Consider the following 275543-nt stretch of genomic DNA (forward strand, 5'->3'; position numbering starts at 1 on the left):
GTCTTTTTTCAGCCAGACTAACTATGTAACTATATAACTATCATTATTACATGGATGCTGCCTGCTGGCTCTAAAAAGCAACACCAGGGTGACGCCTGCCGATGCAGGCATCATCCCAGTATACCGGCTGAAATTCCAGGTACATCACTGGGAATGAAGTGATCTGATGAATGATTTTTCAGAATGTCCGTATGAATGAAATCCTACTGGTATATGGTCAGCTCTAGCTGTGTCCAATTACTGTGCGGTAGCATGAAATACATCAGAATGCTGCAGTTGGCTATTCAATAAGAGATTCAAGTTTCTGGCATCCCGCTGAGCGCTATTCCTTTAATATGTTAATGTGGTCATGGAATGGTAGTCAATGAAGCTGAAAAATACACATTTGTGGTCCCAGTGAAATGCAGTTTTTGTGTCATAATCAACGTTGCTTTATTTACTGATTACTGTGTCTTCTCCCAGGAGAGATGCCAATGAAGAAAGGAGAGATGATGAAGATGGAGGGGATGTTGAAGTGGAAAAACGATTTTTAGCAGGGTTGGTTAAAGCGGCCGCTGGTCTTGTGCCCACAATCATGTGTAAAATACAGAAAACATGTTGAAACGTGAATTGTAAATCATCTGATGTGGAATATCATTGAGCTAATTGCACAACAGATGTCTTATAAATAATAAAGATGGAGCATACACTGAGTTTTTTTCTTTTTTTAAATCATTTTTATATCATGAACCCACATTAGTTGGGGGGAAATCATGTCCTTAGCGCACTTATCAGCTCTCAGTTGGATTCAGCAGCCCCACTGATCCGGAGAGAACCTCCACTTTATCCAATCAAGATAAAAGCATACAGAATGGATCAGCCGGCACTTACTCTTTATACTTTTACTTTCTCTTTAATAACATTTATAGAATATTTTCCATCCAGCAAACCGCCATCAGCAATGCTCACTGGAATTCATGGCAGCAATACTAAAATTGTTATTCCCGTATAAGATTAGCTGTATAGGAGGAAACTCCCTCTATTTTAAAATTACCATCGTTCTCTGTCCATGAAACACAGCAGCACACTACGTATAAAGCTTTCACTGTACAAATATGGCCAAATGCTGCCATTCTGACATGTCTGCAAAGTGAGTTGAGTTACCCCTCCCCCCCCTTCCCCCCGGTCACACTGATCCCGACTTTGAAATCATGCAACTTCACTATAAGTCGCATAAATTCAGAGTTGAGGTGTCATTGCGATTTGAGGTGTGATTTGCAAGATATCTGACACAGATGTATATGCAAATCACACCAAAAGTAGTGCATGCACTACTTTAGAAATTGCTGCGGCTCCAACCAAGTTGGAACCACAACTATATGACTGCTCTGATTGCGGACAATAGGGTGCAACTTGGCAAGTCTCATGGCATGCAAATCGCATGCCAAGTCGCACCCAGTGTGACTGGGGACTTATTCCTATGTTGTCAGGTGCTGTTAGACTGCCCACCACTAGATGGCTCTGTTCCCAATATAGCATGGTAAGGGGAAAGTTATAACAGGGTGTTAGCTCCTCTTTTAGTAAAGTCTTTTCTCTGGTGATGTCATGGGTGAGTGCCCATTTAAATGTCAGCGTACTATTTTTCCACACCTGTTTGGTAGACCCATTAAAGCCGATCTACAGATTGCACATCTGAATGTTGCACCTTTGGAGCTGACCAAGAACCAATCTAGTGTCCTCTTTTATGCCACGATAGCCACAAAATGTTGAATGTTGCACCTTTGGAGCTGACCAAGAACCAATCTAGTCTCCTCTTTTATTCCACGATAGCCACAAAATGTTGAATGTTGCACCTTTGGAGCTGACCAAGAACCAATCTTTGGTGTACTTTGTTCCTAAAAAGTCCACTCAATATTCTTTTCTCCATTATCAATTAATAGGGACATGGCACCTCCTACCACCTGATGATCGTCCCATTTTTCTTTTCTCAAGAACCAATCTTGTCTGCTCTTTTGTGCCACGATAGTCACAAAATGTTGAATATTGCACCTTTGGAGCTGACCAGGATCCAATCTTGTTACCTCTTTTATGCCACGGTAGTCACAAAACAGACAATTGCTAGGCCTTGGAAGACACCAACCTTTTATACTCCTATTACTAAAGCTATGGTCACTTAGTCTATGGTACATGCACCATGGACCCTGAAAGTGTTGATTATTTTATACCTTGTGTTTCACTGGGTTTCAACCATTGTGGCTGCCATTGTTCTTTAGTTCCTTCTTGGACTCTAAATGCTGATCCCTTGTTGAGGGACCCACATCTGGCTTTACTTTCTTCTTGTGCATTGTTCTTGACAACTATTCTGTTGCAATGGCATATTCATCCCCCAATAAATATTTTTGAACCTTGAATGTCAGTGTAGGAGGGGCCCGAGGTAGACAGGGCATGGTCATGAGATACTCCAGTACTGCTGAAGATGTAGTCCCTGCAGAGCTGAACTAAAGTGTCAGGGCTGGATTTACATCTCAGGAGCCTATAGGCAGAGAACTCAGAAGAGCCCCCTCCCCCAAACAAAAAAAAGACAGTAAGAACTACTTTTTTTCTTCGTAAAACATTTGTATATGTGTGAAGGAGAAAGCTGTGGACTTTGATGTAAAGGGGAACTGTGATGTAAGGAGGTCTCTGGTCACCAGAGCCTTCCTTACATGAGTCTCCAGAGATCCTCTCACCATAGATTCCAACATTTGAACTTCAGAATGAGGGACAGTTGAGGGTGGAAGTGTCCTGCAGCATGCCTAATGCACAATGACACAATGGGTGTGGCCAAATACTTAACAGTGGGAGGGGCTTAAGAGGAGTGGTTAAACAAAACCAGGGCTTGCTTGTACCTATAAAATATGCTTTGATTGCTGTGCCACAAGCAAGAGTCTCACGGACACAACCCCAGCACAATCATTTCAAACAATAAATAAAAAGCTTCCATTACAAATGGATTTTCTCAAAATGTGGAATGTTACATAAAGTGGGGAAGGATTCAATAGTGCATTGTGTACAGAGTGCGGGGTCAAGGAATGTGTTATGTACAGAGTGCAGGGTTCAGAAATCTGTTATGTACAGAGTGCAGGGTCCAGGAAGGTGTTATGTATAGAGTGCAGGGTCCAGGAATGTGTTATGTACAGAGTGCAGGGTTCAGGAATGTGTTATGTACAGTGTGCAGGGTTCAGGAATGTGTTATGTACAGAGTGTAGGGTTCAGGAATGTGTTATGTACAGAGTGTAGGGTTCAGGAATGTGTTATGTATAGAGTGCAGGGTTCAGGAATGTGTTATGTACAGAGTGCAGGGTTCAGGAATGTGTTATGTACAGAGTGCAGGGTTCAGGAATGTGTTATGTACAGAGTGCAGGGTTCAGGAATGTGTTATGTATAGAGTGCAGGGTCCAGGAATGTGTTATGTATAGAATGCAGGGTCCAGGAATGTGTTATGTACAGAGTGCAGGGTTCAGGAATGTGTTATGTACAGAGTGCAGGGTTCAGGAAGGTGTTATGTATAGAGTGCAGGGTTCAGGAATGTGTTATGTACAGAGTGCAGGGTCCAGGAATGTGTTATGTACAGAGTGCAGGGTCCAGATATGTGTTATGTACAGAGTGCAGGGTTCAGGAATGTGTTATGTACAGAGTGCAGGGTCCAGGAATGTGTTATGTACAGAGTGCAGGGTTCAGGAATGTGTTATGTATAGAGTGCAGGGTTCAGGAATGTGTTATGTACAGAGTGCAGGGTTCAGGAATGTGTTATGTACAGAGTGCAGGGTTCAGGAATGTGTTATGTACAGAGTGCAGGGTCCAGGAATGTGTTATGTATAGAGTGCAGGGTTCAGGAATGTGTTAGGGGAAAAACAAAGTTTTTCCCCTAGTACAGGTGAAACAGGGGCATTGTCATGAGAAAGATGAGAGACATCAGACCGAACAATGCAGAAGAGCTGAAGGCCGCTATTGAAGCATCCTGGTCTTCCATAACACCTCAGCAGTGCCACAGACTGATAGCTTCCATGCCACGCCGCATTGAGGCAGTAATTGCTGCAAAAGGGGCCCAAACCAAGTACTGAGTACATGCATGCTTATACTTTTCAGAGGTCTTGTTCTATGTACAATCCTTGTTTTATTGATTGCATGTAATATACTAATTTTCTGAGATTGTGGATTTGGGGTTTTCATGAGCTGTAAGCCATAATCATCACAATTATGATAAATCACAGCTTGAACTATCTTGCTTTGCATGTAATGAGTCTATCTCATATATTAGTTTCACCTTTTAAGTTGCATTACTGAAATAAATGAACTTTTGCACGATATTCTAATTTTTAGAGTTTCACATGTTTGTAGTGGGACTTTTAACCAGGGCCAAATCCAGACTGTCTGATGCAGGGGTGCAGTAAAATCTCAGGGGGGCAGAGAATGTGAGGTCAGTAGGGCAATGTACAGGGGGCCAGCAGGGCAGAGGATAGGGTGAGCAGTTTATAGGGCAGTCTACAGAGGTCATTAGTTTGTAGGACAGTGTGCAGGGGGTTATCAGAGCAGAGGACAGTGTGCAGGGGGTTATCAGAGCAGAGGACAGTGTGCAGGGGGTTATCAGAGCAGAGGACAGTGTGCAGGGGGTTATCAGAGCAGAGGACAGTGTGCAGGGGGTTATCAGAGCAGAGGACAGTGTGCAGGGGGTTATCAGAGCAGAGGACAGTGTGCAGGGGGCTATCAGAGCAGAGGACAGTGTGCAGGGGGTCAGCAGAACAGAGGACAGTGTGCAGGGGGTTATCAGAGCAGAGGACAGTGTGCAGGGGGCTATCAGAGCAGAGGACAGTGTGCAAGGGGTCAGCAGAACAGAGGACAGTGTGCAGGGGGTCAGCAGAACAGAGGACAAGGGTCAGCAGGGTGGAGAAAATGTGTTGTCAGGTCAGCAGTGCAGAGGACAGGAATCAGCAGGGTATAAGACATTGATCAGCAGAGAAGGGGACAGAGTATCAGCTGGCAGAGCACTCAGCAGGTCTCCCCCTCCCTTTGCTACACTGCATACAGTCTGGGTAATCAGCTCTCCTGCAGCCCACACAGCACATAGCCGAGATCAGATTCCTTTACAGACACAGCATCCATCTGCACAGTGTTTAGCTGACTACAGATCGAGGCTGTGTCTGTAAGGAAATCCGATCTCAGCTGTGTGATGTGAGGAGAGGGGATATACTGAATGCCCTCAATTCATGTCTCAGCATAAATCTCTCCTCCTCAAAAAACAAAAAAACAAACAGTACTGATCAGCACACTCACCCCCTAAGCATTAATTCCCTCTGCAAGCCAACAGCACAATGTAATAAATCCTCCTCCTCCTAGTCCAACCCCCCCCCCCCCATCACAGAAACCTATGGCACTCAATCCAACCTCCCAGCTCAAATCTCTAATTCCCCAGCACAAATCTCCCCTACCCAATAGAATCCCCCCCCCCCAGCACACATCTTCTTTTCCTCAAATTTCTTATTCTCGCATCCCATCTTATTACTTTTCCCAGCACAAATCCTCCCTCCCCACCCAGACTCCCCAAATTCCCCTTCTTAGCCCAAATCCCCCACCCCCTCTTAGCAAAAACTCCCATCCCCAATCCCCCCTCTTAATACATATTCTCCCAATCCCCCCTTCATGCGCATATCACCCCCAAACCCCCTCATAGCACATATCCCCCCAATACCCCTCCTAACACATATCCCCCCAATCCCCTCTCCTAGCACATTTCACCGTCTTAACACATACCCCCCCAATCTGCCCTCCTAGCATATATTCACCCAATCCTCCCCAGCACATATTCCCCAATCCCCTCTCCTAGCACATACCCCCTATTTTCACCTCCTTGCACACATCCTTCCCCTCCCCTCCCCCTAATCCAACTCCTAACACATACTCCCCAATCTCCCCTCATAGCACATACTGCTCAATCCCCCCTTCAAGCTTATATCCCCCCAATCCCCCTCCTAGCACATATTCCCCCAATCCTCCCTCCTTGCACATATACCCCCAATCCCCCCTCCTTGCACATATCCCCCTCCATGCACATATCCCCCCTAATCCCTCCTCCTTGCACATATTCCCCCAATCCTTCCTAATTGCACATATCCACACTAATCCCTCCTCCTTGTACAAATCTCCTCCCCCCAATCACCCTCCTTGTACATATCCTCTAGAGATGAGCGAATCGAACCAGGCGAAGTGGAATTCGATACGAATTTCAGGAAAAATTCGATTCGCGTCGAATCCGAATATTAGCCTACTTCGGGTGCGCGAATCGGATTTTTCCCGATCAGCCGGCAAAAGTGTCCCTGCAGAAAGCTCCGCTATTTCTGACAGTTCTCTGACAGTTCCTTCACATGTACAGCGGTTGAAACATTGTATCTATTTGTTTCCATTTAGGATACAGATGTTTTTATTCGGAAACAGATACAATGTTTCAACCGCTGTACATGTGAAGGAGCTGTCAGAGAACTGTCAGAAATAGAGGAGCTCTGCAGATACACTTTTTGCCGGTTTGGAATTCTTATTTTCATCCTACTTCTTCTTCTTCTTCTTCTTCTTCATCCTCATCCTCATCCTCAGAAGAAGAAGAAGAGGATGAGGATGAGGATGAAGAAGAAGTAGGATGAAAATAAGAATAATTCCAAGCCGGCAAAAAGTGTATCTGCAGAGTTCCTCTAAGTGTATCTGCAGAATAGAGGAGCTCTGCAGATACACTTTTTGCCGGCTTGGAATTATTCTTATTTTCATCCTACTTCTTCTTCTTCTTCCTCTTCATCCTCATCCTCTTCTTCTTCTTCTGAGGATGAGGAAGAAGAAGAAGAAGAAGAAGTAGGATGAAAATAAGAAGAATTCCAAGCCGGCAAAAAGTGTATCTGCAGAGCTCCTCTAAGTGTATCTGCAGAATAGAGGAGCTCTGCAGATACACTTTTTGCCGGCTTGGAATTATTCTTATTTTCATCCTACTTCTTCTTCTTCTTCCTCTTCATCCTCATCCACTTCTTCTTCTTCTGAGGATGAAGAAGAAGAAGAAGTAGGATGAAAATAAGAAGAATTCCAAGCCGGCAAAAAGTGTATCTGCAGAGCTCCTCTATTCTGCAGATACACTTAGAGGAGCTCTGCAGATACACTTTTTGCCGGCTTGGAATTATTCTTATTTTCATCCTACTTCTTCTTCTTCTTCTTCTTCATCCTCATCCTCAGAAGAAGAAGAAGAGGATGAGGATGAAGAGGAAGAAGAAGTAGGATGAAAATAAGAATAATTCCAAGCCGGCAAAAAGTGTATCTGCAGAGCTCCTCTATTCTGCAGATACACTTAGAGGAGCTCTGCAGATACACTTTTTGCCGGCTTGGAATTATTCTTATTTTCATCCTACTTCTTCTTCTTCTTCTTCTTCATCCTCATCCTCAGAAGAAGAAGAAGAAGAAGAAGTAGGATGAAAATAAGAATAATTCCAAGCCGGCAAAAAGTGTATCTGCAGAGCTCCTCTAAGTGTATCTGCAGAATAGAGGAGCTCTGCAGATACACTTTTTGCCGGCTTGGAATTCTTCTTATTTTCATCCTACTTCTTCTTCTTCTTCTTCTTCCTCTTCATCCTCATTCTCATCCTCTTCTTCTTCTGAGGATGAGGATGAAGAAGAAGAAGAAGAAGTAGGATGAAAATAAGAATAATTCCAAGCCGGCAAAAAGTGTATCTGCAGAGCTCCTCTATTCTGCAGATACACTTAGAGGAGCTCTGCAGATACACTTTTTGCCGGCTTGGAATTATTCTTATTTTCATCCTACTTCTTCTTCTTCTTATTCTTCTTCATCTTCATCCTCAGAAGAAGAAGAAGAGGATGAGGATGAGGATGAAGAGGAAGAAGAAGAAGTAGGATGAAAATAAGAATAATTCCAAGCCGGCAAAAAGTGTATCTGCAGAGCTCCTCTATTCTGCAGATACACTTAGAGGAGCTCTGCAGATACACTTTTTGCCGGCTTGGAATTCTTCTTATTTTCATCCTACTTCTTCTTCTTGTTCTTCTTCTTCCTCTTCATCCTCATCCTCATCCTCTTCTTCTTCTTCTGAGGATGAGGATGAAGAAGAAGAAGAAGTAGGATGAAAATAAGAAGAATTCCAAGCCGGCAAAAAGTGTATCTGCAGAGCTCCTCTATTCTGCAGATACACTTAGAGGAGCTCTGCAGATACACTTTTTGCCGGCTTGGAATTATTCTTATTTTCATCCTACTTCTTCTTCTTCTTCTTCTTCATCCTCATCCTCATCCTCAGAAGAAGAAGAAGAGGATGAGGATGAGGATGAAGAAGAAGAAGAAGTAGGATGAAAATAAGAAGAATTCCAAGCCGGCAAAAAGTGTATCTGCAGAGCTCCGCTAAGTGTATCTGCAGAGCTCCGCTATTTCTGACAGTTCTGTGACATTCACTCCATACAGCGGTTGAAACATTGTATCTATTTGTTTCCATAAATGGAAACAAATAGATACAATGTTTCAACCGCTGTATGGAGGGAATGTCACAGAACTGTCAGAAATAGCGGAGCTCTGCAGATACACTTAGCGGAGCTCTGCAGATAGATACAGCGGTTGAAACATAGGCTATGTTTCAACCGCTGTATGGAGTGAATGTCAGAGAACTGTCAGAAATAGCCTATTTCTGACAGTTCTCTGACATTCACTCCATACAGCGGTTGAAACATAGCCTATGTTTCAACCGCTGTATCTATCTGCAGAGCTCCGCTAAGTGTATCTGCAGATACACTTAGCGGAGCTCTGCAGATACACTTTTTGCCGGCTTGGAATTCTTCTTATTTTCATCCTACTTCTTCTTCTTCTTCTTCTTCTTCATCCTCATCCTCATCCTCAGAAGAAGAAGAAGAGGATGAGGATGAAGAAGAAGAAGAAGAAGAAGTAGGATGAAAATAAGAATTCCAAGCTGGCAAAAAGTGTATCTGCAGAGCTCCGCTAAGTGTATCTGCAGAGCTCCGCTAAGAAATAGCGGAGCTCTGCAGATACACTTTTTGCCGGCTTGGAATTCTCCTTCTTCTCATCCTTCTTCTTCTTCTCATCCTTCTTCTTCTTCTCATCCTTCTTCTTCTTCTCATCCTTCTCCTTCTTCTCATCCTTCTTCTTCTTCTCCTCATCCTTCTTCTTCTTCTCATCCTTCTCCTTCTTCTCATCCTTCTTCTTCTTCTCATCCTTCTCCTTCTTCTCATCCTTCTTCTTCTCATCCTTCTCCTTCTTCTCATCCTTCTTCTCATCCTTCTCCTTCTCTCATCCTTCTTCTCATCCTTCTTCTCATCCTTCTCCTTCTTCTCATCCTTCTCCTTCTCCTTCTTCTCATCCTTCTCCTTCTCCTTCTTCTCATCCTTCTCCTTCTTCTCATCCTTCTCCTTCTCCTTCTTCTCATCCTTCTCCTTCTCCTTCTTCTCATCCTTCTCCTTCTCCTTCTTCTCATCCTTCTCCTTCTCCTTCTTCTCATCCTTCTCCATCTTCTCATCCTTCTCCTTCTCCTTCTTCTCATCCTTCTCCTTCTCCTTCTTCTCATCCTTCTCCTTCTTCTCATCCTTCTTCTCATCCTTCTCCTTCTCATCCTTCTTCTCATCCTTCTCCTTCTTCTCATCCTTCTCCTTCTTCTCATCCTTCTTCTCATCCTTCTCCTTCTTCTCATCCTTCTTCTCATCCTTCTCCTTCTTCTCATCCTTCTCCTTCTTCTCATCCTTCTCCTTCTCCTTCTTCTCATCCTTCTCCTTCTTCTCATCCTTCTCCTTCTCCTTCTTCTCATCCTTCTCCTTCTCCTTCTTCTCATCCTTCTCCTTCTCCATCTTCTCATTCTTCTCCTTCTCCTTCTTCTCATCCTTCTCCTTCTCCTTCTCCTTCTTCTCATCCTTCTCCTTCTTCTCATCCTTCTCCTTCTCCTTCTTCTCATCCTTCTCCTTCTCCTTCTCCTTCTTCTCATCCTTCTCCTTCTCCTTCTTCTCATCCTTCTCCTTCTCCTTCCTCATCTCCAAGGGCATTTAAATTAAAGGTACAGTGTTCTGCACTAATTTAAAGGCTCTCTGAAGCCTAGAAACCCTTTTTATAAGTTAACTTCGTAGCGAATAAATTCGCATCGAATCGAATTTCTTCCTGAAATTCGGCGAATCAGCCGAATCGAATTTTTGAATAATTCGCTCATCTCTAATATCCTCCTTAATTCCTCCTTCTTGCATATATCCCTCCTCCTTGCACATATGCCCACCTCCAATCCCTCCTCCGTACACATATTCCCCCAATCCGCCCTCCTTGCACATATCACATTTAATCCCCCCCTCCTAGCATATATTATCCCAATCCCCCCCTCAGCACATATTCCCCAATCCTTTCTAATAACACATACCCCCTCTTTTCACCTCCTAACACATATTCTTCCCCCCCCCCCAATTTCCCCCAATGCATATCCCCCAATCCCCCCTCATAGCACACATTCCCCCCAGTCACTCGTCCTTTGACATATCCTCCCCAATCCTTCCTCCTAGCGCATATCCCCCCCAACACCCCTCAATGCACATATTCCCCTCCAATCACTCCTCCTATTGCATATGCCCCCAACACCCCTCCTAGCACATATTAGGGATACCATCCACTTACTGCAATATCTGGATGGTATCCAACTATCTAAGCAGTACTTGTAGCAATCCATGTTGAGGCGTTGTACAGTTCTATCTCCCATGACAAAGGTTTACTGATCATTAAACATATACTTTCTCAGTCATGTAGACAAAATTACAATCTCAATTAATTCATTGTTTTGGTGTTGGAAAACAATTTGACCCACAATATTTTCAATTTTGAGGGTTTCCACTTCCTCCAGGTACAGGGCATAGCGATGGGAACATGTTGTGCCCCATCCTACATCAATCTGTACCTCTTTGACCAATGAGGAATTGGGGTCACTGACAAGCCACATTACGATGTGGTATAGTTTCATAGATGATATCTTTCTCATATGGGAAGGACCCCTTGATCTACTCTTTCGATGTGTCCAGGCTAGAAGATCCCACTTTGAAGAAATATATTGGCAACTACCCAGAAATAGTGTTCAGGAAATCTACATCTTTACGTGATAAACTAGGTAAGAGTCGTTACATGCCCTGTCCATCACATTTAAAAACCTGTCTTACAGGAATGCTTAAATGTAACCAATGTCATTTATGACCCTGGATTAATTCAGACAAACTATTGACCCTACCCAATGGAGAGACTTTCCTCCCAAAATTCTGTGCAGACTGTAACATAGACGGTGTGGTATATCTGATGACCTGTAAATGCCGGGCTTTTAATGCTGGTAAGACTCTTAGGACGTTACGACTCTGACTTTGGGCCTTCTGGACTCTGAGTGCTTGTGGTAATTACACTTGGCCTTGGAATTTTTTCTTATACATTATGAAGACTGAGGAGTCTGGGGTTTGTGCTTGTGCAATTCTAAATACATATACTCCCCCTTCTGATGGGGCTATTATATACTACAAGAAGTCCTCCTGATATCTGCCTAGCTTGGGCATTAAGCATTACAAGTCATTTGTCTTATGTATTTCTCCTGGGAGACTCCTGACATGGACTTGGATGTGCGGAATCTTTGCGACTCCCCTTTGTGGAAATTCTAGTTTGGGATGCTGGTTGGTGATGTTGGTGGACATAAAAAGAAGTTTTTAATTTATTGGTGATTTGGAAAGACCAAGAACAATTGGATGGTATGTAACACATGTACTGTACTGTATGAGAATGTAGTTCTCTCACTCCTATAATTGCGGACGTGGATTCTTATTGTTCTCTAATGTACCCATAGAGCTCTTTTCAGACATCCTTCTCCTCTTCTCTCCATCAGTTGACAAAGGAGGATTCATTTCCACATCAAGCTTGCATCGCCTGTTCAGCCACTTTATATATGGTGTTTTTAGCCCGATGTGTTCTTTTGTGACGATCCAATGTTTTTTAACCATTTGTAATAAAAATGATGACATATTTTTACTTTGGTGTGTTGCCTTAAAAGTCCCACTACATACTAGGGGAAAAACTTTGTTGGCATGCGGTACATAACACATTTCTGAACCCTGCACTCTGTACATAACACATTTCTGAACCCTGCACTCTGTACATAACACATTCCTGAACCCTGCACTCTGTACATAACACATTCCTGAACCCTGCACTCTATACATAACACATTCCTGAACCCTGCACTCTGTACATAACACAATCCTGAAACCTGCACTCTGTACATAACACAATCCTGAACTCTGCACTCTGTACATAACACATTTCTGAACCCTGCACTCTGTACATAACACATTTCTGAACCCTGCACTCTGTACATAACACATTCCTGAACCCTGCACTCTGTACATAACACATTCCTGGACCCTGCACTCTGTACATAACACATTCGATGAACCCTGCACTCTGTATATAAAACATTCCTGAACCCTGCACTCTATACATAACATATTCCTGGACCCTGCACTCTGTACATAACACATTCCCGAACCATGCACTCAATACATAACACATTCAATGAACCATGCATTCTGTACACAACACATTCCTGAACCCTGCACTCTGTACATAACACATTCCTGAACCCTGCACTCTGTACATAACACATTCCTGAACCCTACACTCTGTACATAAAACATTCCTGAACCCTGCACTCTGTACATAACACATTCCTGGACCCTGCACTTTGTACATAACACATTCCTGGACCCTGCACTCTGTACATAACACATTCCTGAACCATGCACTCTGTACATAACACATTCCTTGACCCTGCACTCAGTACATAACACATTTTTGAACCCTGCACTCTGTACATTACACATTCCTGGACCCTGCACACTGTACATAACACAATCCTGGACCTTACACTCTGTACATAAAACATTCTTGAACCCTACACTCTGTACATAACACATTCCTGAACCATGCACTCTGCACATAACACATTCGATGAACCATGCATTCTGTACACAACACATTCCTGAACCCTGCACTCTGTACATAACACATTCGATGAACCCTGCACTCTGTATATAAAACATTCCTGAACCCTGCACTCTGTACATAACACATTCCTGAACCCTACACTCTGTACATAAAACATTCCTGAACCCTGCACTCTGTACATAACACATTCCTGAACCCTGCACTTTGTACATAACACATTCCTGAACCCTACACTCTGTACATAACACATTCCTGAACCATGCACTCTGTACATAACACATTCCTGGACCCTGCACTCTGTACATAACACATTTCTGAACCCTGCACTCTGTACATTACACATTCCTGGACCCTGCACTCTGTACATAACACATTCCTGAACCCTGCACTCTGTACATAACACAATCCTGGACCTTACACTCTGTACATAAAACATTCTTGAACCCTACACTCTGTACATAACACATTCCTGAACCATGCACTCTGCACATAACACATTCGATGAACCATGCATTCTGTACACAACACATTCCTGAACCCTGCACTCTGTACATAACACATTCCTGAACCCTACACTCTGTACATAACACATTCGATGAACCCTGCACTCTGTATATAAAACATTCCTGAACCCTGCACTCTGTACATAACACATTCCTGAACCCTACACTCTGTACATAAAACATTCCTGAACCCTGCACTCTGTACATAACACATTCCTGAACCCTGCACTTTGTACATAACACATTCCTGAACCCTACACTCTGTACATAACACATTCCTGAACCATGCACTCTGTACATAACACATTCCTGGACCCTGCACTCTGTACATAACACATTTCTGAACCCTGCACTCTGTACATTACACATTCCTGGACCCTGCACTCTGTACATAACACATTCCTGAACCCTGCACTCTGTACATAACACATTCCTGGACCCTACACTCTGTACATAACACATTCGATGAACCATGCTTTCTGTACACAACACATTCCTGAACCATGCACTCTGTACATAACATATTCCTGGACCATAAACTCTGTACATTACACATTCCTGGACCCTGCACTCTGTACATAACACATTCCTGAACCCTGCACTCTGTACATAAAACATTCCTGAACCCTGCACTCTATACATAACACATTCCTGGACCCTACACTCTGTACATAACACATTCGATGAACCATGCTTTCTGTACACAACACATTCCTGAACCATGCACTCTGTACATAACATATTCCTGGACCATAAACTCTGTACATTACACATTCCTGGACCCTGCACTCTGTACATAACACATTCCTGAACCCTGCACTCTGTACATAAAACATTCCTGAACCCTGCACTCTATACATAACACATTCCTGGACCCTACACTCTGTACATAACACATTCGATGAACCATGCTTTCTGTACACAACACATTCCTGAACCATGCACTCTGTACATAACATATTCCTGGACCATAAACTCTGTACATTACACATTCCTGGACCTGCACGCTGTACATTACACATTCCCGAACCCTGCACTCTGTACATACAGTTGCAAGAAAAAGTATGTGAACCCCTTGGGATTACGTGGAGTTTTGCATGAATTGGGCATAAAATGTGCTCTGAACGTCATCTAAGTCACAACAATAGAAGAACACAGTCTGCTGAACATAATACTACACAAACATTAGATGTTGCCATGGTTTAATTGCACATAACATGTAAACATTCACAGTGCAGGGAGGAAAAAGTATGTGAACCTTTGGACTTAATAACTGGTTGACCCTCCTTTGGCAGCAATAACCTCAACCAAACGTTTTGCTGTAGTTGCAGATCAGACCTGCACAATGATCTGGAGTAAATTTGGACCACTCCTCTTCACAAAACTGTTTCAGTGTAGCAATATTCTTGGGATGTCTGGTGTGAATCGCTCTCTTAAGGTCATGCCACAGCATTTCAATCGGGTTGAGGTCAGGACTCTGACTGGGCCACTCCAGAAGGCGTATTCTGTGCTGTTGCAGCCATTGTTTTGTTGAATTACTTGTATGCTTTGGGTCATTGTCCTGTTGCATCACCCATTCTCTGCGGAGCTTCAGTTGGCAGACAGATGGTCGTACGTTTTCCTGCAAAATGTCTTGATAAACTCTGGAATTCATTTTCCCATCAATGACAACAATCCGTCCAGGCCCTGAGGCAGCAAAGCAGCCCCAAACCATGATGCTCCCTCCGCCATGTTTTACAGTGGGGATGAGGTTTTGATGTTGGTGTGCTGTGCCTTTTTTTCTCCACACATAGTGTTGTGTGTTCTTCCCAAACAACTCAATCTTGGTTTCATCTGTCCACAGTATATTTTGCCAGTAGTGCCGTGGAACATCCAGGTGCTCTTTTGCAAACTTCAAATGTGCTGCAATATTCTTTTTGGACAGCAATGGCTTCCTCCGTGGTGTCCTCCCATGTACTCCATTCTTGTTTAATGTTTTCCTTATTGTAGATGTGTCAACAATAATGTTAGCATGTGCCAGAGATTTCTGTAGGTCTTTAGCTGACACTCTGGGATTCTTCTTTACCTCATGCAGCATTCTGCGCTGTGCTCTTGCAGTCATTTTTACAGGATGACCACGCCTAGGGAGAGTAGCAACAATGCTAAACTTTCTCCATTTGTAGACAGTCTGTCTTACCGTGGACACATGAACATCAAGGCTTTGGAGATACTTTTGTAACCCTTTCCAGCTTCATGCAAGTCAACAATTCTTGATCGTAGGTCTTCTGAGAGCTCTTTTCTGCGAGGCATGGTTCATATCAGACAGTGCTTCTTGAAACCAGTAAACCCAAAACAGGTGTGTGTTTTCTAAGGGCAGGACAGCTGTCAGCAACACATCTAATATCATCACACTGATTGGAGTCAAGGTTGGCTCACTCCTGGCTCCAATTCGCTCTGGGAGAAGTCATTAAGCTAGGGCCTCACATACTTTTTCCTCCCTGCACTGTGAATGTTTACATGTTATGTGCAATTAAACCATGGCAACATCTAATGTTTGTATAGTATTATGTTCAGCAGACTGTGTTCTTCTATTGTTGTGACTTAGATGACGTTCAGAGCACATTTTATGCCCAATTCATGCAAAACTCCACATAATCCCAAGGGGTTCACATACTTTTTCTTGCAACTGTAACACATACCTGCACCTTGCACTCTGTACATAACACATTCGATGAACCATGCATTCTGTACATAACACATTCCTGAACCCTACACTCTGTACATAACACATTCCTGAACCCTGCACTCTGTATATAAAACATTCCTGAACCCTGCACTCTATACATAACACATTCCTGGACCCTGCATTCTGTACATTACACATTCCTGAACCCTGCACTCTGTATATAACACATTCCCGAACCATGCACTTGTGATGGATTTGGTAAAATGCCTATTTCGTTTCCTATTGAATATATATATAAATACACTATTTCTATAAGTTTTATAAATATTTACTTTTATACTTTAATACATATGTTGTGTGAATATTTTCTGCCTGCTGGGCTTTGTGGTACTATAAGAAATCCTTGCTTAAGAAATGTCTGCTCACACACTCAGACCCCCTCCCACCGTGTGATTTGGGAAACAAAGGAATGTTTTTCTTCTCTATGAGATAAGACTGAAGAAGATCACACCTATACCATGACGGAGATTGTTTTCATGTGGAAATGACCAATCAAAGACTAATATAATGCTTATGCTGTTGTCACATGACTCTCGCATCATTCTGCATATATAAGTTCACTTTCTCATTATAATAAACTAGAAGTATTCATAGACTGAACTTGTGTGTCAGCGTGAGTCCCTTCCAATGTGCGCACATTTCAAAGCTAGCGTCATAAATTTTGGACAGGAACAGATAAGCAGTGGACGGTTTAAGTCCAAGACTAAAACAGCTGATGCCGAAACCCGGGACTCCTAGTAATGAACCTGCAGCCAGCCACCATGAAAAGGCGTTCGGTGTCAGTTAAACTGGACAGGCCGGAGATTGATCACCTCTCGGAGCATGGTAAGATATATTTTGCTATCTTACCATTGCTTATCCTGTCTTTGTTGTTGATTCATACCTGTGCCTAGTACGGCTGCTAAAGGTCACTAAAGGCAGGTAACCTTGCTTGCCCGGAGTTTATTTAAATATACCTGCATGTGCTTATCTGTTACCTTGGTCTCTGTTGTGTGTTTTTATGTATCAGTCTTGAGGTGGAAGAGGAGTGGACCTACTGAGGGTTTTGACACATAATTTCTCTGGTTGTGTGGTAACCTTGTGTGTTGACCACAAGAGAGGAGGTGTCGGGTACGCGTCACTGTAGTGTGACAGCGGGTTGCCGTAACTGTTTGTGTGGGTTACGAAGATTTACTCAGTGATCTGTACTCATAGCCCACCAAGATAGACTGCTATGTCATGTCCTAAATGTGTGTCTGTGAGCTAATGTTTGCCGTTCATAACAGAAGGTTGGGGTTTGTTAAGGGTTAAGGAAAGTCTGGACAGCAGCCTGTGAAGTGTCTTAGATTGTTGTTAGGAAGGACCAGAGACAGGAGGAGATGGGTCAGAAGCTGATAAGACCCCTAGAAAGGAATGTTAGCATGTGACCTGGTTGCAGAGAGAGAAGAGGAAAAGTATGTGGAATTAAAGATAAGGAGGTATGGCGAAAAAAAAAAAAAAAGAAGAAAGATGTCTTAGTTGACAAAGAATTTTGCTGAAGACAGCAAGAAGCTTGGTATAATGTAGCCAAAGTTATCCACAAAGAGTAGTGGACAGAACAGGTATTGCTACAGGGAAAAAAAAAAAAAAACTGTTTATGTGTACCATTAATGTGTTAAATATTGAAAAGGATTACTGGCATGTCATATTGTGAAGGAAGTGAAGCAGTTAAAAAGTTATCTAAAGTAGCGAAAGTTTGTAAGCTGAAGGTCAGGACTGGTATAAATCATTGTAGGAACAGAGAGGAATTTTATGTGATAAAGGTTTGCTGAACGTGACAGAAGTTTGGTACAGAACTGGAAAAGCGTTGCATAAAGAAGGATGGTTGGAAGAAGTTCAATAAAATGGCGATTGTATAATGTATCATAAAAGTGAAATTGGAAGTGTGCTAAACCCACCGCTCTATGTTGGAATGTGGGGTGGAGGAGGGGAGGGACAGCCCTGCCCTTTGTCTAACACCTACTTTATGCCCACCACCCCAGCCCTGCCCAGTGCACTTCCTGATGGCAGCCATCTTGCTGCTCCTGCTTTGTCCCTTCCTGCCCAGCCCAGTACACTTCCTGATGGCAGCCATCTTGCTGCTCCTGCTTTGTCCCTTCCTGCCCAGCCCAGTACACTTCCTGATGGCAGCCATCTTGCTGCACCTGCTTTGTTCCTTCCTGCCCAGCCCAGTACACTTCCTGGAGGCGGCCATATTGGTACACCAAATTAGACAAATGGAAGGCCAACGCCTTGAGTGAGCCGCCTCTACCCAGTGTGTCCGATCTTGCAAGTCAATGGTACATTCTACGTGACACTGGATGTGCTGAGCAGAATCCCAAGTTGTCTATGGTCCACAGGACCCGAAGATATTGGACGTTTAAAAGGTACCCCCAATTATGGTGGAACTGAAGCCTGGAGCTCCCCTACCCAGGAAACCACAGTACCCACTGAAACCAGCGCAATCCAAGGCCATTTCGAAGCAGGTCAAGTCCCTTGTGGCAAATGGTGCACTCATACCTTGTACCTCTCCATGTAATACACTTTTGTTCCCGATAAGAAAAGAAGACACCCAAAGGAGAACCAGAGAAGTATGATGATACAGGACCTCCGAGCAGTGAATGAAGCCACTGTCTTAGAGACACCTATCGTTCCAAATCCCCACACTTTACTCACAGGGGTACCTCCAACAACAAAGTATTTCACCGTGGTGGACCTGGCAAATGCATTCTCCAGCCTTCCCTTGTATCCTCCCTGCAGCTACTTCTTCGCTTTTATCCATGAGGGGCAGCAATACACCTGGGCAGTTATGCCACAAGGGGGCGAAAAATGTCCTGAGCCAGTTTGCCAAAGCCATGACCACCATACTGGGCACGTGGCAAAAGGAACATTCGGCAGTGGTCCTTCTTCAATATGTGGATGACTTTTCCTCTGTGCTGATGACATGCCCACGGCTGAAGAAGCCTCAGAGAGTTTACTATGTTACTTGGCACACCAAGGCTGTAAGGCCTCTAAATCAAAGTTGCAATGGTGCTCTACAACAGTCGTGTTTTTGGGCCACTGCCTCTCATATGGAACAAGGCATCTTACGGAGGAAAGAGTTAAGGCCATCCAGAACTTGCCACTCCCTTTAGGCCAGAAGCCACTCCATGCCTTTCTTGGCCTCATATCCTACTGTAGGTCATGGATTCCTGATGTTTCTTGGTTTATGCAACCACTCTACGATGCTCTCAAGTCTGAGCCCTTCCATCTGTCCGAAGAGGCCGACTCCAACTTTTTTGGCTCTAAAACGCTTATTTTCTTCAGCCCCAGCCCTGGTTCTACCAGAGTACGAGAAACCTTTCAAACTGTTCATGTCTGAACACCAAGGCCATGGCACAGGAGTATTGGCCCAGTCCCACGGAGACTGCCTACGATCCGTCGGCTACTACTCATGCCGTTTAGACCCAGTGGCTAGAGGAGCACCGTCGTGTCTGCGTGCAGTTTTCGCTGCTCCAGCTCTGCTGGATAAGACCTCTGATATCGTACTGGGACATGAACTTGTTCTTCTGGCGCCGCATGACATTGCTGCCATTTTAAACCAAGTCCAACCTAAACATTTGTCCACAGCGAGGCATCTTAGACTACAGTGTTCCCTCCAATTTCCTGATAACGTAACTCTCCTACGTTGCCAAACCCTGAATCTGGCCACTGTCCTCCCAATTGCTGAGGGGGGTAATGAAGGTAATGCAAAAAGTGAAGAGGATGATGGAGCCACTGAGCCTCATAATTGTCTTGAAGTGATGAAAATGGAAATCTTCCATCTCCCCCACAGTGAGTGAAACACCTCTGCAGGATCCAGACTTCACTTTCTTTGTTGATGGTTCCAGATATGCAGATGAAGGAGGCAAATATTATACAGGATTTGCGGTCACTACTGCAGACACAGTCCTACAGGCAAGAGCCCTATCGCCTGCAATATCTGCACAGGGAGCTGAACTTCAAGCACTTATAACAGCATGCCAGGTGGTGGAAGGAAAAAAGGCCAATATCTACACAGACTCCAGATATGCCTTTGGGGTGGCCCATGACTTTGGACCCATATGGAAGGCAAGAGGATTTATGACTGCGGCAGGTACATCCATAAGACATGGAGCAGCCATTGGACGACTGCTGGAAGCACTCCTTCTACCCATTCAAGTGGCTATTCTGAAGGTAAAAGTTCATGGGAAATTAAACTCCTCAGAAGCCAAAGGCAATAATCTGGCAGATTTGGCGGCAAAACGAGCGGCCATGGGACCACCAGAAATGGAAGGAGAGGTGACCGGAGAGTGGGAACCAATATTCACCTTACAGACCTTGCCTGTGGACAGAAACTACTTCAAGGAACTCCAAGAAGCAGCAAGTCCAGAAGAAAAAGAAAGCTGGAGACGGAGAGGAGCTATTTTCAAAGACAGTCTGTTTGAGTGCAACAAGAGGCTTTGTTTACCCAAGAATATGTTTCCAGCTGTAGTCCAGTGGGCACACGGAGCAGCCCATCTGTCAAAGAGCCTCATGAACTCTCTCATCAACAAGTACTATGTAGCACCTGGAATCACCACATTGACGAACAATTTTTGCAGAACATGTGCCATCTGTGCAAAATGCAATCCGGGACGCACAGAGAAGACACCACAGAACACTTGGCCAAACCCCTATACCCTTTTCAAAGGATACAAATTGACTATATCCAGATGCCAAAGTGTGGGCGGTTGAGTACACCCTAGTGGTGTTGGACATATTTTCCAGTTGACCAGAGGACTTTGCTGTAACTAACATGACTGCTAAAACAACTGCAAAGAAACTCCTCACTGAGGTTGTATGCAGATATGGGCTTCCAGAGGTGATAGAGAGTGACCAGGGCCCCGCCTTCACAGCTTCAGTAACCAAAGAAATATGGGCGGCATTAGGAGTCACTCTGGCGTTCCATACCCCCTATCACCCCCAAAGTAGTGGGAAAATAGAAAGAATGCTAAAAATAGCCCAGGAGACTGGCATGAGTTGGCCAGACAGTCTGCCTATTGCCCTATTTAGTGTCAGATACACACCAAGAGAGAACACTCCCTATCCCCTTATGAGATTTTGTTTAGCTCAGCCCCCAGATTTGGTTGCTATTTTCCACAACAGTTGCAATTACAATCTGATGTGTTAACTGATTATGTGACTGTATTATCACGTGAATTAACCCGCATGTCCAAGTGTTTTCTCCATTCCAGATTCTGAGTCAGATACAGGAACTCACAGCCTATTACCTGGAGATTGGGTATTAGTAAAGATATTTATGAGGAAACATTCCCTTGAGCCAAGATATAATGGTCCCTTCCAAGTTCTGCTGACCACAGCCCCTTCTGACAAGGTGGCCGGGAAGAACACTTGGATACACGCCTCCCACTACAAGAAAGTCCCAACCCCTGAGGGAAAGGCGTCATCTACACCATGACAACTATGTTGTATATCCTTTTTCTAATGAGTCTGACAGAGGCTCAACAGGTGGATATCACCGAAATAGGTGACACCACTATATTTTGGTACAACTCATCCAACACTCATATAGCTATTTTCACCTTTGATTTCTGTAGCATAGATCCCATGTGGTGCTATGACCATAATCTATATGATCTTGACACAACGAGCATGTTCCAATAGTAGTGACCAGGTATACATATATGTCATGGATGATGACTGGGAACCAAAAGATTAGAACCAGATTGGAAGGGATTTGGACTGGTGAGTATGCTCTTACAAAGACCATTATGCCTCTCCACATCCTAGCAGAAAATACCCCTGACCCAATGCCTGGCCGTAGGAGGAAACGAAAAGCTCCTTCTGGTAGTTTTGACCCACATGTGTATAGATACCATTGGAGTCCCAAGGGGGGTGCCTAATAAATTTAAAGCCAGAGACCAAGTAAAGCAGGTTTTGAATCCCTGATTCCCATGATATCTGTTAATAAAAATGTAGATTAGATAAATTACATATACTACAAACAACAGAGGTTTGTGAATTACACCAGGAATGCCCTTCAAGGAATCGTTGACCTGCTAGCCCCTACATCCTACATGACATTCCAGAATAGAATGGCTCTGGACATGAACAGATAAGCAGTGGACGGTTTAAGTCCAAGACTAAAACACACTCTGCACATAACACATTCGATGAACCATGCTTTCTGTGCACAACACATTCCTGAACCCTGCACTCTGTACATAACACATTCCTGAACCCTGCACTCTGTACATAACACATTCCTGAACCCTGCACTCTGTACATAACACATTCCTGAACCCTACACTCTGTATATAAAACATTCCTGGACCCTGCATGCTGTACATAACACATTCCTGGACCCTGCACTCTGTACATAACACATTCACGAACCATGCACTCTGCACATAACACATTCGATGAACCCTGCACTCTGTACATAACACATTCCTGAACCCTGCATTCTATACACAACATATTCCTGAACCCTGCACTCTGTACATAACACATTCCTGAATTCTACACTCTGTACATAACACATCCCTGAACCCGGCACTCTGTATATAAAACATTCCTGAACCCTGCACTCTGTACATAACACATTCCTGGACCCTGCACTCTGTACATAACACAATCCTGGACCTTGCACTCTGCACATAACACATTCGATGAACCATGCATTCTATACACAACATATTCCTGAACCCTGCACTCTGTACATAACACATTCCTGAATTCTACACTCTGTACATAACACATCCCTGAACCCGGCACTCTGTATATAAAACATTCCTGAACCCTGCACTCTGTACATAACACATTCCTGGACCCTGCACTCTGTACATAACACAATCCTGGACCTTGCACTCTGTACATAAAACATTTCTGAACCCTGCACTCTGTACATAACACATTCCTGGACCCTGCACTCTGTACATAACACATTCCTGGACCCTGCACTCTGTACATAACACATTCCTGAACCATGCACTCTGAACATGACACATTCGATGAACCATGCATTCTATACACAACATATTCCTGAACCCTGCACTCTGTACATAACACATTCCTGAATTCTACACTCTGTACATAACACATCCCTGAACCCGGCACTCTGTATATAAAACATTCCTGAACCCTGCACTCTGTACATAACATATTCCTGAACCTGCACTCTGCACATAACACATTCGATGAACCATGCATTCTGTACACAACACTTTCCTGAACCATGCACTCTGTACATAACACATTCCTGAACCCTGCACTCTGTATATAAAACATTCCTGAACCCTGCACTCTATACATAACATATTCCTGGACCCTGCACTCTGTACATAACACATTCCTGAATCCTACACTCTGTACATAACACATTCCTGAACCCTGCACTCTGTACATAACACATTCCTGAACCCTGCACTCTGTACATAACACATTCCTGAACCCTGCACTCTGTACATAACACATTCCTGAACCCTACACTCTGTACATAACACAATCCTGGACCTTGGGGTTGTGTATGTGAGTCTCTTGCTTGTGGCACAGCAATCAAAGCATATTTTTTAGGTACAAGAAAGCCTGGGTTTTGTTTATCCTCTCCCCTTAAGTCCCTCCCACTGTCCAGCATTTGGCCACACCTATTTTTTCACAGTGCATTAGGCACACTACAGGACACTTCCATTCTCAGGTGTCCCTCCTTCTGAAGTTCACAAGTTGGGAGCTATGATGAGAGGATCTCTGGGGACTCTTATGTAAGGAAGGCTCTGGTGACCAGAGACCTCCTTACATCATAGTTCCCCTTTACATCAAAGTCCGCAGCATTCTCCTTCACACATATACAAATATTTTATGAAGAAAAAAAGTATATCTTTCTTTTTTTTATTGGGGGGGGGCTCATCTGAATTCTCTGCCTATAGGCTCCTGAGATGTAAATCCGGCCCTGACACTTTAGTTCAGCTCTATATGCTTGATATGAGACTAGCATGCAAAAAAAACCAGATGATAATTCGTCCAATATTCTCATCGTGTGTACGGGGCTTAAGTGTTTAGTCAGTTTGACCTAAAATAAAATGACCATATATCCCTGGTTTCTGGGGACCGATCCCACTTTCAGGTTGTTGTCTCTGGATAAAATGTGTCTCCAATTCTTTCTCCGGAAGTGGCTGTGCTCAGGTCGGCAGTCATACTTCTGTCAGTACGGACAGAGTCAGCCTCAACAGACATCACTCAAGACAAATGTTCCAGTGTCCCCAACCCCAGACCAGCCCAGCATGAGAAGGGATAAAGGATTACTAATGCAGGATTACTACAGCTGCACTGCCTTCCATCCCACTGCTTCAACCAATGGGGACAGGCATGACTGAACCTCCAGTACCCCATCTATTCTCCTACCATTAACCCTACCATTCTCCTATTCTCCTACCATTAACCCACCATATTTGAATCCACTCCAGGGAGTTATTTTTTATTTATTTATTTTAGGTACTTATATAGCGCCGTCAATTTACGCAGCGCTTTACATATATATATATATATTGTACAGTCACATCAGTCCCTAACCCTCAAGGGGTGTACAATCTAAGGTCCCTAACTCACATTCATACATACACATACTATGGACAATTTAGACAGGATCCAATTAACCTACCTGCATGTCTTTGGAGTGTGGGAGGAAGCCGGAGTACCCGGAGGAAACCCATGCAGGCACAGAGAGAACATGCAAACTCCAGGCAGGTGGTGTCATGGCTGGGATTCGAACCAACGACCCTAGTACTGCCAGGCGGACATGCTAACCATACTTGGCCCAGTCCCCAGAAACCAGGGATGTCTGGAAGTGAACCCACTTTTGTATCTTTTACCTCCAGGTAAGCTTACAATAAAGCTTACCTGTAGGTAAAATGAATATCTCCTAAACATGCACCGCTTAGGAGATAGTCGCTCTTTTTGTCCACTGGCACATGGGCTCTGAAGGAGTTTCAGAGCACTGTGCCATGTCCAAAGGGATAAAGGATTATTAATGCAGGATTACTACAGCTGCACTGCATTCCATCCCACTGCTTCAACCAATGAGGACTGGCTTGACTGAACCTCCAATACACCATCTGTTAACCCACGGCTTGAAAAAGCCGCTCGGCCGCTCGCCAAATGCGAGGAGAAATTCCTCTGTGGCGAGCAGCTGCGAACGATGAGCACAGATGAAGCATGGAGCGACTGCACCTGTGCTCCAAGCCTCATTGTGAAGCCGAGTTCCGGTTTACAACTTCTGGTTTTCGGCTTCTGCGGCACCGCCGCCGAGGGGACAGATGCAGGAGAGGTCCGCTCTCCACCGCCGCAGGGGACTCGGGGGGACAGTAAGTACAGTATACAACATGTCCTATCACTATAATGGAGTACAGGGGAGCTGGGATATACATTACTATGATTACTGTATACATGTCATATCATTATAATGGAGTACAGGGGAGCTGGGATATACATTACTGTATACATGTCACATGACTATAATGGAGTACAGGGGAGCTGGGATATACATTACTGTATACATGTCATATCACTATAATGGAGTAAAGGGGAGCTGGGATATACATTACTATTAGAGATGAGCGAATCGAACCAGGCGAAGTGGAATTCGTTTCGTATTTCAGGAAAAATTCGATTCGCGTCGAATCCGAATATTAGCATAATTCAGGTGCGCGAATCGTATTTTTCCCGATCAGCCGGCAAAAGTGTCCCTGCAGAGAGCTCCGCTATTTCTGACAGTTCTGTGACAGTTCCTTCACATGTACAGCGGTTGAAACATTGTATCTATTTGTTTCCATTTAGGATACAGATGTTTTTATTCTGAAACAGATACAATGTTTCAACCGCTGTAAATGTGAAGGAACTGTCAGAGAACTGTCAGAAATAGCGGAGCTCTCTGCAGATACACTTTTTGCTGTACTGGAATACTTCTTTTCATTCTTCTTTTCATTCTTCTCATTCTTCTTTTCATTCTTCTTCTCATTCTTCTTTTCATTCTTCTTCTTCTTTTCATTCTTCTTTTCATTCTTCTCATTCTTCTTTTCTTCTTCATGAAAAGAAGAATGAGAAGAAGAATGAAAAGAAGAATGAGAAGAATGAAAAGAAGAATGAAAAGAAGAAGAAGAATGAAAAGAAGAATGAGAAGAAGAATGAAAAGAAGAATGAGAAGAAGAATGAGAAGAATGAAAAGAAGAATGAGAAGAATGAAAAGAAGAATGAAAAGAAGAAGAAGAAGAAGAATGAAAAGAAGAAGAAGAATGAAAAGAAGAATGAAAAGAAGAAGAAGAATCTTTTCATTCTTCTCATTCTTCTTTTCATTCTTCTTTTCATTCATTCATTCTTCTTCTTCTTCTTTTCATTCTTCTTCTTCTTTTCATTCTTCTTTTCATTCTTCTTCTTCTTCTTTTCATTCTTCTTCTTCTTTTCATTCTTCTTTTCATTTTTCTTCTTCTTCTTTTCATTCTTCTCATTCTTCTTTTCATTCTTCTTCTTCTTCTTTTCATTCTTCTTCTTCTTTTCATTCTTCTTTTCATTCTTCTTCTTCTTCTTTTCATTCTTCTTCTTCTTTTCATTCTTCTTCTTCTTCTTTTCATTCTTCTTTTCATTCTTCTCATTCTTCTTTTCATTCTTCTCATTCTTCTTTTCATTCTTCTTTTCATTCTTCTTCTCATTCTTCTTTTCATTGTTCTTCTTTTCATTCTTCTTTTCATTCTTCTCATTCTTCTTTTCTTCTTCATGAAAAGAAGAATGAGAAGAAGAATGAAAAGAAGAATGAAAAGAAGAAGAAGAATGAAAAGAAGAATGAGAAGAAGAATGCAAAGAAGAATGAAAAGAAGAATGAGAAGAAGGAAAAGAAGAATGAAAAGAAGAATGAGAAGAAGAATGAAAAGAAGAATGAGAAGAAGAAAGAGAAGAATGAAAAGAAGAATGAGAAGAATGAAAAGATGAATGAGAAGAATGAAAAGAAGAATGAAAAGAAGAAGAAGAATGAAAAGAAGAAGAAGAATGAAAAGAAGAATGAAAGGAAGAAGAAGAAGAATCTTTTCATTCTTTTCATTCTTCTTTTCATTCTTCTTCTTCTTCTTTTCATTCTTCTTCTTCTTTTCATTCTTCTTTTCATTCTTCTTCTTCTTCTTTTCATTCTTCTTTTCATTCTTCTTCTTCTTCTTTTCATTCTTCTTCTTCTTCTTTTCATTCTTCTTTTCATTCTTCTTCTTCTTTTCATTCTTCTTCTTCATCTTTTCATTCTTCTTTTCATTCTACTCATTCTTCTTTTCATTCTTCTCATTCTTCTTTTCATTCTTCTTCTCATTCTTCTTTTCATTCTTCTTCTTCTTCTTCTTTTCATTCTTCTTTTCATTCTTCTCATTCTTCTTTTCTTCTTCAAGAAAAGAAGAATGAGAAGAATAATGAAAAGAAGAATGAAAAGAAGAATGAGAAGAATGAAAAGAAAAATGAAAAGAAGAAGAAGAATGAAAAGAAGAATGAGAAGAAGAATGAAAAGAAGAATGAAAAGAAGAATGAGAAGAAGAATGAGAAGAATGAAAAGAAGAATGAGAAGAATGAAAAGAAGAATGAAAAGAAGAAGAAGAAGAATGAAAAGAAGAAGAATGAAAAGAAGAATGAAAAGAAGAATGAGAAGAAGAATGAAAAGAAGAATGAAAAGAAGAATGAGAAGAATGAAAAGAAGAATGAAAAGAAGAAGAAGAATGAAAAGAAGAATGAGAAGAAGAATGAAAAGAAGAATGAGAAGAAGAATGAGAAGAATGAAAAGAAGAATGAAAAGAAGAAGAAGAAGAAGAATGAAAAGAAGAAGAAGAATGAAAAGAAGAATGAAAAGAAGAAGAAGAAGAAGAATCTTTTCATTCTTCTCATTCTTCTTTTCATACCTCTTCTTCTTCTTTTCATTCTTCTTCTTCTTTTCATTCTTCTTCTTCTTCTTTTCATTCTTCTTCTTCTTCTGAGGATGAGGATGAAAAAGAAGAAGAAGAAGAAGTAGGATGAAAATAAGAAGAATTCCAAGCCGGCAAAAAGTGTATCTGCAGAGCTCCGCTATTTCTGACAGTTCTCTGACATTCACTCCATACAGCGGTTGAAACATTGTATCTATTTGTTTCCATAAATGGAAACAAATAGATACAATGTTTCAACCGCTGTATGGAGTGAATGTCAGAGAACTGTCAGAAATAGGCTATTTCTGACAGTTCTCTGACATTCACTTCATACAGCGGTTGAAACATTGTATCTATTTGTTTCCATAAATGGAAACAAATAGATACAATGTTTCAACCGCTGTATGGAGTGAATGTCAGAGAACTGTCAGAAATAGCGGAGCTCCGCTATTTCTGACAGTTCTCTGCAGATACACTTAGCGGAGCTCTGCAGATACACTTTTTCCAGGCTTGGAATTCTTCTTATTTTCATCCTACTTCTTCTTCTTCATCCTCATCCTCATCCTCAGAAGAAGAAGAAGAAGAAGTAGGATGAAAATAAGAAGAATTCCAAGCCGGCAAAAAGTGTATCTGCAGAGCTCCGCTAAGTGTATCTGCAGAGCTCCGCTATTTCTGACAGTTCTCTGACATTCACTCCATACAGCGGTTGAAACATTGTATCTATTTGTTTCCATTTATGGAAACAAATAGATACAATGTTTCAACCGCTGTATGGAGTGAATGTCAGAGAACTGTCAGAAATAGCCTATTTCTGACAGTTCTCTGACATTCACTTCATACAGCGGTTGAAACATTGTATCTATTTGTTTCCATTTATGGAAACAAATAGATACAATGTTTCAACCGCTGTATGGAGTGAAAGTCAGAGAACTGTCAGAAATAGCGGAGCTCTGCAGATACACTTAGCGGAGCTCTGCAGATACACTTTTTGCCGGTTTGGAATTCTTCTTATTTTCATCCTTCTTCTTCTTCATCCTCATCCTCATCCTCAGAAGAAGAAGAAGAAGAAGTAGGATGAAAATAAGAAGAATTCCAAGCCGGCAAAAAGTGTATCTGCAGAGCTCCGCTAAGTGTATCTGCAGAGCTCCGCTATTTCTGACAGTTCTCTGACATTCACTCCATACAGCGGTTGAAACATTGTATCTATTTGTTTCCATTTATGGAAACAAATAGATACAATGTTTCAACCGCTGTATGGAGTGAATGTCAGAGAACTGTCAGAAATAGCGGAGCTCTGCAGATACACTTAGCGGAGCTCTGCAGATACAATTTTTGCCGGTTTGGAATTCTTCTTATTTTCATCCTACTTCTTCTTCTTCTTCTTCTTCATCCTCATCATCATCCTCAGAAGAAGAAGAAGAAGAAGTAGGATGAAAATAAGAAGAATTCCAAGCCGGCAAAAAGTGTATCTGCAGAGCTCCGCTAAGTGTATCTGCAGAGCTCCGCTATATCTGACAGTTCTCTGACATTCACTCCATACAGCGGTTGAAACATTGTATCTATTTGTTTCCATTTATGGAAACAAATAGATACAATGTTTCAACCGCTGTATGGAGTGAATGTCAGAGAACTGTCAGAAATAGCGGAGCTCTGCAGATACACTTAGCGGAGCTCTGCAGATACACTTTTTGCCGGTTTGGAATTCTTCTTATTTTCATCCTACTTCTTCTTCTTCTTCTTCTTCTTCATCCTCATCCTCATCCTCAGAAGAAGAAGAAGTAGGATGAAAATAAGAAGAATTCCAAGCCGGCAAAAAGTGTATCTGCAGAGCTCCGCTAAGTGTATCTGCAGAGCTCCGCTATTTCTGACAGTTCTCTGACATTCACTCCCGCTGTATGGAGTGAATGTCAGAGAACTGTCAGAAATAGGCTATTTCTGACAGTTCTCTGACATTCACTCCATACAGCGGTTGAAACATTGTATCTATTTGTTTCCATAAATGGAAACAAATAGATACAATGTTTCAACCGCTGTATGGAGTGAATGTCAGAGAACTGTCAGAAATAGGCTATTTCTGACAGTTCTCTGACATTCACTCCATACAGCGGTTTAAACATTGTATCTATTTGTTTCCATAAATGGAAACAAATAGATACAATGTTTCAACCGCTGTATGGAGTGAATGTCAGAGAACTGTCAGAAATAGCCTATTTCTGACAGTTCTCTGACATTCACTCCATACAGCGGATGACACAATGTTTCAACCGCTGTATGGAGTGAATGTCAGAGAACTGTCAGAAATAGCCTATTTCTGACAGTTCTCTGACATTCACTCCATACAGCGGTTGAAACATTGTATCTATTTGTTTCCATTTATGGAAACAAATAGATACAATGTTTCAACCGCTGTATGGAGTGAATGTCAGAGAACTGTCAGAAATAGCCTATTTCTGACAGTTCTCTGACATTCACTCCATACAGCGGTTGAAACATTGTATCTATTTGTTTCCATTTATGGAAACAAATAGATACAATGTTTCAACCGCTGTATGGAGTGAATGTCAGAGAACTGTCAGAAATAGCGGAGCTCTGCAGATACACTTAGCGGAGCTCTGCAGATACACTTTTTGCCGGTTTGGAATTCTTCTTATTTTCTTCCTACTTCTTCTTCTTCTTCTTCATCCTCATCCTCATCCTCAGAAGAAGAAGAAGAAGAAGTAGGATGAAAATAAGAAGAATTCCAAGCCGGCAAAAAGTGTATCTGCAGAGCTCCGCTAAGTGTATCTGCAGAGCTCCGCTATTTCTGACAGTTCTCTGACATTCACTCCATACAGCGGTTGAAACATTGTATCTATTTGTTTCCATTTATGGAAACAAATAGATACAATGTTTCAACCGCTGTATGGAGTGAAAGTCAGAGAACTGTCAGAAATAGCGGAGCTCTGCAGATACACTTAGCGGAGCTCTGCAGATACACTTTTTGCCGGCTTGGAATTCTTTTTATTTTCATCCTACTTCTTCTTCTTCTTCTTCTTCATCCTCATCCTCAGAAGAAGAAGAAGAGGATGAGGATGAAGAAGAAGAAGAAGAAGAAGAAGTATGATGAAAATAAGAAGAATTCCAAGCCGGCAAAAAGTTTATCTGCAGAGCTCCTCTATTTCTGACAGTTCTATGTCAGAGAACTGTCAGAAATAGAGGAGCTCTGCAGATACACTTTTTGCCGGCTTGGAATTCTTCTTATTTTCATCCTACTTCTTCTTCTTCAACCTCATCCTCTTCTTCTTCTTCTGAGGATGAGGATGAGGATGAAGAAGAAGAAGAAGAAGTAGGATGAAAATAAGAAGAATTCCAAACCGGCAAAAAGTGTATCTGCAGAGCTCCGCTAAGTGTATCTGCAGAGCTCCTCTATTTCTGACAGTTCTCTGACATTCACATTTACAGCGGTTGAAACATTGTATCTATTTGTTTCCATAAATGGAAACAAATAGATACAATGTTTCAACCGCTGAGCTCTGCAGATACACTTAGCGGAGCTCTGCAGATACACTTTTTGCCGGCTTGGAATTCTTCTTATTTTCATCCTACTTCTTCTTCTTCTTCTTCTTCATCCTCATCCTCTTCTTCTTCTTCTGAGGATGAGGATGAAGAAGAAGAAGAAGTAGGATGAAAATAAGAAGAATTCCAAGCCGGCAAAAAGTGTATCTGCAGAGCTCCGCTAAGTGTATCTGCAGAGCTCCGCTAAGTGTATCTGCAGAGCTCCGCTAAGAAATAGCGGAGCTCTGCAGATACACTTTTTGCCGGCTTGGAATTCTCCTTCTTCTCATCCTTCTTCTTCTTCTCATCCTTCTTCTTCTTCTCATCCTTCTCCTTCTTCTCATCCTTCTTCTTCTCATCCTTCTTCTTCTTCTCATCCTTCTCCTTCTTCTCATCCTTCTTCTTCTTCTCATCCTTCTTCTTCTTCTCATCCTTCTTCTTCTTCTCATCCTTTTCCTTCTTCTCATCCTTCTTCTTCTTCTCATCCTTCTTCTTCTCATCCTTCTCCTTCTTCTCATCCTTCTTCTCATCCTTCTCCTTCTTCTCATCCTTCTTCTCATCCTTCTCCTTCTTCTCATCCTTCTCCTTCTCCTTCTTCTCATCCTTCTCCTTCTCCTTCTTCTCATCCTTCTCCTTCTTCTCATCCTTCTCCTTCTCCTTCTCCTTCTTCTCATCCTTCTCCTTCTTCTCATCCTTCTCCTTCTTCTCATCCTTCTCCTTCTTCTCATCCTTCTCCTTCTCCTTCTTCTCATCCTTCTCCTTCTCCTTCTCCTTCCTCATCTCCAAGGGCATTTGAATTAAAGGTACAGTGTTCTGCACTAATTTAAAGGCTCTCTGAAGCCTAGAAACCCTTTTTATAAGTTGAATTCGTAGCGAATAAATTCGCATCGAATCGAATTTCTTCCTCAAATTCGGCGAATCAGCCGAATCGAATTTTTGAATAATTCGCTCATCTCTAATTACTATGATTACTGTATGCATGTTATATCACTATAATAGAGTACAGGGGAGCTGGGATATACATTACTGTATACATGTCACATCACTATAATGGAGTACAGGGGAGCTGGGATATACACACTGTATACATCTCACATCACTATAATGGAGTACAGGGGAGCTGGAATATACATACTGTGTAAATGTCACATCACTATAATGGAGTACAGGGGATCTGGGATATACATTACTGTATACATGTCACATCACTATAATGGAGTACAGGGGAGCTGGGATATACATACTGTATACATGTCACATCACTATAATGGAGTACAGGGGAGCTGGGATATACATTACTATGATTACTGTATGCATGTCATATCACTATAATAGAGTACAGGGGAGCTGGGATATACATTACTGTATACATGTCACATCACTATAATGGAGTACAGGGGAGCTGGGATATACATACTGTATACATCTCACATCACTATAATGGAGTACAGGGGAGCTGGGATATACATACTGTGTAAATGTCACATCACTATAATGGAGTACAGGGGAGCTGGGATATACATTACTGTATACATGTCATATCACTATAATGGAGTACAGGGGAGCTGGGATATACATACTGTATACATGTCACATCACTATAATGGAGTACAGGGGAGCTGGGATATACATACTGTGTACATGTCACATCACTATAATGGAGTACAGGGGAGCTGGGATATACATACTGTGTACATGTCACATCACTATAATGGAGTACAGGGGAGCTGGGATATACATACTGTATACATGTCACATCACTATAATGGAGTACAGGGGAGCTGGGATATACATACTGTGTACATGTCACATCATTATAATGGAGTACAGGGGAGCTGGGATATACATACTGTGTACATGTCACATCACTATAATGGAGTACAGGGGAGCTGGGATATACATACTGTGTACATGTCACATCACTATAATGGAGTACAGGGGAGCTGGGATATACATTACTGTATACATGTCACATCACTATAATGGAGTACAGGGGAGCTGGGATATACATACTGTATACATGTCACATCACTATAATGGAGTACAGGGGAGCTGGGATATACATACTGTATACAACATGTCACATCACTATAATGGTGTACAGGGGAGCTGGGATATACATTACTGTATACATGTCACATCACTATAATGGAGTACAGGGGAGCTGGGATATACATTACTGTATACATGTCACATCACTATAATGGAGTACAGGGGAGCTTGGATATACACACTGTATACAAGTCACATCACTATAATGGAGTACAGGGGACCTGGGATATACATTACTGTATACATGTCACATCACTATAATGGAGTACAGGGGAGCTGGGATATACATACTGTATACATGTCACATCACTATAATGGAGTACAGGGGAGCTGGGAAATACATATTGTATACATGTCACGTCACTATAATGGAGTACAGGGGAGCTGGGATATACATACTATGTACATGTCACATCACTATAATGGAGTACAGGGGAGCTGGGATATACATACTGTATACATGTCACATCACTATAATGGAGTACAGGGGAGCTTGGATATACATACTGTATACAAGTCACATCACTATAATGGAGTACAGGGGTCCTGGGATATACATACTGTATACATGTCACATCACTATAATGGAGTACAGGGGAGCTGGGATATACATACTGTATACAACATGTCACATCACTATAATGGTGTACAGGGGAGCTGGGATATACATTACTGTATACATGTCACATCACTATAATGGAGTACAGGGGAGCTGGGATATACATTACTGTATACATGTCACATCACTATAATGGAGTACAGGGGAGCTGGGATATACATTACTGTATACATGTCACATCACTATAATGGAGTACAGGGGAGGTGCGATATACATTACTGTATACATGTCACATCACTGTAATGGAGTACAGGGGAGCTGGGATATACATTGCTGTATACATGTCATATCACTATAATGGAGTACAGGGGAGCTGGGATATACATTACTGTATACATGTCATATCACTATAATGGAGTACATGGGAGCTGGGATATACATTACTGTATACATGTCATATCACTATAATGGAGTACAGGGGAGGGGGGATATACATTACTGTATACATGTCATATCACTATAATGGAGTACATGGGAGCTGGGATATACATACTGTATACATGTCACATCACAATAATGGAGTACAGGGGAGCTGGAATATACATTACTGTATACATGTCACATCACTATAATGGAGTACAGGGGAGCTGGGATATACATACTGTGTACATGTCACATCACTATAATGGAGTACAGGGGAGCTGGGATATACATTACTGTGTACATGTCACATCACTATAATGGAGTACAGGGGAGCTGGGATATACATTACTGTATACATGTCACATCACTATAATGGAGTACAGGGGAGCTGGGATATACATACTGTGTACATGTCACATCACTATAATGGAGTACAGGGGAGCTGGGATATACATACTGTGTACAGTTTTATATTTCGGACTATTTATTCTAAAGAAAAATTTAATTTCATAAGCTTTAAGGGGGTGTGGTTGGGGCGGGCCGGGGGTGGGTTTGGGGGGCGCGGACCATGGCAAGGTTGGGTGGGGCAAATGGTGGCGAATAAGTTTTGTGACCAGCTAGAAGGAGCTTCAGAGCACTGTGCCGTGTCCAGAGACTCCCGTGTGCGGGAGTGACATCAGTGAGGCTCGGCCACTCAGGCGTCCAGAACTCACGAACCCGGAAGGAAGACTGGCTGAAGATGGAAGCCATTGCAGTGTGGACCCTGCACTGCTGGAGGGGTTCGTTTTAAGGTAAGTCCTGCATACTGTGCTAGTATGCGATGCATCCTAGCACATTATGACATTACCTTCCAGGGGATTTTTTTTTTCAAGTTGCGGTCTACTACCGCTTTAAGCCCCGTACACACGATGAGAATATTGGACGAATAATCATCCATTTTTTTTTTGAATGCTTGTCTCACTTTGAAAGTAAAGAGGTTACTATAGTTACGAAAATTCTCGTATGACAGAAAGAAAATTCGTAAGTGATGTAATGTATTTGTATTGTATTTTCGGACGAAAACTGTACTGATTAAAATTAAAATTGTACGATCTGGTTCTCTAAAGTTCCTCCACAGCTCGTAGTGGGGTCCCGTAATAAGTCCCCATTAGCAGTCTGATCAGTGGTCCTTTCTCTAACTTATTTACTTGTATAAAAATAAAAAATGTGTTTTGTCAGGAATTTTGTACTTAATTAGTAAATGTAACAAAATAAAAAACCTAATAAATATAAAGTTTTAGCAGAAACAAAATAACTTTGCTTAAGTCAGATTTGTGTGTGCAGATTTGTGGAAATGTGTGTCCAGATGTTAGAGAACAATTCTGGTACAGAGCAGATACTACATGTTGCACATGGTGTCATTCAAATCTTTGTTACCAGCTGACCAGTAGAAGAGGGGGATGGGATATTGCCCTTCAGTACATAGTAAAACCTAACACACTTTCAATGAATGGCAATATCAATCATTTGACCCAAATATTATTACATATTCTATCACAGTTATACATATATTTAAACCTTATTAGGAAATAGTACAGTAGAAAGCTATTTCTATTCCATATAATGATCAACCATTTCCACATAATTTCAATAGAAACATAGAAAAGTGACGGCAGAAAAAGACCGAGTGGTCCATCTAGTCTGCCTGTTTTGTGTGTTTTTTTTGGGCGGGGGAGGTTGTTAATTTTTTTGTCAATAGTCTCCTTCTTTATAAACCTGGAACAAATTAAAATCATAGAGACCATTATCTGGGGACTCTTCCCATCCATACAAGAAAAACCATAATGAAACTCTTAGTCCAGTTAGTAAAGCAGATTCATATACAATACAATTATTTTCCATCTAACATCCTTTAGCACTACTTGAGTGAGGCCCAGAGTGGGTAGACCAGGTGAGGCAAAACGTATTTCTGTTTAAGATAGAAAGCCCTGGAGATGGAGACTAGAACTTTGGTTCTTGTGACCCAGCTCTTATTGACACTTAGGAACCCGCTGTGCTCTTCCTTTTGGGATTGAGGAACAAGATAGATCAAGACCCCCAATTATTTATTTTATCCATGGGTAGCCAGATCCAGTAAGGTCCAGAAAGCATCAAGTAAATCCATGTCATTAAAAAATACACTCAACCTGCCCATAATGGGTGCCAGGTGTATGCGATTCTTTATGATGATTTTGAACAAACATTGTACTTTTTATTGTAATGGAACAACCATTTTATGTGCACCTAACAATAGGGGGCCTAGTAATATTTTTGAGTCATATTTTCAATTTTGTCTTCTTTTTCTTTCTATGAATCCAAATTATCCAGAGAGCTCAAAGATGTTCACCTTGAAGAAATCCCTGTTACTCCTTTTCTTTCTTGGCACCATCATAATAGGTTCTATAGTCTAAGTGTGCATCGAGATACAAAACTCTCCACTACTTGTTCTCTCCATCCTAAACAATTACCTGTCCAACATATGCAATATGTCTACCACGCTGTGCATTACAATCCCTTATGCCTTTAATAACAAATCTTGCAATTGTGCCACCTCGTTTTTCCCCCCCCTGTGAGAAGTGCACACTCACCACCATCCAGTGACCTCTATATTACTAAAGGTCAAGAAGCACTGCAGGATATTGAGTATCCTCCAAACCAGTAATGCCACTCCGCTATAGCTCTTCCCCAATCTCCATTGTTCTTGATGCATCCATCCAGAAACACAAAACCATCAAACCAAAAGGAAAGAACTACAGTATAGTGTAGTATCTTATTTATAAAAACGATGAAGAAGGTAATGACCCTGGTAGTCGTCACTTCCAGTTCCGGCTTTCATTGGGTATCTGGGCAGCCGGTGGATGCACCAGCTGGTAGCTCAGCTCTCCCGGTGGGATGAGAGAGCCCAAGCAAGGGGCAGAAGGCAGCAGAAGGGGAGGTCATTCCCTTCCACTGCATGTAGCAGTTAGCCACAGTGATCATTATCATGTATGATATAGGTAAAGTTGATCCAGGGAATGTCCGATTGCCTCTTAGGAGATCATAAAGGAAATTGGATCATGCTTTGCTGGGTTTTTTTGCCTTCCTCTGTATCAATTGTGGGTATAGGATTATAACCTATTTTTTTTTTTTGGTTGAACTGGATGGACTTTTGTCTTTCTTCAGCCAGATTAACTATTTAACTGTATAACTATCATTATTACATGGATGCCGCCTGCTGGCTCTAGAAAACAACACCGGGATGACGCCTGCCGATGCAGTCATCATCCTGATATACCGGCTCAAATTCCTGGTACATCACAGGGAATGAAGTGCTCTGATGAATGATATTTCAGAATGTCCATATGAATGAAATCCTATTGGTGTATGGTCAGCTCTAGCTGTGTCCAATTACTGATTAGAAATTTCTGTGCCGTAGCATGAAACACATCAGAATGCTCCAGTTGACTATTCAATAAGAGATTCAAGTTTCTGGCATCTCACTGTGCACTATCCCTTTAATACGTTAATGTGGTCATGAAATGGTAGTCACTGAGGCTGAAAAATTATTATTATATTATATCAAATGCTGCCATTCTGACTTGTCTGCAAAGTGAGTTACCCCTCCCCCCCCTCTCCTGGGTCACACTGATCCCGACTTTGAAATCATGCAACTTCACTATAAGTCGCATAAATTCAAAGTCGAGATGTCATTGCGATTTTAGCTGTGATTTGCAAGATATCTGACATAGATGTCTATGCAAATCGCACTAAAAGTAGTGCATGTACTACTTTAGAAATTGGTGCTGCTCCAACTAAGTTGGAACCGCAACTACATGACTGCTCTGATTGCGGACAATAGGGTGCAACTTAGCAAGTGGCATGGCATGCAAATCACATGCCAAGTCACACCCAGTGTGACTGGGAACTTATTCATATGTTGTCAGGTGCTGTTAGACTGCCCACCACTAGATGGCTCTGTTCCCAATATAGTATGGTAAGGGGAAAGTTATAACAGGGTGTTAGCTTCCCTTTTAGAAAATACTTTTCTCTGTGATGTCATCTTTATCACACCTGTTTGATAGACACATTAAAGCCGATCCACAGATTGTACATCTGAATGTTGCACCTTTGGAGCAGACCAAGAACCAATTTTTTGGTGTACTTTGTGTCTAAAAAGTCCACTCAATATTCTTTTCTCCATTATCAATTAATAGGGACGTGGCACTATGGTATAAGTTGGGTTATGACCTCCTACCACCTGGTGGTCGTCCCATTTTTCTTTTCTCAAGAACCAATCTTGTCTGCTTTTTTGTGCCACGATAGCCACAAAATGTTGAATTTTTTTTATAGAGTGATTCTTAAAAGTATGTTAATCACTAAATCGCGCCAATTGATGCTTTTAAATATTCAATATTATATCAAATCAACTGCCACTTTAAATAATATGTAAAACTTATTCCAAAAAATACCACTCCTAATATTGGTGACAATTAGCGGCGCATTATATATATATCACATTAAGACCTTTTGATGGTCTCTATGTGCAAACTCATTTACACAAATATTAAGTGACAAATTAAATGTGACATAAAAATATATGTGACAAAAAATAAACAATTTATATATGATATAATAGTGCCCACAAAACATCGTAAAATATAAGTACAGTGTAATTAATAATAAATTCCAAAAAAAGTCCAAAAAAACTTCCACAATGTGAATCCTCTGTGACTCCCAGTGCAGAAACAGGGGCATCATCCAAGTGACCCCGCCCCATGTGACATCATTGATGTCACATGGGGTGGGGTCACATGTATGATGTCCCTGGGTGGCCCCATCCCTTACATATTTAAGAAATCTCAACCAAGCTCACAGAAGAAGGCTGATATCACATACCTGGTGATGGAGGCCAATGGAGAAAGGGCTTCCCTTGCAGCTAAGTTCCGAACCCCCTTGAGAGTGGGACAGTGGGAGTCAGGCCCAAAGTTGCACAGGTCACCTGTAGGAGTGCTGGTTGGTGGTCCACTCAGAAGTACAGCTGGTGCACGGAGATAGGTCTGCAGACAGGAGGCGCCTGTGCGTGGTACGCAAGCCCTTCCGGGATTTGGATGTTTACTGGGTAGTCGGTTCAAGCCAAGGTCAGGTACCAGGTGGGAATCAGAGCGGACGTAGTCAGATGGGGAAGCCGAGGTCATTCACAGAGGAGCGAGAGAGAGAGAGAGTATCCGTAAGCCAAGTCGAGGTCAGATCAGGGGTAAATCAGAGTAAACAGGTCCAGGAGCAAGCCGAGTCGGTAACAAGAAATCACAAGTCAGAATCACAGGAAACAGGAACCAGGAACAGGGCACGGGGAGCTAGAGATCATCCAGCAACAGAGGAAGTGATGAGCCTCCTTATAAAGGCCATCTGTCACCAGACTGAGGCTGATGTGTCCTTGTGCTGCCATGTAGAGTTTTGGCAGAAAATGCCAGATCTTCCAGAACTCCTGTCATGGATAGGACCTTGACAGTGCCCCCCCCTAAAGGGCAGCCTCCGGGTGCCCACCTGGGCCATCTTTTCAGGATACTTGGAATGAAGTTCTCGGAGAAGCCTGGGGGCATGTATATTCTCTTTTTGTTCCCAGGAACTTTCTTCAGGTGGGTACCCCTTCCATCTGACCAGGTACTGAATTTGTCTTCCCTGCCTTCTGCAGTCCAGAATTGCTTCAATCTCGTATTCCATCTCTTCTCCAACTGTTATTGGTGGAGGAGGTGGTTCTACTCTCCCTGGAAAAGGATCAGGAACAGCTGGCTTGAGTAGGGAGACGTGGAAAACTGGGTGGATCTTGTATGATTCAGGAAGGAACAGCTCAAACGCCACTGGATTTATTACCCTCTTGATCCAGAAAGGGCCAATGTACCTTGGACCCAACTTATGTGATGGGTACGGGAGTTTTAGATTGGCAGTTGATAGCCAAACTTTATCTCCAATCTTCAGAGGAGGGTTTCCTCTCCATTTCCTGTCGTAGTGTTTCTTATAATCAGCCTGGGATTTCAGTATAGACTCTCGGAGGACTTTATAGTTGTTCTGTAGCATGGAGAGTCTGTCCTGTACTGCGGGTACGAAGCTGCAGGAATGGTGTCAGGAATGGAAGAAGGGTGGAATCCATAACTGGCCCAAAATGGTGACTGGTTTGTGGCAGAATGGACTGAGTTGCTGTAGGCAAATTCTGCCAATGGGAGTACAGATGCCCAATCATCCTGCGAAAAGGCAGAGAAGCACCGTAAATATTGCTCCAAAGTCTGGTTCCTTCGCTCCGTTTGCCCTTTACTCTGGGGATGGTAGGCGATCGATAAGCAGAGTTCCACTTTTAGGGCTTTGCAGAGGGCTCTCCAGAACCTGGACGTAAACTGCTCCCCTCGGTCTGAGATGATGCTACTGGGCAGACCATGTAACCTGACAATCTCTTCGATGAAGGTTAGTGCAGTCTCTGGTGCGGATGGCGTACCCACCATTGGTAAAAAGTGGGCCATCTTGGATAGCCGATCCACTACTACCAGAATGATAGTAAACCTCTCCGAGGGCGGCAAAGTCCATTGCGACCATCTCCCAGGGATATATCAGGAATGGGCAGGGGCCTCAGCAACCCCCAGGCCTTGGCTTTGTCTCCCTTGTTCCGCAGACACACTGTGCACGACTTCACATAATCTCTAGAGTCATGATTCAGGTTGGGCCGCCAGAAGGATCGCTGGATTAGTTCCATTGTCTTACGGGCTCCAAAGTGTCCAGCCAGTTGATGGTCATGAAAAGCCCTTAATTGGAGAAATATAAAGCCCATCTAGCCTGTCAAGGTCATAAGCGCTTGGCGGACATTAGATACTCCAGATTTTTATGATTTGCTTAAATCATAATGGGGTGGCTGGCTCCTTCCAAGAGATACCTCCATTCTTCGAAGGCTATTTTAATCGCTAACAGTTCCCTGTTTCCCACATCGTAGTTCCTCTCGGCTTGGCTCAGTTTTCCAGAAAAAAAGGCTATTGGGTGAAGCAGATCCTTTGGGTCCTGGTGCTGGGAGAGTACGGCTCCTGTAGCAACTTCAGATGCGTCTATCTCCAGGATGAAGGGGAGTGTTGGATCTGGATGCTATAATACAGGAGTGGAGGTAAATTGATCCTTTAAGTGCTCGAATGCTTTTTGAGCTTCCTGGTTCCAGCAAAATCGTGTATGCTGGCGGGTGAGTTGAGTCATAGGGGCAATGATTGTGGAAAATCCCTTAATAAATTTCCAGTAAAAGTTGGCAAAACCCACGAATCTTTGGACCCAGTTTCCTGTCTGAAGGTGCAGGCCAATCCAGGATAGCAGATACTTTTCGAGGGTCCATGGAGATCCCCTCGGTGGAAATTATGAGCCCCAGGAACAGAATGGACTGCTTCTCAAACTCACACTTCTCCACCTTGGCTTACAAGCCATGCATCCGTAGAGTGTTTAGCACTTTCCTAACGTGATCACGATGGAGTTCCAGTGAGGTAGAGAAAATTAGGATATAGTCCAGGTTGACGATCACAACAAGGTCAAGGTACTCTCTAAAGATGTAGTTCACAAAATGTTGGAACGTAGCAGGGGCATTACATAGCCCAAACGGTATTACTAAATGTTCAAAATGTCTGAAGCGTGTTCTGAAGGCGGTCTTCCACTCATCGCCCTCTCTTATATGGACTAAATTGTAGGCCCCCCGTAAGTCCAATTTAGTGAAGACTCGTGCTGTTCGAAATCTCCGAAATATCTCGGGTACCAGAGGAAGAGGATACCGGTTTTTGATGGTAATTTTATTAAGTTCCCTGTAGTCAATGCACGGTCTAAGAGACTGATCTATTTTTCTACAAAGAAAATACCAGCCCCTGCAGGAGAGGAAAAGGGGTGGATGAATCCTTTAGCGAGATTCTCGTCTAGATAGTGCTGGAGGTCTTCCAGTTAAAGCTCGGATAATGGGAAAATTTGCCCAAATGGTATTTCTGCTCCTGGGAGTAACTCAGTTGGGCAATCGTAAGACCGATGAGAAGGCAATGTGTCGGCCTTCTTTTTATCGGACACATCGAGGAAGTCATTGTAGGTAGAGGGAACGAGTTGACTGGCCTCTGGTGAAGGTTGGACTGAGAGGCATACAAAAGAATTGGTGGGTGTAGGGGCACCACAGTGTTGTAGACAATATTCTGAAGAAAAGATGACTTCCTTCCTGGGCCAATCGATCTGTGGATTGTGGGCTTGCAACCAGGGTATTCCTAGGATGGCTGGAAACATGGGGGATCTGATCACGTCAAAACGAATAAACTCCTGATGGCCAGAGTCGGTGGTTGGAAGAATAGGAGTGGTTTCCTGGGTAACAGGTCCGGAACTCTGAGTAGTGCCATTTACAAGTAAGACATCAAGTCTCTCTTTCTTAGGCAGAAGAGGGATGTGTAAGTCCTTGGCCAATTGGATGTCTAAGAAACAGCTACAAGCTCCCGAGTCAACGACTGCCCGCAACTTGACATCCCTTCCAGCCACCTGCAAAGACATGGGGAGAATGACATGGGTGGTTAACGTCCCGGATAGCTGGAGGTACGAAGGATTAGGCTGGCTGGACTTACCTGGGCGCACTGGGCAGTTACGCAGGAAGTGGCCCCACAGTAGAGACAGAGGTTGCTTTGCTGTCTGCGTAGCCTTTCTTCTGGAGTTAGGGCAGGTCAGAGAAGGCCAATTTGCATAGGTTCGACCTCTGAATTGTTGAGGGGTTGCAGAGAAAGGGCAGGATTCGTTGGCCCTGGAACTTTTGGCAGAAATGCGAGCAGGATAAGGTTCTCCAAGGAGGAGGGAGCTTCCACCCTCGCTAACTTGTCCTTGAGGGACTCAGACAGGCCTAGGCGGAACTGGTACTTCAATGCTGCATCGTTCCAACCGGTGTCTGCAGACCATTTACGGAACTCCACTATGTAGTCCTCCACAGGCCGCCGACCTTGTAGTAGAGCATGTAGGGCGGACTCAGCAGTGGAGGTCTTCTGGGGATCGTCGTAGAGGGCAGCCATGGCTTCAAAGAATTCACTCACTGATTTGAGTGCTGGGCTCTTTTGTTCCAGAAGACTATGTGCCCAAGACTGAGGTTCTTCAGACAAGGGGGAGATGACGAACCCGAATTGACCACTTCCAGAGAAAAGGTCCTGCGTTGCAGAGCAAAATATAATTCACAGGCATTCTTAAAAGCTCTGAACTTACGTCGATCCCCGAGAAAACGTTGGAGTAGGAACTCTGGGTTCTGGAGGTGGTAACACAATAGCAGGAGTGGTGGCAGGAAACTAACTGGCAGGTGCGGCTACTGGGTTGGAACTGGCGGAGGGAAACTGGTCCGTGGAAGTAGAGAGGGAGTAAAGAAGCCCTTCTAGCTGGAGGTATCCTTGCTGTAAATCCTTCACTGCTTGGGTAAGTGCCGTCATCTGTTGGCACAAGGCCTTTAGTGCGGAAGCGCCTCTCTCGGCCTCGGACATACTGGCTGGATGATATTATCACGTACCTGGTGATGGAGGTCAATGGAGAGAGGGCTTCCCTTGCGGCTAATTAACGGACTCCCCTGAGAGTGGGACAGCGGGAGTCAGGCCCAAAGTTGTACAGGTCGCCTGTAGGAGTGCTGGTTGGTGGTTCACTCTGAAGTACAGCTGGTGCACTGAGATAGGTCTGCACACAGGAGGCGCCTGTGTGTGGTATGCAAGCCCTTCCGGGATTTGGATGTGTGCTGGGTAGTCAGTTCAAGCCAAGGTCAGGTACCAGCTGGGAATCAGAGCGGACGTAGTCAGATGGAGAAGCCGAGGTCATTCATAGAGGAGCGAGAGAGAGTATCCGTAAGTCAAGCCGAGGTCAGATCAGGGGTAAATCAGAGTAGACAGGTCCAGGAGCAAGCCGAGTCGGTAACAGGAAATCACAGGTCAGAATCAGGAACAAGGCATGGGGAGCTACAGATCATCCAGCAACCAGAGGAAGTGATGAGCCTCCTTATAAAGGCCGTCTGGCACCAGACTGAGGCTGATGTGTCCATCTGCGGCCATGTAGAGTATTGGCAGAAATGCCAGAATCATCGTCGGGAGCGGAACCTTTTTTTTTCTTTTTTCGGGTCGCCGACGGCGGGCTTCGTGACTGACGTTGGATCTACTTCTGGGGACATTCTTTGAGATATTTCTTTTATTAAAGGACTTGTCAAAGACCGTGTCCTGTGTTTTTTTACACTACTCTTTTTGTTTTTTTGTGAATTAGTAGCGATACCATGTACCCCATACTCATTCACGTGGGGGGGCCGGGATCTGGGGGCCCCCTTGTTAAAGGAGGCTTCCAGATTCTGATAAGCCCCCCGCCCGCAGACCCCCACAACCACCGTACAAGGTTGTGGGGAAGAGGCCCTTGTCCCCATCAACATGGGGACAAGGTGCTTTGGGGGGATCCCCCCCGCCTCAAAGCCCCCACCCATGTTGAGGGCATGTGGCCTGGTATAGTTCAGGAGAGGGGTGGTGCTCACTCGTCCCCCACCCTTTCCTGACCTGCCAACGCTCTAATAGCAGTCACATATCTGTGTCAGATGTCTTGCAAATCGCAGGGAAATCGGCCTCTTCACTGTACATCGCACAATTTCTAAATCGGTTTTGATGTGACCGGGGTGTAAGGCCTTTTAATGTTTGATTTCTTGAGTGTTTTTCCTATTTATGGGAAATCCCGCATACTAGCAAAAGTGACCTAACATTTTCAGTATTGCATGCGAGATGTGGTCATGTGACTGCCTTAACTCATGCGATAATCTGGAGTGAATTGTGCCCATAGTGCCAATAAATATTGCCATGGGGTTCCCTTTCACATCCCTGTTCAATGTTCTGTTGTATGCTGCACAGGTACACTTCACTGTGGCTTTCTTTCTGATTCTGATTTGTGGGGCCTGTATACCAAGGGTTAACGCAGGTGGGAAGAGGATTCATCAGGTGCAAACACTTTCTCTGACCAAATGAATGACAGTGGTGGGTGTTGCCTACCTTATATAAAGAGTTGCAGTAGTGGGTGATTTGTCTTGTATAGGCCAGGTTATTTTCAGCAAATCCTTGCCTTTGGTGGTTAAGAAGGAAGAGAGATTGTGGTGAATTGCCCCAGGCCACACTCACGCTGTGTTTTGATGTGGGCTGTAAATGTTTTGCATTTTTTTCCTTCTAAGGTGTGTTTGTGTGTTATTGTACAATGATTGTGTGTTTATTATCTTTGCATTGTAATCCTAACATCTCAATTGCTCTGCTCTTCCAAATCTGCACTTGGCTATAGTTTGCTTGCTTATATAGACTGAAATGCAGTTTTCGGACAAACCTGATGAGAAATGTATGTGTGGGGGATTTGGGGAGGTGGGAGATGTTTTATTTTGGCACATATGTATTTTTATATTGATATTTTGATCTGCAGCTTGTTTTGTGGATAGGTAAGCCTACTACGTGATTCATATTAACCGTTTGTTTCCTGCTGTAACCTGTGAAAGCACAGTTCATTAGAAGTATCATCTTTTAGATTGTAAACTCTTATGAGCAGGACCGTTCTATTTTATTCACATCAATCCTGCTTTTTTTTCCCACCAAGAAATTGACTACCTACTTGTTGCTGCTTTCCAAATAAATGTGGAATATGTATTTGATCAATAAACGTTTGGACTATGTATATTTTTTGTTATTTCATGTTCAAGTTCAATATACTGAATAAAACAAAATACTCTGTGAGTGCTTGGTAGTAATAGCAGCTAAAAGCACGAAAAGGCAAACAGAATAAAACCTCATAAAATACTGTAAAAGAAAGTGCAGCGCTAAAGATAAAACAAATAAATGAATGATTTCAATCCATAGGATAAGCTGAATGAATAATCCCAGTGAAGCCAATGTATAAAATGGTGACAGTCTGTGATAAGTGATGGATACAGGAGATATTGGTGACTGTACGTTCCAGGTGGCGAGGTGATAGAATAGTTAAAATACGCACTCACCAGATGCGTATCTATATGTATGCATATAATCAATAACCAGAGGTCCCCCTCATGGGATGGGATGGATGAGTTGCACCGTTTATAACGGACTCTCCCCCTCTTGGTATTGGTCTGGTTAGTGGACGTCACTCCTGGGATAGCCCCGAATACCACCGTGGAAACCTCTCAGATACATAGCTTAGCTGAATCGTACTGGACCTGATGTATTCCTCTTGTCCTACATTGTTTGAATGTCTGTGGAAGCACTGACTAGGCTAGATACTGAGGACCAGAAAAGAACTGTCAAAAGTCCTGCATAACAAGAGATTTTAGAATTTTCCACATATTATTGTTAACATTTTCAAGCTTTGTGAATTGTTCTTTTGTGGAATTCCAGACCACATCTGGACATGGCGAGATCGCTGTTCTTGACCGAGGAGCTGATCCTCGTTTTCAGGGGAAACATTACTAATAATTGTATTTTCAGTTGAAAACATGTCCGATTCCTAGATACATTGAGGTACATAGCTGAGGTTCAAGGTATTCCAAAGAAGAAGTTATTGTTCTTCCTAACTATACAGGTGGCACAGACACAAGCATACACCCAGGACCATTGTTAGATATCACGGGGCCCCGTACAGCATACCTGACAGCTCCCCACCGCCAGAGAAAATATCCAAATTATATTTACGGTAAAAATACACTAAAAACATTATGAATGGACATAATCCCAACCATATTCCTGTGAAATCTAATTGATAAAACTGTACTGAGTTCATAAATAAAGCTGTGTGTGTAATTGAGGTCTTGGGGCTCATTCACATGGATGCTGTGGCCTAATCACAGAGTAAATCAGTGGTTTGTTTTTGTGGCTGTCGCACTATGTTACACTATGGAAATGCTGCAGGTCCTAATTTGACAAGCATATGGGTGCAGTTGTACAGCCCTGAACACAGACAGTGAGCATTCAGGGCCACTTCCCTACGCCTTCACACCTGTCAGATTAAAACCTGTGTTCATACAGCTGATTCCCCATAGTGTAACAGGTAGCTCCAGCCACATGATGAACCCCCTCATTCATGCTGTACAGGCCAGAGTGAATGGGGCATTTTTTACTCCTCAGCTCATTAATTTCAATTGGCTGCCTAACGTGTGGGAACATGCAAAAATACTGCAGGCATATTATCATAAAAGTGTGTTGCACCTAACCGCACAGTAGTGTGGTGTCATGCATTTTGGTGGCTGTGAATGCGTCAGTGTTTACTAGATGTGTGGAGGTGCAATTAAGTTTTCATCATGGTACTCGCGCACATCTTTAGAGGGCATTGCATTTCTTTGCTGTGCAAGAAAATGCGTGCTCTTGCATGCGTTTCTGCACCACAAAATGGTGCGAACGAGTCCTAAGGACCAGTTCACACTATAGAAACACAGTCTAGATGTGTTTCAGATGCATTTTTGCATGCACTTTTTTGATGCATGTTTAGCGTGTTCCAGTGCATTTTGGATGCGTTTTTGATGTGTTCCAGTGCATTTTGAATGCATTTTTGATGTGTTCCAGTGCATTTTTTTATGCATTCCAGTTAATTTGTTCCCCTCTTTTTCTTCAATTCAATTGGGGACATGTGCATTTTAGTGCGTTCCAGGGCATTTTACCGCATCCAAGTACAGTTCAATGCATAAAAAATGCAGCCAGTTCGACTTTTTTGGCAGCACCTGCAACGCACTGAAACTGCAAGCGCTGATGTGAACTATGACATTGACAACTATATAACCTTCTTTCTGTGCGTTTTGGATGCAAAAAAGCAACTGAAACACATGTAGTGTGAACTGGCCCTAAAGGTTATTATAGGTCAGGGATTGGGACTGACCAGGAATTGTGAATTCAATCAGACTAGTGGTAAGATACAATCAGGAATCATAATAATGTGAGATCTGGGATGGAGGTGATAGGAAATGAGACACATTAACTTGATCAGTAAAAAAAATAGTTAAATAAAAAGAGTGGGGCGGTGATAAAACGATTTGCAGATGGAATAGGTGATGACGGGGGTGGGGTGGGGGAGGGGGTCAAGTTGTATAAGGAGAGAGGCTTAAGGGCTCGTTCACACTTGACTTTATTTCTAACTCTTGCCAAATGCCCCTATAGTGTTTGACAGGCGTTTGGGAAGCGTTTTTAACGCTCCTCAAATGCTCCCCAAACACCCTATGTGCGGTTTTGAGGCATTTGATAGGCATTTGCCAAGCTTTAAAACTGCACCACAAATGCATGTAATGAAGTTAAATGGTATTAACACTCCACAACCGCGTCGCAACCTGCTAGGCGTTTGAGGAGCGGCACCAAAGACTTGAATGGGAGGCTGCAACTCCTCCTGACTCGACATGAGGAGCCAGTTTTGCTGCGACGCAACGCTAATGCTTCAGTGTGAACAGCACTGTGTGCTGACATGTGCAGAATTTTTCCCAAACACCTGTCTGATGCTTGCTGACAAAGCTAGTGTGAACGTAGCCAAAGAGAAGAGAAAAAAGTTGCAATTAAATATAAACAGAAGGAAAACTGAAAGTTTCAAACTTGTCAGAAGAACAGGACGCAGGTAAGATTCACTCCAATTGATTGATCAATATTCCTGGCACTGACAGAAGCCTGGAAATTGATCTCCATATTTTGGGCATTTACACATGTCAAGGAGCTTACAATCTAAGGCCAGAAACTCAGACATATACTAGGCCCAATTAACCTAACAGCATGTCTTTGGAATGTTGGTAGAAACACACCCGTGCAGAGAAAGCATGCAAACTGGCATACAGCCAGGCGCAGCCATCACTGGGATTAGAACCCATGACCCAAGTGCTGTAAGTTCTGAGTTCTAACCACTAAGCCACTGTAGGAGACAGAGTTTGTGCTGGAATGTAGAATAGTTACATGATTAAAGAGAAAGTAGATATATAATTATATTGGGAAATTAGAACTAGACATTCAAATTATTTGAGATAAAAGTGTGAAAATGTTTGACATTTGAAAGTAGAATGTATGACATTCATTAGGAAATGCATTAGTTGGCCGATCATTTTTGGAGAAACACCAAAAAAAAAATTATAATATAGGTGTGCTTTTTATTTTAAATTATAAGTATTCTCATATGCAAACAGAAAAACTCCAATGGGAAAAAGCCAGCGGTTGTGCGCCACCTAGCGAACATATCCGGTATTGCATCTAGAAATGTGCCTGAGATGATTTCGGATTTACTAATGGGAAAGAGTCTACAAAGTAGACTCTTTTCAATGAGCTTGCTAGATGCCTGTCTGATGACTGACAGGTCAAGACTGATTGAATTGAGTCTGCCTGAATGTTCAGCGTCTGTTGGTAGACTCAATTCTTAGTAAATCAGGGCCTTGGAGTCATTGGTTAGTGCCAACATAGAGGTTATGTCTATTTCTGATCATGCTCCTGTCACAATGAGACTACGGGTAGGAGGGGATCAGGATAAAATAACCATGTGGAGATTAAATGAAATTATACAGGATCCTGAATTAGAAGAAAAGTTAAGGCAGGAACTTAAGCAATTCTTCAAGCTCAATGAGACCGAGGAGGTGTCGGTGGCCACAATCTGGGAAGCACATAAAGCATATATCAGAAGAATACTGATTTCGATGGGAGCAGAAAAAAAAAAAAGAACGAGGGAAAAAAATAGACGGTGATGGAGGAGCTCTACAGGTTAGAACAGTCACACAAAAAGAAGACAGGTACAGACAAATATCAGAAGATAAGTATAACAAAAGAAGAATTAAAAGATCTTTTGGAACAGGAGTCGAGAAGGATATTTAACAGGGTCTCAAAAGAAAGATATCAGTGGGGGAATAGACCTGGGAAATATTTGAGGAAACTAAAGGTAAAGAAATCCAAAAATTTTATAGAAAGAATTAAAGATGCCAAAGGAGAAACGGTGTACACCAGCACTGATATCACTAATAGGTTCCAAAAATATTATAGCCGGCTGTACGATGTGAGCCCCAGAAAACAAAAAGAAACAGAGGAGAAAAAGAAGAAAAATAGACAGAAATATGCAAATAAAGTGGAGTTGCCAAGAACAGCAGAATAAAAATTATAGACCCTAGAGAGACCTATTAGCCTGGAGGAAATTGCCTTGGCCCTAAAAAATACACCTGCAGGAAAGAGCCCTGGCCTGGACGGATATACTGTGAGCTATTATAAAAAAATTTGAGATCTCCTAGTCCCTAAAATGTGTGGTTATATGAATGCAATAGGAGAAGGGCTGGAAATGAGGGATGAGTCATTGCAGGCACATATAACAATTATACCTAAAGAAGGGAAAGATAGCTTACAGCTACAGAAGTTGAACTCCTACAAGCGAGCCCTATACAATATACATACAATGGTCTGAGACAATTGCTCCTCCTACAAACAGTAAAGAGAGAGAAACTGCCGACATTATTCCTGTCAATTGATGTCGAAAAGGCTTTTGACAGGGTTAACTGGGGTTCCATGATTGATACGCTAGAGGTCTTAGGAATAGGGTCCAAAATGTTAAAGTGGATAAAAGGGCTTTATAGCGCTCCGACAGCAGCGGTTAAAGCGGAGTTCCACTCTCTTTGTAAAAAAATAAAAGTCAGCAGCTACAAAAACTGTAGCTGCTGACTTTTAAAAAACAGCCACTTACCTGTCCCTTCGTCCCACGGTGTGTCCCCCCACAGCCCATTTCACCAGCCATCCTGTATTCTAGTAGGCATCTTCAGTGCGGGCACCCGCCTGTGATAGCTTACAGATTCACAGCCGGGTACCCACTGCGCATGCGTGAGTAGCGCTGCGCTTCATGAATGGTCCTGTAGTCTTCTGGGACCTGTCACGTGTCCCAAAAGACTACAGGGAGGAAGGGAGGGAGGACACCTTCTGTTTCCGATCGCATAGGTGATCGGACCGGAATGGGAGCGGGTACCTGTCAAATTCGGGTACCCGCTCCCCCCCGCCCCCCAAAGGTGCCAATCCTTAACAGGGAGTGGGGGAGCAGTCCTTAAAGCGGAACTTCCCCTTTTGGGTGGAGCTCCGCTTTAAGGTTAACGGATCCCTCTCTCAGTTCTTTAAAGTGTATTATGGAACCAGACAGGGATGCCCACTTTCTCCTTCATTATTTGTTTTATCCGTGGAACCTGTCCTGGCGAGGGTAAGAAAGTGTGTAGACATAGCAGGAATAAACATAGGGGAAATGGAGCATAAGGTGGCAGCATACGTAGATGACATGTTGTGCTATATTGTAAATCCTAGAATAACGTTGCCTAATTTAATGAGACTATTAAAACAGTATGGCGGGCTATCAAATCTGAAAATAAACTCTGCAAAGTCAGAAATATTCAACATCATTATACCAAAAGTTGAGAAGCTGAGTCTACAAAAAGACTTTCCATTTACTTGGAGGGAAAAAGAAATAGGCTACTTGGGAATAGAAATAACTCCTTCAATAAAAGGCCTGTACCAGGCAAATGATATCCCTTTAGTAAACAAAATAAAAGAGGAGCTGGGGAGATTTTCAAAAGGTGGCGCTTCCTGGATAGGTTGTATAAATCTGGTAAAGATGGTGATAGTACCAAAAATCCTGTATAAGTTTCACATGCTCCCAGTACATCTACCAGGATCTTTCTTTGGGATAATAAAGAAGATACTAAAGCTTATCTGGACAAACAAGAAACCGAGAATTAGGTACAAGGTATTGTGTAGGGCAAAAGGGAATGGGGGTTTGGGTATGCCAAATGTTAAGAAATATTATCAAGCGGTGATATTATCACAAATAATAGACTGGATATATAATTCAGAAGGGAAAGGTTGGGTAAATATGGAAGGGATCCTGAGTAGAGATGAGCGAAGAAATGAAAAATTCGATTCGACTGATTCGGCGAATTCGTGGACAATATTCGATTCGAGTCGAATAAATTCGCTGTGAATTTAACTTAAAAAAGGGTGTTTCTAGGCTTCAGAGAGACTTAATATTAGTGCAGAACACTGTACCTTTAATTTAAATGCCCTTGGAGTCTGCTGGGGAAGAGAAATAATACTGTCTGTCAGTATGACATGCAGATGAGTGCCGTCGATCTTAGAATCACTGCACACTTCACTCCTTTGGCCAGTCACGGGGCCAAAACCAGCGTTTGGAGCCACAGTGTGGCGGTGGAGGCAGCAGCAATGGGAGGCCATACAGCAACCTATGACAAAATGGAAACCAGCAGGAGCGTGAGGAGACCTGAAAGTGGCACATGGCAGAGTGGGAGCAATGGGAGGCGGTACAGGGACCCAGGTCACACTATGGGCCCAGCAGCAGCGTGACCAGGCGGTACGGGGGCCCATGGCCGATATGGGGCTTGGTGGCACCTATGGAAGGCCTGTAATCTGCCAGCAACCTATGACAAAATGGACAACCGCAGGAGTGTGAGGAGATTTCAAAGTGGCACATGGCAGAGTGGAAGCAATGGGAGGCCGTACAGGGACCCAGGTCACACTGTGGGACCAGCATCAGCGTGAACAGGCGGTACGGGGGCCCATGGCCGATTTGACCTCATTCATCCCATAGTCCTGCCGACTCACGAATAGCGTGGCCTCCTCAAAGGGCCTGAGCAAGCGCAGGTGTCACACATGAGCTGCCAATGGCTGACATCTAAGTTACACAGGGAGTACCTTTATCCGCTTTTAACATCAGGAAATCTGTGATGGCCTTTAGCTGTTCGTAAAGGCGGTCTAACATATGTAGGGTTGAATTCCACCTTGTTGCAACGTCACAGCATGAGGAGTCGGTACGGGGGCCCATGGCAGATTACATGTCTGGCAGCAGCTATGTGAGGCCCGTAATCTGCCTGCACCCTATGTCAAAAAATTTAACACACCAGCAGTGTGAAGAGACCTGAAAGTGGCACATGGCAGCAGAGTGTGGCGATGGAGACAGCAGCAATGGGAGGCCGTACAGGGACCCATGAGAGACTCTAGACTTGGCAGCAGCATGAGGAGGCGGTATATAGGGGCCCATGGCAGATTAGGGGCCTGGCAGCAGCTATGTGAGGCCCGTAATCTGCCTGCACCCTATGTCAAAAAATTTAACACACCAGCAGTGTGAAGAGACCTGAAAGTGGCACATGGCAGCAGAGTGTGGCGATGGAGACAGCAGCAATGGGAGGCCGTACAGGGACCCATGAGAGACTCTGGACTTGGCAGCAGCATGAGGAGGCGGTATATAGGGGCCCATGGCAGATTAGGGGCCTGGCAGCAGCTATGTGAGGCCCGTAATCTGCCTGCACCCTATGTCAAAAAATTTAACACACCAGCAGTGTGAAGAGACCTGAAAGTGGCACATGGCAGCAGAGTGTGGCGATGGAGACAGCAGCAATGGGAGGCCGTACAGGGACCCATGAGAGACTCTAGACTTGGCAGCAGCATGAGGAGGCGGTATATAGGGGCCCATGGCAGATTAGGGGCCTGGCAGCAGCTATGTGAGGCCCGTAATCTGCCTGCACCCTATGTCAAAAAATTAAACACACCAGCAGTGTGAAGAGACCTGAAAGTGGCACATGGCAGCAGAGTGTGGCGATGGAGACAGCAGCAATGGGAGGCCGTACAGGGACCCATGACAGACTCTGGACTTGGCAGCAGCATGAGGAGGCGGTATATAGGGGCCCATGGCAGATTAGGGGCCTGGCAGCAGCTATGTGAGGCCCGTAATCTGCCTGCACCCTATGTCAAAAAATTTAACACACCAGCAGTGTGAAGAGACCTGAAAGTGGCACATGGCAGCAGAGTGTGGCGATGGAGACAGCAGCAATGGGAGGCCGTACAGGGACCCATGAGAGACTCTGGACTTGGCAGCAGCATGAGGAGGCGGTATATAGGGGCCCATGGCAGATTAGGGGCCTGGCAGCAGCTATGTGAGGCCCGTAATCTGCCTGCACCCTATGTCAAAAAATTTAACACACCAGCAGTGTGAAGAGACCTGAAAGTGGCACATGGCAGCAGAGTGTGGCGATGGAGACAGCAGCAATGGGAGGCCGTACAGGGACCCATGAGAGACTCTAGACTTGGCAGCAGCATGAGGAGGCGGTATATAGGGGCCCATGGCAGATTAGGGGCCTGGCAGCAGCTATGTGAGGCCCGTAATCTGCCTGCACCCTATGTCAAAAAATTAAACACACCAGCAGTGTGAAGAGACCTGAAAGTGGCACATGGCAGCAGAGTGTGGCGATGGAGACAGCAGCAATGGGAGGCCGTACAGGGACCCATGACAGACTCTAGACTTGGCAGCAGCATGAGGAGGCGGTATATAGGGGCCCATGGCAGATTAGGGGCCTGGCAGCAGCTATGTGAGGCCCGTAATCTGCCTGCACCCTATGTCAAAAAATTTAACACACCAGCAGTGTGAAGAGACCTGAAAGTGGCACATGGCAGCAGAGTGTGGCGATGGAGACAGCAGCAATGGGAGGCCGTACAGGGACCCATGAGAGACTCTAGACTTGGCAGCAGCATGAGGAGGCGGTATATAGGGGCCCATGGCAGATTAGGGGCCTGGCAGCAGCTATGTGAGGCCCGTAATCTGCCTGCACCCTATGTCAAAAAATTAAACACACCAGCAGTGTGAAGAGACCTGAAAGTGGCACATGGCAGCAGAGTGTGGCGATGGAGACAGCAGCAATGGGAGGCCGTACAGGGACCCATGACAGACTCTGGACTTGGCAGCAGCATGAGGAGGCGGTATATAGGGGCCCATGGCAGATTAGGGGCCTGGCAGCAGCTATGTGAGGCCCGTAATCTGCCTGCACCCTATGTCAAAAAATTTAACACACCAGCAGTGTGAAGAGACCTGAAAGTGGCACATGGCAGCAGAGTGTGGCGATGGAGACAGCAGCAATGGGAGGCCGTACAGGGACCCATGAGAGACTCTGGACTTGGCAGCAGCATGAGGAGGCGGTATATAGGGGCCCATGGCAGATTAGGGGCCTGGCAGCAGCTATGTGAGGCCCGTAATCTGCCTGCACCCTATGTCAAAAAATTAAACACACCAGCAGTGTGAAGAGACCTGAAAGTGGCACATGGCAGCAGAGTGTGGCGATGGAGACAGCAGCAATGGGAGGCCGTACAGGGACCCATGACAGACTCTAGACTTGGCAGCAGCATGAGGAGGCGGTATATAGGGGCCCATGGCAGATTAGGGGCCTGGCAGCAGCTATGTGAGGCCCGTAATCTGCCTGCACCCTATGTCAAAAAATTTAACACACCAGCAGTGTGAAGAGACCTGAAAGTGGCACATGGCAGCAGAGTGTGGCGATGGAGACAGCAGCAATGGGAGGCCGTACAGGGACCCATGACAGACTCTAGACTTGGCAGCAGCATGAGGAGGCGGTATATAGGGGCCCATGGCAGATTAGGGGCCTGGCAGCAGCTATGTGAGGCCCGTAATCTGCCTGCACCCTATGTCAAAAAATTAAACACACCAGCAGTGTGAAGAGACCTGAAAGTGGCACATGGCAGCAGAGTGTGGCGATGGAGACAGCAGCAATGGGAGGCCGTACAGGGACCCATGACAGACTCTGGACTTGGCAGCAGCATGAGGAGGCGGTATATAGGGGCCCATGGCAGATTAGGGGCCTGGCAGCAGCTATGTGAGGCCCGTAATCTGCCTGCACCCTATGTCAAAAAATTTAACACACCAGCAGTGTGAAGAGACCTGAAAGTGGCACATGGCAGCAGAGTGTGGCGATGGAGACAGCAGCAATGGGAGGCCGTACAGGGACCCATGAGAGACTCTGGACTTGGCAGCAGCATGAGGAGGCGGTATATAGGGGCCCATGGCAGATTAGGGGCCTGGCAGCAGCTATGTGAGGCCCGTAATCTGCCTGCACCCTATGTCAAAAAATTTAACACACCAGCAGTGTGAAGAGACCTGAAAGTGGCACATGGCAGCAGAGTGTGGCGATGGAGACAGCAGCAATGGGAGGCCGTACAGGGACCCATGACAGACTCTAGACTTGGCAGCAGCATGAGGAGGCGGTATATAGGGGCCCATGGCAGATTAGGGGCCTGGCAGCAGCTATGTGAGGCCCGTAATCTGCCTGCACCCTATGTCAAAAAATTAAACACACCAGCAGTGTGAAGAGACCTGAAAGTGGCACATGGCAGCAGAGTGTGGCGATGGAGACAGCAGCAATGGGAGGCCGTACAGGGACCCATGACAGACTCTAGACTTGGCAGCAGCATGAGGAGGCGGTATATAGGGGCCCATGGCAGATTAGGGGCCTGGCAGCAGCTATGTGAGGCCCGTAATCTGCCTGCACCCTATGTCAAAAAATTTAACACACCAGCAGTGTGAAGAGACCTGAAAGTGGCACATGGCAGCAGAGTGTGGCGATGGAGACAGCAGCAATGGGAGGCCGTACAGGGACCCATGAGAGACTCTAGACTTGGCAGCAGCATGAGGAGGCGGTATATAGGGGCCCATGGCAGATTAGGGGCCTGGCAGCAGCTATGTGAGGCCCGTAATCTGCCTGCACCCTATGTCAAAAAATTAAACACACCAGCAGTGTGAAGAGACCTGAAAGTGGCACATGGCAGCAGAGTGTGGCGATGGAGACAGCAGCAATGGGAGGCCGTACAGGGACCCATGACAGACTCTGGACTTGGCAGCAGCATGAGGAGGCGGTATATAGGGGCCCATGGCAGATTAGGGGCCTGGCAGCAGCTATGTGAGGCCCGTAATCTGCCTGCACCCTATGTCAAAAAATTTAACACACCAGCAGTGTGAAGAGACCTGAAAGTGGCACATGGCAGCAGAGTGTGGCGATGGAGACAGCAGCAATGGGAGGCCGTACAGGGACCCATGAGAGACTCTGGACTTGGCAGCAGCATGAGGAGGCGGTATATAGGGGCCCATGGCAGATTAGGGGCCTGGCAGCAGCTATGTGAGGCCCGTAATCTGCCTGCACCCTATGTCAAAAAATTTAACACACCAGCAGTGTGAAGAGACCTGAAAGTAGCACATGGCAGCAGAGTGTGGCGATGGAGACAGCAGCAATGGGAGGCCGTACAGGGACCCATGAGAGACTCTAGACTTGGCAGCAGCATGAGGAGGCGGTATATAGGGGCCCATGGCAGATTAGGGGCCTGGCAGCAGCTATGTGAGGCCCGTAATCTGCCTGCACCCTATGTCAAAAAATTAAACACACCAGCAGTGTGAAGAGACCTGAAAGTGGCACATGGCAGCAGAGTGTGGCGATGGAGACAGCAGCAATGGGAGGCCGTACAGGGACCCATGACAGACTCTAGACTTGGCAGCAGCATGAGGAGGCGGTATATAGGGGCCCATGGCAGATTAGGGGCCTGGCAGCAGCTATGTGAGGCCCGTAATCTGCCTGCACCCTATGTCAAAAAATTTAACACACCAGCAGTGTGAAGAGACCTGAAAGTGGCACATGGCAGCAGAGTGTGGCGATGGAGACAGCAGCAATGGGAGGCCGTACAGGGACCCATGAGAGACTCTAGACTTGGCAGCAGCATGAGGAGGCGGTATATAGGGGCCCATGGCAGATTAGGGGCCTGGCAGCAGCTATGTGAGGCCCGTAATCTGCCTGCACCCTATGTCAAAAAATTAAACACACCAGCAGTGTGAAGAGACCTGAAAGTGGCACATGGCAGCAGAGTGTGGCGATGGAGACAGCAGCAATGGGAGGCCGTACAGGGACCCATGACAGACTCTGGACTTGGCAGCAGCATGAGGAGGCGGTATATAGGGGCCCATGGCAGATTAGGGGCCTGGCAGCAGCTATGTGAGGCCCGTAATCTGCCTGCACCCTATGTCAAAAAATTTAACACACCAGCAGTGTGAAGAGACCTGAAAGTGGCACATGGCAGCAGAGTGTGGCGATGGAGACAGCAGCAATGGGAGGCCGTACAGGGACCCATGAGAGACTCTGGACTTGGCAGCAGCATGAGGAGGCGGTATATAGGGGCCCATGGCAGATTAGGGGCCTGGCAGCAGCTATGTGAGGCCCGTAATCTGCCTGCACCCTATGTCAAAAAATTTAACACACCAGCAGTGTGAAGAGACCTGAAAGTGGCACATGGCAGCAGAGTGTGGCGATGGAGACAGCAGCAATGGGAGGCCGTACAGGGACCCATGAGAGACTCTAGACTTGGCAGCAGCATGAGGAGGCGGTATATAGGGGCCCATGGCAGATTAGGGGCCTGGCAGCAGCTATGTGAGGCCCGTAATCTGCCTGCACCCTATGTCAAAAAATTAAACACACCAGCAGTGTGAAGAGACCTGAAAGTGGCACATGGCAGCAGAGTGTGGCGATGGAGACAGCAGCAATGGGAGGCCGTACAGGGACCCATGACAGACTCTAGACTTGGCAGCAGCATGAGGAGGCGGTATATAGGGGCCCATGGCAGATTAGGGGCCTGGCAGCAGCTATGTGAGGCCCGTAATCTGCCTGCACCCTATGTCAAAAAATTTAACACACCAGCAGTGTGAAGAGACCTGAAAGTGGCACATGGCAGCAGAGTGTGGCGATGGAGACAGCAGCAATGGGAGGCCGTACAGGGACCCATGAGAGACTCTAGACTTGGCAGCAGCATGAGGAGGCGGTATATAGGGGCCCATGGCAGATTAGGGGCCTGGCAGCAGCTATGTGAGGCCCGTAATCTGCCTGCACCCTATGTCAAAAAATTAAACACACCAGCAGTGTGAAGAGACCTGAAAGTGGCACATGGCAGCAGAGTGTGGCGATGGAGACAGCAGCAATGGGAGGCCGTACAGGGACCCATGACAGACTCTGGACTTGGCAGCAGCATGAGGAGGCGGTATATAGGGGCCCATGGCAGATTAGGGGCCTGGCAGCAGCTATGTGAGGCCCGTAATCTGCCTGCACCCTATGTCAAAAAATTTAACACACCAGCAGTGTGAAGAGACCTGAAAGTGGCACATGGCAGCAGAGTGTGGCGATGGAGACAGCAGCAATGGGAGGCCGTACAGGGACCCATGAGAGACTCTGGACTTGGCAGCAGCATGAGGAGGCGGTATATAGGGGCCCATGGCAGATTAGGGGCCTGGCAGCAGCTATGTGAGGCCCGTAATCTGCCTGCACCCTATGTCAAAAAATTAAACACACCAGCAGTGTGAAGAGACCTGAAAGTGGCACATGGCAGCAGAGTGTGGCGATGGAGACAGCAGCAATGGGAGGCCGTACAGGGACCCATGACAGACTCTAGACTTGGCAGCAGCATGAGGAGGCGGTATATAGGGGCCCATGGCAGATTAGGGGCCTGGCAGCAGCTATGTGAGGCCCGTAATCTGCCTGCACCCTATGTCAAAAAATTTAACACACCAGCAGTGTGAAGAGACCTGAAAGTGGCACATGGCAGCAGAGTGTGGCGATGGAGACAGCAGCAATGGGAGGCCGTACAGGGACCCATGACAGACTCTAGACTTGGCAGCAGCATGAGGAGGCGGTATATAGGGGCCCATGGCAGATTAGGGGCCTGGCAGCAGCTATGTGAGGCCCGTAATCTGCCTGCACCCTATGTCAAAAAATTAAACACACCAGCAGTGTGAAGAGACCTGAAAGTGGCACATGGCAGCAGAGTGTGGCGATGGAGACAGCAGCAATGGGAGGCCGTACAGGGACCCATGACAGACTCTGGACTTGGCAGCAGCATGAGGAGGCGGTATATAGGGGCCCATGGCAGATTAGGGGCCTGGCAGCAGCTATGTGAGGCCCGTAATCTGCCTGCACCCTATGTCAAAAAATTTAACACACCAGCAGTGTGAAGAGACCTGAAAGTGGCACATGGCAGCAGAGTGTGGCGATGGAGACAGCAGCAATGGGAGGCCGTACAGGGACCCATGAGAGACTCTGGACTTGGCAGCAGCATGAGGAGGCGGTATATAGGGGCCCATGGCAGATTAGGGGCCTGGCAGCAGCTATGTGAGGCCCGTAATCTGCCTGCACCCTATGTCAAAAAATTTAACACACCAGCAGTGTGAAGAGACCTGAAAGTGGCACATGGCAGCAGAGTGTGGCGATGGAGACAGCAGCAATGGGAGGCCGTACAGGGACCCATGACAGACTCTAGACTTGGCAGCAGCATGAGGAGGCGGTATATAGGGGCCCATGGCAGATTAGGGGCCTGGCAGCAGCTATGTGAGGCCCGTAATCTGCCTGCACCCTATGTCAAAAAATTAAACACACCAGCAGTGTGAAGAGACCTGAAAGTGGCACATGGCAGCAGAGTGTGGCGATGGAGACAGCAGCAATGGGAGGCCGTACAGGGACCCATGACAGACTCTGGACTTGGCAGCAGCATGAGGAGGCGGTATATAGGGGCCCATGGCAGATTAGGGGCCTGGCAGCAGCTATGTGAGGCCCGTAATCTGCCTGCACCCTATGTCAAAAAATTTAACACACCAGCAGTGTGAAGAGACCTGAAAGTGGCACATGGCAGCAGAGTGTGGCGATGGAGACAGCAGCAATGGGAGGCCGTACAGGGACCCATGAGAGACTCTGGACTTGGCAGCAGCATGAGGAGGCGGTATATAGGGGCCCATGGCAGATTAGGGGCCTGGCAGCAGCTATGTGAGGCCCGTAATCTGCCTGCACCCTATGTCAAAAAATTTAACACACCAGCAGTGTGAAGAGACCTGAAAGTGGCACATGGCAGCAGAGTGTGGCGATGGAGACAGCAGCAATGGGAGGCCGTACAGGGACCCATGAGAGACTCTAGACTTGGCAGCAGCATGAGGAGGCGGTATATAGGGGCCCATGGCAGATTAGGGGCCTGGCAGCAGCTATGTGAGGCCCGTAATCTGCCTGCACCCTATGTCAAAAAATTTAACACACCAGCAGTGTGAAGAGACCTGAAAGTGGCACATGGCAGCAGAGTGTGGCGATGGAGACAGCAGCAATGGGAGGCCGTACAGGGACCCATGAGAGACTCTGGACTTGGCAGCAGCATGAGGAGGCGGTATATAGGGGCCCATGGCAGATTAGGGGCCTGGCAGCAGCTATGTGAGGCCCGTAATCTGCCTGCACCCTATGTCAAAAAATTTAACACACCAGCAGTGTGAAGAGACCTGAAAGTGGCACATGGCAGCAGAGTGTGGCGATGGAGACAGCAGCAATGGGAGGCCGTACAGGGACCCATGAGAGACTCTAGACTTGGCAGCAGCATGAGGAGGCGGTATATAGGGGCCCATGGCAGATTAGGGGCCTGGCAGCAGCTATGTGAGGCCCGTAATCTGCCTGCACCCTATGTCAAAAAATTAAACACACCAGCAGTGTGAAGAGACCTGAAAGTGGCACATGGCAGCAGAGTGTGGCGATGGAGACAGCAGCAATGGGAGGCCGTACAGGGACCCATGACAGACTCTGGACTTGGCAGCAGCATGAGGAGGCGGTATATAGGGGCCCATGGCAGATTAGGGGCCTGGCAGCAGCTATGTGAGGCCCGTAATCTGCCTGCACCCTATGTCAAAAAATTAAACACACCAGCAGTGTGAAGAGACCTGAAAGTGGCACATGGCAGCAGAGTGTGGCGATGGAGACAGCAGCAATGGGAGGCCGTACAGGGACCCATGACAGACTCTGGACTTGGCAGCAGCATGAGGAGGCGGTATATAGGGGCCCATGGCAGATTAGGGGCCTGGCAGCAGCTATGTGAGGCCCGTAATCTGCCTGCACCCTATGTCAAAAAATTAAACACACCAGCAGTGTGAAGAGACCTGAAAGTGGCACATGGCAGCAGAGTGTGGCGATGGAGACAGCAGCAATGGGAGGCCGTACAGGGACCCATGACAGACTCTGGACTTGGCAGCAGCATGAGGAGGCGGTATATAGGGGCCCATGGCAGATTAGGGGCCTGGCAGCAGCTATGTGAGGCCCGTAATCTGCCTGCACCCTATGTCAAAAAATTTAACACACCAGCAGTGTGAAGAGACCTGAAAGTGGCACATGGCAGCAGAGTGTGGCGATGGAGACAGCAGCAATGGGAGGCCGTACAGGGACCCATGACAGACTCTGGACTTGGCAGCAGCATGAGGAGGCGGTATATAGGGGCCCATGGCAGATTAGGGGCCTGGCAGCAGCTATGTGAGGCCCGTAATCTGCCTGCACCCTATGTCAAAAAATTTAACACACCAGCAGTGTGAAGAGACCTGAAAGTGGCACATGGCAGCAGAGTGTGGCGATGGAGACAGCAGCAATGGGAGGCCGTACAGGGACCCATGAGAGACTCTGGACTTGGCAGCAGCATGAGGAGGCGGTATATAGGGGCCCATGGCAGATTAGGGGCCTGGCAGCAGCTATGTGAGGCCCGTAATCTGCCTGCACCCTATGTCAAAAAATTTAACACACCAGCAGTGTGAAGAGACCTGAAAGTGGCACATGGCAGCAGAGTGTGGCGATGGAGACAGCAGCAATGGGAGGCCGTACAGGGACCCATGAGAGACTCTAGACTTGGCAGCAGCATGAGGAGGCGGTATATAGGGGCCCATGGCAGATTAGGGGCCTGGCAGCAGCTATGTGAGGCCCGTAATCTGCCTGCACCCTATGTCAAAAAATTAAACACACCAGCAGTGTGAAGAGACCTGAAAGTGGCACATGGCAGCAGAGTGTGGCGATGGAGACAGCAGCAATGGGAGGCCGTACAGGGACCCATGAGAGACTCTGGACCTAGCAGCAGCATGAGGAGGCGGTATATAGGGGCCTATGGCAGATTAGGGGCCTGGCAGGAGCTATAGGAGGCCCGTAATCTGCCAGCACCCTATGTCAAAAAATTAAACACACCAGCAGTGTGAGGAGACCTGAAAGTGGCACATGTTTGAGGCATGATTCATGGCGGATTTAGTCAGTTGTGTCAGGAACTGGTGGTTTGAAATCCAGACTAATCCACGCCTGATTCATTTTCACAAACGTGAGTCTCTCCACACTTTGGGTGGACAGTCGTGTCCTCCGCGGAGTTACAATACCTCCTGCCGCACTAAACACGCGCTCCGATGCCACGCTACTGGCCGGGCATGACAGCCTTTCAAGGGCAAATTCAGCTAGTTGGGGCCAAAGGTCAAGTTTCGTTGCCCAGTAGTCAAGGGGATTGTCTACCTCGGTTGGCAGGGTGCTGTCCAAGTAGGCCCAAGCCTGTTGTTTGAGCTCCTGCTCCAGGTCCACCTGATGCTGCTGCTGCTGCTGCGGCTGGTTAGTAGTTTCCTCACTGCGCTGGTGAAGAAAGCTACTCATCATCGACTGCAGACTGAGGCAGCCGCTGCTGGTGGAGCTGCCACTGCTCCTACCACCCCACCCCTCCCCTGCTGCCATGCCAGCGGAACGCGAGCGCACAGGGCCCACAGTGTCTGAGGATGGACGTTGGCGCACAAAGGCAGAGACCAACTGACTACATAGGTGGTTTTTATAGTACGTAATTTTGGCCTCCCTCTCAGCAGGTGTGAAAAAGGCCACCATTTTGGACCGGTAGCGAGGGTCCAACAAGGTGGACAGCCAAAAGTCATCCCTCTGTCTGATGGTTATTATTCGGCTGTCGCTACGCAAGCAACCGAGCATGCTATGGGCCATTTGTGCCAAGGAATGCGAGGGACTCCCTGCCTCCATCTCCACAGCATACTGCCACGGTGCGTCTGGGTCCTCTGTCTCCTCCTCCTCCTCCTCTACCAGATGCTCCTGCTCCTCCACTCCTGTCCGCTGAGTGGAAAAACCACCCATTTCACTCAATAATTCCTGAGCACAAATGTCCTCCTCTACCTCCTCCTCTTCTTCCTGTCCTGCCCCCACAGGGGTCATGTGGCGTTGAGATCTGTGCGCCACGTCTACCGCACCCTGACCAGCCATTGTTAACAGCATTTGTTCCAGGACGTGCAACAGAGGAATGACGTCGTTCATCCCATAGTCCTGCCGACTCACGAATAGCGTGGCCTCCTCAAAGGGCCTGAGCAAGCGGCAGGTGTCACGCATGAGCTGCCAATGGCTGACATCTAAGTTACACAGGGGAGTACCTTTATCCGCTTGTAACATCAGGAAATCGGTGATGGCCTTTCGCTGCTCGTAAAGGCGGTCTAACATGTGTAGGGTTGAATTCCACCTTGTTGCAACGTCGCAGATCAGGCGATGCTGTGGAATTCCGTTCTGCCGCTGCAGCTCAATGAGGGTGTTCTTTGCGGTGTAGGAATGGCTGAAATGCATGCACAGTTTACGTGACATTTTAAGGATGTCTTGCAGTGGGATGGTGGATTTTAGGAACCGCTTGACAACCAGATTGAACACGTGAGCCATGCATGGCGCATGGCACAACCTTCCTTGACGCAGAGCAGACACCATGTTCTTTCCGTTGTCAGTCAACATGGTTCCGATTTTTAGTTTGCGCGGAGACAGCCATCTGTCGATTTCTCTGTTCATTACACTCAGCAGTTCCTCCCCTGTGTGACTACGTTCGCCAAGGCATACCAGGTGCAGCACAGCGTGACACCGTTGCGCCCTGCACATGTGATATGCCGGTCGGGTAATGGGACTTGGCACGGGGGTGGCGGCTGAGGACACGGCGGAAAAAGAGGTGGTAGAGGCGGACATGCTTGCTGGACCAAGGACGTGCAAACGTGGAGGCAAAAGCGTCGTGACCTGTCCAAGTTGCTGGTGCGGCTGTGCCGGCACCACGTTCACCCAGTGGGCCGTAAATGACATGTACTGTCCCTGACCGTAGTTACAGCTCCACACGTCGGCGCTGCCGTGCACTTTGGCAGAGACCGACATGCTCAAAGACTGGCCCACCATCTCTTCTACATGTGAATGCAGGGCTGGCACTGCCTTTTGGGCAAAGAAATGACGGCTTGGCACTCTCCACCGCGGCGCGGCACAAGCCATCATTTCTCGGAAAGGTGCTGAGTCCACCAGTTGGAAAGGGAGGGACTGCAGCACCAGCAACTTGGACAGGAGGACGTTCAGCTTTTGCACCGTCGGGTGCGTGCTCGCAAACTGTTGTCTCTTGGATACGGATTCCAAGAAAGACTGTTGACGGAATCCGAGAAGAGGAGTAGCAGGAGAAGGAGCATCTGAACGAGCGGAAGATGCCAATGAGCGACAACTCCCCTCAGCAGAGGTGTTGGAGCCTTGACTGGCTGATAGAGGGCGATTGACGACGTCGGGTGACGGAGCAAGTAACGGAGCGGGTGATGGAGCGGGGGCTGGGGCAGGCAGAACCGCCGTATGTTTATCACGGTTTTCCCAGGCCACCGAATGGTGACGCTGCATATGCTGACGCAACGCTGTAGTCCCAACATGGGCCCCCTGGCCACGCTTGCATTTCTGGCCACATAGTCGACATACGGCTACGTTTACTTCCTCGGGCGGCTTGAGGAAAAATTGCCACACCACCGAGTAGGAAACTTTGCCCCCGCTACTCTTCACTGGCTGACTGCTACTTCCTCCGTGCGCAACGGCACCACTACTGGCCGTGGTGGTAGGCTGCAGTGGAGCTGGTGCTCTACTCCGTGGACGTTTGGCTCCACTGACACTGATGCGACCCTGCTGCTGTCTCCTGGGCAACCCACCGACTGTTTTGCTCGCTGCCAAGCTGCCACCCTCTTCTCCTGATGATGCGGAAGAAATTGCCTGATGACGACGAGGCTGCCAAGTGCGATCAACCTCCTCATCATCAAGTAGGGTCTCCGCCTCACTACTAGCCCCCTCGGCTGCGTCTGGGTCAGGAGACAGACCTGTCTCTAGACCGGCTACCGAGCCACTCTCCTCGCCAGTACTTGTTCGCTTGGCTGCTGAAAAGGCCGATGTCTCCCCCCGTTCCTGACCGCCCTCTGTTAGCTCTTCCTCACTGTACAGTGGGGCTGAGCCCACAGCATGCGATACTTCGCTTGGTGAGGGAACAGCAAAGGACAGGGGCAGGTAGAGGACACGTGATTTCAGTGGGCTTGGTCCCGGGCCATGCCAACTAACGGTTGTGTCTGACGTACCCACCGACCGTTGGCTGTAGGTGTCAGAGGTGACCTGGGAAGAGGAAGACGACCGAGCCAACCAATCAATGACGGCAGGGTTGTCGGTGGAGACACGACCGCTGGATGACACCGGGAGCACTGGCCTCTGGCTGCGAATACTGCTGCCTCGACCCCTTCCTCTGCTGCCACGTCTGCTCGCTCCTAAAACATTGCCTCCTCTGCCACTCCTCTGCATGTTGTCTGACATACTATTTAATTCAACGATTAGGTGTCCCTGAGTAACAATTCTCTGGCACTCAGTAACAATTCTGTCTGTCCCTGAGTATGAATTCTGTGGCCCTGAGTAACAATTATGTGTCTGTGCGAGTAACAATTCTGTGTCTGTGCGAGTAACAATTCTGTGTCTGTGCAAGTAACAATTTTGTGTCTGTGCGAGTAACAATTCTCTGGCACTCAGTAACAATTCTGTCTGTCCCTGAGTAACAATTCTCTGGCACTCAGTAACAATTCTGTCTGTCCCTGAGTATGAATTCTGTGGCCCTGAGTAACAATTCTGTGTCTGTGCGAGTAACAATTCTGTGTCTGTGCAAGTAACAATTTTGTGTCTGTGCGAGTAACAATTCTCTGGCACTCAGTAACAATTCTGTCTGTCCCTGAGTAACAATTCTCTGGCACTCAGTAACAATTCTGTCTGTCCCTGAGTAACAATTCTCTGGCACTCAGTAACAATTCTGTCTATCCCTGAGTATGAATTCTGTGGCCCTGAGTAACAATTCTGTGTCTGTGCGAGTAACAATTCTGTGTCTGTGCAAGTAACAATTTTGTGTCTGTGCGAGTAACAATTCTCTGGCACTCAGTAACAATTCTGTCTGTCCCTGAGTAACAATTCTCTGGCACTCAGTAACAATTCTGTCTGTCCCTGAGTAACAATTCTCTGGCACTCAGTAACAATTCTGTCTGTCCCTGAGTATGAATTCTGTGGCCCTGAGTAACAATTCTGTGTCTGTGCGAGTAACAATTCTGTGTCTGTGCAAGTAACAATTTTGTGTCTGTGCGAGTAACAATTCTCTGGCACTCAGTAACAATTCTGTCTGTCCCTGAGTAACAATTCTCTGGCACTCAGTAACAATTCTGTCTGTCCCTGAGTAACAATTCTCTGGCACTCAGTAACAATTCTGTCTATCCCTGAGTATGAATTCTGTGGCCCTGAGTAACAATTCTGTGTCTGTGCGAGTAACAATTCTGTGTCTGTGCAAGTAACAATTTTGTGTCTGTGCGAGTAACAATTCTCTGGCACTCAGTAACAATTCTGTCTGTCCCTGAGTAACAATTCTCTGGCACTCAGTAACAATTCTGTCTGTCCCTGAGTAACAATTCTCTGGCACTCAGTAACAATTCTGTCTATCCCTGAGTATGAATTCTGTGGCCCTGAGTAACAATTCTGTGTCTGTGCGAGTAACAATTCTGTGTCTGTGCAAGTAACAATTTTGTGTCTGTGCGAGTAACAATTTTCTGGCACTCAGTAACAATTCTGTCTGTCCCTGAGTAACAATTCTCTGGCACTCAGTAACAATTCTGTCTGTCCCTGAGTAACAATTCTCTGGCACTCAGTAACAATTCTGTCTGTCCCTGAGTATGAATTCTGTGGCCCTGAGTAACAATTCTGTGTCTGTGCGAGTAACAATTCTGTGTCTGTGCAAGTAACAATTTTGTGTCTGTGCGAGTAACAATTCTCTGGCACTCAGTAACAATTCTGTCTGTCCCTGAGTAACAATTCTCTGGCACTCAGTAACAATTCTGTCTGTCCCTGAGTAACAATTCTCTGGCACTCAGTAACAATTCTGTCTATCCCTGAGTATGAATTCTGTGGCCCTGAGTAACAATTCTGTGTCTGTGCGAGTAACAATTCTGTGTCTGTGCAAGTAACAATTTTGTGTCTGTGCGAGTAACAATTCTCTGGCACTCAGTAACAATTCTGTCTGTCCCTGAGTAACAATTCTCTGGCACTCAGTAACAATTCTGTCTGTCCCTGAGTAACAATTCTCTGGCACTCAGTAACAATTCTGTCTGTCCCTGAGTAACAATTCTCTGGCACTCAGTAACAATTCTGTCTGTCCCTGAGTAACAATTCTCTGGCACTCAGTAACAATTCTGTCTATCCCTGAGTATGAATTCTGTGGCCCTGAGTAACAATTCTGTGTCTGTGCGAGTAACAATTCTGTGTCTGTGCAAGTAACAATTTTGTGTCTGTGCGAGTAACAATTCTCTGGCACTCAGTAACAATTCTGTCTGTCCCTGAGTAACAATTCTCTGGCACTCAGTAACAATTCTGTCTGTCCCTGAGTAACAATTCTCTGGCACTCAGTAACAATTCTGTCTGTCCCTGAGTATGAATTCTGTGGCCCTGAGTAACAATTCTGTGTCTGTGCGAGTAACAATTCTGTGTCTGTGCAAGTAACAATTTTGTGTCTGTGCGAGTAACAATTCTCTGGCACTCAGTAACAATTCTGTCTGTCCCTGAGTAACAATTCTCTGGCACTCAGTAACAATTCTGTCTGTCCCTGAGTAACAATTCTCTGGCACTCAGTAACAATTCTGTCTGTCCCTGAGTATGAATTCTGTGGCCCTGAGTAACAATTCTGTGTCTGTGCGAGTAACAATTCTGTGTCTGTGCAAGTAACAATTTTGTGTCTGTGCGAGTAACAATTCTCTGGCACTCAGTAACAATTCTGTCTGTCCCTGAGTAACAATTCTCTGGCACTCAGTAACAATTCTGTCTGTCCCTGAGTAACAATTCTCTGGCACTCAGTAACAATTCTGTCTGTCCCTGAGTAACAATTCTCTGGCACTCAGTAACAATTCTGTCTGTCCCTGAGTAACAATTCTCTGGCACTCAGTAACAATTCTGTCTATCCCTGAGTATGAATTCTGTGGCCCTGAGTAACAATTCTGTGTCTGTGCGAGTAACAATTCTGTGTCTGTGCAAGTAACAATTTTGTGTCTGTGCGAGTAACAATTCTCTGGCACTCAGTAACAATTCTGTCTGTCCCTGAGTAACAATTCTCTGGCACTCAGTAACAATTCTGTCTGTCCCTGAGTAACAATTCTCTGGCACTCAGTAACAATTCTGTCTGTCCCTGAGTATGAATTCTGTGGCCCTGAGTAACAATTCTGTGTCTGTGCGAGTAACAATTCTGTGTCTGTGCAAGTAACAATTTTGTGTCTGTGCGAGTAACAATTCTCTGGCACTCAGTAACAATTCTGTCTGTCCCTGAGTAACAATTCTCTGGCACTCAGTAACAATTCTGTCTGTCCCTGAGTAACAATTCTCTGGCACTCAGTAACAATTCTGTCTGTCCCTGAGTATGAATTCTGTGGCCCTGAGTAACAATTCTGTGTCTGTGCGAGTAACAATTCTGTGTCTGTGCAAGTAACAATTTTGTGTCTGTGCGAGTAACAATTCTCTGGCACTCAGTAACAATTCTGTCTGTCCCTGAGTAACAATTCTCTGGCACTCAGTAACAATTCTGTCTGTCCCTGAGTAACAATTCTCTGGCACTCAGTAACAATTCTGTCTGTCCCTGAGTATGAATTCTGTGGCCCTGAGTAACAATTCTGTGTCTGTGCGAGTAACAATTCTGTGTCTGTGCAAGTAACAATTTTGTGTCTGTGCGAGTAACAATTCTCTGGCACTCAGTAACAATTCTGTCTGTCCCTGAGTAACAATTCTCTGGCACTCAGTAACAATTCTGTCTGTCCCTGAGTAACAATTCTCTGGCACTCAGTAACAATTCTGTCTGTCCCTGAGTAACAATTCTCTGGCACTCAGTAACAATTCTGTCTGTCCCTGAGTAACAATTCTCTGGCACTCAGTAACAATTCTGTCTGTCCCTGAGTAACAATTCTCTGGCACTCAGTAACAATTCTGTCTGTCCCTGAGTAACAATTCTCTGGCACTCAGTAACAATTCTGTCTGTCCCTGAGTAACAATTCTCTGGCACTCAGTAACAATTCTGTCTGTCCCTGAGTAACAATTCTCTGGCACTCAGTAACAATTCTGTCTGTCCCTGAGTAACAATTCTGTCTGTCCCTGAGAATGAATTCTGTGGCCCTGAGTAAGAATTCTCTGGCACTCAGTAACAATTCTGTCTGTCCCTGAGTAACAATTCTCTGGCACTCAGTAACAATTCTGTCTGTCCCTGAGTAAAAATTCTGTGGCCCTAATAACGTTTCTGTGGCCCTAAGTAACAATTCTCTGGCACTGAGTAACAATTCTGTCTGTCCCTGAGTATGAATTCTGTGGCCCTAACTAGCGTTTCTTTGTCCCTAAATAACGATTCTGTGGCCCTCATTAACAAGTCTGTGTCCCTGAGTAATGGTTCTCTGTCCCTAAGTAACTTCTCTCTGTCCCCAATTCTCGTTTCTGTGGCCCTAACTCTGTCCCTGTCCCTAGTACAGAGCGGTCTGCCTCTGTTCAATGACTGCAGGCAAATGAAGATTTCCAAAATGGCCGCTATATATACCTCGACCATTACACAGTGCTGGCTGGCTGGCTGCTGATTGGCTGATGCGATCACATGTCGTTGAGGAATGCATTATGGGGCAGCGCGCCTTGTCTGCGCGCCTTCCCCGACATCCCCGCTCCGTCGCCGCACATGTCAGCCGCCATTTTCGGAAAAATTTCGATTCGCGCGTCCGAATTAGGCTGTTTTTCGGATTCGGCACGAATCGAAATTTTTCCGATATTCGACTCGAATTCCACTTCGGATGCTTCGATTCGCTCATCTCTAATCCTGAGTAAGGCACAGTTAGGGAAGATGGTTTGGTTACCACATAAATTCCGCACATTAGATGTGAATATTAGTCCACTGACAAAGAAAGTTTTCAGTGTGTGGGATAGAATGCATCAGCAAAAGGGATGGAAATATAATTCAGTTTTGATTCCCTTAGCGGGAACAGAGTATTTCCCCCCAAGGGAAGGATAATATTTCTGGGAAATGGATTAAAGATCAGAATGCAAGTTTGAAAGATATACTGAGTAAAGGGAAATTGCACACTTTTTCTGATTTAAAGAAAAAAAAAGATTTATTTTTCACATTGACGAGTGGCAGTATGGCCAATTAGGTCATTTTGTTTCAACGCTCCCACGACCACTGAAGATGTCGGAGGATCTGTACCTATTTAAAAAACTGTTGAATGTAACTATAGTCCCTAAACAAGGCACCTCCAGGATTTACAAGATTCTTATGGATATGGAGGGTACTGATCCTCCTGAGTTTCTGGAAAAATGGGAATAGGAGATTGGAACAAAAGTGAATGAGCAACAAAAGAATAACATTTTCAAATGAGGTGATGAATATGAGCACAGTTGAAATTAATTACAAATGTTTGGCTAGATGATATATTACACCAAGTAAGGCACGTAAACAACAAGTAGATATTTCACCATTATGTTGGAGAAGATGTGGGGAAAAGGGAACAATGGTACACATATAGTGGGATTGCCCGAAAATACAGGATTACTGGAAAGGAATATTACAATAAATTCAGGAAATATGTTGGATTACAGTACAGAGAGACCCGTGGACATGTTTATTTTATAAATTTGATCCTTTAGTAAAACCACATAAGAACAAGATGCTATATCATTTAATTAGTGTGTCTAAGAGCTTGATTCCCAAATTTTGGCTTGCCCCAGACCCACCAAGAATAAATGACTGAGTTAACAGAGTGGAAAATATCTACAGGATGGAGGAGGAGAAAATCGAAAAAGTTTGGAAAATGTGGAGTAGCTGGTTAATTTTCAAAACATCTAAAAGATATCTGGAACTGGTGGGAATATAGGTGGAAAAGTATCAGAGGGAGTTTTAATGGAATACCCAACAGAGAGAAGGAGATGGGAGGAAAGGGATACAGATATAGATAGATAATCACGAGAAAGAATAGAAGCTAGGATTTTGGTATGGACTGGGAAATTGGAGGGGAGGAGGGTGAAAGGAAGGGTGGGGTAGGGGATAAGATGAACCAAATGGAATTTATGCATTGGTGAAGTTCTTTTTATTGTTGTGTTTGTTAGATGCTCTTTTTGTATTTGAAAAAATTAATAAAAGATATAATAAAAAAAAAGTTTACCCTGTGTATGCCTAACTTTTTAATTTTTTGGACGAAAGTTTCATTTTCAGAGATTTGGATGTACAGTTGTGTTTAAAATAAAAGCAGTCAGACATCACTAACCTGATCAATCACTGTTTTTGGTAGAAATGATATTTCTACATGGCAAATAATTTACTAGCAGGTGTAGTAGAGTAATAGAAATCCAACAGACCCAACAGTCATGACATGCATGCTGCTGATTCTGTGTAATTGAATTACTAATTGAAAGGGGCATGTTCAAAATAATAGCAGTGTGGAGTTCTATTAGTGAGGTCATTCATTCTTTGAAAAAAAGGTGGCAATTATTGCCCTTATTTAAGGAAGGAAGGCAGCAAATGTTGTACATGCTGGTTACAGTGCATTTTTCTCTGAAGTTCTGAGGGAAATGGGTAGTTCCAGACATTGTTCAGAAGAAAAGCGTACTGTGAGATGAGGAAACAGCTCTTATTGTTTGAACACTGTTTGTGTAGAAGTAAATTGATGTTTTGACTGACATTCTGCGGTTTGGCCACAAGATGTCACTGTTTTTCTAACACAGGCTCAGACTGCATAGATGTTTGTGTATTCCTTAAGAGGTGGGGTTTTCACACAGAGTTGAGAGTGAACAGGAAGAGGAGACTGCAGCCATGTTTTGGATGATGCTGAATAAAGGGGCCGTGTGAGCTGAGAATCCGATGACATCCAGGTGTGAATGCGTCCCTCACTAACCAGAGATTGCTGCCAGGAAGCTGATGAGATTGCTGCCAGGAAGCTGATGAGATTGCTGCCAGGAATGCTGATGAGATTGCTGCCAGGAAGGCTGATGAGAGCAGAGGAACTAAGCAACATTTGTTCTGTTCAGAGTCACCAGAGGATGAAAAGCAGACTCGGGTCGGTAAGATCGTGCACGCACCTCATTTCAGTGTTGGCGCCTTGAGACTGTGTCCAGGCCTATAGTTAGTTAGTTAGGGTCTCTGTTTGTGTCAGGCCACAAATGTTGTTACTGATTATTGGAAGGACTATACAACTTAAAGTGACATTTCACATTGGAGAGCTGATAAAATCCTACAAACTCAAGCCAGACTGGCGTTTTGCTCAGAAGGAATACTCAGGCACGTGCTACAGGACCAGTTATGGGAGGGGGAATACTGTAGATTTGTGTAAGAGTGTAAGCTGTTGTGCTGCACCTCAGGCTATCCCATACCGTACACTCATACACTGATTCCTGCTCTTTTAGGGTAATAACAGGTAAGGTGTGGCAGCTTATTTGTGCCTGCCAGTAGGTAAATTACTTCACTTTCTACCTTCATCCATCAGAAGGCGCCATACTGTGCAGCACAAGGGTCTCAGCCTTTGGGCTGGGTGTACTCCACGCATGCCGATCCATTCGATCCGGCGGACACTGAGACCTGGATGGTGGCGGCCACGCATGCGCATTTGCGATTGCGGCCGCTCGCCTGGCACCAATGGCAGGGCAGGGCGCACTATTTAAACCTGCCCTGCACTTACACTCATTGCCATATGGTCTTTGCTCCTGTGTTCCTGTATTCCTGCTATTGAGATTCGTTGCTGACTTTGCCTGAACCTGACCTCCGCTGACTTCTTCTGCTCTGACCCCCTGGCTAGTTTGACCTCTCTTCTGGATATCCCCATACCTGATCTGAACTTCTGTTACCGACCCCAGCGAGTGACCTGACTATTCTTCTGCCTGCCGCCTTGTACTATGCTGATCCCACTGTTACTGACTCGGCCCATTTGACCACGCTTACTACTCTGCCATCCATCCATCCCACTCGGATCCAGCCTTCCACCTCTTCACGTCGGGCTCTCTACCTGCATATACCTCTGGCGGATCCCTCTACCATGGGCAGGTGTACTCAGGGGACGTGAGCTGGTCCCTGTCTGCTCCAAGCCCATCCCCACCATCAGGGGCCCTGGTGAACAAGCAGACTGTGGCTTAGACTCCGCGCCCTTGAGAATCCTGTCCTGTGGACTGCTAGAGGCCCCGCTAGGTGGTTACTAACAGAACCATACGGCCATGACGGAGCCTGGAAGAGGACCATCCCCACTGGAAGACATATGTCAGCATTTGGCGACACTAACACAAGCCGTCAAATCGCTGCAGGAGGGTTACACACACTTCGAAGGCCGTATTCTGACATTGGCCACACCAGCGGCTCCACCTCAGTGCTCATGTTCTTCCGCTGCAGCCGGAGAACCCTCAGAACCTCCCGGCCGGGCAGTAGTCACGTTGCCTCCACCGGAACCTCGTGTACCGTTGCCGGAATGCTTCAACGGGGATCGAACAAAATTCAGGGCCTTCCGGAACGCCTGCCAGCTGTACTTTAGTCTGAAGCCCTGGACGTTTTCTTTTGAAGCAGTGAATGTGAGTTTCATCGTTTCCTTACTCCTGGATGAGCCCCAGGGCTGGGCCCACCGGCTGAGGGAGACCCACGATCCCCACCTAGAGACCGTGACCGACATTTTCAACGCGTCCTATATGACGATCCACAGCGGGCAGCATCCGCAGAATCGGCCCTGTATTCTCTCCGGCAGGGCCGCCGGGCAGTGGAGGAATATGCATCTGAGTTCAGATGCTGGATGGGGGACACCCGGTGGAATGATGCTGCATTACGCCACCAGTTTCGCAAGGGCCTGTCTGAATCATTTAAGGACGAGTTAGCCAGGGTGGGCCTGCCTGACTCTCTGGAAGATCTCATCACCCTGGCCATACAGATTGACCGCAGACTGCGGGAAGGCAGGTTAGAGAGGTCAAGCCCAGGACAAGGACCCACATGGGTACTACCCCGCACTCCAGTCCAAATCCTGTCAGGAGGAGGCCTGAACTTGGGTCCTGGGGGAACGCCAGAACCTATGGAACTCGGGTTGGCACGACCATCACTATCAGTGGAGGAACGCCAGAGATGACGGGCGAATAACCTATGTCTATACTGCGGGGGAGCAGGTCATGTGGTGAGTTCTTGCCCAGCGAAATTGGGTAGGTGCGCTTCTTTTTTTTCTACTGTTTCCTCTAAACATAGTAATCATGCCAATTACTTAGCCATACCCATGTCTTTTCAGCTCCCAGGAAGAACTGTGTCAGCAACAGCAATTATTGACTCCGGGGCTTGTAGTTGCTTTATTGATCTAGATTTTGCCACCCAACAGAGGATTCCTCTCCAGACCAGGGAACATGGGCTTAATATCTTTTTGGCAGATGGGTCACGTATTAAGTCAGGGCTGGTGGACCGGGAGACCCCACCTATCTGTACTACAGTGGGTAATCATCAAGGAGTTCCTTCGTTTGGATGCTATCGCATCCCCTCTGTTTCCAGTTATCCTGGGACTCCCTTGGTTGCGGGCACATAATCCCCAAATTGATTGGAAGACGGGGTCTGTCCAGTTCCTGTCATCTTATTGCCAGGAACATTGTCACGCCCCAACCTCTGTGGCTCCCCAGTCACTCTTATGTATCAATGGGGATGCCAAGCTTATCCAAATCATCCCCCCGGCCTACTACGACTACTTAAACATTTTTAGTAAGTGGGGTGCTGACATTCTCCCTCCACATCGGACCTATGACTGTCCCATCGACCTCCTACCCGGATCCAAGATCCCGTTCGGATGGATTTTCCCCCTATCTGAGCGAGAGTTGGGGGTACTCAAGGAGTACATTAACGAGAACCTCGATAAGGGGTTTATCCGCCCCTCCACGTCACCGGCCGGGGCGGGAATCTTCTTTGTTGAAAAAAAAAGATAAGTCCCTCAGACCCTGTATCGACTACCGTGACTTGAACAAGATTACGATTAAGAATCGTTACCCCCTTCCCTTGGTCCCGGAACTGTTCCAAAGGTTAAAGACGGCAGCCATATTTACCAAATTGGATTTGAGGGGCGCATATAACCTGGTTCGCATAAGGGAGGGGGACGAGTGGAAGACTGCATTTCGCACAAAATTTGGGCACTTTGAATATCTTGTCATGCCCTTCGGACTGTGCAATGCCCCAGCCACATTTCAGCATTTTATTAATGACATATTCCGAGATTATCTTGACATTTTTGTGGTTGTTTACTTGGATGACATCTTGATCTTTTCCACTTCTCTAGAAGACCATAGGGGTCATGTCAGAAATGTGTTGGAACGTTTACACCAACACGGGCTGTATGCGAAAGCTGACAAATGCAGCTTCGAGCAGCACAGCATTGCATTTTTGGGGCTGATCATCTCCACCACGGGGGTTGCGATGGATCCCCAAAAGGTCTCAGCAATCTTAGAATGGCCGGTACCCACAGACAAGAAGGGCGTACAACGCTTCATAGGATTTGCCAACTTTTACCGAAAGTTCATCAAGAACTTTTCAGGCCTCGTGTCTCCCATTACTCAGCTCACCAAACAGGGAACCCGTTTTCGGTGGACGCCCGAGGCTCAAGCAGCATTTGAGACCTTGAAGAAGCTGTTTACTACTACCCCTATCCTTAGCCATCCTGACTCCTCCCTGCCTTACATTTTGGAAGTGGACGCTTCGGAGAACGCAGTTGGGGCCATCCTGTCTCAGCGAAAAGGTACCAAGGAAATTATGCACCTGGTGGCATTTTTCTCTAGGAAGTTGACACCTGCGGAGAGAAATTATGATATTGGCGACCGGGAGCTTCTGGCTATCAAAACAGCACTGGAAGAGTGGAGGTATCTACTGGAAGGGGCCATACATCCAATCTTGATTTTCACTGACCACAAGAATCTGGAATACTTGAGGACAGTCAAATGTCTGAGACCACGCCAAGCAAGATGGGCACTCTTCTTTGCCAGATTCACGTTCCACATCACGTACAGACCCGGGTCCAAGAATACAAAGCCAGACGCTCTCTCACGCATGTTTGAGAACCCAGAAGAAGTTCCTAGACCAGACACCATCCTGTCCACGGGAAATTTCCTCACCCTCCAGACGGAGCTACGCTCCAGGCTTCAAACCGCATCCATAGGAATACCAAGCCCACCTGGGGTATCTCTACAGAATAAGGAGGGTCTCCTTTGGAAAGAAGGGCAAACCATGGTGCCTGAGGAGGTCCGAACCTTAGTGCTGGTGCACTGCCGTAATCATCCTAGCAGGACATTTTGGAAATGCAAAGACTCTAGAGTTACTCCAGCGGACGTTCTGGTGGCCAAACATGGCGAAAGACTGTGAACTATATGTGAAAACCTGCGCCACGTGTCAGAGAAACAAGCCCACCAGAAGTAAGACCTGGGGTCTACTACGACCATTGCCCATACCGGATCGGCCATGGCAGATGATCTCGATGGATTTCATAGTGGAGCTTCCACTGTCTCATGATCACTCTGTGATTTTTGTAATTGTGGATCGGTTGTCAAAGATGGCCCATTTCCTGCCACTAAAGAATGCGCCCTCAGCTATGGAAACAGCACAGATTTTCGTGAAGGAAGTAGTGAAACTCCATGGAGTCCCAGAAGCATTGTCTCGGACTGAGGGGTCCAATTTACCTCAAAGGTCTGGAGAGCATTATGCAAGGTTCTGGGAATCAAGCTGTCCCTTTCATCGGCCTACCACCCTCCGATGAATGGGCAGACAGAAAAGACAAACCAGACGCTGGAACAGTACTTGAGATGTTACACGTCTTTTCTCCAAGACGACTGGCTGGCACTCTTGCCATTGGCGGAGTTCGTGTATAATAACGTGAAGCATTCTGCTACGGGGCAATCCCCATTCTTCGCAAATTACGGCTTTCACCCCACATTTTTACCTGACCTGATTCCGGAAAGCCCGGTCCCGGCTACACAGAATATGCTGGATTTTTTCTCCGCCAATAACAAGGTACTTCAAGAAGCCATGTCAAAGGCCCAGGAGGACAGTAAGAGGGCCTTCCACAGGAAAAGAAGAGGTGAGCTAAGCTTGCAACCAGGAGACCAGGTCTGGCTAGCTACAACCAATTTGAGGATGTCTTGCCCCTCGAAAAAGCTGGGACTGAAATTTATGGGCCCATTCCGGGTGAAACGGAAGATCAATGAGGTGGCATATGAGCTGGCACTCCCAGGAACCTTCAAGATTCACCCAGTGTTTCATGTATCACTACTGAAGCCAGCAACGCCAGATCCCTTCCCGGACCGAAGGTCCAGGCCTCTGGAGCCTATAACCATCAACGAACAAGAAGAGATCAAGGTTGAGGCAATCATTGATTGCAGAAAAAGAGGCGGTCAGACACAGGTCCTGATCAAGTGGAAGGGCTATGGCCCTGAAGAGAATTCGTGGGAACCGGCCCAAAATGTTCACGCCCCTAGACTGGTCCGGGAGTTCTATCGTAGCCACCCATGGAGGAGAGATCGGTTGGGCATCCGGAGGATGCCTGTGGGGGGGGGGGGGGGGGCAATGTCAGGGATCGCAGCACCGATCCATTTGATCGGGCGGACACTGAGACCTGGACGGCGGTGGCTGTGCATGCACACTCGCGATCACGGCTGCACGCCTGGCACCAATGGCAGGGCGCACTATTTAAACCTGCCCTGCACTGACACTCATTGCCGTATAATCTTTGCTCCTGTGTTCCTGTATTCCTGCTATTGAGATTCGTTGCTGACTTTGCCTGAACCTGACCTCCGCTGACTTCTCCTGCTCTGACCCCCTGGCTAGTTTGACCTCTCTTCTGGATATCCCCATACCTGATCTGAACTTCTGTTACCGACCCCAGCGAGTGACCTGACTATTCTTCTGCCTGCCACCTTGTACTACGCTGATCCCACTGTTACTGACCCGGCCCGTTTGACCACGCTTACTTCTCTGCCATCCATCCATCCCGCTCGGATCCAGCCTTCCGCCTCTTCACGTCGGGCTCTCTACCTGCATATACCTCTGGCGGATCCCTCTACCACGGGCGGGTGTACCCAGGGGCTGCGACCTGGTCCCTGTCTGCTCCAAGCCCATCCCCACCATCAGGGGCCCTGGTAAACAAGCAGACTGGGATTTAGACTCCGCGCCCTGGGGAATCCTGTCCTGTGGACTGCTAGAGGCCCCACTAGGTGGTTACTAACACAAGCTATCTGTAAGAAGCCCCGCAAAGTCCCACTGTTGAAAAAAAGACGTGCTGAAGAGGCTACAATTTGCCAAAGAGCACATTGACTGATGAAAGTAAGATTGTTCTTTTTGGGTCTAGTGGCCGGAGACAGTTTGTCAGACGACCCCCAAACACTGAATTCAATCCACAGTACACTGTGAAGACAGTGAAGCATGGTTGCGCAAGCATCATGATATGGGGATGTTTCTCATACTACGGTGTTGGACCTATTTATTGCATACCTGGGATCATGGATCAGTTTGAATACATCAGAATACGTGAAGAGGTCATGCTGCCTTATGCTGAAGAGGAAATGCCCTTGAAATGGATGTTCCAACAAGACAACGACCTCAAACACACCAGTAAACGTGCAACATCTTGGTTCCAGACCAACAAGATTGACATTATGGAGTGGCCAGCCCAATCCCCGGATCTTAATCCAATAGAAAACTTGTGGGGTGACATCAAAAATGCAGTTTCTGAGGCAAAACCAAGAAATAGAGAAGAAATGTGGAATGTAGTCCAATCATCCTGGGCTAGAATACCTGTTCACAGGTGCCAGAAGTTGGTTGACTCCATGCAACACAGATGTACAGCAGTTCTCAGAAACAGTGCTTATACAACTAAATATTCATTAAGTGATTCAAAGGAAAGCAAAATCTTCAAACATTTTTCAGTTTATATAGTGAATGTTTGAGTTTGTGAAGAATACAAACACTGCTATTTTTTTGAACAGTTTAATATTCACTTTTCTTCAATTTTTTTAGTGGAACAACACAAATTTGATATATTTTTCTTCATGTTTCGATTTGGAATAGAATGTGTCGTGTTCCCAATGCATTTGTGTGTATGGAAATAAAAGCTATTAGAAGGATTTTGAGCTTTATTCACTTATTCACTTTATTCACAAGTCATCAAAAAAAAAATTTGTAACGAAGTTACCAAATGCATTAATTTCATTGGCTTAATTTGGATGACGTCATATGATGTGACAGTAGTTTGGGCCCCTGGAGAATTACATTTTCAAATTAGTTTGATAATTTTGATTTGGGTAATGAATGAACCAGAATTTTGTTCCATTTGCTAATTTGGATGCACATGACACCAGTAGATATTGTCCATTCAGCTCATGCTATTTATCTTGGTGTGTTGGACTAGCATCCAAAAATATCAAATCCTTCCAACTTGAATCTGTCCAATTCGATAATACATTGAATAGTGATGGTCCGAACACCCCCCTGTTTGGTTCGAACATCCGAACTTACAGAATGTTCGACCGCGAACTTCGAACACGAACTGGAAAACATACTGAGCGGTATCTTACCTCATCTGAGTATGTGGTAAGATATCGCTCAGTTACTAAAATACCATATGCATTATATTATGAAGTCATGCGGTATGTTAGTAGTGAAACATTCATTCATGTTTCAGCTGCCAGTAGGGTTCCCTGCTGCCATCTGAATGTAAAAAGAATTTTCAGCATTTTTGATTAATTAAAAAAAAAACCTTAAACGGCATGTGGTTCCCCCCTCCCATCCATATCAAGCCATCCAGGTCTGGTATGGATTTTGAGGGGAACCCCCACTCCAAAATTAAAAAAAAATGGCATGGTGGTTCCCACGAAAATCCATACCAGACCCTTATCCGAGCATGCAGCTCGGCAGGTCAGGAAAGGGGGGGTACGAGTGAGCGCACCCCCCTTAACCATACCAGGCCACGTGCCCTCAACATGGGGGGGTGCTTTGGGGTGGGGGACTCCCCCCAAACTTTTTCCACATGTTGGTGCTGACAAGGGCCTCTTCCCCACAACTGTGCCCTGTGGTTGTGGGTGTCCGTGGGCAAAGGGGTTATCGGAATCTGGAAGCCTCCTTTAACAAGAGGGCCCCCAGATCCCAGCCTTACATATGAATAAGAATGCGGTACATGGTACTGTGACAATCGCAGCATCAGACCCCAGCCCTTCCCACCAAACTCGTGTCCGAAGGACTAGCCAATCTAAAACCACGCTGTCACGTGCGTAACAATGCCACGCCCAGCTGCACCCTGCACAAAGATTTTCCAGCTAATGGACCACAATCTGTGTACCTGCAGCCTGGGGGCGATTGTTACTGGGTCAGGTAAATTATGCAATTAACCCTTCACACTGCCACCACCTCCTTTTTGTACAGAGAAAGAGGAAACTCAGCAATATCAGCAATAACACTACGATGTTTGAATAATCATTTGTATACACAATGTCACTGCAGACAGATGTCTGCAGATGTTTAAAAAACACAGTAGAGTTCTTGAGAGACATGAATTCTTAGTTTGCATTAAAGAGCTTTAGAAAAAGTTCAACACTTTCAGAAAGTAAGATTTATTACTAAAAGGTCAAAAGGGTGCAATAAAAATATTTACAGAAAAAGATGTAGCCAATATATATATATAAATATACAGAGAACAATAACACCACAAAGAGATAACAGAAAGAAGTTTAGAGAGATAGAGTACTTGCCAAAAGTCCTGGGTTAAGCAGATCAAGTTTCCTGAGCCAAAAGGGTGCTTTATCTCCCAAAGTTAGTTCCGATGTTAAAAGGGAGTATTCTTAAACTTCAACACGACCTACTCAACTTACCCGTCTGCTCCAAGCATAACAGCTTTTTCTAGGAACTCAGCAGGGTGTCTCCTTGAAGCAGAGAACCAATCGCCTATTTTGGGGAGGGTGTTGCAGGCGGAGACCTAAGCTAGAACCGAAATCCCTCGCAGTTTATATCATGATCAGTAACTTACCCTCGGTGCATATAGCAGCCTAGCCACTAGTAGATTAATATGCAGAATGATCTGCTGAACGTCTAGATATTAAATATGACATACCTGCTTGGGATGGTTAAGGAGATATCATTTTCTGCTCTCCTGTAGATTCCAACTAGGGGGGGGTAAGGTATCAGATGACTTGTATTAAAGTGACCAATCTGAATATAGGCCTGGCTGCCTTGTAAGTCTTCCATATCTCCAGATATAAAATGATATGGAAAAGGGGATTTTTAAATGTGAGTCTGTTTTACAGCTAGCTGGAATGTCTTTGAAGCTCAGTGAAGGACTGGTTTATGGTATTACGATATCTCAGATTGAGAAGCTAACAGACACCTGGGCACCAGCTAGGTTGGGATTTATAACCATGGAGCTCTCCCACTGTGCCTGTGATCTCTGGCATCATACAGACCACATTCCTGAGGGAGGGGGGAAATTGGAGGGAAGCTGATTTGGGAGTAGAAATGATACAAGATGGAAGATGACCACGTCCATCTCTGTATGCACAATTGCTACAGGTACCGCTACCCATTCACAAAAAAAAAGTGTAGTGTAAAAAAAGCCAGGAGACAGTCTTTGACAAGTCCTATATTAAAAATAAAAATAAATGTAAAATAATGTCCCCAAAGTAGAGCCAACATCAATCACAATGCCCGCCGCCGCTGCTACCCAAAAAAGGAAAAAAAAAAAAGCACCCCGCTCATGACGCCTGCTCCCACTATCTGACAGCTGCGCCTCGGATGACAGTTCTTGTATACTTATATATCATCGTGATGTCAAAAGGGGGATGGGGTTCACCCTGCCCCTTTGTGATGTCATAATGCGCTGTGATTGGTCAAAGCATTGCAGCTGACCTGTAGTCAGGTACATTGCTTTGACCAATCACAATGCACTGTCAGGGCGCAGTGCATTGTTGGGCGTGGTGGGCGAACAGTCCTAAGAAAGCCCGTATTGTTTGTGTGTTTGCCAAACACACAAACGGTCCATGTTTGAGTTGAACTTAGGTTCGATTAGAACATGAAGCCCATCCATAATATTGAATATATTGAAATCTTCCGGAAAAACTGCAAAATGTTTTTCTAACTTACCTGGACCAACAAATGTACGAAACAAATTCTGAAAACGAAGCGGGTCAATGTAACGAATGACAAAACAAAAATCTTCAATGAATGGATGCACCCGAAATTAAACCAAATGGAAATTTCTGGCACATGTCTAGTGAATGTATAATGTGCATGCATAATATAGTGTGAGATGGTTTAGGTGCACACTGTCTTTGCAGGTCTCTTTTTTCTTTCAAGCAATGCAGCAAAAAGCTGCAAACAAAAGACAGCTACAAGCAGAGATGGTCAGTGAATACTAGGACAAGCCAACCCCAAAAAATTAAAAACCCAAAATGCCGCCCTCCCCCTAAATGCACAAGTACATTTTTAAAAGTCTTCTCAAACATGGGAGACAATATTTTGACCATCACAGCAGTCACTCTCTGACAGTGCCAACTGCCACAAGGTCACTTCAATGCACTTCTAGCAGTCCTTTTCACTGGACATGCCTAGCAAGGTGCAATTTATGACCAGGTTCTGAATCCAGTTGCTGTGCATAGTCTCAAACCCAAGGATTGATTCCTGATAGTACTTGCACACCATGAATGCATATGAAGAGTGCTAAAATAGTGGATGCACATTTGTGGAACTTGAACGAGGATAAATGTTTGATATTTCTACCCTCAGAGGTTCCCCGGTGAAAGAACCTTGTTTTGTAGGCTAAGGGCAGCTCATTATTTTGACTGCCATTTACTTTACTCATGGATGACATTGTAAGTAGTTTACATAAACACCTTTGGTAAATGGCCCTCATTGTTTAACCTCTTAGATAAATGGCTGGTTTGTTGTCATGTTCTTTCATGTCCATGTGGCTCAGAGAAACATACTGGTTGTCCTTTTAATAAGGACTCCCTGTTGGGACAGGTCAAAGGGTAGAGACCACACAAAAGGTTTTCCAGGCTTGTAGGGTATCAATGAACCCATGAGTGATTTATTCCCTCACAAAGCTACAGTCTGATCCATACTTCTCCATTTGTCTCCTGATACCTTCAAATGATTCAGCAGTTTGAGTGTGTGAAATAGTGGAGGCTCTTCTGGAGATGGAATCCTAGTGAGCACTCAACTCACGTAGCTATCCCTGGTGTGTAGGTGCCTTCAAGGTGTACTGGTTTAGATGAGTGGAAAAAAAGCAGTTATAGAAAGATGGCTTTATTCTGTATCATTAGCAATAAATCTCAAGGGTCCAAATCACAACCACAATTTTCATAGTTAGGCTCTGGTATGTCTCCTCTTGGCCAGTAAAGCCATTACACTTTGGGCCCAGTATAATGGTGCAGAAAGCCAGAAGAAGTAGGCCAGAGCCATAGAGACTGTGGTCCTTATTGGAATGCTAGATGTTGCTATTAAGGAATCCTAAATAGTAGCAGATATAAGACTGACGTGGGACGATCTAAAAGGTGGAGTAGTAGGTCATGTTATTAGTAGTTTTGATGATAGAAAATGCACCATGAGATCATTGAGTAAGCTGAACCTTCCTAAAGAAAATACTAGTAGCTTGGCTTGTTTCAGGTTCTCCTTCCAAAATACTGAAATCAGAGGCAGCCAGTCCACCAGCATTTTTAGAAGGAGGTCAGCAAAATGTCATATTTCTCAGCACAAGTTTTTTCTAAAGTTATGCCGGTGATATTTATGTTTCTCCCCCATTATTTGTATCTGAAGTCATGCCTTTCATAAGACTGCATTTGATTTCAGTCTGATACAGTATAAGCTGCTTTTACTCTATTTGTCCAAACATTTGCTCAAAGCCGTGCGTGTTGACATGTAATATATATTTATTAACCTGAACACACAAGAAATGAGACCAGATGACAATTCTGATGGGAAAAGTCTTTTACTTGAATTAATAAGTTGTTGGTTTGTTTCTATTGATTGTTTTTTTCTTTACTTTCTACTGTTTTTCTGTTTTTACTGGTTTCTACTGTTTTTTTCCTCTCCCGACTTCGTTTTTTTTCTACTGGTCTTTGTTTTAAGCTGGTTGTCTTTTCTAAGGAGGCTGTGGGTTCTGGATTGTGGGAGAGGAGCTAAAAACTAGTTTTGAAAATATAAGGGCTTGACCAAAAGTACAGATACAGAAAATATTGAAGGGAAAAAGTATTTTACTCAAATTACCAAGCTGCATAGTTAGTGAGGTTGAAAAAGACAGATCTAGTTCAACCAATAATGTTGTTGGTTTGTTCTTACGGGGCGTCTTTTACAAGGAGGATGGGAGTGCTGGACTGGAGAACAGGAACTAAAAGCTGGTTTTGACCAAAGGTACAGAACTACCGTAAACGGTCTTTACATATCAGCCTTGACCTTTGAACAGAAACACAACACTGCATGTGAGGCCACCATGTTTCCAAGGCTGACCATACAAATTGTTTGCACAATGTCCTTAGATCTACAAACTACGTAGGTAAAGGATCTTCCAGGATGGATGTGGTTTGAGCTGGTTGCTGAGGCAAGCCACCAGGGTGGGACTAAAGACTGCAAGGCCTCTCAGCACTATTTTGAAGGAACCTTCCCGTGAAAGCTCAGTGGCATCTGGTAGTTATCATAGCGGGGCAGAAGTACAGGGAAGTAACTTTTATCCTTCATTTTAAAGCTCCCCATTCTGTCCTCAGTAGCTCACCAGTCTTTTTTGCATCAAATAATATTTTAAAGCCATATAAAATTCAGGGGCCTTGGTGTAAACTCCAATCTGTAATGTTGACACAACAGGCAAGTGCTGAAAGACATGATCTAGTAGCTGCCTTTTTTTTTCAGGACACTGGTATGGCATATGGTGGTGATTGGCATGGTGGTATGGGGTATTGCGGTGATCAGGAAGCTGGTATGTTGTATGGTGGTGATCAGGATGTTGGTATGGGGTATGTCAGTGGTCAGGGCGCTGGTTTGATGTTTGGTGGTGATCAGGAGGTTGGTATGGTGCATGGTGGTGATGAAGATTCTGGTAGGGGGTATGTCAGTGATCAGGACGCTGGTATGGGGTATGGTAGTGATCAGCAGGTTGGTATGGTGTATAGCGGTGTTCAGGATTCTGATATGGGGTATGTCAGTGATCAGGAGGTTGGTATGGTGGTGATCAGGGCACTGGTACGGCATATGGCAGTGATCAAGATATTATTATTTGGTATGGTGATGATCAGGGTGCTGGTATGGGGTATAGTAGTTACAGGTGAAACTCGAAAAATTAGAATATTGTGCAAAAGTTCATTTATTTCAGTAATGCAACTTAAAAGGTGAAACTAATATATGAGATAGACTCATTACATTCAAAGCAAGATAGTTCAAGCCGTTATTTGTCATAACTGTGATGATTATGGCTTACAGCTCATGAAAACCCCAAATCCACAATCTCAGAAAATTAGAATATTACATGCAATCAATAAAGCAAGGACCTCTGAAAAAGTATAAGCATGCATAGGTACTCAGTACTTGGTTTGGGCCCCTTTTGCAGCAATTACTGCCTCAATGCGGCGTGGCATGGAAGCTTTCAGCCTGTGGCACTGCTGAGGTGTTATGAAAGACCAGGATGCTTCAATAACGGCCTTCAGCTCTTCTGCATTGTTCGGTCTCATGTCTCTCATCTTTCTCTTGGCAATGCCCCATAGATTCTCTATGGGGTTCAGGTCAGGCGAGTTTGCTGGCCAATCAAGCACAGTAATCAGTAATCCCACGGTCATTGAACCAGGTTTTGGTGCTTTTGGCAGTGTGGGCAGGTGCCAAGTCCTGCTGGAAAATGAAGTCAGCATCCCTATAAAGCTCGTCTGTGGAAGGAAGCATGAAGTACTCCAAAATCTCCTGGAAGATGGCTGCATTGACCCTGGACTTAATGAAGCAGAGTGGACCAGCACCAGCAGATGACATGGCTCCCCAAATCAACACAGACTGCGGAAACTTCACACTGGACTTCAAGCATCTTGCAGTGTGTGCCTCTCCATTCTTCCTCCATATTCTGGGTCCTTGGTTTCCAAATGAGATGCAAAAGTTGCTCTCATCAGAAAAGAGGACTTTGGACCAGGACTGTTTTTCTTTAGCCCAGGTAAGACACTTCTGATGTTGTTTGTTGTTCAGGAGCGGCTTGACAAGAGGAATACGACATTTGAAGCCCATGTCCAGGATCCGTCTGTGTGTGGTGGCTCTTGATGCACTGACTCCAGCCTCAGTCCACTCCTTGTAAAAGTCCCCAACACTTTTGAATGGCCTTTTCCTGACAATCCTCTCCAGGCTGCGGTCATCCCTGCTGCTTGTGCACTTTTTTCTTCCACACTTTTCCCTTCCACATAACTTTCTATTAATGTGCTTTGATACAGCACTTTGGGAACATTCAACTTCTTTTGCAATTACCTTTTGAGGCTTTCCCTCCTTATGGAGGATGTCAATTATGGTTTTCTGCACAACTGTCAGGTCAGCAGTCTTTCCCATGATTGTAATTCCTACTGAACCAGACTGAGAGACCATTTAAAGGCTCAGGAACCCTTTGCAGGTATTATGGCTTAATTATCTGATTAGAGTGGGACACTTTGAGCCTAGAATATTGCACCTTTTCACAATATTCTCATTTTCTGAGATTGTGGATTTGGGGTTTTCATGAGCTGTAAGCTATCTCACATATTAGTTTCACCTTTTAAGTTGCATTTCTGAAATAAATGAACTTTTGCACGATATTCTAATTTTTTGAGTTTCACCGTTATCACGATGTTGGTATGGGGTATGGTGGTAATCAGGAGGTTGGTATGGCAGTGATCAAGAGGTTACTATAGTGTATGACGTTGGTCAGAAGGTTGGTATGGTGGTGATCAGAAGGTTGGTACAGCAGTGATCAGGATGCTGGTATGGTTTATGATGGTGATCAGGAGGTTGGTATGCCGGTGATCAGGATGCTGGTATGGGGTATGGTGGTGATCAGGAGGTTGGTATGGCGGTGATCAGAAGGTTGGCCCAGAGGTAAAAGCTGGGGTATAAGAGACTAGGATGTTATACGGGAATGGCAGTCAGATGGGAAGCAAGAACAAAGTCAGCACCCTGGAATCCCAATGGACCTATTACCTATGTATAGCCTTGTTGGCCATGAAGCAATAAATGCAGCAACAGGTGTGATAAGTCTCCAAGAGTAGAGTATCAATGGGTGGGAATAGCTTGTTAATGGTTCTGAGCTGAAGAGGCTTAACAGATGGGTATAAGTGAAATACGACCCTCTCACCGGATTGCTATATTGACAAGGCTCTGGTAGCAATGGATGCACTGTATGGTGGGGAATGCATCACTGATGTTGCTGCAGCCAGTTCAGCCTCCTGGTTCTATTATCCAGTGGATCCAGCATAGCATCCCACTATCTGGGCTCAGCACACCATAGCTTTCTCTTTCCAGTCTTCTCAGGTTGGTGAACTTCTCTAACTACACAGGCTCTCTTCTGGGCTGTTACTTATATATGACCACTCCTGCTCCCAGGTGACTATGGGCTTTGTAGTTGGGCTCAGGGATGGTTACAGTTGACATTCTCCTCTAAGACTACATCTCCCAGTGTCAGGAATGGACTTGCCAATAGTGGTGGGACTCACCTGCCTTGTGGGCTGCAGTACCAGGGCTGGCTAGCGGGTGCTCTCAACAACCAGAGGTTCACTTCGGCAATTAGCCATCACCTGGGGCTGATTGCAGGTGTATTTAAGGGATGGCCAGACCTGCAGTCTGTGCCTTGGTGTGTGTTTTTCCATGGGCTCCTCTATCGTGTAACCTGCGTTCCTGTTTCTGCCTCTGCCTGACTTGTTGCTGACCCTGCCTGATCCTGACCTCTGCTAACTTCTCCTGTTTTGATCCCTGGCTTGTGACCCTGACCATTCTCTCCGCCTGCTCCTCCTGTACCTACCTGCCTGATACTTATCGACCCGGCCTGCCTGATTACGTTGTGCTCTATATGTGTATGTACCTGTGTATCTGTATCAGTTTAGGTTTGGGTTTGTTTCACCTTGTTGTATGTATTTGTGTTAGCTTGGGGTTTGGTGCACTGCGTTTATGTTTGTATTGTTAGTCTTTAATAAATTGTCTTATTTATACCATACCTGAAGCTTGCGTTTCCCTGTGTCAGTCCACACACTTCTGGTCACACCCGCATCCCTGACATTACACCAAGGCCACAACCTGACCAGAAGTGGCTGCACAGGGAGGCCATCTTGGCTTATTGTTGTTGGGAAAGATGGATCTTGATGAGGTGGTGTATTTATCTCTGCTAGTGTTTGATGACAAAGACTATGCTTATCAGACTCTTAAGGAGTATACCCGGGATCAACTGCTAGAGTGTGTATAAGGATCGCTCATTGTCTAGTTGATCAGGGCACAGAGTCTTCTGAGGTGCAGCCATTGATCCAAGTTTGTGCTGAGTTGGCTCGGTCCTGTACCCCTGAAAGCAGGGATGACTTTTTTCCCCCATTTAGTGTGGATCAAGTGGAATCACTGGTATGGTTGTTGGAGGATGATCCAGATTGTTTCCATGAGCACTATGCAGCATGTCCATCACATGTGCTTATGGATTGCATAAACGCAGTGCAGTCTTTGATCAGACAGGCTAGGTGTAAGCTGAATTTTGTTAAACCAGTACTGCAGACATGGACAGATTTGTTACACCCAGCCTCAGTTGGCTTGCAACATCATTCCTCTGCTCAAGGCACTCTTCCTGCATCCCCGACAGCACCCCCAGTGATGGCCCAGTATACTCTGCTAACTACCACATACCAGTCCCCTGCTCCCACTCGCTGCACCTATCCTTTCTTCAACCCTGTAAAGAGGTCCTCTGTAGCAACTGCTCCCTCCTCTGTTCCATCCTCCAGCTCTTCTCTGTCTCCAGCTGCTCCATCCGTTTACAAACCTGCGCTTACTTACAGTACTCCAGTAACTAAAACCAGGAAAAGGCGAAAGTTCTTTCCAACCAATACCATCCTGCCAGTATCCAAACCGGTCAGCCTCTCATCTGAGAACCTGCCTTCCGTGGTGCAGCCTGGTGCCTCTGCGCCCACAATTCAGCCTGATGTCTTTACCCAGCCTGATGCCTCTACCCAGCATGATGTCTCTATTCAGTCTGATGTCTCCATTCAGCCTGATGTCTCCATTCAGCCTGATGTCTCCATTCAGCCTGATGCCTCCATTCAGCCTGATGTCTCTACCCAGCATGATGTTTCTACCCAGCCTGATGAACTGATCCAGCCTGATGATCCTATTATGCCAGATGACTCGATGCCCGCTGTTCCACCAGATGACTCGGTGCCCGCTGTCTTGCCAGTTGACTCAGAGCCCGCAGTCTTGCCAGATGACTCGGTGCCCGCTGTCTTGCCAGACGACTCGATGCCCGCTGTTCCGCCAGTTGACTCGGTGCCCGCAGTCTTGCCAGACGACTCGATGCCCGCAGTCTTGCCAGACGACTCGGTGCCTGCAGTCTTGCCAGACGACTCGATGCCCGCTGTTCCGCCAGTTGACTCAGTGCCCGCAGTCTTGCCAGACGACTCGGTGCCCGCAGTCTTGCCAGACGACTCGATGCCCACTGTTCCGCCAGTTGACTCTGTGCCCGCAGTCTTGCCAGACGACTCGGTGCCCGCTGCCGGGCCGGTTTACTCAGAGCCCGCTGTTTTGCCTGGTGACTCGGGGCCCGCAGTCTTGCCAGATGACTCGGAGCCCGTGGTCTTGCCAGATGACTCGGAGCCCGCGGTCTTGCGAGACGATCCAATGCCTGATGACCCAGTGCCCACTGTGATGCCTGGTGACCCGATGCCCGCTGTCATGCCTGGTGACCCGATGCCCGCTGTTGAGCCAGATGACCTGGTGCCCGCGGTCGAGCAAGACGATCCAATGTCTGATGACCCGGTGCCCTCTGTTGTACTTGGTGACCCGATGCCCGCTGTTGAGCCAGGTGGCCCGGTGCCCACCGCCCTGCCTGGGGGCCCGGTGCCCGCTGCTCCGCTTGGTGACCCAGTGCCCGCCGCCCTGCCTGGGGGCCTGGTGCCTGCTGCTCCGCCTGGTGGCCCGGTGCCTGCTGCTCCGCCTGGTGGCCCAGTGCCTGCTGCCCTGCCTTGTGGCCCGGTGCCCGCCGCTCTGCCTAGGGGCCCGGTGCCCGTTGCTCCACCTGGGGGCCCGGTGCCTGCCGCCCTGCCTGGTTGCCCGGTGCCCACCACTCCGCCTGGGGGCCCGGTGCGTGCTGCTCCGCCTGGTGGCCCGGTGCCTGCCGCCCTGCCTGGGGGCCCGGTGCCTGCTGCTCCGCCTTGTGGCCCGGCGCCTGCTGCTCCGCCTGGTGGCCCAGTGCCTGCTGCTCCGCCTGGTGGCCCGGTGCCCGCTGCTCCGCCTGGTGATCCAGCGTCCAGCCTGATGTGCCTCCGTCCGGTGCCCAGCCCGACGTGCCTTCGTCCGGTGCCCAGCCCGACGTGCCTCTGTCCGGTGCCCAGCCCGACGTGCCTCCGTCCGGTGCCCAGCTCGAAGTGCCTCCGTCCGGTGCCCAGCTCGAAGTGCCTCCGTCCGGTGCCCAGCTCGAAGTGCCTCCGTCCGGTGCCCAGCTCGAAGTGCCTCCATCCGTTGTCCAGCTCAAAGTGCCTCCGTCCGGTGCCCAGCCCGATGTGCCAGTCTTTGATATCCCGCCAGTCACCAGACCCGGGCGGTGGAACATTTTGCCCAGCTAGGACTGTTTGGAGCGTCCTGAGGCCGCTCCTTGAGGGGGGGTACTGTCAGGAATGGACTTGCCAATAGTGGTGGGACTCACCTGCCTTGTGGGCTGCAGTACCAGGGCTGGCCAGCGGGTGCTCTCAACAACCAGAGGTTCACTTCGGCAATTAGCCATCACCTGGGGCTGATTGCAGGTGTATTTAACCATTAGCCGCCCGGCCAATGGCCGCTTCAGATGTGTCTCTCCATTCCGGGTGCACGCCATTTGGCGTGCTCCCGCACATGCGCCGTTTGCGCGAATGCAGAGCGACGCAGCAGTGCGATCTGTCACCGGCCGTGCACCTCGGACACGGCCGATGACAGATCCGAGTACCGCCTCCCGTTGCTGGTACCATGTGACCTGCTGTGACCAATCACAGCAGGTCACATGACAGTTGTATACATGGATGGCTTCATTCATGATGCCATCCATTGTATACTAGTGCCTAGCTGTGAATGGTCACAGCTAATCACATGCACATGTCATGTGATTAGCTGTGACCAAATCACAGCTAAGCACAAAAAAAAAAAAAAAAAAAAAAAAAAAGCTGAATGAATCGATTTCATTCAGGTAAATGCTTGCTTATAGCAAAGTAATTCTTTGCTATAAGCAAATTGTGTAAAAAAAAAAAAAAAAAAAAAAAAAAATACTGATCACTTCCCCAAAGTAGTACAATGTTACTATGGTAACATTGTACTACTTTGGTCATAGTAAAATATGAAAAAAAAATCTTAAAAAAAATAAAAAAAATGTAATAAAAAATTAAATCTAATAAAAAAAAAAAAAAAAAAATATATATATTTTTTTCATACTGTCACCAGTCAGTGTCCCTGTTCACCTCCATGCCAGTTGTATGATGACGCTTTACTGCACTGGTGACAGTATGTAAAAAAATAAAATAGTGAAAATAATTTTTTTAATTTTTTCATTTTCCGAAAAAATTATGACAAAAAAATACAACTTCAAAAAACTCGCTATGCCTCTTATGAAGTACGTCGGACTGTCTACTCTGCAAAAAGGGGTCATTTGGGGATATCTGTACTATTCTGACATTCTTGGACCTCAAGAAATTAGATTGGCCGTCAGTACTTCAGGATTGATCAATTTTCAGATCTATACCATAGTTTGTGAACTCTATAACTTTCCTACAAACTAAAAAATACTTCCTAATTTGGGTTATTTTCACCAAAGACATGTAGCAGAATACATCTCGGCCTAAATTTATGAAGAACAATTATTTATTTGTAAACTTTTATAACAGAAACAAAGAAAAATGTGTTTTTTTTTCAAAATTTTTTGTCTTTTTTTGTTAATTTAGCAAAAAATAAAAACCCCAGCGGTGATTAAATACCACCAAAAGAAAGCTCTAGTTGTGTGAAGAAAATGATAAAATTTTAGTTTGGGTACAGTGTTGTATGACCGCGCAATTGTCATTCAAAGTGTGAGAGCGCTGAAACCTGAAAAATGGCCTGGGCAGGAAAGTGTAAAATTGCACGGTATTGAAACGGTTAAGGGATGGCCAGACCTGCAGTCTGTGCCTTGGTGTGTGTTTTTCTATGGGCCCCTGTATCGTGTAACCTGTGTTCCTGTTTCTGCCTCTGCCTGACTTGTTGCCGACCCTGCCTGATCCTGACCTCTGCTGACTTCTCCTTTTTTGATCCCTGGCTTGTGACCCTGACCATTCTCTCCGCCTGCTCCTCCTGTACCTACCTGCCCGATAGTTATCGACCCGGCCTGCCTGATTACGTTGTGCTCTATATGTGTATGTACCTGTGTATCTGTATCAGTTTAGGTTTTGGTTTGTTTCACCTTGTTGTATGTATTTGTGTTAGCTTGGGGTTTGGTGCACTGCGTTTATGTTTGTATTGTTAGTCTTTAATAAATTGTCTTATTTATACCATATCTGAAGCTTGAGTTTCCCTGTGTCAGTACACACATCTCTGGTCACACCTGCATCCTTGACACCCAGACTGCTCCTGTGTAAAGCCATTCATCTAGGGGATGAAGACATTTATGTAATCAGTAACATTGCCCAGTGTTACAACTAGACACAGGTTCTATTGAATTATTCTGCTTTAGGCCACTCCCACCATTCGGCACAATCTCGCCTTAAAACGGCCATAAATGAATTAGGCCAGTTCAGCAGGGACCACGCAAACTTCGATCCATGTATGGGCAGGCTGGTTGTATACAAGACCATATATTGATTGACTTATGTACAACCAGCCTCTTGGAAAATAATCTCTTGACCAGCCATAGCCAGGAGTGCCGAGCAGTGCATTCTTACAGCACAGAAGTCTTTCTGCTTTCAGAATACAGTCGTTCAGTGGCAGGGATTCCTCAATCCACATTGAGTGTGTGGATGGGGAAATTGAGTCATTTTCTTTCATTCAGCCCTCTGGATAAATGAAAAACATAACTCATGTATGGTCAGCCTTACCCACCATTATTCTTTCAAGATCAATCTTATAACATAAGAAAAGGGTACTAATAAAACTGCATAAATTGTCTAAAAAAATTCAAGCAAGTGGCTGGCTGAAGCAGAGTTCGGCTGGGAGGTTGTTGATGGAAGTACAGCTGTCAGACTTCAGCCTGGAACATAAGCAGCAGTGGCTACCGGGTGTAGCAAAAATGAAAGTGTAATCCTCCTGCACTCAACAAATAAGCTGATATATATACACAAGCAGCTATCACCTTTTCCTATACCAAAGGTGCAGAGTATTAATAAATAATGGTGGTGAAGCGCTAATATATAAATGCAATAAACAATATATGCAAAGTGCTGGATGCGTGATAGTTCAAGTTATAGGGTGAAAAAAAATGGTCCCAAACTTGGACCTATACAAAGTGCAAATACACACATGTGCAAAAAACGTCCATGCAAGAATTGTAAATATATGTGCTTCAGTTGTCACTCCAAAAACTTCCTGTGCTTGTGCGACACTCAGGTGGATCAATATCCATAAATGGCCAGATTGCCCCCTCACCTCCTTACCACGACCCCTCAGGGCCACAACGCTTTATACAGCAACACACTCCACACTATGAGGCATTACATGAACCTGGTTCCAATGGCTCCTCAGTATTAATTTTCCCTTCTGATGGCGGTCACCGCAGCACAACTCATAGGTATACACCATTATACCAAGGCCATATAGGAGTAAACAGAAGAGACCTCCATAGTGAGAGTAGCAAGATGGTGCCGACCGGAAGTGCGTCACCGCGCTCTATGTGTTACGTCACGATTTTACCACGTGACTTCCTCAGGATAGCGCCACTGGTGATCAGTTCTTCTATTTATAGAGCGGCTGGATGTCAATCACCCACACTGGATGAACTAATCACCAATGGCGCTATCCTGAGGAAGTCACGTGGTAAAATCGTGAGTAACGCGTAGAGCGCGGTGACGCACTTCCAGTCGGCACCATCTTACGGTGCCATAAAGTATACTTTTCTAGAAAGTGAAAGTTTCAGAGGCAGGCTCAACAGTGGGCAAAGGACCATCATGATGGACAGTGGGCACAGGACCATCAGGATGGGCAGCAGGAACTGGACAATTAGTCTGGACTGCAGGCACTGGACCATCAGGTCCTGCAGAAAGCACTGACCATTTGACTGGGCAGCAGGCTTGGAACCATCAGGCTTGGCAGCAAGCACATAACCATCAGGATGAACAGCAAGCATGGAACCATCAGAATAGACAGCAGGCCTGGAATCATCAGACTGGGCAGCAGGCATGGAACTGCCAGGGGCAGGCTGTTCAGTGATCAGAGGATCAGCAAAGCCAGGCAGAGGTGCGATGGAATCAAACTAGACAGCAAGCAGAGGGTCAGTGGCATCAGACTGGATAACAGAAGGCATATAAATGGAGACAAACTTTGTAGCAGGTCGAAGATTAGTAGAGTCAGGCTCGGAGTGTGGAACATGGGCTTGATGCATAGTGGCTCTGAGAAATGGTCGAGAACCCTATTTAACTGAATGGGTCACTCTGTCCCAAGGATTGATAGAACTTCTTAGAAAAGCATGGGCAGAGCTACCTAATTATGCTAGAATAAGGCTAGGGTACTGAGAGTTCTGAATATGAAAGGACAGAAGTCAGAGCTGAGGCTGAGCCAAGAGTAGACTGACTCATATTTGTTGCAGTGACAGGCAGGACTAGAGCAGATGGCATGGATTTGGCAAGTACAGTTGATGTTGGCTGGACTGGAGCAAGAGCCATGTAGACAGGCTGGACCAGAAAAACTGATGTGGAGGCAGACTGGACTGGATCAGCAGGCGTGGAGGCAGACTGAACTGGATCAGCTGGCAGCTGGGCCAGAGCAGTAACCATTGAGGCAGATTAGACTGGATCAGAAAACATGGAGGTGGACTGTGCCGGATCACCAGGCATGGAGGTGGACTGGGCTGGATCAGCAGTCATGGAGTTAGGAACTGACTAAATAATGGTTGAAGCAGCAGTGGATAGTGGCAGAATTGTATGGGTAGGAAAAAACATATTTTTGGGTTTGGACACTGGAATCCTGAGTCCTAGTGATTGCAGGCCTTGATTCTATTATGCAGCTGATGGAAGAGTAGTAACAGTACTGAGAAGTGATGAGAAAGAGGTAGCAAGTGCAGAGGTAGATGTCTTAGGGGTTTCCAAGGGAAAAGGATTGATAGAGGAAGCCTTCATTGGATTAAATGCAGGAAAAGTACATCTAGTAGGAGCAGGATACTGATACGCAGTTGGAAGTATAGAGTAGTCAATAGCAGTATTTAACAATGTAACAAAGGAAGTGTTTCGTGGTGTGTAGAGGAAGGACTGAATTGGTGTGAATTAGTTAAAGCCGACAATAGAATCTCTGACCAGGATAGGAGTAGAGGCTGAACAAAGTTTTTAGTTTATATTTTCATTGTTGTACTCAAAGACGTAAGCTGTGTCATCTTCCAGCAACCATACCAAAGACTCAGCCTGAAGCATATTAACCACTTGAAGACCGAGCATTTTCTGGCACGTTTTCTTTACAATTTTAAATCAGTATTTTTCGCTAAACATTATGTATTTTTTAGAAAAGGTCCTAGAGAATTAAAAGCCGATCATTGCAATTCTTTTTGTCACATGGTATTTGTGCAACGGTTTTTCAAACTCAATTTTTGGGAAAAAAATATACTTTAGTTAATGTACAAATACATGTCACACTTTAAAATTGCACTCACTTGTGGAATGGCAGCAAACTACGGTACTTCCAGTGTCAGTATTCATACCCCTTGACATTTTCCACATTTTGTCATGTACAAACAAAAACATAAATGTATTTTATTGGGATTGGATGTGATGGACCAACACAGAATGGCCCATAATTGTGAAGTGGAAGGAAAATGAGAAATGGTTTTCAACATTTGTATTCAGCCCCCCCAGAGTCAATACTTTGTAGGACCCCCTTTTGCTGCAATTCCAGCTGCAAGTCTTTTTGGGGACGTCTCTGCACATCTAGAGAGGGACATTTCTGCCCATTCTTCTTTGCAGAATCGATCAAACTCTGTCGAATTGGATGGAGAGCGTCTGTGAAAAGCAGTTTTCAGGTCTGGCCACAGATTCTCCATTGGATTTCGGTCTGGACTGTGACCGGCCCATTGGAACACATGAATATGCTTTGATCTAAACCATTCCATTGTAGCTCTGGCTGGTTGTTTCAGGTCGTTGTCCTGCAGGAAGGGGAACCTCCGCCCGGTCTCAAGTCTTTTGCAGACTCTAACAGGTTTTCTTCTAAGATTGCCATGTATTTGGTTGCATCCATATTTTTGGCTGATATCTTCAGCTTTAACCCCAGTAAACCACTTGCTAACCGCAATATATATACAGTATATATGTATTGTGGTCAGTAAGGAGTGACTCTTAACACCCGTGAGATTTAGCAGACAAAGCAAATTCAGAACAAACCTGGATTAAAGACTGCACTTTGCTAAAGGGGCAACTGCCCTGATCAACTAAAGTGTGTGCTACCTGAATGCGCTCCAGCAACCTTTGGCAAGGAACATCCTGTAATAATCTCTATCCTCTGTTGCCAACAACACATAGTATACCAACGATCATCACCTCTGGATGCATCTTGCATGCAAAGATAGAAGGATCTGAGATCAGATACTTCCAAGTGCAGCTGATCTGATCTTTAGTGGCCTTAGTGTTCTGTAAGGGATACCAAATGTAGGTTTCCATCAGGGATGACCAGATAAGTGGGCTACACTTCAAGGAATCAGGAACCGGACCAAATATGATCAATAAAGTTTATTAATATAAATAACTCCTTTGACTCTGGAGTGGATTCAAATATGGTGGGTTAATAGTAGGAGAATAGATGGAGTACTGGAGGTTCAGTCATTTCCACATCAAGCTTGGATCGCCTATTCAGCCGCCTTATATATGGTGTTTTTAGCCCGATGTGTTCTTTTGTGACGATCCAATGTTTTTTAACCATTTGTAATAAAAATGATGACATATTTTTACTTTGGTGTGTTGCCTTAAAAGTCCCACTACATACTAGGGGAAAAACTTTGTTGGCATGCTGTACATAACACATTCCTGAACCCTGCACTCTGTACATAACATATTCCTGGACCCTGCACTCTGTACATAACACATTCCTGGACCCTGCACGCTGTACATTACACATTCCTGGACCCTGCATGCTGTACATTACACATTCCTGGACCCTGCACGCTGTACATAACACATTCCTGAACCCTTCACTCTGTATATAACACATTCCTGAACCTTGCACTCTATACATAACACATTCCTGAACCCTGCACTCTGTATATAAAACATTCCTGAACCCTGCACTCTATACATAACATATTCCTGGACCCTGCGCTCTATACATAACATATCCCTGGACCCTGCACTCTGTATATAAAACATTCCTGAACCCTGCACTCTGTACATAACACATTCCTGAACCCTACACTCTGTACATAACACATTCCTGAACCCTGCATTCTGTATATAAAACATTCCTGAACCCTGCACTCTATACATAACATATTCATGGACCCTGGACCCTGCACTCTATACATAACACATTCCTGAACCCTGCACTCTATACATAACACATTCCTGGACCCTGCACTCTATACATTACACATTCCTGGACCCTGCACTCTGTACATAACACATTCCTGGACCCTGCATTCTATACATAACACATTCCTGAACCCTACACTCTGTATCCAATGCACTCTTGTATCTTTCCCCACTTTATGTAACGCTCCACAATTTGTGAAAAATCATTTGTAATGGAAGTTTATTTATTTAATGTTTTAAATGATTGTGCCGGGGTTGTGTCCGTGAGACTCTCTTGTGGCACAGCAATGAAAGCACATTTTATAGGTACAAGAAAGCCTGGGTTTTGTTTATCCTCTCCCCTTAAGCCCCTCCCACTGTCAAGCATTTGGCCACACCCATTTTGTCACAGTGCATTAGGCACACTACAGGACACTTCCATTCTCAGGTGTCCCTCCTTCTGAAGTTCACAAGTTGGGAGCTATGATGAGAGGATCTCTGGGGACTCTTATGTAAGGAAGGCTCTGGTGACCAGAGACCTCCTTACATCACAGTTCCCCTTTACATCAAAGTCCGCAGCATTCTCCTTCACACATATACAAATATTTTATGAAGAAAAAAAGTATATCTTTCTTTTTTTATTGGGGGGGGGGGGCTCATGTGAATTCTCTGCCTATAGGCTCCTGAGATGTAAATCCGGCCCTGACACTTTAGTTCAGCTCTATATGCTCGATATGAGACTAGCATGCAAAAAAAACCAGATGATAATTTGTCCAATATTCTCATCGTGTGTACGGGGCTTAAGTGTTTAGTCAGTTTGACCTAAAATAAAATGACCATTTATCCCTGGTTTCTGGGGACCGATCCCACTTTCAGGTTGTTGTCTCTGGATAAAATGTGTCTCCAATTCTTTCTCCGGAAGTGGCTGTGCTCAGGTCGGCAGTCATACTTCTGTCAGTACGGACAGAGTCAGCCTCAACAGACATCACTCAAGACAAATGTTCCAGTGTCCCCAACCCCAGACCAGCCCAGCATGAGAAGGGATAAAGGATTACTAATGCAGGATTACTACAGCTGCACTGCCTTCCATCCCACTGCTTCAACCAATGGGGACAGGCATGACTGAACCTCCAGTACCCCATCTATTCTCCTACCATTAACCCACCATATTTGAATCCACTCCAGAGTCAAGGGAGTTATTTATTTATTTTAGGTACTTATATAGCGCCGTCAAGTTACGCAGCGTTTACACACACACATATATATATATATATATATATATATATATATATATATATGTAGCAGGAGATATTAATCCTGTCTCATGGCTGTGATCTGCTGACTGGCCTCTCCTGTGTAACCTGACACTTGCCCTGACACAGACAAAGCAGTGAGGGATTTCAGCCCCCCCCTTTCTCCTCTCAGACTGTAAGAGAGAGAGAGCCAATTATGAGAGCCATTAAAGGAGCCAATGACAAGGACTCTTTCAAGCAGAAAGTGCAGCTGCAAAGCATTGTGGACGATGGAGTTTTGAACAGAAACTGCCTTATAGGCTAATATGGAGATAGAATTAAAAAAGAACCACGAAAGCCATCATGCTTAGGGAGAGCAGAGTGAAGGGGCCATCTTGGGTTTCTCCTGAGGGAGAGGTAGATTGCATGTGGCAGGAGAGAGATTGGACCTGGCAAAGAAGTGCTGATGGGCAGTGCACTGGATGCTTGGTGATCTGGATCAGACAAAGGAACATCCAAACTGAGAGAAGTGGTCTACAGTACAGTGCCTACACTGACAGTGTGAAGTGCTCATCGTGAGGTGACCAGAGGAACCTGTCATTTCCAGGACGATCGTTTGGGCCTTTGTCACAGGATCTGGTGAGAGAGATTTCTCCCACTGTCAGATGACAGGAACATTGCACACATACAGAGACATCATACCTTGCTCATATTCACCAGGCACTGGGTTGTGTAGATGGCCCTGCTGAACAGACACCGTGTTCACTTTGCTATACAAATACTGCTACAGGATTACAATTACACTTTAAGTGTTTAAGGAGTTTAAGTGCACCAACGAAAGTGGCTAGCTGAAGATCCCAACATTCATCCAGTTACAAAGAGACTAAAGTTACTGGTGCCATACGAGCACGCGCATGCGTAGTCAGGCCTCTATATTGCATGGTGTGTGAGGGAATAGCTTTACCTTGAAAGTAGCTATTAAGCATCAGTTGGGTACAGTGTTTTCCTATTGGGGTCATGGTGTCGGGGTTTAGAAGGGAGAAGTCTGACACAACAGAGAGTCATTCTTCTGCTCTCCTCCTGCTTGGACATCATGGGGCCAAATTTATGAAGAGGAGTTAAATCCACTTTGAGGTTGCCATTTAAGTGTTTGCCTCTGCTCTTGGGGTTATTCATGGTTGGAATCCCCTGAAAGCAGCCCGAGTGTAAAAGTGAGTTATATTGCTTTCCATCACAGTATTTGCTGTTCTCTTGATTCTCCTAACATATACTGGTTGTTAATGTTTATTACTTCCCATAGAGGTCTACAGTAAAGCTGATCTCTGTGTTTTATTATAAAGTGTGTGCTTTTCATTGGTCCTTGCACTTACACTATTGCCAGGTGTGCCAGTGTGGGCTGAGACAGTTCTTGTGGTTGAGAGGCAGAGTGGCGGAGTGAACAAACTTAAGCAGCCCCTTCGGGGGTATCGCTACATGTGGGGGCTCGTCCGGGATTACTTGCTCCTCAATCACCCAACAACCACTCAAGCAGTGTCCTATACCAACTCCTAAGATGGACGTCGCAGCTGCGACCAAGTGGTGCAGCAGGGAAAATGCTTGCCCAGAACGGAGTGTAGTGGTCAAGTTCCCCAGAGAAATGGGGACCGAAGAACAGATTACCAAGATAGTGAATGCACTACCCACACAGGGAAAGAAAACGTGGGTGATAGATGTGATACCCGCCTCAGACACTACCCTGGCATATGCCCTGCTAGAGTGGAAGAAGGGGATCCCTGACAGTTTCCAAGGAGCCAATATCCAAATAGAGGATGGGACAAGGCTCCAGTTACTTCAGTTGAACACCCCCGGGCCTAGTTGTGCAAAACCTGAGAGGGAAGAACCCCTGTCCCAGACACCTCTAGCCACCATAGGCCCGGAATTCCTCACTGCATTGGGGGACTTCATGTTAAAATGCCGCAAAGACCCCTCTCCATACACAGGGATGTATCGGGAGCTCCGATTCTTCTCGGGTAGGCAACCAATACCTACTGGGGAGGATGGCTTTGAAGAGTGGCTAGACCAAGCCATGCAAGCACTAAGTGAATGGGACATTCCTGAGGCCCACAAGAAACAGAGGATTACGGAGAGCCTAAGGGGCCCTGCATTGGAGGCCATTCGCAACCTAAAACTTAGCAAACAGGATTGCACTGCTCAGGGCTATCTAGATATTTTACAAGATGTATTTGGGCGCACTGAAAAGGCTTCAGACCTCATCTATCAGCTAGAGCATACCTACCAAAATGAAGGGGAGAAACTCTCCAGTTACATGGGACGTCTAGACAAGATAATACACCAAATTCTGCTAAAAAGGGGAATAGGCCCTGAAAGAGTAGATGAGGTTCGGGCGCAACAAGTCCTACGGGGAGCCAGGCCCCTAGACCCTATTGCCATTCTATTACGAACTCGGCGAGATGGTGGCCTCCTGAACTATCCAGACTTGATCCGGACTGTGAGAGAGGAGGAAGCCATGTTGGATGACAAAGAGAGACAGTCAGACTCTGTTGTAGGGGTCCGGGTAGTCAATGTGGGAGGTGACACCCCTGAAGTTGAACTCCTTAAGACTCAGGTGTCCCAATTAATGGAGATGGTGACCTTACTAATGGCGGGACCGTCGGGTTTAGCAAGAGAGACGAGAGCAGTTTCTGAAAACCTGTCAGGAGTTGCCCCAACGCAAGCAACTAGTCCCACCATTCAAATGACCTGCTTTAATTGTGGAGGGACTGGACATGTCAGGAGAGTCTGTCCGAGCCCCAGGAAGCCTGAAGCTAAGCGCCAAAAACCGGCGGAAAACTTCAGAGGGCCCTGGTGAGGGAGCAACCCAGGGACCCCACCACCACAGCTAGCTCCACTCAACCAAGTAAAAGGGGGGCGAGGAGAAAATCTGGTCCTATCCAGAAGGACCCCACCATCCCTTACAAACAGCCTAGGGAAGATGCCACTTCACCTCAGGGAGTCAGTGCACACCTCAAACCTGGGAGTCAACCACGGCTTAGGCCGAGCCAAAACTCCCCCAGGAGGAGAGTAAGGATAAGAACTGCAGAACAGAAGAAGACGACTACCTGTTCACCACTCCCTGAGAATTTAGTGGGACCCTCCCCTGTCGTCCCGATTCAGGTAGAAGGGATTTATACCAGGGCTCTTCTGGACACCGGAGCCCAAGTAACCCTTCTGTATCGAGATTTCTATGACAAGCATCTGAAGCATTTGCCCTTGCAGAAGCTGGAAGATCTGGAAATATGGGGCATAGGAACCCAGAAGTTTCCCTATGATGGTTACCTATCGGTCAGACTAACTTTTGATCCTTCCATGACAGGGAAGGCTGAGACTTTCGAAGCCTTAGCCATCATCTGTCCCCGGCCGCCTGGGGCCAATAGGAGTCCCCTAATCATAGGGACCAACACCAATCTTGTCAGAAGGCTGTTGGCGCCATTGGTCGAAGAGCCCAATGATCAACCCACTTCTGTACATCCCATGCTGAGGCAAGCATATCAGCGCCTGGTACAAGAAAGGAGAACCCCAGCGGAAAGAATAGGGAAGATATGGCGCCTGGATCAACATGAGAAGTTGCTACAACCCAGAGAGGTGGCGTGTTTACAGGCATCAGTCAAATTGACCTGGAAGCAGCCAGGCCCCTTCATTGTCCTTGAGGCTGGTGGCTGTGAAAAGAACACAGGAGTGGAGATCCTCCCGGAGGTAGTGTCAACAAAAGCGCTACGGAGGAGCCACGGAAAGGTTTCGGTCAGTGTTCATAACCCAACTGCTGCCCCAGTGAAAATCCCAGCTCGGGTGCTGTTAGGACATGTGGATCCTGCCACTCCAATCTTGCCCACTGAGCTAGGGGACGGAAGAGAGAAAGAAATCCTTGTCGATGTGTTTTACCCAAGGAACACCCCCCTTTTCCCGGAATGGAGAGAGAGAGCGAAGAATCAACTCCTAGGGTGGCGGGCTGCATTCTCCAGAAGTGAGTTCGATGTGGGGTGTGCAGAGAGTGCCCATCATCGGATCCGGCTTCGAGAAGACGCTCCATTCAGGGAAAGGGTTCGACGAGTTCCATTGGGAGATTTGGAAGACCTGCGTGAGCAATTGGCAGAGTTGAAGAGGACAGGCATCATCAGAGAGTCCCGAAGCCCATACGCCTCTCCGATAGTGGTGGTCCGGAAGAAGAACGGATCTTTAAGATTGTGCATCGACTACCGGACGCTAAACCGAAGAACTGTTCCTGATCAGTATACCACCCCCAGGATAGAGGATGCTTTGCAAAGCCTATCAGGGGCAAAGTGGTTCAGTGTGCTGGACCTGAAGAATGGGTATTACCAGATCCCCATGCACCCAGAAGACCGAGAAAAGACCGCGTTCATAACCCCAATAGGGTTCTTTGAATTTGACCGGATGCCTCAAGGTTTGTGCAACTCTCCAGCCACCTTTCAAAGGCTGATGGAGAAGACGGTGGGTGACATGAATTTAATTGAAGTACTGGTATACTTGGACGACATCATTGTGTTCGGGAAGACCCTAGAGGAACATGAGGAGAGATTGGAGAAGGTACTCAAGAGACTTCATGATGAGGGACTGAAGTTGTCTTTGGAGAAGTGCCAGTTTTACCAACCCTCGGTCAATTACCTGGGTCATATCGTATCTGCCGATGGAGTGGCCACTGACCCCAAGAAGCTGGAAGCTGTTACTTCGTGGCCGAGGCCCACAAATGTCACAGAGCTCAGATCTTTCCTGGGGTTTTGCTCCTATTATCGCAGATTCGTCCAGGGCTTCGCTCGGATAGCCCGTCCACTCAATGAACTGCTCAGAAACAAAGAAGACAATGATGATGCAGATCTTTCTAGACCTGCGAAGCCAGCAGTGGGACCCAGGAGGCCTAGGAAATCTATTCAAGGACAATGGACAACCCAGTGTGAAGAGGCCTTTGAACGGCTGAAAAAGAGTCTAACCACCGCCCCAATCCTGGCCTATGCAGACCCAGCCAAGCCGTACGAATTGCATGTGGATGCAAGTAGAGATGGGTTAGGGGGAGTGCTCTATCAAGAACAGAATGGATGCTTGTGACCTGTCGCCTATGTGAGCCGGGGTTTGGCGTCTGCTGAGAGGAACTACCCCACCCACAAGCTTGAATTCTTGGCCTTGAAGTGGGCAGTAGTGGACAAACTTCGAGATTACCTATATGGAGCAGAATTCGTGATAAAAACGGATAATAACTGTGGGATTTCCCTTCCTGCCTATATGAAACCTCATATTTTTCTTCAGAGCGCTCTGGAGTGTATCTTGAAAGCTTAGGAGGTGACCTATATTCTGACCCTGACTCACTATCAGATACTTCGCTGTGATGCGGGTATGTCCGCTCATCAGCCTCTGGCTTGACTGGGTTGGTCCGTCTTTGGACCCCAGAATTTATTTGGGCCGTCAACCTTATAATCTGCTCCTCCAGAGTTTTCTGCTCAGATTTTATCAAGGTAAGTTCTGACTGGTCATGCTTATCCCCTGGGTGAACTTTAATTTTAACAGGAGATAACCTCTCTGATCTGAAGTACTTCACCTCATCTTTTAAGTCCTGATACTTCTCTTGAAGTTGTTTTAATTCCTGAAAGTTTCTTTCATACAGGTCCTGAGCACTTCGAAAGTCTCCGACCAATCTATCATAATGTTTCTCGGATTCGTCTAAACGAATACCGGCATGACCAAGCTTCCCTTTCAAAGACTCAATGTCCTGATTTTTGCTTTCTAACAAGAGGCGGGCCTCTGACAACTCTTCCCTTAGAGTCATGGTCCGCTGGGCAGCTCCAGCGGTCATGAACCATAACATGGGCCAAGCTTCTAGGAGAAGTCTGTCACGGCTTCTATCACTTTCTGCTCCAGCAAATGCTATTAAAAACCCAACAACCTGGCCCTTTTGGTTGAACAGGTCCTCAAAGGTGCTCATGGCCTGCTTTTTCTCTTCATCCACAAATTCATTATTGCTATCCCCCAGACCTAATCTCTTGCGGAGATAATCTATTATTTCACATTCAACATACTTCTGCCAAGCACCGGCAGCTTTCCGGGCTGGCTTCATAGCTTCCTGCTCAATGCCTTGAGCCGCCATATTTTCCTCGTTATGCTTGGAAGAGGTGGATCCGTGATTACTGGATGCCATTTTGATATAAAATATATGTTTGACAAAGTGTACAAATATACAATCACCAGTGCGTTTTGTGTTATGGTACGATTTCTATGGATCTCAGCAGTGCCTCCAAATTTATCCTGTGGTGGTTTATGTAAGGATATATATTATTTATAAAGGGCGTGTCCCTTTCCCTTAGATGAAATATTACAGTGCCTCCAGCCGTTAAAATACGGCAGATATTTAGTAAACCAATAATTTGGACACCTTGATAATTTGATCACCACTTATTATTATACCTTGAATTCTTTTAGCCAATATGATTTCGTACCATACACACAAAATTTGCCTTATAATAGATAAATATAAAAATTTATTTATGTACAAAAATTATATATATATTAACACAAAACGCAAAAGACTGGTGATAAATGAATATTGGTACACACAATCAAAAACATATCCTACCAATGTAAGACACAATAATAAGGTCTCTAACTAATTACATCAATATCACAATTTTTAAATGATATGATTATTTATTAAATTTATTAATAATTAATAATTTCGAATATCTCAAAGGTTATATTCTCACAAGCCGTGGCCATAGGATTGCAAGAAGCAAGCCCTTGATATATGATACTCTGGTTATTAATATTCAATAAATTATGAAATATGAAAAAAATTATAATATGGCAATAAACAATTTTTTAACAGTAAAACAGGATCTCTCTACATGTATCTAACTACCCAATATTGTTGTGATACACTAAAGTAATTGTATGATTCCACACAACAGAGAAAATAGGTAATACAAAATCAAATAAACATCTCACCACACCCGGAATTCAGACTAGGCAACTCTCCCGTGGATTTAGCTGGCAGTGGAACGCCTTTAGACTGATATTATAGGGCAAGTGATAGGTATTCAGTAGGGGAGAATGTAGGAAATTATAAGGTTAGAGGTTTAGAAATTTAGTTAAAGTTTTAGGAGGTTTGAAAGTATGAAAGAGTAGTTGTTCAGCAGAGATCTTCTTCAGATGTCAGGGTCTTCTTGTGATGAGGTCTCTTCTTGAGCTTTTTCTTGATGAGCTTTTTCTTGTTAAAGGTACAAAGGCTTTTATATCCACTAATCCATTGTTCTAAGATACCTTCCCACCAGGCTTCCTGATTGGCTAGTTGAGAAATGTGTGTACATAAGCTATTTCTCACCTGCCCGCCAGGTGGCGGTCATGTATCATAGAACAATTTGAGTATTTGAGATGACTCATACCTTGGGTGGAATCTTAAGGTAATTTCAGGAATCAAATATACGTCTTTTTCCAGATATAAGTGATCATACCTATGATATTCTAAATAGGGACCATGGAATATAGGTGTATATTCAGTTATTCCTTCTTGAAATACCATCCTGTTTGTTTCCTGATAAGACATGTAACTAATGCTAGTTTATAATACATCTTACTTCCCATCATCTCAATACTCAAGTTAGTGATATATAGTTCCCATTTCTGAATATTTAGTGGTGTGTAAAATCCATAACATCTCATTTATAATATGTTTTTGTAATATATTTTTGTAATTATATACAGTCAACTTTTAGACTTTATATACAGTCAACTTTTAGACTTAAATGTCCTAAATTTCACCCCTTTGTTTTAGAATCAACATTTTCTCTGTGTAGAAAAAAAAACTTTCTGTTTGCCTGGCCCTTGTGTTGGACTCATGGTAAACAACTGTTAATGCTTTCACCCTTGGTGAACAATAGTATATTTCAGAGGTCTGTTGGTTCATCACACTCTGCACGTTTTGGTTAAGCTTTCAACCAGTGAGTTCCCGTCTCATTATTGTTAAAATGTTTGAAAGTCGAAGTCCTATCTGGCTATTTGTTTGACTTTCTGTATCTGCATTCTTCTCAACCTCAATATACAAATAGTCCTTGTTGACAGTTCAAACAGTCTTATTGTCTTGGAAAAGTCTTGCTTCCCCCATTCTCCATTTCTTAGCTAGAATCCTTGAGGGTTCAACCAAGACAAAATTAACTCTTAGCATCCGGCTATACTGAGCTGTTTGCCATATAATATTATGTCTTGATAAAGTCATATTTTTGAGACATAATTCAAAAGGTCCACAACAAATCCCCCTTTTTTTGGGGGTACAGGCACGTGTAGAAGGGTGTCTGTATCGAAAAACATGAGTGGGACTTTTGGTTAGAGTGGTCGTTCGTCTTCTCCGGTGAAGTGAATGAAATACAAAAAAAAAAATATATAATTTTTTTTTTTTTTTTATAATAAAATAGCAGCGGTGATGCTGGTTGGTCCTCAACTTGACTCGGCGTCTTTAGATGGACACTTCCGATGACGATCCTGGTCTTGTGATGAGGCCGGCCTGGCCTGGCACATCCACCTTGGGGTCCATGGGTCCTCCGCACGACAGGTCTCGTAGACGGTCTCCTAGGCGGGTCTTTTCCTCTGGACTGGCCCTTGGTGGCCTGGGACATCAGGTTATCGTCTCCGGATCGATCTCTGGCATCTGGTCTTTCCCACAGGACATTATAGCTTCCTTCTAGGGTCCGGTCATTGACACCTCCGATCGCCGGTCTGGTCATAGTCTGGGCCTTCCTTTCTAAATTATTAAAATGAACAGTTTAAGTATTGGATATACATAAAATTATATTACTGGATCCTGTAAGGCAAAAGATGGATGATATGTTCAAAGGAAATTTAAGAATGATCTCAATATCTCCAGATAGGAACTGGTGGGTTAGTCTTCCAACAACTGCAATTGAGACTTTGGATGGCAAGCACGTAATTGATTGATGTGCACCCATCTATCACTGATTTCACCATACCGGGTAACCTGCAATTTATATGCGACCGGAGAGATTTTATCAATGATAGAGAACGGACCTTTCCAAGATGGAAGGAATTTCCGTTCCTTGATCTGGTCTCTTGCAAAGTTGTATAGATAGACTTTGTCACCAATCTCATATTCCTTCTTGGAGGTTTTGAGATCATAGTATGTCTTAGCACTAGTTGCAGCTCTTTCCAAATTTTGCTGGGCAAAGGCAAAAGCATATTGCAGATGTTTACGTAAATCCTCTATGTACTGGTGTGTGGTGGTAGCATTGATCAAATTTTGATCTGTAGTGCGATACAATAAGTGCTGGGGCAGTACCATCCGTCTACCTGTCATCAGTTCAAAAGATGACATTTTTGTAACTGTATTCGGAGTAGCCCTCAACGCCATCAGGACCAGCGGGAGTTTGACATCCCAATCTTTGCCTGTTTCCTTAACAAATTTCTTAAGGACATTAACGATGGTCTGATTATATCGTTCTACACCACCACTAGAGGCTGGCCGATAGGCGATATGCAATTTCCTTTTAACCCCCAAAATTTTCCACAATTTGGCCATCACTTCGCTAGTGAAGTGCGATCCTCTATCAGACTCTATCCTCTGTGGGAGACCAAAACGAGAAAATACATGATTATTAGCAATGCAGCACATGTCTCGGAGCTATTATTTGGTGCTGGTATACATTCGACATACTTGGTGAATAAACATGTAACTGTTAACATATACCGATTTCCTCGTGAAGATTTTGTTACGGGCCCAATAAAATCCATCTGAAGGTCTGACCAAGGCATACATATCCCCCTCTTCTGGAGAGGTGCTCTGTGAGTTGGCTTGGTAGGTTGAAATTGGGGACATATTAGGCAACCTTGGCAGTACTCCTTCACATCACGTAACATATGAGGCCAGTAGGCATAATCCCGCAGGATCTCATACGTGATCTTCTCTCCACGATGACCGGAAGTGGGAGCATCATGGGCATGCTGTAGCATCAAACCTCTAAATTTAAGTGGGACGACCCATTGTTGTACGCCACCCTTTGAGGTTCGTATCAACAATCCCTGGTATAAAGAGAATTGGGATTTGGATTTCATTAAGATACGTAAATCCTCCTTCCCACTACATACTTCCTTATTTATGGGATTTTGGTTGGGATCTTCTATATGACTATAAAACAAGCCAATTATTGGGTCTTCTTTTTGGGCAGTAATTAAATCCTCACTAGGAGAATCGTGACTCCACTGTAATGCATTCGGATCACCAGCTGTTCTGGCCTGTTGCCTGGTGACAGCTTCAACCTGTACGGTACCTAAAAATTGGTCAATGTCTAACAGTTCACCGGTGATTGCCCCTTCCTTGGCTAGAGAATCGGCCAGATCGTTCCCTTCTTTCTCGGCACCTAGAACCTTGGAGTGGCCCTTGGTCTTCTTGAAGTGCAGGGTGATATCATTGGACCTTACCAGTTCATCGATGTGACAAAAGAGCTTACCATGTTTCACGGGTTTGTGATTACTCTTGTTCATGTTGTTTCGCTTCCACCTAGGGAAATACTCCACAAAACTATTCCTGACATAATTGGAATCGGTTATGATGGCACACTCTTTAATGTTGAACTCTATAGCCATCTCAACTGCTCTAAGAATTGCAGTAAGTTCAGCAACCTGACTGCTTTTTGGTCCAAGTTTGTATCCCACAGAAATTGGGGTGACACCTTGGGTCCAAACGATTCCAATACCTGCCACTAGTTGGAGCTGTTCCCCATCCTTGTGATGAAAAGCACAACCATCCACATATACACACGGCAGCTGTTTACAGTATTCTTCATCATAAACTTTGTAGGGAGAGAACAGTTGTTCTTCCAGAAAGTCAGTGTCCGGGCCCTCCATAGCAGGCGTAGTTGCGGAACAATCATGGAGCTCGGCTAGGCCCTGGGCTACTGGACTTTCCTTGTTCTGTTTGTACCGAATTTTAAGAGGCCACCCTTGCAAAGACAAAGTCCAAGCAGTGATGCGGCTATTAGACACATTTCCTCCCTTGATACGTTCACTCTTTAAATACTGTAAAGGCTGGTGTGCCGTTTCAACAATGATTCTCTCTCCCTGAATGTAACTGCGGAAATTCTGTAATGCCCACACGGTGGACAATAGAGCTTTTTCACAGTCACTGAACTTTATTTTAACCGGGGACAAAGTTTTACTGGCATAGGCAATCACCTTACTGACATCATCACGTTTCTGGTAAAGAACAGAACTCATACTTACCTGCGTAAACCCTGTCTCTAGATAGAAATTTTTACCCCCTTCGGGATATCCGAGACACGGGGCTTGTGTGAGACGTTCCTTTAATTCCTTCATGGCGTCCTCCTGTTTCTTACCCCACGACCATCCGACATCCTTCTTCAGTAGGTGAAGCAACGGCTTGCTTATCTCGGCGTAATTATCAATAAACTTACGCGAGTAGTTTACCATACCTAGGAATGATCTCAATTCTTTAAGGTTAGTAGGGACTTTACAGTTCAGAACCGCCTCAACTTTCTTCTTTTGTGGGTTCAAACCTTCAGCAGTAACTTCATGGCCTAGGAAGTTTACCTTCGTGCGACACCACTGGGCTTTTTGTAAGGATAGTTTAACTCCTGCTGCTTTTAATTGGCCCAGGACATGCCGAAGTTCTGTAATGTGTTTGGCCATATCAGTACTTTTGATCAGGATATCGTCCACATATGCCAACGTCCCCCTTTCGAAGGCGTCTGGCATGGCCTTGTGCATGAACACAGCAAATTCATGTCCGGAATTTATGAATCCGAAAGGCATTCTCACCCAACAATATTGTCGATTCCCAAAACTGAAGGCCAGTTTGTATTGGTCTTCCTCACTCACCTTAATGGTCCAATACCCTTGTGCACAATCCAATGCTGTAAAAACTTGGGATCCTTGGAGCTGGGCTAGACACTGGTCTATGTATGGGACAGGCCATCCTGACATGTACACACGTTTGTTCAGCTGACGGAGGTCAGCGCACAAACGCCATTGTCCATTGGGTTTTAAAATACCCATGATCGGGTGGTTGTAGGAGCTGTGGATGGGCCGAATTATACCCCTTTCATGTAACTTCCTGATAATCTCAGCTAGAGATTCATAGGAAGCTAATGGTAACCTATACTGTCTTACAAATACTGGTGGGGCATCTGGATCTGTTTGGATCCTAGCGATGTGTAGGTCAGTAGTCCCACAATCGTAAGAATCCTTGGCAAAGATCTCTTGGAATTCAAGGAGAAGCTCTCGGAGCAATTGTCGGTCGAGATCACTGGCACACGCGTCGGCGAGGGCCACCATCTCTTCCACTAACTCCTTGAATCCAGGAAAGCTTTCCGGCTGACCTATCTCATATGCCTCTTCAAGTTTTGTGGTGAGGTCATTGGGTATGTGATGTGTGTGTGTGTTCTCCTGCCATCCAGGTTCTTTGGGGTACTCTTGTTCTTTGATTGGGTGATCAAAGACAATTGATGTCTCTTCGATTCGACAGGTGCCATCTTTAGAATCGAATGGATAAATGGACTCTATGGTGAAAATACCCTCTGGTAATGAATGGAATGTTTGTTCAATTAATTGTTCCTCCGACAAATATTCATCGGGGATGAGTCCAATCACCTGGTTAGTGACCCCAAAGGTATAATATTCAGTCTCTACCGCTAGACCAATAAGGGTCTCTTTGGGTAAGACGATGTCCTGATTGGACAGATTATGTACGTAAATGTACATCGGGGATTGATGTGTGTTGACTAGGGGCGTGTGTGTAATGTTCAGTCCCTCCCCCTGCATTTTATGGGAGAGGCATACTAATGCATCTGACCCCTTCAGTCTATGTCCCTTTTTAACTTGGATGGGGAGTATGAAATTATTTATGCCCTTAGGAATTGTAATCTTTTGGGCTACCTGGACTTCAACAGCATAAGGCATCTGTTGCTGGGATTTTAAAGCTAAGTCCAGATTTTGGTATTTTTCGGGGTCCCCCTTTAGTCGACTCCATAAACAGTCATTAATTAGGTCGACTTGCATTGCAAAGCGATGTAATACATCGTTGCCAAAATAAATTTTAGTTTGGGGATTATCCAAGACTAGGAACACATGGGTGGCTGTTTTGTTTCCTACAGTGACGTTTAAGAGACACCTAGCCATTGAATTGTGATCATCAGAGTCATCAAGGGAGTCTGAAATCCAATGACGCTGAGGTGTGGAGAAACGGATCATTTCCATTTCGGTCAGGTGTTTCATCAGCCCATGGCTTACAAAGCTGTGTTCCTGTCTCAAATCTAGTTTGGCATTTTTTGACCTATTAAGACCATTTATCCGGATGGGGATAAACAAGTCGCTGTTAACCCTTTCAATACCTGTCAAGAATTGGGTATGATCTCCCCCTTTTCTTGGTTTATCCTCCTGATGAAAAGATATCGTAAGGATGTCATCTTGGAGGGAAATATCTTTTATTTTATCTTGGGGAATTCTAAAAATGTGTTCCTCATCTCTTCTGATAGGGTTATGGTCATCAGGTTTGATAACCGTTACATCAGGAAGTTGGCTGTTCCTGAAATGGATTTCTAATGATCCAGGCCTTTCTTCCACCAGGTGGCAGTGTTGTCGGGAATGGGGAGTTTTAAGTTTCCCATATTTAATTGGGGTATTTACCTGTGACCACAGTACTTGGTTCACACAGTCAACTATCGTGTTCAGCCTTTTTAGGAAGTCCATCCCAATTATCATGTGGTGCTGGGATATGCTAGCAATGATGATGGGGTGTCTCAGTTCCTTATTACCCAGTTTCAGTTTAAGCCAGGCGGTACCCATGACTTGTAAAGGGTCTCCACTTACACCAATCAATGAGCTGTCAAAGCTTTTAAGTCTCGGCTTGGTGGGCATGACATTCGCCACTTTATCAAAATGTTCCTGTGACATGATGGTTGCTTGGGATCCAGTGTCTATTAAACCGACAATCGAAAGATCACTGGCATCCTGCACCTGTACTGTGGCATAATATCTCCCATCAGATTCAGTCAGCTCACACATGAAATTAGTGTGGTTGAAGATCTGTGGGCCCTTCAATAACATATGACTAGCTCTTATCTCACCGCATGTGGTGGACACATCACCCTTATCCTCCCTGGTGGGATTCTTGGACTGTCTCAAGACAGAAGCACAACTAGAAGTTGGTGCTCCGTCTGGCTTGTCAATCCCGACGACTTCCGATGCCGCGACTATATTAGGGGCAATAGATGGACACTGAAAAACAGGAGAATCATTAATACCCAACAACTGGTCCCCCTTTGCCTGAGAACTAGATTCTCTATTAGTAGGCGTGTCAGGGACGGTACACACATCTCCTGTCATTCGACTCAGTGTTCTCCCCTGTTGGTTTAAGGCTTGGTTGCCTGTTAATTCTGTGACCCTTGGTTGGTCACAGGAGCTGCTCCTAAAAAAGGATTGGATGGAAATTGAGTGACAAGCCTGTCCATTTGTTCAGCCATTTTGCTGACCTGTGCCTCTATTTGTCCAATACGCTCAGAGGAGTCATTCTGTTGATTCTCCTTTTTCCTATACTTGCGCTTGTATTTTGGACGAGACTGGTAATGAGACTCAGAGTCAGAACTACTGCTCTGGTCCCGACGCCATTGTTCTCTCTGAGGTTTTAGGGTCTCCCTGTTATTAAAGGGAGCCTGGGGTACTGTATCCCCCCTTTGAGCCTGAGGGTGTTCTTGGCGTGGAGGAAATCTTTGGAAGTCGGAGTTTTTATTAAAATTGGGATTCTTATTGTAATTATGGTTCCTGTTGAAATTGGGGTTCCCATAAAAATTCCCATGTTGGTTTTGGCGAGGATAATAGAACCTCCGAGGATACCATTGACTCCTTTGGTTCTCATCACTATACTGGCCCTTACCATACTTTTTATTCTTCTCACTTCCACTACCGTAGTTTCCTGGCTTTTGTCTATCCTTTCTCACCCACTGGTTTTGGGGTGCAAAGTTATGGACCTCCTTCACTTGCTGGGTTTGAGGTACAAATCTAGGGGAACCATTGGTTTTACCCCCACGGACTACTTCCGCATATGATTTCTTCTCTGCCTGCAAATTTGGATTTGGAGGGGAAACGGTAGTGGCTGCTACTATCTTGGGGCTATTTTTAGGTTCTCTTTTTATCCCGCCCTCACTGGACTGTTGGATCGAGAATAAATAGTCACTCTCTCTCACCAACCAATCAAGAGAGCATCCCTTTCTGTAATCCTTTGCAAGTCCCAATTTTATGTAAGCAGGTAATGCTTCATAGAATAGTGTCTTGAATTCTGGCTGGTTAGGATTGGGATCCTTTTCAGCCAGGAAATAGGCATTTCTGAGGACAGCCAGAAATTCTGCAGGGCTTTGGTGAGGACCACACTTTAAATTGTAGGCCGCAGCCTTGGCAGAGGTTACAGTTTTATAAGGCCCAAATTCCATGTGGCACTTATGTTTAACCTCTCTCCAGGACTGATTGGAATAGGCCCTCAAGGTCTCAAAGAATTGCCGGTATTTCTCTCCAAACACCCATGGCAGCAATTCTATTTTGGTGTGGTCATCTCTAATGCCCAGAATCTCTAACGTCTGTTCATATGTTTTCATGTGTTCGGTGATCTCAAGGGACCCTTTCTTAGAAAACATAGGAACAGTGTCCTTCAGGAACTTAATGACCTTTGGGGTGTCATATCTCCTGAATGACCCCTGGGATTTCCCTTCCTGCCTATATGAAACCTCATATTTTTCTTCAGAGCGCTCTGGAGTGTATCTTGAAAGCTTAGGAGGTGACCTATATTCTGACCCTGACTCACTATCAGATACTTCGCTGTGATGCGGGTATGTCCGCTCATCAGCCTCTGGCTTGACTGGGTTGGTCCGTCTTTGGACCCCAGAATTTATTTGGGCCGTCAACCTTATAATCTGCTCCTCCAGAGTTTTCTGCTCAGATTTTATCAAGGTAAGTTCTGACTGGTCATGCTTATCCCCTGGGTGAACTTTAATTTTAACAGGAGATAACCTCTCTGATCTGAAGTACTTCACCTCATCTTTTAAGTCCTGATACTTCTCTTGAAGTTGTTTTAATTCCTGAAAGTTTCTTTCATACAGGTCCTGAGCACTTCGAAAGTCTCCGACCAATCTATCATAATGTTTCTCGGATTCGTCTAAACGAATACCGGCATGACCAAGCTTCCCTTTCAAAGACTCAATGTCCTGATTTTTGCTTTCTAACAAGAGGCGGGCCTCTGACAACTCTTCCCTTAGAGTCATGGTCCGCTGGGCAGCTCCAGCGGTCATGAACCATAACATGGGCCAAGCTTCTAGGAGAAGTCTGTCACGGCTTCTATCACTTTCTGCTCCAGCAAATGCTATTAAAAACCCAACAACCTGGCCCTTTTGGTTGAACAGGTCCTCAAAGGTGCTCATGGCCTGCTTTTTCTCTTCATCCACAAATTCATTATTGCTATCCCCCAGACCTAATCTCTTGCGGAGATAATCTATTACTTCACATTCAACATACTTCTGCCAAGCACCGGCAGCTTTCCGGGCTGGCTTCATAGCTTCCTGCTCAATGCCTTGAGCCGCCATATTTTCCTCGTTATGCTTGGAAGAGGTGGATCCGTGATTACTGGATGCCATTTTGATATAAAATATATGTTTGACAAAGTGTACAAATATACAATCACCAGTGCGTTTTGTGTTATGGTACGATTTCTATGGATCTCAGCAGTGCCTCCAAATTTATCCTGTGGTGGTTTATGTAAGGATATATATTATTTATAAAGGGCGTGTCCCTTTCCCTTAGATGAAATATTACAGTGCCTCCAGCCGTTAAAATACGGCAGATATTTAGTAAACCAATAATTTGGACACCTTGATAATTTGATCACCACTTATTATTATACCTTGAATTCTTTTAGCCAATATGATTTCGTACCATACACACAAAATTTGCCTTATAATAGATAAATATAAAAATTTATTTATGTACAAAAATTATATATATATTAACACAAAACGCAAAAGACTGGTGATAAATGAATATTGGTACACACAATCAAAAACATATCCTACCAATGTAAGACACAATAATAAGGTCTCTAACTAATTACATCAATATCACAATTTTTAAATGATATGATTATTTATTAAATTTATTAATAATTAATAATTTCGAATATCTCAAAGGTTATATTCTCACAAGCCGTGGCCATAGGATTGCAAGAAGCAAGCCCTTGATATATGATACTCTGGTTATTAATATTCAATAAATTATGAAATATGAAAAAAATTATAATATGGCAATAAACAATTTTTTAACAGTAAAACAGGATCTCTCTACATGTATCTAACTACCCAATATTGTTGTGATACACTAAAGTAATTGTATGATTCCACACAACAGAGAAAATAGGTAATACAAAATCAAATAAACATCTCACCACACCCGGAATTCAGACTAGGCAACTCTCCCGTGGATTTAGCTGGCAGTGGAACGCCTTTAGACTGATATTATAGGGCAAGTGATAGGTATTCAGTAGGGGAGAATGTAGGAAATTATAAGGTTAGAGGTTTAGAAATTTAGTTAAAGTTTTAGGAGGTTTGAAAGTATGAAAGAGTAGTTGTTCAGCAGAGATCTTCTTCAGATGTCAGGGTCTTCTTGTGATGAGGTCTCTTCTTGAGCTTTTTCTTGATGAGCTTTTTCTTGTTAAAGGTACAAAGGCTTTTATATCCACTAATCCATTGTTCTAAGATACCTTCCCACCAGGCTTCCTGATTGGCTAGTTGAGAAATGTGTGTACATAAGCTATTTCTCACCTGCCCGCCAGGTGGCGGTCATGTATCATAGAACAATTTGAGTATTTGAGATGACTCATACCTTGGGTGGAATCTTAAGGTAATTTCAGGAATCAAATATACGTCTTTTTCCAGATATAAGTGATCATACCTATGATATTCTAAATAGGGACCATGGAATATAGGTGTATATTCAGTTATTCCTTCTTGAAATACCATCCTGTTTGTTTCCTGATAAGACATGTAACTAATGCTAGTTTATAATACATCTTACTTCCCATCATCTCAATACTCAAGTTAGTGATATATAGTTCCCATTTCTGAATATTTAGTGGTGTGTAAAATCCATAACATCTCATTTATAATATGTTTTTGTAATATATTTTGTAATTATATACAGTCAACTTTTAGACTTTATATACAGTCAACTTTTAGACTTAAATGTCCTAAATTTCACCCCTTTGTTTTAGAATCAACATTTTCTCTGTGTAGAAAAAAAAACTTTCTGTTTGCCTGGCCCTTGTGTTGGACTCATGGTAAACAACTGTTAATGCTTTCACCCTTGGTGAACAATAGTATATTTCAGAGGTCTGTTGGTTCATCACACTCTGCACGTTTTGGTTAAGCTTTCAACCAGTGAGTTCCCGTCTCATTATTGTTAAAATGTTTGAAAGTCGAAGTCCTATCTGGCTATTTGTTTGACTTTCTGTATCTGCATTCTTCTCAACCTCAATATACAAATAGTCCTTGTTGACAGTTCAAACAGTCTTATTGTCTTGGAAAAGTCTTGCTTCCCCCATTCTCCATTTCTTAGCTAGAATCCTTGAGGGTTCAACCAAGACAAAATTAACTCTTAGCATCCGGCTATACTGAGCTGTTTGCCATATAATATTATGTCTTGATAAAGTCATATTTTTGAGACATAATTCAAAAGGTCCACAACATAACCCCCTCACATACATTCTCACTACAGCTAAGCTGGATGCTACTGGCCACAGGTGGTTAGCTGCCTTATCGGAGTTCACTTTCAGCCTCAGTTATCGGCCAGGGATTGGGAATAGGGATGCAGATGCCTTATCCCGAAGACCTCACTGTTCCAAGGATTCCCCAGAAGAGTGGACTCAGGTGCCCTCTGAAGGGGTACGAGCCTTATGCCAAGGAGTGGAACACTGAACAAGAGGTGGGTCCAGGGCAGAAGACATTGGGATTTCGGCATCTGGCGTTCCCAGGTGTTATTGCAATGTCACCCAGGTTGGGGGTGAAGGCCTGCCCAAGCTTTCCAGGAAGGATCTGCGAAGAGATCAGTTGCAAGACCCCCTCTACGGCCTAGTATTGAAGGCTTTAGAAAGCAAAAGCCCTGATTTGCTTCTTACATCGTCAAGGGAGGCCCGGCGGCTACATCATGAGTGGGATCGGCTACAGTTACGCCACGGAGTGGTCTACCGAAGGGGCCCCTCTGATGATCTTGAAGAGAAATGGCAGCTATTTTTGCCCGTAAAACACAGAGAAACGGTGCTGACTGCTCTCCATGATGACCATGGCCATCTGGGACCAGAAAGAACCTTTTGTTTGGTAAGAGACCGCTTCTACTGGCCCTGCATGCGGACAGAAGTTGAAAGTTACTGTCACTCCTGCATCCGATGTATTCAGAGGAAGACTCTGCCTCAACGAGCTGCCCCAATGGGCCACCTTCAAAGTCAGGGACCCATGGAGTTGGTGTGCATTGACTTCCTGTGCCTGGAGTCGGATCAGAGTGGACAGGGAAATATCCTGGTAGTGACTGACCATTTTACCAGGTATGCCCAGGCTTTTCCTGCTAGAGATCAGTTAGCATCAACTGTGGCAAAGATTTTAGTAGAAAGGTTCTTTGTGCATTACAGACTACCACAACGTATCCACTCAGACCAAGGGAGAGATTTCGAGAGCAATCTCATCAAGAGACTCTTGAGTCTACTAGGCATCCAAAAGTCGAGGACTACTCCATACCATCCTCAGGGAGATCCTCAGCCAGAGAGATTCAATCGTACCCTCCAGAATATGCTCGGGACTTTGACTTCAGTGCAAAAGCAACACTGGAGTAAGCATGTAGCAGCCATCGTACATGCCTACAATAGCACTGCCAACGACGCTACAGGATACTCTCCTTACCGGCTGATGTTCGGCCGGGAAGCCCGACTGCCAGTAGACTTGGCTTTTGGAACCTCTGTAGACCATACCTCTGCAGCTTCCCATAGAGGATATGTGGACCGCCTAAGGAAAAGCCTGAAGATTGCTTATGAGAAGGCTCAAGCCACCTCAGACGCCAGGGGACAGAGAAACAAAGAGAACTTTGATCTCAGAGTGCGAGTACAGGACTTACAATCTGGAGACAGAGTCTTACTGAGAAATCTGGGCATCCCTGGAAAACACAAGTTGGCGGATAGGTGGCGATCAGAGCCCTATGTCATCTGCAAACAATTGCCTGGATTGCCAGTTTACCAGATTCGACCGGAAAAGGGTGTTGGCCCACTCAAAACCTGGCACCGCAACCACCTTTTGCCTTTGTCAGATGCAGTCCGTCTACCATCACAATCTGATCCACAGTCTACCCCCTCAACTTCTCAGAGGACTAGACCTGTGACCAGGTCTCAACCCACACCACCTCCTGCAGATGAAGAGGACAGTGAGAGTGAGGAGGTAGGGACAGATTTGCTGTGGCCATCTGACATTTCCGAACCCACCATTCCTTCTTTCACTGGAGTGACTGACGTAGTTCCTCTTAGGCCAGAGGCTCCTGAATTTGTGCCTCAGGCCTCACCTGCAGAAGACTTGCAAGAGCCTGAGCCTTCTCCACCCGAGTTAGAACCTGAAGACTGGTGGTCCATTGTTGATGAGGGAGAAGACGTGGAGGAAGCTGAACTGGGAGAGACAGAGAGCGTCGAGCAAGAAGCGAGGGTTGATGAGTCAGTAGTGTCAGAACCAACATCGGGAGCAACGCCAGAACCATTGCTAGAGCCCAGGGAACAGAGAGAGCGTAGAGTTATTCAACCCCCAAAAAGACTGACATATGATGTGTTGGGTGAAAACTCTGAAGAAGTAGTACATGCTTCTCAAAGGACTCTCGTGACGCCTGGTTCTCCTATAGCAGTTTCGGTAGAGAACAGCCCCAACTCACCCCCTGGCACATCTGGTTGGGCCATTCCCATTAGTGTGGCTTGTAGGCGGGACAACCTTCCATCCTATGTTAACTGGTGGGAGGTTCCTCTGCCAAGATTTTATGAGAATGTAAATTGTTTGGTTTCCTGTGTGTACTAATTTGTTTTCTCCGCGTTGTGGCAGTACGGTATCCTGCCACGGTGGAAATCATGATGGACACCCAGGATTCTCAACTATACAGGTTGAGGGGCTCCAGGCAGATCTCATAATGCAGAGGAAACTGGTTTATCAGTTTCCTCTTTGGTTGGTAAAGCCTGTTTTGGGACCTGTAGCCTGGAGATTTCTTAGAGATTTGGGAGGGATGAAATCTCCAATCCTGGGCCCATATTTTGGGAGCAGCCAGCGTGCTGATTGCACAGGTGTGTGCAGGCCTTTTAGGGGAGGCCAGGCCATGATTCTGGGCTCCACCCCGGCAGTTAGGAGGACTCCACCCAGGCAGACGGGAGGTCTCTGCCGTGGAGTCAGGTGGGCTACACCTAGGAGAGGTGGAAGCCGGACTAGCTGTGTGCTAGTGCCATACTTTGGGAAGAGTCTGCAGGAGGCAGACTTAAAACTGCGTACAAGCCAGGAGGCTGAATACTGTTCATTTGAATTCGTGTGATGGTGGATACCCCTGCGTGGGAAACCTTTATGTTATTGAACTGACATTTAAATAAAAGTGGGCAAACAGGCCCTTAAAAAATAAGCGAGTTGCCGTGTGCTTTGAAGAAGCTCTACCACTTGAAGCGAGGTCCCACATATGGTGGAGGATGCGGGCATAATTGGAGATCCCTGCAAAAGTAAGTTCATCAGTTATATGAACTGTGTTTCTGTGCAATGGACAGCACAATTTGGTGTGTGTGCAGGTGAGGAGAACCTGCCTTAAAGAGGCAGTACTTCATTTCTTTGTTGCTGGACTGTGCAAAAGTGTTGTGAAGTGACTGAAGATGGGACGGTCAAAGCAAAGAAAAGAAGAAAGATTTGCTGCAATGAGAGACCGAGCCCTGTGGCTGGAGGGGTTATCACCAGAACAAGCCCCATACATGGCTGAACAAAGGTTGCCACAGTGGGAAGTGCATGCTGTTGCCCCTAGCAACACTGCTGAAAGGAGACCAGCTATTGTGCAGAGTTCTAAGCTGGAAAAAGACTGCAATGTGGGGAGCCTGGACAAGACACGCTGGCAAGAGCGATGCTTGCGGTGCAGGGAGTGGGGGCACACTGTCTCTAAATGCCCTTTGTCTCAGCCTCCATTGCAAAGTTGCATATCAAAGCAAAGGACTGCATCTGGGTTAGGCAAGCCGGCTCTGAGTGCAAGGAAGGAGAGACAGCCTGACCACAAGTTGGAGAAGAATGTGGTTGCCCATAGCAACACATGTGATTTCAGGCCTGCGGACCCTGTGAGAGGAGTGTCGTCTGCAGAGGATTGTGGCAACGCAGAAATGAGAGTTCAGCGCATCTGGAGGAACCCACAAAGTTCAGCTGGGAGAATGCCATCTCCCATAGCAACAGGAGAAAGCCTGCCAACCAGGAGAAGGGGCTACAAGGGAGATGTGGTTCCGTGTCCCAAGAAGGTTATCTGTGGAACCATACCCTGCCTGGAATGTGGTCAGTTTGGGCATGGTATCTTTACCTGCCCCAGATTATGGAATACCACTGATGAGGGTGCTACTGAGCAAAAGTCTTCATCTGCAAGCCCAGATTCATTTTTAAAAGTGTTGGCAGCTACCCCTAGCAACAGGGATATGGTGTTACCTGCAGGGGGTGTAAGTTGGTCCGGAATGGATGCAGTGTTGCCCTGTGACCACATGGGGAAGTCAGTCTGTGGAGAAACCACAGAGGAGAGACTACGTACTCAAGTGAAGGCTATGACATCTGCTGCAGGAAATGGTAAGACTGTTTCAGGTTGTGGGACTGAGTCCAAGGAAGTGAGAGTGTGTCCTTCAGGGAGTTCCACAATACAGATGGACATGGACTGGCTGCTGTGTGCTACCCTGAGTAATGGGGAGGCACAGGGAACAGCCCAACGATTAGCAGGACTAAATATGGAAAAGGACATGGGGACTCTGCATGTGCCTGCTATAATCCAGCAGATGGCTGGTGAAGTTAGACTAGGGGTGACCAAAACTGTCATGGCACCGTGTTCCCTAGTGCCAGGTGCTGCAGAGATGCCCAGGGAAACCTTCCAGGAGCCCGCAGTGACGGAGCAGAGGATTTCCCAGGTCAGCTATGGAGCTGCTAAAACTGAATATAGTGTCCTTTTAAAGAGAGAGTGTGCTGTGAGGCATGGCTCACAGGCTGCTCAGCTGGGTAATAGCCAGGGATTACCTGCAAAAGCCACAGTCATGTCTATATGCAATGAGAATGCTGATGGTCATGCCGACAAAAGTGTTACTGTTGGTAAATGTAAGGTTATGGTTGGTGATGGGCTAGCACAGCTCACTAAGGATAACAGTGTTGATGTGAATATGATTGAAGATATGTTGTTGCCCTTGGCAACAGTATCCAAGGCTGCAGAGGTGTCCATGGAAACTTCCTGGGAGCTCTGTGTGTTGGAGCCAGAGGTTGCCTGGGACAACTATGTTGCTGCTCTGGACAAGACAGTACTTGAACCAAATGATGATTTAAATGCTAAAACTGAAATCTTGGAAAATGCTCATGGTGATAATGGGTTAATGGAGTCTGTCAATGCTGACAATACAATGTATGGAAATGTTCCTGAGGTGAATGAAGCGCCATCAGAGCACGGTGGTGAGGGTGTGGTATTGCAACCTGTTGAGGTTAAAAATTTAGTGCCACAGTTTTGTTTGCACAAAAGTGATATATGTGATGTGTCTGCTGAGCCACTCTGTCCTGTGTCTCCTCCTGCAGATGGAGTACTGCGTAGTACCTCTGATTGGAGCGCAAAGAAAGTAGACTGGAACAGATGGGCTGAAAACCTGTTGGCTTTGTTGAAAGGGACCTCTGCTTCCAACAGTGGAGTGGACATGACTTCTGCTGTGCTAAATGGAGGGGCTGCAGAGCAGCTTATAGACAAGGGCACACTAGCTGTTGCTGCAGATCTCCCTCTCAATAGGGACGGGCCAAGTGAGATTGAGCACATAGCAGAGATCGTGCCCACAAACCACAAAGGATCCAATGGTGTGGTAATGACTAGTGTGATACCAAATGAGCTGGTGTTGGTGGAAGTGTCAGATGGCACAAGTCAAGTGATTGGGGTCAGTAAACCAAATGTAGAATTATGTTATGACGGTCAGGTGTCAGGACAGTTGCTGGAAGAGGTTCATGTGCCAGTGGAGCTGGTGGATAGCGACGTTGCCATGGGAGACAACCACTCCACGCTGTGCACTTGGTCTCTAGACACTGCCCTGCCAAACATTGAAATGAGTTCTGACAAAGATGTGGATGTTTATGACCATGAGGAAAAATGCAAGGCCCTTGTAAATGATTATGATGATGAGGAAAAGTGTGATGCACTGGTAAATGGTAAATATGATGATTTGGAAAAGTGCGAGGCACTGGTAAATGTCGATCAGTTCGTTTCTGTGGGTGACCATACGCCCAATGATGGATCGGATGGTCAAGTGGACATGTGTGCTGATAACCCTGAAACATGTGATGTGGTGGGTAATGATGTGGTAGACACAGCTGAGCTAAAGGCGGCAGTAGAATTAGGCCCCCTACAGGTTCAGGAGGGTAGTCTGGGAAGAGAAACTTTAAATGGCATATCTGCCCTGAAGGAAAACTTTAAGGAAGTGGATTATTTAAAGAGGTCCTCTGACATAAAAACATCTGAAGAGCAAGGCAATTGGGCTGTCCTTCAGAAGGAGAGTAGGACATTGTCGTCTGAGAATGTCAGTGACAAAAGGAAGCATGCAGTGTACGGGGGGAAACAAGCAGAGTTAAGTTTAGTCAGTAAGAGGATGCATGTACATAGAATGCAGAGAGAGACTAAGGGAACCCCAATAAAAAAGCCCACACTTTTTGTGCTTAAAAGCGTGACCCCTTCAAAGGTGGAGGGAAACCGGCGGTTAAGAGTGCAGCATAGCTTTAATGTTGTCTGACACCTAAAACTCAGGCGTCACCCTCATCCTCAGAAAGGTACCAAGTTTTGGAAGTTCCTTAATGGGAAGGTGACTTGGGTGGCCCCAAGGAAAATAGAAAGGCAACGCTTTTGGAAGCGTACCCGTAAAAAGGCACAGTGTCTTTATAGAGCCCAAGTCCATGTAGTAGGAGAACACAGGGAAAGTCGCCTCATAAGACAGGAAGGAAAGTTTCCCTTTGAAAGCAATGTCAGTCAGGAATGGGCTCATATGGGTGAAGGCTGGCACAGAGGTGCCAAATTAAATAGTTTGGGCTTGTGTGTTCTGCCCCCTACGGGATCAAAACAAAGGGGGGGGATATGTGGCAGTACGGTATCCTGCCACGGTGGAAATCATGATGGACACCCAGGATTCTCAACTATACAGGTTGAGGGGCTCCAGGCAGATCTCATAATGCAGAGGAAACTGGTTTATCAGTTTCCTCTTTGGTTGGTAAAGCCTGTTTTGGGACCTGTAGCCTGGAGATTTCTTAGAGATTTGGGAGGGATGAAATCTCCAATCCTGGGCCCATATTTTGGGAGCAGCCAGCGTGCTGATTGCACAGGTGTGTGCAGGCCTTTTAGGGGAGGCCAGGCCATGATTCTGGGCTCCACCCCGGCAGTTAGGAGGACTCCACCCAGGCAGACGGGAGGTCTCTGCCGTGGAGTCAGGTGGGCTACACCTAGGAGAGGTGGAAGCCGGACTAGCTGTGTGCTAGTGCCATACTTTGGGAAGAGTCTGCAGGAGGCAGACTTAAAACTGCGTACAAGCCAGGAGGCTGAATACTGTTCATTTGAATTCGTGTGATGGTGGATACCCCTGCGTGGGAAACCTTTATGTTATTGAACTGACATTTAAATAAAAGTGGGCAAACAGGCCCTTAAAAAATAAGCGAGTTGCCGTGTGCTTTGAAGAAGCTCTACCACTTGAAGCGAGGTCCCACAGCGTGTATATATCAAGCATGTACCAGGTCAAGGATTGTTACTGCCTTTGGAGGACCAAAGGTTCTTTGGTGGGGGGAGTGTGTAGCAGGAGATATTAATCCTGTCTCATGGCTGTGATCTGCTGACTGGCCTCTCCTGTGTAACCTGACACTTGCCCTGACACAGACAAAGCAGTGAGGGATTTCAGCCCCCCCCTTTCTCCTCTCAGACTGTAAGAGAGAGAGAGCCAATTATGAGAGCCATTAAAGGAGCCAATGACAAGGACTCTTTCAAGCAGGAAGTGCAGCTGCAAAGCATTTTGGACGATGGAGTTTTGAACAGAAACGGCCTTATAGGCTAATATGGAGATAGAATTAAAAAAGAACCACGAAAGCCATCATGCTTAGGGAGAGCAGAGTGAAGGGGCCATCTTGGGTTTCTCCTGAGGGAGAGGTAGATTGCATGTGGCAGGAGAGAGATTGGACCTGGCAAAGAAGTGCTGATGGGCAGTGCACTGGATGCTTGGTGATCTGGATCAGACAAAGGAACATCCAAACTGAGAGAAGTGGTCTACAGTACAGTGCCTACACTGACAGTGTGAAGTGCTCATCGTGAGGTGACCAGAGGAACCTGTCATTTCCAGGACGATCGTTTGGGCCTTTGTCACAGGATCTGGTGAGAGGGATTTCTCCCACTGTCAGATGACAGGAACATTGCACACATACAGAGACATCATACCTTGCTCATATTCACCAGGCACTGGGTTGTGTAGATGGCCCTGCTGAACAGACACCGTGTTCACTTTGCTATACAAATACTGCCACAGGATTACAATTACACTTTAAGTGTTTAAGGAGTTTAAGTGCACCAACGAAAGTGGCTAGCTGAAGATCCCAACATTCATCCAGTTACAAAGAGACTAAAGTTACTGGTGCCATACGAGCACGCGCATGCGTAGTCAGGCCTCTATATTGCATGGTGTGTGAGGGAATAGCTTTACCTTGAAAGTAGCTATTAAGCATCAGTTGGGTACAGTGTTTTCCTATTGGGGTCATGGTGTCGGGGTTTAGAAGGGAGAAGTCTGACACAACAGAGAGTCATTCTTCTGCTCTCCTCCTGCTTGGACATCATGGGAACAAATTTATGAAGAGGAGTTAAATCCACTTTGAGGTTGCCATTTAAGTGTTTGCCTCTGCTCTTGGGGTTATTCATGGTTGGAATCCCCTGAAAGCAGCCCGAGTGTAAAAGTGAGTTATATTGCTTTCCATCACAGTATTTGCTGTTCTCTTGATTCTCCTAACATATACTGGTTGTTAATGTTTATTACTTCCCATAGAGGTCTACAGTAAAGCTGATCTCTGTGTTTTATTATAAAGTGTGTGCTTTTCATTGGTCCTTGCACTTACACTATTGCCAGGTGTGCCAGTGTGGGCTGAGACAGTTCTTGTGGTTGAGAGGCAGAGTGGCGGAGTGAACAAACTTAAGCAGCCCCTTCGGGGGTATCGCTACATATATATATATATATATATATATATATATATATATTGTACATTCACATCAGTCCCTGACCCTCAAGGGGTGTACAATCTAAGGTCCCTAACTCACATTCATACATACACATACTATGGACAATTTAGACAGGATCCAATTAACCTACCTGCATGTCTTTGTAGTGTGGGAGGAAACCGGAGTACCCGGAGGAAACCCACGCAGGCACAGGGAGAATATGCAAACTCCAGGCAGGTGGTGTCGTGGCTGGGATTCGAACCAATGACCCTAGTACTGCCAGGCGGACATGCTAACCATACTTGGCCCGGTCCCCAGAAACCAGGGATGTCTGGAAGTGAACCCACTTTTGTATCTTTTACCTCCAGGTAAGCTTACAATAAAGCTTACCTGTAGGTAAAATGATATCTCCTAAACATTCACCGCTTAGGAGATAGTCGCTCTTTTTGTCCACTGGCACATGTGCTCTGAAGGAGTTTCAGAGCACTGTGCCGTGTCCAAAGGGATAAAGGATTATTAATGCAGGATTACTACAGCTGCACTGCTTTCCATCCCACTGCTTCAACCAATGGGGACTGGCTTGACTGAACCTCCAGTACCCCATCTATTAACCCAGGGCTTGAAAAAGCCGCTCGGCCGCTCGCCAAATGCGAGGAGAAATTCCTCTGTGGCAAGTGGCTGCAAACAGTGAGCACAGATGAAGCATGGAGCGACTGCACCTGTGCTCCAAGCCTCATTGTGAAGCCGAGTTCCAGTTTACAACTTCCGTTTTTCGGCTTCTGCGGCACCGCCGCCGAGTGGACAGGTGCAGGAGAGGTCCGCTCTCCTCTGCTGAGAGGAGACACCATTGCTGCGGGGGACTCGGGGGGACAGTAAGTACTGTATACAACATGTCCTATCACTATAATGGAGTACAGGGGAGCTGGGATATACAGTTGTGACCAAAATTATTCAACCCCCACTGAAATTGAGTGTTTTGGCCAGTTTGACATTGCTTTTGATCATTCAGTCATCTTGCTTACATTTACATTAAAGAGGCACTTGTAGGTCAGACAAATATAACATAACAGTTATAATGAAATAACCACAAATGTCTTTTCTGTGCTCACAGCATTATCAGTTTTATTCAACCCCCAAGTGACATTCAATCTTAGTACTTAGTACAGCATCCTTTTACAGTTATAACAGCTTTTAAACGTGAAGCATAGCTTGACACAAGTGTCTTGCAGCGATCTACGGGTATCTTCGCCCATTCTTCATGGGCAAAGGCCTCCAGTTCAGTCACATTCTTAGGCTTGCGCACTGCAACTGCTTTCTTTAAGTCCCACCAGAGGTTCTCAATCGGATTTAAGTCTGGTGACTGCGATGGCCACTCCAAAATGTTCCAGCCTTTCCTCTGCAACCATGCTCTAGTGGACTTGGAGGTATGCTTGGGATCATTGTCCTGTTGAAAGGTCCAACGTCTCCCAAGCCTCAGGTGTGTGACGGACTGCATCACGTTTCCATCCAATATCTCCTGGTACTGAAGAGAATTCATGGTACCTTGCACACGCTGAAGCTTCCCTGTACCTGCAGAAGCAAAACAGCCCCAAAGCATGATTGACCCTCCACCATGCTTCACAGTAGGCAAGGTGTTCTTTTCATCAAAGGCCTTGTTCTTCCTCCTCCAAACATAGCGTTGATCCATGGGCCCAAACAGTTCTAATTTTGTTTCATCAGTCCACAGAACACTATCCCACAACTTTTGTGGTTTGTCCACATGGCTTTTGGCATACTCTTCTTATTCTTTGGAGACAGCAAGGGGGTACGCCTGGGAGTTCTGGCACGGAGGCCTTCATTACGCAGTGTGCGTCTTATTGTCTGGGCTGAAACTTCTGTACCCACATCTGACAAATCTTTTCTCAGTTCCTCAGCAGTCACACGGGGACTTCTCTCCACTCTACGCTTCAGGTAGCGCACAGCAGTCGAAGTCAGCATCTTCTTTCTGCCACGACCAGGTAGCGTTTCAACAGTGCCCTTTGCCTTGAATTTGCGAATGATGCTTCCTAAGGTGTCTCTTGGTATGTTTAACATCTTTGCAATCTTCTTATAGCCATTGCCCTTCCTGTGAAGAGAAATCACCTCTTCTCTTGTCTTCCTGGACCATTCTCTTGCCTTCACCATGTTTGTAACCACACCAGTAAATGTCTAGAAGGAGCTGAGTATCACAGTCATTTTAAAGCTGCCTAATTGGTGCTTATTATGCTTGATTGCTGCTCGGTGACATCCACAGGTGTTTTCAATACCTGATGGAAAGCACCTGTATGAACCTCTGTTCTTCAGAGTGGTAGTCTTTAAGGGGTTGAATAATTGTGGCAATGAAGAAACCACATAAGAACCATTTACTACTGTATTACATAAACAATTGATGTCATTTTAGTTGCATTTGGGTAGTTACAACGTCCTTGTAGGATTTGATTCTGAATACAATTCCAAATGTACACTATAGTCCCTAAACCCCTTTACAGCATTGGGGGTTGAATAATTTTGGTCACAACTGTACATTACTATGATTACTGTATACATGTCATATCACTATAATGGAGTACAGGGGAGCTGGGATATACATTACTGTGTACATGTCACATCACTCTAATGGAGTACAGGGGAGCTGGGATATACATTACTGTGTACATGTCATATCACTATAATGGAGTACAGGGGAGCTGGGATATACATTACTGTGTACATGTCACATCACTATAATGGAGTACAGGGGATCTGGGATATACATGACTATGATTACTGTATACATGTCACATCACTATAATGGAGTACAGGGGAGCTGGGATATACATTACTATGATTACTGTATACATGTCACATCACTATAATGTAGTACAGAGGAGCTGTACCAATAAAAACTCTGTAAAAGTATAGATAAATAAGTGGGGTGTAGCGCTCAAAACAAATAAAAACAATATGTCCACATATTTAAACGCATGTGAATGCGTAAACGGATATAGAGTCTGTATCAAGAAGAAATATAGCAGATGAACTTGTGACTCCAACCAAAAGTGAAAAATGCGCACTCACCGGAAGCGCATAGATAATGCGCATATATATATATAAATTTCCAGAGTAGATTGGCCAAACCGGTGAACTTTATCCTATGGTGCAGTCATCAAGCCCTTGGAGAACGGTGTTGAATCCCTTGACCAGGAGTTCCTTCTTTAGGCTAAATGAGGTAATCAGCCTGTATACAGGGCTCCTGTTCCTCCAGATATGTTGGATACTGACAGGTACCTGTGGGCTTAATAGCTCCAAATAGGAGCCATAAAAAAGGTGCCCATAGTGTAGTATGTTAATGAACTTTTATTTGCAGTACCACATATCACAGACAGGGTATAGTGATATACAATAAAAAAGCACTATACCTTCATTTAAAATAGCCGCCCGGGCTTCAATCCAGCACCAGGTGGCAGAAGTGTGCTGTACTGTCTAGTTCAGGGGTGGGCAAACTTTTTGACTTGAGGGCCGCAATGGGTTCATATATTGGACCCGGGGGCCGGACCAAGAGTAGATGAATGATGTGTATGTGTCATCCATAGTAAGTATAGTAATATTGCCCCATAGTAAGCATAGTAATTAATCCCCCATATAGTAATTCATCCCCCATAGTAATTAATCACCCATATAGTAATTCATCCCCCATAGTAATTCGCCCCCCATATAGTAATTCATCCCCCATAGTAATTAATTCCCCATAGTAATTCATCCCCCATATAGTAATTCATCCCCCATATAGTAATTCATCCCCCATAGTAATTCATCCCCCATATAGTAATTCATCCCCCATATAGTAATTAATTCCCCATATTAATTCATCCCCCATATAGTATTTCATCCCCCACAGTACTATTCCCCTCCAAGTAGTAAGCCAAGTCCCCCCTGTGTCAATTAACTTACCTTTGCTCCGCGCGTTCCTCTCGCCGTGTTCCCGCGCCGTTCCGATCTTCAGGGCAGACTGTGAGAGGAGCCTAGCTCCCCTCCCCTCACGTTCGTCACGCTGCCCCGCCTACACACATCCTGACAGCCACATCCGCGGGCCGGATTAAAAGGTCCGCCGGGCCGTAGTTTGCCCATTGCTGGTCTAGTTCCTCCTGAGGCCTTTTGTGCAAATAGCACTTCATCAGAGGGAGAACCAAGTTGGATTGAAGCCCGGGCGGCTATTTTAAATGAAGGTATAGTGCTTTTTTATTGAGATATTCGCTCTTTTTGTCCACTGGCACATGCGCTCTGAAAGAATTTCAGAGCACTGTGCCGTGTCCAGAGACTCCCGTGTGCGGGAGTGACATCAATGCGGCTCGGCCAGTCAGGCGTCCAGAACCAGGAAGGAAGACTGGGTGAAGATGGAAGCCTCTGCAGTGGGTACGCCGCACTGCTAGAGGGGTTCGTTTTAAGGTAAGTCCTGCATATGCATCCTAGCACATTATGACATTACCTTCCAGGGGATTTTTTTTTTCAAGTTGCAGTCTTCTACTGCTTTAAGCCCCGTACACACGATGAGAATATTGGACGATTGATCATCCATTTTTTTTTTTTGAATGCTAGTCTCACTTTGAAAGTAAAGAGGTTACTATAGTTACGAAAATTCTCATATGACAGAAAGAAAATTTGTAAGTGATGTAATGTATTAACTGTACTGATTAAAATTAAAATTGTACGATCTGGTCTCGTGCAAGAAAAATATTCGTGCTTGTCCCTTCAAATATTTTCTGATGAAAGCTGTGTACTAATAATCAGATTATCATACGATCCCTTTAAAACTGGTATTTTTCATATGATTTGCTGATCGTGAGTACCAGGCTTTAAAAAAGATCACATAACTATGCAAAATGACTCCATGCTACTGTATAGGAAAAAAACAAACTGGAATTCCACTTAAATTGATTTATTTATTTTTTAAACTCTACGTAGCAGATCAGGAGATATCTAAACTCCTGACTGGGTGCTGATATTTATCCTACACTGGAGGCTAGAAGATAAATATTTGAATGAATACATATGGTATCAGTTATATGTACCTAAGAAAGATGTGACTATTAAATCAAACTTTAATTAAAACTTCTATTAACTCTACTTGTTTGTCTTCTAATATATAAGCCGACCCCGTTCTTCATTGGGTAGACCTTCACTGAAGTCTTCCAGCTGTCTACATTCTCAGTACCAACTGAACCCCCCGGTAAGTACTGTCTATGCTGGAATATCATTATCCTATTATTATTCCTAGTACTGTATAATTGTTGATAAGGAAAGAAACCTTCGTATTCAGATTTCAGGTAAAGTTGAATTGCCTCCTCTGTTTTATTTTGACTTGAAATGATGGTAAGGTTCCTCATATCATTTTCCCCACAATGACTTATTTTGCACAATGAATGTTTTAGGTAAATCCTCTGCCCAAGTTTCTTCAAACTTTAACTACATTTGAAATGTAAAGGAGGAATCCATTGTTGCACTATAATGGTCACTAAAGGGTTATGGTCAACTAAAAGTTCTCTAAAGTTCCTCCACAGCTCGTAGTGGGGTCCCGTAATAAGTCCCCGTTAGCAGTCTGATCAGTGGTCCTTTCTCTAACTTTATTTTCGGTACTTCTTAAACTTTGAAAAAATACCTTTTAGGGATGAGAAGTGTTTAAAGATAAACGGTACTTATTTACTTGTATAAAAATAAAAAATGTGTTTGTCAGTAATTTTGTACTTAATTAGTAAATGTAACAAAATATAAAACCTAATAAATATAAAGTTTTAGCAGAAACAAAAAATCTTTGCTTAAATCAGATTTGTGTGTGCAGATTTGTGGAAATGTGTGTCCGGATGTTAGAGAACAATTCTGGTACAGAGCAGATACTACATGTTGCACATGGTGTCATTCAAATCTTTGTTACCAGCTGACCAGTAGAAGAGGGGGATGGGATATTGCCCTTCAGTACATAGTAAAACCTAACATACTTTCACTGAATTGCAATATCAATCATTTGACCCAAATATTATTACATATTCTATCACAGTTATACATATATGTATGCCCTTATTAGGAAATAGTACAGTAGAAAGCTATTTCTATTCCATATAATGATCAACCATTTTCACATAATTTCAATAGAAACAGAAAAGTGATGGCAGAAAAAGACCGAGTGGTCCATCTAGTCTGCCTGTTTTGTGTGTGTGTTTTTTTTTTTTTGGGGGGGGGAGGTTGTTAACTTTTTTGTTAATAGTCTCATTCTCCTTCTCTATAAACCTGGAACAAATTAAAATCATAGAGGCCATTATCTGGGGACTCTTCCCATCCATACAAGAAAAACCTTAATGAAACTCTTAGTCCAGTTAGTAAAGCAGATTCATATACAATACAATTATTTTCCATCTAACATCCTTTAGCACTACTTGAGTGAGGCCCAGAGTGGGTAGACAAGGTGAGGCAAAACGTATTTCTGTTTAAGATAGAAAGCCCTGGAAACCATAGACAATGGAGACTAGAACTTTGGTTCTTGTGACCCAGCTCTTATGACACCTAGGAACCCGCTGTGCTCTTCCTTTTGGGATTGAGGAACAAGATAGGTCAAGACCCCCAATTATTTATTTTATCCATGGGTAGCCAGGTCCAGTAAGGTCCATGTAATGGACATGTAAAATTTATTGTAACGGACATGTAAGATTTGAGTGGAAATATGGTATCATAGCCATGACAGGTTGAGTAGATTAGATTATGTCAGGCCCTTTCATTGCAAAGGTGTGTGCAGGAACAGTCTGGTAATTAAGGATGTACATTGAGCCCCTGGGCAGTAGGGAAATGAATAGAAGGTACAAACAAATGGTCTGGGATCAGATGTGTATGTATACACAATTACTCAATAGGCCTTACAGACTCAATCATCATTTAGCATCAATTAGCGTTAATTAGCCTAAAGCCAGGCCTCCTGGAGGTGACACCTTTGTGTTAAAGAGATTATCACCTGCTGGGAAAACCTGTTTAGGAATTTGTTATAGGAGACAGGACGGCTAGGTTTATGTATTCATCAAAGGGGTATGTTTAATCTCTTATAAAAGATGAAATATTAGTTGGAGAGAGATGGAAATGCTTCCTTTGTGCAGGCCATTCTGTACGCTACATTTGCATATAAGAATCATATTTGTGGCTTGGGGAGGAAGCTGTCAGGGCAGGGGCCGAGGAACGGACAGGCAGGCCTAACAATGTAACGCACTGGCTGACGACAACCACCACCCACAGACCGAAGTCCCTCAGGGCGCGGAGTCTAAGTCCCAGGCTGCCCTTCACCAGGGCCCCTGATGGTGGGGATGGACTTGACGCAGCCAGGAACCAGGTCGCGGCCCCCGAGACACCTCAGCTGCGGTAATGGCCGCCGCCAATGGCGTGTAGCTGGTGGAAGAGACAAAAGAGTAGTCAGACAGGCCGGGTCAACAACAACAGGACAAAACAGTACAGGACAGCAAACGAGAATCACAGGTCACGAGCCAGGTTCAGCAACAGAGGGTCAGATCAAAGGAGAATACAAAGAATAGTCGAGTCACAAGCCGAATCAGATACCAGGAGAGTCACGAGAGGGTAAAGTGTTATTCTGTCTTTTTATTCCCTTTTATTTTATAGTAATTAGTCATTTGTGTGTCTTCTTATATCTTTTGTATTTCTGTAACTTTTTATATTTTGTACATTATTTATGCACTGCCCACTTTGGGAAATTAAATCTTAAAATTAATTAGTGAACTTCTGTGTATTTAAGCACAGGCTCATATCTTAGGAGAGACTAGATCGGAGAGATTAGATTGGGTTATATTGTATTGTATTTTAGTGCCTCGGTTAAGCTCATTGCCAATCTGTATGCAACTGCACTGTGAATGGGCAGATTGCACGCAGATTGCAAAGGTATCAGATCTGCCAGACGGAGATCTGTGTGTGTGTGGTGTCTCAACAGACCGTTCTGCGGATAAACTGTTGGGTGGTGGCAGGCTACCTTTGTGGTGCGTCTGGTGTGGGGGTGTGTGGACAGTGGAAGGGTTATCAAGCTAGGGGGTTCAAGCTAGGATAGCTGAAGAGACCTTAGATGGGTGTGTGATTACTAAGCTGGTCCTCAACTCTAATCAGGGCACCAGGTTGTATGTAAGATCGTATCTGCCAGTGTGTGGTCGACCAGCTGGATTGGAGTGGAGTCTCCATCTGGTGGTGGCCAGAGGTAGTGTGGGCTGTGAAACGGTATCACGGCTGGTCTTATATACGGTTTGAGATATTTAAGTGTAAATCCCTTTATTTTCCCCTCTTTACCACCCTGTCGCGGCCGCACGCGTGCGTCACGGTTAGCTAGTCGCTGTGGGCATGGCGTGTGGTGGACACGTGACAGGGTGATCGTTTAACGGATCCTTGACAGTCCAGAAAGCATCAAGTAAATCCATGTCATTAAAAAATACACTCAACCTGCCCATAATGGGTGCCAGGTGTATGCGATCCTTTATGATGATTTCGAGCAAACATTGGACTTTTTATTGTAATGGAACAACCATTTTATGTGCACCTAACATAGGGGGCCTAGTAATATTTTTGAGTCATATTTTCAATTTTGTCTTCTTTTTCTTTCTATGAATCCAAATTATCCAGAGAGCTCAAAGATGTTCACCTTGAAGAAATCCCTGTTACTCCTTTTCTTTCTTGGCACCATCAACTTATCTCTCTGTGAGCAAGAGTAAGTATGTAGAAGACTTTATTTTAAATATAATATAGATTTCCAATGCTCTAATAGGTTCTATAGTCTAAGTGTGCATCGAGATACAAAACTCTCCACTACTTGTTCTCTCCATCCTAAACAATTACCTGTCCAACATATGCAATATGTCTACCACACTGTGCATTACAATCCCCTGTGCCTTTAATAACAAATCTTGCAATTGTGCCACCTCGATTCCCCCCCTCTGTGAGAAGTGCACACTCACCACCATCCAGTGACCTCTATATTACTAAAGGTCATGAAGCACTGCAGGATATTGAGTATCCTCCAAACCAGTAATGCCACTCCGCTATAGCTCTTCCCCAATCTCCATTGTTCTTGATGCATCCATCCAGAAACACAAAACCATCAAACCAAAAGGAAAGAACTACAGTATAGTTTTAGTATCTTATTATAAAATGGATGAAGAAGGTAAACAAAAGTATTGTACTCACGTACAGTAATATTGTGCCCAAGTTCAGCACTGATGTAGACGGTCTGTTACCAAAGAACAGTCACACCCCCTTGTGTTCGGCGTTCCACTGACCGGAATGGTGTAGGCTGGAATTGACATCTACTGGAACTGGAGGTGATGATTGCCATGGGACCCTGGTAGTTTTCACTTCCAGTTCCGGCTTTCATTGGTTATCTGGCCAGCCAGTGGATGCACCAGCTGGTAGCTCAGCTCTCCCGGTGGGATGAGAGAGCCCAAGCAAGGGGCAGAAGGCAGCAGAAGGGGAGGTCATTCCCTTCCACTGCATGTAGAAGTTAGACGCAGTGATCATTATCATGTATGATATAGGTAAAGTTGATCCAGGGAATGTCCGATTGCCTCTTAGGAGATCATAAGGAAATTGGATCATGCTTTGCTGGGTTTTTTGCCTTCCTCTGGATCAATTGTGGTATAGGATTTTAACTTTTTTTTTTTTGTTGTTGAACTAGATGGCCTTTTGTCTTTCTTCAGCCAGACTAACTATGTAACTATATAACTATCATTATTACATGGATGCTGCCTGCTGGCTCTAAAAAGCAACACCAGGGTGACGCCTGCCGATGCAGGCATCATCCCAGTATACCAGCTGAAATTCCAGGTACATCACTGGGAATGAAGTGATCTGATGAATAATTTTTCAGAATGTCCACATGAATTAAATCCTACTGGTGTATGGTCAGTTCTAGCTGTGTCCAATTACTGATTAGAAATTTCTGTGCGGTAGCATGAAATACATCAGAATGCTACAGTTGGCTATTCAATAAGAGATTCAAGTTTCTGGCATCCCGCTGGGCGCTATTCCTTTAATATGTTAATGTGGTCATGGAATGGTAGTCAATGAGGCTGAAAAATACACATTTGTGGTCCCAGTGAAATGCAGTTTTTGTGTCATAATCAATGTTGCTTTATTTACTGATTACTGTGTCTTCTCCCAGGAGAGATGAAAATGAAGAAAGGAGAGATGATGAAGATGGAGGGGATGTTGAAGTGGAAAAACGATTTTTAGCAGGGTTGGTTAAAGCGGCCGCTGGTCTTGTGCCCACAATCATGTGTAAAATACAGAAAACATGTTGAAACGTGAATTGTAAATCATCTGATGTGGAATGTCATTGAGCTAATTGCACAACAGATGTCTTATAAATAATAAAGATGGAGCATACACTGAGTTTTTTTCTTTTTTTTAATCATTTTTATATCATGAACCCACATTAGTTGGGGGGAAATCATGTCCTTAGCGCACTTATCAGCTCTCAGTTGGATTCAGCAGCCCCACTGATCCGGAGAGATCCTCCACTTTATCCAATCAAGATAAAAGCATACAGAATGGATCAGTCGGCACTTACTCTTTATACTTTTACTTTCTCTTTAATAACATTTATAGAATATTTTCCATCCAGCAAACCGCCATCAGCAATGCTCACTGGAATTCATGGCAGTAATACTAAAATTGTTATTCCCGTATAAGATTAGCTGTATAGGAGGAAACTTCCTCTATTTTAAAATTACCATCATTCTCTGTCCATGAAACACAGCAGCACACTACGTATAAAGCTTTCACTGTACAAATATGGCCAAATGCTGCCATTCTGACATGTCTTCAAAGTGAGTTGAGTTACCCCTCCCCCCCTCCCCCCCGGTCACACTGATCCCGACTTTGAAATCATGCAACTTCAATATAAGTCGCATAAATTCAGAGTTGAGGTGTCATTGCGATTTGAGGTGTGATTTGCAAGATATCTGACACAGATGTATATGCAAATCACACCAAAAGTAGTGCATTCACTACTTTAGAAATTGGTGCGGCTCCAACCAAGTTGGAACCACAACTATATGACTGCTCTGATTGCGGACAATAGGGTGCAACTCGGCAAGTCTCATGGCATGCAAATCGCATGCCAAGTCACACCCAGTGTGACCGGGGACTTATTCCTATGTTGTCAGGTGCTGTTAGACTGCCCACCACTAGATGGCTCTGTTCCCAATATAGCATGGTAAGGGGAAAGTTATAACAGGGTGTTAGCTCCTCTTTTAGGAAAGTCTTTTCTCTGGTGATGTCATGGGTGAGTGCCCATTTAAATGTCAGCGTACTATTTTTCCACACCTGTTTGGTAGACCCATTAAAGCCGATCTACAGATTGCACATCTGAATGTTGCACCTTTGGAGCTGACCAAGAACCATTCTAGTCTCCTCTTTTATGCCACGATAGCCACAAAATGTTGAATGTTGCACCTTTGGAGCTGACCAAGAACCAATCTAGTCTCCTCTTTTATGCCACTATAGCCAAAAAATGTTGAATGTTGCACCTTTGGAGCTGACCAAGAACCAATCTTTTGGTGTACTTTGTTCCTAAAAAGTCCACTCAATATTCTTTTCTCCATTATCAATTAATAGGGACATGGCACCTCCTACCACCTGATGATCGTCCCATTTTTCTTTTCTCAAGAACCAATCTTGTCTGCTCTTTTGTGCCACGATAGTCACAAAATGTTGAATATTGCACCTTTGGAGCTGACCAGGAACCAATCTTGTTACCTCTTTTATGCCACGGTAGTCACAAAACAAACAATTGCTAGGCCTTGGAAGACACCAACTTTTTATACTCCTATTACTAAAGCTATGGTCACTTAGTCTATGGTACATGCACCATGGACCCTGAAAGTGTCGGGTATTTTATACCTTGTGTTTCACTGGGTTTCAACCATTGTGGCTGCCATTGTTCTTTAGTTCCTTCTTGGACTCTAAATGCTGATCCCTTGTTGAGGGACCCACATCTGGCTCCACTTTGTTCTTGTGCATTGTTCTTGACAACTATTCTGTTGCAATGGCATATTCATCCCTCAATAAATATTTTTGAACCTTGAATGTCAGTGTAGGAGGGGCCCGAGGTAGACAGGGCATGGTCATGAGATACTCGAGTACTGCTGAAGATGTAGTCCCTGCAGAGCTGAACTAAAGTGTCAGGGCTGGATTTACATCTAAGGAGCCTATAGGCAGAGAACTCAGAAGAGCCCCCTCCCTCAAACAAAAAAAAGACAGTAAGAACTACTTTTTTTCTTCATAAAACATTTGTATATGTGTGAAGGAGAAAGCTGTTGACAGCTGTCTCTGGTCACCAGAGCCTTCCTTACATGAGTCTCCAGAGATCCTCTCACCATAGATTCCAACTTTTGAACTTCAGAATGAGGGACAGTTGAGGGTGGAAGTGTCCTGCAGCATGCCTAATGCACAATGACACAATGGGTGTGGTCAAATACTTAACAGTGGGAGGGGCTTAAGGGGAGAGGTTAAACAAAACCAGGGCTTTCTTGTACCTATAAAATATGCTTTGATTGCTGTGCCACAAGCAAGAGTCTCACGGACACAACCCCAGCACAATCATTTCAAACAATAAATAAAAAGCTTCCATTACAAATGGATTTTCTCAAAATGTGGAATGTTACATAAAGTGGGGAAGGATTCAATAGTGCATTGTGTACAGAGTGCGGGGTCAAGGAATGTGTTATGTACAGAGTGCAGGGTGCAGGAATGTGTTATGTATAGAATGCAGGGTCCAGGAAGGTGTTATGTATAGAGTGAAGGGTTCAGGAATGTGTTATGTATAGAGTGCAGGGTTCAGGAATGTGTTATGTACAGAGTGCAGGGTTCAGGAATGTGTTATGTACAGAGTGCAGGGTTCAGGAATATGTTATGTATAGAATGCAGGGTCCAGGAAGGTGTTATGTATAGAGTGAAGGGTTCAGGAATGTGTTATGTATAGAGTGCAGGGTTCAGGAATGTGTTATGTACAGAGTGCAGGGTTCAGGAATGTGTTATGTACAGAGTGCAGGGTTCAGGAATGTGTTATGTACAGAGTGCAGGGTTCAGGAATGTGTTATGTACAGAGTGCAGGGTCCAGGAATGTGTTATGTATGGAGTGCAGGGTTCAGGAATGTGTTATGTACAGAGTGCAGGGTTCAGGAATGTGTTATGTACAGAGTGCAGGGTTCAGGAATGTGTTATGTACAGAGTGCAGGGTTCAGGAATGTGTTATGTACAGAGTGCAGGGTCCAGGAATGTGTTATGTATGGAGTGCAGGGTTCAGGAATGTGTTAGGGGAAAAACAAAGTTTTTCCCCTAGTACAGGTGAAACAGGGGCATTGTCATGAGAAAGATGAGAGACATGAGACCGAACAATGCAGAAGAGCTGAAGGCCGCTATTGAAGCATCCTGGTCTTCCATAACACCTCAGCAGTGCCACAGACTGATAGCTTCCATGCCACGCCGCATTGAGGCAGTAATTGCTGCAAAAGGGGCCCAAACCAAGTACTGAGTACATATGCATGCTTATACTTTTCAGAGGTCTTGTTCTATGTACAATCCTTGTTTTATTGATTGCATGTAATATACTAATTTTCTGAGATTGTGGATTTGGGGTTTTCATGAGCTGTAAGCCATAATCATCACAATTATGACAAATCACAGCTTGAACTATCTTGCTTTGCATGTAATGAGTCTATCTCATATATTAGTTTCACCTTTTAAGTTGCATTACTGAAATAAATGAACTTTTGCACGATATTCTAATTTTTAGAATTTCACCTGTATGTAGTGTATGTAGTGGGACTTTTAACCAGGGCCAAATCTAGACTGTCTGATGCAGGGGTGCAGTAAAATCTCAGGGGGGCAGAGAATGTGAGGTCAGTAGGGCAATGTAAAGGGGGCCAGCAGGGCAGAGGATAGGGTGAGCAGTTTATAGGGCAGTCTGCAGAGGTCATTAGTTTGTAGGACAGTGTGCAGGGGGTTATCAGAGCAGAGGACAGTGTGCAGGGGGTTATCAGAGCAGAGGACAGTGTGCAGGGGGTCAGCAGAACAGAGGACAAGGGTCAGCAGGGTGGAGAAAATGTGTTGTCAGGTCAGCAGTGCAGAGGACAGGAATCAGCAGGGCATAAGACATTGATCAGCAGAGAAGGGGACAGAGTCTCAGCTGGCAGAGCACTCAGCAGGTCTCCCCCTCCCTTCCCTACACTGCATACAGTCTGGGTAATCAGCTCTCCTGCACCCCACACAACACATAGCCGAGATCAGATTCCTTTACAGACACAGCATCCATCTGCACAGTGTTTAGCTGACTACAGATCGAGGCTGTGTCTGTAAGGAAATCCGATCTCAGCTGTGTGATGTGAGGAGAGGGGATATACTGAATGCCCTCATTTCATGTCTCAGCATAAATCTCTCCTCCTCAAAAAACAAAAAAACAAACAGTACTGATCAGCACACTCACCCCCTAAGCATTAATTCCCTCTGCAAGCCAACAGCACAATGTAATAAATCCTCCTCCTCCTAGTCCAACCCCCCCTCCCATCACAAAAACCTGTGGCACTCAATCCAACCTCCCAGCTCAAATCTCTAATTCCCCAGCACAAATCTCCCCTACCCAATAGAATCCGCCCCCCCAGCACACATCTTCTTTTCCTCAAATTTCTTATTCTCGCATCCCATCTTATTACTTTTCCCAGCACAAATCCTCCCTCCCCACCCAGACTCCCCAAATTCCCCTTCTTAGCCCAAATCCCCCACCCCCTCTTAGCAAAAACTCCCATCCCCAATCCCCCCTCTTAGTACATATTCTCCCAATCCCCCCTTCATGCGCATATCACCCCCAAACCCCCTCATAGCACATATCCCCCCAATACCCCTCCTAACACATATCCCCCCAATCCCCTCTCCTAGCACATTTCTCCCTCTTAACACATACCCCCCCAATCTGCCCTCCTAGCATATATTCACCCAATCCTCCCCAGCACATATTCCCCAATCCCCTCTCCTAGCACATACCCCCTATTTTCACCTCCTTGCACACATCCTTCCCCTCCCCTCCCCCTAATTCCCCTCCTAACACATACTCCCCAATCTCCCCTCATAGCACATACTGCTCAATCCCCCCTTCAAGCTCATATCCCCCAATCCCCCTCCTAACACATATTCCCCCAATCCTCCCTCCTTGCACATATACCCCCAATCCCCCCTCCTTGCACATATCCCTCCTCCATGCACATATCCCCCCTAATCCCTCCTCCTTGCACATATTCCCCCAATCCTTCCTAATTGCACATATCCACACTAATCCCTCCTCCTTGTACAAATCTCCTCCCCCCAATCACCTTCCTTGTACATATCCTCCTTAATTCCTCCTTCTTGCATATATTCCTCCATCTTACACATATGCCCACCTCCAATCCCTCCTCCGTACACATTTCCCCCAATCCGCCCTCCTTGCACATATCACATTCAATCCCCCCCTCCTAGCATATATTATCCCAATCTCCCCCCCCCCCAGCACATATTCCCCAATCCTTTCTAATAACACATACTCCCTCTTTTCACCTCCTAACACATATTCTTTCCCTCCCCCCCCCAATTTCCCCCAATACATATCCCCCAATCCCCCCTCATAGCACATATTCCCCCCAGTCACTCGTCCTTTGACATATCCTCCCCAATCCTTCCTCCTAGTGCATATCCCCCCCAACACCCCTCAATGCACATATTCCCCTCCAATCACTCCTCCTATTGCATATCCCCCCAACACCCCTCCTAGCACATATTAGGGATACCATCCACTTACTGCAATATCTGGATGGTATCCAACTATCTAAGCAATACTTGTAGCAATCCATGTTGAGGCGTTGTACAGTTCTATCTCCCATGACAAAGGCTTACTGATCATTAAACATATACTTTCTCAGGCATATAGACAAAATTACAATCTCAATGAATTCATTGTTTTGGTGTTGGAAAACAATTTGACCCACAATATTTTCAATTTTGAGGGTTTCCACTTCCTCCAGGTACAGGGCATAGCGATGGGAACATGTTGTGCCCCATCCTACATCAATCTGTACCTCTTTGACCAATGAGGATTTGGCGTCACTGACAAGCCACATTACGATGTGGTATCGTTTCATAGATGATATCTTTCTCATATGGGAAGGACCCCTTGATCTACTCTTTCGATGTGTCCAGGCTAGAAGATCCCACTTTGAAGAAATATATTGGCAACTACCCAGAAATAGTGTTCAGGAAATCTACATCTTTACGTGATAAACTAGGTAAGAGTCGTTACATGCCCTGTCCATCACATTTAAAAACCCGTCTTACAGGAATGCTTAAATGTAACCAATGTAATTTATGACCCTGGATTAATTCAGACAAACTATTGACCCTACCCAATGGAGAGACTTTCCTCCCAAAATTCTGTGCGGACTGTAACATAGAAGGTGTGGTATATCTGATGACCTGTAAATGCCGGGCATTTAATGCTGGTAAGACTCTTAGGACGTTACGACTCTGACTTTGGGCCTTCTGGACTCTGAGTGCTTGTGGCAATTACACATGGCCTTGGAATTTTTTCTTATACATTATGAAGCTGAGAAGTCTGGGGTTTGTGCATGTGCAATTCTAAATACATATACTCCCCCTTCTGATGGGGCTATTATATACTACATGAAGTCCTCCTGATATCTGCCTAGCTTGGGCATTAAGCATTACAAGTCATTTGTCTTATGTATTTCTCCTGGGAGACTCCTGGCATGGACTTGGATGTGCGGAATCTTTGCGACTCCCCTTTGTGGAAAATCTGGTTTGGGATGCTGGTTGGTGATGTTGGTGGACATAAAAAGAAGTTTTTAATTTATTGGTGATTTATAGAGATGAGCGAATCGAACTAGGTGAAGTGAAATTCGTTTCGAATATTAGAAAAATTTTGATTCGCGCCGAATCCGAAAATTAGCATACTTCGGATGAGCGAATCGAAATTTTTCCTAAAATGGCGGCGACATGTGCGGTGACGGAGCGGGGATGTCTGGGAAGGCGCACAGACAAGGCGCGCTGACCCATAATGCATTCATTCATGACATGTGATCGCATTAGCCAATCAGCAGCCAGCCTGCCAGCACTGTGTAATGGTCGAGCTATAAATGGCGGCCATTTTAGAATTCTCCATTTGCCTCCAGTCATTCAAGAGAGGCAGACCTCTCTGTATTAGGGAAAGAGTTAGGGACACAGAAACGTTACTTAGGGACACAGAAACGTTACTTAGGGCCACAGAATCGTTACTTAGGGACACAGAAACGTTACTTAGGGACACAGAAACGTTACTTAGGGCCACAGAAACGTTACTTAGGGCCACAGAAACGTTACTTAGGGACACAGAAACGTTACTTAGGGCCACAGAAACGTTACTTAGGGACACAGAATCGTTACTTAGGGCCACAGAACCGTTACTTAGGGCCACAGAAACGTTACTTAGGGACACAGAAACGTTACTTAGGGACACAGAATCGTTACTTAGGGACACAGAACCGTTACTTAGGGACACAGAAACGTTACTTAGGGACACAGAATTGTTACTCAGGGACAGACACTGAATTGTTACTCAGGGACAGACACAGAATTGTTACTCAGGGACAGACACAGAATTGTTACTGAGGGACACAGAATTGTTACTGAGGGACACAGAATTGTTACTCAGGGACACAGAACTGTTACTCAGGGACAGACACAGAATTGTTACTGAGGGACACAGAATTGTTACTGAGGGACACAGAATTGTTACTGAGGGACACAGAATTGTTACTCAGGGACACAGAACTGTTACTCAGGGACAGACACAGAATTGTTACTGAGGGACACACAATTGTTACTGAGGGACACAGAATTGTTACTGAGGGACACAGAATTGTTACTCAGGGACAGACACAGAATTGTTACTGAGGGAAACAGAACTGTTACTCAGGGACACAGAACTGTTACTCAGGGACACAGAACTGTTACTCAGGGACACAGAACTGTTACTCAGGGACAGACACAGAATTGTTACTGAGGGACACAGAATTGTTACTCAGGGACACAGAATTGTTACTCAGGGACACAGAATTGTTACTCAGGGACAGACACAGAATTGTTACTAAGGGACAGACACTGAATTGTTACTCAGGGACAGACACAGAATTGTTACTCAGGGACAGACACAGAATTGTTACTGAGGGACACAGAATTGTTACTGAGGGACACAGAATTGTTACTCAGGGACAGACACAAAATTGTTACTCAGGGACAGACACAGAATTGTTACTGAGGACACAGAATTGTTACTGAGGGACACAGAATTGTTACTCAGGGACACAGAACTGTTACTCAGGGACACAGAACTGTTACTGAGGGACACAGAACTGTTACTCAGGGACACAGAACTGTTACTCAGGGACACAGAACTGTTACTCAGGGACAGACACAGAATTGTTACTGAGGGACACAGAATTGTTACTGAGGGACACAGAATTGTTACTCAGGGACAGACACAGAATTGTTACTGAGGGACACAGAACTGTTACTCAGGGACAGACACAGAATTGTTACTGAGGGACACAGAACTGCTACTCAGGGACACAGAACTGTTACTCAGGGACACAGAACTGTTACTGAGGGACGCAGAACTGTTACTCAGGGACAGACACAGAATTGTTACTGAGGGACACAGAATTGTTACTCAGGGACACAGAATTGTTACTCAGGGACAGACACAGAATTGTTACTCAGGGACAGACACAGAATTGTTACTCAGGGAGAGACACAGAATTGTTACTGAGGGACACAGAATTGTTACTGAGGGACACAGAATTGTTACTCAGGGACACAGAATTACTGAGGGACACAGAATTGTTACTCAGGGACACAGAATTGTTACTCAGGGACACAGAATTGTTACTCAGGGACAGACACAGAATTGTTACTGAGGGACACAGAATTGTTACTGAGGGACACAGAATTGTTACTGAGGGACACAGAATTGTTACTCAGGGACACAGAATTGTTACTCAGGGACAGACACAGAATTGTTACTGAGGGACACAGAATTGTTACTCAGGGACACAGAATTGTTACTGAGGGACACAGAATTGTTACTCAGGGACACAGAATTGTTACTGAGGGACACAGAATTGTTACTCAGGGACACAGAATTGTTACTCAGGGACACAGAATTGTTACTCAGGGACAGACACAGAATTGTTACTGAGGGACACAGAATTGTTACTGAGGGACACAGAATTGTTACTCAGGGACACAGAATTGTTACTCAGGGACATACACAGAATTGTTACTCAGAGACAGACACAGAATTGTTACTGAGGGACACAGAATTGTTACTGAGGGACACAGAATTGTTACTGAGGGACACAGAATTGTTACTCAGGGACACAGAATTGTTACTCAGGGACAGACACAGAATTGTTACTCAGGGACACAGAATTGTTACTCAGGGACACATAATCGTTGAATTAAAGAGTATGTCAGACAACATGCAGAGGAGTGGCAGAGGAGGCAATGTTTTAGGAGCGAGCAGACGTGGCAGCAGAGGAAGGGGTCGAGGCAGCACTAGTCGCAGCCAGAGGCCAGTGCTCCCGGTGTCATCCAGCGGTCGTGTCTCCACCGACAACCCTGCCGTCATCGATTGGTTGGCTCGGTCGTCTTCCTCTTCCCAGGTCACCTCTGACACCTACAGCCAACGGTCGGTGTGTACGTCAGACACAACCGTTAGTTGGCATGGCCCGGGAGCAAGCCCACTGAAATCACGTGTCCTCTACCTGCCCCTGTCCTTTGCTGTTCCCTCACCAAGCGAAGTATCGCATGCTGTGGGCTCAGCCCCACTGTAAAGTGAGGAAGAGCTAACAGAGGGCGGTCAGGAACGGGGGGAGACATCCGCCTCTTCAGCAGCCAGGCGAAGAAGTACTGGCGAGGAGAGTGGCTCGGTAGCCGGTCTAGAGACAGGTCTGTCTCCTGACCCACACGCAGCCGAGGGGGCTAGTAGTGAGGCGGAGACCCTAATTGATGATGAGGAGGTTGATCGCACTTGGCAGCCTCGTCGTCTTCAGGCAATTTCTTCCGCATCATCAGGAGAAGAGGGTGCCAGCTTGGCAGCGAGCAAAACAGTCGGTGGGTTGCCCAGGAGGCAGCAGGGTCGCAGCAGTGTCAGTGGAGGCAAACGGCCACGGAGTAGAGCACCAGTTCCACTGCAGCCTACCACCACGGCCAGTAGTGGTGCCGGTGTGCACGGAGGAAGTAGCAGTCAGCCAGTGAGGAGTAGCGGGGGCAAGGTTTCCTACTCGGCGGTGTGGCAATTTTTCGTCAAGCCGCCCGAGGAAGTAAACGTAGCCGTATGTCGACTATGTGGCCAGAAAGTCAAGCGTGGCCAGGGGGCCCATGTTGGGACTACAGCATTGCGTCAGCATATGCAGCGTCGCCATTTGGTGGCCTGGGAAAACCGTGATAAAGATACGGCGGTTCTGCCTGCCCCAGCCCCCGCTCCATCACCCGCTCCATTACTTGCTCCGTCAGCCGACGTCAATCGCCCTCTATCAGCCAGTCAAGGCTCCAACACCTCTGCTGAGGGGAGTTGTTCCGCTCGTTCAGATGCTCCTTCTCCTGCTACTCCTCTTCACGGATTCCGTCAGCAGTCTTTTTTGGAATCCTTTTCCAAGAGACAACAGTTTGCGAGCACGCACCCGACGGTGCAAAAGCTGAACGTCCTCCTGTCCAAGTTGCTGGTGCTGCAGTCCCTCCCTTTCCAAGTGGTGGACTCAGCACCTTTCCGAGAAATGATGGCTTGTGCCGCGCCGCGGTGGAGAGTGCCAAGCCGTCATTTCTTCGCCAAAAAGGCAGTGCCAGCCCTGCATTCACATGTAGAAGAGACGGTGGGCCAGTCTTTGAGCATGTCGGTCTCTGCCAAAGTGCACGGCAGCGCCGACGTGTGGAGCTGTAACTACGGTCAGGGACAGTACATGTCATTTACGGCCCACTGGGTGAACGTGGTGCCAGCACAGCCGCACCAGCAACTTGGACAGGTCACGACGCTTTTGCCTCCACGTTTGCACATCCTTGGTCCAGCAAACATGTCCGCCTCTACCACCTCTTCTTCCGCCGTGTCCTCAGCCGCCACCCCCGTGCCAAGTCCCATTACCCGACCGGCATATCACATGTGCAGGGCGCAACGGTGTCACGCTGTGCTGCACCTGGTATGCCTTGGCGAACGTAGTCACACAGGGGAGGAACTTCTGAGTGTAATGAACAGAGAAATCGACAGATGGCTGTCTCCGCGCAAACTGAAAATCGGAACCATGTTGACCGACAACGGAAAGAACATGGTGTCTGCTCTGCGTCAAGGAAGGTTGTGCCATGCGCCATGCATGGCTCACGTGTTCAATCTGGTTGTGAAGCGGTTCCTAAAATCCACCATCCCACTGCAAGACATCCTTAAAATGTCACGTAAACTTTGCATGCATTTCAGCCATTCCTACACCGCAAAGCACACCCTCCTTGAGCTGCAGCGGCAGAACGGAATTCCACAGCATCGCCTGATCTGCGACGTTGCAACAAGGTGGAATTCAACCCTACACATGTTAGACCGCCTTTACGAACAGCGAAAGGCCATCACTGATTTCCTGATGTTACAAGCGGATAAAGGTACTCCCCTGTGTAACTTAGATGTCAGCCATTGGCAGCTCATGCGTGACACCTGCCGCTTGCTCAGGCCCTTTGAGGAGGCCACGCTATTCGTGAGTCGGCAGGACTATGGGATGAACGACGTCATTCCTCTGTTGCACGTCCTAGAACAAATGCTGTTAACAATGGCTGGTCAGGGTGCGGTAGACGTGGCGCACAGATCTCAACGCCACATGACCCCTGTGGGGGAAGGCCAGGAAGAAGAGGAGGAGGTAGAGGAGAACATTGGTGCTCAGGAATTATTGAGTGAAATGGGTGGTTTTTCCACTCAGCGGACAGGAGTGGAGGAGCAGGAGCATCTGGTAGAGGAGGAGGAGGAGGAGACAGAGGACCCAGACGCACCGTGGCAGTATGCTGTGGAGATGGAGGCAGGGAGTCCCTCGCATTCCTTGGCACAAATGACCCATAGCATGCTCGGTTGCTTGCATAGCGACAGCCGAATAATAACCATCAGACAGAGGGATGACTTTTGGCTGTCCACCTTGTTGGACCCTCGCTACCGTTCCAAAATGGTGGCCTTTTTCACACCTGCTGAGAGGGAGGCCAAAATTACGTACTATAAAAACCACCTATGTAGTCAGTTGGTCTCTGCCTTTCTGCGCCAACGTCCATCCTCAGACACTGTGGGCCCTGTGCGCTCGCTTTCCGCTGCCATGGCAGCAGGGGAGGGGTGGGGTGGTAGGAGCAGTGGCAGCTCCACCAGCAGCGGCTGTCTCAGTCTGCAGTCGATGATGAGTAGCTTTCTTCACCAGCGCAGTGAGGAAACAACTAACCAGCTACAGCAGCAGCAGCAGCATCAGGTGGACCTGGAGCAGGAACTCAAACAACAGGCTTGGGCCTACTTGGACAGCACCCTGCCAACCGAGGTAGACAATCCCCTTGACTACTGGGCAACGAAACTTGACCTTTGGCCCCAACTAGCTGAATTTGCCCTTGAAAGGCTGTCATGCCCGGCCAGTAGCGTGGCATCGGAGCGCGAGTTTAGTGCGGCAGGAGGTATTGTAACTCCGCGGAGGACACGACTGTCCACCCAAAGTGTGGAGAGACTCACGTTTGTGAAAATGAATCAGGCGTGGATTAGTCTGGATTTCAAACCACCAGTTCCTGACACAACTGACTAAATCCGCCATGAATCATGCCCCTGCCATGTGCCACTTTCAGGTCTCCTCACACTCCTGCTGGGTTCCATTTTGTCATAGGATGCTGGCAGATTACAGGCCTCCCATAGCTGCTGCCAGGCCCCTAATCTGCCATGGGCCCCCGTACCGCCTCCTCACGCTGCTGCCAGGTCCACAGTGTGTCATGGGTCCCTGTACCGCCTCCCATTGCTGCTGTCTCCATCGCCACACTCTGCCATGTGCCACTTTCAGGTCTCCTCACACTGCTGGTGTGTTCCATTTTGTCATAGGGTGCTGGCAGATTACGGGCCTCCCATAGCTGCTGCCAGGCCCCTAATCTGCCATGGGCCCCTGTACCGCCTCCTCATGCTGCTGCCAGGTCCACAGTGTGTCATGCCATGTGCCACTTTCAGGTCTCCTCACACTGCTGGTGTGTTCCATTTTGTCATAGGGTGCTGGCAGATTATGGGCCTCCCATAGCTGCTGCCAGGCCCCTAATCTGCCATGGGCTCCCGTACCGCCTCCTCATGCTGCTGCCAGGTCCACAGTGTGTCATGCCATGTGCCACTTTCAGGTCTCCTCACACTGCTGCTGTGTTCCATTTTGTCATAGAGTGCTGGCAGATTACGGGCCTCCCATTGCTGCTGCCAGGCCCCTAATCTGCCATGGGCCCCCGTACCGCCTCTTCATACTGCTGCCAGGTTCACAGTGTGTCATGCCATGTGCCACTTTCAGGTCTCCTCACACTGCTGGTGTGTTCCATTTTGTCATAGGGTGCTGGCAGATTACGGGCCTCCCATAGCTGCTGCCAGGCCCCTAATCTGCCATGGGCCCCTGTACCGCCTCCTCATGCTGCTGCCAGGTCCACAGTGTGTCATGCCATGTGCCACTTTCAGGTCTCCTCACACTGCTTCTGGGTTCCATTTTGTCATAGGTTGCTGGCAGATTACGGGCGTCTCCCATAGCTGCTGCCAGGCCCCTAATCTGCCATGGGCCCCTGTACCGCCTCCTCATGCTGCTGCCAGGTCCACAGTGTGTCATGCCATGTGCCACTTTCAGGTCTCCTCACACTCCTGCTGGGTTCCATTTTGCCATAGGATGCTGGCAGATTACGGGCGTCTCCCATTGCTGCTGCCAGGCCTGTAATCTGCCATGGGCCCCTGTAAAACCTCCTCACGCTGCTGCCAGGTCCACAGTGTGTCATGGGTCCCTGTACGGCCTCCCATTGCTGCTGTCTCCATCGCCACACTCCGCCAAGTGCCACTTTCAGGTCTCCTCACACTGCTTCTGGGTTCCATTTTGTCATAGGTTGCTGGCAGATTACGGGCGTCTCCCATAGCTGCTGCCAGGCCCCTAATCTGCCATGGGCCCCTGTACCGCCTCCTCATGCTGCTGCCAGGTCCACAGTGTCTCATGGGTCCCTGTACCGCCTCCCATTGCTGCTGTCTCCATCGCCACACTCTGCCATGTGCCATTTTCAGGTCTCCTCACACTCCTGCTGGTTTCCATTTTGTCATAGGTTGCTGGCAGATTACGGGCGTCTCCCATTGCTGCTGCCAGGCCTGTAATCTGCCATGGGCCCCTGTACCCCCTCCTCACGCTGCTGCCAGGTCCACAGTGTGTCATGGGTCCCTGTACGGCCTCCCATTGCTGCTGTCTCCATCGCCACACTCTGCCATGTGCCACTTTCAGGTCTCCTCACACTGCTTCTGGATTCCATTTTGTCATAGGTTGCTGGCAGATTACGGGCGTCTCCCATAGCTGCTGCCAGGCCCCTATTCTGCCATGGGCCCCTGTACCGCCTCCCCATGCTGCTGCCAGGTCCACAGTGTCTCATGGGTCCCTGTAACGCCTCCCATTGCTGCTGTCTACATCGCCACACTCTGCCATGTGCCACTTTCAGGTCTCCTCACACTCCTGCTGGGTTCCATTTTGTCATAGGATGCTCGCAGATTACAATGCCTCCCATAGCTGCTGCCAGGCCCCTAATCTGCCATGGGCCCCCGTACCGCCTCCTCATGCTGCTGCCAGGTCCACAGTGTGTCATGGGTCCCTGTACGGCCTCCCATTGCTGCTGTCTCCATCGCCACACTCTGCCATGTGCCACTTTCAGGTCTCCTCACACTCCTGCTGGGTTCCATTTTGTCTTAGGATGCTGGCAGATTACGGGCATCTCCCATTGCTGCTGCCAGGCCTGTAATCTGCCATGGGCCCCTGTACCGCCTCCTCACGCTGCTGCCAGGTCCACAGTGTGTCACGGGTCCCTGTACGGCCTCCCATTGCTGCTGTCTCCATCGCCACACTCTGCAATTTGCCACTTTCAGGTCTCCTCACACTGCTTCTGGGTTCCATTTTGTCATAGGTTGCTGGCAGATTACGGGCGTCTCCCATAGCTGCTGCCAGGCCCCTAATCTGCCATGGGCCCCTGTACCGCCTCCTCATGCTGCTGCCAGGTCCACAGTGTCTCATGGGTCCCTGTACCGCCTCCCATTGCTGCTGTCTCCATCGCCACACTCTGCCATGTGCCACTTTCAGGTCTCCTCACACTCCTGCTGGGTTCCATTTTGTCTTAGGATGCTGGCAGATTACGGGCGTCTCCCATAGCTGCTGCCAGGCCTGTAATCTGCCATGGGCCCCTGTACCCCCTCCTCACGCTGCTGCCAGGTCCACAGTGTGTCATGGGTCCCTGTACGGCCTCCCATTGCTGCTGTCTCCATCGCCACACTCTGCCATGTGCCACTTTCAGGTCTCCTCACACTGCTTCTGGGTTCCATTTTGTCATAGGTTGCTGGCAGATTATGGGCGTCTCCCATAGCTGCTGCCAGGCCCCTAATCTGCCATGGGCTCCTGTACCGCCTCCTCATGCTGCTGCCAGGTCCACAGTGTCTCATGGGTCCCTTTACCGCCTCCCATTGCTGCTGTCTCCATCGCCACACTCTGCCATGTGCCACTTTCAGGTCTCCTCACACTCCTGCTGGGTTCCATTTTGTCATAGGATGCTGACAGATTACAGGCCTCCCATAGCTTCTGCCAGACCCCTAATCTGCCATGTCTTGGAAATTCGCTTTAACGAATTTCTCCTTACCGTGAGTACTCGCAGTTGGATGCGCAGAAATCCCCCATAAAGCTGTGCGAATCTCGCTTACCACGACTGCAGCCAAACTACACGATTCCTGCCCATCCAAATACTTTGGTTCTGTTGAATTTGTGGGTGATGGAGCTCCGTTACCCTGGAATGATCACACGACACTCTAAGGCTGGTTGCAATCCACATAAGGGCCGATTTTAGGCTCAGCTCTCTGTTTTATTAAGAATACACACATGCCCCCCACATGAATAAAGTCAATCCCTCCCACCGAACAATACAATGGGGATTGCCTATACAGAGGATGTACATTCCAATTGGAGCATAGCCTTTGCTATTATCTATCACTGGTCCTCCCCCATGAACCTTCTGAGGTCAGCAGACTTCCTCCCCTTCCCCCCTATGAGCCATCTGAGGTCATATTTCCTGTCCTACTAGCTTCTATTGGTATGTAAAATTCTCTGCACAAGCACCCCCTAAAAATATCAGTCTGTACCTGGATGGGCCCGATACGATCTTTATTAAAACACATCCATCCGAGATACAGTTCAGATTAGTAATGGGTTGTAAGATATGCATAAGCCTACACGTGGAGTTCACACCGCTTGCGCCTTGCGTTATGAAGCCCACGTGGTACCATGCTGCTGATATGTGGATACAGGCCCGCGTGATACTAACAGCGGCATTCGCATGGAATGCCGTGGTGGTATACATGCCGGTCTATAAGCGCAGATCTGCCATCTCATCCATTACCAAGCTGAGTACTGTAATACATACATTGTACATGCGCATGGCCCAATTGCAGCCTTCAGAGCTTTAATTAAGCCACACGAGAGACATATGAATAACACGAATATATGACACATTTAAAGTTCGACCAATAATACAAAATTTCCATGACATTCCCTCCTGTTTTATCATATTCTCCTCGTGTCCCTTCTTGATCTTCTTCAGCTTGATGGGTGTAGTCTCAAACTTCAAAGAGTTCCTGTAGTTGTCCCTGAGAATAAAGCTCCACGGGGTACCTGAAACAACAAGACCCGACGCAGACTCGACGCAAACAGGCTTGATTGAAGCGATGATCCTCAAGAGCGTTGGAACCTTCACTACAGGAAGGCTCTTGCAAAAACCACAAACAGACTTGTGGTATGAATAAAGCTTGTGATCCCACGGTGGTCTGGGGAGATCCAGCAACAGATTCTCAAATTGCCCCTGCAGACGGGGCCACACAAGGCTGGTCTCGACCCAGACGGTTTTCCAAATCGCAGACACAAACAATGATGAGGCTTGAAGCTTGCTTGAAGGTCTTGGAGAATGTGGTCTTCAGAGAGATAAATTAGAGGGAAGCCAGGACGTGATCTGTAGAGAAGGTGGATGGTTGGTGAGGTCTTCCTCCGATCAGTGGTTGGAGTGGGATCCCAGGAGCGGGCATGGAGATGTGGTCGTCTGCCCGAGCTTGGCTTACACGGTCGATGAGGCAACAGGAACATCTCACCGCGCCATATAAAAGGCAGATGAAAAAGAGAAGCATCAGGATATACACTCCCACTTCCTTCAACCAAGATCCGATGGAGAACAGGAAATCTCCCAATCCTCCCAAACCCTTGAACGGATTCCAACCCTCACTAGCTATAGCTCTAGCTTTTCCCTGTAGTTCACTAACTTTGTCCATATGGGCCTGGACCTTGTCATCGGTGTCTTCTATCCAAGTACAACAATCCTCTCCGATGAACTCACAGAACCCCCCTTTGGCGGCTAAAAGATAATCGAGGGCCATCTTCTCCTGAAGCACTAAAATTCCCATCTGCCGTTGTTCTTGGGCAATTTCTCTGACAGCCTCTACGGTCTCGTTAAACATACTATCCACGATGACAGAAAAATTGTTCAGGCGCTTCATAAGTTCTATTCCCCATCCTGTCCATGAGGGGAACCAAGCCCATGCCTGGTCGCCCTCAGAGAACAGTTCCCTGCGAACTCTCCCTGCCATCCTTACCTTCTTGTGGACCATCAACTCTTCATGGTCCATCACTACATAGGATGCGGGGACTAGCTTTATGAGGGCACACGAACCTTTCGCGTTCTGGGGAAATGTTCTATAGGCTGCCGAACCACACAGAAAATAGTATGGACCTGTCAGAGCAGAACAGGAGGAGTTCCTCGTTCGGCCTCTGGTACTGAGCAACAGTTGCACAGACTGGGGGATTGCTCCCTCAGTCTGCACATCACATCCGTCCTTCCAACACACGTGGTCTGGTCGGTCAGTGTGGTTACTCAGAAAGGAAGTCTGGTTAGTCAGATTGACAGTTATACCTCCCTCGCAGGTGGTAGTCCCAACAAACTTGTTACCTGTGCCAAAGCTGATGTTAAAGCACACCTGAGGGCTGCCTAGCTGCCCAGTTACCCATAATGGACTGGTGAGGGCCCTACAGGAGCTAGAGCTAATATTGGTGCTGAAACTGATGTTACCTGCTAAAAATGTGTCATTAAGTTCTACCGACAAATGTCTACGTGGGGGCTGACCAGGGGTCCCTTGCTTTTTCATGCCGACGCGGATGTCATATAGGGCATGAACAGCGGCCATTGCGGACATGTGATGACTGGGTGGGGGCTTAGAGCATACCCAACAGTTGGTTTTGTTGGCGGTTCTGGCTAAACGCAGGTGCATTTTAAATAAAAGGTTGGGGTATCTGCCGTCTTTTCCTCCGTTCACACACATGTATGACATACAAACAAAAAGAAAAAGGAAAATGACACCCCTCATTCTCTGGTGTAGCTGAGAAGCTTCTTGCAGTGGCTTGCGTGCACCCAGTTGTCTCGTCCCTCGAGCTTGAGTGAGGTAGGTGTCGTCAGCTGGACTTGGTATGGTCCGGTGAACCGTGGCTCGAGTCCGGTTCTTTGATGTTTCTTTAGGACGACCCAATCACCTGGCTCAATAGAAAGAACACCTGTTATTGTATTTGGATCGGGGAGCGATTCGCGAACCCGATGGTGTATCTTCTGCAGCTCCCGTTGCAGAGATTGCACATAACCTGTAAGCTGTGAATGCAAAGACGACAACTGTTGAGGAAAGTACAACCCTGTTTTGGGAGGTCCCCCAAACAACACCTCGTAGGGTGACAGCCCATGTGGTTGCCGAGGGGCATTCCGGATGGAATAGGGGGCAATGGGGAGACACTCAGGCCAAGGTTTTTGGGTATCGGAAGACGTTCAACCTTACCGCTACTCTCGGGGTGATATGGGGTGTGTCGCCGCTGACTCCAGTTCCACCAAAGAGATGCAGTCGTGTCCTTTGGAAGAGAGATTAGTAGTGGACAAAGAAGACATGTTAGCAGAAGAGGTGTTAGTATTGTTAGTCGTGTTGCAAAATTCAGCACTGTCATTGCTGTCCTCCCCCCCCTTCTCATCTTCCGACACAGGAAGAAGAGAAGCTGGGTTAAGAATAGTGCATCGTTTGATAGTGAGGTTAGTAGGGGTTAGGAGGGTTTTCCCCTGAGAGGGGTACCTTGCCTTGGATGTCCTGTTTTCGCAGGACCGTTCTTGCTGCACTGGTGTCGGTGAGGCAAGGGAGGGGATATTTTAATTCCTCTAGAAAAAGATGGATCTGGGCCGACACCGATTTGTCAACTTCCTATGAGAATTCATAGGAGTTACTTACCATGGTGGTCATAGGGGCGGAGGACTCATCAGGAATGAACTGCCACCGACCTTTAGGTAATTGGGGACAGCTCCTCCTCATGTGCCCCGTTTGGTGGCACTGGAAGCACCTGGGTGGGGGCCTATCCTTCCTGTGACCCAGATCCCTTGGTTTTTCGTGTGGGGTCTGGGACATAAGAACTTTGGCCTTGTCTTGTTTTCTTCTATCCATTTCCCTCTCTATTGCCGCAAGAGTGGAAAGGATAGCAGGGATAGACATCTCATTATATTCGGGTCGGGCCAGAACCAGCCTTTCCCGAATTTTAGTATCGATGCCTTCCAAAAATTTGGCCCGCAACAGAATGTGCGTCGCGGTCACCTTTACCCCTTCAGTTGGAGCATCAGGTCCAACTTCCAGATCCGCATCCAGTGCCGTCTGCTTGAGACGGCGCCAGAAGCAGGCGCTTTCCTCATTAGGACCCTGGGTGAGCTTCATCATGTCCGTAGTAGAGGTAGCACCATACATTTCTGGAAGCTTTGCCTTTAGCTGTGTACAGAACTCTTTGCCCCCTGAAGTCATCTCCTCATGCGTGGTTATAGAGCACCCTGCAATCACTGTACTGGCCACTTCCATGCCCACCTTTGCCGTAGGATCTGTGCACAATCTGACCCGCTCATACCATAGCTGAACTGGTTTTGTCCAAACATTCGAGCAAATCCTCTCGGATTGACTCGATAGTCCGGGAGCTCAGCCAGAATAGTGCGGATCTCTGCCGGGGTGAAGGGGACATGCCAAACTACCCGTTCCCCTAAAGTCCGTTCCCCCCGTGCATTGGGAGGACCTTCAAATTGCTGCACCCTGACTGGATAGGCCTCGGTCCGGGAAGAGTGCAAGGGCTGACCCAGCATCATCGGTGGGCTTAGATTAACCACCTCGCTTACTGCACCTTCAGGTTTGAGGTCCCTCAGATCAGGGTATAGCTGGGGGGCAGGGGTCTGATCAGTGGTTCGTAGCGCTTTGATGCAATCCGCCCTGTTTTTTTTAACCGGGTGTCTATTCCCCTTGATTCACAGATAGTCTGCAAATCGGTTGTTGAGTAGGCTTCATAGTTGGAAACAGAAGGAGCTGGGGTGAAGCAGGGAGAAGGGAGAGGTAGAGGCAGAGGCTGAGGCATAGAGACAGAAGACACAGAAGGTATGTCAAGAGTGACGTCACTAACAGAAGAGACAGGTGCAGTTATACTTATCTCAGCCACTGTTGGTTGTTGGGGAACCCCAGCAGACCCTGATCCTGCCTGCCTTAGTAGAGTCAGCCCTGAAAGAGCTTCCTCCACCTCTGACACCGGATCTTCCTGTTTTATTCCCTCTGGAGGCCAGGTATACATCACCTGGTTCTTCCGGACAGACACCAGTTTATGTATGCCCTGCCTCCCTAATTGGATTGACCTGTGAAGCCATAGCTGTGCGATCTCTAGTTCTGACGCCTGCATCCGTGGTCCAAATTCAGAGATGAATTTTTCCCACCTCCATGCGTCAAATGTACCTTCCCGGGGAATTTCCCATCTGGTACCCTTCGACCATTTATTCCACCTTTTGAGGGGTTCTGTAGACTTCCCCCCCAAACTCACCTTCATCAGTTGTGCAGCTGTCCTTACCCTGAAGAGGGCTGCTTCCCCCTCTCTCTTCATGGACTGACTACTGCCCATCGTGACTAGTCACTGGTATATATCCCGCGTCCGGGTACCTGTTTACCCCCTGGAGCACTCGGTGGGATCCTACCGAGAGGCCTGATTCCACCACTTTCCCAGCACAGCGTAATTTATGTGATACTTATCGATCACCCGAAGCGCATCAAGTGGCGGTCAGACTGAGAGCACACCTCCCACTCCCACAGCGCAATTTGTGTGATCCTGACCACCCGAAGTGTTTGTGGTAACCAGGATTTCCCTGGACCGCCCACTCGCACAGCGTAATTTATGTGGTTCTCATCACCCACTGTGTTTGGCAGGCCACACCGCACAATGATGAAAGTGGCTTTTCTCTCCCTGCACACAGTAGCTAACACAAGTCAAAACAAAAAGAGGGGTTCTTGGATGTTACTTAGGGGTCACTGGTTGGGCAGAAACCTACTAACTGACCTTTAGGAAATTTGTGTAAAGAAAAAACTTTCCTAATACACACAGAAAAAAAACTCTTTTCAACCTGAAAAACTGTTAAAAAGGACAAAGTGGATCCTTATGAAAAACACGGGACGTTTCACAGTAAAACAATTACACAGAGGTAAACCGAAAAACTGCGCCAAAAGTAACCTTGTTGCTGACGCAAAAATCACTCCTATCAGCACCGCTAAACGATCCACGTTATACACGCAATCTTTACTGCAACCACCTAGAACCGTTTACACAAAAAGTCTGCTGGACGTGAAACACGCGACACAGCAGCTTAAAACAAACCCGCTTTACAATAAGGAACTACTTTTAACAGGAAAAACACAAGAAAAACATAATCACTATACGAGAAATCTATGTGCAAAAACCCAGACTACACCGCGCTCATTAAATGTGGAACACGTGAAGGGAAAACTCGCTTAATACACTTTAAATTGGCTGGCAATACGCAAATTTAAAGCTAAAAGCAAACAAATGAAACTGTAAAAAATTTGGATTAAAAACACAATATGGGTCAAATGCATATAGGAAACTTCATGCACATTGCATAGAGATTACTGCACATTTGGTAGCCAACGAAATGGCCACCAAACAAAAGGAGTCCATGTGGTTTAGTCAAGAAAATGACCCCCCACAGAGGAGCACATGGCAGATACTAGAATGACCCCCCACAGGGAAGCACATGGTAACGCTAGAATGGCCCCCCACAGGGAAGCACACGGCAGCCTCTAGCCTCAAAATTGCCTCTTACATAAAACAGACGTTTGGACAGAACATACACTGGACAATTACACAACAATATGAAGCACACATACAACACAATTTGGGCACAATCACAGAACGGACATAAAACACCAACATATCACACTAACATGCACATGTAACAGAAAGGACCCCCTGCTGCATGCTTGCTGGGAGCAGTAATACCACAAAACATTGTACAGACTACATACACACAGAGATCTTACAACAGTTAACAATTAACCTAAGCCTTTCAGCACTGTAATAATTACCTCACGTGGAGGGGGGTAAAGCAATCACCACAGTACCTACAGCCCACAAATACTTACCTAACACTATGCAACAACTTTTACCCACTAAAACATATACCCGTTTAATTTTTGGTTGGAAGATTTTTAAACTTGACCAAATCCAGCCAACCAAAACCCACCCCTCTGCTGCTCTCCGCAGAGACAAACCCTCGTCTTTCACCCACAAAATCAAGAGTTTAGGACAAAAAACGAGGTCCTTGTTAAGCGGTATTTCTTGTTAGCTAACAGAGAGCGAAATCAGCCACACGAACACGCAAAAAGCGATCCTCTTAATGGCAGAGAGACCTGAAATGTGCCGGCATACTTTTTGCTAGTTCATGATGGCCATTCCCCCCTCGTTCTAGGTTAGCTACGCAAGAATACGCGTTAGTATCCACCAGGCTCGCCAAACTGTCTTGGAAATTCGCTTTAACGAATTTCTCCTTACCGTGAGTACTCGCAGTTGGATGCGCAGAAATCCCCCATAAAGCTGTGCGAATCTCGCTTACCACGACTGCAGCCAAACTACACGATTCCTGCCCATCCAAATACTTTGGTTCTGTTGAATTTGTGGGTGATGGAGCTCCGTTACCCTGGAATGATCACACGACACTCTAAGGCTGGTTGCAATCCACATAAGGGCCGATTTTAGGCTCAGCTCTCTGTTTTATTAAGAATACACACATGCCCCCCACATGAATAAAGTCAATCCCTCCCACCGAACAATACAATGGGGATTGCCTATACAGAGGATGTACATTCCAATTGGAGCATAGCCTTTGCTATTATCTATCACTGGTCCTCCCCCATGAACCTTCTGAGGTCAGCAGACTTCCTCCCCTTCCCCCCTATGAGCCATCTGAGGTCATATTTCCTGTCCTACTAGCTTCTATTGGTATGTAAAATTCTCTGCACAAGCACCCCCTAAAAATATCAGTCTGTACCTGGATGGGCCCGATACGATCTTTATTAAAACACATCCATCCGAGATACAGTTCAGATTAGTAATGGGTTGTAAGATATGCATAAGCCTACACGTGGAGTTCACACCGCTTGCGCCTTGCGTTATGAAGCCCACGTGGTACCATGCTGCTGATATGTGGATACAGGCCCGCGTGATACTAACAGCGGCATTCGCATGGAATGCCGTGGTGGTATACATGCCGGTCTATAAGCGCAGATCTGCCATCTCATCCATTACCAAGCTGAGTACTGTAATACATACATTGTACATGCGCATGGCCCAATTGCAGCCTTCAGAGCTTTAATTAAGCCACACGAGAGACATATGAATAACACGAATATATGACACATTTAAAGTTCGACCAATAATACAAAATTTCCATGACAGCCATGGGCCCCCGTACCGCCTCCTCATGCTGCTGCCAGGTCCACAGTGTCTCATGGGTCCCTGTACGGCCTCCCATTGCTGCTGTCTCCATCGCCACACTCTACCATGTGCCACTTTCAGGTCTCCTCACACTCCTGCTGGGTTCCATTTTGTCATAGGATGCTGGCAGATTACGGGCATCTCCCACTGCTGCTGCCAGGCCTGTAATCTGCCATGGGCCCCTGTACCGCCTCCTCACGCTGCTGCCAGGTCCACAGTGTGTCATGGGTCCCTGTACGGCCTCCCATTGCTGCTGTCTCCATCGCCACACTCTGCCATGTGCCACTTTCAGGTCTCCTCACACTCCTGCTGGGTTCCATTTTGTCATAGGTTGCTGGCAGATTACGGGCGTCTCCCATAGCTGCTGCCAGGCCCCTAATCTGCCATGGGCCCCTGTACCGCCTCCTCATGCTGCTGCCAGGTCCACAGTGTCTCATGGGTCCCTGTCCCACCTCCCATTGCTGCTGTTTCCATCGCCACACTCTGCCATGTGCCACTTTCAGGTCTCCTCACACTCCTGCTGGGTTCCATTTTGTCATAGGATGCTGGCAGGTTACGGGCGTCTCCCATTGCTGCTGCCAGGCCTGTAATCTGCCATGGGCCCCTGTACCCCCTCCTCACGCTGCTGCCTGGTCCACAGTGTGTCATGGGTCCCTGTACGGCCTCCCATTGCTGCTGTCTCCATCGCCACACTCTGCCATGTGCCACTTTCAGGTCTCCTCACACTGCTTCTGGGTTCCATTTTGTCATAGGTTGCTGGCAGATTACTGGCGTCTCCCATAGCTGCTGCCAGGCCCCTAATCTGCAATGGGCCCCTGTACCGCCTCCTCATGCTGCTGCCAGGTCCACAGTGTCTCATGGATCCCTGTACGGCCTCCCATTGCTGCTGTCTCCATCGCCACACTCTGCCATGTGCCACTTTCAGGTCTCCTCACACTCCTGCTGGGTTCCATTTTGTCATAGAATGCTGTCAGATTACAGGCCTCCCATAGCTGCTGCCAGGCACCTAATCTGCCATGGGCCCCCGTACCGCCTCCTCATGCTGCTGCCAGGTCCACAGTGTGTCATGGGTCCCTGTACGGCCTCCCATTGCTGCTGTCTCCATCGCCACACTCTGCCATGTGCCACTTTCAGGTCTCCTCACACTCCTGCTGGGTTCCATTTTGTCATAGGATGCTGGCAGATTACAGGCCTCCCATAGCTGCTTCCAGGCCCCTAATCTGCCATGGGCCCCTGTACCACCTCCTCACGCTGCTTCCAGGTCCACAGTGTGTCATGGGTCCCTGTACGGCCTCCCATTGCTGCTGTCTCCATCGCCACACTCTGCCATATGCCACTTTCTGGTCTCCTCACAGTCCTGCTGGGTTCCATTTTGTCATAGGTTGCTGGCAGATTACGGGCTTCTCCCATAGCTGCTGCCAGGCCCCTAATCTGCCATGGGCCCCTGTACCGCCTCCTCATGCTGCTGCCAGGTCCACAGTGTGTCATGGGTCCCTGTACGGCCTCCCATTGATGCTGTCTCCATCGCCACACTCTGCCATGTGCCACTTTCAGGTCTCCTCACACTGCTTCTGGGTTCCATTTTGTCATAGGTTGCTGGCAGATTACGGGCGTCTCCCATAGCTGCTGCCAGGCCCCTAATCTGCCATGGGCCCCTGTACCGCCTCCTCATGCTGCTGCCAGGTCCACAGTGTGTCATGGGTCCCTGTACGGCCTCCCATTGCTGCTGTCTCCATCGCCACACTCTGCCATGTGCCACTTTCAGGTCTCCTCACACTGCTTCTGGGTTCCATTTTGTCATAGGTTGCTGGCAGATTACGGGCGTCTCCCATAGCTGCTGCCAGGCCCCTAATCTGCCATGGGCCCCTGTACCGCCTCCTCATGCTGCTGCCAGGTCCACAGTGTGTCATGGGTCCCTGTACGGCCTCCCATTGCTGCTGTCTCCATCGCCACACTCTGCCATGTGCCACTTTCAGGTCTCCTCACACTCCTGCTGGGTTCCATTTTGTCATAGGATGCTGGCAGATTACGGGCATCTCCCATTGCTGCTGCCAGGCCTGTAATCTGCCATGGGCCCCTGTACCGCCTCCTCACGCTGCTGCCAGGTCCACAGTGTGTCATGGGTCCCTGTACGGCCTCCCATTGCTGCTGTCTCCATCGCCACACTCTGCCATGTGCCACTTTCAGGTCTCCTCACACTGCTTCTGGGTTCCATTTTGTCATAGGTTGCTGGCAGATTACGGGCGTCTCCCATAGCTGCTCCAGGCCCCTAATCTGCCATGGGCCCCTGTACCGCCTCCTCATGCTGCTGCCAGGTCCACAGTGTCTCATGGGTCCCTGTACCGCCTCCCATTGCTGCTGTCTCCATCGCCACACTCTGCCATGTGCCACTTTCAGGTCTCCTCACACTCCTGCTGGGTTCCATTTTGTCATAGGATGCTGGCAGATTACAGGCCTCCCATAGCTGCTGCCAGGCCCCTAATCTGCCATGGGCCCCCGTTCTGCCTCCTCATGCTGCTGCCAGGTCCACAGTGTGTCATGGGTCCCTGTACGGCCTCCCATTGCTGCTGTCTCCATCGCCACACTCTGCCATGTGCCACTTTCAGGTCTCCTCACACTCCTGCTGGGTTCCATTTTGTCATAGGTTGCTGGCAGATTACAGGCCTCCCATAGCTGCTTCCAGGCCCCTAATCTGCCATGGGCCCCTGTACCGCCTCCTCACGCTGCTGCCAGGTCCACAGTGTGTCATGGGTCCCTGTACGGCCTCCCATTGCTGCTGTCTCCATCGCCACACTCTGCCATGTGCCACTTTCAGGTCTCCTCACACTCCTGCTGGGTTCCATTTTGTCATAGGTTGCTGGCAGATTACGGGCGTCTCCCAGAGCTGCTGCCAGGCCCCTAATCTGCCATGGGCCCCTGTACCGCCTCCTCATGCTGCTGCCAGGTCCACAGTGTGTCATGGGTCCCTGTACGGCCTCCCATTGCTGCTGTCTCCATCGCCACACTCTGCCATGTGCCACTTTCAGGTCTCCTCACACTCCTGCTGGGTTCCATTTTGTCATAGGATGCTGGCAGATTACAGGCCTCCCATAGCTGCTTCCAGTCCCCTAATCTGCCATGGGCCCCTGTACCGCCTCCTCATGCTGCTGCCAGGTCCACAGTGTGTCATGGGTCCCTGTACGGCCTCCCATTGCTGCTGTCTCCATCGCCACACTCTGCCATGTGCCACTTTCAGGTCTCCTCACACTCCTGCTGGGTTCCATTTTGTCATAGGTTGCTGGCAGATTACGGGCGTCTCCCATAGCTGCTGCCAGGCCCCTAATCTGCCATGGGCCCCTGTACCGCCTCCTCATGCTGCTGCCAGGTCCACAGTGTGTCATGGGTCCCTGTACGGCCTCCCATTGCTGCTGTCTCCATCGCCACACTCTGCCATGTGCCACTTTCAGGTCTCCTCACACTCCTGCTGGGTTCCATTTTGTCATAGGTTGCTGGCAGATTACGGGCGTCTCCCATAGCTGCTGCCAGGCCCCTAATCTGCCATGGGCCCCTGTACCGCCTCCTCATGCTGCTGCCAGGTCCACAGTGTGTCATGGGTCCCTGTACGGCCTCCCATTGCTGCTGTCTCCATCGCCACACTCTGCCATGTGCCACTTTCAGGTCTCCTCACACTCCTGCTGGGTTCCATTTTGTCATAGGATGCTGGCAGATTACAGGCCTCCCATAGCTGTTGCCAGGCCACTAATCTGCCATGGGCCCCCGTACCGCCTCCTCATGCTGCTGCCAGGTCCACAGTGTCTCATGGGTCCCTGTACGGCCTCCCATTGCTGCTGTCTCCATCGCCACACTCTGCCATGTGCCACTTTCAGGTCTCCTCACACTCCTGCTGGGTTCCATTTTGTCATAGGATGCTGGCAGATTACAGGCCTCCCATAGCTGCTTCCAGGCCCCTAATCTGCCATGGGCCCCTGTACCGCCTCCTCATGCTGCTGCCAGGTCCACAGTGTGTCATGGGTCCCTGTACGGCCTCCCATTGCTGCTGTCTCCATCGCCACACTCTGCCATGTTCCACTTTCAGGTCTCCTCACACTCCTGCTGGGTTCCATTTTGTCATAGGTTGCTGGCAGATTACGGGCGTCTCCCATAGCTGCTGCCAGGCCCCTAATCTGCCATGGGCCCCTGTACCGCCTCCTCATGCTGCTGCCAGGTCCACAGTGTGTCATGCCATGTGCCACTTTCAGGTCTCCTCACACTGCTGGTGTGTTCCATTTTGTCATAGAGTGCTGGAAGATTACGAGCCTCCGATTGCTGCTGCCAGGCCCCTAATCTGCCATGGGCCCCTGTACCGCCTCCTCACGCTGCTGCCAGGTCCACAGTGTGTCATGGGTCCCTGTACGGCCTCCCATTGCTGCTGTCTCCATCGCCACACTCTGCCATGTGCCACTTTCAGGTCTCCTCACACTGCTTCTGGGTTCCATTTTGTCATAGGTTGCTGGCAGATTACGGGCGTCTCCCATAGCTGCTGCCAGGCCCCTAATCTGCCATGGGCCCCTGTACCGCCTCCTCATGCTGCTGCCAGGTCCACAGTGTGTCATGGGTCCCTGTACGGCCTCCCATTGCTGCTGTCTCCATCGCCACACTCTGCCATGTGCCACTTTCAGGTCTCCTCACACTCCTGCTGGGTTCCATTTTGTCATAGGATGCTGGCAGATTACGGGCGTCTCCCATTGCTGCTGGCAGGCCTGTAATCTGCCATGGGCCCCTGTACCGCCTCCTCACGCTGCTGCCAGGTCCACAGTGTGTCATGGGTCCCTGTACGGCCTCCCATTGCTGCTGTCTCCATCGCCACACTCTGCCATGTGCCACTTTCAGGTCTCCTCACACTCCTGCTGGGTTCCATTTTGTCATAGGTTGCTGGCAGATTACGGGCGTCTCCCATAGCTGCTCCCAGGCCCCTAATCTGCCATGGGCCCCTGTACCGCCTCCTCATGCTGCTGCCAGGTTCACAGTGTGTCATGGGTCCCTGTACGGCCTCCCATTGCTGCTGTCTCCATCGCCAAACTCTGCCATGTGCCACTTTCAGGTCTCCTCACACTCCTGCTGGTTTCCATTTTGTCATAGGTTGCTGGCAGATTACGGGCGTTTCCCATTGCTGCTGCCAGGCCTGTAATCTGCCATGGGCCCCTGTACCCCCTCCTCACGCTGCTGCCAGGTCCACAGTGTGTCATGGGTCCCTGTACGGCCTCCCATTGCTGCTGTCTCCATCGCCACACTCTGCCATGTGCCACTTTCAGGTCTCCTCACACTGCTTCTGGGTTCCATTTTGTCATAGGTTGCTGGCAGATTACGGGCGTCTCCCATAGCTGCTGCCAGGCCCCTAATCTGCCATGGGCCCCTGTACCGCCTCCTCATGCTGCTGCCAGGTCCACAGTGTGTCATGGGTCCCTGTACGGCCTCCCATTGCTGCTGTCTCCATCGCCACACTCTGCCATGTGCCACTTTCAGGTCTCCTCACACTACTGCTGGGTTCCATTTTGTCATAGGATGCTGGCAGATTACAGGCCTCCCATAGCTGCTGCCAGGCCCCTAATCTGCCATGGGCCCCCCGTACCGCCTCCTCATGCTGCTGCCAGGTCCACAGTGTGTCATGGGTCCCTGTACGGCATCCCATTGCTGCTGTCTCCATCGCCACACTCTGCCATGTGCCACTTTCAGGTCTCCTCACACTCCTGCTGGGTTCCATTTTGTCATAGGATGCTGGCAGATTACAGGCCTCCCATAGCTGGTTCCAGGCCCCTAATCTGCCATGGGCCCCTGTACCGCCTCTTCACGCTGCTGCCAGGTCCACAGTGTGTCATGGGTCCCTGTACAGCCTCCCATTGCTGCTGTCTCCATCGCCACACTCTGCCATGTGCCACTTTCAGGTCTCCTCACACTCCTGCTGGGTTCCATTTTGTCATAGGTTGCTGGCAGATTACGGGCGTCTCCCATAGCTGCTGCCAGGCCCCTAATCTGCCATGGGCCCCTGTACCGCCTCCTCATGCTGCTGCCAGGTCCACAGTGTGTCATGCCATGTGCCACTTTCAGGTCTCCTCACACTGCTGGTGTGTTCCATTTTGTCATAGAGTGCTGGAAGATTACGAGCCTCCCATTGCTGCTGCCAGGCCCCTAATCTGCCATGGGCCCCTGTACCGCCTCCTCACGCTGCTGCCAGGTCCACAGTGTGTCATGGGTCCCTGTACGGCCTCCCATTGCTGCTGTCTCCATCGCCACACTCTGCCATGTGCCACTTTCAGGTCTCCTCACACTCCTGCTGGGTTCCATTTTGTCATAGGATGCTGGCAGATTACAGGCCTCCCATAGCTGCTGCCAGGCACCTAATCTGCCATGGGCCCCCCTACCGCCTCCTCATGCTGCTGCCAGGTCCACAGTGTGTCATGGGTCCCTGTACGGCCTCCCATTGCTGCTGTCTCCATCGCCACACTCTGCCATGTGCCACTTTCAGGTCTCCTCACACTCCTGCTGGGTTCCATTTTGTCATAGGATGCTGGCAGATTACAGGCCTCCCATAGCTGCTTCCAGGCCCCTAATCTGCCATGGGCCCCTGTACCACCTCCTCACGCTGCTTCCAGGTCCACAGTGTGTCATGGGTCCCTGTACGGCCTCCCATTGCTGCTGTCTCCATCGCCACACTCTGCCATGTGCCACTTTCTGGTCTCCTCACAGTCCTGCTGGGTTCCATTTTGTCATAGGTTGCTGGCAGATTACGGGCTTCTCCCATAGCTGCTGCCAGGCCCCTAATCTGCCATGGGCCCCTGTACCGCCTCCTCATGCTGCTGCCAGGTCCACAGTGTGTCATGGGTCCCTGTACGGCCTCCCATTGCTGCTGTCTCCATCGCCACACTCTGCCATGTGCCACTTTCAGGTCTCCTCACACTGCTTCTGGGTTCCATTTTGTCATAGGTTGCTGGCAGATTACGGGCGTCTCCCATAGCTGCTGCCAGGCCCCTAATCTGCCATGGGCCCCTGTACCGCCTCCTCATGCTGCTGCCAGGTCCACAGTGTGTCATGGGTCCCTGTACGGCCTCCCATTGCTGCTGTCTCCATCGCCACACTCTGCCATGTGCCACTTTCAGGTCTCCTCACACTGCTTCTGGGTTCCATTTTGTCATAGGTTGCTGGCAGATTACGGGCGTCTCCCATAGCTGCTGCCAGGCCCCTAATCTGCCATGGGCCCCTGTACCGCCTCCTCATGCTGCTGCCAGGTCCACAGTGTGTCATGGGTCCCTGTACGGCCTCCCATTGCTGCTGTCTCCATCGCCACACTCTGCCATGTGCCACTTTCAGGTCTCCTCACACTCCTGCTGGGTTCCATTTTGTCATAGGATGCTGGCAGATTACGGGCATCTCCCATTGCTGCTGCCAGGCCTGTAATCTGCCATGGGCCCCTGTACCGCCTCCTCACGCTGCTGCCAGGTCCACAGTGTGTCATGGGTCCCTGTACGGCCTCCCATTGCTGCTGTCTCCATCGCCACACTCTGCCATGTGCCACTTTCAGGTCTCCTCACACTGCTTCTGGGTTCCATTTTGTCATAGGTTGCTGGCAGATTACGGGCGTCTCCCATAGCTGCTCCAGGCCCCTAATCTGCCATGGGCCCCTGTACCGTCTCCTCATGCTGCTGCCAGGTCCACAGTGTCTCATGGGTCCCTGTACCGCCTCCCATTGCTGCTGTCTCCATCGCCACACTCTGCCATGTGCCACTTTCAGGTCTCCTCACACTCCTGCTGGGTTCCATTTTGTCATAGGATGCTGGCAGATTACAGGCCTCCCATAGCTGCTGCCAGGCCCCTAATCTGCCATGGGCCCCCGTTCTGCCTCCTCATGCTGCTGCCAGGTCCACAGTGTGTCATGGGTCCCTGTACGGCCTCCCATTGCTGCTGTCTCCATCGCCACACTCTGCCATGTGCCACTTTCAGGTCTCCTCACACTCCTGCTGGGTTCCATTTTGTCATAGGATGCTGGCAGATTACAGGCCTCCCATAGCTGCTTCCAGGCCCCTAATCTGCCATGGGCCCCTGTACCGCCTCCTCACGCTGCTGCCAGGTCCACAGTGTGTCATGGGTCCCTGTACGGCCTCCCATTGCTGCTGTCTCCATCGCCACACTCTGCCATGTGCCACTTTCAGGTCTCCTCACACTCCTGCTGGGTTCCATTTTGTCATAGGTTGCTGGCAGATTACGGGCGTCTCCCAGAGCTGCTGCCAGGCCCCTAATCTGCCATGGGCCCCTGTACCGCCTCCTCATGCTGCTGCCAGGTCCACAGTGTGTCATGGGTCCCTGTACGGCCTCCCATTGCTGCTGTCTCCATCGCCACACTCTGCCATGTGCCACTTTCAGGTCTCCTCACACTACTGCTGGGTTCCATTTTGTCATAGGATGCTGGCAGATTACAGGCCTCCCATAGCTGCTTCCAGGCCCCTAATCTGCCATGGGCCCCTGTACCGCCTCCTCATGCTGCTGCCAGGTCCACAGTGTGTCATGGGTCCCTGTACGGCCTCCCATTGCTGCTGTCTCCATCGCCACACTCTGCCATGTGCCACTTTCAGGTCTCCTCACACTCCTGCTGGGTTCCATTTTGTCATAGGTTGCTGGCAGATTACGGGCGTCTCCCATAGCTGCTGCCAGGCCCCTAATCTGCCATGGGCCCCTGTACCGCCTCCTCATGCTGCTGCCAGGTCCACAGTGTGTCATGGGTCCCTGTACGGCCTCCCATTGCTGCTGTCTCCATCGCCACACTCTGCCATGTGCCACTTTCAGGTCTCCTCACACTCCTGCTGGGTTCCATTTTGTCATAGGTTGCTGGCAGATTACGGGCGTCTCCCATAGCTGCTGCCAGGCCCCTAATCTGCCATGGGCCCCTGTACCGCCTCCTCATGCTGCTGCCAGGTCCACAGTGTGTCATGGGTCCCTGTACGGCCTCCCATTGCTGCTGTCTCCATCGCCACACTCTGCCATGTGCCACTTTCAGGTCTCCTCACACTCCTGCTGGGTTCCATTTTGTCATAGGATGCTGGCAGATTACAGGCCTCCCATAGCTGTTGCCAGGCCACTAATCTGCCATGGGCCCCCGTACCGCCTCCTCATGCTGCTGCCAGGTCCACAGTGTCTCATGGGTCCCTGTACGGCCTCCCATTGCTGCTGTCTCCATCGCCACACTCTGCCATGTGCCACTTTCAGGTCTCCTCACACTCCTGCTGGGTTCCATTTTGTCATTGGATGCTGGCAGATTACAGGCCTCCCATAGCTGCTTCCAGGCCCCTAATCTGCCATGGGCCCCTGTACCGCCTCCTCATGCTGCTGCCAGGTCCACAGTGTGTCATGGGTCCCTGTACGGCCTCCCATTGCTGCTGTCTCCATCGCCACACTCTGCCATGTTCCACTTTCAGGTCTCCTCACACTCCTGCTGGGTTTCATTTTGTCATAGGTTGCTGGCAGATTACGGGCGTCTCCCATAGCTGCTGCCAGGCCCCTAATCTGCCATGGGCCCCTGTACCGCCTCCTCATGCTGCTGCCAGGTCCACAGTGTGTCATGCCATGTGCCACTTTCAGGTCTCCTCACACTGCTGGTGTGTTCCATTTTGTCATAGAGTGCTGGAAGATTACGAGCCTCCGATTGCTGCTGCCAGGCCCCTAATCTGCCATGGGCCCCTGTACCGCCTCCTCACGCTGCTGCCAGGTCCACAGTGTGTCATGGGTCCCTGTACGGCCTCCCATTGCTGCTGTCTCCATCGCCACACTCTGCCATGTGCCACTTTCAGGTCTCCTCACACTGCTTCTGGGTTCCATTTTGTCATAGGTTGCTGGCAGATTACGGGCGTCTCCCATAGCTGCTGCAAGGCCCCTAATCTGCCATGGGCCCCTGTAACGCCTCCTCATGCTGCTGCCAGGTCCACAGTGTGTCATGGGTCCCTGTACGGCCTCCCATTGCTGCTGTCTCCATCGCCACACTCTGCCATGTGCCACTTTCAGGTCTCCTCACACTCCTGCTGGGTTCCATTTTGTCATAGGATGCTGGCAGATTACGGGCGTCTCCCATTGCTGCTGGCAGGCCTGTAATCTGCCATGGGCCCCTGTACCGCCTCCTCACGCTGCTGCCAGGTCCACAGTGTGTCATGGGTCCCTGTACGGCCTCCCATTGCTGCTGTCTCCATCGCCACACTCTGCCATGTGCCACTTTCAGGTCTCCTCACACTCCTGCTGGGTTCCATTTTGTCATAGGTTGCTGGCAGATTACGGGCGTTTCCCATTGCTGCTGCCAGGCCTGTAATCTGCCATGGGCCCCTGTACCCCCTCCTCACGCTGCTGCCAGGTCCACAGTGTGTCATGGGTCCCTGTACGGCCTCCCATTGCTGCTGTCTCCATCGCCACACTCTGCCATGTGCCACTTTCAGGTCTCCTCACACTGCTTCTGGGTTCCATTTTGTCATAGGTTGCTGGCAGATTACGGGCGTCTCCCATAGCTGCTGCCAGGCCCCTAATCTGCCATGGGCCCCTGTACCGCCTCCTCATGCTGCTGCCAGGTCCACAGTGTGTCATGGGTCCCTGTACGGCCTCCCATTGCTGCTGTCTCCATCGCCACACTCTGCCATGTGCCACTTTCAGGTCTCCTCACACTACTGCTGGGTTCCATTTTGTCATAGGATGCTGGCAGATTACAGGCCTCCCATAGCTGCTGCCAGGCCCCTAATCTGCCATGGGCCCCCGTACCGCCTCCTCATGCTGCTGCCAGGTCCACAGTGTGTCATGGGTCCCTGTACGGCATCCCATTGCTGCTGTCTCCATCGCCACACTCTGCCATGTGCCACTTTCAGGTCTCCTCACACTCCTGCTGGGTTCCATTTTGTCATAGGATGCTGGCAGATTACAGGCCTCCCATAGCTGCTTCCAGGCCCCTAATCTGCCATGGGCCCCTGTACCGCCTCTTCACGCTGCTGCCAGGTCCACAGTGTGTCATGGGTCCCTGTACGGCCTCCCATTGCTGCTGTCTCCATCGCCACACTCTGCCATGTGCCACTTTCAGGTCTCCTCACACTCCTGCTGGGTTCCATTTTGTCATAGGTTGCTGGCAGATTACGGGCGTCTCCCATAGCTGCTGCCAGGCCCCTAATCTGCCATGGGCCCCTGTACCGCCTCCTCATGCTGCTGCCAGGTCCACAGTGTGTCATGCCATGTGCCACTTTCAGGTCTCCTCACACTGCTGGTGTGTTCCATTTTGTCATAGGGTGCTGGCAGATTACGGGCCTCCCATAGCTGCTGCCAGGCCCCTAATCTGCCATGGGCCCCTGTACCGCCTCCTCATGCTGCTGCCAGGTCCACAGTGTGTCATGCCATGTGCCACTTTCAGGTCTCCTCACACTGCTTCTGGGTTCCATTTTGTCATAGGTTGCTGGCAGATTACGGGCGTCTCCCATAGCTGCTGCCAGGCCCCTAATCTGCCATGGGCCCCTGTACCGCCTCCTCATGCTGCTGCCAGGTCCACAGTGTGTCATGCCATGTGCCACTTTCAGGTCTCCTCACACTCCTGCTGGGTTCCATTTTGCCATAGGATGCTGGCAGATTACGGGCGTCTCCCATTGCTGCTGCCAGGCCTGTAATCTGCCATGGGCCCCTGTAAAACCTCCTCACGCTGCTGCCAGGTCCACAGTGTGTCATGGGTCCCTGTACGGCCTCCCATTGCTGCTGTCTCCATCGCCACACTCCGCCAAGTGCCACTTTCAGGTCTCCTCACACTGCTTCTGGGTTCCATTTTGTCATAGGTTGCTGGCAGATTACGGGCGTCTCCCATAGCTGCTGCCAGGCCCCTAATCTGCCATGGGCCCCTGTACCGCCTCCTCATGCTGCTGCCAGGTCCACAGTGTCTCATGGGTCCCTGTACCGCCTCCCATTGCTGCTGTCTCCATCGCCACACTCTGCCATGTGCCATTTTCAGGTCTCCTCACACTCCTGCTGGTTTCCATTTTGTCATAGGTTGCTGGCAGATTACGGGCGTCTCCCATTGCTGCTGCCAGGCCTGTAATCTGCCATGGGCCCCTGTACCCCCTCCTCACGCTGCTGCCAGGTCCACAGTGTGTCATGGGTCCCTGTACGGCCTCCCATTGCTGCTGTCTCCATCGCCACACTCTGCCATGTGCCACTTTCAGGTCTCCTCACACTGCTTCTGGATTCCATTTTGTCATAGGTTGCTGGCAGATTACGGGCGTCTCCCATAGCTGCTGCCAGGCCCCTATTCTGCCATGGGCCCCTGTACCGCCTCCCCATGCTGCTGCCAGGTCCACAGTGTCTCATGGGTCCCTGTAACGCCTCCCATTGCTGCTGTCTACATCGCCACACTCTGCCATGTGCCACTTTCAGGTCTCCTCACACTCCTGCTGGGTTCCATTTTGTCATAGGATGCTCGCAGATTACAATGCCTCCCATAGCTGCTGCCAGGCCCCTAATCTGCCATGGGCCCCCGTACCGCCTCCTCATGCTGCTGCCAGGTCCACAGTGTGTCATGGGTCCCTGTACGGCCTCCCATTGCTGCTGTCTCCATCGCCACACTCTGCCATGTGCCACTTTCAGGTCTCCTCACACTCCTGCTGGGTTCCATTTTGTCTTAGGATGCTGGCAGATTACGGGCATCTCCCATTGCTGCTGCCAGGCCTGTAATCTGCCATGGGCCCCTGTACCGCCTCCTCACGCTGCTGCCAGGTCCACAGTGTGTCACGGGTCCCTGTACGGCCTCCCATTGCTGCTGTCTCCATCGCCACACTCTGCAATTTGCCACTTTCAGGTCTCCTCACACTGCTTCTGGGTTCCATTTTGTCATAGGTTGCTGGCAGATTACGGGCGTCTCCCATAGCTGCTGCCAGGCCCCTAATCTGCCATGGGCCCCTGTACCGCCTCCTCATGCTGCTGCCAGGTCCACAGTGTCTCATGGGTCCCTGTACCGCCTCCCATTGCTGCTGTCTCCATCGCCACACTCTGCCATGTGCCACTTTCAGGTCTCCTCACACTCCTGCTGGGTTCCATTTTGTCTTAGGATGCTGGCAGATTACGGGCGTCTCCCATAGCTGCTGCCAGGCCTGTAATCTGCCATGGGCCCCTGTACCCCCTCCTCACGCTGCTGCCAGGTCCACAGTGTGTCATGGGTCCCTGTACGGCCTCCCATTGCTGCTGTCTCCATCGCCACACTCTGCCATGTGCCACTTTCAGGTCTCCTCACACTGCTTCTGGGTTCCATTTTGTCATAGGTTGCTGGCAGATTATGGGCGTCTCCCATAGCTGCTGCCAGGCCCCTAATCTGCCATGGGCTCCTGTACCGCCTCCTCATGCTGCTGCCAGGTCCACAGTGTCTCATGGGTCCCTTTACCGCCTCCCATTGCTGCTGTCTCCATCGCCACACTCTGCCATGTGCCACTTTCAGGTCTCCTCACACTCCTGCTGGGTTCCATTTTGTCATAGGATGCTGACAGATTACAGGCCTCCCATAGCTTCTGCCAGACCCCTAATCTGCCATGGGCCCCCGTACCGCCTCCTCATGCTGCTGCCAGGTCCACAGTGTCTCATGGGTCCCTGTACGGCCTCCCATTGCTGCTGTCTCCATCGCCACACTCTACCATGTGCCACTTTCAGGTCTCCTCACACTCCTGCTGGGTTCCATTTTGTCATAGGATGCTGGCAGATTACGGGCATCTCCCACTGCTGCTGCCAGGCCTGTAATCTGCCATGGGCCCCTGTACCGCCTCCTCACGCTGCTGCCAGGTCCACAGTGTGTCATGGGTCCCTGTACGGCCTCCCATTGCTGCTGTCTCCATCGCCACACTCTGCCATGTGCCACTTTCAGGTCTCCTCACACTCCTGCTGGGTTCCATTTTGTCATAGGTTGCTGGCAGATTACGGGCGTCTCCCATAGCTGCTGCCAGGCCCCTAATCTGCCATGGGCCCCTGTACCGCCTCCTCATGCTGCTGCCAGGTCCACAGTGTCTCATGGGTCCCTGTCCCACCTCCCATTGCTGCTGTTTCCATCGCCACACTCTGCCATGTGCCACTTTCAGGTCTCCTCACACTCCTGCTGGGTTCCATTTTGTCATAGGATGCTGGCAGGTTACGGGCGTCTCCCATTGCTGCTGCCAGGCCTGTAATCTGCCATGGGCCCCTGTACCCCCTCCTCACGCTGCTGCCTGGTCCACAGTGTGTCATGGGTCCCTGTACGGCCTCCCATTGCTGCTGTCTCCATCGCCACACTCTGCCATGTGCCACTTTCAGGTCTCCTCACACTGCTTCTGGGTTCCATTTTGTCATAGGTTGCTGGCAGATTACTGGCGTCTCCCATAGCTGCTGCCAGGCCCCTAATCTGCAATGGGCCCCTGTACCGCCTCCTCATGCTGCTGCCAGGTCCACAGTGTCTCATGGATCCCTGTACGGCCTCCCATTGCTGCTGTCTCCATCGCCACACTCTGCCATGTGCCACTTTCAGGTCTCCTCACACTCCTGCTGGGTTCCATTTTGTCATAGGATGCTGTCAGATTACAGGCCTCCCATAGCTGCTGCCAGGCACCTAATCTGCCATGGGCCCCCGTACCGCCTCCTCATGCTGCTGCCAGGTCCACAGTGTGTCATGGGTCCCTGTACGGCCTCCCATTGCTGCTGTCTCCATCGCCACACTCTGCCATGTGCCACTTTCAGGTCTCCTCACACTCCTGCTGGGTTCCATTTTGTCATAGGATGCTGGCAGATTACAGGCCTCCCATAGCTGCTTCCAGGCCCCTAATCTGCCATGGGCCCCTGTACCACCTCCTCACGCTGCTTCCAGGTCCACAGTGTGTCATGGGTCCCTGTACGGCCTCCCATTGCTGCTGTCTCCATCGCCACACTCTGCCATATGCCACTTTCTGGTCTCCTCACAGTCCTGCTGGGTTCCATTTTGTCATAGGTTGCTGGCAGATTACGGGCTTCTCCCATAGCTGCTGCCAGGCCCCTAATCTGCCATGGGCCCCTGTACCGCCTCCTCATGCTGCTGCCAGGTCCACAGTGTGTCATGGGTCCCTGTACGGCCTCCCATTGATGCTGTCTCCATTGCCACACTCTGCCATGTGCCACTTTCAGGTCTCCTCACACTGCTTCTGGGTTCCATTTTGTCATAGGTTGCTGGCAGATTACGGGCGTCTCCCATAGCTGCTGCCAGGCCCCTAATCTGCCATGGGCCCCTGTACCGCCTCCTCATGCTGCTGCCAGGTCCACAGTGTGTCATGGGTCCCTGTACGGCCTCCCATTGCTGCTGTCTCCATCGCCACACTCTGCCATGTGCCACTTTCAGGTCTCCTCACACTGCTTCTGGGTTCCATTTTGTCATAGGTTGCTGGCAGATTACGGGCGTCTCCCATAGCTGCTGCCAGGCCCCTAATCTGCCATGGGCCCCTGTACCGCCTCCTCATGCTGCTGCCAGGTCCACAGTGTGTCATGGGTCCCTGTACGGCCTCCCATTGCTGCTGTCTCCATCGCCACACTCTGCCATGTGCCACTTTCAGGTCTCCTCACACTCCTGCTGGGTTCCATTTTGTCATAGGATGCTGGCAGATTACGGGCATCTCCCATTGCTGCTGCCAGGCCTGTAATCTGCCATGGGCCCCTGTACCGCCTCCTCACGCTGCTGCCAGGTCCACAGTGTGTCATGGGTCCCTGTACGGCCTCCCATTGCTGCTGTCTCCATCGCCACACTCTGCCATGTGCCACTTTCAGGTCTCCTCACACTGCTTCTGGGTTCCATTTTGTCATAGGTTGCTGGCAGATTACGGGCGTCTCCCATAGCTGCTCCAGGCCCCTAATCTGCCATGGGCCCCTGTACCGCCTCCTCATGCTGCTGCCAGGTCCACAGTGTCTCATGGGTCCCTGTACCGCCTCCCATTGCTGCTGTCTCCATCGCCACACTCTGCCATGTGCCACTTTCAGGTCTCCTCACACTCCTGCTGGGTTCCATTTTGTCATAGGATGCTGGCAGATTACAGGCCTCCCATAGCTGCTGCCAGGCCCCTAATCTGCCATGGGCCCCCGTTCTGCCTCCTCATGCTGCTGCCAGGTCCACAGTGTGTCATGGGTCCCTGTACGGCCTCCCATTGCTGCTGTCTCCATCGCCACACTCTGCCATGTGCCACTTTCAGGTCTCCTCACACTCCTGCTGGGTTCCATTTTGTCATAGGTTGCTGGCAGATTACAGGCCTCCCATAGCTGCTTCCAGGCCCCTAATCTGCCATGGGCCCCTGTACCGCCTCCTCACGCTGCTGCCAGGTCCACAGTGTGTCATGGGTCCCTGTACGGCCTCCCATTGCTGCTGTCTCCATCGCCACACTCTGCCATGTGCCACTTTCAGGTCTCCTCACACTCCTGCTGGGTTCCATTTTGTCATAGGTTGCTGGCAGATTACGGGCGTCTCCCAGAGCTGCTGCCAGGCCCCTAATCTGCCATGGGCCCCTGTACCGCCTCCTCATGCTGCTGCCAGGTCCACAGTGTGTCATGGGTCCCTGTACGGCCTCCCATTGCTGCTGTCTCCATCGCCACACTCTGCCATGTGCCACTTTCAGGTCTCCTCACACTCCTGCTGGGTTCCATTTTGTCATAGGATGCTGGCAGATTACAGGCCTCCCATAGCTGCTTCCAGTCCCCTAATCTGCCATGGGCCCCTGTACCGCCTCCTCATGCTGCTGCCAGGTCCACAGTGTGTCATGGGTCCCTGTACGGCCTCCCATTGCTGCTGTCTCCATCGCCACACTCTGCCATGTGCCACTTTCAGGTCTCCTCACACTCCTGCTGGGTTCCATTTTGTCATAGGTTGCTGGCAGATTACGGGCGTCTCCCATAGCTGCTGCCAGGCCCCTAATCTGCCATGGGCCCCTGTACCGCCTCCTCATGCTGCTGCCAGGTCCACAGTGTGTCATGGGTCCCTGTACGGCCTCCCATTGCTGCTGTCTCCATCGCCACACTCTGCCATGTGCCACTTTCAGGTCTCCTCACACTCCTGCTGGGTTCCATTTTGTCATAGGTTGCTGGCAGATTACGGGCGTCTCCCATAGCTGCTGCCAGGCCCCTAATCTGCCATGGGCCCCTGTACCGCCTCCTCATGCTGCTGCCAGGTCCACAGTGTGTCATGGGTCCCTGTACGGCCTCCCATTGCTGCTGTCTCCATCGCCACACTCTGCCATGTGCCACTTTCAGGTCTCCTCACACTCCTGCTGGGTTCCATTTTGTCATAGGATGCTGGCAGATTACAGGCCTCCCATAGCTGTTGCCAGGCCACTAATCTGCCATGGGCCCCCGTACCGCCTCCTCATGCTGCTGCCAGGTCCACAGTGTCTCATGGGTCCCTGTACGGCCTCCCATTGCTGCTGTCTCCATCGCCACACTCTGCCATGTGCCACTTTCAGGTCTCCTCACACTCCTGCTGGGTTCCATTTTGTCATAGGATGCTGGCAGATTACAGGCCTCCCATAGCTGCTTCCAGGCCCCTAATCTGCCATGGGCCCCTGTACCGCCTCCTCATGCTGCTGCCAGGTCCACAGTGTGTCATGGGTCCCTGTACGGCCTCCCATTGCTGCTGTCTCCATCGCCACACTCTGCCATGTTCCACTTTCAGGTCTCCTCACACTCCTGCTGGGTTCCATTTTGTCATAGGTTGCTGGCAGATTACGGGCGTCTCCCATAGCTGCTGCCAGGCCCCTAATCTGCCATGGGCCCCTGTACCGCCTCCTCATGCTGCTGCCAGGTCCACAGTGTGTCATGCCATGTGCCACTTTCAGGTCTCCTCACACTGCTGGTGTGTTCCATTTTGTCATAGAGTGCTGGAAGATTACGAGCCTCCGATTGCTGCTGCCAGGCCCCTAATCTGCCATGGGCCCCTGTACCGCCTCCTCACGCTGCTGCCAGGTCCACAGTGTGTCATGGGTCCCTGTACGGCCTCCCATTGCTGCTGTCTCCATCGCCACACTCTGCCATGTGCCACTTTCAGGTCTCCTCACACTGCTTCTGGGTTCCATTTTGTCATAGGTTGCTGGCAGATTACGGGCGTCTCCCATAGCTGCTGCCAGGCCCCTAATCTGCCATGGGCCCCTGTACCGCCTCCTCATGCTGCTGCCAGGTCCACAGTGTGTCATGGGTCCCTGTACGGCCTCCCATTGCTGCTGTCTCCATCGCCACACTCTGCCATGTGCCACTTTCAGGTCTCCTCACACTCCTGCTGGGTTCCATTTTGTCATAGGATGCTGGCAGATTACGGGCGTCTCCCATTGCTGCTGGCAGGCCTGTAATCTGCCATGGGCCCCTGTACCGCCTCCTCACGCTGCTGCCAGGTCCACAGTGTGTCATGGGTCCCTGTACGGCCTCCCATTGCTGCTGTCTCCATCGCCACACTCTGCCATGTGCCACTTTCAGGTCTCCTCACACTCCTGCTGGGTTCCATTTTGTCATAGGTTGCTGGCAGATTACGGGCGTCTCCCATAGCTGCTCCCAGGCCCCTAATCTGCCATGGGCCCCTGTACCGCCTCCTCATGCTGCTGCCAGGTTCACAGTGTGTCATGGGTCCCTGTACGGCCTCCCATTGCTGCTGTCTCCATCGCCAAACTCTGCCATGTGCCACTTTCAGGTCTCCTCACACTCCTGCTGGTTTCCATTTTGTCATAGGTTGCTGGCAGATTACGGGCGTTTCCCATTGCTGCTGCCAGGCCTGTAATCTGCCATGGGCCCCTGTACCCCCTCCTCACGCTGCTGCCAGGTCCACAGTGTGTCATGGGTCCCTGTACGGCCTCCCATTGCTGCTGTCTCCATCGCCACACTCTGCCATGTGCCACTTTCAGGTCTCCTCACACTGCTTCTGGGTTCCATTTTGTCATAGGTTGCTGGCAGATTACGGGCGTCTCCCATAGCTGCTGCCAGGCCCCTAATCTGCCATGGGCCCCTGTACCGCCTCCTCATGCTGCTGCCAGGTCCACAGTGTGTCATGGGTCCCTGTACGGCCTCCCATTGCTGCTGTCTCCATCGCCACACTCTGCCATGTGCCACTTTCAGGTCTCCTCACACTACTGCTGGGTTCCATTTTGTCATAGGATGCTGGCAGATTACAGGCCTCCCATAGCTGCTGCCAGGCCCCTAATCTGCCATGGGCCCCCCGTACCGCCTCCTCATGCTGCTGCCAGGTCCACAGTGTGTCATGGGTCCCTGTACGGCATCCCATTGCTGCTGTCTCCATCGCCACACTCTGCCATGTGCCACTTTCAGGTCTCCTCACACTCCTGCTGGGTTCCATTTTGTCATAGGATGCTGGCAGATTACAGGCCTCCCATAGCTGGTTCCAGGCCCCTAATCTGCCATGGGCCCCTGTACCGCCTCTTCACGCTGCTGCCAGGTCCACAGTGTGTCATGGGTCCCTGTACAGCCTCCCATTGCTGCTGTCTCCATCGCCACACTCTGCCATGTGCCACTTTCAGGTCTCCTCACACTCCTGCTGGGTTCCATTTTGTCATAGGTTGCTGGCAGATTACGGGCGTCTCCCATAGCTGCTGCCAGGCCCCTAATCTGCCATGGGCCCCTGTACCGCCTCCTCATGCTGCTGCCAGGTCCACAGTGTGTCATGCCATGTGCCACTTTCAGGTCTCCTCACACTGCTGGTGTGTTCCATTTTGTCATAGAGTGCTGGAAGATTACGAGCCTCCCATTGCTGCTGCCAGGCCCCTAATCTGCCATGGGCCCCTGTACCGCCTCCTCACGCTGCTGCCAGGTCCACAGTGTGTCATGGGTCCCTGTACGGCCTCCCATTGCTGCTGTCTCCATCGCCACACTCTGCCATGTGCCACTTTCAGGTCTCCTCACACTCCTGCTGGGTTCCATTTTGTCATAGGATGCTGGCAGATTACAGGCCTCCCATAGCTGCTGCCAGGCACCTAATCTGCCATGGGCCCCCCTACCGCCTCCTCATGCTGCTGCCAGGTCCACAGTGTGTCATGGGTCCCTGTACGGCCTCCCATTGCTGCTGTCTCCATCGCCACACTCTGCCATGTGCCACTTTCAGGTCTCCTCACACTCCTGCTGGGTTCCATTTTGTCATAGGATGCTGGCAGATTACAGGCCTCCCATAGCTGCTTCCAGGCCCCTAATCTGCCATGGGCCCCTGTACCACCTCCTCACGCTGCTTCCAGGTCCACAGTGTGTCATGGGTCCCTGTACGGCCTCCCATTGCTGCTGTCTCCATCGCCACACTCTGCCATGTGCCACTTTCTGGTCTCCTCACAGTCCTGCTGGGTTCCATTTTGTCATAGGTTGCTGGCAGATTACGGGCTTCTCCCATAGCTGCTGCCAGGCCCCTAATCTGCCATGGGCCCCTGTACCGCCTCCTCATGCTGCTGCCAGGTCCACAGTGTGTCATGGGTCCCTGTACGGCCTCCCATTGCTGCTGTCTCCATCGCCACACTCTGCCATGTGCCACTTTCAGGTCTCCTCACACTGCTTCTGGGTTCCATTTTGTCATAGGTTGCTGGCAGATTACGGGCGTCTCCCATAGCTGCTGCCAGGCCCCTAATCTGCCATGGGCCCCTGTACCGCCTCCTCATGCTGCTGCCAGGTCCACAGTGTGTCATGGGTCCCTGTACGGCCTCCCATTGCTGCTGTCTCCATCGCCACACTCTGCCATGTGCCACTTTCAGGTCTCCTCACACTGCTTCTGGGTTCCATTTTGTCATAGGTTGCTGGCAGATTACGGGCGTCTCCCATAGCTGCTGCCAGGCCCCTAATCTGCCATGGGCCCCTGTACCGCCTCCTCATGCTGCTGCCAGGTCCACAGTGTGTCATGGGTCCCTGTACGGCCTCCCATTGCTGCTGTCTCCATCGCCACACTCTGCCATGTGCCACTTTCAGGTCTCCTCACACTCCTGCTGGGTTCCATTTTGTCATAGGATGCTGGCAGATTACGGGCATCTCCCATTGCTGCTGCCAGGCCTGTAATCTGCCATGGGCCCCTGTACCGCCTCCTCACGCTGCTGCCAGGTCCACAGTGTGTCATGGGTCCCTGTACGGCCTCCCATTGCTGCTGTCTCCATCGCCACACTCTGCCATGTGCCACTTTCAGGTCTCCTCACACTGCTTCTGGGTTCCATTTTGTCATAGGTTGCTGGCAGATTACGGGCGTCTCCCATAGCTGCTCCAGGCCCCTAATCTGCCATGGGCCCCTGTACCGTCTCCTCATGCTGCTGCCAGGTCCACAGTGTCTCATGGGTCCCTGTACCGCCTCCCATTGCTGCTGTCTCCATCGCCACACTCTGCCATGTGCCACTTTCAGGTCTCCTCACACTCCTGCTGGGTTCCATTTTGTCATAGGATGCTGGCAGATTACAGGCCTCCCATAGCTGCTGCCAGGCCCCTAATCTGCCATGGGCCCCCGTTCTGCCTCCTCATGCTGCTGCCAGGTCCACAGTGTGTCATGGGTCCCTGTACGGCCTCCCATTGCTGCTGTCTCCATCGCCACACTCTGCCATGTGCCACTTTCAGGTCTCCTCACACTCCTGCTGGGTTCCATTTTGTCATAGGATGCTGGCAGATTACAGGCCTCCCATAGCTGCTTCCAGGCCCCTAATCTGCCATGGGCCCCTGTACCGCCTCCTCACGCTGCTGCCAGGTCCACAGTGTGTCATGGGTCCCTGTACGGCCTCCCATTGCTGCTGTCTCCATCGCCACACTCTGCCATGTGCCACTTTCAGGTCTCCTCACACTCCTGCTGGGTTCCATTTTGTCATAGGTTGCTGGCAGATTACGGGCGTCTCCCAGAGCTGCTGCCAGGCCCCTAATCTGCCATGGGCCCCTGTACCGCCTCCTCATGCTGCTGCCAGGTCCACAGTGTGTCATGGGTCCCTGTACGGCCTCCCATTGCTGCTGTCTCCATCGCCACACTCTGCCATGTGCCACTTTCAGGTCTCCTCACACTACTGCTGGGTTCCATTTTGTCATAGGATGCTGGCAGATTACAGGCCTCCCATAGCTGCTTCCAGGCCCCTAATCTGCCATGGGCCCCTGTACCGCCTCCTCATGCTGCTGCCAGGTCCACAGTGTGTCATGGGTCCCTGTACGGCCTCCCATTGCTGCTGTCTCCATCGCCACACTCTGCCATGTGCCACTTTCAGGTCTCCTCACACTCCTGCTGGGTTCCATTTTGTCATAGGTTGCTGGCAGATTACGGGCGTCTCCCATAGCTGCTGCCAGGCCCCTAATCTGCCATGGGCCCCTGTACCGCCTCCTCATGCTGCTGCCAGGTCCACAGTGTGTCATGGGTCCCTGTACGGCCTCCCATTGCTGCTGTCTCCATCGCCACACTCTGCCATGTGCCACTTTCAGGTCTCCTCACACTCCTGCTGGGTTCCATTTTGTCATAGGTTGCTGGCAGATTACGGGCGTCTCCCATAGCTGCTGCCAGGCCCCTAATCTGCCATGGGCCCCTGTACCGCCTCCTCATGCTGCTGCCAGGTCCACAGTGTGTCATGGGTCCCTGTACGGCCTCCCATTGCTGCTGTCTCCATCGCCACACTCTGCCATGTGCCACTTTCAGGTCTCCTCACACTCCTGCTGGGTTCCATTTTGTCATAGGATGCTGGCAGATTACAGGCCTCCCATAGCTGTTGCCAGGCCACTAATCTGCCATGGGCCCCCGTACCGCCTCCTCATGCTGCTGCCAGGTCCACAGTGTCTCATGGGTCCCTGTACGGCCTCCCATTGCTGCTGTCTCCATCGCCACACTCTGCCATGTGCCACTTTCAGGTCTCCTCACACTCCTGCTGGGTTCCATTTTGTCATTGGATGCTGGCAGATTACAGGCCTCCCATAGCTGCTTCCAGGCCCCTAATCTGCCATGGGCCCCTGTACCGCCTCCTCATGCTGCTGCCAGGTCCACAGTGTGTCATGGGTCCCTGTACGGCCTCCCATTGCTGCTGTCTCCATCGCCACACTCTGCCATGTTCCACTTTCAGGTCTCCTCACACTCCTGCTGGGTTTCATTTTGTCATAGGTTGCTGGCAGATTACGGGCGTCTCCCATAGCTGCTGCCAGGCCCCTAATCTGCCATGGGCCCCTGTACCGCCTCCTCATGCTGCTGCCAGGTCCACAGTGTGTCATGCCATGTGCCACTTTCAGGTCTCCTCACACTGCTGGTGTGTTCCATTTTGTCATAGAGTGCTGGAAGATTACGAGCCTCCGATTGCTGCTGCCAGGCCCCTAATCTGCCATGGGCCCCTGTACCGCCTCCTCACGCTGCTGCCAGGTCCACAGTGTGTCATGGGTCCCTGTACGGCCTCCCATTGCTGCTGTCTCCATCGCCACACTCTGCCATGTGCCACTTTCAGGTCTCCTCACACTGCTTCTGGGTTCCATTTTGTCATAGGTTGCTGGCAGATTACGGGCGTCTCCCATAGCTGCTGCAAGGCCCCTAATCTGCCATGGGCCCCTGTACCGCCTCCTCATGCTGCTGCCAGGTCCACAGTGTGTCATGGGTCCCTGTACGGCCTCCCATTGCTGCTGTCTCCATCGCCACACTCTGCCATGTGCCACTTTCAGGTCTCCTCACACTCCTGCTGGGTTCCATTTTGTCATAGAATGCTGGCAGATTACGGGCGTCTCCCATTGCTGCTGGCAGGCCTGTAATCTGCCATGGGCCCCTGTACCGCCTCCTCACGCTGCTGCCAGGTCCACAGTGTGTCATGGGTCCCTGTACGGCCTCCCATTGCTGCTGTCTCCATCGCCACACTCTGCCATGTGCCACTTTCAGGTCTCCTCACACTCCTGCTGGGTTCCATTTTGTCATAGGTTGCTGGCAGATTACGGGCGTCTCCCATAGCTGCTCCCAGGCCCCTAATCTGCCATGGGCCCCTGTACCGCCTCCTCATGCTGCTGCCAGGTTCACAGTGTGTCATGGGTCCCTGTACGGCCTCCCATTGCTGCTGTCTCCATCGCCAAACTCTGCCATGTGCCACTTTCAGGTCTCCTCACACTCCTGCTGGTTTCCATTTTGTCATAGGTTGCTGGCAGATTACGGGCGTTTCCCATTGCTGCTGCCAGGCCTGTAATCTGCCATGGGCCCCTGTACCCCCTCCTCACGCTGCTGCCAGGTCCACAGTGTGTCATGGGTCCCTGTACGGCCTCCCATTGCTGCTGTCTCCATCGCCACACTCTGCCATGTGCCACTTTCAGGTCTCCTCACACTGCTTCTGGGTTCCATTTTGTCATAGGTTGCTGGCAGATTACGGGCGTCTCCCATAGCTGCTGCCAGGCCCCTAATCTGCCATGGGCCCCTGTACCGCCTCCTCATGCTGCTGCCAGGTCCACAGTGTGTCATGGGTCCCTGTACGGCCTCCCATTGCTGCTGTCTCCATCGCCACACTCTGCCATGTGCCACTTTCAGGTCTCCTCACACTCCTGCTGGGTTCCATTTTGTCATAGGATGCTGGCAGATTACAGGCCTCCCATAGCTGCTGCCAGGCCCCTAATCTGCCATGGGCCCCCGTACCGCCTCCTCATGCTGCTGCCAGGTCCACAGTGTGTCATGGGTCCCTGTACGGCATCCCATTGCTGCTGTCTCCATCGCCACACTCTGCCATGTGCCACTTTCAGGTCTCCTCACACTCCTGCTGGGTTCCATTTTGTCATAGGATGCTGGCAGATTACAGGCCTCCCATAGCTGCTTCCAGGCCCCTAATCTGCCATGGGCCCCTGTACCGCCTCTTCACGCTGCTGCCAGGTCCACAGTGTGTCATGGGTCCCTGTACGGCCTCCCATTGCTGCTGTCTCCATCGCCACACTCTGCCATGTGCCACTTTCAGGTCTCCTCACACTCCTGCTGGGTTCCATTTTGTCATAGGTTGCTGGCAGATTACGGGCGTCTCCCATAGCTGCTGCCAGGCCCCTAATCTGCCATGGGCCCCTGTACCGCCTCCTCATGCTGCTGCCAGGTCCACAGTGTGTCATGCCATGTGCCACTTTCAGGTCTCCTCACACTGCTGGTGTGTTCCATTTTGTCATAGAGTGCTGGAAGATTACGAGCCTCCCATTGCTGCTGCCAGGCCCCTAATCTGCCATGGGCCCCTGTACCGCCTCCTCACGCTGCTGCCAGGTCCACAGTGTGTCATGGGTCCCTGTACGGCCTCCCATTGCTGCTGTCTCCATCGCCACACTCTGCCATGTGCCACTTTCAGGTCTCCTCACACTGCTTCTGGGTTCCATTTTGTCATAGGTTGCTGGCAGATTACGGGCGTCTCCCATAGCTGCTGCCAGGCCCCTAATCTGCCATGGGCCCCTGTACCGCCTCCTCATGCTGCTGCCAGGTCCACAGTGTGTCATGGGTCCCTGTACGGCCTCCCATTGCTGCTGTCTCCATCGCCACACTCTGCCATGTGCCACTTTCAGGTCTCCTCACACTCCTGCTGGGTTCCATTTTGTCATAGGATGCTGGCAGATTACGGGCGTCTCCCATTGCTGCTGGCAGGCCTGTAATCTGCCATGGGCCCCTGTACCGCCTCCTCACGCTGCTGCCAGGTCCACAGTGTGTCATGGGTCCCTGTACGGCCTCCCATTGCTGCTGTCTCCATCGCCACACTCTGCCATGTGCCACTTTCAGGTCTCCTCACACTCCTGCTGGGTTCCATTTTGTCATAGGTTGCTGGCAGATTACGGGCGTCTCCCATAGCTGCTCCCAGGCCCCTAATCTGCCATGGGCCCCTGTACCGCCTCCTCATGCTGCTTCCAGGTTCACAGTGTGTCATGGGTCCCTGTACGGCCTCCCATTGCTGCTGTCTCCATCGCCAAACTCTGCCATGTGCCACTTTCAGGTCTCCTCACACTCCTGCTGGGTTCCATTTTGTCATAGGTTGCTGGCAGATTACGGGCGTTTCCCATTGCTGCTGCCAGGCCTGTAATCTGCCATGGGCCCCTGTACCCCCTCCTCACGCTGCTGCCAGGTCCACAGTGTGTCATGGGTCCCTGTGCGGCCTCCCATTGCTGCTGTCTCCATCGCCACACTCTGCCATGTGCCACTTTCAGGTCTCCTCACACTGCTTCTGGGTTCCATTTTGTCATAGGTTGCTGGCAGATTACGGGCGTCTCCCATAGCTGCTGCCAGGCCCCTAATCTGCCATGGGCCCCTGTACGGCCTCCTCATGCTGCTGCCAGGTCCACAGTGTGTCATGGGTCCCTGTACGGCCTCCCATTGCTGCTGTCTCCATCGCCACACTCTGCCATGTGCCACTTTCAGGTCTCCTCACACTACTGCTGGGTTCCATTTTGTCATAGGATGCTGGCAGATTACAGGCCTCCCATAGCTGCTGCCAGGCCCCTAATCTGCCATGGGCCCCCGTACCGCCTCCTCATGCTGCTGCCAGGTCCACAGTGTGTCATGGGTCCCTGTACGGCCTCCCATTGCTGCTGTCTCCATCGCCACACTCTGCCATGTGCCACTTTCAGGTCTCCTCACACTCCTGCTGGGTTCCATTTTGTCATAGGATGCTGGCAGATTACAGGCCTCCCATAGCTGCTTCCAGGCCCCTAATCTGCCATGGGCCCCTGTACCGCCTCTTCACGCTGCTGCCAGGTCCACAGTGTGTCATGGGTCCCTGTACGGCCTCCCATTGCTGCTGTCTCCATCGCCACACTCTGCCATGTGCCACTTTCAGGTCTCCTCACACTCCTGCTGGGTTCCATTTTGTCATAGGTTGCTGGCAGATTACGGGCATCTCCAATAGCTGCTGCCAGGCCCCTAATCTGCCATGGGCCCCTGTACCGCCTCCTCATGCTGCTGCCAGGTCCACAGTGTGTCATGTGTCCCTGTACGGCCTCCCATTGCTGCTGTCTCCATCGCCACACTCTGCCATGTGCCACTTTCAGGTCTCCTCACACTGCTTCTGGGTTCCATTTTGTCATAGGTTGCTGGCAGATTACGGGCGTCTCCCATAGCTGCTGCCAGGCCCCTAATCTGCCATGGGCCCCTGTACCGCCTCCTCATGCTGCTGCCAGGTCCACAGTGTGTCATGGGTCCCTGTACGGCCTCCCATTGCTGCTGTCTCCATCGCCACACTCTGCCAAGTGCCACTTTCAGGTCTCCTCACACTGCTTCTGGGTTCCATTTTGTCATAGGTTGCTGGCAGATTACGGGCGTCTCCCATAGCTGCTGCCAGGCCTGTAATCTGCCATGGGCCCCTGTACCGCCTCCTCATGCTGCTGCCAGGTCCACAGTGTGTCATGGGTCCCTGTACGGCCTCCCATTGCTGCTGTCTCCATCGCCACACTCTGCCATGTGCCACTTTCAGGTCTCCTCACACTCCTGCTGGGTTCCATTTTGTCATAGGTTGCTGGCAGATTACGGGCGTCTCCCATAGCTGCTGCCAGGCCCCTAATCTGCCATGGGCCCCTGTACTGCCTCCTCATGCTGCTGCCAGGTCCACAGTGTCTCATGGGTCCCTGTACCGCCTCCCATTGCTGCTGTCTCCATCGCCACACTCTGCCATGTGCCACTTTCAGGTCTCCTCACACTGCTGCTGGGTTCCATTTTGTCATAGGATGCTGGCAGATTACGGGCGTCTCCAATTGCTGCTGCCAGGCCTGTAATCTGCCATGGGCCCCTGTACCCCCTCCTCACGCTGCTGCCAGGTCCACAGTGTGCAATGGGTCCCTGTACGGCCTCCCATTGATGCTGTCTCCATCGCCACACTCTGCCATGTGCCACTTTCAGGTCTCCTCACACTGCTTCTGGGTTCCATTTTGTCATAGGTTGCTGGCAGATTACGGGCGTCTCCCATAGCTGCTGCCAGGCCCTTAATCTGCCATGGGCCCCTGTACCGCCTCCTCATGCTGCTGCCAGGTCCACAGTGTCTCATGGGTCCCTGTACCGCCTCCCATTGCTGCTGTCTCCATCGCCACACTCTGCCATGTGCCACTTTCAGGTCTCCTCACACTCCTGCTGGGTTCCATTTTGTCATAGGATGCTGGAAGATTACAGGCCTCCCATAGCTGCTGCCAGGCCCCTAATCTGCCATGGGCCCCTGTACCGCCTCCTCATGCTGCTGCCAGGTCCACAGTGTGTCATGGGTCCCTGTACGGCCTCCCATTGCTGCTGTCTCCATCGCCACACTCTGCCATGTGCCACTTTCAGGTCTCCTCACACTCCTGCTGGGTTCCATTTTGTCATAGGATGCTGGCAGATTACGGGCGTCTCCCATTGCTGCTGGCAGGCCTGTAATCTGCCATGGGCCCCTGTACCGCCTCCTCACGCTGCTTCCAGGTCCACAGTGTGTCATGGGTCCCTGTACGGCCTCCCATTGCTGCTGTCTCCATCGCCACACTCTGCCATGTGCCACTTTCAGGTCTCCTCACACTCCTGCTGGGTTCCATTTTGTCATAGGTTGCTGGCAGATTACGGGCGTCTCCCATAGCTGCTCCCAGGCCCCTAATCTGCCATGGGCCCCTGTACCGCCTCCTCATGCTGCTGCCAGGTTCACAGTGTGTCATGGGTCCCTGTACGGCCTCCCATTGCTGCTGTCTCCATCGCCAAACTCTGCCATGTGCCACTTTCAGGTCTCCTCACACTCCTGCTGGGTTCCATTTTGTCATAGGATGCTGGCAGATTACGGGCGTCTCCCATTGCTGCTGCCAGGCCCCTAATCTGCCATGGGCCCCTGTACCGCCTCCTCACGCTGCTGCCAGGTCCACAGTGTGTCATGGGTCCCTGTACGGCCTCCCATTGCTGCTGTCTCCATCGCCACACTCTGCCATGTGCCACTTTCAGGTCTCCTCACACTGCTTCTGGGTTCCATTTTGTCATAGGTTGCTGGCAGATTACGGGCGTCTCCCATAGCTGCTGCCAGGCCCCTAATCTGCCATGGGCCCCTGTACCGCCTCCTCACGCTGCTGCCAGGTCCACAGTGTGTCATGGGTCCCTGTACGGCCTCCCATTGCTGCTGTCTCCATCGCCACACTCTGCCATGTGCCACTTTCAGGTCTCCTCACACTCCTGCTGGGTTCCATTTTGTCATAGGTTGCTGGCAGATTACGGGCGTTTCCCATTGCTGCTGCCAGGCCTGTAATCTGCCATGGGCCCCTGTACCCCCTCCTCACGCTGCTGCCAGGTCCACAGTGTGTCATGGGTCCCTGTACGGCCTCCCATTGCTGCTGTCTCCATCGCCACACTCTGCCATGTGCCACTTTCAGGTCTCCTCACACTCCTGCTGGGTTCCATTTTGTCATAGGATGCTGGAAGATTACAGGCCTCCCATAGCTGCTGCCAGGCCCCTAATCTGCCATGGGCCCCTGTACCGCCTCCTCATGCTGCTGCCAGGTCCACAGTGTGTCATGGGTCCCTGTACGGCCTCCCATTGCTGCTGTCTCCATCGCCACACTCTGCCATGTGCCACTTTCAGGTCTCCTCACACTCCTGCTGGGTTCCATTTTGTCATAGGATGCTGGCAGATTACGGGCGTCTCCCATTGCTGCTGGCAGGCCTGTAATCTGCCATGGGCCCCTGTACCGCCTCCTCACGCTGCTTCCAGGTCCACAGTGTGTCATGGGTCCCTGTACGGCCTCCCATTGCTGCTGTCTCCATCGCCACACTCTGCCATGTGCCACTTTCAGGTCTCCTCACACTCCTGCTGGGTTCCATTTTGTCATAGGTTGCTGGCAGATTACGGGCGTCTCCCATAGCTGCTCCCAGGCCCCTAATCTGCCATGGGCCCCTGTACCGCCTCCTCATGCTGCTGCCAGGTTCACAGTGTGTCATGGGTCCCTGTACGGCCTCCCATTGCTGCTGTCTCCATCGCCAAACTCTGCCATGTGCCACTTTCAGGTCTCCTCACACTCCTGCTGGGTTCCATTTTGTCATAGGATGCTGGCAGATTACGGGCGTCTCCCATTGCTGCTGCCAGGCCCCTAATTTGCCATGGGCCCCTGTACCGCCTCCTCACGCTGCTGCCAGGTCCACAGTGTGTCATGGGTCCCTGTACGGCCTCCCATTGCTGCTGTCTCCATCGCCACACTCTGCCATGTGCCACTTTCAGGTCTCCTCACACTGCTTCTGGGTTCCATTTTGTCATAGGTTGCTGGCAGATTACGGGCGTCTCCCATAGCTGCTGCCAGGCCCCTAATCTGCCATGGGCCCCTGTACCGCCTCCTCATGCTGCTGCCAGGTCCACAGTGTCTCATGGGTCCCTGTACCGCCTCCCATTGCTGCTGTCTCCATCGCCACACTCTGCCATGTGCCACTTTCAGGTCTCCTCACACTCCTGCTGGGTTCCATTTTGTCATAGGTTGCTGGCAGATTACGGGCGTTTCCCATTGCTGCTGCCAGGCCTGTAATCTGCCATGGGCCCCTGTACCCCCTCCTCACGCTGCTGCCAGGTCCACAGTGTGTCATGGGTCCCTGTACGGCCTCCCATTGCTGCTGTCTCCATCGCCACACTCTGCCATGTGCCACTTTCAGGTCTCCTCACACTGCTTCTGGGTTCCATTTTGTCATAGGTTGCTGGCAGATTACGGGCGTCTCCCATAGCTGCTGCCAGGCCCCTAATCTGCCATGGGCCCCTGTACCGCCTCCTCATGCTGCTGCCAGGTCCACAGTGTGTCATGGGTCCCTGTACGGCCTCCCATTGCTGCTGTCTCCATCGCCACACTCTGCCATGTGCCACTTTCAGGTCTCCTCACACTACTGCTGGGTTCCATTTTGTCATAGGATGCTGGCAGATTACAGGCCTCCCATAGCTGCTGCCAGGCCCCTAATCTGCCATGGGCCCCCGTACCGCCTCCTCATGCTGCTGCCAGGTCCACAGTGTGTCATGGGTCCCTGTACGGCCTCCCATTGCTGCTGTCTCCATCGCCACACTCTGCCATGTGCCACTTTCAGGTCTCCTCACACTCCTGCTGGGTTCCATTATGTCATAGGATGCTGGCAGATTACAGGCCTCCCATAGCTGCTTCCAGGCCCCTAATCTGCCATGGGCCCCTGTACCGCCTCTTCACGCTGCTGCCAGGTCCACAGTGTGTCATGGGTCCCTGTACGGCCTCCCATTGCTGCTGTCTCCATCGCCACACTCTGCCATGTGCCACTTTCAGGTCTCCTCACACTCCTGCTGGGTTCCATTTTGTCATAGGTTGCTGGCAGATTACGGGCGTCTCCCATAGCTGCTGCCAGGCCCCTAATCTGCCATGGGCCCCTGTACCGCCTCCTCATGCTGCTGCCAGGTCCACAGTGTGTCATGGGTCCCTGTACGGCCTCCCATTGCTGCTGTCTCCATCGCCACACTCTGCCATGTGCCACTTTCAGGTCTCCTCACACTGCTTCTGGGTTCCATTTTGTCATAGGTTGCTGGCAGATTACGGGCGTCTCCCATAGCTGCTGCCAGGCCCCTAATCTGCCATGGGCCCCTGTACCGCCTCCTCATGCTGCTGCCAGGTCCACAGTGTGTCATGGGTCCCTGTACGGCCTCCCATTGCTGCTGTCTCCATCGCCACACTCTGCCAAGTGCCACTTTCAGGTCTCCTCACACTGCTTCTGGGTTCCATTTTGTCATAGGTTGCTGGCAGATTACGGGCGTCTCCCATAGCTGCTGCCAGGCCTGTAATCTGCCATGGGCCCCTGTACCGCCTCCTCATGCTGCTGCCAGGTCCACAGTGTGTCATGGGTCCCTGTACGGCCTCCCATTGCTGCTGTCTCCATCGCCACACTCTGCCATGTGCCACTTTCAGGTCTCCTCACACTCCTGCTGGGTTCCATTTTGTCATAGGTTGCTGGCAGATTACGGGCGTCTCCCATAGCTGCTGCCAGGCCCCTAATCTGCCATGGGCCCCTGTACCGCCTCCTCATGCTGCTGCCAGGTCCACAGTGTCTCATGGGTCCCTGTACCGCCTCCCATTGCTGCTGTCTCCATCGCCACACTCTGCCATGTGCCACTTTCAGGTCTCCTCACACTGCTGCTGGGTTCCATTTTGTCATAGGATGCTGGCAGATTACGGGCGTCTCCCATTGCTGCTGCCAGGCCTGTAATCTGCCATGGGCCCCTGTACCGCCTCCTCATGCTGCTGCCAGGTCCACAGTGTGTCATGGGTCCCTGTACGGCCTCCCATTGATGCTGTCTCCATCGCCACACTCTGCCATGTGCCACTTTCAGGTCTCCTCACACTGCTTCTGGGTTCCATTTTGTCATAGGTTGCTGGCAGATTACGGGCGTCTCCCATAGCTGCTGCCAGGCCTGTAATCTGCCATGGGCCCCTGTACCGCCTCCTCATGCTGCTGCCAGGTCCACAGTGTGTCATGGGTCCCTGTACGGCCTCCCATTGCTGCTGTCTCCATCGCCACACTCTGCCATGTGCCACTTTCAGGTCTCCTCACACTCCTGCTGGGTTCCATTTTGTCATAGGTTGCTGGCAGATTACGGGCGTCTCCCATAGCTGCTGCCAGGCCCCTAATCTGCCATGGGCCCCTGTACCGCCTCCTCATGCTGCTGCCAGGTCCACAGTGTCTCATGGGTCCCTGTACCGCCTCCCATTGCTGCTGTCTCCATCGCCACACTCTGCCATGTGCCACTTTCAGGTCTCCTCACACTGCTGCTGGGTTCCATTTTGTCATAGGATGCTGGCAGATTACGGGCGTCTCCCATTGCTGCTGCCAGGCCTGTAATCTGCCATGGGCCCCTGTACCCCCTCCTCACGCTGCTGCCAGGTCCACAGTGTGCAATGGGTCCCTGTACGGCCTCCCATTGATGCTGTCTCCATCGCCACACTCTGCCATGTGCCACTTTCAGGTCTCCTCACACTGCTTCTGGGTTCCATTTTGTCATAGGTTGCTGGCAGATTACGGGCGTCTCCCATAGCTGCTGCCAGGCCCCTAATCTGCCATGGGCCCCTGTACCGCCTCCTCATGCTGCTGCCAGGTCCACAGTGTCTCATGGGTCCCTGTACCGCCTCCCATTGCTGCTGTCTCCATCGCCACACTCTGCCATGTGCCACTTTCAGGTCTCTTCACACTCCTGCTGGGTTCCATTTTGTCATAGGATGCTGGAAGATTACAGGCCTCCCATAGCTGCTGCCAGGCCCCTAATCTGCCATGGGCCCCCGTACCACCTCCTCATGCTGCTGCCAGGTCCACAGTGTGTCATGGGTCCCTGTACGGCCTCCCATTGCTGCTGTCTCCATCGCCACACTCTGCCATGTGCCACTTTCAGGTCTCCTCACACTCCTGCTGGGTTCCATTTTGTCATAGGATGCTGGCAGATAACAGGCCTCCCATAGCTGCTTCCAGGTCCCTAATCTGCCATGGGCCCCTGTACCGCCTCCTCATGCTGCTGCCAGGTCCACAGTGTGTCATGGGTCCCTGTACGGCCTCCCATTGCTGCTGTCTCCATCGCCACACTCTGCCATATGCCACTTTCAGGTCTCCTCACACTCCTGCTGGGTTCCATTTTGTCATAGGATGCTGGCAGATTACGGGCGTCTCCCATAGCTGCTGCCAGGCCCCTAATCTGCCATGGGCCCCTGTACCGCCTCCTCATGCTGCTGCCAGGTCCACAGTGTGTCATGGGTCCCTGTACGGCCTCCAATTGCTGCTGTCTCCATCGCCACACTCTGCCATGTGCCACTTTCAGGTCTCCTCACACTCCTGCTGGGTTCCATTTTGTCATAGGATGCTGGCAGATTACAGGCCTCCCATAGCTGCTTCCAGGCCCCTAATCTGCCATGGGCCCCTGTACCGCCTCCTCACGCTGCTGCCAGGTCCACAGTGTGTCATGGGTCCCTGTACGGCCTCCCATTGCTGCTGTCTCCATCGCCACACTCTGCCATGTGCCACTTTCAGGTCTCCTCACACTCCTGCTGGGTTCCATTTTGTCATAGGATGCTGGCAGATTACGGGCGTCTCCCATAGCTGCTGCCAGGCCCCTAATCTGCCATGGGCCCCTGTACCGCCTCCTCATGCTGCTGCCAGGTCCACAGTGTGTCATGGGTCCCTGTGCGGCCTCCCATTGCTGCTGTCTCCATCGCCACACTCTGCCATGTGCCACTTTCAGGTCTCCTCACACTCCTGCTGGGTTCCATTTTGTCATAGGTTGCTGGCAGATTACGGGCGTCTCCCATAGCTGCTGCCAGGCCCCTAATCTGCCATGGGCCCTTGTACCGCCTCCTCATGCTGCTGCCAGGTCCACAGTGTGTCATGGGTCCCTGTACGGCCTCCCATTGCTGCTGTCTCCATCGCCACACTCTGCCATGTGCCACTTTCAGGTCTCCTCACACTCCTGCTGGGTTCCATTTTGTCATAGGATGCTGGCAGATTACAGGCCTCCCATAGCTGCTGCCAGGCCCCTAATCTGCCATGGGCCCCCGTACCGCCTCCTCATGCTGCTGCCAGGTCCACAGTGTGTCATGGGTCCCTGTACGGCCTCCCATTGCCTCTGTCTCCATCGCCACACTCTGCCATGTGCCACTTTCAGGTCTCCTCACACTCCTGCTGGGTTCCATTTTGTCATAGGTTGCTGGCAGATTACGGGCGTCTCCCATAGCTGCTGCCAGGCCCCTAATCTGCCATGGGCCCCTGTACCGCCTCCTCATGCTGCTGCCAGGTCCACAGTGTCTCATGGGTCCCTGTACCGCCTCCCATTGCTGCTGTCTCCATCGCCACACTCTGCCATGTGCCACTTTCAGGTCTCCTCACACTGCTGCTGGGTTCCATTTTGTCATAGGATGCTGGCAGATTACGGGCGTCTCCCATTGCTGCTGCCAGGCCTGTAATCTGCCATGGGCCCCTGTACCCCCTCCTCACGCTGCTGCCAGGTCCACAGTGTGCAATGGGTCCCTGTACGGCCTCCCATTGATGCTGTCTCCATCGCCACACTCTGCCATGTGCCACTTTCAGGTCTCCTCACACTGCTTCTGGGTTCCATTTTGTCATAGGTTGCTGGCAGATTACGGGCGTCTCCCATAGCTGCTGCCAGGCCCCTAATCTGCCATGGGCCCCTGTACCGCCTCCTCATGCTGCTGCCAGGTCCACAGTGTCTCATGGGTCCCTGTACCGCCTCCCATTGCTGCTGTCTCCATCGCCACACTCTGCCATGTGCCACTTTCAGGTCTCCTCACACTCCTGCTGGGTTCCATTTTGTCATAGGATGCTGGAAGATTACAGGCCTCCCATAGCTGCTGCCAGGCCCCTAATCTGCCATGGGCCCCCGTACCACCTCCTCATGCTGCTGCCAGGTCCACAGTGTGTCATGGGTCCCTGTACGGCCTCCCATTGCTGCTGTCTCCATCGCCACACTCTGCCATGTGCCACTTTCAGGTCTCCTCACACTCCTGCTGGGTTCCATTTTGTCATAGGATGCTGGCAGATAACAGGCCTCCCATAGCTGCTTCCAGGTCCCTAATCTGCCATGGGCCCCTGTACCGCCTCCTCATGCTGCTGCCAGGTCCACAGTGTGTCATGGGTCCCTGTACGGCCTCCCATTGCTGCTGTCTCCATCGCCACACTCTGCCATATGCCACTTTCAGGTCACCTCACACTCCTGCTGGGTTCCATTTTGTCATAGGATGCTGGCAGATTATGGGCGTCTCCCATAGCTGCTGCCAGGCCCCTAATCTGCCATGGGCCCCTGTACCGCCTCCTCATGCTGCTGCCAGGTCCACAGTGTGTCATGGGTCCCTGTACGGCCTCCAATTGCTGCTGTCTCCATCGCCACACTCTGCCATGTGCCACTTTCAGGTCTCCTCACACTCCTGCTGGGTTCCATTTTGTCATAGGATGCTGGCAGATTACAGGCCTCCCATAGCTTCTTCCAGGCTCCTAATCTGCCATGGGCCCCTGTACCGCCTCCTCACGCTGCTGCCAGGTCCACAGTGTGTCATGGGTCCCTGTACGGCCTCCCATTGCTGCTGTCTCCATCGCCACACTCTGCCATGTGCCACTTTCAGGTCTCCTCACACTCCTGCTGGGTTCCATTTTGTCATAGGATGCTGGCAGATTACGGGCGTCTCCCATAGCTGCTGCCAGGCCCCTAATCTGCCATGGGCCCCTGTACCGCCTCCTCATGCTGCTGCCAGGTCCACAGTGTGTCATGGGTCCCTGTGCGGCCTCCCATTGCTGCTGTCTCCATCGCCACACTCTGCCATGTGCCACTTTCAGGTCTCCTCACACTCCTGCTGGGTTCCATTTTGTCATAGGTTGCTGGCAGATTACGGGCGTCTCCCATAGCTGCTGCCAGGCCCCTAATCTGCCATGGGCCCTTGTACCGCCTCCTCATGCTGCTGCCAGGTCCACAGTGTGTCATGGGTCCCTGTACGGCCTCCCATTGCTGCTGTCTCCATCGCCACACTCTGCCATGTGCCACTTTCAGGTCTCCTCACACTCCTGCTGGGTTCCATTTAGTCATAGGATGCTGGCAGATTACAGGCCTCCCATAGCTGCTGCCAGGCCCCTAATCTGCCATGGGCCCCCGTACCGCCTCCTCATGCTGCTGCCAGGTCCACAGTGTGTCATGGGTCCCTGTACGGCCTCCCATTGCCTCTGTCTCCATCGCCACACTCTGCCATGTGCCACTTTCAGGTCTCCTCACACTCCTGCTGGGTTCCATTTTGTCATAGGATGCTGGCAGATTACAGGCCTCCCATAGCTGCTTCCAGGCCCCTAATCTGCCATGGGCCCCTGTACCGCCTCCTCATGCTGCTGCCAGGTCCACAGTGTGTCATGGGTCCCTGTACGGCCTCCCATTGCTGCTGTCTCCATCGCCACACTCTGCCATGTGCCACTTTCAGGTCTCCTCACACTCCTGCTGGGTTCCATTTTGTCATAGGATGCTGGCAGATTACGGGCGTCTCCCATAGCTGCTGCCAGGCCCCTAATCTGCCATGGGCCCTTGTACCGCCTCCTCATGCTGCTGCCAGGTCCACAGTGTGTCATGGGTCCCTGTACGGCCTCCCATTGCTGCTGTCTCCATCGCCACACTCTGCCATGTGCCACTTTCAGGTCTCCTCACACTCCTGCTGGGTTCCATTTTGTCATAGGATGCTGGCAGATTACAGGCCTCCCATAGCTGCTTCCAGGCCCCTAATCTGCCATGGGCCCCCGTACCGCCTCCTCATGCTGCTGCCAGGTCCACAGTGTGTCATGGGTCCCTGTACGGCCTCCCATTGCCTCTGTCTCCATCGCCACACTCTGCCATGTGCCACTTTCAGGTCTCCTCACACTCCTGCTGGGTTCCATTTTGTCATAGGATGCTGGCAGATTACAGGCCTCCCATAGCTGCTTCCAGGCCCCTAATCTGCCATGGGCCCCTGTACCGCCTCCTCACGTTGCTGCCAGGTCCACAGTGTGTCATGGGTCCCTGTACGGCCTCCCATTGTTGCTGTCTCCATCGCCACACTCTGCCATGTGCCACTTTCAGGTCTCCTCACACTCCTGCTGGGTTCCATTTTGTCATAGGTTGCTGGCAGATTACGGGCGTTTCCCATTGCTGCTGCCAGGCCTGTAATCTGCCATGGGCCCCTGCACCCCCTCCTCACGCTGCTGCCAGGTCCACAGTGTGTCATGGGTCCCTGTACGGCCTCCCATTGCTGCTGTCTCCATCGCCACACTCCGCCATGTGCCACTTTCAGGTCTCCTCACACTGCTTCTGGGTTCCATTTTGTCATAGGTTGCTGGCAGATTACGGGCGTCTCCCATAGCTGCTGCCAGGCCCCTAATCTGCCATGGGCCCCTGTACCGCCTCCTCATGCTGCTGCCAGGTCCACAGTGTGTCATGGGTCCCTGTACGGCCTCCCATTGCTGCTGTCTCCATCGCCACACTCTGCCATGTGCCACTTTCAGGTCTCCTCACACTACTGCTGGGTTCCATTTTGTCATAGGATGCTGGCAGATTACAGGCCTCCCATAGCTGCTGCCAGGCCCCTAATCTGCCATGGGCCCCCGTACCGCCTCCTCATGCTGCTGCCAGGTCCACAGTGTGTCATGGGTCCCTGTACGGCCTCCGATTGCTGCTGTCTCCATCGCCACACTCTGCCATGTGCCACTTTCAGGTCTCCTCACACTCCTGCTGGGTTCCATTTTGTCATAGGATGCTGGCAGATTACAGGCCTCCCATAGCTGCTTCCAGGCCCCTAATCTGCCATGAGCCCCTGTACCGCCTCTTCACGCTGCTGCCAGGTCCACAGTGTGTCATGGGTCCCTGTACGGCCTCCCATTGCTGCTGTCTCCATCGCCACCCTCTGCCATGTGCCACTTTCAGGTCTCCTCACACTCCTGCTGGGTTCCATTTTGTCATAGGATGCTGGCAGATTACAGGCCTCCCATAGCTGCTTCCAGGCCCCTAATCTGCCATGGGCCCCTGTACCGCCTCCTCACGCTGCTGCCAGGTCCACAGTGTCTCATGGGTCCCTTTACGGCCTCCCATTGCTGCTGTCTCCATCGCCACACTCTGCCATGTGCCACTTTCAGGTCTCCTCACACTCCTGCTGGGTTCCATTTTGTCATAGGTTGCTGGCAGATTACGGGCGTCTCCCATAGCTGCTGCCAGGCCCCTAATCTGCCATGGGCCCCTGTACCACCTCCTCATGCTGCTGCCAGGTCCACAGTGTCTCATGGGTCCCTGTACCGCCTCCCATTGCTGCTGTCTCCATCGCCACACTCTGCCATGTGCCACTTTCAGGTCTCCTCACCCTCCTGCTGGTTTCCATTTTGTCATAGGTTGCTGGCAGATTACGGGCGTCTCCCATTGCTTCTGCCAGGCCTGTAATCTGCCATGGGCCCCTGTACCGCCTCCTCATGCTGCTGCCAGGTCCACAGTGTGTCATGGGTTCCTGTACGGCCTCCCATTGCTGCTGTCTCCATCGCCACACTCTGCCATGTGCCACTTTCAGGTCTCCTCACACTCCTGCTGGGTTCCATTTTGTCATAGGATGCTGGCAGATTACGGGCGTCTCCCATTTCTGCTGCCAGGCCTGTAATCTGCCATGGGCCCCTGTACCGCCTCCTCATGCTGCTGCCAGGTCCACAGTGTGTCATGGGTCCCTGTACGGACTCCCATTGCTGCTGTCTCCATCGCCACACTCTGCCATGTGCCACTTTCAGGTCTCCTCACACTCCTGCTGGGTTCCATTTTGTCATAGGATGCTGGCAGATTACGGGCGTCTCCCATTGCTGCTGCCAGGCCTGTAATCTGCCATGGGCCCCTGTACCGCCTCCTCACGCTGCTGCCAGGTCCACAGTGTGTCATGGGTCCCTGTACGGCCTCCCATTGCTGCTGTCTCCATCGCCACACTCTGCCATGTGCCACTTTCAGGTCTCCTCACACTCCTGCTGGGTTCCATTTTGTCATAGGTTGCTGCAGATTACGGGCGTCTCTCATAGCTGCTGCCAGGCCCCTTATCTGTCATGGGCCCCTGTACCGCCTCCTCATGCTGCTGCCAAGTCCACAGTGTCTCATGGGTCCCTGTACGGCCTCCCATTGCTGCTGTCTCCATCGCCACACTCTGCCATGTGCCACTTTCTGGTCTCCTCACACTCCTGCTGGGTTCCATTTTGTCATAGGATGCTGGCAGATTACAGGCCTCCCATAGCTGCTTCCAGGCCTGTAATCTGCCATGGGCCTCTGTACCGCCTCCTCACGCTGCTGCCAGGTCCACAGTGTGTCATGGGTCCCTGTACGGCCTCCCATTGCTGCTGTCTCCATCGCCATACTCTGCCATGTGCCACTTTCAGGTCTCCTCACACTGCTGCTGGGTTCCATTTTGTCATAGGTTGCTGGCAGATTACGGGCGTCTCCCATAGCTGCTGCCAGGCCCCTAATCTGCCATGGGCCCCTGTACCGCCTCCTCATGCTTCTGCCAGGTCCACAGTGTGTCATAGGTCCCTGTACGGCCTCCCATTGCTGCTGTCTCCATCGCCACACTCTGCCATGTGCCACTTTCAGGTCTCCTCACACTCCTGCTGGGTTCCATTTTGTCATAGGATGCTGGCAGATTACAGGCCTCCCATAGCTTCTTCCAGGCTCCTAATCTGCCATGGGCCCCTGTACCGCCTCCTCACGCTGCTGCCAGGTCCACAGTGTGTCATGGGTCCCTGTACGGCCTCCCATTGCTGCTGTCTCCATCGCCACACTCTGCCATGTGCCACTTTCAGGTCTCCTCACACTCCTGCTGGGTTCCATTTTGTCATAGGTTGCTGGCAGATTACGGGCGTCTCCCATAGCTGCTGCCAGGCCCCTAATCTGCCATGGGCCCCTGTACCGCCTCCTCATGCTGCTGCCAGGTCCACAGTGTCTCATGGGTCCCTGTACCGCCTCCCATTGCTGCTGTCTGTCTTGGAAATTCGCTTTAACGAATTTCTCCTTACCGTGAGTACTCGCAGTTGGATGTGCAGAAATCCCCCATAAAGCTGTGCGAATCTCGCTTACCACGACTGCAGCCAAACTACACGATTCCTGCCCATCCAAATACTTTGGTTCTGTTGAATTTGTGGGTGATGGAGCTCCGTTACCCTAGAATGATCACACGACACTCTAAGGCTGGTTGCAATCCACATAAGGGCCGGCTTTAGGCTCAGCTCTCTGTTTTTATTAAGAATACACACATGCCCCCCACATGAATAAAGTCAATCCCTCCCACCGAACAATACAATGGGGATTGCCTATACAGAGGATATACATTCCAATTGGAGCATAGCCTTTGCTATTATCTATCACTGGTCCTCCCCCATGAACCTTCTGAGGTCAGCAGACTTCCTCCCCTTCCCCCCTATGAGCCATCTGAGGTCATATTTCCTGTCCTACTAGCTTCTATTGGTATGTAAAATTCTCTGCACAAGCACTCCCTAAAAATATCAGTCTGTACCTGGATGGGCCCGATACGATCTTTATTAAAACACATCCATCCAAGATACAGTTTCAAGTTGGTAATGGGTTGTAAGATATGCATAAGCCTACACACGGAGTTCACACCGCTTGCGCATTGCGTTATGAAGCCCACGTGGTACCATGCTGCTGATATGTGGATACAGGCCCACGGTCTACTGACAGCAGCATTCGCATGGAATGCCGTGGTGGTATACACGCCGGTCTATAAGCGCAGATCTGCCATCTCATCCATTACCAAGCCGAGTACTGTAATACATACATTGTACATGCGCATGGCCCAATTGCAGCCTTCAGAGCTTTAATTAAGCCACACGAGAGACATATGAATAACACGAATACATGACACATTTAAAGTTCGACCAACAATACAAAATTTCCATGACATTACCTCCTGTTTTATCATATTCTCCTCGTGTCCCTTCTTGATCTTCTTCAGCTTGATGGGTGTAGTCTCAAACTTCAAAGAGTTCCTGTAGTTGTCCCTGAGAATAAAGCTCCATGGGGTACCTGAAACAACAAGACCCGACGCAGACTCGACGCAAACAGGCTTGATTGAAGCGATGATCCTCAAGAGCGTTGGAACCTTCACTACAGGAAGGCTCTTGCAAAAACCACAAACAGACTTGTGGTATGAATAAAGCTTGTGATCCCACGGTGGTCTGGGGAGATCCAGCAACAGATTCTCAAATTGCCCCTGCAGACGGGGCCACACAAGGCTGGTCTCGACCCAGACAGTTTTCCAAATCGCAGACACAAACCATGATGAGGCTTGAAGCTTGCTTGAAGGTCTTGGAGAATGTGGTCTTCAGAGAGATAAATTAGAGGGAAGCCAGGACGTAATCTGTAGAGAAGGTGGTTGGTTGGTGAGGTCTTCCCCCGATCAGTGGTTGGAGTGGGATCCCCGGAGCGGGCATGGAGATGTGGTCGTCTGCCCGAGCTTGGCTTACACGGTCGATGAGGCAACAGGAACATCTCACCGCGGCATATAAAAGGCAGATGAAAAAGAGAAGCATCAGGATATACACTCCCACTTCCTTCAACCAAGATCCGATGGAGAACAGGAAATCTCCCAATCCTCCCAAACCCTTGAACGGATTCCAACTCTCACTAGCTATAGCTCTAGCTTTTCCCTGTAGTTCACTAACTTTGTCCATATGGGCCTGGACCTTGTCATCGGTGTCTTCTATCCAAGTACAACAATCCTCTCCGATGAACTCACAGAACCCCCCTTTGGCGGCTAAAAGATAATCAAGGGCCATCTTCTCCTGAAGCACTAAAATTCCCATCTGCCGTTGTTCTTGGGCAATTTCTCTGACAGCCTCTACGGTCTCGTTAAACATACTATCCACGATGACAGAAAAATTGTTCAGGCGCTTCATAAGTTCTATTCCCCATCCTGTCCATGAGGGGAACCAAGCCCATGCCTGGTCGCCCTCAGAGAACAGTTCCCTGCGAACTCTCCCTGCCATCCTTACCTTCTTGTGGACCATCAACTCTTCATGGTCCATCACTACATAGGATGCGGGGACTAGCTTTATGAGGGCACACGAACCTTTCGCGTTCTGGGGAAATGTTCTATAGGCTGCCGAACCACACAGAAAATAGTATGGACCTGTCAGAGCAGAACAGGAGGAGTTCCTCGTTCGGCCTCTGGTACTGAGCAACAGTTGCACAGACTGGGGGATTGCTCCCTCAGTCTGCACATCACATCCGTCCTTCCAACACACGTGGTCTGGTCGGTCAGTGTGGTTACTCAGAAAGGAAGTCTGGTTAGTCAGATTGACAGTTATACCTCCCTCGCAGGTGGTAGTCCCAACAAACTTGTTACCTGTGCCAAAGCTGATGTTAAAGCACACCTGAGGGCTGCCTAGCTGCCCAGTTACCCATAATGGACTGGTGAGGGCCCTACAGGAGCTAGAGCTAATATTGGTGCTGAAACTGATGTTACCTGCTAAAAATGTGTCATTAAGTTCTACCGATAAATGTCTACGTGGGGGCTGACCAGGGGTCCCTTGCTTTTTCATGCCGACGCGGATGTCATATAGGGCATGAACAGCGGCCATTGCGGACATGTGATGACTGGGTGGGGGCTTAGAGCATACCCAACAGTTGGTTTTGTTGGCGGTTCTGGCTAAACGTAGGTGCATTTTAAATAAAAGGTTGGGGTATCTGCCGTCTTTTCCTCCGTTCACACACATGTATGACATACAAACAAAAAGAAAAAGGAAAATGACACCCCTCATTCTCTGGTGTAGCTGAGAAGCTTCTTGCAGTGGCTTGCGTGCACCCAGTTGTCTCGTCCCTCGAGCTTGAGTGAGGTAGGTGTCGTCAGCTGGACTTGGTATGGTCCGGTGAACCGTGGCTCGAGTCCGGTTCTTTGATGTTTCTTTAGGACGACCCAATCACCTGGCTCAATAGAAAGAACACCTGTTATTGTATTTGGATCGGGGAGCGATTCGCGAACCCGATGGTGTATCTTCTGCAGCTCCCGTTGCAGAGATTGCACATAACCTGTAAGCTGTGAATGCAAAGACAACAACTGTTGAGGAAAGTACAACCCTGTTTTGGGAGGTCCCCCAAACAACACCTCGTAGGGTGACAGCCCATGTGGTTGCCGAGGGGCATTCCGGATGGAATAGGGGGCAATGGGGAGACACTCAGGCCAAGGTTTTTGGGTATCGGAAGACGTTCAACCTTACCGCTACTCTCGGGGTGATATGGGGTGTGTCGCCGCTGACTCCAGTTCCACCAAAGAGATGCAGTCGTGTCCTTTGGAAGAGAGATTAGTAGTGGACAAAGAAGACATGTTAGCAGAAGAGGTGTTAGTATTGTTAGTCGTGTTGCAAAATTCAGCACTGTCATTGTTGTCCTCCCCCCCTTCTCATCTTCCGACACAGGAAGAAGAGAAGCTGGGTTAAGAATAGTGCATCGTTTGATAGTGAGGTTAGTAGGGGTTAGGAGGGTTTTCCCCTGAGAGGGGTACCTTGCCTTGGATGTCCTGTTTTCGCAGGACCGTTCTTGCTGCACCGGTGTCAGTGAGGCAAGGGAGGGGATATTTTAATTCCTCTAGAAAAAGATGGATCTGGGCCGACACCGATTTGTCAACTTCCTATGAGAATTCATAGGAGTTACTTACCATGGTGGTCATAGGGGCGGAGGACTCATCAGGAATGAACTGCCACCGACCTTTAGGTAATTGGGGACAGCTCCTCCTCATGTGCCCCGTTTGGTGGCACTGGAAGCACCTGGGTGGGGGCCTATCCTTCCTGTGACCCAGATCCCTTGGTTTTTCGTGTGGGGTCTGGGACATAAGAACTTTGGCCTTGTCTTGTTTTCTTCTATCCATTTCCCTCTCTATTGCCGCAAGAGTGGAAAGGATAGCAGGGATAGACATCTCATTATATTCGGGTCGGGCCAGAACCAGCCTTTCCCGAATTTTAGTATCGATGCCTTCCAAAAATTTGGCCCGCAACAGAATGTGCGTCGCGGTCACCTTTACCCCTTCAGTTGGAGCATCAGGTCCAACTTCCAGATCCGCATCCAGTGCCGTCTGCTTGAGACGGCGCCAGAAGCAGGCGCTTTCCTCATTAGGACCCTGGGTGAGCTTCATCATGTCCGTAGTAGAGGTAGCACCATACATTTCTGGAAGCTTTGCCTTTAGCTGTGTACAGAACTCTTTGCCCCCTGAAGTCATCTCCTCATGCGTGGTTATAGAGCACCCTGCAATCACTGTACTGGCCACTTCCATGCCCACCTTTGCCCGTAGGATCTGTGCACAATCTGACCCGCTCATACCATAGCTGAACTGGTTTTGTCCAAACATTCGAGCAAATCCTCTCGGATTGACTCGATAGTCCGGGAGCTCAGCCAGAATAGTGCGGATCTCTGCCGGGGTGAAGGGGACATGCCAAACTACCCGTTCCCCTAAAGTCCGTTCCCCCCGTGCATTGGGAGGACCTTCAAATTGCTGCACCCTGACTGGATAGGCCTCGGTCCGGGAAGAGTGCAAGGGCTGACCCAGCATCATCGGTGGGCTTAGATTAACCACCTCGCTTACTGCACCTTCAGGTTTGAGGTCCCTCAGATCAGGGTATAGCTGGGGGGCAGGGGTCTGATCAGTGGTTCGTAGCGCTTTGATGCAATCCGCCCTGTTTTTTAACCGGGTGTCTATTCCCCTTGATTCACAGATAGTCTGCAAATCGGTTGTTGAGAAGGCTTCATAGTTGGAAACAGAAGGAGCTGGGGTGAAGCAGGGAGAAGGGAGAGGTAGAGGCAGAGGCTGAGGCATAGAGACAGAAGACACAGAAGGTATGTCAAGAGTGACGTCACTAACAGAAGAGACAGGTGCAGTTATACTTATCTCAGCCACTGTTGGTTGTTGGGGAACCCCAGCAGACCCTGATCCTGCCTGCCTTAGTAGAGTCAGCCCTGAAAGAGCTTCTTCCACCTCTGACACTGGATCCTCCTGTTTTATTCCCTCTGGAGGCCAGGTATACATCACCTGGTTCTTCCGGACAGACACCAGTTTATGTATGCCCTGCCTCCCTAATCGGATTGACCTGTGAAGCCATAGCTGTGCGATCTCTAGTTCTGACGCCTGCATCCGTGGTCCAAATTCAGAGATGAATTTTTCCCACCTCCATGCGTCAAATGTACCTTCCCGGGGAATTTCCCATCTGGTACCCTTCGACCATTTATTCCACCTTTTGAGGGGTTCTGTAGACTTCCCCCCCAAACTCACCTTCATCAGTTGTGCAGCTGTCCTTACCCTGAAGAGGGCTGGTTCCCCCTCTCTCTTCATGGACTGACTACTGCCCATCGTGACTAGTCACTGGTATATATCCCGCGTCCGGGTACCTGTTTACCCCCTGGAGCACTCGGTGGGATCCTACCGAGAGGCCTGATTCCACCACTTTCCCAGCACAGCGTAATTTATGTGATACTTATCGATCACCCGAAGCGCATCAAGTGGCGGTCAGACTGAGAGCACACCTCCCACTCCCACAGCGCAATTTGTGTGATCCTGACCACCCGAAGTGTTTGTGGTAACCAGGATTTCCCTGGACCGCCCACTCACACAGCGTAATTTATGTGGTTCTCATCACCCACTGTGTTTGGCAGGCCACACCGCACAATGATGAAAGTGGCTTTTCTCTCCCTGCACACAGTAGCTAACACAAGTCAAAACAAAAAGAGGGGTTCTTGGATGTTACTTAGGGGTCACTGGTTGGGCAGAAACCTGCTAACTGACCTTTAGGAAATTTGTGTAAAGAAAAAAAAAACTTTCCTAATACACACAGAAAAACCCTTTTTCAACCTGAAAAACTGTTAAAAAGGACAAAGTGGATCCTTATGAAAAACACGGGACGTTTCACAGTAAAACAATTACACAGAGGTAAACCGAAAAACTGCGCCAAAAGTAACCTTGTTGCTGACGCAAAAATCACTCCTATCAGCACCGCTAAACGATCCACATTATACACGCAATCTTTACTGCAACCACCTACAACCGTTTACACAAAAAGTCTGCTGGACGTGAAACACGCGACACAGCAGCTTAAAACAAACCCGCTTTACAATAAGGAACTACTTTTAACAGGAAAAACACAAGAAAAACATAATCACTATACAAGAAATCTATGTGCAAAAACCCAGACTTCACCGCGCTCACTAAATGTGGAACACGTGAAGGGAAAACTCGCTTAATACACTTTAAATTGGCTGGCAATACGCAAATTTAAAGCTAAAAGCAAACAAATGAAACTGTAAAAAATTTGGATTAAAAAACACAATATGGGTCAAATGCATATAGGAAACTTCATGCACATTGCATAGAGATTACTGCACATTTGGTAGCCAACAAAATGGCCACCAAACAAAAGGAGTCCATGTGGTTTAGTCAAGAAAATGACCCCCCACAGAGGAGCACATGGCAGATACTAGAATGACCCCCCACAGAGGAGCACATGGCAGATACTAGAATGACCCCCCACAGAGGAGCACACGGCAGACTCTAGCCTCAAAATTGCCTCTTACATAAAACAGACTTTTAGACAGAACATACACTGGACAATTACACAACAATATGAAGCACACATACAACACAATTTGGGCACAATCACAGAACGGACATAAAACACCAACATATCACACTAACATGCACATGTAACAGAAAGGACCCCCTGCTGCATGCTTGCTGGGAGCAGTAGTACCACAAAACATTGTACAGATCACATACACACAGAGATCTTACAACAGTTAACAATTAACCTAAGCCTTTCAGCACTGTAATAATTACCTCACGTGGAGGGGGGTAAAGCAATCACCACAGTACCTACAGCCCACAAATACTTACCTAACACTATGCAACAACTTTTACCCACTAAAACATATACCCGTTTAATTTTTGGTTGGAAGATTTTTAAACTTGACCAAATCCAGCCAACCAAACCCACCCCCCCTGCTGCTCTCAGCAGAGACAAACCCTCGTCTTTTCACCCACAAATCAAGAGTTTAGGACAAAAAACGAGGTCCTTGTTAAGCGGTATTTCTTGTTAGCTAACAGAGAGCGAAATCAGCCACACGAACACGCAAAAAGCGATCCTCTTAATGGCAGAGAGACCTGAAATGTGCCGGCATACTTTTTGCTAGTTCATGATGGCCATTCCCCCCTCGTTCTAGGTTAGCTACGCAAGAATACGCGTTAGTATCCACCAGGCTCGCCAAACTGTCTTGGAAATTCGCTTTAACGAATTTCTCCTTACCGTGAGTACTCGCAGTTGGATGTGCAGAAATCCCCCATAAAGCTGTGCGAATCTCGCTTACCACGACTGCAGCCAAACTACACGATTCCTGCCCATCCAAATACTTTGGTTCTGTTGAATTTGTGGGTGATGGAGCTCCGTTACCCTAGAATGATCACACGACACTCTAAGGCTGGTTGCAATCCACATAAGGGCCGGCTTTAGGCTCAGCTCTCTGTTTTTATTAAGAATACACACATGCCCCCCACATGAATAAAGTCAATCCCTCCCACCGAACAATACAATGGGGATTGCCTATACAGAGGATATACATTCCAATTGGAGCATAGCCTTTGCTATTATCTATCACTGGTCCTCCCCCATGAACCTTCTGAGGTCAGCAGACTTCCTCCCCTTCCCCCCTATGAGCCATCTGAGGTCATATTTCCTGTCCTACTAGCTTCTATTGGTATGTAAAATTCTCTGCACAAGCACTCCCTAAAAATATCAGTCTGTACCTGGATGGGCCCGATACGATCTTTATTAAAACACATCCATCCAAGATACAGTTTCAAGTTGGTAATGGGTTGTAAGATATGCATAAGCCTACACACGGAGTTCACACCGCTTGCGCATTGCGTTATGAAGCCCACGTGGTACCATGCTGCTGATATGTGGATACAGGCCCACGGTCTACTGACAGCAGCATTCGCATGGAATGCCGTGGTGGTATACACGCCGGTCTATAAGCGCAGATCTGCCATCTCATCCATTACCAAGCCGAGTACTGTAATACATACATTGTACATGCGCATGGCCCAATTGCAGCCTTCAGAGCTTTAATTAAGCCACACGAGAGACATATGAATAACACGAATACATGACACATTTAAAGTTCGACCAACAATACAAAATTTCCATGACATGTCTCCATCGCCACACTCTGCCATGTGCCACTTTCAGGTCTCCTCACACTCCTGCTGGGTTCCATTTTGTCATAGGATGCTGGCAGATTACAGGCCTCCCATAGCTGCTGCCAGGCCCCTAATCTGCCATGGGCCCCCGTACCGCCTCCTCATGCTGCTGCCAGGTCCACAGTGTGTCATGGGTCCCTGTACGGCCTCCCATTGCTGCTGTCTCCATCGCCATACTCTGCCATGTGCCACTTTCAGGTCTCCTCACACTCCTGCTGGGTTCCATTTTGTCATAGGATGCTGGCAGATTACAGGCCTCCCATAGCTGCTGCCAGGCCCCTAATCTGCCATGGGCCCCCGTACCGCCTCCTCATGCTGCTGCCAGGTCCATAGTGTGTCATGGGTCCCTGTACGGCCTCCCATTGCTGCTGTCTCCATCGCCACACTCTGCCATGTGCCACTTTCAGGTCTCCTCACACTCCTGCTGGGTTCCATTTTGTCATAGGATGCTGGCAGATTGCAGGCCTCCCATAGCTGCTTCCAGGCCCCTAATCTGCCATGGGCCCCTGTACCGCCTCCTCACGCTGCTGCCAGGTCCACAGTGTCTCATGGGTCCCTGTACGGCCTCCCATTGCTGCTGTCTCCATCGCCACACTCTGCCATGTGCCACTTTCAGGTCTCCTCACACTCCTGCTGGGTTCCATTTTGTCATAGGTTGCTGGCAGATTACGGGCGTCTCCCATAGCTGCGGCCAGGCCCCTAATCTGCCATGGGCCCCTGTACCGCCTCCTCATGCTGCTGCTAGGTCCACAGTGTCTCATGGGTCCCTGTACCGCCTCCCATTGCTGCTGTCTCCATCGCCACACTCTGCCATGTGCCACTTTCAGGTCTCCTCACACTCCTGCTGGTTTCCATTTTGTCATAGGTTGCTGGCAGATTACGGGCGTCTCCCATTGCTGCTGCCAGGCCTGTAATCTGCCATGGGCCCCTATGCCGCCTCCTCATGCTGCTGCCAGGTCCACAGTGTGTCATGGGTCCCTGTACGGCCTCCCATTGCTGCTGTCTCCATCGCCACACTCTGCCATGTGCCACTTTCAGGTCTCCTCACACTCCTGCTGGGTTCCATTTTGTCATAGGATGCTGGCAGATTACGGGCGTCTCCCATTTCTGCTGCCAGGCCTGTAATCTGCCATGGGCCCCTGTTCCGCCTCCTCACGCTGCTGCCAGGTCCACAGTGTGTCATGGGTCCCTGTACGGCCTCCCATTGCTGCTGTCTCCATCGCCACACTCTGCCATGTGCCACTTTCAGGTCTCCTCACACTCCTGCTGGGTTCCATTTTGTCAGAGAATGCTGGCAGATTACGGGCGTCTCCCATTGCTGCTGCCAGGCCTGTAATCTGCCATGGGCCCCTGTACCGCCTCATCACGCTGCTGCCAGGTCCACAGTGTGTCATGGGTCCCTGTACGGCCTCCCATTGCTGCTGTCTCCATCGCCACACTCTGCCATGTGCCACTTTCAGGTCTCCTCACACTCTTGCTGGGTTCCATTTTGTCATAGGTTGCTGGCAGATTACGGGCGTCTCCCATAGCTGCTGCCAGGCCCCTAATCTTTCATGGGCCCCTGTACCGCCTCCTCATGCTGCTGCCAGGTCCACAGTGTCTCATGGGTCCCTGTAACACCTCCCATTGCTGCTGTCTCCATCGCCACACTCTGCCATGTGCCACTTTCAGGTCTCCTCACACTCCTGCTGGGTTCCATTTTGTCATAGGTTGCTGGCAGATTACGGGCGTCTCCCATTGCTGCTGCCAGGCCTGTAATCTGCCATGGGCCCCTGTACCGCCTCCTCATGCTGCTGCCAGGTCCACAGTGTGTCATGGGTCCCTGTACGGCCTCCCATTGCTGATGTCTCCATCGCCACACTCTGCCATGTGCCACTTTCAGGTCTCCTCACACTCCTGCTGGGTTCCATTTTGTCATAGGATGCTGGTAGATTACGGGCGTCTCCCATTGCTGCTGCCAGGCCTGTAATCTGCCATGGGCCCCTGTACCGCCTCCTCACGCTGCTGCCAGGTCCACAGTGTGTCATGGGTCCCTGTACGGCCTCCCATTGCTGCTGTCTCCATCGCCACACTCTGCCATGTGCCACTTTCAGGTCTCCTCACACTCCTGCTGGGTTCCATTTTGTCATAGGATGCTGGCAGATTACGGGCGTCTCCCATTGCTGCTGCCAGGCCTGTAATCTGCCATGGGCCCCTGTACCGCCTCCTCACGCTGCTGCCAGGTCCACAGTGTGTCATGGGTCCCTGTACGGCCTCCCATTGCTGCTGTCTCCATCGCCACACTCTGCCATGTGCCACTTTCAGGTCTCCTCACACTCCTGCTGGGTTCTATTTTGTCATAGGTTGCTGGCAGATTACGGGCGTCTCCCATAGCTGCTGCCAGGCCCCTAATCTGCCATGGGCCCCTGTACCGCCTCCTCATGCTGCTGCCAGGTCCACAGTGTCTCATGGGTCCCTGTACCGCCTCCCATTGCTGCTGTCTCCATCGCCACACTCTGCCATGTGCCACTTTCAGGTCTCCTCACACTCCTGCTGGGTTCCATTTTGTCATAGGTTGCTGGCAGATTACGGGCATCTCCCATAGCTGCTGCCAGGCCCCTAATCTGCCATGGGCCCCTGTACCGCCTCCTCATGCTGCTGCCAGGTCCACAGTGTCTCATGGGTCCCTGGACCGCCTCCCATTGCTGCTGTCTCCATCGCCACACTCTGCCATGTGCCACTTTCAGGTCTCCTCACACTCCTGCTGGGTTCCATTTTGTCATAGGATGCTGGCAGATTACAGGCCTCCCATAGCTGCTTCCAGGCCCCTAATCTGCCATGGGCCCCTTTACCGCCTCCTCATGCTGCTGCCAGGTCCACAGTGTCTCATGGGTCCCTGTACGGCCTCCCATTGCTGCTGTCTCCATCGCCACACTCTGCCATGTGCCACTTTCAGGTCTCCTCACACTCCTGCTGGGTTCCATTTTGTCATAGGATGCTGGCAGATTACAGGCCTCCCATAGCTGCTTCCAGGCCCCTAATCTGCCATGGGCCCCTGTACCGCCTCCTCACGCTGCTGCCAGGTCCACAGTGTCTCATGGGTCCCTGTACCGCCTCCCATTGCTGCTGTCTCCATCGCCACACTCTGCCATGTGCCACTTTCAGGTCTCCTCACACTGCTGCTGTGTTCCATTTTGTGATAGGATGCAGGCAGATTATGGGCCTCCCATTGCTGCGGCCAGGCCCCTAATCTGCCATGGGCCCCTGTACCGCCTCCTCACGCTGCTGCCTGGTCCACAGTGTCTCATGGGTCCCTGTACGGCCTCCCATTGCTGCTGTCTCCATCGCCACACTCTGCCATGTGCCACTTTCAGGTCTCCTCACACTGCTGCTGGGTTCCATTTTGTCATAGGATGCTGGCAGATTACAGGCCTCCCATAGCTGCTTCCAGGCCCCTAATCTGCCATGGGCCCCTGTACCGCCTCCTCACGCTGCTGCCAGGTCCACAGTGTCTCATGGGTCCCTGTACGGCCTCCCATTGCTGCTGTCTCCATCGCCACACTCTGCCATGTGCCACTTTCAGGTGTCCTCACACTGCTGCTGGGTTCCATTTTGTCATAGGATGCTGGCAGATTACGGGCCTCCCATTGCTGCTACCAGGCCCCTAATCTGCCATGGGCCCCTGTACCGCCTCCTCACGCTGCTGCCAGGTCCACAGTATGTCATGGGTACCTGTACCGCCTCCCATTGCTGCTGTCTCCATCGCCACACTCTGCCATGTGCCACTTTCAGGTGTCCTCACACTGCTGCTGGGTTCCATTTTGTCATAGGGTGCTGGCAGATTACGGGCCTCACATTACTGCGGCCAGGCCCCTAATCTGCCATGGGCCCCTGTACCGACTCCTCATGCTGTGACGTTGCAAGAAGGTGGAATTCAACCCTACATATGTTAGACCGCCTTTACGAACAGCGAAAGGCCATCACCGATTTCCTGATGTTACAAGCGGATAAAGGTACTCCCCTGTGTAACTTAGATGTCAGCCATTGGCAGCTCATGCGTGACACCTGCCGCATGCTCAGGCCCTTTGAGGAGGCCACGCTATTCGTGAGTCGGCAGGACTATGGGATTAACGACGTCATTCCTCTGTTGCACGTCCTGGAACAAATGCTGTTAACAATGGCTGGTCAGGGTGCGGTAGACGTGGCGCACAGATCTCAACGCCACATGACCCCTGTGGGGGCAGGACAGGAAGAAGAGGAGGAGGTAGAGGAGGACATTGGTGCTCAGGAAATATTGAGTGAAATGGGTGGTTTTTCCACTCAGCGGACAGGAGTGGAGGAGCAGGAGCATCTGGTAGAGGAGGAGGAGGAGGAGACAGAGGACCCAGACGCACCGTGGCAGTATGCTGTGGAGATGGAGGCAGGGAGTCCCTCGCATTCCTTGGCACAAATGGCCCATAGCATGCTCGGTTGCTTGCGTAGCGACAGCCGAATAATAACCATCAGACAGAGGGATGACTTTTGGCTGTCCACCTTGTTGGACCCTCGCTACCATTCCAAAATGGTGGCTTTTTTCACACCTGCTGAGAGGGAGGCCAAAATTACGTACTATAAAAACCACCTATTTAGTCAGTTGGTCTCTGCCTTTCTGCGCCAACGTCCATCCTCAGACACTGTGGGCCCTGTGCGCTCGCGTTCCGCTGCCATGGCAGCAGGGGAGGGGTGGGGTGGTAGGAGCAGTGGCAGCTCCACCAGCAGCGTGGGTCCCTGTACGGCCTCCCATTGCTGCTGTCTCCATCGCCACACTCTGCCATGTGCCACTTTCAGGTCTCCTCACACTGCTGGTGGGTTCCATTTTGTCATAGGGTGCTGTATGGCCTCCCATTGCTGCTGCCTCCACCGCCACACTGTGGCTCCAAATTCTGGTTTTGGCCCCGTGACTGCCCAAATGAGTGAAGTGTGCGGTGATTCTAAGATTGACGGCACTCATCTGCATGTCATACTGACTGACAGTATTATTTCTCTTCCCCAACAGACTCCAAGGGCATTTAAATTAAAGGTACAGTGTTCTGCACCAATATAAAGGCTCTCTGAAGCCTAGAAACACCCTTTTTATAAGTTAAATTCACAGCGAATATATTAGACTCGAATCAAATTTTTTCCACGAATTCGCCTAATTAGTCGAATAGAATTTTTGAATACTTCGCTCATCTCTAATGTTCACCTTGAAGAAATCACTGTTACTCCTTTTCTTTCTTGGCACCATCAACGTATCTCTCTGTGAACAAGAGTAAGTATGTAGAAGACTTTTTTTAAAATATAATATAGATTTCCAATGCTCTAATAGGTTCTATAGTCTAAGTGTGCATCGAGATACAAAACTCTCCACTACTTGTTCTCTCCGTCCTAAACAATTACCTGTCCAACATATGCAATATGTCTACCACACTGTGCATTACAATCCCCTGTGCCTTTAATAACAAATCTTGCAATTGTGCCACCTCGATTCCCCCCCTTTGTGAGAAGTGCACACTCACCACCATCCAGTGACCTCTATATTACTAAAGGTCAAGAAGCACTGCAGGATATTGAGTATCCTCCAAACCAGTAATGCCACTCCGCTATAGCTCTTCCCCAATCTCCATTGTTCTTGATGCATCCATCCAGAAACACAAAACCATCAAACCAAAAGGAAAGAACTACAGTATAGTGTAGTATCTTATTTATAAAAACGATGAAGAAGGTAATGACCCTGATAGTCGTCACTTCCAGTTCCGGCTTTCATTGGTTATCTGGCCATCCGGTGGATGCACCAGCTGGTAGCTCAGCTCTCCCGGTGGGATGAGAGAGCCCAAGCAAGGGGCAGAAGGCAGCAGAAGGGGAGGTCATTCCCTTCCACTGAATGATAGCCACAGTGATCATTATCATGTATGATATAGGTAAAGTTGATCCAGGAAATGTCCGATTGCCTCTTAGGAGATCATAAAGGAAATTGGATCATGCTTTGCTGGGTTTTTTTGCCTTCCTCTGTATCAATTGTGGGTATAGGATTATAACCTATTTTTTTTTTTTTTGGTTGAACTGGATCGACTTTTGTCTTTCTTCAGCCAGATTAACTATTTAACTGTATAACTATCAATATTACATGGATGCCGCCTGCTGGCTCTAGAAAACAACACCGGGATGACGCCTGCCGCTGCAGTCATCATCCTGATATACCGGCTCAAATTCCTGGTACATCCCAGGGGATGAAGTGCTCTGATGAGTGATATTTCAGAATGTCCATATGAATGAAATCCTATTGGTGTATGGTCAGCTCTAGCTGTGTCAAATTACTGATTAGAAATTTCTGTGCCGTAGCATGAAACACATCAGAATACTCCAGTTGACTATTCAATAAGAGATTCAAGTTTCTGGCATCTCGCTGTGCGCTATCCCTTTAATACGTTAATGTGGTCATGAAATGGTAGTCAATGAGGCTGAAAAATTATTATTATATTATATCAAATGCTGCCATTCTGACTTGTCTGCAAAGTGAGTTACCCCTCCCCCCCCCCTCTCCTGGGTCACACTGATCCCGACTTTGAAATCATGCAACTTCACTATAAGTCGCATAAATTCAAAGTCGAGATGTCATTGCGATTTTAGCTGTGATTTGCAAGATATCTGACATAGATGTCTATGCAAATCGCACCAAAAGTAGTGCATGTACTACTTTAGAAATTGGTGTTGCTCCAGCCAAGTTGGAACCGCAACTATATGACTGCTCTGATTGCGGACAATAGGGTGCAACTTAGCAAGTGGCATGGCATGCAAATCACATGCCAAGTCGCCCCCAGTGTGAATGGGAACTTATTCATATGTTGTCAGGTGCTGTTAGACTGCCCACCACTAGATGGCTCTGTTCCCAATATAGCATGGTAAGGGGAAAGTTATATCAGGGTGTTAGCTCCCCTTTTAGAAAATACTTTTCTCTGGTGATGTCATCTTTATTACACCTGTTTAATAGACACATTAAAGCTGATCCACAGATTGTACATCTGAATGTTGCACCTTTGGAGCTGACCATGAACCAATTTTTTGGTGTACTTTGTGTCTAAAAAGTCCACTCAATATTCTTTTCTCCATTATCAATTAATAGGGACATGGCACTATGGTATAAGTTGGGTTATGACCTCCTACCACCTGGTGGTCGTCCCATTTTTCTTTTCTCAAGAACCAATCTTGTCTGCTTTTTTGTGCCACGATAGCCACAAAATGTTGAATTTTTTTTATAGAATGATTCTTAAAAGTATGTTAATCACTAAATCACGCCAATTGATGCTTTTAAATATTCAATATTATATCAAATCAACTGCCACTTTAAATACTATGTAAAACTTATTCCAAAAAATACCACTCCTAATATTGGTGACAATTAGCGGCGCATTATATATATATCACATTAAGACCTTTTGATGGTCTCTATGTGCAAACTCATTTACACAAATATTAAGTGACAAATTAAATGTGACATAAAAATATATGTGACAAAAAATAAACAAATTATATATGATATAATAGTGCCCACAAAACATCGTAAAATATAAGTCCAGTGTAATTAATAATAAATTCCAAAAAAAGTCCCAAAGAACTTCCACAATGTGAATCCTCTGTGACTCCCAGTGCAGAAACAGGGGCATCATCCAAGTGACCCCACCCCATGTGACATCATTGATGTCACATGGGGTGGGGTCACATGTATGATGTCCCTGGGTGGCCCAACCCCTTACATATTTAAGAACTCTCAACCAAGCTCACAGCAGAAGGCTGATATCACATACCTGGTGATGGAGGCTAATGGAGAAAGGGCTTCCCTTGCGGCTAAGTTCCAAACCCCCTTGAGAGTGGGACAGTGTGAGTCAGGCCCAAAGTTGCACAGGTCGCCTGTAGGAGTGCTGGTTGGTGGTCCACTCTGAAGTACAGCTGGTGCACGGAGATAGGTCTGCAGACAGGAGGCACCTGTGCTTGGTATGCAAGCCCTTCCGGGATTTGGATGTTTACTGGGTAATCGGTTCAAGCCAAGGTCAGGTACCAGGTGGGAATCAGAGCGGACATAGTCAGATGGGGAAGCCGAGGTCATTCACAGAGGAGCGAGAGAGAGAGAGAGAGTATCCGTAAGCCAAGTCGAGGTCAGATCAGGGGTAAATCAGAGTAAACAGGTCCAGGAGCAAGCCGAGTCGGTAACAGGAAATCACAAGTCAGAATCACAGGAACCAGGAACAGGGCACGGGGAGCTAGAGATCATCCAGCAACCAGAGGAAGTGATGAGCCTCCTTATAAAGGCCATCTGTCACCAGACTGAGGCTGATGTGTCCTTGTGCTGCCCTGTAGAGTTTTGGCAGAAAATGCCAGATCTTCCAGAACTCCTGTCGTGGATAGGACCCTGACAGTGCCCCCCCCCCAAAGGGCAGCCTCCGGGTGCCCACCTGGGCCATCTTTTCAGGATACTTGGAATGAAGTTCTCGGAGAAGCCTTGGGGCATCTATATTCCCTTTTTGTTCCCAGGAACTTTCTTCAGGTGGGTACCCCTTCCATCTGACCAGGTACTGAATTTGTCTTCCCCACCTTCTGCAGTCCAGAATTGCTTCAACCTCGTATTCCATCTCTTCTCCAACTGTTATTGGTGGAGGAGGTGGTTCTACTCTCCCTGGAAAAGAATCAGGAACAGCTGGCTTGAGTAGGGATACGTGGAAAACTGGGTGGATCTTGTATGATTCAGGAAGGAACAGCTCAAACGCCACTGGATTTATTACCCTCTTAATCCAGAAAGGGCCAATGTACCTTGGACCCAACTTACATGATGGGCATGGGAGTTTTAGATTGGCAGTTGATAGCCAAACTTTATCTCCAATCTTCAGAGGAGGGTTTCCTCTCCATTTCCTGTCATAGTGTTTCTTATAATCAGCCTGGGATTTCAGTATAGACTCTCGGAGGACTTTACAGTTGTTCTGTAGCATGGAGAGTCTGTCCTGTACTGCGGGTACGAAGCTGCAGGAATGGTGTCAGGAATGGAAGAAGGGTGGAATCCATAATTGGCCCAAAATGGTGACTGGTTTGTGGCAGAATGGACTGAGTTGTTGTAGGCAAATTCTGCCAATGGGAGTACAGATGCCCAATCATCCTGAGGAAAGGCAGAGAAGCACTGTAAATATTGCTCCAAAGTCTGGTTCGTTCGCTCCGTTTGCCCGTTACTCTGGGGATGGTAGGCGGACGATAAGCAGAGTTCCACTTTTAGGGCTTTGCAGAGGGCTCTTTAGAACCTAGACGTAAACTGCACCCCTCGGTCTGAGATGATGCTACTGGGCAGACCATGTAACCTGACAATCTCTTTGATGAAGGTTAGTGCAGTCTCTGGTGCGGATGGCGTACCCACCATTGGTAAAAAGTGGGCCATCTTGGATAGCCGATCCACTACTACCAGAATGATAGTAAACCTCTCCGAGGGCGGCAAATCCAAAATGAAGTCCATTGAGTGATAGGGGCAATGATTGTGGAAATGCCCTTAATAAATTTCCGGTAAAAGTTGGCAAAACCCACGAATCTTTGGACCCAGTTTCCTGTCTGAAGGTGCAGGCCAATCCAGGATAGCAGATACTTTTCGAGGGTCCATGGAGATCCCCTCGGTGGAAATTATGAGCCCCAGGAACAGAATGGACTGCTTCTAAAACTCACACTTCTCCACCTTGGCTTACAAGCCATGCATCCGTAGAGTGTTTAGCACTTTCCTAACATGATCACGATGGAGTTCCAGTGAGGTAGAGAAAATTAGGATATCGTCCAGGTAGATGATCACAACAAGGTCAAGGTACTCTCTAAAGATGTAGTTCACAAAATGTTGGAACGTAGCAGGGGCATTACATAGCCCAAACGGTATCACTAAATGTTCAAAATGTCCTAAGCGTGTTCTGAAGGCGGTCTTCCACTCATTGCCCTCTCTTATACGGACTAAATTGTAGGCCCCCCGTAAGTCCAATTTAGTGAAGACTCGGGCTGTTCGAAATCTCTGAAATATCTTGGGCACCAGAGGAAGAGGATACCGGTTTTTGATGGTAATTTTATTAAGTTCCCTGTAGTCAATGTACGTCTAAGAGACTGATCTTTTTTTTCTACAAAGAAAATACCAGCCCCGGTAGGAGAGGAAAAGGGGCGGATGAATCCTTTAGCGAGATTCTCGTCTAGATAGTGCTGGAGGGCTTCCAGTTAAAGCTTGGATAATGGGAAAATTTGCCCAAATGGTATTTCTGCTCCTGGGAGTAACTCAATTGGGCAATTGTAAGACCGATGAGAAGGCAATGTGTCGGCTTTCTTTTTATCGGACACATCGAGGAAGTCATTGTAGGTAGAGGGAACGGGTTGACTGGCCTCTGGTGAAGGTTGGACTGAGAGGCATACAAAAGAATTGGTGGGTGTAGGGGCACCACAGTGTTGTAGACAATATTCTGAAGAAAAGGTGACTTCCTTCCTGGGCCAATCGATCTGTGGATTGTGGGCTTGCAACCAGGGTATTCCTAGGCTGGCTGGAAACATGGGGGATCTGATCACGTCAAAAAAAATAAACTCCTGATGGCCGGAGCCGGTGGTTGCAAGAATAGGAGTGGTTTCCTGGGTAACAGGTCCGGAACTCTGAGTAGTGCCATCTACAAGTAAGACATCAAGTCTCTGTTTCTTAGGCAGAAGAGGGATGTGTAAGTCCTTGGCCAATTGGATGTCTAAGAAACAGCTACAAGCTCCCAAGTCAACGACTGCCCGCAACTTGACATCCCTTCCAGCCACCTGCAAAGACATGGGGAGAATGACATGGGTGGTTAAAGTCCCGGATAGCTGGAGATACGAAGGATTAGGCTGGCTGGACTTACCTGGGCGCACTGGGCAGTTACGCAGGAAGTGGCCCCACAGTAGAGACAGAGGTTGCCTTGCTGTCTGTGTAGCCTTTCTTCCGGAGTTAGGGCAGGTCAGAGAAGGCCAATTTGTATAGGTTCGACTTCCGAATTGTTGAGGGGTTGCAGAGAAAGGGCAGGATTCGTTGGCCCTGGAACTTTTGGCAGAAATGCGAGCAGGATAAGGTTCTCCAAGGAGGAGGGAACTTCCACCCTCGCTAACTTGTCCTTGAGGGACTCAGACAGGCCTAGGCGGAACTGGTACTTCAATGCTGCATCGTTCCAACCGGTGTCTGCAGACCATTTACGGAATTCCACTATGTAGTCCTCCACAGGCCGCCGACCTTGTAGTAGAGCATGGAGGGCGGACTCAGCAGTGGAGGTCTTCTGGGGATCGTCGTAGAGGGCAGCCATGGCTTCAAAGAATTCACTCACTGATTTGAGTGCTGGGCTCTTTTGTTCCAGAAGACTATGTGCCCAAGACTGAGGTTCTTCAGACAAGGGGGAGATGACGAACCCGACCTTGACCGCTTCCAGAGAAAAGGTCCTGGGTTGCAGAGCAAAATATAATTCACAGGCATTCTTAAAAGCTCTGAACTTACGTCGATCCCTGAGAAAACGTTGGAGTAGGAACTCTGGTGCGGCTACTGGGTTGGAACTGGCGGAGGGAAACTGGTCTGTGGAAGTAGAGATGGAGTAAAGACGCCCTTCTAGCTGGAAGTATCCTTGCTGTAAATCCTTCACTGCTTGGGTAAGTGCCATCATCTGTTGGCACAGGGCCTCTAGTGCGGAAGCGCCTCTCTCGGCCTTGGACATACTGGCTGGATGATATTATCACGTACCTGGTGATGGAGGCCAATGGAGAGAAGGCTTCCTTTGCGGCTAAGTAACAGACTCCCCTGAGAGTGGGACAGCGGGAGTCAGGCCCAAAGTTGCACAGGTCGCCTGTAGGAGTGCTGGTTGGTGGTCCACTCTGAAGTACAGCTGGTGCACGGAGATAGGTCTGCAGACAGGAGGCGCCTGTGTGTGGTATGCAAGCCCTTCCGGGATTTGGATGTTTGCTGGGTAGTCAGTTCAAGCCAAGGTCAGGTACCAGGTGGGAATCAGAGCGGACGTAGTCAGATGGGGAAGCCGAGGTCATTCACAGAGGAGCGAGAGAGAGAGAGAGAGAGAGAGAGTATCCGTAAGTCAAGTCGAGGTCAGATCAGGGGTAAATCAGAGTAGACAGGTCCAGGAGTAAGCCGAGTCGGTAACAGTTAATCACAGGTCAGAATCACAGGAAACAGGAACAGGGCATGGGGAGCCAGAGATCATCCAGCAACCAGAGGAAGTGATGAGCCTCCTTATAAAGGCCGTCTGGCACCAGACTGAGGCTGATGTGTCCATCTGCGGCCATGTAGAGTATTGGCAGAAATGCCAGATCTTCCAGAACTCCTGACCCTGACAGCTGAGCAGCCATCGTCGGGAGCGGAACCTTTTTTTTTTCTTTTTTCGGGTCACTGGCGGTGGGCTTCGTGATTGACGTTGGATCTACTTCTGGGGACATTCTTTGAGATATTTCTTTTATTAAAGGACTTGTCAAAGACCGTGTCCTGTGTTTTTTTACACTTCTCTTTTTTTTTTTTTTGTGAATTAGTAGCGATACCATGTACCCCATTCTCATTCACGTGGGGGGGCAGGGATCTGGGGGCCCCCTTGTTAAGGCTTCCAGATTCTGATAAGCCCCCCACCCGCAGACCCCCACAACCACCAGACAGGATTGTGGGGAAGAGGCCCTTGTCCCCATCAACATGGGGACAAGGTGCTTTGGGGGGAGCCCCCCCTGCCCCAAAGCACCCACCCATGTTGAGGGCATGTGGCCTGGTATAGTTCAGGAGAGGGGTGGTGCTCACTCGTCCCCCACCCTTTCCTGACCTGCCAACGCTCTAATAGCAGTCACATTGAGTGAGACTCGGCATGTGATTTGCATGACATGCGACTTGCAAATTGTATGCCAAGTCGCACCCTATTGTCTGCTATTACAGCAGTCACATGGGTGCGTTTCCGACACTGATCTCTAAAGTAGTACATGTACTACTTTTGTGGCAATTTGCATAGATATCTGTGTCAGATGTCTTGCAAATTGCAAGGAAATCGGCCTCTTCACTGTACATCGCACAATTTCTAAATCGGCTTTGATGTGACCGGGGTGTAAGATCTTTTAATGTTTGATTTCCTGAGTGTTTTTCCTATTTATGGGAAATCCCGCATACTAGCAACAGTGAACTAACATTTTCAGTATTGCATGCGAGATGTGGTCATGTGACTGCCTTAACTCATGCGATAATCTGGAGTGAATTGTGCCCATAGTGCCAATAAATATTGCCATGGGGTTCCCTTTCACATCCCTGTTCTGTTGTATGCTGCACAGGTACACTTCACTGTGGCTTTCTTTCTGATTCTGATTTGTGGGGCCTGTATACCAAAGGTTAACCCAGGTGGGAAGAGGATTCATCAGGTGCAAACACTTTCTCTGACCAAATGAATGACAGTGGTGGGTGTGGCCTACCTTATATAAAGAGTTGCAGTAGTGGGTGATTTGTCTTGTATAGGCCAGGTTATTTTCAGCAAATCCTTGCCTTTGGTGGTTAAGAAGGAAGAGAGATTGTGGTGAATTGCCCCAGGCCACACTCACGCTGTGTTTTGATGTGGGCTGTAAATGTTTTGCATTTTTTTCCTTCTAAGGTGTGTTTGTGTGTTATTGTACAATGATTGTGTGTTTATTATCTGTGTATGTATGTGTGGGGGATTTGGGGAGGTGGGAGGTGTTTTATTTTGGCACATATGTATTTTTATATTGATATTTTGATCTGCAGCTTGTTTTGTGGATAGGTAAGCCTACTATGTGATTCACATTAACCGTTTGTTTCCTGCTGTAACCTGTGAAAGCACAGTTCATTAGAAGTATCATCTTTTAGATTGTAAGCTCTTATGAGCAGGACCGTTCTATTTTATCCACTACAATCCTGCTTTTTTTTCCCACCGAGAAATTGACTACCTACTTGTTGCTGCTTTCCAAATAAATGTGGAATATATATTTGATCAATAAACGTTTGGACTATGTATATTTTTTGTTATTTCATGTTCAAGTTCAATATACTGAATAAAACAAAATACTCTGTGAGCGCTTGGTAGTAATAGCAGCTAAAAGCACAAAAAGGCAACCAGAATAAAACCTCATAAAATACTGTAAAAGAAAGTGCAGCGCTAAAGATAAAACAAAATAAATGAATGATTTCAATCCATAGGATAAGCTGAATGAATAATCCCAGTTAAACCAACGTAAAAAATGGTCACAGTCTGTGATAAGTGATGGATACAGGAGATATTGGTGACTGTACGTTCCAGGTGGCGAGGTGATAGAGTAGTTAAAATACGCACTCACCAGATGCGTATCTTTATGTACGCATGTAATCAATAACCAGAGGTCCCCCGCATGGGATGGGATTGATGAGTTGCACCGCTTATAACGGACTCTCCCCCTCCTGGTATTGGTCTGGTTAGTGGACGTCACTCCTGGGATAGCCCCGAATACCACCGTTTAAACCTCTCAGATACATAGCTTAGCTGAATCGTACTGGACCTGATGTATTCCTCTTGTCCTACATTGTTTGAATGTCTGTGGAAGCACTGACTAGGCTAGATACTGAGGACCAGAAAAGAACTGTCAAAAGTCCTGCATAACAAGAGATTTTAGAATCTTCCACATATTATTGTTAACATTTTCAAGCTTTGTGAATTGTTCTTTTGTGGAATTCCAGACCACATCTGGACATGGCGAGATCGCTGCTCTTGACCAAGGAGCTGATCCTCGTTTTCAGGGGAAACATTACTAATAATTGTATTTTCAGTTGAAAACATGTCCGATTCCTAGATACATTGAGGTACATAGCAGAAGTTCAAGGTATTCCAAAGAAGAAGTTATTGTTCTTCCTAACTATACAGGTGGCACAGACACAAGCATACACCCAGGACCACTGTTATATATCACGGGGCCCCGTACAGCATACCTGACAGCCACCCACCGCCAGAGAAAATATCCAAATTATATTTATGGTAAAAATACACTAAAAACATTATGAATGGACATAATCCCAACCATATTCCTGTGAAATCTAATTGATAAAACTGTACTGAGTTCATAAATAAAGCTGTGTGTGTAATTGAGGTCTTGGGGCTCATTCACATTGATGCTGTGGCCTAATCACAGAGTAAATCAGTGGTTTGTTTTTGTGGCTGTCGCACTATGTTACACTATGGAAATGCTGCAGGTCCTAATTTGACAAGCATATGGATGCAGGTGTACAGCCCTGAACACAGACAGTGAGCCAGAGAAAATATCCAAATTATATTTATGGTAAAAATACACTAAAAACATTATGAATGGACATAATCCCAACCATATTCCTGTGAAATCTAATTGATAAAACTGTACTGAGTTCATAAATAAAGCTGTGTGTGTAATTGAGGTCTTGGGGCTCATTCACATTGATGCTGTGGCCTAATCACAGAGTAAATCAGTGGTTTGTTTTTGTGGCTGTCGCACTATGTTACACTATGGAAATGCTGCAGGTCCTAATTTGACAAGCATGTGGATGCAGGTGTACAGCCCTGAGTGAGCATTCAGGGCCACTGCCCCACGCCTTCACACCTGTCAGATTAAAACCTGTGTTCATACAGCTGTTTCCCCATAGTGTAACAGGTAGTTCCAGCCACATGAACAACCCCCTCATTCATGCTGTACAGGCCAGAGGACCTGTGTGAATGGAGCATTTTTTACTCCTCAGCTCATTAATTTCAATTGGCTGCCTAACGTGTGGGAACATGCAAAAATACTGCAGGCATATTATTGTAAAAGTGTGTTGCACCTAACCGCACAGTAGTGTGGTGTCATGCGTTTTGGTGACTGTGAATGCGTCAGTGTTTACTAGATGTGTGGAGGTGCAATTAAGTTTTCATCATGGTACCCGCGCACATCTTTAGAGGGAATTGCATTTCTTTGCTGTGCAAGAAAATGCGTGCTCTTGCATGCATTTCTGCACCACAAATGGTGAGAACGAGTCCTAAGGACCAGTTCACACTATAGAAACACAGTCTAGATGTGTTCCAGATGCATTTTTGCATGCACTTTTTTGATGCATGTTTAGCGTGTTCCAGTGCATTTTGGATGCGTTTTTGATGTGTTCCAGTGCATTTTGGATGCGTTTTTGATGTTTTCCAGTGCATTTGGATGCATTTTTGATGTGTTCCAGTGCATTTTGAATGCATTTTTGATGTGTTCCAGTGCATTTTTTTATGCATTCCAGTTAATTTGTTCCCCTCTTTTTCTTCAATTCAATTGGGGACATGTGCATTTTAGTGCGTTCCAGGGCGTTTTACCGCGTCCAAGTACAGTTCAATGCATAAAAAATGCAGCCTGTTTGACTTTTTTGGCAGCACCTGCAACGCACTGGAACTGCAAGCGCTGATGTGAACTATGACATTGACAACTATATAACCTTCTTTCTGTGCGTTGTGGATGCAAAAAAGCAACTGAAACACATGTAGTGTGAACTGGCCCTAAAGGTTATTAGAGGTCAGGGAACGGGACTGACCAGGAATTGTGAATTCAATCAGACTAGTGGTGAGATACAATCAGGAATCATAATAATGTGAGATCTGGGATGGAGGTGATAGGAAATGAGACACATTAACTTGATCAGTAAAAAAAATAGTTAAATAAAAAGAGTGGGGCGGTGATAAAAAGATTTGCAGATGGAATAGGTGATGACGGGGGTGGGGTGGGGGAGGGGGTCAAGTTGTATAAGGAGAGAGGCTTAAGGGCTCGTTCACACTTGACTTTATTTCTAACTCTTGCCAAATGCCCCTATAGTGTTTGACAGGCGTTTGGGAAGCGTTTTTAACGCTCCTCAAATGCTCCCCAAACACCCTATGTGCGGTTTTGAGGCATTTAATAGGCATTTGCCAAGCTTTAAAACTGCACCACAAATGCCTGTAATGAAGTTAAATGGTATTAACACTCCACAACCGCATCGCATCCTGCCAGGCGTTTGAGGAGCGGCACCAAAGACTTGAATAGGAGGCTTCAACTCCTCCTGACTTGACATGAGGAGCCAGTTTTGCTGCGACGCAATGCTAATGCTTCAGTGTGAACAGCACTGTGTGCTGACATGTGCAGAATTTTTCCCAAACACCTGTCTGATGCCTGCTGACAAAGCTAGTGTGAACGTAGCCAAAGAGAAGAGAAAAAAGTTGCAATTAAATATAAACAGAAGGAAAACTGAAAGTTTCAGACTTGTCAGAAGAACAGGACACAGGTAAGATTCACTCCAATTGATTGATCAATATTCCTGGCACTGACAGAAGCCTGGAAATTGATCTCCATATTTTGGGCATTTACAAATGTCAAGGAGCTTACAATCTGAGGGCAGAAACTCAGACATATACTAGGCCCAATTAACCTAACAGCATGTCTTTGGAGTGTTGGTAGAAACACACCCGTGCAGAGAAAGCATGCAAACTGGCATACAGCCAGGCGCAGCCATCACTGGGATTAGAATCCATGACCCAAGTGCTGTACGTTCTGAGTTCTAATCACTAAGCCACTGTAGGAGACAGAGTTTGAGCTGGAATGTAGAATAGTTACATGATTAAAGAGAAGGAAGATATATAATTATATTGGGAAATTAGAACTAGACATTCAAATTATTTGAGATAAAAGTGTGAAAATTAGAGATGAGCGAAGTATTCAAAAATTCGATTCGACTGATTCGGCGAATTCGTGGAAAAAATTTGATTCGAGTCGAATATATTCGCGGTGAATTTAACTTAAAAAAGGGTGTTTCTAGGCTTCAGAGAGACTTTATATTAGTGCAGAACACTGTACCTTTAATTTAAATGCCCTTGGAGTCTGCTGGGGAAGAGAAATAATACTGTCAGTCAGTATGACATGCAGATGAGTGCCGTCGATCTTAGAATCACCGCACACTTCACTCATTTGGCCAGTCACGGGGCCAAAACCAGTGTTTGGAGCCACAGTGTGGCGGTGGAGGCAGCAGCAATGGGAGGCCATACAGCACCCTATGACAAAATGGAAACCAGCAGGAGTGTGAGGAGACCTGAAAGTGGCACATGGCAGAGTGGGAGCAATGGGAGGCGGTACAGGGACCCATGACACACTGTGGACCCAGCAGCAGCGTGACCAGGTGGTACGGGGGCAAATGGCAGATTTGGGGCCTGGCAGCACCTATGGGAGGCCTGTAATCTGCCAGCAACCTATGACAAAATGGAAACCAGCAGGAGTATGAGGAGACCTGAAAGTGGCACATGGCAGAGTGGGAGCAATGGGAGGCGGTACAGGGACCCATGACACACTGTGGACCCAGCAGCAGCGTGACCAGGCGGTACGGGGGCCCATGGCAGATTTGGGGCCTGGCAGCACCTATGGGAGGCCTGTAATCTGCCAGCAACCTATGACAAAATGGAAACCAGCAGGAGTGTGAGGAGACCTGAAAGTGGCACATGGCAGAGTGGGAGCAATGGGAGGCGGTACATGGACCCATGACACACTGTGGACCCAGCAGCAGGGTGACCAGGCGGTACGGGGGCCCATGGCAGATTTGGGGCCTGGCAGCACCTATGGGAGGCCTGTAATCTGCCAGCAACCTATGACAAAATGGAAACCAGCAGGAGTGTGAGGAGACCTCAAAGTGGCACATGGCAGAGTGGGAGCAATGGGAGGCGGTACAGGGACCCATGACACACTGTGGACCCAGCAGCAGCGTGACCAGGCGGTACGGGGGCCCATGGCAGATTTGGGGCCTGGCAGCACCTATGGGAGGCCTGTAATCTGCCAGCAACCTATGACAAAATGGAAACCAGCAGGAGTGTGAGGAGACCTCAAAGTGGCACATGGCAGAGTGGGAGCAATGGGAGGCGGTACAGGGACCCATGACACACTGTGGACCCAGAAGCAGCGTGACCAGGCAGTACGGGGGCCCATGGCAGATTTGGGGCCTGGCAGCACCTATGGGAGGCCTGTAATCTGCCAGCAACCTATGACAAAATGGAAACCAGCAGGAGTGTGAGGAGACCTGAAAGTGGCACATGGCAGAGTGGGAGCAATGGGAGGCGGTACAGGGACCCATGACACACTGTGGACCCAGCAGCAGCGTGACCAGGCGGTACGGGGGCCCATGGCAGATTTGGGGCCTGGCAGCACCTATGGGAGGCCTGTAATCTGCCAGCAACCTATGACAAAATGGAAACCAGCAGGAGTGTGAGGAGACCTCAAAGTGGCACATGGCAGAGTGGGAGCAATGGGAGGCGGTACAGGGACCCATGACACACTGTGGACCCAGCAGCAGCGTGACCAGGCGGTACGGGGGCCCATGGCAGATTTGGGGCCTGGCAGCACCTATGGGAGGCCTGTAATCTGCCAGCAACCTATGACAAAATGGAAACCAGCAGGAGTGTGAGGAGACCTCAAAGTGGCAGATGGCAGAGTGTGGCGATGGAGACAGCAGCAATGGGAGGCGGTACAGGGACCCATGAGACACTGTGGACCTGGTAGCAGCGTGAGGAGGCGGTACAGGGGCCCATGGCAGATTAGGGGCCTGGCAGCAGCTATGGGAGGCCCGTAATCTGCCAGCACCCTATGTCAAAAAATTGAACACACCAGCAGTGTGAGGAGACCTAAAAGTGGCACATGGCATGAGAGACTCTGGACCTGGCAGCAGCATGAGGAGGCGGTATAGGGGCCCATGGCAGATTAGGGGCCTGGCAGCAGCTATGGGAGGCCCGTAATCTGCCAGCACCCTATGTCAAAAAATTGAACACACCAGCAGTGTGTGAGGAGACCTGAAAGTGGCACATGGCATGAGAGACTCTGGACCTGGCAGCAGCATGAGGAGGCGGTATAGGGGCCCTTGGCAGATTAGGGGCCTGGCAGCAGCTATGGGAGGCCCGTAATCTGCCAGCACCCTATGTCAAAAAATTGAACACACCAGCAGTGTGAGGAGTCCTGAAAGTGGCACATGGCAGGGGCATGATTCATGGCGGATTTAGTCAGTTGTGTCAGGAACTGGTGGTTTGAAATCCAGACTAATCCACGCCTGATTCATTTTCACAAACGTGAGTCTCTCCACACTTTGGGTGGACAGTCGTGTCCTCCGCGGAGTTACAATACCTCCTGCCGCACTAAACACGGGCTCCGATGCCACGCTACTGGCCGGGCATGACAGCCTTTCAAGGGCAAATTCAGCTAGTTGGGGCCAAAGGTCAAGTTTCGTTGCCCAGTAGTCAAGGGGATTGTCTACCTCGGTTGGCAGGGTGCTGTCCAAGTAGGCCCAAGCCTGTTGTTTGAGCTCCTGCTCCAGGTCCACCTGATGCTGCTGCTGCTGCTGCGGCTGGTTAGTAGTTTCCTCACTGCGCTGGTGAAGAAAGCTACTCATCATCGACTGCAGACTGAGGCAGCCACTGCTGGTGGAGCTGCCACTGCTCCTACCACCCCACCCCTCCCCTGCTGCCATGGCAGCGGAACGCGAGCGCACAGGGCCCACAGTGTCTGAGGATGGACGTTGGCGCAGAAAGGCAGAGACCAACTGACTACATAGGTGGTTTTTATAGTACGTAATTTTGGCCTCCCTCTCAGCAGGTGTGAAAAAGGCCACCATTTTGGAATGGTAGCGAGGGTCCAACAAGGTGGACAGCCAAAAGTCATCCCTCTGTCTGATGGTTATTATTCGGCTGTCGCTACGCAAGCAACCGAGCATGCTATGGGCCATTTTTGCCAAGGAATGCGAGGGACTCCCTGCCTCCATCTCCTCAGCATACTGTGCGTCTGGGTCCTCTGTCTCCTCCTCCTCCTCCTCTACCAGATGCTCCTGCTCCTCCACTCCTGTCCGCTGAGTGGAAAAACCACCCATTTCACTCAATAATTCCTGAGCACAAATGTCCTCCTCTACCTCCTCCTCTTCTTCCTGTCCTGCCCCCACAGGGGTCATGTGGCGTTGAGATCTGTGCGCCACGTCTACCGCACCCTGACCAGCCATTGTTAACAGCATTTGTTCCAGGACGTGCAACAGAGGAATGACGTCGTTCATCCCATAGTCCTGCCGACTCACGAATAGCGTGGCCTCCTCAAAGGGCCTGAGCAAGCGGCAGGTGTCACGCATGAGCTGCCAATGGCTGACATCGAAGTTACACAGGGGAGTACCTTTATCCGCTTGTAACATCAGGAAATCGGTGATGGCCTTTCGCTGTTCGTAAAGGCGGTCTAACATGTGTAGGGTTGAATTCCACCTTGTTGCAACGTCGCAGATCAGGCGATGCTGTGGAATTCCGTTCTGCCGCTGCAGCTCAAGGAGGGTGTGCTTTGCGGTGTAGGAATGGCTGAAATGCATGCAAAGTTTACGTGACATTTTAAGGATGTCTTGCAGTGGGATGGTGGATTTTAGGAACCGCTTGACAACCAGATTGAACACGTGAGCCATGCATGGCGCATGGCACAACCTTCCTTGACGCAGAGCAAACACCATGTTCTTTCCGTTGTCGGTCAACATGGTTCCGATTTTCAGTTTGCGCAGAGACAGCCATCTGTCGATTTCTCTGTTCATTACACTCAGAAGTTCCTCCCCTGTGTGACTACGTTCGCCAAGGCATACCAGGTGCAGCACAGCGTGACACCGTTGTGCCCTGCACATGTGATATGCCGGTCGGGTAATGGGACTTGGCACGGGGGTGGCGGCTGAGGACACGGCGGAAGAAGAGGTGGTAGAGGCGGACATGTTTGCTGGACCAAGGACGTGCAAACGTGGAGGCAAAAGCGTCGTGACCTGTCCAAGTTGCTGGTGCGGCTGTGCCGGCACCACGTTCACCCAGTGGGCCGTAAATGACATGTACTGTCCCTGACCGTAGTTACAGCTCCACACGTCGGCGCTGCCGTGCACTTTGGCAGAGACCGACATGCTCAAAGACTGGCCCACCATCTCTTCTACATGTGAATGCAGGGCTGGCACTGCCTTTTTGGCGAAGAAATGCCGGCTTGGCACTCTCCACCGCGGCGCGGCACAAGCCATCATTTCTCGGAAAGGTGCTGAGTCCACCACTTGGAAAGGGAGGGACTGCAGCACCAGCAACTTGGACAGGAGGACGTTCAGCTTCTGCACCGTCGGGTGCGTGCTCGCAAACTGTTGTCTCTTGGAAACGGATTCCAAGAAAGACTGCTGACGGAATCCGTGAAGAGGAGTAGCAGGAGAAGGAGCATCTGAACGAGCGGAAGATGCCAACGAGCGACAACTCCCCTCAGCAGAGGTGTTGGAGCCTTGACTGGCTGATAGAGGGCGATTGACGTCGGGTGACGGAGCAAGTAACGGAGCGGGTGATGGAGCGGGGGCTGGGGCAGGCAGAACCGCCGTATCTTTATCACGGTTTTCCCAGGCCACCGAATGGCGACGCTGCATATGCTGATGCAACGCTGTAGTCCCAACATGGGCCCCCTGGCCACGCTTGACTTTCTGGCCACATAGTCGACATACGGCTACGTTTACTTCCTCGGGCGGCTTGACGAAAAATTGCCACACCGCCGAGTAGGAAACTTTGCCCCCGCTACTCCTCACTGGCTGACTGCTACTTCCTCCGTGCACACCGGCACCACTACTGGCCGTGGTGGTAGGCTGCAGTGGAGCTGGTGCTCTACTCCGTGGCCGTTTGCCTCCACTGACACTGCTGCGACCCTGCTGCCTCCCGGGCAACCCACTGACTGTTTTGCTCGCTGCCAAGCTGGCACCCTCTTCTCCTGATGATGCGGAAGCAATAGCCTGATGACGACGAGGCTGCCAAGTGCGATCAGCCTCATCAACATCAATTAGGGTCTCCGCCTCACTACTAGCCCCCTCGGCTGCGTGTGGGTCAGGAGACAGACCTGTCTCTAGACCGGCTACCGAGCCACTCTTCTCGCCAGTACTTCTTCGCCTGGCTGCTGAAGAGGCGGATGTCTCCCCCCGTTCCTGACCGCTCTCTGTTAGCTCTTCCTCACTGTACAGTGGGGCTGAGCCCACAGCATGCGATACTTCGCTTGGTGAGGGAACACCAAAGGACAGGGGCAGGTAGAGGACACGTGATTTCAGTGGGCTTGCTCCCGTGCAATGCCAACTAACGGTTGTGTCTGATGTACCCACCGACTGTTGGCTGTAGGTGTCAGAGGTGACCTGGGAAGAGGAAGACGACCGAGCCAACCAATCGATGCCGGCAGGGTTGTCGGTGGAGACACGACCGCTGGATGACACCGGGAGCACTGGCCTCTGGCTGCGACTAGTGCTGCCTCGACCCCTTCCTCTGCTGCCACGTCTGCTCGCTCCTGAATTATTGCCTCCTCAGCCACTCCTCTGCGTGTTGTCTGACATACTCTTTAATTCAACGATTCTGTGTCCCTGAGTAACGATTCTGTGTCCCTCAGTAACAATTCTGTGTCCCTGAGTAACTATTCTGTGTCCCTGAGTAACGATTCTGTGTCCCTGAGTAACATTTCTGTGTCCCTGAGTAACGATTCTGTGTCCCTCAGTAACGATTCTGTGTCCCTCAGTAACAATTCTGTGTCCCTGAGTAACAATTCTGTGTCCCTGAGTAACGATTCTGTGTCCCTGAGTAACAATTCTGTGTCCCTGAGTAACGATTCTGTGTCCCTGAGTAACAATTCTGTGTCTGTCCCTGAGTAACGATTATGTGTCCCTGAGTAACGATTCTGTGTCCCTGAGTAACGATTCTGTGTCCCTGAGTAACAATTCTGTGTCCCTGAGTAACAATTCTGTGTCTGTCCCTGAGTAACAATTCTGTGTCCCTGAGTAACGATTCTGTGTCCCTGAGTAACAATTCTGTGTCCCTGAGTAACGATTCTGTGTCCCTGAGTAACGATTCTGTGTCCCTGAGTAACGATTCTGTGTCCCTCAGTAACGATTCTGTGTCCCTCAGTAACGATTCTGTGTCCCTGAGTAACGATTCTGTGTCCCTGAGTAACAATTCTTTGTCCCTGAGTAACGATTCTGTGTCCCTCAGTAATGATTCTGTGTCCCTCAGTAACAATTCTGTGTCCCTGAGTAACAATTCTGTGTCCCTGAGTAACAATTCGGTGTCCCTGAGTAACGATTCTGTGTCCCTGAGTAACAATTCTGTGTCCCTGAGTAACGATTCTGTGTCCCTGAGTAACGATTCTCTGTCCCTGAGTAACAATTCTGTGTCTGTCCCTGAGTAACGATTCTGTGTCCCTGAGTAACAATTCTGTGTCCCTGAGTAACGATTCTGTGTCCCTGAGTAACGATTCTGTGTCCCTCAGTAACGATTCTGTGTCCCTCAGTAACGATTCTGTGTCCCTGAGTAACAATTCTGTGTCCCTGAGTAACAATTCTGTGTCCATCAGTAACGATTCTGTGTCCCTGAGTAACAATTCTTTGTCCCTGAGTAACAATTCTGTGTCCCTGAGTAACAATTCTGTGTCTGTCCCTGAGTAACAATTCTGTGTCCCTCAGTAACAATTCTGTGTCCCTGAGTAACAATTCTGTTTCCCTGAGTAACAATTCTGTGTCTGTCCCTGAGTAACAATTCTGTGTCCCTGAGTAACAATTCTGTGTCTGTCCCTGAGTAACAATTCTGTGTCCCTCTGTAACGATTCTGTGTCCCTGAGTAACAATTCTTTGTCCCTGAGTAACAATTCTGTGTCTGTCCCTGAGTAACAATTCTGTGTCCCTCAGTAACGATTCTGTGTCCCTCAGTAACAATTCTGTGTCCCTGAGTAACAATTCTGTGTCTGTCCCTGAGTAACAATTCTGTGTCCCTGAGTAACAATTCTGTGTTCCTGAGTAACAATTCTGTGTCCCTGAGTAACAATTCTGTGTCTGTCCCTGAGTAAGAATTCTGTGTCCCTGAGTAACAATTCTGTGTCCCTGAGTAACAATTCTGTGTCTGTCCCTGAGTAACAATTCTGTGTCCCTCAGTAACGAATCTGTGTCCCTCAGTAACAATTCTGTGTCCCTGAGTAACAATTCTGTGTCCCTGAGTAACAATTCTGTGTCCCTCAGTAACAATTCTGTGTCCCTCAGTAACAATTCTGTGTCCCTGAGTAACAATTCTGTGTCCCTGAGTAACAATTATGTGTCCCTGAGTAACAATTCTGTGTCTGTCCCTGAATAACGATTCTGTGTCCCTGAGTAACAATTCTGTGTCCCTGAGTAACAATTCTGTGTCTCTGAGTAACAACTCTGTGTCTGTCCCTGAGTAACAATTCTGTGTCCCTGAGTAATAATTCTGTGTCCCTGAGTAACAATTCTGTGTCTGTCCCTGAGTAACAATTCTGTGTCCCTCAGTAACGATTCTGTGTCCCTCAGTAACAATTCTGTGTCCCTGAGTAACAATTCTGTGTCCCTGAGTAACAATTCTGTGTCTGTCCCTGAGTAACAATTCTGTGTCCCTGAGTAACAATTCTGTGTCCCTAAGTAACAATTCTGTGTCTGTCCCTGAGTAACAATTCTGTGTCCCTGAGTAACAATTCTGTGTCCCTGAGTAACAATTCTGTGTCTGTCCCTGAGTAACAATTCTGTGTCGCTCAGTAACGATTCTGTGTCCCTCAGTAACAATTCTGTGTCCCTGAGTAACAATTCTGTGTCCCTGAGTAACAATTCTGTGTCTGTCCCTGAGTAACAATTCTGTGTCCCTGAGTAACATTTCTGTGTCCCTGAGTAACAATTCTGTGTCTGTACCTGAGTAACAATTCTGTGTCCCTGAGTAACAATTCTGTGTCTGTCCCTGAGTAACAATTCTGTGTCCCTCAGTAACAATTCTGTGTCCCTCAGTAACAATTCTGTGTCCCTGAGTAACGATTGTGTGTCCCTGAGTAACGATTCTGTGTCCCTGAGTAACAATTCTGTGTCCCTGAGTAACAATTCTGTGTCTGTCCCTGAGTAACAATTCTGTGTCCCTGAGTAACGATTCTGTGTCCCTGAGTAACAATTCTGTGTCCCTGAGTAACGATTCTGTGTCCCTGAGTAACGATTCTGTGTCCCTGAGTAACGATTCTGTGTCCCTCAGTAACGATTCTGTGTCCCTCAGTAACAATTCTGTGTCCCTGAGTAACGATTCTGTGTCCCTGAGTAACGATTCTGTGTCCCTGAGTAACAATTCTTTGTCCCTGAGTAACGATTCTGTGTCCCTCAGTAATGATTCTGTGTCCCTCAGTAACAATTCTGTGTCCCTGAGTAACAATTCTGTGTCCCTGAGTAACAATTCGGTGTCCCTGAGTAACGATTCTGTGTCCCTGAGTAACAATTCTGTGTCCCTGAGTAACGATTCTGTGTCCCTGAGTAACGATTCTCTGTCCCTGAGTAACAATTCTGTGTCTGTCCCTGAGTAACGATTCTGTGTCCCTGAGTAACAATTCTGTGTCCCTGAGTAACGATTCTGTGTCCCTGAGTAACGATTCTGTGTCCCTGAGTAACGATTCTGTGTCCCTCAGTAACGATTCTGTGTCCCTCAGTAACGATTCTGTGTCCCTGAGTAACAATTCTGTGTCCCTGAGTAACAATTCTGTGTCCATCAGTAACGATTCTGTGTCCCTGAGTAACAATTCTTTGTCCCTGAGTAACAATTCTGTGTCCCTGAGTAACAATTCTGTGTCTGTCCCTGAGTAACAATTCTGTGTCCCTCAGTAACAATTCTGTGTCCCTCAGTAACAATTCTGTGTCCCTGAGTAACAATTCTGTTTCCCTGAGTAACAATTCTGTGTCTGTCCCTGAGTAACAATTCTGTGTCCCTGAGTAACAATTCTGTGTCTGTCCCTGAGTAACAATTCTGTGTCCCTCTGTAACGATTCTGTGTCCCTGAGTAACAATTCTTTGTCCCTGAGTAACAATTCTGTGTCTGTCCCTGAGTAACAATTCTGTGTCCCTCAGTAACGATTCTGTGTCCCTCAGTAACAATTCTGTGTCCCTGAGTAACAATTCTGTGTCTGTCCCTGAGTAACAATTCTGTGTCCCTGAGTAACAATTCTGTGTTCCTGAGTAACAATTCTGTGTCCCTGAGTAACAATTCTGTGTCTGTCCCTGAGTAAGAATTCTGTGTCCCTGAGTAACAATTCTGTGTCCCTGAGTAACAATTCTGTGTCTGTCCCTGAGTAACAATTCTGTGTCCCTCAGTAACGAATCTGTGTCCCTCAGTAACAATTCTGTGTCCCTGAGTAACAATTCTGTGTCCCTGAGTAACAATTCTGTGTCCCTGAGTAACAATTCTGTGTCCCTCAGTAACAATTCTGTGTCCCTCAGTAACAATTCTGTGTCCCTGAGTAACAATTCTGTGTCCCTGAGTAACAATTATGTGTCCCTGAGTAACAATTCTGTGTCTGTCCCTGAATAACGATTCTGTGTCCCTGAGTAACAATTCTGTGTCCCTGAGTAACAATTCTTTGTCTCTGAGTAACAACTCTGTGTCTGTCCCTGAGTAACAATTCTGTGTCCCTGAGTAATAATTCTGTGTCCCTGAGTAACAATTCTGTGTCTGTCCCTGAGTAACAATTCTGTGTCCCTCAGTAACGATTCTGTGTCCCTCAGTAACAATTCTGTGTCCCTGAGTAACAATTCTGTGTCCCTGAGTAACAATTCTGTGTCTGTCCCTGAGTAACAATTCTGTGTCCCTGAGTAACAATTCTGTGTCCCTAAGTAACAATTCTGTGTCTGTCCCTGAGTAACAATTCTGTGTCCCTGAGTAACAATTCTGTGTCCCTGAGTAACAATTCTGTGTCTGTCCCTGAGTAACAATTCTGTGTCGCTCAGTAACGATTCTGTGTCCCTCAGTAACAATTCTGTGTCCCTGAGTAACAATTCTGTGTCCCTGAGTAACAATTCTGTGTCTGTCCCTGAGTAACAATTCTGTGTCCCTGAGTAACATTTCTGTGTCCCTGAGTAACAATTCTGTGTCTGTACCTGAGTAACAATTCTGTGTCCCTGAGTAACAATTCTGTGTCCCTGAGTAACAATTCTGTGTCTGTCCCTGAGTAACAATTCTGTGTCCCTCAGTAACAATTCTGTGTCCCTCAGTAACAATTCTGTGTCCCTGAGTAACGATTGTGTGTCCCTGAGTAACGATTGTGTGTCCCTGAGTAACGATTGTGTGTCCCTGAGTAACGATTCTGTGTCCCTAAAGTCTCTGTGGCCCTAACTCTGTCCCTCAATACAGACAGGTCTGTCTCTCTTGAATGACCGGAGGCTAATGGAGAATTCTAAGATGGCCGCGATTTATAGCTCCACCATTACACAGTGCTGGCTGGCTGGCTGCTGATTGGCTAATGCGATCACATGTCATGAATGAATGCATTATGGGTCAGCGCGCCTTGTCTGCGCGCCTTCCCAGAGATCCCCGCTCCGTCGCCACACATGTCGCTGCCATTTTTGGAAAAATTCGATTCGTGCATCCGAAGTCTGCTAATTTTCGGATTCGTCGCGAATCTAATTTTTCCTAATCTTCGAAACGAATTCCACTTCGCCATGTTCGATTCGCTCATCTCTAATTGTAAGCTGTTGTGCTGCACCTCAGGCTAGCCCATACCGTACACCCATACACTGATTCCTGCTCTTTTAGGGTAATAACAGGTAAGTTGTGGCAGCTTATTTGTGCCTGCCAGTATGTAAATTACTTCACTTTCTACCTTCATCCATCAGAAGGAGCCATACTGTGCAGCACAAGGGTCTCAGCCTTTGGGCTGGGTGTACTCCGCGCATGCCGATCCATTAGATCCGGCGGACACTGAGACATGGACGGCGGTGGCCACGCATGCGCACTCGCGATCGCGGCCGCTCGCCTGGCACCAATGGCAGGGCAGGGCGCACTATTTAAACCTGCCCTACACTTACACTCATTGCCGTATGGTCTTTGCTCCTGTGTTCCTGTATTCCTGCTATTGAGATTCGTTGCTGACTTTGCCTGAACCTGACCTCCGCTGACTTCTCCTGCTCTGACCCCCTGGCTAGTTTGACCTCTCTTCTGGATATCCCCATACCTGATCTGAACTTCCAGCCTTCCGCCTCTTCACGTCGGGCTCTCTACCTGCATATACCTCTGGCGGATCCCTCTACCACGGGCGGGTGTACTCAGGGGCCGCGACCTGGTCCCTGTCTGCTCCAAGCCCATCCCCACCATCAGGGGCCCTGGTGAACAAGCAGACTGGGGTTTAGACTTCGCGCCCTGGGGAATCCTGTCCTGTGGACTGCCAGAGGCCCCGCTAGGTGGTTACTAACACAAGCTATCTGCAAGAAGCCCCGCAAAGTCCCACTGTTGAAAAAAAGAAGAGGTTACAATTTGCCAAAGAGCACATTGACTGATGAAAGTAAGATTGTTCTTTTTGGGTCTAGTGGACGGAGACAGTTTGTCAGATGACCCCCAAACACTGAATTCAAGCCACAGTACACTGTGAAGACAGTGAAGCATGGTTGTGCAAGCATCACGATATGGGGATGTTTCTCATACTACGGTGTTGGGCCTATTTATCGCATACCAGGGATCATGGATCAGTTTGAATACATCAAAATACTTGAAGAGGTCATGCTGCCTTATGCTGAAGAGGAAATGCCCTTGAAATGGGTGTTCCAACAAGACAACGACCCCAAATACACCAGAAAACTTGCAACATCTTGGTTCCAGACCAACAAGATTGACTTTATGGAGTGGCCAGCCCAATCCCCGGATCTTAATCCAATAGAAAACTTGTGGGGTGACATCAAAAATGCCATTTCTGAGGCAAAACCAAGAAATAGAGAAGAAATGTGGAATGTAGTCCAATCATCCTGGGCTGGAATACCTGTTCACAGGTGCCAGAAGTTGGTTGACTCCATGCAACACAGATGTACAGCAGTTCTCAGAAACAGTGCTTATACAACTAAATATTCATTAAGTGATTCAAAGGAAAGCAAAATCTTCAAACATTTTTCAGTTTATATAGTGAATGTTTGAGTTTGTAAAGAAGAGTACAAACACTGCTATTTTTTTGAACAGTCTAATATTCACTTTTCTTCAATTTTTTTAGTGGAAAAACACAAATTTGATATATTTTTCTTCATGTTTTGATTTGGAATAGAATGTGTCGTGTTCCCAATGCATTTGTGTGTATGGAAATAAAAGCTATTAGAAGGATTTTGAGCTTTATTCACTTATTCACTTTATTCACAAGTCATCAAAAAAAAAATTTGTAACAAAGTTACCAAATGCATTAATTTCATTGGCTTAATTTGGATGACGTCATATGATGTGACAGTAGATTGGGCCCCTGGAGAATTACATTTTCAAATTAGTTTGATAATTTTGATTTGGGTAATGAATGAACCAGAATTTTATTCCATTTGCTAATTTGGATGCACATGACACCAGTAGATATTGTCCATTCAGCTCATGCTATTTATCTTGGTGTGTTGGACTAGCATCCAAACATATCAAATCCTACCAACTTTAATCTGTCCAATTCGATAATACATTGAATAGTGATGGGCCGAACACCCCCCTGTTTGGTTCGAACATCCGAACTTACAGAATGTTCGACCGCGAACTTCGAACACGAACTGGAAAATATACTGAGCGGTATCTTACCTCATCTGAGTATGTGGTAAGATACCGCTCAGTTACTAAAATACCATATGCATTATATTATGAAGTCATGCGGTATGTTAGTAGTGAAACATTCATTCATGTTTCAGCTGCCAGTGGGGTTCCCTGCTGCCATCTGAATGTAAAAAGAATTTTCAGCATTTTTGAATAATTAAAAAAAAAACCTTAAATGGCATGTGGTCCCCCCTCCCATCCATATCAAGCCATCCAGGTCTGGCATGGATTTTGAGGGGAACCCCTACTCCAAAATTAAAAAAAAATGGCATGGGGGTTCCCACGAAAATCCATACCAGACCCTTATCCGAGCATGCAGCCCGGCAAGTAAGGAAAGGGGGGGGGATGAGTGAGCGTGCTCCCCCTTAACCATACCAGGCCACGTGCCCTCAACATGGGGGGGTGCTTTGGGGTGGGGGACTCCCCCAAACCTTTTCCACATGTTGGTGCTGACAAGGGCCTCTTCCCCACAACTGTGCCCTGTGGTTGTGGGGGTCTGTGGGCAAAGGGGTTACCGGAATCTGGAAGCCTCCTTTAACAAGAGGGCCCCCAGATCCCAGCCTTATATATGAATAAGAATGCGGTACATGGTACTGTGACAATCGCGGCATCAGACCCTAGCCCTTCTCACCAAACTCATGTCCGAAGGACTAGCCAATCTAAAACCGCGCTGTCACGTGCGTAACAATGCCACGCCCAGCTGCACCCTGCACAAAGATTTTACAGCTAATGGACCACAATCTGTGTACCTGCAGCCTGGGGACGATTGTTACTGGGTCAGGTAAATTATGCAATTAACCCTTCACACTGCCACCACCTCCTTTTTGTACAGAGAAAGAGGAAACTCAGCAATAACACTACGATGTTTGAATAATCATTTGTATACACAATGTCACCGCAGACAGATGTCTGCAGACGTTTAAAACACACAGTAGCGTTCTTCAGAGACATGAATTCTTAGTTTGCATTAAAGAGCTTTAGAAAAAGTTCAACACTTTCAGAAAGTAAGATTTATTACTAAAAGGTCAAAAGGGTGCAATAAAAATATTTACAGAAAAAGATGTAGCCAATATATATATATAAATATACAGAGAACAATAACACCGCAAAGAGATAACAGAAAGAAGTTTAGAGAGATAGAGTACTTGCCAAAAGTCCTGGGTTAAGCAGATCAAGTTTCCTGAGCCAAAAGGGTGCTTTATCTCCCAAAGTTAGTTCCGATGTTAAAAGGGAGTATTCTTAAACTTCAACACGACCTACTCAACTTACCCGTCTGCTCCAAGCATAACAGCTTTTTCTAGGAACTCAGCAGGGTGTCTCCTTGAAGCAGAAAACCAATCGCCTATTTTGGGGAGGGTGTTGCAGGTGGAGACCTAAGCTAGAACCGAAATCCCTCGCAGTTTATATCATGATCAGTAACTTACCCTCGGTGCATGTAGCAGCCTAGCCACTAGTAGATTAATATGCAGAATGATCTGCTGAACGTCTAGATATTAAATATGACATACCTGCTTGGGATGGTTAAGGAGATATCATTTTCTGCTCTCCTGTAGATTCCAACTAGGGGGGGTAAGGTATCAGACGACTTGTATTAAAGTGACCAATCTGAATATAGGCCTGGTTGCCTTGTAAGGCTTCCATATCTCCAGATATAAAATGATATGGAAAAGGGGATTTTTAAATGTGAGTCTGTTTTACAGCTAGCTGGAATGTCTTTTGAAGCTCAGTGAAGGACTGGTTTATGGTTTTACGATATCTCAGATTGAGAAGCTAACAGACACCTGGGCACCAGCTAGGTTGGGATTTATAACCATGGAGCTCTCCCACTGTGCCTGTGATCTCTGGCATCATACAGACCACATTCCTGAGGGAGGGGGGAAATTGGAGGGAAGCTGATTTGGGAGTAGAAATGATACAAGATGGAAGATGACAACGTCCATCTCTGTATGCACAATTGCTACAGGTACCACTACCCCTGCACAAAAAAAAGTGTAGTATAAAAAAAGCCAGGAGACAGTCTTTGACAAGTCCTATATTAAAAATAAAAATAAATGTAAAATAATGTCCCGAAGTAGAGCCAACATCAATCACAATGCCCGCCGCCGCCGATACCCAAAAAAAGAAAAAAAAAAAAGGCACCCCGCTCATGACGCCGGCTCCCACCATCTGACAGTTCTTGTATACTTATATATCATCGTGATGTCAAAAGGGGGATGGGGTTCACCCTGCCCCTTTGTGATGTCATAATGCGCTGTGATTGGTCAAAGCATTGCAGCTGACCTGTAGTCAGGTACATTGCTTTGACCAATCACAATGCACTGTCAGGGCGCAGTGCATTGTTGGGCGTGGCGGGCAAACAGTCCTAAGAAAACCCGTAATGTTTGTGTGTTTGCCGAACACACAAACGGTCCATGCTTGAGTTGAACTTAGGTTCGATTAGAACATGAAGCCCATCCCTAATATTGAATATATTGAAATCTTCCGGAAAAACTGCAAAATGTTTTTCTAACTTACCCGGACCAACGAATGTACGAAACAAATTCTGAAAACGAAGCGGGTCAATGTAACGAATGACAAAACAAAAATCTTCAATGAATGGATGCACCCGAAATGAAACCAAATGAAAATTTCTGGCACATGTCTAGTGAATGTATAATGTGCATGCATAATATAGTGTGAGATAGTTTAGGTGCACACTGTCCTTGCAGGTCTTTTTTTTCTTTCAAGCAATGCAGCAAAAAGCTGCAAACAAAAGACAGCTACAAGCAGAGATGGTCAGTGAATACTAGGACAAGCCAACCCCAAAAAATTAAAAACCCAAAATGCCGCCCTCCCCCTAAAGGCACAAGTACATTTTTCAAAGTCTTCTCAAACATGGGAGACAATATTTTGACCATCACAGCAGTCACTCTCCGACAGTGCCAACTGCCACAAGGTCACTTCAATGCACTTCTAGCAGTCCTTTTCACTGGACATGCCTAGCAAGGTGCAATTTATGACCAGGTTCTGAATCCAGTTGCTGTGCATAGTCTCAAACCCAAGGATTGATTCCTGATAGTACTTGCACACCATGAATGCATATGAAGAGTGCTAAAATAGTGGATGCACATTTGTGGAACTTGAACGAGGATAGATGTTTGATATTTCTACCCTCAGAGGTTCCCCGGTGAAAGAACCTTGTTTTGTAGGCTAAGGTCAGCTCATTATTTTGACTGCCATTTACTTTACTCATGGATGACATTGTAAGTAGTTTACATAAACACCTTTGGTAAATGGCCCTCATTGTTTAACCTCTTAGATAAATGGCTGGTTTGTTGTCATGTTCTTTCATGTCCATGTGGCTCAGAGAAACATACTGGTTGTCCTTTTAATAAGGACTCCCTGTTGGGACAGGTCAAAGGGTAGAGACCACACAAAAGGTTTTCCAAGCTAGTAGGGTATCAATGAACCCATGAGTGATTTATTCCCTCACAAAGCTACAGTCTGATCCATACTTCTCTATTTGTCTCCTGACACCTTCAAATGATTCAGCAGTTTGAGTGTGTGAAATAGTGGAGGCTCTTCTGGAGATGGAATCCTAGTGAGCGGTCAACTCACGTAGCTATCCCTGGTGTGTAGGTGCCTTCAAGGTGTACTGGTTTAGATGAGTGAAAAAAAGCAGTTATGGAAAGATGGCTTTATTCTGTATCATTAGCAATAAATCTCAAGGGTGCAAATCACAACCACAATTTTCATAGTTAGGCTCTGGTATGTCTCCTCTTGGCCAGTAAAGCCATTACACTTTGGGCCCAGTATAATGGTGCAGAAAGCCAGAAGAAGTAGGCCAGAGCCATAGAAACTGTGGTCCTTATTGGAATGCTAGATGTTGCTATTAAGGAATCCTAAATAGTAGCTGATATAAGACTGACGTGGGACGATCTAAAAGGTGGAGTAGTAGGTCATGTTATTAGTAGTTTTGATGATAGAAAATGCACCATGAGATCATTGAGTAAGCTGAACCTTCCTAAAGAATATACTAGTAGCTTGGCTTGTTTCAGGTTCTCCTTCCAAAATACTGAAATCAGAGGCAGCCAGTCCACCAGCATTTTTAGAAGGAGGTCAGCAAAATGTCATATTTCTCAGCACAAGTCTTTTCTAAAGTTATGCCGGTGATATTTATGTTTCTCCCCCATTATTTGTATCTGAAGTCATGCCTTTCATAAGACTGCATTTGATTTCAGTCTGATACAGTATAAGCTGCTTTTACTCTATTTGTCCAAACATTTGCTCAAAGCCGTGCGTGTTGACATGTAATATATATTTATTAACCTGAACACACAAGAAATGAGACCAGATGACAATTCTGATGGGAAAAGTCTTTTACTTGAATTAATAAGTTGTTGGTTTGTTTCTATTGATTGGTTTTTTCTCTACTTTCTACTGTTTTTCTGTTTTTACTGGTTTCTACTGTTTTTTTCCTCTCCCGACTTCGTTTTTTTTCTACTGGTCTTTGTTTCAAGCTGGTTGTCTTTTCTAAGGAGGCTGTGTGTTCTGGATTATGGGAGAGGAGCTAAAAGCTAGTTTTGAAAATATAAGGGCTTGACCAAAAGTACAGATACAGAAAATATTGAAGGGAAAAAGTATTTTACTCAAATTACCAAGCTGCATAGTTAGTGAGGTTGAAAAAGACAGATCTAGTTCAACCAATAATGTTGTTGGTTTGTTCTTACGGGGCGTCTTTTACAAGGAGGATGGGAGTACTGGACTGGAGAACAGGAACTAAAAGCTGGTTTTGACCAAAGGTACAGAACTACCGTAAACGGTCTTTACATATCAGCCTTGACCTTTGAACAGAAACACAACACTGCATGTGAGGCCACCATGTTTCCAAGGCTGACCATACAAATTGTTTGCACAATGTCCTTAGATCTACAAACTACGTAGGTAAAGGATCTTCCAGGATGGATGTGGTTTGAGCTGGTTGCTGAGGCAAGCCACCAGGGTGGAACTAAAGACTGCAAGGCCTCTCAGCACTATTTTGAAGGAACCTTCCCGTGAAAGCTCAGTGGCATCTGGTAGTTATCATAGCGGGCAGAAATACAGGGAAGTAACTTTTATCCTTCATTTTAAAGCTCCCCATTCTGTCCTCAGTAGCTCACCAGTCTTTTTTGCCTCAAATAATATTTTAAAGCCATATAAAATTCAGGGGCCTTGGTGTAAACTCCAATCTGTAATATTGACTGTTAGATTTCCAGAGTTATGAAAAAAACTCTATTAATATGTCTAGGTTCTTGTAGATGGTTGTGGGAAGAAATCCTTATGAAAACCAGGTCAGTATGAGCAGTGTGACTTTATTTGATCACACACCAAAAATACAAAGTCAATAAAAAACAGTAAATTCAGATATATGTAGCTTAAAATGAAATAAAAATAAAGAATAAATTGCCTTGGATATTAGGAAATAATGTAGTTCCTTTGCATAGCTTAGATAGAAGTTTTCTTGGCCTAGTTTAAGAAATGACCATGTGCTATTCTTTTGTTCTTTGTCCAAGCACGTGCTTTGAGTAAGAGTGTGTGAAAAGAATGTCTCTGTGTGTGAGTGAATGAAGTGAAGTGTAGTGTATCTGGGAAGCTTCTGACCCGTTCTTTGAAAAGCTGCATACTTAAAATGCATGAGAAATTAGGTCCTCCCATTAAGCTTTGTTTCAAATTCGCGGGCTTCTAAACTACTCCCAAAATCACTCCCAGCTTGAATAGAAACATGTGTTCCCATTCAAACCACCAAGTCATTATCATGATTGACATACAGACTATGAAAAAGGTTTCTGAAGTTCTTATATTACATACAACTGTCAAAATCCATGATTTATGACTACAATTTAAACTCTCAGACTCATTATAAGAATTCACAATATGGTATACATTACATGAGTATTTTAAAAGAAAACATGACTTTAAACCTCTACTGATTACCCTTAGCTCAAACACAAATAATTCACATCTGACCACTGAAATGCAAAACCTCACATTCACATCCAATTAAGAGGGAATATATTCTGCCAGCATATATTTCAAAAACTACTAAAGACCGAATTAAAGTTTGGATATTAAAAAATTAATATTACATTCCCCTCTGAAATATGAAATTCATATTAATTTATAACAAGCACACATCATTTATATCACAAACACTCAGGTTTTGATTTAGTAATCTCAAATGTATCATTATTTGTAACTGAGTCAGCATAACCAGAAAGTATTTTTCTCTGAAGTATGTCTTGTAATAGATTATCTCCTTTCCTAATTTCACTTCTAATTCGCTTATAGAAACTGTTCATTTTACACATCAAACATAATTGAAATATAATACATAATATGATAATAATAAAAATAATTATTACAGGATGTAATAAAATATTTCCTGCTGCAGATGCAATTGAAGTTTTTCCCAACATTGATACAGTACGTTTAAATTTTGACCACCAAGAATGACCTGAAAATTCAGACCATTCATGTTCTATATCTTTTAAACTCCCTTGTTCATGTTTAAATCATATTTCTGCTTTTTGAAGTTCATCTGATAATGCTATCAGTAAACCTTCATCTTTTTGAATAACATTTGCCCAATCTCTCCATGGGAATTCATCCACTTGAGATATATTGTACTGTATGGGAAGAGCACTTATATTTTTCATAAGCATGTTTGTTAAATTCATTCTCATCCCATTAACACTTATTGCTGAAATATCTCCTTCTATACAGAACAAACCTCGACTTAAGTTTTCTGTATGTGTACAAGAAGAGAAGAAGGATTGAACCCTTTCTGAGTCAGACATAACTTGAAAACAAACTTTCTTTTTATCTACAATTGAAATTAACTCAGAAGTGGTTTTAACCTTTTCTATACTTGCTGAACATAGAGTATGGTTATGGTAACAAGAATGAAATATACCTTTGTCTTGATTAGGTAGACAAATCACTTTAGACTGAAATTGTAAACATGAAGACAGATCTAATTGTTCTAACTCAAAATTATTATCAGTAAATGCAAAATCTGTATATTGCAGATGATAATATAGTAACTGTGTGTTGCTAACTGGTAATCCCAAGACAGTGATTGGAACCAACATTTGTTCTTTTCCTGCTACAGGAATCATTGAAGAACTATAACATATGTTCTGATAACATCCAATCCACTTATTTACCCACAGATCAGTATGGTTTATGGCATATACATACTCTCTTGGTAAATTTTGTACAATACCTATAGGAGTTATTCCACTTTGAAAAGCTTGAGCTATTATTTTAAAATTTGTGGAATATTCCATCTGAATTTCTAAACATGCTCTGGCTATATGGGAATGCTGTTCACTTGACATTAAATTAAGAGTAATATTCTCTAAGTGTAATATAGATGGACCCATAATATTGGCTGTTTTAATCACCATATTTTCCAATATTTGATTCAAGTTTCTTTGTACTTTAATACTATTGCTTCCCACTAAACCGGCTGTCTCGAGATCAGACTTTAGTGTACTAATGTCCATGCTATTTGTAATACTACCAATAGTACCAATTCCTCCTAAAATACCTTCAACTATACCACGTTTATTCCTGTGAGGATTCCTAATATCAGTACCAAACCATCTTTCAATACCTAATTCCATGTTAACCAGATGTTCTTTACATTGTGGAAACCTTGTTGAGATTTTCCATTCTGAAATGTTAAAGTTCCACACTATAATAACAAACTTTCCTTCTCTCAACAGAAGTCTGGTCTGGAAATGGTTAATTTGGAAGGGACTGGCTGGAATAAATTTCTTATCCGTACACTGCGTTCTTTTAGGGGATAGTACAATTACATTTGTATTTACACATTTCTTTGGATAATTTTCTATTGATATGCAGCATTCATATATACCTGTATCATTAATAGATATAGTGTTTTGATGATACACAAAGTTATCATTATCCCAGTTCAAATTACCAAAAATACTTTTATGGATAACATCAGTTTTATCATGAAGAAAACTTCCCAAAAATTCACCATTCCTTTTCCAAGTTAATAATGAATTTTGAGGTAGGTGTATTTGTATATTACACATCAAATTCAGATTATCCTTTCCTTCTACAAGTCTTAATGATTGAGGAGATATTTTTATCTCTGGGACAATCAAATCTACCACAGTAACAATTACTTTGACTTTAGTTTGAACCAAAGCTCTTGTCACTTGGAAATCCCATATTTTCACTATGTCCTCTTTTTCATTACCATTTATATTCAAATGTTCAGGATCAAGAAAGTGTGAATAACTTTGTAATTGATACCAAATATCTGTTTTAGAACTTCCTATATTTCCAGTATTTAACATGTCTATGGAAATATCTCCTGACCAAATAGTAGGTTCATTTCCCTTTAAAACTATTAACCAGTATCCCATATCGGATAAATTACATTCAAAGTTACTAGTTTCGTTATTGATCCTATAAGATCCTTGCATTTTAACAAATTTTGATTTAGACTCTATTTTAGCTCTAACTTCAATATCATTATTATGAACGAAATACAATTCCGAACAACAAGTTCTACCATAACCTATGCACATATATCCTAGCAAGTCTTCAGCTGTATTAATGTTACTGTCTTTAGGAAAAAATCTTTTGTTCCTAATAAGTGTAGTGTCTTTCTTATGTAGGGCTTCAGTCTTGTTAACTTCTGCATTGCTGGAAAAGTTTATGTTGTAGATTACTAATATTGTCATTGTCACTAAGGAAAAAATCAATCCTGTAATAAGTCTTTTCTTTCTACTGCTTTGATTTTCCTTATGTTCTTTTGTTGTAATGTTTATTTTTCTTTGGAATCTGCGATGCTTTGTTTCTTCCGGATTATTGAAATCCATGTCTGCAAAAGAAATGCAGTATCATTATCTCGGTATAAACAATTTGCATTGGTCACTGTGCACCCACATTGTTTGTTGTCTGCGCGCATTTTTTACTGAATTAAGAGGTCTTTGCACTTGTACCATTACTCCTTGAACATCCAAAATATCAAATGGACCTTCCCAGTTGCTTTGCCATGGTCCAGTTTTTCTGAAAGTTTTTACCATTACTTGTCCTCCTTTTTCGAACTTAGAAGAATGTGGAGGAACCATTTTTTGCATGCGAGTAGCTGCATGTGGTACAATAGTGTTCAGATTGTCTTGCAACATCTGTAACCACTTTGTTTTTTCTATTGCCTCTTTTTGCGGCGTTGACAAGAACGGTTCATGGGGAAAAACAATACGCATTTTCCTTCCTGTCATTAACTCAAAAGGAGAATACTGTGTTGCAGAAGATGTTGTACTTCTGACACTCATCAGAACCAATGGTACAGCATCAACCCAAGTATTTCCTCTGTCTAATAACATTTTTGCAATCCTTGATTTGACAGTCCTATTCATTCTTTCCACAATACCTGCAGATTGTGGATGATAGGGCACATGAAATCTCTGTTGTATACCCAAGATTTTACACATTGCCTGCATTATTTTACCTGTGAAGTGGGTTCCTCTGTCACTACTGAGGTTTGTTGGCATACCCCAGACTGGAAAAACATGATTAATTAGCATTTTAGCAGTTGTTAATGCATCATCTTTGCGAACAGGCAAGATTTCAATCCATTTCGAGAAAACATCAACTACAACTAAAGCATACCTGTACCCATTTTTACCTGTAGGTAGCGGTCCTATATAGTCTAGTTGTAATGTGGACCATGGTCCATCTGCTGGAGGAGTTCTTTGTAATGGAGGTTTTTGACCCTTTGGTCGAGGATTCACTTGAGCACAGATTAAACAAGATTGAACTACACTGTCTACTGTTTCTTCCATTTTGTCCCAGTAAAATTTTTCCTTGAGTATTTCAAGCAATCTTTGTTTACCTATGTGACCTAGGCTTTCGTGATTGTATTTTGTAAATTCTACCTGTAGATGCTGCGGTATAACAGGACGCAGAAACCCGTTTAAGTCATGATACAAAATTCCATATTCACATATAAAGGGAAATTTTGGATCAACCTGAGAAGCAGAAAGAGATGGATCCCTTTTCTGTTCTTCTGCAAAGGAGGGAATCTGTGTGTCTGTCTTCCTAACAACATTAACTGAGACTGGTTCAGACTGCATCACTGGTACTCCATGTAAAGCTGCTTCCTTTGCTAAGAGATCAGCTGTTCTATTGCCTACACTCATCTCATCATTGTCCTTCCTATGAGATGGAATTTTTACAATTGCATAGGCAATAGGATTTTCCTCTGCTAGCTTAAAAATTGATTCAAGTGTCTCTTTGTGCACTAGGACTTTGTTAGATGCATCTACAAAACCTCTACGTTTCCAAATTGGTAAATAATCTGTCAGGGAACGTACAACATATGAACTGTCACTGTAGATCACTAATGGACTTCTGTTCTCTTCCTTGTCTAATGTCAACACAGTTTTTACTGCTTCAAGTTCTGCCCTTTGAGCTGAAAAATGTCCTGGCAATTTGTGCTGTATGGAATAATTACGCTCTGGATACCAAATTGAATATCCACTGTAATAATTACCTGACATACAGTATCTAGAACCATCAACAAATACAGGTTCATCAATTTTCTCTGCCTCTCTACGGAAAAGAGGAGAGGAAGTTTCTTGGACTTCACATAGACATTCATGTTCTAACCCGTTGTATTCCATCAACTGAGGTAGGACATACTTGGCATTATGTTCAACCTGTATTTGCTTAGGTGATAGAGCCAACAACCATTGAGAAAATCTTTGGTTGGAAACTCCCGGAACATTTTTCTCAAAAAGAAACTTCAATGTGCTATGTGGAGTTTGTAGAATAATTTTGTTGAATCCTACAATATGCTCTGTTGCTTTTACTGCATAATGTACTCCCACAAGTTGTCTGACACAATCATCAAAACCTCTCTCTACTGGGGTAAGAAGACGTGAGAAGTATCCAAGACTTCTCCAGACTCCTCCCTGTTTCTGAATCAAAACAGCTGAGATTGCAGTTTCTGAAGCATGCACTTGCAAAGCAAATGGTGCTTGCTTATCAACAGTAGCCAAAGCTGGAGCTGTTTGCAAATCATTTTTCAACATCTCAAAAGCTTTTTGCTGTATTTCTGTCCAGGGACCAAATACATTTTCCTCATTGTACTTCAACAAATCATACAATGGTTTGGCTTTTTCTGCAAATGATTCGATAAAATCTCTAGAGAAATTTACCAAACCCAAAAACTGTGTCAGTGCTTTGAATGTTGTTGGTACAGGAAGTGACGCAATAGACTCAATTCTTTCCTGTAAAGGCTGTCTCTTTCCTGGACCAATCAGAACTCCAAGAAATTTTACTTCATTTTTCATGAGCTGAACTTTGCGTGTATTCAGCTTGAGACCTTCATCTTGCAGAAGTGTAAACAATTCTGCTAAGAGAGTCCTGTGTTCAGTGTCAGAATTCGTCATAAGCAAGATATCATCTACATATTGAATTAAACAATCAGGTCTAGAAAATTTAGACAAAACATTTGCTAATGCCTGATGAAATATAGATGGAGAAGAATGAAAGCCTTGTGGAAGACGATTGAAACAATACTGGACATTTCTATGGACAAATGAAAACTTGTATTGGCAACTCTCAGCCAATTTAATACTAAAAAATCCATTTGCAATGTCAAGAACAGAGAACACTTTCGCATTGGCATTTATTTGTGACATGATGTCTGGAGTTTCTGCCACAATGGGTGTACAACTTGGAGTGTATTTGTTTAGCATTCTTAGATCTATCAATAATCTATATGCACTAGGGTCATCACGCTTTGCCACTACCCACAAAGGATTATTAGTAACTGAATTAGCTTTCCTGATGATACCCTGTTCCAAAAATTCTTGTATGATTACTGATACAGGTTCATCAGATTCTGGCGGCAACTTGTATTGTTTTAATGGGGGATGGTCTTTGCCTTGAATATTAACTTCAATATTTTTGAACAGTCCAGCTTCATTTTTACCTTGACTCCACAGTTTTTTGTGTAGTTGTACTAACTGTTTCAATTCCAAATTATCTCCAGTATCTGGCCATTTATAGTCAGCATCAATTGCTTCTGTCAAACAGATGCTACCGACTTCACAATAATCTGCTGGGTCAATTACCATAGGCTTACGATTAGCAGAGCCTTGCCAAACAATGCCATTGGCTAAATCAAGTATCCACCCTCTTTGAGACAAAACATCAGCACCAATAATGTTCTCTAAACCTTGACAATACCAAAAGTCTATCTCCATTTGCGAACATCCTGGTATTTCAAAAGACACATTTTTACATTTTTTAGCTTGAACATCACCTTTTCCATTGAAACCTACAACTGTGCATACTGTTGCATTAGATGGAATTGGTATTTTCATGCCTAAAACACTTATTTGAGCTCCTGAATCCAATAAAATTGAAGATTTCTGTCCATTAATTTTAGCTTTTACATAAGGGCGGCCACACTTATCCAAGAAAATTGGAGCTACATATTCCAGACAATGGAGTTCAACTTCCTTTTCTTTTGTTAGTCATGGTGAAGGTAATAATGGCTGTCTTGAAGTATTGGATGAATGTGAGTTGTTCACATTTCCTCCATTACTAATTGACATTTCACTAATCTCTCTGATCAGAGGAGTGTAGGGTGAAGATGACTTAACTTCCTGTGAACGAATTGGAGCTGACGGTTCAGGAGAAATAAGTCCATTTTCTTTACCCAAATTTCTCATCTGAATGTCTTTCAAAAACTTCCTACACTGCCATTTCAAATGCCCTGGTTTTGCACAATAGTAACAAGTGAGTGGTCTTTGATTCCCTTGTCTTACTCTGTCATTCCTGCGGGGGGCAGCATTTCCTGTCTTGAATTTATCCTGACTGTCAGTCTTAGGATAATTATTCTCAATTAAAGCAATTTTTGGTCTTACATTATTTAGCTTTAATTGTCTCCTAATTTTGTCAATAATATAGGCAGCGTCATCCAAATTATCCTTTTCATTAGCAATCAATAAAGATGCTGGATCAAGGTACTTAAATTTTTTTTTACAAAATCCTTGACCATAGCAGGGGTCTCATCTTGTAAATTAAAAATCATCCTGTATGCTTTAGAAAATCTAATCCTAAAATCATAAGGGTCATCATTAATAGTAGCTCTTAAGGAGTCTAAAATTTCCAAACTAGGTGTCTCCTCTCCTGTTGTGAACAGTAATAACTGTCGTAGTCTATCAGTAGCATTGCTATGAAGTTCCATATCATCCTCATTCATGAAAGGAGTCTTGACTAACCTACGAGCCATAAAACTGGGGATCCACAACCCAAAAATGCGATTTCTTTGCTCATCAGTTAATTGAAACCTATCACAAAAATTCTCAAAAACATCGGAATTATGGAAAGAATTTTCTCTCATGTTATATGCTGGTATATCCTTCAATATTTTCATTAACTGATCCTGAATCTGTAACTTCAACTTAGATGCTCTAGCAAGTAATTTCTCTCTCTGTACATTAGTCTCACTGCCTACTTCATCACCCCTGGGTGAGTCTGGGATAAATGAGGCTAGGGCAGTTTCTGATTGCTTCTTCTTAGATACCACAGCTATTTGCTTATTTTTTAATATTGCAACATTTTGAGATTCAATTTCTTGCTCAAGATGTTCAATATAGGTACAAAAAGTTTCACAGTTTGCACAATTGGATTCAACAGTATCCTGCATGTCTGTACTCTGTAAGACATTTTTGCTATCTGTCTTAACAACACAAACCACATTTTTCTCTGGCAATTCAAACACCATAGAATTGAAAACTCTAACTAGCTTCACAATGTTACGCAATTTTCTTTTCATCTTATTAAACGTAAATCTAGAGCTATCAATATCAACATTAGCCTGCATACATTGATCATACATAGCTTTCCATAAACCAGTATCAGAAGCATGGCTAGCTAAACCTTGAAATTCCAATTTACTTTCATTAGCTAATGAATCAATAAATTCCATTTTTCTACTCACCGAATGTAGTAAATTTCCTCTTTTGTTCTGGCTCAGGGACTTTTCTGGTCACCACTTGAATCCTCAGATCTCCACAACCAACGTTTTCCGTTCCAGGTTCTGCAATCTTTCCGAAGCTTAATCAATAGAAATAGTTCATCTCAATCCCCTCTGAAGAAGCGAGGATAAATTGAAAAAACGTGGAAAAATCGAATGGCTGGCACTCGCCAATAATGTTAGATTTCCAGAGTTATGAAAAAAACTCTATTAATATGTCTAGGTTCTTGTAGATGGTTGTGGGAAGAAATCCTTATGAAAACCAGGTCAGTATGAGCAGTGTGACTTTATTTGATCACACACCAAAAATACAAAGTCAATAAAAAACAGTAAATTCAGATATATGTAGCTTAAAATGAAATAAAAATAAAGAATAAATTGCCTTGGATATTAGGAAATAATGTAGTTCCTTTGCATAGCTTAGATAGAAGTTTTCTTGGCCTAGTTTAAGAAATGACCATGTGCTATTCTTTTGTTCTTTGTCCAAGCACGTGCTTTGAGTAAGAGTGTGTGAAAAGAATGTCTCTGTGTGTGAGTGAATGAAGTGAAGTGTAGTGTATCTGGGAAGCTTCTGACCCGTTCTTTGAAAAGCTGCATACTTAAAATGCATGAGAAATTAGGTCCTCCCATTAAGCTTTGTTTCAAATTCGCGGGCTTCTAAACTACTCCCAAATCACTCCCAGCTTGAATAGAAACATGTGTTCCCATTCAAACCACCAAGTCATTATCATGATTGACATACAGACTATGAAAAAGGTTTCTGAAGTTCTTATATTACATACAACTGTCAAAATCCATGATTTATGACTACAATTTAAACTCTCAGACTCATTATAAGAATTCACAATATGGTATACATTACATGAGTATTTTAAAAGAAAACATGACTTTAAACCTCTACTGATTACTCTTAGCTCAAACACAAATAATTCACATCTGACCACTGAAATGCAAAACCTCACATTCACATCCAATTAAGAGGGAATATATTCTGCCAGCATATATTTCAAAAACTACTAAAGACCGAATTAAAGTTTGGATATTAAAAAATTAATATTACATTGACACAACAGGCAAGTGCTGAAAGACATGATCTTGTAGCTGCCTTTTTTTTTCAGGACACTGGTATGGCATATGGTGGTGATTGGCATGGTGGTATGGGGTATTGCGGTGATCAGGGTGCTGGTATGTTGTATGGTGGTGACCAGGATGTTGGTATGGGGTATGTCAGTGGTCAGGGCGCTGGTATGATGTTTGGTGGTGATCAGGATTCTGGTATGGGGTATGTCAGTGATCAGGTGGTTGGTATGGTGTATGGTGGTGATGAAGATTCTGGTAGGGGGTATGTCAGTGATCAGGACGCTGGTATGGGATATAGCAGTGATCAGCAGGTTGGTATGGTGTATAGCGGTGGTCAGGATTCTGATATGGGGTATGTCAGTGATCAGGAGTAGAGATGAGCGAAATATTCAAAAATTCGATTAGGCTGATTCGCCGAATTCGCGGAATAAATTCGATTCGATGCGAATATATTCGCTGCGTTTTTAACTTATAAAAAGGGTGTTTCTAGGCTTCAGAGAGCCTTTATATTAGTGCAGAACACTGTACCTTTAATTTAAATGCCCTTGGAGTCTGCTGGGGAAGAGAAATAATACTGTCAGTCAGTATGACATGCAGATGGGTGCCGTCGATCTTAGAATCACCGCACACTTCACTCATTTGGGCAGTCACGGGGCCAAAACCAGAGTGTGGAGCCACAGTGTGGCGGTGGAGACAGCAGCAATGGGAGGCCGTACAGGGACCCATGACACACTCTGGACCTGGCAGCAGCATGAGGAGGCGGTACAGGGGCCCATGACAGATTACGGGCCTGGCAGCAGCATGAGGAGTCGGTACGGGGGCCCATGGCAGATTACGGGCCTGGCAGCAGCAATGGGAGGCCGTACAGGGACCCATGACACACTCTGGACCTGGCAGCAGCATGAGGAGGCGGTACAGGGACCCATGACAGATTACGGGCCTGGCAGCAGCATGAGGAGTCGGTACGGGGGCCCATGGCAGATTACGGGCCTGGTAGCAGCAATGGGAGGCCATACAGCATCCTATGACAAAATGGAACCCACCAGCAGTGTGAGGAGACCTGAAAGTGGCACATGACAGAGTGTGGCGATGGAGACAGCAGCAATGGGAGGCCGTACAGGGACCCATGACACACTCTGGACCTGGCAGCAGCATGAGGAGGCGGTACAGGGGCCCATGACAGATTACGGGCCTGGTAGCAGCATGAGGAGTCGGTACGGGGGCCCATGGCAGATTATGGGCCTGGCAGCAGCAATGGGAGGCCGTACAGGGACCCATGACACACTCTGGACCTGGCAGCAGCATGAGGAGGCGGTACAGGGGCCCATGACAGATTACGGGCCTGGCAGCAGCATGAGGAGTCGGTACGGGGGCCCATGGCAGATTACGGGCCTGGCAGCAGCAATGGGAGGCCATACAGCACCCTATGACAAAATGGAACCCACCAGCAGTGTGAGGAGACCTGAAAGTGGCACATGGCAGAGTGTGGCGATGGAGACAGCAGCAATGGGAGGCCGTACAGGGACCCATGACACACTCTGGACCTGGCAGCAGCATGAGGAGGCGGTACAGCGGCCCATGACAGATTACGGGCCTGGCAGCAGCTTGAGGAGTCGGTACGGGGGCCCATGGCAGATTATGGGCCTGGCAGCAGCAATGGGAGGCCGTACAGGGACCCATGACACACTCTGGACCTGGCAGCAGCATGAGGAGGCGGTACAGGGGCCCATGACAGATTACGGGCCTGGCAGCAGCATGAGAAGTCGGTACGGGGGCCCATGGCAGATTACGGGCCTGGCAGCAGCAATGGGAGGCCATACAGCACCCTATGACAAAATGGAACCCACCAGCAGTGTGAGGAGACCTGAAAGTGGCACATGGCAGAGTGTGGCGATGGAGACAGCAGCAATGGGAGGCCGTACAGGGACCCATGACACACTCTGGACCTGGCAGCAGCAAGAGGAGGCGGTACAGGGGCCCATGGCAGAGTGGCGAAGCGTAAGCAGCTTAAATTGAAGGCCATACAGAGGCCTATGTTAAAAATAATAACATGTTTGGGGCATGATTCATGGCGGATTTAGTCAGTTGTGTCAGGAACTGGTGGTTTGAAATCCAGACTAATCCACGCCTGATTCATTTTCACAAACGTGAGTCTCTCCACACTTTGGGTGGACAGTCGTGTCCTCCGCGGAGTTACAATACCTCCTGCTGCACTAAACACGCGCTCCGATGCCACGCTACTGGCCGGGCATGACAGCCTTTCAAGGGCAAATTCAGCTAGTTGGGGCCAAAGGTCAAGTTTCGTTGCCCAGTAGTCAAGGGGATTGTCTACCTCGGTTGGCAGGGTGCTGTCCAAGTAGGCCCAAGCCTGTTGTTTGAGGTCCTGCTCCAGGTCCACCTGATGCTGCTGCTGCTGCGGCTGGTTAGTAGTTTCCTCACTGCGCTGGTGAAGAAAGCTACTCATCATCGACTGCAGACTGAGGCAGCCGCTGCTGGTGGAGCTGCCACTGCTCCTACCACCCCACCCCTCCCCTGCTGCCATGGCAGCGGAACGCGAGCGCACAGGGCCCACAGTGTCTGAGGATGGACGTTGGCGCAGAAAGGCAGAGACCAACTGACTACATAGGTGGTTTTTATAGTACTTTATTTTGGCCTCCCTCTCAGCAGGTGTGAAAAAGGCCACCATTTTTGAACGGTAGCGAGGGTCCAACAAGGTGGACAGCCAAAAGTCATCCCCCTGTCTGATGGTTATTATTCGGCTGTCGCTACGCAAGCAACCGAGCATGCTATGGGCCATTTGTGCCAAGGAATGCGAGGGACTCCCTGCCTCCATCTCCACAGCATACTGCCACGGTGCGTCTGGGTCCTCTGTCTCCTCCTCCTCCTCCTCTACCAGATGCTCCTGCTCCTCCACTCCTGTCCGCTGAGTGGAAAAACCACCCATTTCACTCAATAATTCCTGAGCACCAATGTCCTCCTCTACCTCCTCCTCTTCTTCCTGTCCTGCCCCCACAGGGGTCATGTGGCGTTGAGATCTGTGCGCCACGTCTACCGCACCCTGACCAGCCATTGTTAACAGCATTTGTTCCAGGACGTGCAACAGAGGAAAGACGTCGTTCATCCCATAGTCCTGCCGACTCACGAATAGCGTGGCCTCCTCAAAGGGCCTGAGCAAGCGGCAGGTGTCACGCATGAGCTGCCAATGGCTGACATCGAAGTTACACAGGGGAGTACCTTTATCCGCTTGTAACATCAGGAAATCGGTGATGGCCTTTCGCTGTTCGTAAAGGCGGTCTAACATGTGTAGGGTTGAATTCCACCTTGTTGCAACGTCGCAGATCAGGCGATGCTGTGGAATTCCGTTCTGCCGCTGCAGCTCAAGGAGGGTGTGCTTTGCGGTGTAGGAATGGCTGAAATGCATGCAAAGTTTACGTGACATTTTAAGGATGTCTTGCAGTGGGATGATGGATTTTAGGAACCGCTTGACAACCAGATTGAACACGTGAGCCATGCATGGCGCATGGCACAACCTTCCTTGACGCAGAGCAGACACCATGTTCTTTCCGTTGTCGGTCAACATGGTTCCGATTTTCAGTTTGCGCGGAGACAGCCATCTGTCGATTTCTCTGTTCATTACACTCAGAAGTTCCTCCCCTGTGTGACTACGTTCGCCAAGGCATACCAGGTGCAGCACAGCGTGACACCGTTGCGCCCTGCACATGTGATATGCCGGTCGGGTAATGGGACTTGGCACGGGGGTGGCGGCAGAGGACACGGCGGAAGAAGAGGTGGTAGAGGCGGACATCTTTGCTGGACCAAGGACGTGCAAACGTGGAGGCAAAAGCGTCGTGACCTGTCCAAGTTGCTGGTGCGGCTGTGCCGGCACCACGTTCACCCAGTGGGCCGTAAATGACATGTACTGTCCCTGACCGTAGTTACAGCTCCACACGTCGGCGCTGCCGTGCACTTTGGCAGAGACCGACATGCTCAAAGACTGGCCCACCATCTCTTCTACATGTGAATGCAGGGCTGGCACTGCCTTTTTGGCGAAGAAATGCCTGCTTGGCACTCTCCACCGCGGCGCGGCACAAGCCATCATTTCTCGGAAAGGTGCTGAGTCCACCACTTGGAAAGGGAGGGACTACAGCACCAGCAACTTGGACAGGAGGACGTTCAGCTTCTGCACCGTCGGGTGCGTGCTCGCAAACTGTTGTCTCTTGGAAACGGATTCCAAGAAAGACTGCTGACGGAATCCGAGAAGAGGAGTAGCAGGAGAAGGAGCATCTGAACGAGCGGAAGATGCCAACGAGCGACAACTCCCCTCAGCAGAGGTGTTGGAGCCTTGACTGGCTGATAGAGGGCGATTGACGTCTGGTGACGGAGCAAGTAACGGAGCGGGTGATGGAGCGGGGGCTGGGGCAGGCAGAACCGCCGTATCTTTATCACGGTTTTCCCAGGCCACCAAATGGCGACGCTGCATATGCTGACGCAACGCTGTAGTCCCAACATGGGCCCCCTGGCCACGCTTGACTTTCTGGCCACATAGTCGACATACGGCTACGTTTACTTCCTCGGGCGGCTTGACGAAAAATTGCCACACCGCCGAGTAGGAAACTTTGCCCCCGCTACTCCTCACTGGCTGACTGCTACTTCCTCCGTGCACACCGGCACCACTACTGGCCGTGGTGGTAGGCTGCAGTGGAGCTGGTGCTCTACTCCGTGGCCGTTTGCCTCCACTGACACTGCTGCGACAATGTTAGAAGCTTTCCTTAACCTAATACCTAATTTCTTCTTATTAACAGTACTAACATAAGTATGAACGAGTTGGATCTTAATAGAATAATTGAGTTATTATATTTATATTTGTTCTAGATTGGGAAAAGTAAGGAATTAGACTTCATAGTCTGTGAATATACATATCTTGGGTTTTTTTCCTTTACATTCAAGCCACATATGAGAGTAATTAGCTATACCTTCCCCCATCCTCCCCCATCTATGTAAGAGATACAGTTACACTCAGACTTTGAGAGAAGCAATTATCTTAGTAGGACTACAAGAGAATACCAACCCACTTTTAGGTTGGTGGGGGCTGGATTGCTCTTTTCAGAACAAAGGTTTGAGTTTCTCACTCACTCTATAGCAGCCTTGATGAGATACACACACACACACATACACACATATACATATATACAATCTTATTATCAAGAACTTAACTATATTTTTTGGACATTATTTAAACATTCTGTATGCCAATATTTTATTTCTAATTTTATGCAACGTTATTATTAAATCATCTTTTTGAGTTTTTACAAGAAGTGGAAGGACTTTCTATTTGAACATTTCTCATCAATACAAGTTAATAAAATATCGAGACAATACGATATTTTACAGTGGCGAGCCTCCAGTTCGATTCGTTTCCGCCGATCGCTTATTTTTGACTTTTTTCTTCTTCATCTTGATGAGAGGGAAGTTGTTTGCAAATTCAGCAAACTATGAAATCAAGCTTTCAGGAGAAGTAAAAGTCTGCAACAGATGAATCGTCGGCATAATCGAGAACCTAAAAGCAGAATTGGTGAGAATTTTGCGCAATTGCAAGCAACGCTGTTCCTTGGTGATGTCATTTCCCGCCAAGAGAGAAAAGACGCGTTATGTAAAGAAAGACCTTCTTAATTGGTAAGTAATGGATTTAATTGATGAATTATCTAGAGAGAGTAAGTTAGAATTCAAGAATCTGTCTACATTTGTTAAAGATAATGAACTTTGGCGGTACATGTATAATGAGTGCTTACAGGCTAATATTAAGATAGAAAAATCTAAGTTTTCCTTTAAGAAACTGAGCAAACAAGTTAGAAATGTAATGAAGTTAGTTAATGTTTTTAATGCCATGATTTTTGATGTTCCTAAGACTGCTGTTTGTGTAATGCAGCAAGATCAGAACAGTGTATGTGCTAATTGCCAGATTTTGACTGAGCAAATAGATGATATGCAAAGTACAATTCAAACAAAAGACATTCAGTTATCTGACCTGCAGAATGATGTAAAAAGAATTTGTGTGAATACTAAGGCAGAGAAACAAAAATCTTTTGTACCAGAGATCCAGTCTATAGAAGGAGATCCTATAGATCAGGAAGAAATGTGTAAGAGAAAATTAAGGGATAAAGCTGCAAAACTTAATCTTAAAATCCTTGATCAGCTCATGAAAATTTTGAAGGATATGCCAGCCTATGATATGGACGCCGATGCTTTCTATAACATGGAGGTTTATGAAAATTTTTGTAATAATTTTTGTTTAAATCAGGAGCAAAGAAATTTTCTATTCTGTTTATGGCTCCCCAGTGTTATGGCATGTAGATTAATCAAAACGCCATATATTGAGGATGATGAGGAAATGCATAGCAATGCATCAGACCGACTACGTCAATTATTGATATTTACTACTGGACAGGAAATTCCTTCTTTGGAAATCTTAGACTCCTTAAGAGCTACGATTAATGATGATCCTTTTGAATTTAAAAATAGATTTTCTAAAGTCTACAAAATGATATTTAATTTAGACAATGAGACTCCTTCTATGGTAAATGCTTTTGTTAAAAAATTCAAGTATCTTGATTCAGCATCTTTTATTATTGCTACTGGAAAAAATGATTTAGATCACGCAGCCAAAGTTATTGATACAGTTAGGAGACAACTTAAATTAAACAATCAGAAAAAGGAAAGTTTAATTGTTCAAAATGGAGAACAGAGAGAGACCATGTGCTTAGCCACACCCAGTTATGATGATGAACACGTCACAGGCAGGACGAGAGTCTCAGAGCAGACAGGAAATACTATTTGTTTCTATTGTAAACGATTTGGTCATTTGAAAAGAGATTGTATTCATTATAAATTAGATTTACAAAGAAAAGTTTTGGAATTAGAAGATGAAAATATAATTTCTGAACAATCTGCTCCTCCATGTTCCAACAATAGTCTGTCTGAGTTGCCTTATGCCTCAGAAGTTAAAAAGATCAGTTCACTGAGAGTCAACAACAGCTTAAACAATATGGTAAACAGTGCTGTTGTCATTAACAGGAATGGTTTATTGCCATTGCCGAAATTAGGATCAGGATCAAATCGAGATTCTTCTTTTTTACCGTTGGAATATGTTGCTCCAAATTTCTTGGATGAAAGTGGAAGGCCCAAATCAACATTAATTGATTCTTCCATGTACTGTAATGTTGGAAGTATTTGTACAGCAACTGCTGACATGTCTTCAGATCATAAATGGCCACATACAGGAACCAATCTTGAATTGGAACAATTGGTTAGATCACATACAGATCTTTGGAATCAAAGCAAAAATGATGTAGGTTTGTTTACAGATTTTGAAGTTGACATTGAAGGTAGAGACCCTAAGCCTCAACCTCAATACAAATTGCCATTAGAATCAATTAATCCAATTTCTTCCATTGTAGATGAGTTTTTACAGCAAGGAATTTTAAAGAAAGTACAATCAGTGGTGAATAATTGTATTTGGCCTATCAAAGCTGATAATTCATATTCTTTATCAGTTGACTTCAGGACATTGAACAAATGCATCACAAATAACAGATCTATTGTTCCTGATTGTAACATAATGTCACATCTGGATGCCAAGGCCAACATATTCTCAGTACTTGAAATTGCCAATAGCCATTTGTCAGTACCCTTAGCTAAGAGTTGTCAATATAAACTTGCTTTTAGCTTCAACAAAGAAACTTATACATTCACAAGATTAGCCCCAGGCTTAGATTTAAGTGATGGCATTGTTCATGAGTATTTGGGGAAAATATTATCTAAATTCTCTAGGCCAGAATGTATTGTCCAGCATGTAGACAAGCTTCTCTTGTCTACACAAAATATAACTGAACATATCACTCTTTTGTCTGAAATATTTACGTTGTTACAAACAGCAGGATTGAAATTGAATACAGAGAAAGTTCAGTTGATGAAAAGACAGGTGGAATTCCTTCATATGCAAATTAGTCATGGACAGAGACAGTTGTTGCAAGAAAAAGTTAGAATTATTTCTGCTTATCCAATTCCAACAAATCGCAAGGCTTTGCGTCAGTTTTTGAGTGAAGTAAATCATTGTAAAGATTTTATACCCAATTTTGCAGAAAAGTCTAGATCATTATTTGATCGTTTGAGACAAAAAGATGGAGTATTTGATCAATGGGATCAAACTGAGAAAGAAGCTTTTGAACTATTGAAATGGGATTTGCAGAATGCTACTACATTAAATACTGTTGAGTTTTGTAGTAAAATTCCTTTTGTTTTAGAAACCAATGTTTCCAATAATGCAATCTCAGCAACTTTGTCACAATTAAAAGAAGGTAATCAGAAAATAATAGGTTTCTTCTCAAGAACTTTGACAAATATGGAGAAAAACTTTGATGCACATATGAAAAAATTGTTAAGTGTTTTCTTTGCAGTCAAAATAACTGAAAACATTGTGAGATTCAGTAATATCATATTACAGACACCTGATTCATCACTGAAACTCCTAGAGGAAGATGGTTCAACAGAAAATTACTGTGAAAATTATCCTATATGGTACAAAACACTGTCTTCCAAACACATTCAGATAGATGTAACAAAAAGACATTTTCAGGAAAACATACCAACACATGTTTGTACAGCTGTAGGTGAGAAGTTTGTACCTCATGTTTTCAACATAAGAACTGAGGAAAGTTTGAAACCAGTATGTATTACTGCAGATCAGTCTTACACTACAAGAAGTGAGCCAACACAGAAAACAGCTACGCATATTTCCAATTTTATAGAGATAAGATCAAAGGCATGATCCTTTGTCATCTCTGGGTTGATACAAAACCTTTCTTTGGTTTTGAAACCAAGGTTTTGAATCATGACCAATAATGGAGATGTAGCGTCCTGTTATATTTATTTTTGTTTATTTCAGGTACTTATATAGTGTCGTCAATTTTACTATTTTATATGTAGTGCTTTTTACATATATTGTAAATTCACATAAGTCCCTAACCCTCAAGAGGTGTACAATCTAAGGTCCCTAATTCACAGTCATACATATACATACTAGGGCCAATTTAGATAGGAGCAATTCTCCTACCCACATGTCTTTGGAGTGTAGGAGGAAACCGGAGTACCTGGAGGAAACCCACGCAAGCACAGGGAGAACATACAAACTCCAGGCAGGTGATGCCATGGTTGGGATTTGAATCAGCAACCCTAGTACTGTTAGGCGGAAGTGCCCGCATTCTAAAATAGAACACTACAAGTCAATAAGAAGTGTTATAATGAAAATATGTCTTCCATGTCATGACTAGAAATGTTTGTGATTGTGATATGTAATGTTAACAGATTAAATGTAAGAGGATTAATCCATGTAAAATTATCAATGCCAAAATAATGATACTGCATTTCTGTTACAGGAAATGACCTAAGAGTAACTGTTAAAGGAAGAAAGTTCAAATATTTCTAAACCTTTCAGATGATAATACATTTTCCAAGAAGGAAATTTATTCTGGAAGAAGCTTTGCAACAAGAATTTCATTCATCATTGTTTTTGTTGTTCTTTTTATGTTCAATAAAGTTATTTTAACTTTACAGAGTGCTAGAAGAAGACAAGACATCTCAAGGCATCTCATAGAGGAAGAACTTATAAAACAATTGACTTTTGACTACTGATGAAATAATTCATTCATCAGATATATTGGTTTTGTTTTTGTGTGTACATTTTATTTTGATATAATATGTTTACCATATCAAGATGAGATCAGTTTTCACATGAACATTTGCAATCACACACTATGTACTTTCAGAAGGGAAGAGGTTAAACTTTTGTCACAACAGAGTCACTCTACTTAGTTAGAACATCTGTTGTTAATTAAGCTAGAGATAAGTTATTCTAAGGTACATATAGAGAAACTTAGGCAAGCTTTACATTGTTATATGTATGTTTTTAAAAAAAAAAAAAAAATCATTTGATATACATGTATGGATTGAAGTTAGAGAACATATGTTATGTTTAAATGTTGATAAGGTAATTTGAAAAATGTATGGATTATAGAACTGTGTGCTATACACATTTTGGAGGGAAAATATGAAACATCTATTTTTTAAGTGACATATTTTAAAGTATTGTACTATAATGTTACAGTTATACATTTATTAAGGGGATGAATTATTTGGTAAAAGGAAAATAATAAGGGTAAAAATATTTTTATGTGATACATGACAAAAGGTTTATCAAAGAATTTGTTTTCCCATTATAGAATCAAATTAAAGATATGTTCAGATCAATTATCTTAAGATCCAAAAACGTATGAATGGATACGAAAGTGACGAGAATGTGTATAAATGGATTAAGATAAAGAAAATGATTAAGATTCGATAAAATCGATCATTTTGAGAGGGAAATGTTAGAAGCTTTCCTTAACCTAATACCTAATATCTTCTTATTAACAGTACTAACATAAGTATGAATGAGTTGGATCTTAATAGAATAATTGAGTTATTATATTTATATTTGTTCTAGATTGGGAAAAGTAAGGAATTAGACTTCATAGTCTGTGAATATACATATCTTGGGTTTTTTTCCTTTACATTCAAGCCACATATGAGAGTAATTAGCTATACCTTCCCCCATCCTCCCCCATCTATGTAAGAGATAAAGTTACACTCAGACTTTGAGAGAAGCAATTATCTTAGTAGGACTACAAGAGAATACCAACCCACTTTTAGGTTGGTGGGGGCTGGATTGCTCTTTTCAGAACAAAGGTTTGAGTTTCTCAATCACTCTATAGCGGCCTTGATGAGATACACACACACACACATACACACATATACATATATACAATCTTATTATCAAGAACTTAACTATATTTTTTGGACATTATTTAAACATTCTGTATGCCAATATTTTATTTCTAATTTTATGCAACGTTATTATTAAACCATCTTTTTGAGTTTTTACAAGAAGTGGAAGGACTTTCTATTTGAACATTTCTCATCAATACAAGTTAATAAAATATCGAGACAATACGATATTTTACAGACCCTGCTGCCTCCTGGGCAACCCACCGACTGTTTTGCTCGCTGCCAAGCTGGCACCCTCTTCTCCTGATGATGCGGAAGCAATAGCCTGATGACGACGAGGCTGCCAAGTGCGATCAGCCTCCTCATCATCAATTAGGGTCTCCGCGTCACTACTAGCCCCCTCGGCTGCGTGTGGGTCAGGAGACAGACCTGTCTCTAGACCGGCTACCGAGCCACTCTCCTCGCCAGTACTTCTTCGCCTGGCTGCTGAAGAGGCGGATGTCTCCCCCCGTTCCTGACCGCCCTCTGTTAGCTCTTCCTCACTGTACAGTGGGGCTGAGCCCACAGCATGCGATACTTCGCTTGGTGAGGGAACACCAAAGGACAGGGGCAGGTAGAGGACACGTGATTTCAGTGGGCTTGCTCCCGGGCCATGCCAACTAACGGTTGTGTCTGACGTACACACCGACCATTGGCTGTAGGTGTCAGAGGTGACCTGGGAAGAGGAAGACGACCGAGCCAACCAATCGATGACGGCAGGGTTGTCGGTGGAGACACGACCGCTGGATGACACCGGGAGCACTGGCCTCTGGCTGCAACTAGTGCTGCCTCGACCCCTTCCTCTGCTGCCACGTCTGCTCGCTCCTAAAACATTGCCTCCTCTGCCACTCCTCTGCGTGTTGTCTGACATACTCTTTAACCACTTGCCTACCAGGCACTTATACCCCCTTCCTTACCAGGCCAATTTTCAGCTTTCAGCGCTGCCGCACTTTGATTGACAATTGCGCGGTCATGCAACATTGTACCCATATGAAATTTTGATCATTTTTTTCTCACAAATAGAGCTTTCTTTTGGTGGTATTTAATCGCCACTGGGCACTCTACTTTTTGCGCTATAAATTAAAAAAATTGCAAAAAATTTGAAAAAAAAAAAAAAGTTTATTTGTTTCTTTTATAAAATTTTTCAAACAGGTATTTTTTCTTCTTCACTGATTTGCGTTGATGAGGCGGCACTGATGGGCACTGATAGGTGGCACTGATGGGCACTGATAGGCAGCACTAAAGGGCACTGATAGGCAGTACTAATGAGGTGGCACGGATAGGCGGCACTGATAGACAGCACTAATTAGGGGTCACGGATAGGCGGCACTGATATGCAGCACTGATAGGCGGCACTGATAGGTGACACTGATTATGGGTACTGATAGACGGCACTGACTGGCATCACTTCTGGGCACTGACTGGCGGCACTGCCTGGCAGCACTGCTGGGCTGCACTGGTGGGCGGCACTGGTGGGCAGCACTGGTGGGTGGGCACAGGTGGGTGGCACTGGTGGGCACAGGTGGGTGGGCACAGGTGGGTGGCACTGCTGGCACATGTAGGTGGCACTTCTGGGCACAGGTAGGTGGCACTGCAGAGTGGCACAGGTGGGGGTACTGCTGGGCACAGGTGGGGGCACTGCTGGGCACAGGTGGGTGCACTGCTGGGCATGGGTGGGCGGGGCTAGTGGGCGCACTGCTGGGCGGAACTTGCGGGTGTCACTGCTGGGCACCGATCATCAGGGCACTGATCATCAGTGCCCTGATGATCGGTGCCGATCCCCGCTCTGACAACTGCCGGTTCTCGGCAGTACTTTCCTCACGATCTGACAGCGTGAGGAAAGTGCAGCCGAGAACCGGCACTTGCATTTCCCTGTGATCAGCGTGTCATTGGACACCGCTGATCACGTGGTAAAAGGCCGGTGGGATCGGCCTTTCACCACATCTCGTGATCAGCTGTGTCCGTAGGACACAGCGATCACGGAGATCGCCGGGTGCGCGCCCCCTGGGGCGCGCAGGAGAGCGCGTTCTGGGAGGACCTCATATGACGTCCACTCAGAACTAGCCGGCCGCGGTGAAGCCGTCATTCGGCTATGCGCGGTCGGCAAGAGGTTAATTCAACGATTCTGTGTCCCTGAGTAACGATTCTGTGTCCCTCAGTAACAATTCTGTGTCCCTGAGTAACAATTATGTGTCCCTGAGTAACAATTCTGTGTCCCTGAGTAACAATTCTGTGTCTGTCCCTGAGTAACAATTCTGTGTCCCTGAGTAACGATTCTGTGTCCCTGAGTAACAGTTCTGTGTCCCTGAGTAACAGTTCTGTGTCCCTGAGTAACAGTTCTGTGTCCCTCAGTAACAATTCTGTGTCTGTCCCTGAGTAACAATTCTGTGTCCCTCAGTAACAATTCTGTGTCCCTCAGTAACAATTCTGTGTCTGTCCCTGAGTAACAGTTCTGTGTCCCTGAGTAACAGTTCTGTGTCCCTGAGTAACAGTTCTGTGTCCCTGAGTAACAATTCTGTGTCCCTCAGTAACAATTCTGTGTCTGTCCCTGAGTAACAATTCTGTGTCCCTGAGTAACGATTCTGTGTCCCTGAGTAACAGTTCTGTGTCCCTGAGTAACAGTTCTGTGTCTCTGAGTAACAGTTCTGTGTCCCTCAGAAACAATTCTGTGTCTGTCCCTGAGTAACAATTCTGTGTCCCTCAGTAACAATTCTGTGTCCCTCAGTAACAATTCTGTGTCCCTCAGTAACAATTCTGTGTCTGTCCCTGAGTAACAGTTCTGTGTCCCTGAGTAACAGTTCTGTGTCCCTGAGTAACAGTTCTGTGTCCCTCAGTAACAATTCTGTGTCTGTCCCTGAGTAACAATTCTGTGTCCCTCAGTAACAATTCTGTGTCCCTCAGTAACAATTCTGTGTCCCTCAGTAACAATTCTGTGTCTGTCCCTGAGTAACAGTTCTGTGTCCCTGAGTAACAGTTCTGTGTCCCTGAGTAACAATTCTGTGTCCCTCAGTAACAATTCTGTGTCCCTCAGTAACAATTCTGTGTCCCTCAGTAACAATTCTGTGTCTGTCCCTGAGTAACAGTTCTGTGTCCCTGAGTAACAGTTCTGTGTCCCTGAGTAACAGTTCTGTGTCCCTGAGTAACAATTCTGTGTCCCTGAGTAACAGTTCTGTGTCCCTGAGTAACAATTCTGTGTCTGTCCCTGAGTAACAGTTCTGTGTCCCTGAGTAACAGTTCTGTGTCCCTAAGTAACGATTCTGTGTCCCTAAAGTATCTGTGGCCCTAACTCTGTCCCTAATACAGAGAGGTCTGTCTCTCTTGAATGACCGGAGGCAAATGGAGAATTGTAAGATGGCCGCAATTTATAGCTCCACCATTACACAGTGCTGGCTGGCTGGCTGCTGATTGGCTAATGCGATCACATGTCATGAATGAATGCATTATGGGTCAGCGCGCCTTGTCTGCGCGCCTTCCCAGAGATCCCCGCTCCGTCGCCACACATGTCGCCACCATTTTTGGAAAAATTTCGATTCGCGCATCCGAAGTCTGCTAATTTTCGGATTCGGCGCGAATCGAATATTTCCTAATATTCGAAACGAATTCCACTTCGCCAAGTTCGATTCGCTCATCTCTAGTCCCTAACTCACATTCATACATACACATACTATGGACAATTTAGACAGGATCCAATTAACCTACCTGCATGTCTCTGTAGTGTGGGAGGAAACCGGAGTACCCGGAGGAAACCCACGCAGGCACAGGGAGAATATGCAAACTCCAGGCAGGTGGTGTCGTGGCTGGGATTCGAACCAACGACCGTAGTACTGCCAGGCGGACCTGCTAACCATACTTGGCCCGGTCCCCAGAAACCAGGGATGTCTGGAAGTGAACCCACTTTTGTATCTTTTACCTCCAGGTAAGCTTACAATAAAGCTTACCTGTAGGTAAAATGAATATCTCCTAAACATTCACCGCTTAGGAGATAGTCGCTCTTTTTGTCCACTGGCACATGTGCTCTGAATGAGTTTCAGAGCACTGTGCCGTGTCCAAAGGGATAAAGGATTATTAATGCAGGATTACTACAGCTGCACTGCTTTCCATCCCACTGCTTCAACCAATGGGGACTGGCTTGACTGAACCTCCAGTACCCCATCTATTAACCCAGGGCTTGAAAAAGCCGCTCGGCCGCTCGCCAAATGCGAGGAGAAATTCCTCTGTGGCAAGTGGCTGCCAACAGTGAGCACAGATGAAGCATGGAGCGACTGTACCTGTGCTCCAAGCCTCATTGTGAAGCCGAGTTCCAGTTTACAACTTCCGTTTTTCGGCTTCTGCGGCACCGCCGCCGAGTGGACAGGTGCAGGAGAGGTCCGCTCTCCTCTGCTGAGAGGAGACATCATCGCTGCGGGGGACTCGGGGGGACAGTAAGTACTGTATACAACATGTCCTATCACTATAATGGAGTACAGGGGAGCTGGGATATACATTACTATGATTACTGTATACATGTCATATCACTATAATGGAGTACAGGGGAGCTGGGATATACATTACTGTATACATGTCACATCATTATAATGGAGTACAGGGGAGCTGGGATATACATTACTGTGTACATGTCACATCACTCTAATGAAGTACAGGGGAGCTGGGATATACATTACTGTGTACATGTCATATCACTATAATGGAGTACAGGGGAGCTGGGATATACATTACTGTGTACATGTCACATCACTATAATGGGGTACAGGGGATCTGGGATATACATTACTATGATTACTGTATACATGTCACATCACTATAATGGAGTACAGGGGAGCTGGGATATACATTACTATGATTACTATGATAAAAAAGGGTTATCCAAAACACAGCGTTTCAAAGCATTTTTCTTTGTGTCACAATAAAGACCCCTCGTCTTTAATTTTTTGGGGTATTGAAAAATATAAGAGCCATTGGAGGGGGAGTCACAAGGTGCGGTCTCTTAGTAAGGCCGAGTCGCGGTGGATATACAAAATGCATACACAAGCTCCCAAAGGTCTGAATATTGAATTCGACCTGAATTGTTTTATAAGTGATTTTTGAAAATGATTCTAACATTTTGTCTTTTATATATAACTGTATTTGATCTATCTGGCTATTATGATATAATATGATATATGTATTTTTGGTAGGTTTTTGAATGTATACTCAAGACATGGAGTGTTTACATGGAGTTAAATTACAGGCGTATACATATATTTTATATATATTTTATATATTTTATGTATATATGGATATATGTATTTTTATTTTATTTTAATTTATTACATATTTTAATTCATTTTAATCATATATTTACTGGTCTATCATGCCCCGATTTATTCCATTTAGGGGTTGTGGATGTTGGGTGGGTTTTAATTGTTAATAAAACCACCGATATTTGTCTTCCTATATAATATATTAATGGTTGTGATCAGTCCCATTGTGACTGAATGGGAGTGTCTGCATGGGTCGAGACTTCAAGAATATGGCCGCCGGGGGTTGTCTCTTAAGCTGATTGACACCCAGGCAGCCAATATAAGCGATGAGTGGGACTATGGGCGTTCACCCTGATGAAGTCACGTGATATTCGTGACGTAACGCGTTGGTACGTTCATTGTCTATTCCGGGACGCGGTGACGTCACTTCCGGCGTCCGCGCCATATTGGGACTCCATGAAGCCGCATGTCAGGAGGACAGCCGATTACTGTGTATGATCGTTTGCCTACATGTAAGTGGGTATTTGTGTTTTTATTTAATTAAATTGGATATATTGCACTATGGAGCCTGTTTGGTTTACGTCTCTGAGTGGAAGATAGTGGTGTCGGTAGAGCGGTGGAAGAGGTCTGGCTAAAGTTACCATCATTCCGGTCATACTGAAGGGATCAACAGGGGATTGCCTGACTATCTTTTGAAAGCTGGTTGGCCCTTGAGGTCATTGCAAGGAGGTGAGGGGGCACTCAGATTGTTTTGGGATTCCTGTGGCACGTATGACACATCCACGTGTGAAGAGTTCCTCACCTGTGTGCTCATATTGGACTTTCTATCACCCCTTAGTCACTTACTAAGTGTGTGTCAATTGCACCTTGACACCAGTGATTGATTTATGCTGTCACTAAGGGGGTTGATTCACTTGTGTTGGTTTATTTGCTTCATATGTATTTTAATAGTAGCGCTGCACCAATTTTATAGTTTTTTTTTTAATTACTATGATTACTGTATACATGTCACATCACTATAATGTAGTACAGGGGAGCTGTACCAATAAAAACTCTGTAAAAGTATAGATAAATAAGTGGGGTGTAGCGCTCAAAACAAATAAAAACAATATGTCCACATATTTAAACGCATGTGAATGCGTAAACGGATATAGAGTCTGTATCAAGAAGAAATATAGCAGATGAACTTGTGACTCCAACCAAAAGTGAAAAATGCGCACTCACCGGAAGCGCATAGATAATGCGCATATATATATATAAATTTCCAGAGTAGATTGGCCAATCCGGTGAACTTTATCCTATGGTGCAGTCATCAAGCCCTTGGAGAACGGTGTTTAATTCCTTGACCAGGAGTTCCTTCTTTAGGCTTATGAGGTAATCAGCCTGTATACGGGGCTCCTGTTCCTCCAGATATTTTGGGTTCTGACAGGTACCTGTGGGCTTAATAGCTCCAAATAGGAGCCATAAAAAAGGTGCCCATAGTGTAGTATGTTAATGAACTTTTATTTGCAGTACCACATATCACAGACAGGGTATAGTGATATACAATAAAAAAGCACTGTACCTTCATTTAAAATAGCCGCCCGGGCTTCAATCCAGCACCAGGTGGCAGAAGTGTGCTGTACTGTCTAGTTCAGGGGTGGGCAAACTTTTTGACTTGAGGGCCGCAATGGGTTCATATATTGGACCCGGGGGCCGGACCAAGAGTAGATGAATGATGTGTATGTGTCATCCATAGTAAGAATAGTAATATTCCCCCATAGTAAGCATAGTAATTAATCCCCCATAGTAATTCATCCCCCATATAGTAATTCATCCCCCATAGTAATTCATCCCCCATATAGTAATTCATCCCCCATATAGTAATTCATCCCCCATAGTAATTCATCCCCCCTATAGTAATTAATTCCCCATATTAATTCATCCCCCATATAGTATTTCATCCCCCACAGTACTATTCCCCTCCAAGTAGTAAGCCAAGTCCCCCCTGTGTCAATTAACTTACCTTTGCTCCGCGCGTTTCTCTCGCCGTGTTCCCGCGCCGTTCCGATCTTCAGGGCAGACTGTGAGAGGAGCCTAGCTCCCCTCCCCTCACGTTCGTCACGCTGCCCCGCCTACACACATCCTGACAGCCACATCCGCGGGCCGGATAAAAAGGTCCGCCGGGCCGTAGTTTGCCCATTGCTGGTCTAGTTCCTCCTGAGGCCTTTCGTGCAAATAGCACTTCATCAGAGGGAGAACCAAGTTGGATTGAAGCCCGGGCGGCTATTTTAAATGAAGGTATAGTGCTTTTTTATTGAGATATTCACTCTTTTTGTCCACTGGTACATACGCTCTGAAGGAGCTTCAGAGCACTGTGCCGTGTCCAGAGACTCCCGTGTGCGGGAGTGACATCAATGTGGCTCGGCCAGTCAGGCGTCCAGAACCAGGAAGGAAGACTGGGTGAAGATGGAAGCCTCTGCAGTGGGTACGCCGCACTGCTAGAGGGGTTCGTTTTAAGGTAAGTCCTGCATATGCATCCTAGCACATTATGACATTACCTTCCAGGGGATTTTTTTTTTCAAGTTGCAGTCTTCTACTGCTTTAAGCCCCTTACACACGATGAGAATATTGGACGATTGATCATCCATTTTTTTTTTTGAATGCTAGTCTCACTTTGAAAGTAAAGAGGTTACT

The 275543-nt window shown here is 47.4% G+C and overlaps 1 protein-coding gene and 2 long non-coding RNA genes across 6 annotated transcripts in view; 2 read left to right on the plus strand and 1 right to left on the minus strand.

The window, feature by feature from the left end:
• LOC149466203 (uncharacterized) overlaps positions 1-692 on the plus strand; it is a 5117-nt gene extending 4425 nt beyond the window's left edge. Inside the window, exon 3 of the long non-coding RNA XR_016312099.1 lies at positions 463-692. This is a non-coding gene — a long non-coding RNA (uncharacterized LOC149466203). The remainder of the gene's footprint in view (positions 1-462) is intronic.
• A 34801-nt stretch (positions 693-35493) lies between these two features.
• LOC149466204 (uncharacterized) lies at positions 35494-138634 on the plus strand. Of its 4 annotated transcripts, none has more exons than XR_016312104.1 (4): positions 35494-35508; positions 133367-133445; positions 136871-136955; positions 138405-138634. It is a non-coding gene; the product is annotated as an uncharacterized LOC149466204 (long non-coding RNA). The 4 variants fall into 4 exon arrangements; XR_016312102.1 differs by lacking the exon at positions 35494-35508 and adding an exon at positions 127376-127390; XR_016312103.1 differs by lacking the exon at positions 35494-35508 and adding an exon at positions 132650-132664.
• Positions 138635-246944: 108310 nt separating this feature from the next.
• On the minus strand, positions 246945-251267 carry LOC149466205 (uncharacterized). Its single transcript, XM_089672652.1, has one exon. The coding sequence runs from the start codon at positions 250511-250513 to the stop codon at positions 248165-248167; it is 2349 nt and encodes a 782-aa protein (XP_089528778.1). The 5' UTR covers positions 250514-251267; the 3' UTR covers positions 246945-248164.
• Positions 251268-275543: the final 24276 nt, after the last annotated feature.

This window comes from Staurois parvus, unplaced genomic scaffold, assembly GCF_062004578.1.
Source record: "Staurois parvus isolate SC_StPar_1 unplaced genomic scaffold, SC_StPar_1.0 ptg000132l, whole genome shotgun sequence".
In the NCBI taxonomy this organism is placed as follows: Eukaryota; Metazoa; Chordata; class Amphibia; order Anura; family Ranidae; genus Staurois; species Staurois parvus.

Excerpts from the sequence above, each read along its gene's own strand:
- LOC149466205 (XM_089672652.1), bottom strand. The coding sequence starts at position 250,513 with ATGGATTTCAATAATCCGGAAGAAACAAAGCATCGCAGATTCCAAAGA.